Source organism: Schistocerca serialis, chromosome 2 (genome assembly GCF_023864345.2).
Source record: "Schistocerca serialis cubense isolate TAMUIC-IGC-003099 chromosome 2, iqSchSeri2.2, whole genome shotgun sequence".
Taxonomy (NCBI): domain Eukaryota; kingdom Metazoa; phylum Arthropoda; class Insecta; order Orthoptera; family Acrididae; genus Schistocerca; species Schistocerca serialis.
This window is the reverse complement of record NC_064639.1, coordinates 1,052,788,894-1,053,077,251: the sequence shown is the minus strand read 5'-3', so window position 1 is coordinate 1,053,077,251 and position 288,358 is coordinate 1,052,788,894. Positions and strand designations below refer to the sequence as shown.

General features: G+C 40.5%; 2 protein-coding genes across 3 annotated transcripts; one reads left to right on the top strand and one right to left on the bottom strand.

Annotated features, from left to right (window-relative positions):
• Positions 1-77,196: 77,196 nt before the first annotated feature.
• Positions 77,197-122,033, top strand: LOC126458502 (transmembrane protein 18). 2 transcript variants are annotated; one of them, XM_050095597.1, is made up of 5 exons: positions 77,197-77,326; positions 78,629-78,746; positions 89,550-89,604; positions 118,337-118,430; positions 121,267-122,033. In XM_050095597.1, exons 1-5 carry the CDS (start codon positions 77,264-77,266, stop codon positions 121,387-121,389), a joined length of 453 nt encoding a protein of 150 aa, XP_049951554.1. In that variant the 5' UTR covers positions 77,197-77,263; the 3' UTR covers positions 121,390-122,033. The 2 variants fall into 2 exon arrangements, with proteins under 2 accessions (XP_049951554.1, XP_049951553.1); XM_050095596.1 differs by lacking the exon at positions 77,197-77,326 and adding an exon at positions 78,017-78,150.
• Positions 122,034-150,888: 28,855 nt separating this feature from the next.
• Positions 150,889-263,807, bottom strand: LOC126458501 (endoribonuclease LACTB2). The gene is made up of 6 exons (XM_050095595.1): positions 263,625-263,807; positions 232,762-232,925; positions 175,961-176,078; positions 165,735-165,933; positions 154,284-154,412; positions 150,889-151,955 (listed from the first exon to the last, which is right to left on the bottom strand). Exons 1-6 carry the CDS (start codon positions 263,744-263,746, stop codon positions 151,824-151,826), a joined length of 864 nt encoding a protein of 287 aa, XP_049951552.1. The 5' UTR covers positions 263,747-263,807; the 3' UTR covers positions 150,889-151,823.
• Between the last annotated feature and the right edge of the window lie 24,551 nt (positions 263,808-288,358).

Sequence of the window (288,358 nt, the reverse complement as noted above, 5' to 3'; positions counted from 1 at the left end):
GTTTTACGTTACTGGCCACACAATTAAGATCTCGGATGTGCGTCACATAATGTGGTTTCCAAAGAACTGGACTCTGCATACGAAGCAGAGAAGACTAGTAACAGTGTATATAATTTTTGTAAACATGTTTTTTATATGACGTAACGTAACAGGATTGTGAGTGAATCTAACATGAGCTATGAAACGTGTGATTTTGTAACTGAAAGTATGTAATACGTCTTTTTAGCAGGTAAGAGCTCTGTCAGCTTTTATTGCCGTTCCTAATTTGGTCCTTATCAGATCACTTAGTATAACCGAGAGCCTAGGCCACCTCACTAGTTATTCTATAGCCACTCTCTCCAAGAACAATAAACTAGCGACGTGAGCTCCACATCTGTGCTAGGGCAACGTCATCTATAAAGACATCTCTCGAACAGCGCGCAAATATAACGAACACCTAAATCTTTTCGTGCGAGCTCTCATTTCTTTTATTTTATTATGATGATCGTTTCTCCCTATGAATATTTTTGCTTTCGGAGGAGAAAGTTGGTGATTGAAATTTCTTAAGAAGTCCCCACCACAACAGGAACGCTTTTGTTTTAATTATGTCCACCCCGAATCCTGTATCACGCCCGTGACGCTCTCTCCACTATTTCTCGATAATACAAAACGATCTGCTCTTCTTTGAACTTTTTCGTTGTTCTCTGTCAATCCTATCTGGTAAGGATACCACATCGCGCGGCAGTATTCTAAAAGAGGACGGACAAGCGTAGTATAGGCAGTCATATCTCTGTTGCATCTGTTGCATCTTCTATGTATCAGCCAATAACTCGCAGTCTTCGGTTCGCCTTCCCCAAAATATGTCCTATGTGTTATTTCCAATTTAAGTTGTTCGTAATTGTAATTCCTAGGTATTTACAGCCTTTACATTTGATTAATTTGTCATGTAACAGAAGTTTAACGGATTCCTTCTAGCACTCATGGTATGACCTCACATTTTTCGTTATTTACGGTCAAATGCCAATTTTCGCTCGTTATTGATACTTTTTCTAAATCGTTTTGCGATTTGTTTTGATCTTCTGATGACGGCATCATCTACAAACAACCTGAGATGGCTGCTTGGATTGTCTCCTGGGGAACGCCAGTAATTACTTCTGTTTTACTCGATGACCTTCCGTCAGTCACTACGAACTTTGACCTCTCTGAGAGGATACCACGAATCCAGGCACATCGCTGAGACGATATTCCATTAGCAAGCAATTTCATTACAAGCTGCTTATGAGAGTCAGTGTCAAAAGCTTTCGGGAAATCTAGAAATATGGAGTCGATTTGAAATCTCTTGTCAGTAGCACTCAACACTTCGTGTGAGTAAAGAGCTAGTTTCTCAAGAACGATGTTTTCTAAATACGTGTTGACTGTGGGTCAATAGACCGCTCTCTTCGAGGTAAATCATAAAATTCAAAGACAACATATGTTCCAAAATACTTCTGCGTATCGACGTCAATGATATGGGCTTGTAATTTAGTGGCTTACTCCTATTGGATTTCTTGAATGTTCTGCATTTCCAGTACAGATGGATACAGTTACGTTTCATTCGTGGAAAACGGAGGAGGGAGATCGAAGGAAGAATTAGTGTGTGGAATGAGTGTTTATTTGGAATTCGATATTTAGTACAGTGAAAATTTAACTCTCCCCACTACTCATCTCCTTTTTTCTTTCCTACAGCCGTAATTTCACCAACTTACACCATATCTAACTTCAACAAACCCGTGCCTGTCTGTAGATTTTCTACCTACCTATCCGATTAAAGGATCTAACATTCCAGGCTCCACCACATAGAATATCAGTCGCACATATCAAACAGAACAGACACCACATTGTTGTTTGATACAGTGGCCGTAAATATCAAATTTCCAAAATTCCACACTCCGCCACATGCAACATGTGATGTTACAAAATAAAGGTGATGTTGTTATTCAATGGAAAGTTGGAAATTGAGATTTAGCTTACTGTTTTATCAATCACAATTGGCGTAAGAATCATGGATTGACCATTGTCATAAAATATTGCATTATGAGATGTGATTAGTTTTTACTTGCAGTTTCGCGTGGCTTGAGGCAGTCACAACTAGCGTGCTATTGATTAAGAAATCGCATTATCGTCTTTCTAATTACTTCATGATCGTAGATACGATCATACCCGGTTGTGAAGTTATTGTTATGACAAAACAATTTCCTAAGGGACCAGAAAGTTCTTAAGGGCGCAAAAACAACTGTAACATCACACAAAAGGGAAATTCAATATTAAAGCTGATGCAAGAAGACGATAAAACAGTTTTCTTTTTATCAATGTAATACGCACATTGGACTGCTGATCTCTGTGTCTGTAATCTTAGCAAAATGCATAATTGAAATGAAAATAATACTGAGGAGATGATAGGAATGAGCACTGCTAAATGATTCAGTATTCCCAGAACAAATATTTATTATAAACTAAAACATATATCGTACCTTAAGCTTAGTACTACAATGACGGTAGATTTTTATGTCCGTATCATGTCCATTGAGCGCTCTTTTATATAGCCATTGTCTTCTTTGAGTCGCTCGTGCGTCGTCACGGTAAGTTATAACAGTTCTTTACACTTCACTCAAACTTAGACATAACACGTTTTTATACATTTAGTAAAAAAATAGATCAGACTGCCACAAATCTGCGTCCGTCTTACTGAGAAAACCAGTACAAGTCTTTAACGCTGAAGGCTTCATTTGTTCTCCAGCGAACAAAATAGTGAAGGATCGTATATCTATCCGTATTTTTCTGTTTTTATTGCCGCCCAAAGACGACGAATTACATTATTTAGAAAATTCCACCGTCGCCATGCGACGCCTCATTATACATTAATCATTATTTACAAACAAGTATTTGCCTTCTGGCTGAAAGTATTAACTACTCGTATTTGCTGTTTTAATGAAGTAAAAAATAGCGAATATCACATTGCCTCCCATGAGGAGAGAGGGAATGCCGAAGGATTACCTCGATCCTCATGTCCTCATGAGATATTCGTGATTTTTGGTGTGACATTTACATAATGTTACTGGCGTACTATGTACATAAATTGAAATTACATTTATAAACATATATCAGATATTTATCATTTTTCAAAATAAAGTTTTTCATTCTTTGTTCATCAGTCACTTCATTCCATAATACCAAGATTAACATTTATGTGCATATTTAAGTTTGGTTCATATTTGCTTATAACAATAAGTGAACGTTCATTTCGCTCTTCAGGGGATAGAATTCAGAAATTACTTTCTCTTGAGCTTAACAACTAATACATGAGTACAGTGAGTGCTTATTTTCACTAAACTAGAGTGGACAATGTTCGAGCATCTGTTGACTCATTGTGGTTCAATTACAGTTTAATAACGTAGCACTACACTTCGTGATGCTTTCGCTTTCTGTGTTAGCTGTCTACGGCGTTCATCATGCAGTACATCTGTCCTTTCCACTGTGGTGCCAGGAATTCAAGTGGCTTCCCGGGATTTTATTTACGATATGAAACAGAAGAAGTGGAAAATTGTTAGTATAACTTACAACCTATTGGATACATTTGTTAAGGATCGGGACTGGTCTTGAGTTTAGGGTCTTCCTATAGTGCACATTCATTTTCTTTGTCCATCAAGAGACAGGATTATAACTCATTTTAGCAGTGTTCAGGAGTGCCGGTATTAATGGCTTTAAGGTCTGAGTAATCTAACAATCTACTTCTTACTCATCTTAACTTCAACTCAAGAAAATTGCTTAATTTACGTATGAAGATGTAGTCACACAAGTGTACAAATGTCTTTCCTCCAGTATGTACGATGGAAGTCATGGCGGTTAGCAGTTTAAAGTTTGGATTGTTTCGTCACCCACACGTCAGCCACTCACAGCGGCTGCACAGTGTTGCGTGAGCTCCAATACTCAGTATCCGTTCGCGCTCAGGCTGTAACAGAGCTGCTGGTCGTCGATTGCTCCTTTTTTTTGTGAACTTCGTATCACACGAGTGCATCGATACAAACACCTCGCGCGCGTTTTCCATCGGAGGAGCCGGACACTGAAGCTGCCTCCATACTTCTCTGTCAACTGCCTCCCATGAGGCTCACAGGTAAGTGACGACGAATGTTTTAGCTGTCGCTGCACTTAGAACAACACTGAACTTTGCGTTGCACCTGTTGTCGTAACCTTGACTTCTTTTTACACTTGCAGTACAACACTACTACTAGTATACAGTGAACAGTTATTTTTATTATGCACGTCGCACTTTAGTGTGCATCTTCACACAGCATTCGTGCTTAGTTCCTTCGCCGATAGAGTTCATTTACAAAACAACCAATTTTGCAGGTTTCCTCCATTGGTACCGAAAGACTTATATTCTACTATTTACAAAAGATCACTTACGAGCTAATATTTACAATTAATGGTCATTCCTTTTGTTAAGTCCAGTGAACAACTGCTTTATGAATGGACTCTTCATATCTCAAGGTTTACTTTCACTAGTGAACCTAAAAATATTCTTTCAAACTTTCTTTTAAGGGCTCATCTCCTCATTATGAAAACTACAGGTTTCGCAACACTCGTTGCATTTATTCTTTAGTGCACCCAAGATCATTTTCTACTGCCACGTAGCATATCTACTATTTAACGAGTACGCATTTAACGCTGAATCTTTTTTTTTGTGCTTTCCTTTGTGCTTGCCAGTTTTTTTTTCTTTATATATATATATATATATATATATATATATATATATATATATATATATATATATATTTGAGGGCAGACTGGATAACAATAGGTCTCCCTCTTCGCTTCATGTACTCAGCAATTGTTCTCTGTTAAAAAAAAAAATAGGGTAACGCGTGTCTACTATTTTTCGCATGAATGGAATTACCGACAGTTCACTGGGTTTACGCAACCGGTCCATAACAAACATTACCAAAGCTAGCGAAGTTCATCACGCTACGTGTCTCATTTCTCATAAGCACTGCTTTGCCTCGAAGCACACGTGCCTTTTACAAGTCGACCCTTGGTCTGGGTTAATGAACCAGGATCAAAAGGAACGGGCACAAGGAAAATGGATTTCATAAGAGGAGTGTCTTAGGAGACATGTTTGCAATAAAATCTGCACGTAAATAAAATTATCATAATAAACATAGGCACATATATAAATTTCAACCTCTTTCATTACAGCATGCTTTGCTACTTCTACGTCTTACTCTGGTTATAGTCAGTATTAAGTTTAAATATCACTGCATTGCTTGTTCTTTAGATTAGCCTTCAATTAGGGTATTGAATGGTCGCTAGAGTACACTACAAATCTTCTGAAGATCTTTACTTGGACTTATTTATGATACAGGGGGCTTGCTGTGTGGTTATTTAGTACCTTGAATCTACTGAAATCAATTCGTCAGCTAACATTCCTCATATACTCTTTACATTGGGCTCAGATCACAGGGAAATAGTTTACTTTCATAGCAATTAATGGCCTCGTGGAGTACTTACGCTACATTATTGATGCTTCATGGTTTGCCTCTATTTGTACTGTATTTCACCTAACTTAGTTTACTACAGCTTATTGTCTCCTTGCGTGAACACATGTGGGTTACCACTTGTTTTTCCATTTAACAGCACGCTTTAACTGAACTTTAAGCTATTTCTTCTACTCCTGTCCACTGTCTGGACTGTTTGAACATGTACCTTTTTCTTAAGCAGGTAATTTGGGCTTTTACAACAGAACTTCAAGTACTTACATTACTAAAAACAAAACTATAAATCTTCTTGTACCTTGAGAGAAGTGCTTATTTACGCATCCTCCTCCATTTCTCACCTTTACATATTTATATAGATCCTGGCAATCACCTCGCAAGCACATTTTTTTTATACTAACTTAAAGCTAAATTGAAATTCTTTCTGCAACCTTAATTTCCTGCTTCAGCTTGTTGAAGAAATATCAGTTCATGTCCATCACTATAAACAATTTTTCCATACATAGCATTTAATACTTATAGTTTACATGTAGTAGCCGTTACCATGTAGTCAGTGCGCTGTTCAACACAATACTTATCATTAACAGTTCACACAAGGAAATTTCCAGTAAGCAAGAATTCATTTCCACGACAGTATTTAACCACTACCATTATAAAATTTCTTTAAGTCTTGGTGGTGAAATAAGCCTTTTACTCTCCCCGTAGCCGGGTCAGTTAATAAATAACTCCCTATGTGCGGTTTCCTTAAAATAAGGTAAGGACCTTGGTACATATGTTGCCACTTGCGATTTTTCTTACATATTAAGGATGGCTTGAAATGAGTCTTAAGTAATACCTTTTCACCTACATGGTAATTTACAACTTTGTTTACTTTTTTATCATAGCCTTTCTTCCTTAATTGAGCATTGGTGGTAATGGAACTTAAAGCTTCTCGAATTTTGACATCTAGATCTACCTCAGGGCTAGGTATCTTGGGAAGAGGATCAACCCACTCATTCTGTTCCTTCTTTCGAGATATCAACTCGTGTGGAGTAAAACCTGTGGAAGTGTGCGGCAAATTATTAACTATCTCCTCAAAAGGTGTCACAAAATCAACCCAACGAGTTTGCTTGTCTGGAATGTACGTCCGAACAAATCTGTTAAACTCCTTGAAGATCCGCTCAGTCAAATTCGACTGAGGCCTAAAACGTGATATTAAGATCTGCTTGACATTGTGATGGGCCAAAAACTCACGCCATTTGCGGCAAGTAAAGTTGGATGCATTATCTGAAAGTATAGATTCGGGGACTCCGAATCGAGGGAAATAGTCATTTTCAAGACAGCGTATAATAGGCGGAGCACAAGATGTTTTCATAACATACATTCGAACGTATTTTGTGAAGTTGTCCAGAACAGCAACGAGGTATTTGACACCTCCCCTACCCATCGGTAGAGGGCCAGCCAGGTCAATGCTAATGAGCTGATTAGGTCTTTCTGCGATGATCGGATTCAATGGAATTAAAGTAGGAATATTCAGAGCTTTCGCCTTTTGGCAGAGGACACAGAATTTTAGCAACTTGTGTATCCGACGATGTAGGTTGGGCACATAACAGTAAGTAGCAATCTTCTTTTTACACTTCTCTGGACCATAGTGGCCCCAAGAAATGTGGGTGTACCACAAAAGATGTTCGACAAAACTGCTAGGTATACAGACAAGCCAGTTGTCTGATGACACAGAGGTACGATGAAATAATACCTGATTATGAATCTTGAAGAATTTGGACAACTTATGGTTTGGATTTTCTTGAAGAAGTGTGATTACTTTTCCCCACTTAGGATCTGTGCTCTGTAGTGTCTGGATTTGCTTGCACAGTTCCAAGAAATATTTTCTATGAATGGGATCCTGCATAAGAAGAACTTTGTAATTCGACATCGGTTCTACCAACTCACTTGTCTCAGGCAGACCTTCTGGTGAACGAGAAAGTGCGTCTGCAATAATGTTATCCTTGCCCTTTATATACACAATATCAAAGTCGTATTCTTGCAAAAATAACCACCACATGGTCAGGCGCGGATGTTGTAATTTACAGGTCAAAAGATACGAAAGTGCTTGATGGTCCGTAAACACTTTTATCTTTCTGCCAAAAATGTAATAATTAAACCTCTTGAAGGCCCAAATAACTGCAAGTGCCTCCAGCTCAGTAACTGAATAGGACTTTTCACATTCTGTTAAGACCCTACTCGCAAAACTAATCACTCTGATCTGCTCTGTTTCGTCTACTAATTCAATCTGAAACAAACAAGATCCAATTCCAACAAACGAAGCGTCTGAAGTGATACAAAATTCTTTGTCCATTTGTGGATGACAGAGAATGTTATTGTTTAAAAGACCACCTTTAATTGCCTGAAAAGCTTTCTGACACTCTGGTGTCCAAATCCAATGCGTACTTTTCTTCAGAAGATTGTGCAAAGCGGGATTGTTCATTACTTGACCAGACAGAAATCGTCGAAAGAAAGACAAAAGACCGAGAAATCCTCTTAGTTGCCTCTTAGTTACCGGCGTAGGGAAATTCTTAATCGCAGACAACTTTTCCAGGTCGGGTTTAATCCCTTCAGGTGTAATCACATGACCTAAAAACTTTACCTCACGTTTTCCAAATTTTGACTTTTTCAGATTTGCTATAACACCATGTTCTTGAAATCTCTGAAACACCTTTCGTAGAATAGCTAAATGATCTTTCCAGTTCTTAGTGGCTATCAACACGTCATCTACATAAACAGTTACCTCATCCAGAAATTCAGGTCCTAACACAAAATCGAGAGCAGAAATAAATATTCCCGAGCTTACATTTAAACCAAAAGGCATGACCTTAAACTGATATGAGCGGCCGGCAAATATAAAAGCAGTATATTTTCTGGATTCCTTGGCCAATTTCACCTGCCAATAGCTACTTCTTAAATCAAGTGTACTCAAAAATCTAATGCCGTGAAATTTTTGCAAGTGCTCCTCAAGTGCTTCAGGTCGAGTCCTTATCGGTACAATTATTTTGTTTATTGATCTGGCGTCCAGTACTAGTCTGACACTACCGTCCTGTTTAAGTACGGACAACAAGAGACTTGAGTACGGCGAATTCGATAACTCGATAACATCCCAACACAGCATTTTCCTAATCTCATGCTTTACAGCTTCTCGTCGGGCGTAGGGTACTGAATAGCTTGCTTTGCAGAACGTTGAGTGGGGAAGCACTTCCATTTTATACTCGAACCCTTTTATTGCTCCTGGTTTCTTTGAAAAGATTTTCTTGTAACTTACTAATAAATGGAACAACTCATATTTCTGCTCCCCCCTGAGTTCAGTCGATTCCTTGGCTTTAGCACCGATCTCGTCTGTGTCAGGAAGTAAGTCTTCATACTCATTGTCATTTATGTCATCCCATTTACTCAGGTCATTTGTCTGATCAAAGCACGGTTTGCCAGTCCTCTGTCGTCTCCAAACCTGATGCAATGTCAACACTGCCTTCACTTTACTCCTTAACAAGTTAACAACAACTTGTTGTTGATTTACGATAAAGGTACACATTCCAGGTTCAATATCTATCACTGCTTTTGTTTGTCGAAGAAACTCCATCCCCAAGAGACATGGAACTGACAAGTTCTTTAATATTAGAAAGTGGCAAGAAACCAAAACAGATTCTATCTGCAGTTGAAGCTGCGTCTGTAAACTAACTCTCTGTTTCAATGGACCAATCGCTCCCGATATGGAGCAACCCTGAATCGGCAATGATAAAACTTTTGAAACAGCAGACACCTGTCTGAAGAGACATGATGACATCACATTGAGGTTTGCTCCTTTATCAACAATGGCTGTGACAGGAATATTGGCAATAGAAATCTTAATCGAAGCCTGGACCTGTTCATCATAAATGTCATTAATGTCTTGAGCTTCTAGGTCAGGTGCAAGGTCATCTCGTAAGTCGGTCTCATGGTCGTACCGTATCGCATTAACATACTCAGAATCAGAGTATTCGTTAGTACCCCCACTGGAACCGGCTGCGACCTCTAGGAGGCTGAAAGGCGCTGCCTCTAATTTTCCGCAGGATGTTTAACCTGTTTGTCATTCATGGCCTTAAGTGTTTGTTCCGTTTCATATTGGTGCTGGTTATGTGGTACAAATGCCGGTGTAAAGGGGTAAAATCCACTGGGAGCATTCACTTGTGAATAAAATACTTGAAACGGCTGCTGTCGCCCTATCTTTTGGTTGCCGGCAGAACCATTTCCTTGTGAAGGAAAGTTCGCATTTGGTACCGTTTGAAAATTGTTCCGCGGTCCTCTATTCTGTGAAAAGTTGTTCTGATGTGCTGGGTGGCCTCCGCCTTGCCCATGCCACTTGCTATTTTTCGACCTATAACTTTGATTGTACACTGGCCCATTTGAAAAATTACCACTAGTTTGTGGAGAATTTCCATGCTGCTCAGGCGCAGAATTAAAGGGTGGGTTTCCGTACTGATGTTGTACCTGGTGGTTGTAAATTGGGTGGTATCTCTGCTGATTACTGTAATTGGTTTTCTGCTTCCGTTTAAAGTAATTGCCGTTTGTGTTTTCATAACGGCTGGCAGGTTGGCAACAGCGGTCGCAGTAGCTCGCTCTCCTTCGGCGCATTGTTGTCCGCGTGCGATGCATTCTGCTGGCTGCCAGGGAAGAATTTGCCGCTGCCAACCTTGGAGCGAACATCCTCGCTAATTAAATCTAAGGAATCCAGCACAGAAAGGAATGCATCCGTGTCTTCTTCGGACACATTTACTAGTTTCTCTCTAATAGACACAGGGAGTTTGCTTTTGAGAATCATAATTACGTCCTTGGAAGAAATCGGAGAATCCCAGAATTTAATTTTTGCTAGATACTTCTCGAAGTATCGCCGGAGACTTCCATGCTTCTCATTGAAAATTTCCGCACCATACACCTCCTTCCTTAATCTTTGCTGTACCCCATTACTCCAAAATTTTGCCGAGAACATTTTCTCAAACTCTTCATAGTTCCTACACGTGTCTACCATTTCCGTTCCCCATAATGCTGCATCACCAGAAATAAAGCCAGTGACGAACTGAATACGCTGTCTGTCTGTCCAGCTCCTGGGAAATATGCCGGAAAAATTCTTTAGGAACACGATGGGGTGTATTTCTCGCTTCTGCGGATGAAAAACAGGAAAAGTGCGATGCTTAATCACACTTTCCTCTTGCATTAAACTCACGATTGTGGGCGGATCATTTATTTTCCCTACTCGGGACTCAACAGGACTGTTGTTTTGCATGTAATCAGGCGGTGAACGATAAGGAGTTGACTGACATTCGTCACCGTCTAAAGAGTTGTTCCCTATAGTTTGCGTATGCGTGTGCGGATTTTCTACCCAGTTTCTCAGCATTCTGACTTCGTCCACTACTTGCTGCTTCCACTCGGGAAGATCCCGTGTAAGTGTCCTCCGAATCTGTCCCAATTCAGAAACCACTGTGTCTCCCGACTTACCAGGAGCAGCTAAGATTTCATAAGTTACATCCCTGACAGTCTCCCTAAGCTCCTCCCTGACCTTCTTTTCAGCCTCAATTTGTGTTTTTACTGATTCGCTTACAGCATCGAATCGGGCGTTAACAGTCTCATTTTGTGTTTTTATAGTCTCATTTTGTGTTTTTACTGATTCGCTTACAGCATCTAATCGGGCGTTAACAGTCTCATTTTGTGTTTTTATAGTCTCATTTACTGCGTCAAACTGTTGTTTCAGCATTTCCATTAACGCACCGAGGTCATTTGTAGCTGCAGCGGGAAGAGTTTGGACTTTAGGGTCACTTTCCCCTGTTACAGACACGGTTAGTTCAGTTTCCACACGGGAACCTACCGTTCGCGATCGTAAAGGGTATGGAATACTGTTAACGTCTTCACTCCCGTCTCCTGTTGTCACCTGTCTCTGTTTACTATCTGCCATTTTCGTCAGTAAATCACGTGCTACGCAAGGCTTTCGTCGTTTGTCAGTGACGTGGTGAGTCCGCTAAGAGCACCGCTCTCGCGTGAGCAACAAATGAAATTCTATCTGGCGAGAAGACAAGATGGAACCTAAACGTTTCAGACAAATGAATGAAGATGCTCTTCACTGCAAATTGCACACACTTTCCACCATGTTGAAAATGTAATACAGCTATACTAACAATGGGGAGAAATAATTTCTATTATCAGACTACGAAGAATTTTACTTTGAAAAATAAAATAAAGCAGATTTTCTATAGCGGGAAGGAGATAGAAAGGATGTGGATCGACTTGGAAAAGCAACGTTGCTACTGAAGCACTACACTGCGTATGCAAAATTCTGACTTACTTTTTGGTGGCTTGATTACCGCTATGTTGTCTCAGCAAATTCGCGTCTCTTTTCTTTTCCTTTCTCTCGATAATTAAACTGCGTTATTGACCAGCATATTTTTCGTTATTCTCACAGAGATGATGTGTACATGAAACGACAGAACATTTATTAACACAAGCACATAGAAAATTTTCCAAGAATTTGAACTAATTTTTGGTCGAGTCCCTGTTCGGGCGCCAAGTGTGATGTTACAAAATAAAGGTGATGTTGTTATTCAATGGAAAGTTGGAAATTGAGATTTAGCTTACTGTTTTATCAATCACAATTGGCGTAAGAATCATGGATTGACCATTGTCATAAAATATTGCATTATGAGATGTGATTAGTTTTTACTTGCAGTTTCGCGTGGCTTGAGGCAGTCACAACTAGCGTGCTATTGATTAAGAAATCGCATTATCGTCTTTCTAATTACTTCATGATCGTAGATACGATCATACCCGGTTGTGGAGTTATTGTTATGACAAAACAATTTCCTAAGGGACCAGAAAGTTCTTAAGGGCGCAAAAACAACTGTAACATCACACAAAAGGGAAATTCAATATTAAAGCTGATGCAAGAAGACGATAAAACAGTTTTCTTTTTATCAATGTAACACGCACATTGGACTGCTGATCTCTGTGTCTGTAATCTTAGCAAAATGCATAACTGAAATGAAAATAATACTGAGGAGATGATAGGAATGAGCACTGCTAAATGATTCAGTATTCCCAGAACAAATATTTATTATAAACTAAAACATATATCGTACCTTAAGCTTAGTACTACAATGACGGTAGATTTTTATGTCCGTATCATGTCCATTGAGCGCTCTTTTATATAGCCATTGTCTTCTTTGAGTCGCTCGTGCGTCGTCACGGTAAGTTATAACAGTTCTTTACACTTCACTCAAACTTAGACATAACACGTTTTTATACATTTAGTAAAAAATTAGATCAGACTGCCACAAATCTGCGTCCTTCTTACTTGAGAAAAACAGTACAAGTCTTTAGCGCTCAAGGCTTCATTTGTTCTCCAGCGAACAAAATAGTGAAGGATCGTATATCTATCCGTATTTTTCTGCTTTTATTGCCGCCCAAAGACGACGAAATACATTATTTAGAAAATTCCACCGTCGCCATGCGACGCCTCATTATACATTAATCATTATTTACAAACAAGTATTTGCCTTCTGGCTGAAAGTATTAACTACTCGTATTTGCTGTTTTAATGAAGTCAAAAATAGCGAATATCACAATCATTAGTCGCACATGTCAGACAGAACAGACACCACATTGTTGTTTGATACAGTTGCGGTAAATATCAAGTTTCCAAGGAGAGACCGACTCCATCCACAGTCGAGCATCGAAATAATTCGATGGAGATCGTCGAAAATTTGTGCCGCACCGGAACTCGAACCCATATCCCCCGTTTGACTTGAGCGATAGTAAACAGTGGACGCTACTAGCCTGTGACAGATTAAGAATTTAGGTCGGACAGCCGCTCGCGTCAAGGCCGGTATTACGCTGTCATATCTCTTTATCAAAGTTGATATGTCAAATATTTATGTGGTGTCACCGCCAGACACCACACTTGCTAGGTGGTAGCCTTTAAATCGGCCGCGGTCCATTAGTATACGCCGGACCCGCGTGTCGCCACTGTCAGTGATAGCAGACCGAGCGCCACCACACGGCAGGTCTAGAGAGACGTACTAGCACTCGCCTCAGTTGTACAGCCGACTTTGCTAGCGATGCTACACTGGCGAAGACTCTCTCATTTGCCGAGAAGATAGTTAGCATAGCCTTCAGCTAAGTCAATTGCTACGACCAGTATTCAATTGATATTTATTATATGAAGCATGTATCATCAAGAGCGATGTTCTACAATTATGGATTAAAGTTAAGTATTCCAGAAGCTACGTACTTTTCTTTATAGCATTCATTACGTATCCTGTTTCAGACCTCACGCCAGCCTGCGTGAGTTTAAGCGCGTGCCTTTCGGCTTCCTCTCATTGTGTCTAGGCTGTCTTGTCTAGACACAACAATTTATGTCAAAGAAATTTTATGCTGTAGTAGGGAACTTTGTCAAATATCGCCTGTCGTCAAATAAATATGATCACGTCTAGCGCCTCACAGTAGATTTGATCATAAAAGTCGTTCGTTTTCTGATCACTGCAATGTGAAATGTAACCGCTTGGAATGCTGGCGTCGCTACATCCATTTGACGTCTCTGCAGTGCTTTTTTTTTAACATGGCTTCAAAGTTGTTTTGTTCCTTCGACTCTCTTTTTGTTTATAAATTTGCTTCGACTAGGGTGGGGGGGTTGAGCGAGGGGCACAGTGCATGCTATTGAGTGTGTGTTGATCGGCGGGTGGAGTATACTGCAGGCGACTTCATATCCACAATCACAGCTAAAGCCATCCACCTCTACATCTGGAAACATCCAGGCAGCTTTGCAGCAAGCTCGAATAGAAGATGTGGTCACACTCTAAAATAAAATATTCTTTCGTGACTTTCCATTCTACTCTGTCTATTTTTGAACTCTGGATGCCACAAGTTAAAAAGTGCTTCATCTGTTCGTACTTTTTATTAATGTTGTAGTTGTTGGAACACTAATTCCATTCATTAAATTATTCAGAATTAAGAATAGTTCTTATTGCCCATACAGTGAACTAAACATTTATTTACCTTAATATATTCTCCTTTAAGAGATTTATAAATCACTTCACACGTTTCTGGAATTGTTTTGGTTAACGTTGTTGTTGTGGTCTTCAGTCCTGAGACTGGTTTGATGCAGCTCTCCATGCTACTCTATCCTGTGCAAGTTTCTTCACCTCCCAGTACCTACAGCAACCTACATCCTTCTGAATCTGTTTAGTGTATTCATCTCTTGGTCTCCCTCTACGATTTTTACCCTCCACGCTGCCCTCCAATACTAAATTGGTGATCCCTTGATGCCTCAGAACATGTCCTACCAAACGGTCCCAATATGCAATGTGATATTCGAGTGCTGTGCTGTAAACTAGAGTAGCTCTCTCCTGTATTAAGAAATCGAGTGTCACAGTTTGTATGTCTTCTACACAAATAGCATTTCTCACGAGAGTATTCTGTTTCGTAATATGAGAAGCCGCTTTACTGAGCAAATACTGAAAAACACTTTCATCCATTCGTAAGTAATTTGCATATTAAGACCTGACTTCCTCCACTGGCAGCTCTCGTAATAAATTTTGGTGACTCCTTTTACTATCCCGACGTAATACGTATGGCTTCATCAAGGTATGTTACCTTTTTTCCGCCGCTTTTCTTCCAAATACACACACATTGCAATTGTGGTACTAATAACTGGAGCGCACAATAACAAGTTGTTGTCCGCCACCTTAAAATTTGACGAAAAATGTGACGACAGTGTAATACTCCTTTTTAGAGTCACGTCAAAGATCTTTGTCAAAGAAATTTGACGAATAATTGAGCATGTTTCTTTGTCAAAGAAATGTAATAGTGTGATACCCATGGAGGTAAAAATAAAAGGAGTTGTCATGACGTCACAAACTTGAAGCCGACCCAAATGAAGATCCGCCATGTTAGCTACCCCAAAACATTCGCTTCTGGTGGTTTGACTCCGTGTAGTCGTGAAGTGTTTTGATAAAAAAAAATTTAAAAAAATGTCGGCTTGCGTCGCTTACGGCTGTACTAATCGTTCTGATTGTTGTCTAAAGTTAAAACAAATCACATTTCATTCGTAAGTGGACTTATTTAAGAGCTATTTTCTTAAATATACTTGAAATTCTGATGCACTGTAAAGTTTTACAGTATGGTTTTATTTCTGTGATTTGACTTTAGATTTCCTATCAATCCAAAGCGAAGAGCTCTCTGGAGGTGAGCAGTACACTTGGTTTTCATTGTTTGGTTATTCCCAAGTAACTTAAACATTCTGGCAAGAAATATCCTGGAAACGGGGACTAATGTTTTAAAATGCAATAATTTAATATAAAAGTAATGTAACTACATGTAGTTAATTAAATCTTCAGTAAAATGTGTGTAACACCTGTTACAGTGGTTAAATTATAAGTACTTAAAGAGTTACATATTTGTTAAAGCAAAGTTCCCCACCTAAGTCCAGGCTATTTAGATCATTACATTAATCACTGTGTTGTCGTGTTACCCTGTAAATTGCTGTTATCTGCCACCCTGAATGTCACTTGGTAGGTACAGTTTAAAAACAAAGCAGATGTGTAAACTACAATGGGCCTGACAATCGCAAATTCAGTTCTTTTCCTTCGTAATTTAACGAATCTTTCACTTTGTTGACATGACAGCTGGCTTGTTTATATCATCCCTGCACACGTCTGTGGGACACCAAAGGAAATAAGGTAAGTTTCTTGCAAACTTGAACATTTAAAATTTGCATTTGACTTGAAAATGCAACGAATACAAATCGGTGCCTCTAAACTATCAATAATTGTTTTTGGAGTTCTGGCTTTATCATTTATCGACACAAACACAATGAAAGTGAATAGAAATGGATTACGAAAGCGCACTTTTCATAGCACACACTTCTCTTCTCGGTTATTCGAAGTGTATAAACAAAAAGGAATTACAGTACTGAGACCAGAAGCGTCATATTTTCGTGCCAGATTACTGTATCGAATACGCATTTAAGACCAGAAAAACGTTTGAAGTTGCGTTCCTTATGCTGTGTTGTTCACTAAAACAGTGTAACATTTACTATATAAAATAAATGTCGCGTGCATACGACAGAAATAACGAACAAGAAGCAAATGTAAATACTCCTCTGCTTATGTTTTGGGGGATCCAAGATGGCGGCAGGCCCCGCCCACTGGCTTCAAAACAACGCACAGCGTAAGTCTGTAGCACCATCTCCCCTTATTTACCTCCATGGTGACACCAGCCTAAGTAGGAAATCCGTGGTCGAGTTCCGGTCCGGCACAAATTTTCAGTGTTTACCATTGGACTACTGCATTGCCAGATTGCGGCTGTAGTCAGTCTCTCCTTCCAAAAGACATGTTTTTTTCTTTTTTTTTTTCAAAATAATATATGGTTTTTTTATTTTTGTTTCCAACAGCCCCCTGAGTACTCCGCGACGGCAGATTCGACATGAGCATCAGGCCGGGAATGTCATCCTTACCTTCCTATGTTTACCGGCACCAACCTGCTGCTTCGGTGCCCTGTGGGTGCAATGTGACGCAACGCCAGCTGGGCACTGGAGACTTGGCGGCCACGTGACAGCGTTGATATGCAGCGTCACGTGACGCTGACGCGGCAGCGGCGCATGCGACGCTCAGTGCTGGGCAGCTGGTGAGTCGTGCGTGTGAACACCGTCTAAAATCTAAACTTTTGAGCAGCGTTTCGCGTTCCGAGGCACGTGCTGACTACCGGGAGAGCTGACGCGTTAGTCGAGACCCCTCTTCTATGTAGGGTGACCAGATGCAATTGTTTAAAAAGGAGGACAAACAGCTTCAAAAAGGAGTACAAAGGAAGAAAAAAGAGGACACATCAGACGGGTCAACTGCAGATGAGAATACCACCCGTCAGGCTTGGACAAGCCACGTGACTGCCGGGAATTACCGGTAAAACTAGTAGTTAATTGTTACTGATAGGTGGTGATTAACTGAGCAATATAAAAAAAAAATCAAAAACATTGATTGTGGTGACTGTGTGGCGTCAATTGCTATGTCAACAACACGGAATTGTTTACAAAGTGAAAAACGTAAGACCATTCACCTCCCTTCATTCGACGCACCGCTACAAACATCTACAATTCAAGCAGCAGCTGACGACATGTAAACTGCACTTTAACCTTCCGAATGCAAATAGATTGAGTGACTATGAAACAATGAAATAAAACTATGACAGTTAATCTGTCGAGTTATTTCTTACCTTTATTGGCCACTGAGACGTGCGTTCCAGCTCCACATATCTTACATTCCGCTTCAAATTCATTTCTCCCTTTCTTGAAAGCCGAATATTTGCAGGAAAGGACATCAGAAAATGTACACTTTCGTTCAGGCATAGCCAAATATTTTACGTAACTCACTCGGTGAAAAATTACACTCACAAATCACACGTGCACCACAGGAAGCCAAGCCAATACAAATCGAAGATACGAAACGAAAATTTTGAATAATCGATATTTGCATTCGCTTATAGGTCGATCAATGATAACATCGACGATCCTTGTGCCACCTACTAACACCGTCTTCGTACGTGTTTATCACGAAGGCTATGTCAATAGTTAAAGTATTTAACAAAAGAGCAATAGAACGGGACGAATTGTAAGTTTAACTGTATTACGCTCAACTTTGCGAAACAACCGGACACTAAAAATCCGACCGGACCCCGGACAAAGAGCTAAAAAGGAGGACATGTCCGGATTAATCCGGACGTCTGGTCACCCTACTTATATGGGAGATACAGGCGCGGATCCAAAGTTCGGTTGTGCTAGGGAAGGGAGACACATTTTCTTTCTATCTCTCTCCTAACCCCGCTTCTGCCCCCATACATAACTCGCCGTCATCCCAACTTCCAACGTGTCACAGATGTATATGACCTTTTGATTTTCTTTTTTTTTCTAAGTTTTCGACTTCAGTCTGCTGTAGATCACGGGAAACAACTGGTTAGCTCGTTAATCCTTTCTTCCAGGTGATCTTGGTCCTTGTACTTTGGTGTTCTTTTACCGCCTTAAATTCGTGAACTTTCATTCGCAATATCTCTCTGTCCCAGATTTTTGGCTGATCCAAATTTCCTCCATCTCGTTTCCTACTTCCTCAACCCATTCTGTAGTCGCCTCTAGTTGTAACCATACTTCTGGGATTCGAAGCTGGAACCAGTTTTATAGCTGCTCACTGCTCGGAATGCAACAATGCTCTGTAATTGTTATACATTATTAAATATTACAACGAAATGAATAGTAAGCAGAACACGATAATAAAACACACATAATCTAAAATATGGGCACATTCATAGTCACTGTATAATTATCATACACTTAAATCTCAAAAGTTAGAAAGCAGGACACAACACTTGCTTAGAGAACTACACACAGCTTTCAACACTCACTTGTTCATGCCCACAAATTCTGTGACGAATGAATTCGATTCGGCAGATGTTTGTTTCCCTTTCAGTTTAAGAAGTCATAGAATTCCAAAAAATTGTATTTCAAATTAACTTTCACCATCAGTCTCTACTTTCATTCGAATTTTCTTAGTTGGGGGAGTTACTTACGGCCTAAATAATATGAATAAAGATGCAATTAGCTGAGCTGTACTTCCTACAAATACTCATGCCAACGCTATACACATGAAAGCATTAGAGCTATCGCTAAGCAAATCCAGCTCAATTATACCAACTCCAGCCAAGTATTATTGAAGATCTTCGACTTGAATGCATTATCAACGACACCTTGTGAACGATTTCCTAATACGGCGCGGTATTGCACTTTAGATTAGGGATATGATATTGGCATGAAGTGCAGAATCTTTTACAATGGTACAAATATAAAAAGTTTCATGTTGAAATTAACCCCCATGAACCATGGACCTTGCCGTAGGTGGGGTGGCTTGCGTGCCTCAGTGAAATAGCAAATAGCCGTACTGCAGGTGCAACCACAACGGAGAGGTACACTAATGACCAAAAGTATCCGGACACCTGGCTGAAAATGACTTACAAGTTCGTGGCCCCCTCCATCGGTAATATTGGAATTCAATATGGTGTTGGCCCACCCTTAGCCTTGATGACAGCTTCCACTCTCGCAAGCATACGTTCAGTCAGGTGCTGGAAGGTTTCTTGGGGAATGTTCAGCCCATTCTTCACGGAGTGCTGCACTGAGGAGACATATCGATGTCGGTCGGTGAGGCCTGGCACGAAGTCGGCGTTCGAAAACATCCCAGAGGTGTTCTGTAGGATTCAGTTCAGAACTCTGTGCCGGGCAGTCCAGTACAGGTGTGTTATTGTTGTGTAACCACTCCGCCACAGGCCGAGCATTATGAGCAGGTACTCGATCGTGTTGAAAGATGCAATCGCCCTCCCGGAATTGCTCTTCAACTTGGGGAAGCAAGAAGGTGCTTAAAACATCAATGTAGGCCTGTGCTATTATAGTGTCACGCAAGACAACAAGGGGTGCAAGCCCCCTCCATGAAAAACACTGCCACACCATAACTCCACAGCCTCCGAATTTTACCGTTGGCACTAAACACGCTGGCAGATGACGTTCACCGGGAATTCGCAATACTCACACTCTGCTATCGGATCGCCACATTGTGTATCGTAATTCGTCACTCCTCACAACGTTTTTCTACTGTTCAATCGTCCAATGTTTACGCTCCTTACACCAAGCGAGGCGTCGTTTGGCATTTACCGGCGTGATGTGTGGCTTATGAGCAGCCGCTCGACCATGAAATCCAAGTTCTCTAACCTCCCGCCTAACTGTCATAGTATTTTCAGAGGATCTTGATGCAGTTTGGAATTCCTGTGTGATGGTCTGGATAGATGTCTGCCTATTACACATTACGACCCTCTTCAACTGTCGGCTATCTGTGTCAGTCAACCATGTTCGAAGGCCGTGAGTTCCGTGGAGCACCCCATTCTGCTCTCTCGCAATGTCTAATGACTACTGAGGTTGCTGATATGGAGTACGTGGCAGTAGGTGGCAGTACAATGCACCTAATATGAAAAACATGTTTTTGTGCGTGTCCGGGTACTTTTGATCACATAGTGTATATGATGAGAGGCCAGTCAGACGTGTGGTTCCTGAAAAGGGGCAGCAGGTTTTTCAGCAGTTGTAGGGGCAACAGTCTGGATGATTGACTGATCTGCGTATGCAACATCAGCCAAAATGGCATTGCTGTACTGTAACTGGAATGGCTGAAAACAGAAGGAAACTACAGTGGTAATTTTTCTCGAGGGCATGCAGCTCTACAATATGGTTAAATGATGGTACCATCCTCTTGGGTGAAAAACTCCGGAGATAAAATAGTCCCCCTTTCGGTCCTCCATGCGAGGACTACTCAGCAGTAAGTCGTCATCAGGAGAAACAAAACTGGCATTCCACGGATCGGAAAGTGGCATGATAGGTCCCTTAAACGAGCATATAGGTTAGAAGGCTTAAAATGGGAAATGGATAAGTTAAAGTTAGGTATAATGGGAAATAGTGAAGTTCGGTGGCAAGAGGAACAGAACTTCTGATCAGGTGAAAACAGCGTTATAAACACAAAATCAAATAGATGTAATGCTACATTATATTTAATAATTCATAAGAGCCGGCCGCGGTGGCCGAGCGGTTGTAGGCGCTTCAGTCCGGCACCACGCTGCTGCTACAGTCGCAGGTTCGAATCCTGCGTTGGGCATGGATGTGTGTGATGTCCTTAGCTTAGTTAGGTTTAAGTAGTTCTAAGTTATAGGGGACTGATGACCTCATATGTTAAGTCCCATAGTGCTTAGAGCCATTTGAAACACAATTCATAACAAAAAAGGAATATGGGTAAGCTACTATGGACACTGAAGTGAAAGCATTATCGTACCCAAGATAGACACAAAGCTAACAGCCACCACAGTAGTCCAAGTGTATATGCCATATAGGTCCGCATATGAAGAAGAGACTGAAGAAATTTATGATGAGGTAAAAGGAATTATAGTTCCCGATGTGGCTCACGGTACAGCAAACAGTTTTAATCTGCCAGGAACTTTCACGGCAGCGCACACTCCGCTGCTGAGTGCCATCTTCATTCCGGAAACAACCCCTACGCCTTTTGTTAACCCATTTGTCCAAGATAGCCCTTCTTCTAGAACTGCTATTTCAACAAGGTATGCAGGAGAGCTTCTGTTACCGTTGGAAAGTGGAAGTATTGACGAATTCGGAACTGTAACCGCATGTCGAGAGTGCGAATGGATAAGTAAGTCTTCAAGCGCACTGTCCTCCAAAGAAAAAGTTTCGGTTTCGTGTCGCACAGCGACACGCAATTTAAATACATCGCCAAGTTTCATTAACGATGTATTTAATCTCTTCCGACGCTCTCATATATCTTTGTCAACATAAGCGATTTCCATATCTGTATATACATGACTACTCTGCAATTCACTTAACTGCCTGCAGAGGGATCATCGAACCACCTTCGGATCATTTCTCTGCCGTTTCACTCCCGAACAGCGAGCAGCACGTCCCTGGCAAGCGAGAGGTCGGTCCACCGATTTTTCAATCTTCGTTTTAACCCAGTCTTCATCTCTCAACGATGTGAGGAATCTCCAGAATCAACACGTGGTTCGGATTTCACATTAAACTGTAGTTCTCCTTTCCTCATTTGGATAACTGGATTGGGACAGGGGCCGGCCGCGTGGCCGTGCGGTTCTAGGCGCGTCAGTCCGGAACAGCGTGACTGCTACGGTCGCAGGTTCGAATCCTGCCTCGGGCATGGATGTGTGTGATGTGTTTAGGTTAGTTAGGTTTAAGTAGTTCTACGTTCTAGGGGACTTATGACCTCAGATGTTAAGTCCCATAGTGCTCAGAGCCATTTGAACCATTTTGGGACAGGGACACGCAAGTCGTTGAAGTGGCGGCGAATAGAAAGACTTGCACCAAGCCATTGAGCCACACGAAATTATTATTATTATTATTATTATTAGATGGTCATTTCTACCTATGTAGGTGAGAGTCAAAGAAATATTTTCGCGTTCGAAAGATAAAGTTTCTGATCGAAATTTCGTGAAAGATCTCGCCGTAATGAAAAACGCCTTTGTTTTAATTATTGTCGCCCCAAGTGGCGTATCATATCCGTACCATTCTCTCCCCTGTTTCGCGACAATACAAAACGCCCTGCCCTTCTTTGAACTTTTTCGATATCCACTGTCAACCCCATATCACGCAGCAATATTCCAGAAGACGATGGACAAGTATAGTGTAGGTAGTCTTTTTAGGAGATCTGTTGCATCTGTCTAAAAATGCAGTTTTTCATTTGCCTTCCCCACAATATTTTCTGTGTGATCGTTCAAATTTAAGTTGTTCGTAATTGTGATCGCTAGGTATATCATTGAATTTACACACAGTTGATGTATTTGTATCATTTCTTGTGTAGCCAAAATTTAACTGATTCCTTTTAGTACTCATGTGGATGACCTCACACTTTTCGTTATGTAGAACCAATTGCCACTTTTCGCGCCATACAGATATCTTGTCTAAATCATTTAGCACTTGATTTTGACCATCTGATGATTGTATAAAATGCAAATGACAGCATCATCTCCACACAAAATAAGAGAGCTACTTAGATTATCTCCTAAATCGTTTACGTAGATAAGGAACAGCAGCGGGGCTGTGACACTTCCTTGGGGAACGTCAGATATTACTCCTCTTTTACTCGAAGATTATCCGTCAGTTACTACGGACTGTGACCTTTCTGACAGTAAATCACTAATTCAGTCTCACAACTAATACGATACTCCGTAGCTTCGCAATTTGAAGTCGCTTACAAGGAACAGTGTCAAAACCTAGAAATACGGGATCAACTTGAGAGCCCCTGTCGAGAGTGCTCATTACTTCGTGTGAATAAAGAATTAGTTGTGTTTAACAGGAACGCCAACTGTTCTGAATCACGTTGCACTTGAGAGACGAACTGTCGATCTTTGCGTAACCACTTATTATTTATTTATTTAGGAATTTATTTCACTTGGCAAAATTAGGACCTCCAGACCCTGTCTTACATCTAACCAGGTTTTCTCAGTGAGTAAACATTACTATTTGTATGGAATGGAAGTAATGTATAACTGTAATAATTACAATAACGATAATAACTGCATTACTGTACTACAGATGAACTTACAAAATGATCTCAACCTTCAGATAATATTTGAAGAAATATGGGAAACTGAAAAGATTCCAGAAGACTGGAAAGTGGCTCTTATGCATCCTTTGCACAAGAAAGGTGAAAAGCATGATGTAAATAAGTACATAGGTACATCTCTGTTGCCAGTGGATTATAAAATATTTTCTGAAATATTGCTAAACAAGGTAGGAGCAACACTCGACAGCTTCCAGAAGACTGGAAAGTGGCTCTTATGCATCCTTTGCACAAGAAAGGTGAAAAGCATGATGTAAATAACTACATAGGTATATCTCTGTTGCCAGTGGGTTATAAAATATTTTCTGAAATATTGCTAAACAAGGTAGGAGCAATACTCGACAGCCACTTGGGAGAATATCAGATTGGATTTAGAAAGGACAGATCTTGCTCAGAACAGATTTTCAACCTGAAGTCCATAATCCGTCACCAAATTGCAAACACTAAATACATAGTTGTAACATTTATAAATTTTAAAACAGGCATTTGAGTCAGTTGATAGGGAAACATTAGATAAAGTGATCCGACAATTTGGCATTAAATCTAAACTAGCGAAACTTATTCGTGAAGCGCTCACAGACACCATATCAAAAGAAAAGTTTCGGGGTGAAAAATGTAAGGCATTCAGAATAAAAAGAAGTGTAAGGCAAGGTGGCGGCCTCTCTCCACTCCTCTTCAACTAGTAACATACTGGCAATAAAAACTGGAATGACATGCCTTCACCATAAGACTGGGGTCTAAGAACATAGGTATTGGAATTCACTGTCTAGCATTTGCGAATGATTTTGCCATCCTTTGTGAAAACCTGACAAATGTAGAAATACTAATAAATTTCTTAGAAGCAATAGCCAACAAAGCAGGTTTAAGAATATCTATAGAAAAAACAAAATTTTTGACAAACATAAAAAATGATCTGGAAGTCCTAGTAATACGTAGATATTGGACAGATATAGAGGGTTAATAACTCTAAATATTTGGGAGAAATGATTCAAGAAAATGGCTTAGGGAAATTCGCTTTAGAAGAAAGAGCACATAAAAAGGAGAGAGCATATGGTACAGCCAGGAGCATCTATAACAAAAGGTCTCTGTCTAAAAATTCGAAAATACAGCACTACAACACAGTGGTAAAACCAGCATGTCTTTATGCAAGTGAATGTTCAGTATTGAATTACAAATTACGCAAACTTGAGGTCCTAGAGAGAAGAATCATTCGAAAAATACTCGGTCCGCAAAGAAAAACAGAGGTATGGAAATTAAGAAGTAACGAAGAAATATATTGCAACACAGAAAACATAACTGAAACGCTACGAAGAGGCGACTGCTATTTTTTGGACGTTTACACTGAATGAACGGCAACAGGTTAACGAAACAGATTTTTAAATATCTTTGAGACAAGAAGTCGACAATAGCCTGGATTCAAGAAATTAGGAAAGATTTGGAAAGAGGCAACGGAAAGAGAGATATTCAAAAAGAAAGTGTTAAAAACTGAAGGAATCCAAGGCAGGAGGGAGAAGAAGACAGGGTCAAAATGGTATGAGGAGAGAATAAGCATACATAGTGAGAAGATGAAAGAATACGGAGGACGAAGAAAGAAGAACAAAGGAGGAAGCATTGAAATTGGCGCGTGGTCCCTAGTTGACACATACTGAAAAAGAAGAATAACTGCAGAAATTTTCTAAATAGGAGAAGTTGACCTCATAAGAATAATTCATGCTCTCTTAACAGAAATGACGTATGGCTCCGTTTACAGACAATCCATTCTGGACACATTAGAAGAGTTCACAGCGGACAGGAAGACTAGAAGACATGATCTGTCAGACTCTCACAGACACAACGCCTCAAGTGAAGTTCCTTGGCGAAATGCCTGAGCGTTTAGAAGTACTTACACGAGTTCGACAAGCAGGTAGCCTCTTCCAGCTTCTGTTAAACGTAGTGTTGAACAAAGTCGTGAGAGAATCTGGGAAAGAAATCGAAGGTATAATAATCAGGACTTTGGGACTGAGAATCAAAGTGAAGTTCCTAGCTTTTGTTGATGTGAAGAAAGCAGGTATGCCACAGAGAAGTTACATAAGATACTGTCAAAGACAAGACTCCAAATATCATATGAGAAGACTCATTTTATGAAAAATTTACATCAAAACATCAGAAGATCCCCACTAGAAACTAAATATGGAACGATTTCACATGTGTCTCTTTTAAATACTGTATATCAGAGAAATAAACTAGACAGTGAAGTCAATTTGGAAAGAACCGTTAAACTCAAGGAAATGTAAAGAATAATATGGAATCACCACAACGAACGATTGATATACCACAAAGTGAAACTTCTGTCCCGGGTTCGATTCCCGGCGAGGTCAGGGATTTTCTCTGCCTCGTGATGGCTGGGTGTTGTGTGCTGTCCTTAGGTTAGTTAGGTTTAAGTAGTTCTAAGTTCTAGGGGACTGATGACCATAGATGTTAAGTCCCATAGTGCTCAGAGCCATTTGAACCCATTTTTGAAACTTCTGTATTACAAGACAGTTGTTTTGCCTGAAACTAGGTCTCTAGCAGGCCACTCAAAAACTGATTAAATTGGAAAGAAAGAACGAAAAATTGACAGAAAAATTTGTGGTCCTATTAACACAAATGTTACATGAATTAAAAGGAAAACTACAGATCTACACACAGCAACAGAGAAGTTCACTAATGCAGTACGTAGAAGACACTTGAAGTTCTACAGTCACATTTGCAGAATGGACAACGCTAGACTAACTTACAAAAATACTTAATATAATAAATTAAAAACGGTAAAATACTTTGTAAGATGGCAAGAACAATGCCCCTTACATGAAGTCATTAAAGATAACCTAACTCACGTTGAGCGAACAGTAGGGCTGAACAAAAATGACTGACAAGACACAATGCATCTTTTAGAGGGTATAGTATGGACGTTTTGGAATAATTAATGTCGGGTGATGGTTTTAAAGTGATTCACACGACATGAAAACTTTGTGGAAACGTATCGATTTACTGGAGACTAGTTTATCCCAGGGAAGTATTCAAGTTGACCGTGGCCGGCTGGGGAGCGGTGAAGGGAAGTGACAATAGGCAGCTTAGGGCAGCTCAAGCTCTGAGAAAGTGGTAACGGGGTGCGGCCTCCAGCTGCCTTAAGATGAGTGACAGTGAGTGGGTGGTTGACCCCATGCTGGTGTACCGGGAAGGTAACGGAGAACTTGTACGCCTGTTGATGAATGTCCGTCGTCCTGTTTTCAGTGAAACATGCGAGCAAGCCGCGCAAAGCTACGGTGGAGCGGTCAACAGAGGGCAAAATATGAGTATTGCTGCAATTGCGCTGCAATTGACGTAAGTGATTTTGCTGGAGGGGAAACCAAGGCGAAGAGCGGACTGGAAGAAGTCTCCGTAGTTGTCTTCCGTTCCCAGCTTGCCTAGAGTGCGGACGTGGCGTTCTTTACTCAGCTTGCCTGAGAGAGAGTGAGCATCTCTGCAGTTTAGGACTTAGCAAACGGAAAGATTGAGTTTGGAGATAGAAAGTTTTCGTTCAGCTATGTACTGAGCAAGATAGCTAGAAGTGAATAGACGAGTGCAGCCTTGCAGCACCACGAGGTCGGCCAACGTCCGCATAACGACGACGCCCCGCCACGCTGAATTCGGTGATATTGCGCCCGCTCCGGCCACTGATTAATTTGTTGGTTCACGTCGGCAAAATTTCCACGAGGGTTTCATGGGCCGTGTATTGTATTCTTCTCGCACTTCGCATTACGCCTGGGTCAGTCGATAGGAATTAGTTTTTTATCGCGCTTTACTCCACGCAAACGCAATTTATTACCACTGCCTGTTAGGAGAGTCATGTAATGTGATGATTGAAGGTCGTGAGTTAAAATAAATTTGTGCTAATCGACTGCATCTGTTTTCAATCAAGTAGTTGAAATCCCAAGTCACTTTCTTAATTAATTTTATGTTCAACATTTGCATCTGGTGTTCAATAGCTGAATATAACATCAATGTGCACCCCTTTTTAATTAAAAGGGATCAATTTTGAATCAATTAATGTCAGCACTGCCACCGCAGTTCAATCAGGAGTCACAGGGCCTTATTACTTTCTTTGCGTTATCCGACATTGCGGCAGTTTTGCATTCTCTGTTGATCTGTTAGTCAATTACCTGGGGTGAGCACACACCAAAACCAGATAAGTGACGGGTGGTGTGTTACAACTTACTTAGAAGAAATTAAGTATGGATTATGAGGAATGACTGCCACAGAACGTACTACCAGAGATCGCAAAATCCTTGGAATCCTGTTTGCAGATCAAATATTCGCAGAGAAAGCTAAAATGACAGACCTAGTGAGGCAGCGCGATTGTTAGCACACTGGACTCGCATTCAGGAGGACGACACATCGAACCCGCGTCCGGCCATTAAGATGCAGTTTTTCGTGATTTCGCTTTGTCGCTTAAGGCAAATGCAGGAATGGTTCCTTTGAAAAGGCACGGCCGCTTTCCATGTTTCCCTAATCCGAGCTCGTGCTCCATCTCTACTGCTCTCGTCGACGGCACGTTAAACAATAATCTTCCGCTCCTCCCTGCCCCCCTAATGACACAGGAACACGAGAAACAACACAGCGAATTCATGAAGAAATTTTGGGAAGAGAAGAAGAAATGAAATCTGTCAGACCAAACTAACAAGTTCAAACGCTCTCTTTAACTGAGCTTAACGAAGAAAGAAAGAACAACAGTAATAATAATAATAATAACAATGACAATGTATAGAGTTGAATATGTAGAATTTATGAAATGTCAGTCTCATTAACATAAAGCAGTTTCCTCATTACGTTCTTTTCAAATGTGAGTAGTGACATCTAAGAGAAATGTAAGACGACAGTACAGAGAAAATCTATAGATCTAAACAGGGGGGGGGGGGGGGGGGGGCAGAAATTGACTAGTCAGAGAAAGAGCGAGAAATAATAGGGTAAGTAGCAAACGAGAAGGAAGGAAGAAAGAAATAGAAAGAGATGAGAACAGTATAGATAGTTTGCAATCTGAAAGGCATACTGGCCGGCGGCGGTGGCCGAGCGGTTCTAGGCAATTCAGTCCGGAACCGCGCGACTGCTACGGTCACAGGTTCGAATCCTGTCTCGGGCCTGGATGTGTGTCATGTCCTTAGGTTAGTTAGGATTAAGTAATTCTAAGTTCTAGGGGACTGATGACCTCAGATGTTAAGCCCCATAGTGCTCAAAGCCATTTGAACCATTTTTTGAAAGGCATACTGGTTCCTGTTCCACAGAGAGAAAACAACTTATATCTGCCGAGAAGGCAGCTGCACCGACGTTTAAAAAAAAGTAAAGCTTTACTCTCATGTTTAATGTGTAGTGGTTTTGGATAAGGTTCAGGCTACAGGGTATTGTTAAAATGGAGAATGAGATGGAGATAGATTTAATGCAGTGCAAAAGCACTGTGAAGATACTGGACGAATCCAATCTCTCAACGTAGCAACGAAGTGAAGAATTCGTTCCGGCTGCTTTCTCGGCGATTCTTGTACCACGAGACATGAGTGATAATTGCTATGAATACGTATAAAGGTTGATACTTTCTGGACTGGGACTTAACCCCTAAACCTTACTTTTAGGGGAAAATGTCCTTACCGACTAAGCTCCCATTTTTATTATTTCGTTTTATTTTTAAATTTTTTATTGTGATTTTAATAGTACCTCCGTTCTCCCCTTCAGGTCCGTTTTACGCACGCGATACGTCATCTTCTTCGGTGTTAGTTGGAAATACGCTTCTCCGGAAGTCTTTATTTTTCTTTCTTAGTGCGATGAAACTGAGGAAATTGCCTTGACAGGTATTTTTCTGAAAACCAAAACTCTTCTTGGGGAATAGAAATACGTCAGGGGAAACTGTCTTCTTCGATGTTAAGGACGAATCATAGTGCCATCTACTATGGCCATTGAAGAAATGTAGATATGAAATTATTTAGTTGTGATGGGACTAAACGGATAACATATACAACAGAAGTAATAGGACAACAATTCAGTTTTACACAGGGCTAAAATAAACAAATAGGATAAATTATCATCAAGCTTGCCTTTGTTAATTTGGCGAACATCATATTTCGAAAATTCTTCTAGTAATCTCTGGTAGAGCACTTGCCCGCGAAAGGCAAAGGTCCCGAGTTCGACTCTCGGTCTGGCACACAGTTTTGATCTGCCAGGGAGTTTCATTCTTCTAGTGCCTTTCTCCTTCGTTCCTACCTTCCAAAGATGTGGGGTCAGGTCGTGAGCCGTGCCTGGAATCCTCAGTCGTTGAAAGCATAGCCCACGAATTGAATGGTTCCGGGTTCGAATACCGGTCCGCCACACGGTTTAATCGTGCCAGGGGGTTTCAAAACAGCACACACTACGCTGCAGAATAAAAGATTCATTGCTGAATCGTGTAGTGTGTTGGTTAAAACATTACAAATGGTCTGTTGATTGATATACGTCCTTTCTGTATCTGAAAATGGCTCTGAGCACTATGCGACTTAACTTCTGAGGTCATCAGTCGCCTAGGACTTAGAACTAATTAAACCTAACTAACCTAAGGACATCACACACATCCATGCCCGAGGCAGGATTCGAACCTGCGACCGTAGCGGTCGCTCGTCTCCAGACTGTAGCGCCTAGAACCGCACGGCCACTCCGGCCGGCCTTTCTGTATCTCTTGCAGCTATCGTGCAGTCGTGTTGTGAAAACGCAGAGTTAGTTAAGCTGAGCTGTGCACGACGGGAGATGTCGAGCTGCGTTATCGCCAAGTCTTTCAACACGCAGCCAGCCGATGACGCGACTGGAGGACGCTGTGTTGTTCGCGTGATCGAGTGGACCCGGACTAGACTCTCTTTCTTTTAACGCTGTCGTGACTGTGAGGTCATCTCATGCGGAGCGCTTGCCCAGGTTTCACAAGGATACGGTAAGGAAAGAAATCGGCCTTGCGCAAGATGCAGCGTGGAAGATTTAGAGCGCGCTACGACCTTGAGGCACGCAGTGGTCGCTGCTTGTATTGTGGGAAGGCAGCCCCATCAGCCTTTTCTGTCACAGTGGTTGGAAACATGTCTTTCGTGAAACGTGCCGTAGCTTGTATTCATGGAACACGGCCAGGGTAGACAATAGTTTCCTGGTAGAGGAAAATTCTTGCGCAACGATCTCTCCGCAAAAAGTATTCTAGGTATTAACGCTGCGCCAAGATTGAGTGAAAAATAGAATATGCTAGAGCCTATAACATCTGCATCGTCTAAAGCTATCACTGATAGTTGTTCCTGACTATTGGAGGTTAACACCAGTTTTTTGTATAAGTTTGATGCAGCAGGAGTACCGAGAATACGCACATCGGGCAACAAATTAGACATCTTCAGAGGAAATCAACATCGAGAGTTCGCAAACCATTATGGAGTGCATGACGGAGGGTACTTCTCCTATACCAGTTGTTAGGGCTTATTCCTATTCCATTCATATACGGAGCTTGGGGTGTAGTTAATCCAATAGTCTCTTCAAGGTCCCTAGGGGAGCTGTACACTGAAGGCTGTATTATATTCCTAGAGTTATCTTTTAAACCTGGTTCTTGAAATTTTGTAAGTAGACTTTCTCGAGACAGTTTACGTCTATCTTCAGGGGACTGCCGTTTAAGTTTCTTCGTAATATCTGTGACACTCTCCTACGTATAAGGCAAACCTGTGAGCATTCGTGCTGCCGCTCTCAGCATACGTTCTATATCTCCAGTTAGTCATATTTAGAACGGATGGCACACACTTGAGCAATATCCCAAAATGGGTCGCACAAGTGGTTTGTAAGCATCATCCTTTTACACATTACATTTTCCTATCATTCTACCAGTCAACCGAAGTCTGCCATTTGTTTTATCTATGACTGAGCTAATGTGGTCGTTACATTTCGTATCTCAACGAACTGTTGCACCCGGATATTTGTATGACTGACCGAGTCCAACACTGACTCGTTGACATTGTAGTCATAGAATACTAAGTGTTATTCGTATTGTGAAGTACTCAGCTTTACATTTCTGAACATTTAAAGTAAGTTGCCAGTTTATGCAGCACTTTTAAATCTTATCAGGATCTGACTGAATATTTATCCAGCTTTTATCAGAAGTACTTCATTATGTATACTACTGGCCATTAAAACTGCTACACCAAGAAGAAATGCAGATGATAAACGGGTAATCATTGGACAAATATATTATACTAGAACTGACATGTGATTACATTTTCACGCAATTTGGGTGCATAGATCCTGAGAAATCGGTACCCAGAACAACCACCTCTGGACGTAATAACGGCCTTGATACGCCTGGGCATTGATTCAAACAGAGCTTGGATGGCGTGTACAGGTACAGCTGTCCATGCAGCTTCAACACGATACCACAGTTCGAGAATAGTGACTGGCGTATTGTGACGAGCCAGTTGCTCGGCCACCATTGACCAGACGTTTTAAATTGGTGAGAGATCTGGAGAATGTGCTGGCCAGGGCAGCAGTCGAACATTTTCTGTATCCAGAAACGCCCGTACAGGACCTGCAACATGCGGTCGTGCATTATCCTGCTGAAATGTAGGGTTTCGGAGGGATCGAATGAAGGGTAGAGCCACGGGTCGTAACACATCTTAAATGTAACGTCCACTGTTCAAAGTGCCGTCAATGCGAACAAGAGGTGACCGAGACGTGTAACCAATGGCACCCCATACTATCACTCCGGGTGATACGCCAGTATGGCGATGACGAATACACGCTTCCAATGTGCGTTCACCGCGATGTCGTCAAACACGGATGCGACCACCATGATGCTGTAAACAGAACCTCGATTCATCCGAAAAAAAAAAACGTTTTTCCATTCGTGCACCCAGGTTCGTCGTTGAGTACACCATCGCAGGCGCTCCTGTCTGTGATGCGGCGTCAAGGGTAACCGAGCTGATAGTCCATGCTGCTGCAAACGTCGTCGAACTGTTCGTGCAGATGGTTGTTGTCTTGCAAACGTCCCCATCTGTTGACTCAGGGGTCGAGACGTGGCTGCACGATTCGTTACAGCCACGCGGATAAGATGCCTGTCATCTCGATTGCTAGTGGTACGAGGCCGTTGGGATCCAGCACGGCGTTCCGTATTACCTTCCTGAACCCACCGATTCCATATTCTGCTAACAGTCATTGGATCTCGACCAACGCAAGCAGCAATGTCGCGATACGATAAACCTCAATCGCGATAGGCTACAATCCGACCTTTATCAAAGCCGGAAACGTGATGGTACGCATTTCTCCACCTTACACTAGGCATCACAACAACGTTTCACCAGGCAACGCCGGTCAACTGCTGTTTGTGTATGAGAAATCGATTGGAGACTTTCCTCATGTCAGCACGTTGTAGGTGTCGCCACCGGCGCCAACCTTGTATGAATGCTCCGAAAAGCTAATCATTTGCATATCACAGCATCTTCTTCCTGTCGGTTAAATTTCGCGTGTGTAGCACGTCATCTTTGTGGTGTAACAATTTTAATGGCCAGTAGTGTAGATAACTTCATCATTTACGAAAAGCCTGAAGTTATTATCAGGTATTGTTTGCTATGTCGTTAATATGTAAGGGGCAGTCAAATGAAAACGAGACACACAGAAAAAAGTATTATTTCAAGAGTAATCGCCATAACTATTAATACACTTATCTCTCTGTGAGGCAAGGCGGTCAGTGTCTTCATGGAAAGATGTTTGCGGTTGCCTGCGGAACCACGATGGTACCCAGGCGTGCGCCCCTTCGTCAGAAGCAAATAGACAGCCATGAATGAATTTCTTCACGGGTCCAGGAATTTGCTAATCGCATAGGACAAATCTGGACTGTACGGAGGATGTGTAAGGGGTCCCCAGAGAAACATGTGCAGCGTAATCAAAACAAAAGGCATGCCAGCTCCACAAAAGTCGTAATGATCTTTTTCTTTGGCTGCAAGGGCTCGCTGCTCATCGACTTTCTGGAACACGGTGCCACAATTAACGCACAGCGATACGTGCACACTTCGCAAAAATTGGAGCATGACAAATTCCAATCGCCCAAGAACGTTGACGGACGGCATCAGTCTGTTGCACCATAACGCTCACCCACATGTTGCCAAGGTTCTTTCGACTATGCTGCAGAAGTTTCGCTGTGGAGCCCTTACAAATCCTCCATACAATCTTGATGTGTCCTTGCCTTGAAAGAAGACATTTGACTGCTGCTCACAGCCGGCCGAAGTGGCCGAGCGGTTCTAGGCGCTACAGTCTGGAACCGAGCGACCGCTGCGGTCGCAGGTTCGAATCCTGCCTTGGGCATGGATGTGTGTGATGTCCTTAGGTTAGTTAGGTTTAAGTAGTTCTAAGGTCTAGGGGACTGATGACCTCAGATGTTAAGTCCCATAGTGCTCAGAGCCATTTGAACCATTTTTGCTCCTCACACAACATGAACAGCAAGAGACCCAGCACACTTCCGTGGAGCATACTTGAACTTACTTATATACTGTCGGCAGGAGTGGCCGAGCGGTTCTAGGCGCTACAATCTGGAACCGCGTGACTGCTACGGTCGCAGGTTCGAATCCTGCCTCGGGCATGGGTGTGTCTGATGTCCTTAGGTTAGTTAGGTTTAAGTAGTTCTAAGTTCTAGGGGGCTGTTGACCTCAGAAGTTAAGTCCCATAGTGCTCAGAGCCATTTGAACCATTTGAACTTATATACCGAGGTAACAAAACCCATGGGATAGAGATATGCACATACACAGATGGCGGTAGCACCGCATACACGAGCTGTCACTTGCGCTATGGTGGTTCATGTGAAAACGTTTCCGACGTAACTATGACCGCGCGACGGGAATTAACAGACTTTGAACGTAGAATGGTAGTTGGAGCTTGGCCCACGTGACATTCCATTTCAGAAATAGTTAAGGAATTCAATACTCCAAGACCCACAGTGTCAAGAGTGCTCCGAGAATACCAAATTTCAGTCATTACCTCTCACCACGGACAACACAGTGGCCGGCAGCCTTCACTTAACGACCGAGAGCTGTGGCGTTTGCGTAGAGCTGTCAGTGCTAACAGACAAGCAACACTGCGTGAAACAACCGCAGGAATCGATGTGCAACGTACGATGAACGTTAGGACAGTGCGGCAAAACGTGGTGTAAGTCGGCCATGGCAGCAGAAGTCGGCCATGGCAGTAGACGACGGAAGTGAGTGCCTTTGCTAACAGCACGACGTCGCATGCAACGCCTCTCCTGGACTTGTGACAATATCGGTTGGACTCGACGACTGGAAAAACTTGGCCTGGTCAAATGAGTCTATAGTGAAGTACTTCTGATAAAAGCTGGATAAATATTCAGTCAGATCCTGATAAGATTTAAAAGTGGTGCAAAAACTGGCAACTTAGTTGAAATGTTCAGAAATATAAAGCTGAGCACTTCACAATACGAAAAAATTTAGTATTCTGTTGAGAGGCACCCACTTGCCTTTCTCATACTGTGGCATCAAGCAGTCAGGCCTGCAAGATGAGTGGTTTGCCAAGCGAGTGGAATCTTCCTTTATTTATCGAGCAACATGAATTCTCGTATCTTACTATTTAGTTACAAATTATCCTCCTGTATGAATAATACGCAACGGAAACACGCATCTGACTATCAGTGATTTATAGAACTCTGACTGTACACTACGCACTGGCAATACCACATTTACCTTTTGTCTTTGATTTAACGGCTTTTATATAAATTCGGGACATTACAATAACATACAATTTAATGAAAAAAGGCCACCAATCTCTTTCTTTTCACTATTTGATTTATTCCTAAACACACAAATTCTACAACCTACAACAAAATCACATGAGAAATTACGCCCAGTGGGCATGGCTTTACGTTAGTGAATCTCTATACTATGGTCTCGTAATCTATTTACCGCAACGGTGCACTCCCTGGATCGGATGGTGGATCTTTTATTATACCTCACACTTCGCCTCTCACAATTATCCTCACGAAACTTTCCTCCAGATCGAGCGATACAGAAGGAACAGGCATACCCACAAATCTTTCGAAACTACCTTGCTACTCCCATGCAAAACACACATACCCAAATTACAAGACATACACAACACAGCAATATGAAATATTACACAAAGAACGGTTACAACTTCATCACTTTCCGCTTTCCCACTTCAATCAATATTTATCCCAGTTTCACACGACACTGCCCCACTTTGTAATTCTACTTTCCTACTGTGAACTCTGGAGATAAACGCACGTCTTCCTGTGCAATGCAAGCCAAGTGGCGTTGCTGGAAAAACGGCCGACTCACCTTGATTCTCTCTCAGAGTTTAAATTCAGCGTCACACGGAATGATATTTCTTAAATACTTCAACTTATGATACACACGCTATTTCTTAAATATTTCAGCTTATTGTACACACGCTATTAATTCTTAAATATTTCAGCTTATTGTACACACGCTATTAATTCTTAAATATTTCAGCTTAAACTCACGGAAGTATCTCAACTTACAACTACACGTGGGCTCTTTGTGACCATTGGTTTACTACAATCCCCTTAAAATTACCTGCCTCACTTTGTAATTTTCCCCACAAAAGGTCCTGTGAAAGAGAAAGTATTAATTCTAACTACTCTTAAATATTCCACATCCATACCATGCCATGCCTCCACTCTTTCATCACGGAGCACAACAAAAAAAACAGGTCTTTACAGCAGAAGGTTCAGCGGCAGAGTACCTGAAACATGGCCGTATTCCGATTCTCTCGCACCTCTCTCGAAGTGGGAGAAGCACCCTGCTACCTTATTGGTCAGCCACATTTCAGACGCTCAAAGCTCTGGTAACTTCCATCTCTTTGGTCTCACCAAAGGTAGCCAAAGGATCGACTCAAAGATGATCATATATTCCGATTCACTATCTGTGGTTAGCAGACGACCATACATTCATTCCTTTCACAGATCTCACCAAACTGGATGTAGGGATTTATTTTGAGGGAGTGCACATGTGATCAATTAAATAAATAAATTGTCATTCTTTCCCACACTGGTATCCGGCTTCGCTGTATTAATTGAAATTGAGTTACTTTTACACAAAAAATGTGTTGTTCTGACAAGAATTTCGTACCTATTTTCAGTGTTGGGCGGTACTGTACCCTTTCACCACCGGCTACCCATGCAGAAAAAAAATGGCACGGTACTATCCTTGCAATGCGAGGGTAGTTCCGAACATTTTTTTTTTTTTTTAAGAAAATTGTATTAAAACAAACGTAGCAATTCATCAAAATAACCAGGAGGAGACCTTAGCCCCTGGTGACCTCAAATTGACGACCAAATGTTGTTACTTTACCAAATTGGCAGTTGTTGCATTATTGTACTCTCCACAATCCGGAGTAGCGTACACATACAAATTTACAACAATATACATGACAAATAAAACATCACATAGAAATGAAAAAATAATCTTGAGATAAAATTTTGCTTTAGTTACTGGGATCGTTATTTTTATGAGTAATCCAAATTTCAATAATTCTAAAACAAATAAATACTTTCTCTGTTGTCACACATATAGACGACAAGAACTTGCATTTCGACTAGCCTTCGTTACACTTTAATGTGAAATGTCACCACTGTGATAATAAAAATAAGTGGCTTCAGTCAAAACACCAACAAGATTATTACTATGGACGACATCAAAATACATCAGTTAATTCCGATATTTGTTGTGCAATGCAAACTCTTGTCCCCTGTGACAATCTTACTGATCAATGCTACATGAACCGCTACGTTAGTATTACGCCACTGGCTTATAATTAGAGCATCATTGTACGAAATATTCTAATAAACATGCTACGTGAACTTGATAACCCAGAACAGACAAAAAACAAACACTAACTATTCTAAACACAAATGTTGATGAAATACAATTACACTTGCTGTCCCTTCAGGAATGAAACACATAAAAAAAACATTTACACAATTACAAATACATTATTCCCTATCTTGCGAGTCACACGGAAACCTTTCATTCTGTGATTTTCTTGGGGTCAAAAAGTTGCTGATAGTTTTCCTAGAACCACTGTCTCGGTGTCAAAGCTCTCCCATGGTTACCCGGACGAAAGTCTTTGAGTCACTCAAATCGGCATTTTGAACACGCACTGAACAGTAAACTGTATCTCACATTAAAGACAAACGTCATAGTCACTGTCAGAGTACCATCCACACGAATCTGTTAGTCCAAAAAAAAATGGCCCTACAACTACTATTACCCACGGTTCTGTCCTTTCAGTTCATGGTGTAATTAAAAGTCGTAAGTTTCAACAAACAGCACTTATTCCCGCACCAGTTCAAGAAATGTCTCCTACTACAGACGCAAATGTCAATGTCCCACTCTAGTTTCTTGCCTTCATACAATAATTGTTCACCGAACGACAACTGTCCTCTAAGTATACCAAGTGTCCCACGTGCAATTCACAAAGCACACTTAACAAGTCACTGCCAAAAGTTTATGGATCCCACCATTCAGTGGTCAAGACAAAACAAAACGATCGTCCTGTCTGCTAAAGACAAAATCTTTTCCACCACTCACAACGTGGAATCACCAGTCCTTCACTTTCCACATTATGGAAAGTCGCAGTCATCTTGTTTCACGGCTCCACAGTCCAGTACTAGTTATTAGCTGCTGGTAAAAAAAATGCTCGCCGGGCTCTGCCGCGCCTCGTCCATTCTGCAGTAGCGCCGCTGCGCGCGCCGTTGAGCAGAAGAAACCACCCGCTGTTGCCTCCGCGGGATACCTTCCCCAGTCTTAAGGGTGGCGGAACTCATGAATGGCCAGTGGTACGTGCGTGTCGCCCCAGGCCGTTGACCTGCTGTAGCGGGCGCGTGGAGTGTACCCCGTCCGACAGTGGAGTGGGGAGTGCCGCGGCTCTGTCGCCTGTCGCCATGGCATCGACAGCTCGGCCCGCTAGCGGTATGGGCGTTACGACACCCAATCAGTTAGCCTTCCGTGCATCTCGCAACATTACAGACAAAAGGAAATTCTTACATTAAAATTATACACCCTAGTTTTCTACACATACAACATCAACATTTATCTCTTTTCTATAGACAGCCCACACTCGTTCTATTCGTTGTACCTGTCGTCCCTCATACAAAACATGAAAGTGTAAAAAAAAAAACAAAAGGAATAATAAACAATCTATACAGCTCATAATTACAATATCAAATAGTAGGCTACTCTAACATCCTATCACAGTGAAAATATTAGAAACTTTATCCTAAAACTACAATATACAATGAACTTTTGTGCTTGTGACACACTGAAATTAATACCCCTTGAAAGTGTTCTAACAAAAAATAAGAATAATCTACATAGCTCACAATTACCTACCACATGTTATTAAATAGTAAACTACTTTCACATCCTAACACAACAAACATTTTTTTGAAACTGATGACTCTAAATCTACAACATACAATGCACCTTTGTGCTTGTGACAGATTGAAATTAATACCACTTGAAAGTGTTCTAACAAAAAAAATAAGAAATAATCTATACAGCTCACAATTTCCTAACACAGGTTATTAAATATTAAACTACTTTAACATCCTAAGACAATAAACATTTTAGAAACTGGTGACTCTAAATCTACAACATACAATGCACCTTTGTGTTTGTGACAGACTGAAATTAGTATCTCTTTATACATTTTACATTTTATTATATATAACAACATTTCTAGGACATGTATGAACCATCCACATGACGTCTAATCCTGACCTGCCATCGAGGTTCACCCAAATCAAACAATACACAATAATGTTTTAGTTACAGATCGGTAGGATCCCCTTTACAGGAGTGGGCGCATTGATCACACTACACTACGACTCTCACTCACCAGACATCACATTTTCCTTCTCATTCAATCCATTAATACACTAACAGAATAGGTCTAGAAGTCAGTTAACCTTAACACCACCACACTCACGACAACATACCATACCTTTGCTCCCTTATACTCATAACACCACCACACTCACGACAATATACCATACCTTTGCTCCCTTATACTCATAACACATAACACATGAAGCTGTTTCAGAGATAGCATTCCAGTCTCCGAATTCGTCCTTTCACTCTGGCACCTCTCTCCATCGGCTTACCTCCGCATTCGCTTTACCCATTAATCATTCTGCTAAACACCAACTTAGAATTGCGACATTTCATCTAAGAACAAAAAATACACAACTTAATCAACCTGCAAAATAACTGTACACATTCTTGGTACCGTTTTGATTGGTTATACTGGTACCAGGCTTCAACAACAACAAAAAATATTATTTTTTGCCCAATCGCAAATGTTATGCTAAGAATTAGAGCTTACACTTATATTACATCTTACGTCAGTGTTCCACAACGTTCACCATCTGGATCTCATACTCCCTTTATGTCCTTTCACATTGTGCAGTTGTCCTCATCTCTTCATTCGTATTTCGGCTCTCCGTCCGTCCATTACTCCATCATTTCCTGGTCTTCCTTCGCCATTCGCATCAATCTCTATTGCAGCATACACAGGTCTCTCTGTAACATACATCTAAGACATCTCCACATTATTCAGTTCTACTCACCTTTATTTACCACTATTTCATCACGTCGAATCTCTATTTATTAATCACACTGCTTCACGTCGCTTCTTCCCTTACCTATCACCTTTATCCACTACTATTTATCACGTCGCTTCTCTATCTACCATCTTTATTCCCTCATAAATCATCACGTCGTTTCTGCTTGATCCTTATTCATACGACAAAAAATACGTACATACACCACTCTGTCGACTCCTGTTCATGACTCATTTGACCAGTCTATTCCGTCATACTTCCTGACATCCCGCCTGAAAATTCTTATGTTCGATTTGACCCTGCACAACGTTACACACCACAAATAAATACACTGACTATCTACCATAAATTGCCTACTTTAGATCTATCCTTAACTTTTCCATAATTTGATGTTAGAAATGTGATGAAGCCCACGAGACTGTTTTCCCTTGATCGTCTCAATCAGTACAGCATTTTCATGGACAATCCGCCTCACTCTGAATGGTCCACTATACACAGTAAAGAATTTGCTAGTTAGGAATCTGTGCTTCTTTGATAATCGATGAGTTTTAATTAGAACCTTGTCTCCTACTGCCAATTCGATCTTACGGATCTTTCCTTTCTGCTTCTCCTGCCTATCCTTAGCTGCTTTCTTAATACGCTCTATCGCAACCTTGACAATTTCTGTGTGCCTCTGCTTTCCTGATCGCGGAAAATCTACCAGCTCCCTGACTCGATCTGGTGGTGGTTCATTCTTTAGTACCGTAATTGGTGATAATCCAGTTGCTCCATGTGGTAGCTCATTGAGGATGTCCTGAAAATCTTTGAGAAAAATACTCCAACTTCTGTGTTGCCTATGGCAATAGATCTTACACAGTTTTCCCAGTTCTTTTACCACTCTTTCACTGGGGTTACTTGCAGCATGGTATCGGGATATGAACACCGGTTTTATCCTTCTTCTCTTCAGTGTGGTTAGCCATTGTCTGGATCTATATTGCGGTCCATTGTCAGCTATGAACTTTTCTACAGTTCCTACTTCTCGCAAAAAGTTTTTTAACGATCGCTGCTGCCACTGTCCTTCCCGTCGCACGTTTCAAGGCGGTAAAAGTCACATACTTTGACACCAATTCCACTGCTACTAAAACATATCTATATCCCTGCACTGACTTAGGTAGCGGGCCAAACAAATCTGTTGCTCCGAATTCCCTCAATCTACCTGGCACTATCGGAAAAAGCGGTGCTTTGCATGAGATAGTTAACGATTTTGCCTTCTGGCACAATTTGCAACTACCAAGCACGTTCTTGATCCTCCTCTCCATACTAATGAAATAAACTGATTCCCTTAACTTCTTACAGCATTTCCTTGCCCCGTAATGCCCGTAACTTAGGTGAGTGTACCAGATCAGCTTGTTGACTATTTCATTTGGTATACACAACACCCAGTCCTGTGTGTTCGGATTTCTACGGTAGAAAAGGACCCCGTTCTGAATTGTATAAAAACGTGCTATATTGGCATCTAAGTTCGCTGTAACTCTGTCCTTCACCATTCTCCATGACGCGTCTTTATCCTGCTCTTTCGCGATATTTGTGAGTACCGTCCCTATGTATTTCTCGAACGGCACGCCCTGCATATACAATATATCATATCTGTTCTCGTTTACCTCCTCATCAAAGCATTGACTGTGACCTACTGGATTCCTTGACAACGCATCTGCCACTATATTCTGTGGCCCAGGAATATACATGACCGAAAACTGAAACTCCTGTAAATAGAGTGCCCACCTAGCGAGTCGTCTATGGTTAAGTTTGGCCGACATCAGAAACTGTAGTGACTTGTGGTCAGTATAGATTTTAGTATGCCTTCCATACAAATAGTATCTAAACTTACTAAAACCCCATACTATTGCCAAAGCTTCAAGCTCAGTTACCGTGTAATTTCTCTCAGCTTTGCTAAGCACTCGGCTCGCAAATGCAATAGGTTGTTGTATTACTTCTCCTCCTTGCTCTTGCTCTTGGAACAATGTTACCCCAAGTCCACTACGGGAACTGTCCGTGGCCATACAAAACTCTTTCCCTAGGTCTGGATGCCCGAGAAGAGGTGCCGATAGCAGTGCCTTCTTTAACGCCTCATACTCTTCCTGCGCAACAGGGTCCCAATTCCATACCGTTTTCTTTCCAGTCAGCTGACATAGTCTGGGTGTCGCTGCACCCCCAATCTTAATGAACCTCCTGTAAAAATTGATTAATCCTAAATAACCCCGTAGCTGACGTTTTGTTCTTGGCACCGGAAAATCTCTGATTGCTTCGAGTTTGTCTGGATTTGGTCTTATTCCCTCTGGTGTCACAATGTGACCTAGAAACTCGATTTCTTTTCGTCCAAATTCTGACTTTCCCAAATTCACGGTCACCCCATGTCTCTCCAGTGCACCGAGCAATATGCCTAACGTTCTATTGTGGTCTTCCCAGTTTCTTTCGGCTATCAGGACATCATCCACGTACTGTGTTACCTTATCTTTTATTTCATTAGGAATGACAGTATTTAGCGCTCTGATAAATGCCGCGGATGATACATTTAACCCAAATGGTAGTTTCCGGAACTGATACGATTTCCCGTAGCACAAGAAAGCAGTGTATTTTCTACACCCCCTGTCTAACTCCACCTGCCAGAAACTCATTCTCAAATCAACTGAGCTGAGAACTCTGATCCCGTGGAACTTTTGTAGCAATTCGTCAAGTGTCAGCGGCCGATCTGTCTCTGGCTCTATTATCTTATTAATCCTTCTTGCGTCCAAAACTAATCTAATTGACCCATCCTTTTTTTCAACACAAACTAAAGGACTGTTGTACGGACTGGATGCTGGTTCGATAATCCCTTGTTGTAGCATGCCTTCGATCTCAGCTTCCACTCTTTCTTTGTACACAACAGGTATCGGGTACACTTGGGCCCTAAACTGTTTATGTGGCTTGACCTTGAATCTATACACAAAATTTATTATTGTACCCGCAGCATGTTTAAATACCTTTCTATTCTCGTATAAAATTTTCTGCAATTCCCCGTAGACCGTGGTCCCTCGTAAATGCCAGATTTTCTCCCTGATCTCCTCCTCCAAACATTTATGAATTTCCTTCTCTTGTTCGAACCCCGTATTCTGTGCCTGTTTACCGGACTTTACCGCCAGACATAATGCTAAGTGTGCGTTATCTTTACCATGTAGGCAATCGTCGAATCTTAATGTAATTTCCTCCGAATCTCGTTTCAACTCCATCGAACCATTTCTCATGTTAACGACTGCTTTATATTGGTTCAAAAAATTAACCCCTAATATCCCTTCAACAGTTAGAGATGACACAATCATGAACACTGTACTAAACCTCTTCGCCTGGCACACGAAGTCTACCTGCGCTTGTAACTTCACCTCAATTCCCTTTCCTGTAATTGCCCCTCTCACTGTTGTCCTTTGCAATGGCAACGTTGGCCATGGTTTTGTAAGACTACAACACTTGAACACATCTTCCCTCAAAACACTCATTACACTGCCTGTGTCGATGACACAAGGTACGATTATATTATTTATTTCTACGCTAATTATTGGGTGGACTTCACTCCCCACATCTCCTACCTCCTCTAACAGATTCTCCCTTAGTTTTCCGTAATCGATATACCTAATATTTGCATCATTAATAGTCCTGGTTTGTACCCGTCTATCAAGTAGTCACCTTCTTGTCCCTCCGTCATTGTGACAATGATTGTCCTGTCGTGAACCCAATAATTGCCTATCCTCTCTTCGCCCATCATTTTCATTTTCCCTTCTTCTTCCATCTCTGTCCCATCTTCTATCTTCCCGGTTTGCTGGTCGATATCCCCATGAATTCTGCCCCCTATTTCCTCGCCATCTTCCATTTCCGTCATTCCTCTGATTCCATGCTCTCCTGTCATTCTGATAGTTTCTACCGTTCCTATCCTCAACTCTGTCTGACCTAAGAGTCATGTCGCCGTTCACAATGTTGCTCTCGTTACCCAGTTCCTGTAATAAGTGCTGAAATGACGCAGAATCGTTCAAGCCTCTGCCTGCTATCACTATATCTCTGCGCAATCTCACTGGCAACTTCGTTATACAGATCCTAATGAGCTCCCCAGTTTCGTATGGCACATCCAAATACCTGTTTCGTCTCAGCATTTCCTGATAACACGACACTGGATCTCTTATACCACCTTCGTTACAATTTGGCATCATCAATATGCTTTGCTTAACCTGGTCCTGCTTACTTTTCGACCAGAATTCATTTAAAAATTTGTCACAAAACATCTTGTAGCTACTACAGTCTTTAATAACTTCCTGCATTTTCGCTCTAGCCTCGTCCCTCAAATGGTTACACACAAACTTCATTTTTAGGAGCGGTCCCCACGATGAAGGTAATGAATCTTGAAATTGAGACAGCCACAGGCATGGATGTTGGTAATTATCAGGATCCGGAAAACAAGTGTACGTTTGTACCGACACGAAGTGTCTCCTACATTCTTCTTCCGCATTTATGTTTTCCGACCTTGGGCTATACCCAGTTGGGTTTGCCACCTGTTTTATCCGACACAACCGTTCTTCTAACTCTCTGAGTTCGTCATCCTCTTTCTGCCTATTTTCGATTTTTGAATTTATCTCACTCTCCCTCCGCAGTCTACCTGGTGGTGTTTCACCTTCGCTTCTGCACGCTAATTGCAACTGTGCTAGTTCTTCCCTATGTTTCCTATTTGTTTCTAATTGTGCCTCTTTAAACTGTAATAGTGATTGTATCTCCTCCTGGTCGGCATAAACCTCTCGCTGCGTACTGTCAGAGCCTGTTTCGCCTCTTATACTGATCTTTTCTACATCTGCGCTAATCGTATTCATTCTGACCACTACCTCCGCAACTTCATCCCTGTGTTTATTTAGCGCCATTTCCTGCCGTGTGACTTGAGCTTCCACGCTGTCTAATGCCCCTTGTTTATCTGCAAGTAAGTCCTCCACTATCTCTTTGATTCGCTCATCCGGCCACACGCCCCTATGTTCTGTAATATCGCTTTCTATTGCACTTATTCGTACCTCCAAATTATTGGCTTTTTCTTTCACAGCATCACATTCTTGCTGCACCGCATCCAGATTCTTCTCCCCCTCATCTAACCGATTATTAACTGCGGACAGACGCTCATCGATAACTGTGTGTAGCTTCCTCATTGCCTCTTTATTTCCCTTATCAATTGCCTCCAATCTTTCCTTATTTGCTTCCAATCTCTCCTTAGTCTCCCTATCCATTGCTTCCAATCTCTCCTTAGCCTCCCTATCTCTCTCCTTATTCTCCCTATCTCTCTCCTTATTATCTCTATTGATTGCTTCTAATCTTTCGTTAGTTGCTTCAAATCTTTCCTTAGTCTCCCTACTCATCGCTTGTAAAAACTGCAGTATCACATCGTTATTTCCTACTTTCGACGCGCTCACCTCGTTCGCCTGAGAAACCGTAGCTTCGCTAAGGGTAGCTGCACTTTCACCGCACACCTGGCCTAGTCTCGGCTCGCCCGCGTCGTCGGGAAAAGCCCGCGTTTGTGGACAAAGCCCACCGCATAAAGGTTCCCCTTGCAGCGGTCCACTGAACAATACAGCCCGTTCGGAGTGTTTGTCTTTCTCGCTCATTAACCCATGGTCAACAGTTACTTCCTGCTGCACTGCTACGTCCACCCCAGAATCGCTATTCTCCATGGTGGCTACACTTTTCGACTGCGACCTAGTTACTACGGACATTACGCAAAAAAATTATGAAACGATCTTCCAGCCTTGTGCGATATAGCAATTAATTACATAAAATAAAATAAAAGATCCTCACCAATCCAGAAAGAATTTGCAAACAGAAAAAATTTTACTTCTTAGCGCTATCACAATACATTCCATAAAAAAAAATCTTAACAGCAAACCCTAACAACAAAATATCCTAACAAAAACGATCCTGGCAAAGGAATCCTGGCAACAAATTAAATATCCTGGTAACAAAATTATCGTGGCAAAAAACGGAATCCTGGCAGGGTCGAAATTATGAGAGGCACCCACTTGCCTTTCTCATACTGTGGCATCAAGCAGTCAGGCCTGCAAGATGAGTGGTTTGCCAAGCGAGTGGAATCTTCCTTTATTTATCGAGCAACATGAATTCTCGTATCTTACTATTTAGTTACAAATTATCCTCCTGTATGAATAATACGCAACGGAAACACGCATCTGACTATCAGTGATTTATAGAACTCTGACTGTACACTACGCACTGGCAATACCACATTTACCTTTTGTCTTTGATTTAACGGCTTTTATATAAATTCGGGACATTACAATAACATACAATTTAATGAAAAAAGGCCACCAATCTCTTTCTTTTCACTATTTGATTTATTCCTAAACACACAAATTCTACAACCTACAACAAAATCACATGAGAAATTACGCCCAGTGGGCATGGCTTTACGTTAGTGAATCTCTATACTATGGTCTCGTAATCTATTTACCGCAACGGTGCACTCCCTGGATCGGATGGTGGATCTTTTATTATACCTCACACTTCGCCTCTCACAATTATCCTCACGAAACTTTCCTCCAGATCGAGCGATACAGAAGGAACAGGCATACCCACAAATCTTTCGAAACTACCTTGCTACTCCCATGCAAAACACACATACCCAAATTACAAGACATACACAACACAGCAATATGAAATATTACACAAAGAACGGTTACAACTTCATCACTTTCCGCTTTCCCACTTCAATCAATATTTATCCCAGTTTCACACGACACTGCCCCACTTTGTAATTCTACTTTCCTACTGTGAACTCTGGAGATAAACGCACGTCTTCCTGTGCAATGCAAGCCAAGTGGCGTTGCTGGAAAAACGGCCGACTCACCTTGATTCTCTCTCAGAGTTTAAATTCAGCGTCACACGGAATGATATTTCTTAAATACTTCAACTTATGATACACACGCTATTTCTTAAATATTTCAGCTTATTGTACACACGCTATTAATTCTTAAATATTTCAGCTTATTGTACACACGCTATTAATTCTTAAATATTTCAGCTTAAACTCACGGAAGTATCTCAACTTACAACTACACGTGGGCTCTTTGTGACCGTTGGTTTACTACAATCCCCTTAAAATTACCTGCCTCACTTTGTAATTTTCCCCACAAAAGGTCCTGTGAAAGAGAAAGTATTAATTCTAACTACTCTTAAATATTCCACATCCATACCATGCCATGCCTCCACTCTTTCATCACGGAGCACAACAAAAAAAACAGGTCTTTACAGCAGAAGGTTCAGCGGCAGAGTACCTGAAACATGGCCGTATTCCGATTCTCTCGCACCTCTCTCGAAGTGGGAGAAGCACCCTGCTACCTTATTGGTCAGCCACATTTCAGACGCTCAAAGCTCTGGTAACTTCCATCTCTTTGGTCTCACCAAAGGTAGCCAAAGGATCGACTCAAAGATGATCATATATTCCGATTCACTATCTGTGGTTAGCAGACGACCATACATTCATTCCTTTCACAGATCTCACCAAACTGGATGTAGGGATTTATTTTGAGGGAGTGCACATGTGATCAATTAAATAAATAAATTGTCATTCTTTCCCACACTTGTATCCGGCTTCGCTGTATTAATTGAAATTGAGTTACTTTTACACAAAAAATGTGTTGTTCTGACAAGAATTTCGTACCTATTTTCAGTGTTGGGCGGTACTGTACCCTTTCACTGTGACTACAATGTCAACGAGTCAGTATTGGACTCGGTCAGTCATACAAATACCTGGGTGCAACACTTCGTTGGGGTACGAAATGTAACGACCACATTAGCTCAGTCATAGATAAAACAAGTGGCAGATTTCGGTTAACTGGTAGAATACTAGGGAAATGTAATCTGTCTATAAAGGATAATGCTTACAAATCACTTGTGTGACCCATTTTGGGATATTGCTCAAGTGTATGCCACCCGTTCGAAATAAGACTACCAGGAGATATAGAACGTATACTTGAGAGCGGCAGCATGAATGCTCACAGGTTGTTAAGGACTGATGGTAGGGTTAGAGCGTTATACTATTGCGCAGACCCCACGAAGCCATGGACACAAGTTGTCAACAAGCCACTGTGCAAGTTGGTGGTAGCTACATAATGGCTTCGTCTGTGTTTACGTGGAATGGACTGGGTTGTCTGGATGTTCGACTACTTGGAAACCATTTGCAGCCATTCAAAGATGTCATATTCCCAAACAACGATGGCTAGCGGGCCGCATTCGTTCGCGACTGGTTTGAAGGCACTTCGGACAATTCGAGCGAATGTTTTTGGCCGCCCAGACCCCCCCACATGAATCGAGAGGTCTGTTCGTGCACAAAATCCTACACCGGCAACAGTTATGGGCAGCTGCACAGGCAGGATGGTCCAATATGTCTGCAGGGGACTTCCAACGTCCTTTTGAGTCCATGCCTCGTTGAATCGTTGCACTGCACCGGGCAAAAGTAGGTCCGACACTATGTTAGGAGTTCCCCATGCCAACAAACCCTCAAACCAGTCTCAAATTTCTGTTGTTACCGCATACGATCATATTGATAAACATCACGCTGATACCGCCTAATGGTGGCTCTAGCGTTGATAATGCCCTTAGCTCGGCGAACAAGACAGCCCACAAGTTATTTCAAGTATGCCATATTCAGATGAAGCCACTCATTGATGGTTAGAGCCGATAGAGCTACAAAATTGAGGAGATGTTGATTCTATTTTTCAACCGCTGTTTCAGGCACTCCCAAACATTTTCTCCAAGATTAAGTTCGAGTGGTTTAGCTCGGCAGACCGGACACGGTAGAGTGTCTTAGTGTTCGTCAAACCTTGAACGCGCAGCCCTGTGAACACAGCTGTTGTCATCTTGGAAGACGGGAGTGCCCACAGCATGCTGACCTCGAAGGTGTTCCTGGAAGGGCAACAGTTCGTCACCGAAAACGCTGAAATAAATTTCCTTTACTTTACGTCTATGGTCACAAACTTTTTGTCATCAGACTACCGGTTTCGGTCTATAATGACCATTTTTTCGTTTAACATTTGATGATGCCACTATGGCTGCAGTAGATTAGGGCATGTTTTTATAAAACAGATCTGAAGATGGTCATTATAAACCGAAATCGGTAACCTGATGACAAAAATTTTGTGACCATAGACGTCAAGTAAAGGAAATTTATTCTATATTCGGGTCACTGTGTTTATTCGCGACAATGTTATTCATGGAATAATACGTTCTCGAGTTTCCAGCCGCGTCAAATGGTTAAAATGCTACAAGCATCAAGCACTCGTTGGCTATTGTCAAGAGGTATGACTAAGCGGGCTGCTGTTGCGCCCTTATATATATTAGCTGCTGGCTGTGATGTCACTGATGCTCAAGGCATCGCCGTACATTGGCATACTGCGTCCGATGCGACATCACGATCGCTGCATCCCACGTCGCGCTGAACTGCAGGACGCAGTCTCTATTAAGGACATCACATGTGATATTTATTTTGATAGCTTCTTTAATTAAATAGTCCCAAAATCGATTAGTGGGAGACACAATAGAGATTCCGTCAAATTTGATCCGACCTAAAGAAGGCCTCCGACAAAAATCAGGCAGTTACTAATGGTGTCATGTATTCTCCGCCCTGTGAATTTTCCACCCAGAAAAGGTCGAGGAAGGGTCCACTAATCCCCTGGGGACGCGAGCTAGCATGCTCAAGCCGCATGGTACTAGCCATACTATATGTTGCATGTAACAATTTCAGTGTTATTAGTTCTGATATGTATATGTTTTAACATAGAGAGTTCTTACTGATTAAAAGGGAAAAAAAGATTCTATTAATTTATGCAGAAATTTGGTGTAGAACACATAGACAGCGACGTTGCCCAAGTGGAGCACAAAATAAGTAAATAAATAAATAAACAAGTAAATTGCGGTCAGGTTTTTGAAGAGCCATTTGTTGGCTGGTTCAATGCTGAAACTTGTTAAACTTATGTCAGAGAAGCACTCGAGCCAAAGCACATGAAAGAAGGTGCAAAAATATTACAGTTCAAGAATGCATTTGTAGATGATCAAAAAATTGACTAGACTAACAAAAATTAAGAATCTATTAAGGAGGTGGTTCTTGATAAAACTGAAGGACTTGAAGAAAATGTAACTGTCATGCAAAAGAAGACAGTGTATTAGTTGAAGAAAGAGCAAATGAAGAAGAATCCAATGAAAGTAGTAGTAATATTAACAGACAATGAGATAAAAAGAAGTGTTAACTGACAGTTAACGTCTGACTCCATCTATATCGGCCACAGCGTGAGAGTGTTTTTAGAACTTGGATGGCACATTCAACTAAAAATCACAGTTTGTATTGTTCTTGTTGTAGTCTCTTTACCACAGGCAATTTCGTAATAATCCAAATGCAACTGGGTAGATATTAGTCTCATTTTCATTACTTCCAAAATCTGCATGAATTGTATATATCTGTGAAAACTGTTTGCTACAGCACTTGAAGTACCATCCATAAAAAAGTCTCGTTTACTTCTTAGAGCCTTTCTCCCTGCTCTTCCACAAAAAACTATTATCCTGCCTCCTGATTTATCGTCGCTTAACAGGAAACTGCTGCCATCATTCATAATTATTAGCTCTGCTTTAAGTTCAATCTCTTCTCTTGTCTCTGGATCCCTCTCACTTCCCTGCGACTTTGCCCTTTCCTTGTATAACGTTCTCTTCGTTTTCCGCTGCTCTGGCATTTCTGTCTAAAGGTCGTACCCTCTATTATGCAAGGTACCTAGCTCCTCTGAATTGTTGTTGTTGTGGTCTTCAGTCCTGAGACTGGTTTGATGCAGCTCTCCATGCTACTCTATCCTGTGCAAGCTTCTTCATCTCCCAGTACGTACTGCAACGTACATCCTTCTGAATCTGCTTAGTGTATTCGTCTCTTGGTCTCCCTCTACGATTTTTACCCTCCACGCTGCCCTCCAATGCTAAATTTGTGATCCCTTGATGCCTCAAAACATGTCCTACCAACCGAGCCCTTCTTCTAGTCAAGTTGTGCCACAAACTTCTCTTCTCACCAATCTTATTCAATACCTCCTTATTAGTTACGTGATCTACCCACTTTATCTTCAGCATTCTTCTGTAGCACCACATTTCGAAAGCTTCTATTCTCTTCTTGTCCAAACTAGTTATCGTCCACGTTTCACTTCCATACATGGCTACACTCCATACAAATACTTTCAGAAACGACTTCCTGACACTTAAATCTATACTCGATGTTAACAAATTTCTCTTCTTCAGAAACGATTTCCTTGCCATTGCCAGTCTACATTTTATATCCTCTCTACTTCGACCATCATCAGTTATTTTACTCCCTAAATAGCAAAACTCCTTTACTTCTTTAAGTGTCTCATTTCCTAATCTAATTCCCTCAGCATCACCCGATTTAATTTGACTACAGTCCATTATCCTTGTTTTGCTTTTGTTGATGTTCATCTTATATCCTCCTTTCAAGACACTGTTCATTCCGTTCAACTGCTCTTCCAAGTCCTTTGTTGTCTCTGACAGAATTACAATGTCATCGGCGAACCTCAAAGTTTTTACTTCTTCTCCATAAATTTTAATACCTACTCCGAATTTTTCTTTTGTTTCCTTTACTGCTTGCTCAATATACAGATTGAATAACATCGGGGAGAGGCTACAACCCTGTCTCACTCCTTTCCCAACCACTGCTTCCCTTTCATGCCCCTCGACTCTTATAACTGCCCTCTGGTTTCTGTACAGATTGTAAATAGCCTTTCGCTCCCTGTATTTTACCCCTGCCACCTTCAGAATTTGAAAGAGAGTATTCCAGTTAACATTGTCAAAAGCTTTCTCTAAGTCTACAAATGCCAGCAACGTAGGTTTGCCTTTTCTTAATCTTTCTTCTAAGATAAGTCGTAAGGTTAGTATTGCCTCACGTATCCCAACATTTCTACGGAATCCAAACTGATCTTCCCCGAGGTCCGCTTCTACCACTTTTTCCATTCGTCTGTAAAGAATTCGCGTTAGTATTTTGCAGCTGTGACTTATTAAACTGATAGTTCGGTAATTTTCACATCTGTCAACACCTGCTTTCTTTGGGATTGGAATTATTATATTCTTCTTGAAGTCTGAGGGTATTTCGCCTGTCTCATACATCTTGCTCACCAGATGGTAGAGATATGTCATGACTGGCTCTCCCAAGGCCATCAGTAGTTCTAATAGAATGTTGTCTACTCCCGGGGCCTTGTTTCGACTCAGGTCTTTCAGTGCTCTGTCAAACTCTTCACGCAGTATCTTATCTCCCATTTCGTCTTCATCTACATCCTCTTCCATTTCCATAATATTGTCCTCAAGTACATCGCCCTTGTATAAACCCTCTATATACTCCTTCCACCTTTCTGCCTTCCCTTCTTTGCTTAGAACTGGGTTGCGATCTGAGCTCTTGATATTCGTACAAGTGGTTCTCTTCTCTCCAAAGGTCTCTTTAATTTTCCTGTAGGCAGTATCTATCTTACCCCTCGTGAGACAAGCCTCTACATCCTTACATTTGTCCTCTAGCCAGCCCTGCTTAGCCATTTTGCACTTCCTGTCGATCTCATTTTTGAGACGTTTGTATTCCTTTTTGCCTGCTTCATTTACTGCATTTTTATATTTTCTCCTTTCATCAATTAAATTCAATATTTCTTCTGTTACCCAAGGATTTCTATTAGCCCTCGTCTTTTTACCTACTTGATCGTCTGCTGCCTTCACTACTTCATCCCTCAGAGCTACCCATTCTTCTTCTACTGTATTTCTTTCTCCCATTCCTGTCAATTGTTCCCTTATGCTCTCCCTCAAACTCTCTACAACCTCTGGTTCTTTCAGTTTATCCAGGTCCCATCTCCTTAAATTCCCACCTTTTTGCAGTTTCTTCAGTTTCAATCTGCAGTTCATAACCAATAGATTGTGGTCAGAATCCACATCTGCCCCTGGAAATGTCTTACAATTTAAAACCTGGTTCCTAAATCTCTGTCTTACCATTATATAATCTATCTGATACCTTTTAGTATCTCCAGGATTCTTCCAGGTATACAACCTTCTTTTATGATTCTTGAACCAAGTGTTAGCTATGATTAAGTTATGCTCTGTGCAAAATTCTACAAGGCGGCTTCCTCTTTCATTTCTTCCCCCCAATCCATATTCACCTACTATGTTTCCTTCTCTCCCTTTTCCTACTGACGAATTCCAGTCACCCATCACTATTAAATTTTCGTCTCCCTTCACTACCTGAATAATTTCTTTTATCTCGTCATACATTTCATCAATTTCTTCATCATCTGCAGAGCTAGTTGGCATATAAACTTGTACTACTGTAGTAGGCATGGGCTTTGTGTCTATCTTGGCCACAATAATGCGTTCACTATGCTGTTTGTAGTAGCTTACCCGCACTCCTATTTTTTTATTCATTATTAAACCAACTCCTGCATACCCCTATTTGATTTTGTATTTATAACCCTGTAATCACCTGACCAAAAGTCTTGTTCCTCCTGCCACCGAACTTCACTAATTCCCACTATATCTAACTTTAACCTATCCATTTCCCTTTTTAAATTTTCTAATCTACCTGCCCGATTAAGGGATCTGACATTCCACGCTCCGATCCGTAGAACGCCAGTTTTCTTTCTCCTGATAACGACGTCCTCTTGAGTAGTCCCCGCCCGGAGATCCGAATGGGGGACTATTTTACTTCCGGAATATTTTACCCAAGAGGAAGCCATCATCATTTACTCATACAGTAAAGCCGCATGTCCTTGGGAAAAATTACGGCTGAAGTTTCCCCTTGCTTTCAGCCGTTCGCAGTACCAGAACAGCAAGGCCATTTTGGTTAATGTTACAAGGCCAGATCAGTCAATCATCCAGACTGTTGCCCCTGCAACTACTGAAAAGGCTGCTGCCCCTCTTCAGGAACCACACGTTTGTGTGGCCTCTCAACAGATACCCCTCCGTTGTGGTTGCACCTATGGTACGGTCATCTGTATCGCTGAGGCACGCAAGCCTCCCCACCAACGGCAAGGTCCATGGTTCATGGGTTTCATTTTGTAAATAGACGTATTTTCCTCTCGTGCACTCTTCTTTGCCTAGTTCAGAGTCCTCTGTACTTCCAACCTTACGTCATCCGGAGCTCCACATTGATGCTCGTGCGAAAAGAGCACTGTAGAATCCTTGACTTTAAGCTTTCCACGGCAATGCTTCTCTTTCTGTTTTGAACAGCGCCAAATCACAGTCCCGTCTTCCTTCGTTTTCTTCACTGTGTAAGAATAACCTTCATAGTGGCAACGACGCTTACCACGAATTGTCGACGTAACTTCCATATCACAACTACTGAGATGGTAATATGCAAGTTGCACGATGTGAAGTCTACGAAAACTAGAGCGATACCAACAGGCAGACGGGACTGTGCGGGCAGAGTTCTGCCGAGTCCAGGGAACAGGTAGAGCAAGGTCCCGCTGCAGGTAGGACGGGAAACAATGGACGCAGGTACGAGGTGGAGAGTTCGCAGATTTCTAGTGGGGCGGAAAGTTCGCAGGGCGGAGAATTCATACATTCGTTATTAATACCACTTAAAGATGTGGCAGATCTTAGAATACCTGGCGCCTACAAGGTGTCTTGTGAGTGTGGCCTGTCTTACGTCGTGCACTGTGGAACAACGCAGGAGTTGGCGTGAGAGGTTTTACCACCTACGCTACCTGTGAAATCAGCTTTAGCTGATCATGCTCTGAAAAACGGTCACCCGATCGAACACGACGAAACCTCTGTCGTGACTCCCACTAACGGCTTGTGTGTGTGGTTTGAGGTTTTCGGGCGCTAAACCACTAACGGCTTCTGGGACTGTGTAATTAAAGACGCCATTGAAATAAGAATCACCGATAACACCCTTAATGAAGACGACGGCATACTGTTTAGAGAGGCGTTACATCCAAGGATCGTGGGGTTGAAGCAGGCGCATTGGACGCCGAGTTAACGTAACCAATATATGGCGACGCAGTGAGCACCACTGACGTCACATCCGACTTTTTAATTAGCATTATTTGTAATAGCAGATAAGCCCAAGGAGTGCTTGCTGGAAAGTTCATGGCTCTTTCACTTGACGCACATAGCCCGAGATGTTTATTTAATGTTACCACCTCGAGACTCGGCATTCTTACATGCTTATTCATGTTCACGTTAATCCGAACGAGTGGGCTCAAGGCATAGTTGAAAATGACTGCCAATATTTCACAGACTCACTTTCGGTCTGCACTACACCATAGACACACAGTGAGTTAAGCGACTGAATGGGCACCTGGTGCGCTTGACTTCATGCATCGTTTGAGAACTGACAAAATCGCCATCGGATCACACTACACGCATGCTGTGTATCCACTCTCACATATTCGTCAGTGTTAGGGAAACATTTTCGTAATTCTTTCTTTCATAATAATTTTATTTAGCATTATTTGATATATTTAATTAAAATTTTTAATTAAAAGAAAGACTGAGGACATAGAGTTATAACAGAACAAAGCTGTAACACCGTAGTTTGTTTTTGACTATACAGAGTGAATTTTTCCATCGTGTACAAACTCTCCCTGGAATTTGATCGGTGAGAGGCTACCGAACAAAAAAGGTCTAATGAGCTTATGTCCGGAAATGCATGGTTTTCGTGCTAGAGACTATTTATTCAATCATACATTTCAACAGAGCCTCCGGTCTAGTACGCGCTGTGCCGTGCAGCCACAGTTAATAGTACGTGTTGAAAATGGTTTCCACATGCCTCAACGGAAGGCGTGTACGCGCCGTAGCAAGTTCTGTCTCACACGTTCACATGGGCCAAGCTGCATCCGAACAGTGTCAAAGGCAGCATGAATACGCTGCTCGAGTATCTCCACATCTAGAATGGGCACAGCATACACGATACTTTTGAGGTAGCCCCATAACCAGAAATCGCACGGGTTGAGATCCAGTGAACCAGCAGGCCATGCATGTGGACCTCCTCGTCCGATCCATCGACTAGGGAAGACTCGATTGAAATGCGTTCGGACGTTCACGGCGAAGTGGGCTGGAGCACCATCATGTAACACCCACATAACCCTTCTAAACATCAAAGACCCTTCTTCCAGCAGAGGACGCAGAGTCACCCGTAAGAAACGCCGACAGTTCTGGCCCGTTAGACGGCGTGGAAGGAAGATTGGTCCCAAGATACGGTCGCCAATTATCCTGTCCCACACATTCCGATTGCACCAATACTGATGATTCGCTGTCACCATACCGTGGGGGTCTGCATGCTGTCCCACAGGTGACCGTTACGAAAGTTGAAGGTACCACTTCTCGTAAAGGTGGCCTCCTCTGTGAATAGGATGGCGATACAAATACCGGAATCGTGGTTGCTTCGTGAAGAAATCAGTGACAAAATTGCTACCGATGTGGACAGTCTGTCGCTAGTAATCCCTGCACACGCTGTAAGTGATAAGGGTAGTCAACAGTTGTCACGGAGAATGTTCCACACCGGCGTCTGGCTTACCGTGTGCTGGCGGGCTAACTGCCTGCTATTGACACGGAAGTCGCTTTCCAAAGTGTTAATCACGTTTTCCTCCAAGTCTGGTGTCCGAACATTTCGGATACGTCCTTCATAATTTCCTGCTTCCTGAAACGACCGTGTCTCAGACAAACGGCGAAACACTGTTGCAAAGATTGAACGTTGTGGTTGTTGTCGACGGGGATAATGGTTCAAATGGCTCTGAGCACTATGGGACTTAACTTCTAAGGTCATCAGTCCCCTAGAACTTAGAACTACTTAAACCTAACTAGCCTAAGGACATCACACAACACCCAGCCATCACGAGGCAGAGAAAATCCCTACCCCGCCGGGAATCGAACCCGGGAAACCGGGCGTGGGAAGCGAGAACGCTACCGCACGACCACGAGATGCGTGCTCGACGGGGATAGGTCTCCTGATACAACCTTGCTGCCTACCACCCGTTGCCATTTGCCTATCCGTAAGTAAACACCATGTCAGCAAGCTCTCGATTCTAATATGGAACCATTGTGTACGAACTAAAAATAGGAAAGACAATAAATTCTGCAAACTTATAATTAAAAATCAGAATCAATAGTGAAGGCCAGATAATTATGTCGACACAGCCTGTTCTGAAACACGTGCAACAAATAGTTCATTAGTATCGTACATAGTGACTACAACCCATTTAAATAATCGTACGCAGTGACTACAAACCATTTAAATAAAATTTAAACGAGCTGTGTCTTCTTGAAGCGAGGTGTTGGTTCTTAATCTGTGTTCCTATAAGTGAGCAGAATACAATAACTGAATTGAAGCTTCGTCGCCGTATTATTCAAATAAAACAAAATATGAGCTAGCATACTCCGGCAATACTACGTACGATTTCCATCGAGATCCCACAACCCAAGAGAACCACCTATTAAAATATCTACGATAAAGACAAGACACTACAACCCAGCACCAGCTTCAGCAGTCAGGTAGTGTTCAGATTCCTTGTTAGTTCACCATTCGATGATTTGCAGCTGTATGTGCCGCAGTCTTTGGCGGGGTACCCGATTCCAAATCTCCACTGCCAGCAGTTCCCTTCGCAGTGTTCTCTTGGAAACTGGTTGAGATCCTCCTGCATTCACTGACAGTAGCAATTCCTGTCTGATCTGAAACCAAGTGTAAATGACAAGGCATGAGATTGTCTCCAGTCTCTGTCTGGTAGGATATCTTTACGATCATTGTTCTTATGCGGTATTACATGACTGCGAGTGGTACACCAATCCACGTAGACACGTTGGATAGTTTGCGGTGACACACAAAGAAATCTGGCAACTTGATTCACGATGTGGTCTTGGGCACGTCCAAACACGATAGCTCCTTTCTGCGTTCTGTCACGTCTTCAAGTCGACCCATTGTAGAGCGCTCAATACATGCCGTCGACTGGCACTTACACGCCACTTTACTGACTTCACTTACGTCGGCGGCGTAGGGTCACGTGACAGCCTGCTTCCAGTTCTTCATCGTCTACAGCGCTCCAAGGCGACGAGCGACGACTGTGCTCTTTTAATGGGTGTGACTAATATTTAGTGCAAATGATTGAAGCGATTTCATAAATTCACTGTAGCTCCATTCATTGACATATGGTCACGACACACTACAGATACGTAGAAAAACTCATAAAGTTTTGTTCGGCTGAATGTTGAGTGTTTATGGAAAAAGTTCAAGGCAATCGTAAAATGCGTTTTAGACAGGTACGTGCCGAGTAAAACTGTGAGGGACGGGAAAAACCCACCGTGGTACAACAACAAAGTTAGGAAACTACTGCGAAAGCAAAGAGAGCTCCACTCCAAGTTTAAACGCAGCCAAAACCTCTCAGACAAACAGAAGATAAACGATGTCAAAGTTAGCGTAAGGAGGGCTATGCGTGAAGCGTTCATTGAATTCGAAAGTAAAATTCTATGTACCGACTTGACAGAAAATCCTAGGAAGTTCTGGTCTTACGTTAAATCAGTAAGTGGCTCGAAACAGCATATCCAGACACTACGGGATGATGATGGCATTGAAACAGAGGATGACACGCGTAAAGCTGAAATACTAAACACCTTTTTCCAAAGCTGTTTCACAGAGGAAGACCGCACTGCAGTTCCTTCTCTAAATCCTCGCACAAACGAAAAAATTGCTGACATCGAAATAAGTGTCCAAGGAATAGAAAAGCAACTGGAATCACTCAATAGAGGAAAGTTCACTGGACCTGACGGGATACCAATTCGATTCTACACAGAGTACGCGAAAGAACTTGCCCCCCTTCTAACAGCCGTGTACCGCAAGTCTCTAGAGGAACGGAGGGTTCCAAATGATTGGAAAAGAGCACAGATAGTCCCAGTCTTCAAGAAGGGTCGTCGATCAGATGCGCAAAACTATAGACCTATATCTCTTACGTCGATCTCTTGTAGAATTTTAGAACATGTTTTTTGCTCGCGTATCATGTCATTTCTGGAAACCCAGAATCTACTATGTAGGAATCAACATGGATTCCGGAAACAGCGATCGTGTGAGACCCAACTCGCCTTATTTGTTCATGAGACCCAGAAAATATTAGATACAGGCTCCCAGGTAGATGCTATTTTTCTTGACTTCCGGAAGGCGTTCGATACAGTTGCGCACTGTCGCCTGATAAACAAAGTAAGAGCCTACGGAATATCAGACCAGCTGTGTGGCTGGATTGAAGAGTTTTTAGCAAACAGAACACAGCATGTTGTTATCAATGGAGAGACGTCTACAGACGTTAAAGTAACCTCTGGCGTGCCACAGGGGAGTGTTATGGGACCATTGCTTTTCACAATATATATAAATGACTTAGCAGATAGTGTCGGAAGTTCCATGCGGCTTTTCGCGGATGATGCTGTAGTATACAGAGAAGTTGCTGCATTAGAAAATTGTAGCGAAATACAGGAAGATCTGCAGCGGATAGGCACTTGGTGCAGGGAGTGGCAACTGACCCTTAACATAGACAAATGTAATGTATTGCGAATACATAGAAAGAAGGATCCTTTATTGTATGATTATATGATAGCGGAACAAACACTGGTAGCAGTTACTTCTGTAAAATATCTGGGAGTATGCGTAAGGAACGATTTGAAGTGGAATGATCATATAAAACTAATTGTTGGTAAGGCGGGTACCAGGTTGAGATTCATTGGGAGAGTGCTTAGAAAATGTAGTCCACCAACAAAGGAGGTGGCTTACAAAACACTCGTTCGACCTATACTTGAGTATTGCTCATCAGTGTGGGATCCGTACCAGGTCGGGTTGTCGGAGGAGATAGAGAAGATCCAAAGAAGAGCGGCGCGTTTCGTCACTGGGTTATTTGGTAACCGTGATAGCGTTACGGAGATGTTTAATAAACTCAAGTGGCAGACTCTGCAAGAGAGGCGCTCTGCATCGCGGTGTAGCTTGCTCGCCAGGTTTCGAGAGGGTGCGTTTCTGGATGAGGTATCGAATATATTGCTTCCCCCTACTTATACTTCCCGAGGAGATCACGAATGTAAAATTAGAGAGATTAGAGCGCGCACGGAGGCTTTCAGACAGTCGTTCTTCCCGCGAACCATTCGCGACTGGAACAGGAAAGGGAGGTAATGACAGTGGCACGTAAAGTGCCCTCCGCCACACACCGTTGGGTGGCTTGCGGAGTATCAATGTAGATGTAGATGTAGATGTAGAGCGCAGTGAGACAAAATTGCGACAGGAGCCGAGAAAACGTATGTCGTGCTTGAAATGCACTCACATCAGTCAGTCATAACAGTGCAACGACACTTCAGGACGAAGTTCAACAAAGATCCACCAACTGCTAACTCCATTCGGCGATGGTATGCGCAGTTTAAAGCTTCTGGATGCCTCTGTAAGGGGAAATCAACGGGTCGGCCTGCAGTGAGCGAAGAAACGGTTGAACGCGTGCGGGCAAGTTTCACGCGTAGCCCGCGGAAGTCGACGAATAAAGCAAGCAGGGAGCTAAACGTACCATAGCCGACGGTTTGGAAAATCTTACGGAGAAGGCTAAAGCAGAAGCCTTACCGTTTACAATTGCTACAAGCCCTGACACCCGATGACAAAGTCAAACGCTTTGAATTTTCGGCGCGGTTGCAACAGCTCATGGAAGAGGATGCGTTCAGTGCGAAACTTGTTTTCAGTGATGAAGCAACATTTTTTTTTTATGGTGAAGTGAACAGACACAATGTGCGAATCTGAGCGGTAGAGAATCCTCATGCATTCGTGCAGCAAATTCGCAATTCACCAAAAGTTAACGTGTTTTGTGCAATCTCACGGTTTAAAGTTTACGGCTCCTTTTTCTTCTGCGAAAAACACATTACAGGACACGTGTATCTGGACATGCTGGAAAATTGGCTCATGCCACAACTGGAGACCGACAGCGCCGACTTCATCTTTCAACAGGATGGTGCTCCACCGCACTTCCATCATGATGTTCGGCATTTCTTAAACAGGAGATTGGAAAACCGATGGATCGGTCGTGGTGGAGATCATGATCAGCAATTCATGTCATGGCCTCCACGCTCTCCCGACTTAACCCCATGCCATTTCTTTCTGTGGGGTTATGTGAAAGATTCAGTGTTTAAACCTCCTCTACCAAGAAACGTGCCAGAACTGCGAGCTCACATCAACTATGCTTTCGAACTCATTGATGGGGACATGCTGCGCCGAGTGTGGGAGGAACTTGATTATCGGCTTGATGTCTGCCGAATCACTAAAGGGGCACATTTCGAACATTTGTGAATGCCTAAAAAAACTTTTTGAGTTTTTGTATGTGTGTGCAAAGCATTGTGAAAATATCTCAAATAATAAAGTTATTGCAGAGCTGTGAAATCGCTTCAATCATTTGTAATAACCCTGTATACATGAGCGCGGTTTCTACGGCTTCCGCCGCCTCTCGCATCCCAGTCTCCATCGTTCACGGTCATTCCAGTCTCCTTCATTAAGATCTCACGCCGCCATTGCTTCGTTGACGTCGTCTTTCCAGCATCTCGCAGGTCTACCGCGATTTCTTCTTTGGTGTGAAGTCCATTGCCACACACGTTTTGGCTATCTTGTGTCTGGCATGCGCTGTAAGTGCCCATACCAGAGTAGGCGATTTCTTTCTATGTAGTCTAGGATTGTGCTTTCAACATTCATAACCGCTCTGATCCTATCATTTCTAATACGATCAAGCCTGGAATATGCACAGCTCCGTCTCCAGAAATCCATCTTACAGCCAACGACGTAAGGAGCTCCACGTGGTGCACCACGCCAACACCACCAGCCCACTCACACGAGGAAACTGGAAACGACCTCGCTCTTCAGAGTCTTCAAGAACAATTGCCGAATTGCATCAAAAGGCGCAAGATGATCTATTACAGGACGCCATTCGGCACCTTATGCTCCATTCCATACGACACTACATGCCTGCGCTACCGCCAGAGGGGGAAACACCATGCACTGATGTGACTGTTCAGACACCCTTTACTGTGACATGTATGTTTCATTTGATCTCAGTTTGTTATCATATACTTCTACAGTGATGAACTATCTGTCACATCACTTGTCAATAATGTGACCCTATCCTTGAGGGTGTTGTATCTTTTTCCTGCAGTGAACGTGGAATTCTGTGCAAAATTTTATAACAGCACGAAGTCTATCAGCTGTTAAAACTAGCTGTTTGATGAACATCTATAAAAAAGACAGGTTGGCATGAATGAAACATCATTATCTTATCTGTTCTTTCACTATAGACTTGATGTCCGTTAAGGTGAAACGTCAATGTTAAAAATCGATAGAGCAATAAAGAGAGGGCGTGATACATTCACGTAGATAACAGCGTAGCTTAGTGATTACGAGAGTAAATGAAAGTCAATATTTAATACTGAGAGCAGGTTTATTTCGTGAACACAATATAAACCAGAGGAAAAATTTGCGTTTTGACTACGCGTGCTTCAACGTATACCTAACGCGTATTATAATATGGCTCGACAGCAAAATGCAGTGTTCTACCCTCAATCAACCATTTTCATATTTTTGTCTCTTATCAGTTCATTATCCCTTGAAATTAATTTATATGTATAAAAAAAAGCCAACTGGCCCCGTAGTTTGCGAAATAAACGTAAATGTCGTGTGACTAGGGCCTCCCGTCGGATACACCGTTCGCCGTTCGGTGACTTGCGCGTCGATGGGGGATGAAATGACGATGATTTGGCCAACACAACACCCAGAACCCTGTGCGCAGAAAATCTCCGACCCAGCCGGGAATCGACACCGGGCCTTTAGGAGTGACATTCTTTCACGCTGACCACTCAGCTACCGGGGGCGGACGTAGTTTGGGAGACCATTTTAAACTATAGCTCCTGCTACTCATTTCTGGTTTCTGGGTTAGTGAGTTCAACAGCTATTGTGGTGTTAACCAAGTTCGAGTTGAAGAAAGCTGTAGTTTCTTTTTTTGTATTTTTACTGGTCTCCGTTGTAGAAAATAACAGAATGAGCTGTGTGGTGCGGAAGACGAAAGAAATAACGAGCTGAAAGCCGCACGTTCCTTCTGCATTCACTGCAGGGTCATGATTAGGCCTCATTTAGCTTGTTTGTCGAATGAGGCACTAATGTGTGCATAGTATCGGTCACGATGAAATCGAAAATTGTTCAAATGGCTTTGAGCAGTAAGGGACTTAACTTCTGAGGTCATCAGTCCCCTAGAACTTAGAACTACTTAAACCTGAGAACATCACACACATCCATGCCTGAGGCAGGATTCGAACCTGCGACCGTAGCAGTTGCGCGGTTCCGGACTGAGCGCCTAGAACCGCTCGGCCACCACGGCCGGCTCCACCTTTCGCCTTTCCCTTCTTTGCTTAGGACTGATTTTCCATCTGATCTCTTGATACTCATACAGATGCTTTTCTTTTCTTCAAAGGCCTCTTTAATTTTCCTGTAGATGGTATTTATCTTTCCCCTGGTGAAACAAGGTTCTAAATCCTTACATTTGTCCTTTAGCTATTCCTGCTTAGACATTTTGCACTTCCTGTCAATCTCATTTTTTAGATGTTTGCATTCCCTTTCACATGCTTCATTTGCTGCATTTTTATATTTTCTCTTCTCATCTATTAAATTCAGTATCTTATATATTATCCAAGGGTTTCTACTAGGCCTTTTCTTTTTACCTATTTGATCCTCTGCTGCCTTCACTGTTTCATCTCTTGGAGCTACCCTTTCGCCTTCTACTGTATTCCTTTCCCCTGTTCTAGTTAGCTGCTGCTTAATGCCCCCTCTGAAACTCTCAACAACCTCTAGTTCTTTCAACTTATTCAGGCCTCTTTTCCTTAATTTCTTGCCTTTTTGCAATTTCTGCAGCTCTGATCTACAGTTCATAACCAATTAATTGTGATCAGTCCCCACATCTGTATTGCATACCTATGAAACATTGATCCACTATATTCTCTCCAATATTTTGGTATCCATTCCACCCAAGTTCTGGCACTCCCTCCAAATTCTTGAGCACCAAGCACTCCATCTTGCTTACCACATCCACTTACCTTCCCACACGTGGATCCTCTATCATCTCATCAAATTCCCACTCTTCCTCGCCCACACTGAACATCTCCACACATCCTACACTGGCTGCAGCCTAGGTAGAAACAACCTCATTATTCCACGCCCTGATCGCAAATCTTAGTACACTGCCACACCATTACTGACACATACCACTGTCACTACACCTATATTCACACCACATCATATCCCAACACAACTCCAGCTGACTCCCCCTCATAGAGAGTGAAGTCCACCCTGATATTTATCCATTCTATCAAATATAACTCCTCCCCAATTACACCACTCCACTTCATGGCACCTCCTTCCCCTTACCCCTACACCTTTCCCACCGCTTATCCTTTATATACTACAGTACTGCTTACCCAGTAAACTCCTCCTTTTCTGTCTTCCACCTGTCCATCCCAACACTGACCTTCATTTCCATAGTACATCCAGCGGCCCCTATTTATACATCCACACCTTTAGACCCTACATAACAACCAATGCTTATTTTCCCAAAAAACATTTTCCCTAGTGGACTGCTCCTTTTTAACCTTTGATCAGGCACGCCTATGTATAAAGAGCACCAACCACGAATAACACTGTTTTGTACCATCCTATTGCTGTTTTACAATTGTGAACCCTTACCTATTCCCTCATTGCCTCTGCTAACACAGTTATAAACTGTGTTGTCATTCATTCAAATGAGCAGCAGTAATATAAAATAAACAGCGAGCTAGATAAGAAAAAAATTGACGATCTGTGCAACAAAATGTCACAGTATCCCAGTTAAAGGACAATCCCACAATGAGGCAATTGTCTATGAGATGATTTGTAAAAGTATGAAACGTCCTCTTAGAAAATTATGTATTACTGTGCTGGTAAAACTCTTACATTATTTGTTTTTCAAACAGCTGAGCAAAACTGAACATACTCAGACATTTCTCTCTTTACTTATTCTGATCATCACTAAACTGAGACACAATATTTTTAGTGCAACGCAATCTGACTTTCAATAATTCCCACAAAAGAATGGCCCTGACTAACAATAACTTACCTCACAAAAATCTTCATTACTCGAACTACTGCAACACAGCGAGCGCCAATACTGCCAGCTAAATAAAAGATTCTAACTACTGCGGGCACTAACTGCTGATAGGCATAGTTAGCAAATGAAAGATTTTGATAGAGAACAAACAATGTATATACCTTAATAGTGTTCAAAAGTCATCATATATATATCTATCAATTCATGACATCCATCTTTATAAATTTCCTTTTTCTGGCGAATACATGTCCAGATCGTCTGTTCTCAAAACTCTGGCATCTCTCTCTCTCCACATCCACCACTGCTGGCAGCTCACCTCCAAGTGCACAATGCTACACACTGTTCACATCCAACTGCCCAACACTACAATAGCGAATATTCCAATAATGCCAACCAGGCACAGACTGCGCTCAGCACAGTCAGTGATTTTCATACAGAGCGCCATGTGGCATTACCAACATAAAAACCTAAAAAGCCTACTTACAAAATAATAAGTGTTTGGCTAGGATTCGCTGCAACTGCACTGTATAAAGCTCGAAGTGTGTCATTACTGTGAGGTAATACTTGTAGCTGACAACAAAATAATACAATAAAAGTTTGTTTTATTGTTGTTTAATCAAACATTCATTTAGCTCATATAATATAAGTTTATTTTATAGATGTTTAATTAAACTAAGATTAATCTGTGATTTTTCTCATACATACTTAACTTTGTAGCATAAAGACAGCTATTCGTTAGGTGTGTACAATGTACACTGTGCATTGCTCATGTTATGAGAATCGGCGCATCTGCTTGAGGGTTAAGTAATAGCACAATTTTATCTACATGTTTTAAAAACGTATTTTTCTTTTTATCTCTGCCTTTTACCACTTTTGATCTTAGTTAAAAAGTAAGGAAACTCAGTAGTGTAATTTTATGTAAATAGCATCACTATTTATGTAAATAGCATCACTATACAGGGTGTTACAAAAAGGTACGGCCAAACTTTCAGGAAACATTCATCACACACAAAGAAAGAAAATATGTTATGTGGACATGTGTCCGAAATGCTTACTTTCCGTGTTAGAGCTCATTTTATTACTTCTCTTCAAATCACATTAATCATGGTTCAAAATGGTTCAAATGGCTCTGAGCACTATGGGACTTAACATCTATGGGCATCAGTCCCCTAGAACTTAGAACTACTTAAACCTAACTAACCTAAGGACAGCACACTACACCCAGTCATCACGAGGTAGAGAAAATCCCTGACCCCGCCGGGAATCGAACCCTGGAACCCGGGCGCGGGAAGCGAGAACACTACCGCACGACTACAAGCTGCGGACATTAATCATGGAATGGAAACACATAGCAACAGAACGTACCAGTGTGACTTCAAACACTTTGTTACAGGAAATGTTCAAAATGTCCTTTGTTAGCGAGGATACATGCATCCACCCTCCATCGCATGGATTCCCTGATGTGCTGATGCAGCACTGGAGAATGGCGTATTGTATCACAGCCGTCCACAATACGAGCACGAAGAGTCTCTATATTTGGTACCGGGGTTGCGTAGACAAGAGCTTTCAAATGCCCCCATAAATGAAAGTCAAGAGGGTTGAGGTCAGGAGAGCATGGAGGCCACGGAATCGGTCCGCCTCTACCAATCCGTCGGTCACTGAATCTGTTGTTGAGAAGCGTACGAACACTTCAACTGAAATGTGCAGGAGCTCCATCGTGCATGAACCACATGTTGTGTCGTACTTGTAAAGGCACATGTTCTAGCAGCACAGGTAGAGTATCCCGTATTAAATCATGATAATGTGCCCCATTGAGCGTAGGTGGAAGAACATGGGGCCCAATCAAGACATCATCAACAATGCCTGCCCAAACGTTCACAGAAAATTTGTGTTGATGACGTGATCGCACAATTGCGTGCGGATTCTCGTCAGCCCACACATGTTGATTGTGAAAATTTACAATTCGATCACGTTGGAATGAAACCTCACCCGTAAAGAGAACATTTGCACTGAAATGAGGATTGACACATTGTTGGATGAACCATTCGCAGAAGTGTACCCGTGGAGGCCAATCAGCTGCTGATAGTGCCTGCACACGCTGTACATGGTACGGAAACAACTGGTTCTCCCGTAGCACTCTCCATACAGTGACGTGGCCAACGTTACCTTGTACAACAGCAACTTCACTGACGCTGACATTACGGTTATCGTCAACTGCACGAAGAATTGCCTCGTCCATTGCAGGTGTCCCCAGTCGCGAGTCATAGGCTGGAATGTTCCGTGCTCCCTAACATGGAAATTAAGCATTTCCGGACACATGTCCACATAACATCTTTTCTTTATTTGTGTGTGAGGAATGTTTCCTGAAAGTTTGGCCGTACCTTTTTGTAACACCCTGTAGATTTTTAAAGTGACTCTAAATTTTTATCCTTTAATCATATCAGTAAGGTCTTAATGTAGGGGAGAATGTATCTAGGTACAATTTTCAAACTTTTACCTGGTGATAGTGCCTGCACACGCTGTACATGGTACGGAAACAACTGATGTTTAACGTATATTTTTCATTCCATTTTTAAATGATGGCGCTCACTTTTTCTGTGATGTAGTCTTTTTCTGAAAGTGCAAAAACTGCTCCAAAAAGGTAAAGTTTTCCGAAATATGACAGTATCTTACATGATACAACATTGTCATGTATACAGGAACAAATATTCTAATGAAATTTAAAGGCATTTCAGTCAGAAAAAATCTTGTCGGTACTGTATTTAATTGGCTGCCTGTGACATTATTACTCTACTAGACATATTAATCAGCACATAAAGGAAAATAAAGGAGAAGGATTATCAAAAACTAGTTACAAATCAAAACATTTGAAACAGAAGCCATTGGAAACTAATAAAAATTTCCATTTTGGTGGAAGGTAAAACTGCCAAGGTCTGCTGCTCGTGGTCTTCGGGTAGCGTTCTCGCTTCCCGACCATGGGGTCACAGGTTCGATTCCCAGTGGGGTCAGGGATTTTTCCTGCATCATGATGACTGGGTGTCATTGTGTCATCTTCACCATCATCATCGTCATTCATCGGCATTGTGGTCGGAGGAAGGCAATAGCAAACCACCTCCACTAGGACCTTGCCTAGTAAGGCGGTGCGGGTCTCCCACATCGTCCCCCTACACTCTGTAAAGAAGCATGGGACTTCATTTCCATTTTTTCCAAAACTGCCAAGAGATTAAAGAAACTCAGTTCATTTGGAAGTATTACATGTTCCTTGGCAAAAGACCATCATCATTTTCAAGGTACAAGATGGTGCATGAGCGACAAAGTATGGATGAATTGTCCACATTTTATATAAATATTTTCAAAAATATATTTTATTCGCCATAAAATTCTGTAACTGGAGAATTAACAATATATTATTTCAACTACGATATGCAGCATTGAAATCTGTAGATAGCAAAATGTTTACATATGCTGCACAAAACACTACCTCATGTCTAATAACAACAATAAATGTAGAAAATAGTGGGAACTACTTATTGGGGTCTCTAGTGCACACTTCTTCATGTGATTCTAAAATCAGTCACTAGACTAAAGTATTGGCCGAAAAACATCATGTGTTTCTAGGTACATTATCATTGTGATATTGACAACATTTTCGGCAGCCACAGCGGGTATGGCACATGCAGCTCATAGCTACCTGAGAGAGAGCATTTTTAAACCTCCCACCAGACCAGTGCTATGTCAGGTGAGCCCACTCTTCCAGTATTCACTGTTCTCTGAGGTGTGGGGCCACATATAAATGCTATCATAGGATGCTACATTCACATGATCTCTGTATGTGATTCTGATTTTAAAGCAACCACACTCAGAGCTTCGTCTCAGATTCCCTATGTCTATAGACTTATCAATATTACTTCAGAAGATTGCAATGAGCACAATACATCTACATAGCATGATGCTAATAAACATTGCTAATATTTAGAGATTGCCAAAGTATATCAGCATTCAAGACAGATCTGCGATAATCAAAAATTTTACTTTGTTTGATTAGAACTCACCTCCACAGATGTGCCTACAGCTACACAAAGCTATGTATATCTCAACTTTTAAGTGTATGTAGTGTAAATAAACTTATTAATTCATTATCTTTTCCATATGGCTGATTGTCTTTATTTGCCACCTCTTATATTAACACATCAATCCTCTAGGTGCAACACTCTCAACTATACATTAAAGTTTTTAGATGAAAAGAGCGAGATGTTGTGCCACTGGCAGGCCACCACTTATGGGGTGAAGTGGACAAAATATAAATAAAGCAGAAAATTATAAATACAGTGTTAATGGCTGACAGTGTAGAAAAGGGACCATTACATTTGTTTTTGGATGTGATCCATGTTGAGCAAACACACTTTTTTCTTCTCTTATGGATACATGTTTTTCTGAAGTTATGGTATCACCAATGATTCTTTTACTTTTTTTTCCTTCTTGTTACTGCATCCTGGGGTTTTTGCAGTTTTTTATGCTCTGTGTTCAGAGGTTTTTCTTTCACAGTTTTTCTGGTTTCCCCAATATCTTCACTGTGAAAAACAGCACTTTTTAGACTTTCACTGTCTAGTGACATAAACTGGTGACTAGAAGGCAAAGGATACAACTGTCTGCGACTGCCAAGTAGTAGGATCCGTGGGCCACTGCGAAGAAAGAATTGGCAGAGATGTAGATGCTGCTGCTTAAAAAGTAATATGACAGGAACCAGACGAGGAAGGAAGAAATATGCTGTTAAAAAAAGAGTGCAGAGTTCAATATTAGGATTATAAAAAAATTAAGACAAATTTCAGAGTAAAATACAGTAATCAATAAAAATTCTTGATGTTATTTTAATTTAATTACATAAGAGAACTGAAATAGTTGCATGTTGGCCATTATTACATAGGTACTTTTAATAATTCTGCTAGCTGTCCCCTTGTCAATACCAGCGACGTCTCCAGTGATACATCATATCATTGTCAAGGTTTCGTGGGATGAAAACTTCGACAGTGTAATCATCTGCTAACATCACTGAACTCTCTCATGTTACAGTAGTGTGCTTCATGCTTTTGTGTCTTCTTAATATTTAGTTTATTCTTTTGCTTTGTTTATGTGCAAATTGCAAATGTTCCATAACGATCTGGATATTTTTTCCATTGAGTGTTCTTCCATAAGTGAGATCAGGTATCTGAAAGCGGAAATTGATGTAGGGTTTACAATAAATGAACAGAACTGACACCTAAATATTTTAAATGAAAAATTCAGCTCTGATGAAGGAGAAAAATACAGTTGCTTATGGCATTACTATTACATAAGGAGATAAAACTTAATGGATAAGGTAAACAGGCTCTATTTATTCCCTCATAAATATGATTTGGTGTATTTTATGCATATATTCGCGCTAGCAAATAAATGCCGATGTTCTGAAATGTTGTTTCACTTCTCAACACTTTATGAAACAAAACTCATCAGGAACATACGTTAAAAATTTTCTGTGGCTATTAATAAATTTTATTGTTGTTTGGTCTTTAATTCTGGTACTATACTCTGACTTTTCATACCATGGATAGTACCTCATAACCTCACTTTCATCGCTTGGTAGTGGGTTTAAACGAAATGATGTGACAAGATGTGGTGTTCAGTGTGAATACACACTGACATGGCTGTGATATGATTTAATGTGGCATGACATGAGGTGACATATCTGTTGATGTCTAGTTTAAATTGGCCTTTATGCTGCATAACCAAGCAGCCATTCTATTTAAAACAGCTATCAAACTGATAAGTGTGTAATGTGAAACTGAAACTGTACTTTCTCGATTATTGCTACTATATTTCTGTACTTTTAATTAAGTTGCCAATACTACATGAATTGTATCATTATTTCAGAATCATACTACATGAAAAACTGTATTACCATCTCAAACCTGTTCTGAAATGTTGTTTCACTTCTCAACACTTTATGACACAAAACTGATAATTACCATACATTAAAAATTTTCTGTGGCTATTAAAAAATTTTATTGTTGTTTGGTCCTTAATTCTGGTACTATACTCTGACTTTTCATATCATGGATAGGACCTCATAACCTCACTTTCATCGCTTGGTAGTGGGTTTAAACGAAATGATGCGACAAGATGTGGTGTCCAGTGTGAATACACACTGACATGGCTGTGATATGATTTGATGTGGTGTGACATGAGGTGACATATCTGTTGATGTCTAGTGTAAATTGGCATTTATGCTGCATAACCAAGCAGCCATTCTATTTAAAACAGCTACAAAACTGATAAGTATGTAATGTGAAACTGAAACTGTATTTTCTCGATTACTGCTACTTTGTTTCTGTACTTTTAATGAAGTTGCCAATATGCAACATGAATTGTATCATTATTTCAAAATCATACAACATGAAAAGCTGTATTACCATCTCAAACCTGACTTTATACTACATCATGTGCAAACAATAAACAAAATCACTGTTTATGGGACCAATAAGGAAATACAAATATAGCTAACAATGTGAAAATTGTTCCTTGAATTTTTCCAAAACCTCTTTGTACAAAATATGATGTATAAAACAAAAATGTTGTTATTTATAGGGGATATCTTTGTGGTATAAGATTTAGTAATAACCAATAATAGTAATAACCAATAATAATAGTAATAACCAAAACGGCCTTGCTGTGCTGGTACTGCGAACGGCTGAAAGCAAGGGGAAACTACAGCCGTAATTTTTCCCGAGGGCATGCAGCTTTACTGTATGACCAAGAGATGAATACACTAAGCAGATTCAGAAGGATGTAGGTTGCAGTAGGTACTGGGAGATGAAAAAGCTTGCACAGGATAGAGTAGCATGGAGAGCTGCATCAAACCAGTCTCAGGACTGAAGACCACAACAACAACAACATAAGATTTAGTTTCTGCCCTACCATTACAATACCCGGAATGAATTTTTCAGTGAGCCAGCCTCTATATTTTGCTGCTGTAGTAGCCTTCGAAGATAATAAGATGTAATGGTTGTTTGGATATTTTAACTCACTCCAACAACTTTTCTGGCTCCCCACCAGCTGTGTTGACTCTTTTGACATAGTCTTTATCCTCTGATAAAGTAATACTTCTAAACCCAGATACATTTTTCGTTGTGGTAATTTACTCTAACAATTGTAATGGCATGAAACTTCCTGGCAGATTAAAACCATGTGCCAGACAGAGACTCGAACTTGGGACCTTTGCCTTTCATGGGCAAGTGCTACTGATTGAGTTACTCAAACACAACCACGAACCATCCTCAGATCTTTACTTCCATCAGACCTCATTTTCTACCTTCCAAGCTTCGCAGAAGTTCTCCCACGAATTTTATGGACCTAGCACTACTGGGAGAAAGGATATTGCGGAGACGTGGTCCTGAGTTCGATTCTCAGTCGAGCACATAGTTATTTTAATCAGTACACACTTCACTGCAAAGTGAAAAATTAATTTGGAAACATCCTCCAAGCTGTGGCTGAGACATATTTTCGCAATATCCTTTCTTCCAGAAGTGCTAGGCCTGCATATTTTGCGGAAGAACCTCTGTGTAGTTTGGAAGGTAGAAGATAAGATACTGGCAGAAGTAAAACTTAGAGGAAAAGTTATGAGTTGTGCTTGGGTAGCTCAGCTGGTAGAGCACTTGCCTGCAAAAGGCAGATCGTGAGTTTGATTCTTGGTTCAGCACACAGTTTTAATGTGCCAGGAAGTTTCATACAATTACAATTACAATGTCCTCTGAGTCTTTGACAGTGGCACGCTTCAATAAACATTTTCCTAACTTACAATCGGTGTCATTTCGAATAAAACACTAGAGCTTCCAAGAGCTGTCTCTGCCGTCATCACCATGAGTTGATATCACTGACTGCTTGGGCTGGCACAGTGTAATGCTTATATAGATGCAACGGCAATATCTGGAACATTCCAGAGAGAATTGGAATGATGCATGTGTGGAGCGCATGTTGGACAGCTGCTAGTGGCTTTGTTCTGCTGCAGGACTAAGTGACACCATATGGCGTGAGCGTCAGCGCCTTATTCGGAACTGCTGCTCCCACATTCCTACAAGCGTCAGGCTTACATCTTTGGTTTTGCTCATAGTGTCCAGAGCCTGCCCCCATACCCTACTAAGTTCTAAGTTTGTACCCATGGTCTTGTTGCTGTTCATTCTAATTTCTGCCGCTTCTTTGATAACAGAATCACAATATGATGGTGTGTAAGGTTACAGTTAGGTGGTTTCTTATTCTTTGACTGAACACAACTGTGTAAGTTGTCATGACATTGTTTAATATTGTAATTTTGTCATAGAAATAAACGCTTTTATACAGTTTACAATGTAACAATGTTAAGACAGTTGTCGAAATGATGCATCTCGACCTCTGAAAGTGAACTAATCCTAAACACAACAGTATTAAATTTTAACTCTCAGAAAGTAAATAATTCTAAACACAACAATATTAAATTTTAACTAGAAGTTTCCTTACAAAATTATTCTTACGATTATATTATGATGTTGACCAGTACTACGATAAATCATCCAACTCTGGTTCAAAGTTCAGTACTATTTTTAGGATGACAATCAAGTCTATGGAGGATGATTAGTTTTGTGACGAGTTGAGCAAAAAATTACCCAAGGTCACTCGAGTGGATGCAAGCTGGTGAACCAACAAGTTTACGCCTCTGTAAGTGGTATTTATCTTAGCTGCGATGAGTTGTCATCTGCATAACTGCTCTTGCCTACTGAAATTCCTGTAAATCTAAATAAGCCTTTGCTTAATTTTCCAGCATAAACTCTCCCTATGTTTCTCGATACACGAGAAAGCATGAACTCATCCGTAGTCTCAGACTATGGCGATATACACGTGCATGGCTCGAGCAGCGTGCATATTATAATGCCCTCTCGCAAGAACAATTAACTAACTGGCTGGTTCGTTTCTTCACAGTTGGAGCTCAACGATGCTACAGCTAATTTCTAGCTGGAGGTCAGCCGCTGTGAACGCAGTGTTCACACAAATTTCTCCTCAGCATCACACTGAGCCTTATGTGCGCTGTTCTGCACTTGACGGCAGTTCAGAGAAGAATCCTCGAAAATTTCGCTCTCATCTTTCTTGTAGCCAAACTCTCTCCACACCTGGGTTCTTTCGTTCTCCACATCACCGATTTTTTCGATCAATAGGAGCGGCCCTCTTATTTTGTGGAAACTCTCTCTACCAATTGCAATGGTCCTACCATTAAACTGCGTCGAAATCTCGGCACTTTACTCCTTTCCAGTGCGTTTCCACCAATCGGACGTTTTGTCCCTGCTCCAGACGCCTAAAAAGTTACATGTGTCTATCACGTGTGTACCACTTGCAGTTCACGTGATCGAATGCGTCACTGGTTTTGTTCATATCTATTTGGAATGTCGAACCCAATTTTCTTAAGCTTCTTTCTGTTCTACTTCTGGCGGTCTGTTACTCGTCCTGCAGTATGGGTCACCTGTCCAGTCGCTGATCCGGCGCTGCGGGATGCGCCCCCTTAAGAGCTTTCTGTAGTGCCTCTCAGGATGCGGCCTCTGCATCTGCCCATGCTGTCTTCCACACAAAACGTTTCCTCTCCCTGCTTGTTTCACCTTCTGCTCATTGGCATTCACTTTATAGGAGTAGTGTGTTTATACCGTCGATTGAGTGTCATCCTTTTTGCATTACATTCTTATGGGCAAATCTGCTCATTACCACCGAAGTTAGGTGTCATATTCACCCTCCCGTTATGATGTATAAAACTCTTATTCAAAGTGCGAAATCAGCCTTCATTTATTCTGCCACTTTACAGGTGTTTCATCCAAAACTCTCATTTCTTTAGATTGCATTTTTATGCTCGTTTTCTAGGCAATATTCAGTCACAGATGACTTCTCAAATTCTCTTTGTTTGATATGTCGTGAATGCTCTGTGGAATTGTGGAATGCTCGTCAACGGAGTGAATAGTTTGACCTATGCAAATGCCACAACATACACAGGGGACTCCATAAACGCGAGGAACTCATAAACCTATGTTGGCTCTAACGGGGAATTTTTGCTGTAACTTCTCTGCAATACTTGAAAAATGCTCGTTTACATAATTCGGTAAGTGCTGTGGATCATTTATTACGTGTTCCCCCCCCCCTTTTGCTTTTATCCTCTGCATTATATATTATTTTGTCATTAAATGACTTTTTTGCAGCAATAAGCACCGTCCTATAGATCTTTTTGTATCTCTGATAGAAATTTAAGAATTCTGGATCATTGCGACTCTATTTCATGGAACTGAGGTGTTTAAGTGTTTGGGAGGACTTCTTAATAGCTGCTGTTATCCATCTGTTTTTGTGAGATGTTGATACAGACATGCATTCTTTTGGAAATGCCTTTTCAAAGTTCAATTTAAATACTGTGGACAATACAGAGAATTTCATATTCACATACACTTCATCCCAGCTTTGTTTTGCTAGTTCTTTTGAAAATCTTTTATTTTGATTTCTGAAAGACGTCGTTTGTAGGCTTGTGGTTTAGGGAATGATTTGATGCCTTTTTTATTGTTGTTATTTGACAGAGATGGTCTGATAGTCCAAGATCTTTTAAAGCTACATCACATTTTTCCCTTTCAATATTTGTGGCCACATGGTCAATTACAGACACAGTTGCACTATTGGTCAATGGGACATTCCAAAACTTTGAAGAATATTTATGAGGGTGCTGCTGGATTAATTTATGATATTAGTGTTGATGTTAATGTCCCCACACAGAAATATGTTGACCTTTGTACTTGAGACTTCTGTTAATTTATTGAAAAAAGTGGGCACACTACCACATGGTGCCTTATACAGTGCCACTGTAGTTTAATTAAATAGAATTAAGATTCCAGAATATGAATAAGTGCAATAGAAAAAGTAAAAAGAAATTGGTGGCAGTCACGTCTTTCCCCATCACCGATGAAACAAGTAAATAAAGTGGAATCTGAGCTATGATACTTTGGCGAAAAAGCGCATTACCATTGCTTTTCACGTCTTTACGCCAATTTCGGTTCCAGATATCAGACTGGTGAGATGTCTGTAAAAGACGTAGGTATACAAAGTTGCGAGGTATTTGTGAAGATGATGTATCTGTACCAGCAAAGTAATAACACTCAAAATACGCTAAGCGCTATACGGGCTAGAACGCACTATCCCAAAATCACGTGACTTGAACTGCAACAGATTTTGTTGACAGAATTCTCGTTCTGAGCTTCCCAATGCTCAACCATAGATTTTTATGCTCAATCACAGACATGTAATATATGTCTATGGATTCCATGTCAAGATTCCCTTGTTCCCAAAGTCACACACTTTCTTCAGCTCATTCAATGGTTGAATGTTTCATAAACAATGATAAAGTGTATATTTGCGAGTTCACTTTCTAGAATTGGGAATTACAAAAATTGCCGATGACAAACTAAAATAACAGCTGCACTGCAGATTACATGAACAATAGTACGTGCTATTAGTAAAAGAAAGGAATCCATTTATGATGATGAAACTACACCAAAAAAATGTAGAAATGCGTGAAATATGAAGGTTGTTGTGTTTGTTCAATGGCGAATTCTTTTTCAAAATATAATTAGTGATGTTACGTCTTTGGTTTATGAGTTCGTCCGCAGTATTACTGGTATCGCTGGTTGCCAAGAATACAAGTTGTTGTAACATGTAAACATGGGTGATCCGCAGTTTATTGCTGTTAATGACATTGACGGTGTTTTAGCTTTTCTTCTAAGTGTTAGTTACTTCTCAGATTTACCATCCATATTGTTATTTAAACAGCCGTTCTGAGAACAAAATGTTTATGTTAATAACATGTAACCACTCGAAATATGAATATATATTCCTTATTTTCCTCTGCATGGGTTGCGGCACTTAATGCATGGGAAATATTTAAGTCCAGTCTCATTCATTGTACACATTACATTATTGATCTCATTTAAACTGCCTGTTATAACACATATGATTCTCTGGAAACCGCCTTTGACGTTTGCGCTTGGTAAAACATTGTCCCTTGCTCAGCAAACTGCTGTTGCATGTACCGATGTTAACTCATTTGCAGTCTGATTGTTTCGGGATACATTCGTTGTACCTTTTTTTATTACTAGTATGAACTAATCTCAAAACACTATAAAAACCTGCTACTTCAAATAGTCGTAAATTACTAGTCAAGATTAACCAATACATCAAAACAAAATGAAAGTAAATAAATGTTCCAGACAACATTATTACTTTGAGCTGATGACGATATTCTTTATTGCACACATCGGCCCTTGATTTCTAACCGATAGTAGAAATAGTATACCATATGTTAAAATTTGTTTGTTGTGGCTCAGATTTTTCTCGCCGAGTAGAAGTTTGGTTAGCACTGTGATTATTCAAGAAAACGTGTTTTACTAGTTGTAGCTACGTCAGAGCCGTACTTATGCGGCAATTTGAAGGTATGGAATGTAGGCGGGAATTATCACTAACAGTCACGTAGTATAAACACGATGACAGTTGTATGTACTGGACACGCCCATGTGTTCCCATGTCATAGGTCAGAATTGTCAGCAAGTGGAGTAAGTACGCAGGCCGTGGTATAAACACATAATTAAGAAGTATTTGAACAAGTGTAGAAACTTGTTAATAATTTTTCTGACCATTTGTTTGTTTCCCGAGGATTACTTAATGCTTGTTTGATGACATGTTAGTGACAAACTTTGCGACCTTCTTGTACAGTATCTCGTATAGGCCAGTCAGTATAAGACTCGCTGTTCCCAGATTATACCATTTACGGACATTACATATAATTGAAACTTTTATTAATGTTTTATGTGGAGAGACAGTATGTGCAACTTTGATTTGGATGAAAGCCATCACTGCTAGTGTTCTCAGACTTGATGTAATTGTGAAATATAATCAGATATACAGAGGACAAAGCAGTAGTTTAGAGATGTACATGCACCGGTAGCACAATACTGACTTGTCTGTGTGTACACTGCTGTACATTTTGTTGGAAGAGAAGCTAAGAAAAATATTTGTTTTTAATGATTTCAGATTGATTGGTGGGATCCTTGGCTTGTCGGCCTAATTGTCTTCCATGTAGCAATAACAGTGGCAGCTTTAACTACACGAAACCACAGCAACTTTCAAGTATTGCTGTTTCTAATCCTTTGTAAGTGTCATTGTAGTTAATTTTTATGGTAAATTACTAAATCTGTATTTCTTTCTTTTTTTCTTATTAAACTATTTACAGTGCCCCAAGTCTATGCTACAGTTTTTCTTTCTCAATACATACAAATAAACAGAAGACACTTTTTTTTAGAATGTATTCTATGGCTGTACTGACTTTGAGGAAGATACCAGTTACAATAGACAATATTCTGATACAATAGTATTGTCTGTTCGAATTTGGTATTGACATTAGAAAGCATCAAATTCCATTAAATCTTCATGGATGATTATCCAAAATGATTTTTGCTAATGTTCATTGTGCGGCTGGTTTTTCATATTTGGCTGGGCTGTAAAAAGCTGATTAATTTTGAATGCTCTCACTATGCTGTCATTCTCAAAAAAAAAAAAAAAAAAAAAAAAAAAAAAAAAAAAAAAAAAAGTTAATATGAACATGATTTACGCCACACAAGTGACCACAGTAATAATATTAGAGGTAGGCCTATGAGAATGCACATAGAAATCTACAGGCTCCTTATTTTATGTTGGTTAACTATTAATATACCACAATAAGTAAGAATGAAATGCGTATTCATGAAGTGTACTATTTGCTAAACAATTTGAGGCTACTGCTAATCATATCTGATAAATTGGTTTTGTGTGTTGAAAACATCTGTGGACTGATTATACTTCTTTGGGGCACATCCAGTGTTACTTTCATTTCTGTTTGGGATTCATTGTTCACTATAATATAGGCCTGCTGGAATCTACTAATCAAAATTTCTTTAATCCAATCACGTACGTTGCAGAGATGCACTGTATGATTGTATCTGGGATATCAGTCAACAAAGTGGTACAGTGTCAAATGATTTTCACAAACCGAAGAAAAAGAAATTGATATGTTCATTTACATCTACTGTTTGTAAGGCATTCTGAGTGAGTAGCTTAAAGCCTGCTATGTTTTATGCACAGGTTTCCTTCAGTCCATGCAAATTCTTTGAGAGATCTTGGTCTGTAACAAGTATGGCCTAATTTATTTCTCAGAGAAGCAGTGCTGTTTAAGAACAAGAGACTCATGAAAAACATTAGGTAATGAACTAACAGGAGTCCCTTTAGAGTTGGATGTTAAGTATCATTCTAAGTAAAATTAAATTAGTTTCTTTCTATAACAGGAATACAATATGTGATGGGAACAAGTGAGAATTGGTATTGAATGAAGCATTGATTGAGTTATAGGCACACTTCTTCAGAGCTAACTTGCACCTTGACTGAGTTGTATTTGATGGAGTGCATGAAGGGAGAAAGGAGATGTGGAGGGTTATGGCAATTGGAATGATGGGTATCTGATAGTGGGGAGGAAGCGACATCAAGTAAACGTGACACCAGTGAGCTCACTCTGGAATAGGCAATTATAGTTTCCTGTGGTTCACATTCATGTGAAGGAGTGGACTGGGTGGAAAAAATAGAGCAGGAAAAGGAGGCAATCTGTGATGTTGAGGGTATAAGTGTTGAGTGAAGTGGGAGGACATCGTGACAGAGGTGGAAGTTGGTATGGAACAGGGGCTAGCAATGACTGATGCAAAGAGGATTGCAGAATTGATGGTTGGATTGTAAGGACAATTCTCATATATGTTAGCTTCATGTTAATTTATATGATAAATGATAATAATGTAAAAAGAGTGATTTTACATTTATATGTAAATATGGTTACATGCTAATCATTTACATTTTTTTAATTACTGTTATGAGTTATTCCTCCCTATCATCTTTTACATTTTACAAAAGTTGAAATTCTTATATATGTTAGATGTTTTATATCATTGGGTAAGTGATCAAAAATTTTGGTGACAGCATTTTGAACAATTTTTTTTCCAAAGACAACCTTAATGGGGAGTAATGAGTGTCATTTTTTCTTTCGGTATTGCTATTACATGTACATCATTGCCCATTTTGAACTGCAGTGGACTAATTACAGCAAACATCATGAGGGAACAAATATATTGTGAAGCATTAGTCAAAGCACCCAGCTCTTTGAACAGATGTCTACAAGATGATGTTGGGTGAGCACCTCTTTATTCTTAGTGCACATTTTTGATAAATGAACATTTTCGTTTTTCAAATTGAGTTACCCCAGAATATTATTCTATGTGACATTACTGAATGAAAATATGTGAAGTATGTCAGCCTACTGGTTTGTCGGTCCCCAAGATTTGCAATGATTCTAAGTGCAAATGTGGCTGCACTAACTTGTTGCAGGAGTTCCATTTCCCCCACCCCACCCCACCCCCCCCTTCCAGTCTTCACTTATCATGGTGTCATACATCTAGATGTGCAGAACCAAATATGTTGTCATTTTGAAATTGAGAGAAACCATTCACAGAAGACTACTCAATAATAAGAACATCATTTACCATCTCTTTGTTGCTGTATACATGTTTTATTACAGTATCAGTGTCATCCACAAAAGAACTAATTCTGCTTGTTGTCAGTCTAAGTCGCTGCAGTCATGGACTGTGCGGCTGATCCCGGCGGGGGTTCGAGTCCTCCCTCAGGCATGGGTGTGTGTGTTTGTCCTTACGATAATTTAGGTAAAGTAGTGTGTAAGCTTAAGGACTGATGACCTTAGCAGTTAAGTCCCATATGATTTCACACACATTTGTACGTTTTTCTGCTTGTTGTATGTTAGACAGAAGATCATTTAAGTAAATGAAAAACAATAGTGAACCTAAGCTCGAAGCTTGTGGAACCCCCATAAGTGATTTCTTCCCAGTTAGAAGAATCTCTCCTGGTTACGTTGCATGAATTACTGAGTATAACTCTTTCCATTTTTTTAGTTAAATATGACATTATCCATTGGTTTGATATACCGTCAATTCTATAAAACTTCAGATTATCAGGAGAATATTGTGATTCACATTTAAATGCCTTAGCTCACAGAAAATAACAGCTGCTGCTATTTTGTTATTTGTTGTTTGTAAAATATGGCGAGTGAATGTGTAAATAGCTTTCTCAATTGAGCAACTCTTTGAAATCCAAACTGTGATTTACCGAGGATGGTATTGTTGCTCAAGTGGGATACTGTTCTAGAATACTTGACCTTCTCAAAAATATTGGAAAATGTCAGTAGTTACATGGGTCAGTGGTTACCGACATCTCTCGTACTACCTTTCTTATAGAGGAATTAAACAATGGCACATTATAATCTCTCTGAAAAAATTTGCTGAGTTTTTGATGGATTTCTTATTTCAGAAAAGCAGTGCGTATGATATGTGAACATATCTGTAATGCTCTGTTCTGTAGGAAACCCCATCAAATGCAAATGACCTTTTATTTGTGAGGGGATATATAATTTTCAGGTGGAGAATCGGGTGAGACATCCATATAATTGAATTTTATGTAAATTGCGTGTTCAACGTACTCTTTTTCATTTTCCTCTTGAATTGTTTGTCCGTATTTTTTCTACTATGCTTACATAATAATTGCTAAACGTATCTGCTGCCTGTGACTAATCATTTGTAGCCATTTAAATTAATAGTGATGTTATCCTCTTCTGTGGCTTGTTGTCCCATCTCTTGTTTTACTACATCCCATATAGCCTAAGTATGTTTTTGTAATTACTGATTTCGGACATAATGTTCACATTCATTGATTTTTTTTAGTAACTTTTCTTGGTAATTTTAAGTAGTTTTTGTAGTGTGCAACTACTACAGGATCTTCATTTGTTCTTGCCATCGGATACAGTTCCTTTTATTTCCCAAGATACATTGCGTATTCAGTTCTGCACACGCAGGCTAATACATCAGTTACATTTATAACACATAGTGAGGAAATAGTAGAGTGGAATCTTCAAAATTCTTAGGTGTACTTATTGATGAGAATTTAAACTGGAAAAACATATTTTGGAATTTCTATACAACTTAGTTCAGCCACATTTGCACTTGGAATCACAAATCTTGGTGAGAGACAAATCAGTAAGTTGACATACTTCACATATTTGCATTGAATAATGTTGTATAGAATAATGTCTTATGGTAACTCATCTTGAAGAAAGAAAGTAATCATTGCTCAAAACTGTGCTGTAGGAATAATATGTGGTGCTTACTCATGATCATGTTGTAGAGATCTGTTTATGGAGTTGGGCATTCTGACTGTTGCTTCACTGTATGTTTATTCCTTCATGACGTTTGATGTAAATAATTCATTGCAGTTCAAAAGGAACAATGAAGCACATAATTAAAGTACTAGAAGAAAAAGATGGCATTCATTACTCCACATTAAAATTGTCTTTAGCACAAAAAGGGGTACACAATGTCGCAGCTAAAGTTTTGGTCACTGACTCTGTGATATACAATACCTGACAGACAGCAGAGTAAAATTCGAAAACAAACTGAAAAAAGTTTCTTCTTGACAACTCCTACTCTGGAGAAGAATTTCTGAGTGTAATGTGTAGAATATGGTGGGTAAGTGTTACTGACACACATCTTTGTATTTGATGATAATAATAACAAACTTATAAATTTTCAACATGTAGCCATATTTACAAGTTGGTTTGCCGTGTGAATGTAAAATAACTCGTTCCACATGTGGAACATGAAATAACTAACAATCATTAATCCTTATAGCGATTCGTGGTTTTTACATGGCTGTTTAGTGTCCTTTCTGATTAGCTTATGTGAAAAGCTATTTTCCAACAATGATATGAATTTTTCATGGAATAAATTAATTCACTTATTACCTTTACCCAGGTCACACTATCCTTTTCCCCCTTCACTCTGTCTAGTTCATATTACGGATGATCTAATTAAACATGGAGGGCACAAATCTTAGCTTCCTTTTCAACAAATTTCTTGTCTGTTTTGTAGAACCAACAGTTCCATGGGAGAGCCTCATTGGGATCCCCAGTACATTCCTCACTACAATCATCACACTGTAATTCCAGTACACAATCTACACATACTAACCCCTGTCTGACTACCCTACAATAACATCCACTTTTATCATGTGTAGTAACATGGACTAAACACTTAAAAGTAGAACTAAATCACCTAACACACTTTAAACTACATGAAATTTTGTTAGTTATGAGCCACAAAAATATTAGACCTACAGGTTAGCACTTCAGGTGTATGTTATAATATAAAAGGTAGTTATTTCCACTTAAAACAAGAACTCTTCACTCACTTAACTGCAGAATGTGTTAATTAACTTACTCTTGATATTACATAACTTTCAATCACTACTCATCCTTAACATTAGTTGACATTGAACAATGTTCAGCAAAATACGACCTACCAAACATGGTATAAGTTTATGTGATAATTTAAGTACAAAACTTCAGACGTAAATGTAACAAAGTGACAACACTGTCATTGTTTTTGTACATATTTCGTTAAAATATGCTTCACTCACTCACTTTTCCCTACAAAAATTATCTTTTCTTCGCTATTAACACAAACATAGCTACAGGGAGACACCCGTGCTGCCAACCTCCAGTACTACGTAGTTCAGATGCTGGTCAGGGGATCCAAATGGCACAGGTTGTGAAGCACAGATTATGGGTGACTCTGCTCTTGGCCACAGTTTGGTGAGGACAGCTGGTTGATTGTTACACAAAAGTTTCAGCAGAGGTAGTATATAATATGACTAGTTTCACCGGTGGTCCTGCTTCTGATGGGATATTTGCTGGGTGACTGCATAAGACTGGTCTCGTTCGTGGTTCTAGTGCAGGTGCGTGACCCATAACACAAGGGGTTAAGAATAAGTTTGACTTAACAATGGGCTGGATATTTTGTAGATTGTTTAGGTGGTGGAATATTTCTTAGGGAGAGGTGTGAAGGATTTTTCTGTAGGATGTTCCTCATTTCCAGAATTGTTGATAAGTAGTCAAAGGTCTGGCAAGGGAGGCAACTAAATTTTTCCATTCCAAGGTGGTATTGGATAATGAGGGGAGTGCTCCTTCTCAGCATGTACATAGAGGTGATTGGAGGATTAAAGGCATGTCCCATACCAGATCCACAAATGACTCATTTCTACTCAGTGTGCTTGTTGCCTCTCCCTCACAGTTGGCAGCAACTCCGTTGTGCCTTCCCTTTCCTTCCCATTCCTTCAATGCCCCCTTTTTTTCCACTCAACCACTCCAAATTGATCAACTCCTCACGCCAGTTGAGATGTTGTGGCAGTGTAGCATATTCAGTCAAAGATAGCTTGGCCATGCAGGTGTGTGTTGTATTCTGTAATTATCTCTATAAAATGACAATGTTTTGAAACTCAGCCACATCTTTTGTCTGATTTATATGCGTTCTGATCACTAGAGGCTCCTACTATACAGCAAATTGTTACTTTTATTCCTTGCATCTTATTATATTCCACCAAGGACATTCCAGTACCATATTTATTTCGCTATCTCTAATTTTTGAGTGTGCGGTGATGATGGTAGTAGTATTCTCACATATGAATACATTATTAGATTTGGAATTCAGTATTTTGATGTTCTGTCTCATGAATTCCATTTAAGACTGAACTACTCCATGAGAGATTGAATGGAAGGCTTAGATTCATTTGTTGACTTTGCATTGGATCAAGATAGCCAGAATATGACTGTGGAAATTATAGTTAGCATCATACAAAGTCGTACTTAAGTTTGCGTGAGTTCATATTAAATTTTTGATATCAGCTTTTCGCAGAACATTTTTGTGAGAATTGTTTGCACTCCATTTTCCAGAACAGTAAGCTTGTTGCTGTAAACACTCAGACTGCTGTGGAGATGTTCCTTTGCATATGTGTTGCTGAACATTTCTGCGATTTGTACTGTGCAGTTCCAACAAACTCTCCGTTTTCCATGAATGCTTCAGCAGATAATAACTATTATTTGAATATTCTTGGCTGGCATATTTTCTTATGTGCACTATAGAGTTTTAGGTAGCCTAAAAAAATAAAAGTTCTTTTGAATTATATGAAAATGTATAATGTCTTAGAGGCCGCAGATTGGAGCCGGTTTTGACCCTCTGTGTACAGCTTTTCTTCTCACGGTGAACATTGTTTATGAATTTCTATTATGTAATCTAGCTAAGTCATAAACCGAGTATCTTTGGGCCTGGAATGGTACAAAAACATTGTAGAACTGAAGAAAATGCACTGATCATGACCTACAGCCCAGGATTTCAAGATATTCAGTGCAATTAGTGGTTTGGCATTACTGTGGCAACCATACAAAGTTTTTAATCAAATGAGAGGCATTGAAGCCATTCCAAAATTTGTAACCCAGAAAACTGTTGCCTGCTTGTGAAGAACAAGAATGTTAAAAAAATTGAAGGCGACAACTGAAATTGACATACACATTCCCCTAAAGAAGACTTAAAACCATTGCTATCATCTTACTCCTCAAATGATCCTATCAGTACTGCATACGGTGAACGTTCATGGGAAGAACAGAGGTGGGTCATCCATAATGAATCAGTATCGTACTGATGATAATACTGAGAATAATACATCATTAATTACTTCAGCTAATGTAGTTGAAAAATATTAATGAAGGATGTTGTACTTTTATTTGTTTTTGTCTGAGACATAATCATTGGCTTGATACCTGAAAACTGCCTGGAAGAGAAGGACGATGTAAAGACTGGAAGTTGTCTTCAAAAGCTCAAGTTGCCAATACACAGTTGTATTGTCATATTGTGATATACCTCCAAGTATAGTCTGTCAGTAAACTGAAGAGCGAGCGAGCAGAGTCCCCACTCTGCCGACCCAGCTACATCACAAGGCACTTCTACAGGCTGTTTGACAACATAGTACTGGCCCTGCCGCGTGTTTATTTGTAGACAAATACATTAAGACCATAAGGAATACAAAAAATGAAAACTACTTCTGAAAAACAACATTATAGAGTAAATAATATTAACATAAGAATGGAGGTCAGGATTCTACTACAAACATAGAGCCGAATGCCTATTCATGTGGGAATTTAAGGCTTGTTCTTACTTTGTGTTTCTACTAAAAGGTAGAAGTTTTCTTTGAAAGACTGCATTGAAACTTTACAATTCTTGAAACACGAAGAGTGTTTAAAAAGTAAGCAGAAATTTATAATTTTGTGTGTTGTATTAGTCCGATTTGCACCACTTTTTTGTCACTGTCTTCGTAAATGTGTCTCAAAAGTGTGTGTTCAATGTTATCCATATGAGGTATTTACTCTGTTGTCAGCTGTCAAAAAGGTTACATGTGTTTTGTTAGCATCAACGATTATTTGTTTTGTATAAAAATAGATTAGAGAATCTGTATTAAATTTTGTTATAAGAATGGAATATAGTGTATGAAATTTTTAGAAATGTTAAGTATTACTTTTGGTGAGCCTGTTATGAGTGAACCAAGAGCATACAAGCGGTATAAACATTTCAAAGCAGGTGTTGAAGGACAGCAGTTTTACAAGCATGGATGAGATTAAACATGCACAGTTAAGAGACCTATAAACTATCACGAAGAAACAGTTCCTAAAGTGTTTTGGGAATTGGGAAAAGCACTGGCATATGTGTTTATTATGTAATGGGGAATATTTTGAAGAGGATAGCATTGCTGTTGATTAACAATAAACTTCTTACTAAAAAATAAAAATAATATGTGAACACACCTCATATGTCAAGCTTTTTGCTTAGAAGTCTAGAATCGGTGTACATGTTTCGAAGGAAATTTCAGCAGTGCTTAGAATAGCTATTGCATACATGTTTTAAGTGATACATCTTCGAATCAGGTGGATAGTGATTGAGATAGAGATTTAGTGTTCCATAAGCATCAAAGGTTTTACGTGATTTTCAAATTGTCTGTAATGGTGGGTTTCCTCCCAAAATTATTCGTTTTCCTTCATCGCGATTCCAGTAAACCATGCGACTTATTTTCGCATTTCTTCCTTATGAGTCCTATTGGGCGAGGCTGACGTTTGCATAAGTTGCATCCCATTGATTGGGACTGGTAATATTAGCCAACAGTTCTTTTTGGGACACCTCTTTAATACACATAATAACATTAGAGACAATCAAACGCTCGTTATTCCCCAAATACCTCCTCTTCTTCATATTCTGCACATTTTCTTGCAATGCTAGATGATTATCCATCACTTCCGGATATCGAAGTATATCAGTAAGTATACAAAGTTAACTGACTGACACTGGTAACTAGGATCCCACAAACAGAAACGATGTATACCACTGCATGCCGATCTACGCTGCTAGACAGCTAACGGGCAGCAGATTTTGGGCGCCCCTGTAGGCCGGTGGCAGTGTTCTTACAAGAAAGGCCACTTCCCCCCACCAAAAGTGCTACTCACTCTTGGGTTTACAGACAGACTGTAGTAGCACAGGCTTCCTTAAAATGGAAGAAAGTATCTATAGAGTATTAGCATTATCTATTTTTATTGGTTGAAGGGTAACATTATTGACAGCTGAATGGTGCTTTCAGAGCTCACACTCGCAAGTATCTGAACTCAAGCTTGACCAAGCAGTTAGTTGGGAAAATGCTATGATAGCTCCTGAAAATTGCATTATTCTTTCCTGGTTTGAGGGACTTTACGAAACTTGCCTTCCATCCTTGAGTCAGGAAGGGAGGAGAATCTCTTTCCTGTTTCTTCCCACCACCAATAGTTTGATGCCCAGGCAAGGTGGTCTTCTTTGTGCTTACATATAGATCACCTAGAAAAAGATTTCTTGACTTCTATTATAGGGTTCAAAGCGTGAATAAAATACTGATGTAGGAGTGCTCTTCGAAGCTTTATCAACATAAGGAATGTTGTGTTGGATGGTGTTCCTGGGACTTCCATATTTTTATGGACTCCTGCTGATGACATCAGTAGGGCACAAATGCTCCTCACAAACATTAGTGTGCAGATGCCAAGAAAAAGCCTTTAGTTCCAGCGCATAGAAAACAGCACACACTGTTGGAAGACACCTACTTAGTTATGACAGCAGACTGGGCGAGGGAGGGGGTTGGGGGGTGAAGAAACATCAGTTGCCAAGTACTGATGTTTCCCCGTGACAAATGCCACTGCACTTCACAATCAGTCATTATCACCACAGTTACTCCATTGAAAGACTTGCGTATGTGTTGACGCGATAGCTATTTCATTGTTCAGTAGATAGTTTTTAAAAATCTCTTTGACAGAGTTAGTGAGATCTATGAAAACATACTTGTGCAGATATTTCCATGTCTATACTGGAACAATGTTAAAGAGAAAATGATATGATCTCTTCAAGAGCAGAGAAGGTCTGACGAACATTATTTCTTAATGAAGACTTTTCCGTGGGATGAACTAATCTTATTTCAGAAATGCTCAGGAAAGAAGTCATATAGTTGCATTTTGGAAGACAATCTTCAATTGCATAAAATATTGAGGAACATCCTTACTTCATTAAGTCTTTTGAAAGAATAACATTTCAGTCTAACTAGACACATGAAGTATTTATGTTGTGTGACAGTAAATTGTACAAACACACTAATTTCAAAATGACTACCAACTCTGGCTGTCATCAGCCATTGACAATGTGATTTCTGCAGTGGTGGGAATGAACCATCTGTTTTATGATCTGATGTTAGCTGATAACTCTGATAAAGGTAATTTCATTTTGAAATTAGAATGGTTCTGCTGGACAATAAATTATCTTCAGATTCATTAAGATCTTTCTTGTTTACCACTTACATAGAAATATGGTTGCTTTGCTGTTCATTCAGCCTGGCTCTATTGAAGTCTTGTTATTTATTTTATGTATATATTTATATGTATGTGTAGAAACATGCATGGTATATATGTGTTGTATATTTTCAGTGTTGTTGGTGTACTTCTCAGAGAATATAAATGAAATCGCTGCTAGCAAATGGAAGTAAGTAAAATGACATTGAGTATTCTACATTTACTATAAATAAGCAGCAAAACTGACCTCAAGCTGCTAAAGTGGATCAAATTGAAAGGCTTGCACACCTGGTCAAGTTTATAGATGTCTGGAAAAATATGAATTGTCTTGTTGTGAGAGAGATTATGTGAAACAACAGATATTCTCGCAGATAAATGCTGAATCAGATGAAAAAAAACAACAACAAAGAAATGAGAAAGTTACAGGAAGGAAAGAAGTATGAAACCACAGAATACACAATGATGATAGAGAGAGGGGGGCGGGGGGGGGGGGGGGGGGGCAGAGTATAGTGTGGCAGAGGGAACATGAGTGCATTTATTCTTGTAGTATTACATTCTAGAATTGTGTTTCTGACACTGACTAGGTAACAGCTTGACAGTTGATGTTAATATGAACTCCATTATGAACAGGCTTCATCCTGCATAAAAACCGCCCTGATTCAATTTCTCCATTGTTTCTAGAAATCAGACAAAATAAATATCTGGACTGTTCCTCCTTCAAGACTGTGGTAAAGTTAGTTTTCAGAATGATTTAATTTTTAATTTCTAATTGCATATTATAGGACATTAGACCTCTACGTTCCAGCCTGTCTTCCAACCTAACTGAATAGAATAGTTTAGGTGTTGCTCAAGTAAACTCCTTAAATTGGATGATCAAAAAGTTTTTACTAAAATGGAAAAAAAAGAAATTACTTCATTTTTAATCAAATAAAATTTAGATTTCAGTAGAGTTTCCTTTTTCTACAAGAAAAATGATGTAGCATTTTCCAAGACTTTTCAGTTCCTCACAGAAATAATTTTATTTAAATCAGGAAAATATCGCATGAAGAATAGAGTGAATGCTTGGACAATAGTACATTTTGGAACTCCTTAAGGACCAATATGCCAAAGACTTTTTTGTTGCCTTTTACTGCTTTTGGGGGTCAAAAATAAGTACTTTTTGTTTCCTGCTTTCTTCATCCATTTAACTATATTTTCTGTTTTCCAATTTAAATGCTATAAATATTTAAGCCATAAGACTCTGTCATCAAGTACAAAAATTTGAGAATTGAAATATGTCCACTATGGTAAAGATGGTATGACAAGTTAAAAAAGAGAGAGAGGGATATATATACATGTGTATGACAAACCCCTTCCCTCAAAAATACAGGGTGATTCAAAAAGAATACCACAACTTTAGGAATTTAAAACTCTGCAACGACAAAAGGCAGAGCTAGGCACTATCTTTCAGCGAATTAAGGGAGCTATAAAGTTTCATTAAGTTGTACATTTGTTCGCCATTTCAGCCAATAAAGTTTTTGGTCCCTTTTTCTTCGAAGGTGCTACTGTAACTGGACTACAGTATCTGGAGATGTTAGAGAACTGGCTGTTCCCTCAGCTCTGCGTTGCGAAACTCTAGACTTTCCAAAGTGGTGTTGAGTTCAACAACTGTCACTCCATTCTCTCATCTCCAACCTCAGCATACAGGTCCAGTACAAGTCCACGAAACAACACAAAATGCCTTAAATTAGTTTCCTAATAACTTTAAACAAATTGTAAACAGACATGTTTTCACACTATTACAATATAAATGTTTTGTTATGATTTTGGGTGTTTATAAACAAAGACAATGTTTTTGTTTTGGTCACAGATGTAGCTACATACAGCTGGGGCATTGCCCCTCACACTCTTTAAGAGTTCTGTGCTTGCTCGCACAATATGTTACTGCTGACTTGCTTTGCTAATGACTCGCGCCACTAGCCGATGTCGTCTACTGTGCTCTTTAAATCTTACCTACGGAAGCTTACAATTGCGATTCACAGATACTTTGAGAGAACATTTTAGAATCTTGCTTCAAGCAAAATGCACAAGCACTCATTTACCAAATCATTGATTCATTCCACAGTGTGAGGTATCATTCCTCCTGTATATGAATGTCACAATTGCTACAAAAAGTGCTAGGGGATCTCTAGTCGTATAATGACAATGTATTTTGTACTGACTTTCATTTACGAACATTGCGTGAGTTTGTAATGTGTAGCCAGACTTCAATTAATCAGAAATTTTATCCTGCTGTTAAGCTACTATCGCTGCATTGCTATCCATTAAATTCAACAAAATATTTCTTGTGAAGAATTTACATTGTTGGTCACACTTGGTACATTGCTGTTCTTTAAAATGACCAACTGTAATTTACACTGCTATACAACTACTATAGGCACATTGCTGTCCTTTCAATTTGATGAAACGTTTTTTACACTTTTCTTCAGTATTATGTAAGCACCGTGCCATTCTGCACTTATTTATATGAATGTGTCATAAAGACATCCACTTCACAGGGTTACAAATAAAATAAACACAACACCTATACATTTCATAAGTATGTGGAGATGGAAGAACATTACACTCACACCTTTTACCAGAACATAAGTAAGCAGCCCACAACAGCAAACCATATTGATGATTCTGTTGTCTATGATGTGGTCTTGCGTTGTGAAATTCCAGACTTTCCAAAGTGATGTTGAGTTCAACAACTGTCACTCCATTCTCCCATCTCCAACCTCAGCAAACAGCAACAGTACAATTCCATGAAACAATACAAAATGCCTTAAATTAGTTTCCTAATAATTTTAAACAAATTTTTAAATAAGCATGTTTCTATACATTATTACAATGTGAATACATAATACGCAGTGCTTTGTTTTGATTTTTGGAGTTATAAACAATGCCAATATTCACATCGTACTACAACAATGATTCATCAATGTTTTTGTTTTTGACACAGGTGTAGCTACATACAGCTGGGGCATTGCCCTTTGCACTCTTTAAGAGCTCTGTGCTTGCTCACATCATATGTTACTGACCCACTTTGCTAATGACTCATGCCGCTAGCCGGCATCACCTGCTATGCTCTTTAAATCTTAACTACAGAGGCTTACAATTGTGAGTCACAGATACATTGAGAGAACATTTTTAGAATCTTGCTTCAAGCAAAATGCACAAGCACTCATTTACCAAATCGTTTGCTTCATTCCACAGTATGAGGTACCATTCCTTCTACACTTGTGTGTCATTGTTGCTACAAAAAGCGCTAGTGGAACTCTATTCATGTGATGACTATCTGTTTTCTACTGACTTTCATAAACAAGCATTATGTGACTTTGTAATAGTAGGAGCTGATTAACTTATCCTTAGCATGACCTTTACTCCTTATTCCTTTCATATTTAGAACCAGTGTGTGTTTGACTCTCTATCCTTCATATTTCGTGGCCTTCTATTTAAACCTTATTTGTTATGTTTATGTCTTTTATGAGATTTCCATGTCAGAGATGTGTCCTATGTCGACAATATATCTACTTCCTTTTACTTCATAAAATAGTTGGCAGAAACCACTTTGCCCATAAGTACTACTTAATGGCTAACTTACCTGCTGCCTTTTGATTTTCTTCCCTCCCTCTTCATAAATGATCAGCCGACCTTCAAGAGCCATCGTTTTGCTTTCCTGTTGTTAAATTATTTTCAGGCATAAGGTCTCTGTATCACTGTTATAAACATTTAAAAATTGTTCCACTACATACTTTATCCCCCACTGCACACTGTACACCTCGCAGCATTGTTCCCGATCCTGGAGAAACATTGATCTACTGCTTCAGAAATTCTGATTGGAGCTGACTAAAGACCATAGATCTAGATCTTGTCGGTGGTCTTTTGTATGGCAGTGCTGGTGGATCCTTTCGTACTATGATGAACGTTGAAGTAATCCATCCCATTGAAGATTCACTGTTGTTGAGTGGACCTTCAAATTCCTTGATTGAGAAGTCCTCATCACTGATCTGCACCTCAGGACTGTAGTAGGGCTTCATATGGAAGACTTAGATGGTGTCTACATGCTTATGTCTTCTTGAACAGTTATAATCCTCAGGTTTGTATGTGATTTCCAACAAGTGATGGAGAATATGATACAACCAGATTTTATTAACTTTATTAACAGTGCTTTATTAACTTTTCCAAGAATCCAACTTTCCACGCAGGCATAAAAATCCATATCAAAGTCTGCAGGGCTGTATTTCACTGGCCAGTGCTTGTTGTTTTAGTGCTTGTGATCTTTCTCCTGGACATACAGAGTGCATATACTAGCCATCTGTTTTGCTTCTTCAGTCTTGGGGATGAGGTGTTTCACATATTTCTTCAGAGTATTGCCCACTTGGAACAGGAACAGTGTATCCATTGTCACTTCGGCCTCACCAGAAAGGTCTGTATGAAGCCCGTAGCGTCTCGCTTTGCTGTGTTGTATACAAAGGCCATAAGGGACAATATTGTATTCTAGTCTCTCAGTTAGACATCAGCATAAATTGATAACATACTGCTCACCTCTTATTAAAGTATACTATGAAGACGTTCATCTGTTGGAGGTAGGTGGAGCCCTGCAAGCACACATTCTGTACGCGACTACAGTGATTGTGACAGAGCATGAATACACATTGCAAATTTTGGCAGAAATTGTGAAGATGACTGACGCTGGCTCTGATTGAGTGAGCAGTTGTCAACAGCGATGCAGATGTCGCGCTTGTCCACAGCCACGTGGACGTCATGCACTCAACACTCACTTGCTATGAATTTGCAGTGTGCACCGCATGCACAATGTGCTCCATTACACCAGAGTTAGGCAATATTTATGTGACTAACAAATAACACCTACTGATAGAAATTATTGTTCATTATTAGTGAATAACGAGTGAAATATTTATTCAAAATTTATTGTTGTAGGAGAGTTCGTGTAGAATGTAAATACTTTAGGATTAATCGAGACCACTCACCAGAAGTAGAAGCATCAAATTGAAGATAAGCACACAAAAGAAAGAAAACTTGCTAGCGCGCGCACACACACACACACACACACACACACACACACACACACACACACAGAGAGAGAGAGAGAGAGAGAGAGAGAGAGAGAGAGAGAGAGAGAGAGAGAGAGAGAGACTGTGCCGCTACATGGTGCCAATGCTGTTTTATGGCAGGTAGACTAGTTTTCACAATCAGTGACTGCCTGCCATAAAATAGCGTTGGTACTGTTGTTCTAGCTGACTCCGTATAGGTGTGTGTGTGTGTGTGTGTGTGTGTGTGTGTGTGTGTGAGAGAGAGAGAGAGAGAGAGAGAGAGACTGCAATTTGGTACTTCTGTTTTTCGGTGGGTGGTCTCCTTCAATCTAAAAGTACATTCAAAACATTATTTATGTGAACAAAAGCAATTATTCATCACCTATGAATAAAAAAACCTCATGAATAATAGATAAATTTGAAATTCAGTGACATTTATTGCTCCAGTTATTTGTCTTTTACTGAACAAACGTACATTTTGTTGCTACTGAATTAGTTTTCTGAACGACTGTTTTCAAACACCTCATCAGGAGGTTTATTTGGGGTCCAAAGATGTGTCATTGTGACTTATTAAACAAAATGTGTTGTACATTGTCAAAGAGGATATTGGTGTGTTATATCTCCTGAAATCATGTTTATTTAAGGTTAATGATATAAAACTTTGAAATCTCAATTTTCTTTGCCAAAAACCGAGAAATCATCTACTCCCCTGTGTTCTTGTTGTGATTGCAATTTGGCTTCAACTCCAAGTTTGTTCTTGTGGTTTTCTGTTAAGGTTTTTGGCATTGATCTTGCATAAAATTTGTGATTGCCCAGCTGTTGTGCAATGATTTGATGTAATAAACTTCATTGAATTTGTGGAAAACCAAACAAGAGCTCTGTCATTGTGAATCAATAGTTTTCTTGAATTTCTCATAGACCTTCACAGCCAGTTCATCAGTCACAATGCTTGATTGTCCACTTCACTCTTCATTGTGAACATTAGTTCATCCACTTTGAAACCTAATGCACCATCGGTGCACTCCGCTTTCAATGATTGTTATTTCCGTATGCTTCACAAACATGTTGATAAATTCCAATTGGTGAATGCTTTTTTGTCAATGAAAACCTTATTACTGACCTCATTTCACAACTCTTGATATTTTCAATTTTGGGGCACATTTAAAACTTTTATTATGAAATAACAGGAAATGATATGAACCAAGTGTTGGCACGGGTGAATGCTGGCTGAACAGCAAATGCTCGGACAGCAGTATTGCTGCACTAGTCCCGCCCATCGTCACTGCATGCCAAAACGTAACCAGCTTTCTGGATAGTCCTTGTATGAGAACATTCCAAGAAAATTTTTCACAACATGAATGTGCCAAGAAGTCAGAATACACAAGTGATGTTATTTTTGTATATCAGAATGGACGCCATTTTGATTCACTAGGTTTCCCAAGAGTTTTATTTCTTGTGTGCTGGAGGCACTTATTCAGATACAGGCAGAGACATGCAGTCTGATGAACATGCTTCTATACAGTTTTCAAGTGGCTTAGATGTCCTTCAAATGTATTCAAAAAAATAACAAATGTGATCCAGATGAAAGAGGTAACTGGTGCATTGCACGATCCAAATGGCATAATTTTGAACTCATAGATGCCATCAGGAGCTACAAAGAAAGTAGAAAGTCTTTTACCTGTCAATCTCGATTTGCCAATAGTTGCAGGTTCATAGTTGAGAAATACTTTCTTCCTCTCAAGCAGTGTATGGTGTCATCATTCCATCGTTTTGTTCGTTTGTGAGTAGCTGACACAGAAATTCCATGTGCCATCTTTTTTCACAAGAGCCACAGGAGAAGACCAGGGACTCTCTGAATGTGCAGTGTGTCTTCTCCACTTCCTCCCTGATTCTCCATTGTTCAGCAGGTGAACAATGCATAAAATTTGTTATAGGCTAGCTTCTATGCAATGATTTGATGCAATAAACTTACTGGGTAATTGATGAATTGGCGCATGACCACCAGTGTTGTTACGGTGTATTACCATGGGTCACTTGGGCTATCATTTCTGTGTTCTGAATTTGAAAGTACCTGAAAATTGGTACAGAATGGCTGACATTTGCCAACGTTGTTCCTCATTCAGGCCCAATGCTATTGGCAGTTCAATAGCATCTTCCTCCCTTGTGTTTTCTTTAACGGTAGTGCAACACAATTATTTGTTGATGTCATTCAGCAGTTCTTCCTGAACAGCTTCAGCTATCTTATGCTCATGCCACCTTACCCAGATACAATATTTATGATTGTCACTAGCACGTAGATTTCCTTTGTGAGCCTAAGTAGCTTTTGTAATCAAAAGAATCTTCATAGTTAAATTGAGCATCAAGCTTGACTACTGGACTGTGTCTTGTTCATGACAGCAGGCTGAAGGATTTTCATCGGCTTCTCCTCCATAGGTGATCACCTCACTTAGTTTTCCTGAATCCGGCAGCTAGGCAAGCAAAACCAACAAAAGCTTCACAGTTTAATTGAGCATTGCTAAGTGAGCAATTGGTACATCTGTATGACAGCAGAGAACAGCTATGGCACGTTGGAGAGCAACCTCATCCAAGGTACAGCCATAGGTTTTGTCCCATAGGTTGACTATAATCATCTGCAGTTGACTGGTGGGAACAGAACTAGTGTGATGCTATACATCTGGCAGCTTAGTAGTCATTGAAAATGCATCTTCTCTCTCTGTGTTACTGTATAGCACGTCCAGGTCATCAACCATGGAAACATACCAGTGTGTTGTACTCAGTCTTCAAAATTTGTGTGCTTCTGAGGGGTTGTACTTGCATTTGTCAGGCTCTGGGTTGTCATTTGACAGTTGCAGCATATGTCTGACCCAGCCTAGTCCATTCTTTCTGGCATGCTCGAATGGTGGCATAGATTGGTGGCGTAGATTGGTGCTAAAGATAAATACACCTCTTCTTCAACATTCTCTACTACCTCTTGACATAGGGGGTCGACATTCTTGATAGCTAGCTTTTGCTTAATAGGCTCGACAGTTCTGGCTGCCATAATATGGTGTCTCTCTCCTCCTACAACCTGGCATACGAGAGATGCGAGGTGACAGTGGTCATACACAACTTCCTTAGGGATCATATTTGGGAGCTGGTCATACCTCTTTTGTCTGACTCTTTTTCTGTTGCATGTCCTCTATCGTAAGGAACCACTTGATGATTTCCTCAGTTGTAGTGACAGTCTTTACAAGAAGAGCTTGGTACATGCCTTCTGTGACTCCATTCATCAAGTGTAATGTTTTGTCAGCTTCTGTCATATGTGTATTCACAGTGTAGCATAGGGCCAAAGCATTCTGTATGTAGGACTGACATTTCCCCTTTATGTTGGGCACTGTTCTTTATTTGTTTTTCCACTAAGCAGACTTGCTGCTGATTTTCACCAAATGTTTTCTTCAGTTCAGCCTGGAATTCAGCCCAGATATTGAACTTCTCTTCATTGTTCTCAAGCCAGCCCTTGGGTGTGCTGTCCAGGTAGGAGTACACATTTACCAAACACATCATATCATCTAACCTGTCATACCTGGCCACTCGGTCAAAACCATTCAGCCATTTTGTCAGGTACTGTACAGCATCGCCAGAAAACATTGATGGATATGTTGTGTGCAGATGTATTACTGCTGTTTGGAATTCAATTGGCCCTCATGAATATACACACTGCGGGGACAATGTACTGTTTGTATTCTGGTTCCTGTCTGTCTAAGCAACAGCTTGTATGTTGTCTAATTGAAGCCACAGTGATGTAGTTGTTTCGAATACCTGGTGTCTCCACCTAAGAAAGTCACATTGTAACCAGATTAAAATCTAAATCTGAAAACAGTCATCAGTGTAGTACAACACTTAGCACTCTAAGAATATTTATTATGAACATTGACATAAAGGCAGCACTGAACTCCTGTATGGAGAATGCTGCTATTTACATAAACATAGAAGATTCCAGAATATACAAAAATTACAATTGTAAGAAACTTTGAGAACATTCCAGAAACTATAAATACTAAATGACAAGCAATTTTTGGTGGTTGGGTTTGAACTGGCAACCGTCAGCATTTAGCCACTGATGCTATTACACCACACTGCATGTTGCACAGTTCATGGCACTACAGTATATATCAGTGCCCTGGAAATTCATGTCTCAGGGTATTAGGTTTTTGAGGGCAAAGATTGGCAAAAGTCTAAATACTTTCTTAGGACCCAGTTGCTGAGTATATTCACAAAGGAAACTCCCCATCACACCCCCTCTGATTTAGTGGTAAGGTGGCCCTGTGGATAGCACATCAAACAATGAACACGGATCAAACATGAAAACAGGAAGAAGGTGTACTGGACTGTGAAAAAAGAAACAAAATCGAAACAGTGAATGACCCAAGCTAAAGATGTGCAACATCGAACATAACTGAGTAGCCATGTTGTCATTGTTATGTGGTCACGGTGTTGAACTGCAAAAGTGGAGATCTGTGTCCAAATCTCTCATGCCCTGTAACTTTTTTTCCAGGAAATTATGAACTGTCTGTCTTGTCATTGATGTGTCTGTTCACTGTATTCAAATGTGTGTCTGTGTCGTGGTGTAATGTCTGTTTGCAACAGCAAGGTGTGAGGAAGTGATCTCCAGACGCATGACTCTTATTTGTTGTACACAAGTGCCATACATTGACTCTTGCATTCCATTTTGTAAGTTTTGACTCTTGAATTCTTTTTTGTGACATAGTTCACACCCATTTATTTGTTGTTTTCATTCCAGTGAGAAGTCTGTGCAGCCTCTTGCCTACTTTCACTACTCAACACATTTACTTGCAACAGTAAATATATTACACCATATGACATAGTCTATAACCAATTTATAGTATGACAATTGGTAAAACTACAGTAGGAGAACAGACACCTCAATGATCGGATGGAAAGTTCATAATTTTGTGGGAAAAAAATGGGGTACAAGGGAGATTTGACCACAGATCTCTTCCATTTCGCAGTCCAACACCATCACCCCACAACTACACCAGCATGATACTTACAATTCACTCATTGTTGCACATCTTGAGGTTGGAACGTTCGCTGTTTTGATTTTGCCTCTTTTTTTTTCACAGATCAGCACACCTTTTTCCTGTTTTCATGCTTGATGTGCATTCAGTTTTGAAGGGCTTCCCACTGGGCCATTGTACAACTAAATCTAAGTGGGGGGGGGGGGGGGGGGGTGATGGGGAGCTTCCCTTGTCAGCACAGTGGAACTGACTCCCTGATACATCAAACAGGCTGTTTGAATTCTCCCATGGAATTTAGGAGATGGGAATCTGCTGTCAAACATATCCTCACCAACTTCATGCACATGACATCTGTTATACAGTCTTCCCACTTCTTTTTGTTATTTTTATGTAGTATAATTGTTTACTTATTTATTTATTACATTTTATTTAGATTATCCATCCCTCCCCTCCACCCCAACCCCAACCTTGCCTTTCCCCTCCCCCTCTTCCTCCCCCCTCCACCCACATCTGGTCCTCTCCCTGTCTGCACTCCTCTCCTCCCCTCCCCCCTTCCTCTTCTCTCTCTCTCTCTCTCTCTCTCTCTCTCTCTCTCTCTCTCTCTCTCTGTGTGTGTGTGTGTGTGTGTGTGTGTGTGTGTGTGTGTGTGTGTGTTGTAATAGGTACCATATAGTAAACGGCATAAAGTTCATAACCAGAAATAAGTAAATAATTCTTAATCGAATACAAACCGGTGGAAACATCTGCCTAAATACTGCAGGGCAGATGATGCAGACAACAGGAATTTTCAAGCATATAGAAATTATATGCTCAGAGACCAGAATTCTACATCCAGGCAATCTAAAGATCACTGCTCCTTACCAGTGTACTATTTTTGACATCCTACTCTCTGATGCCTCCCTCTCCATCTTTGTTCCATACAGTCCTCACAGCAGATAGAGTCCTTAAGTATGAGTGATACGCCATTCGTGTCTGACCTTCTCAACATATCCCTCTTTACTCCCTGAAGAACTAATAGACACTAAAGTTAGAATTAATGTTTCCACTTTTAAATGCATGTCAGAAGTACTGGAATTTTGCCTCCTGGAGTACTGGCCAGTCCTTCTATCTCTCTAATTTTAAAGTTTTGTCCAGTGAATTTTCGTTTTAAGGTGATTAATTTAATTTGAGCCTGTTAAAGTCATCATCATGTAGGAAGGCAACCCAATTTTTAGCCATTTTGCACATCCCCTCCATTAATCACTGGCAACCTATAAGATTCATTCTTTTTCCAAGTGGCTAACCGCGAGTTACGGCTAGACGGCGAGAGCCTCTCTCCTGTGTGCTGTACTGTTGCCATAGTTTGTGACAACCAAATTATTCATTCAGCTATTGATGTTCTTTTTTCTTGTAGAAATATAGCTGTGTATATGAATCTGTAAAAGTTTTAGTGCGATTGAAAAATGTCAGGTGGCAGCAGTAAGTGTGAAGTGCTTCACAAGCAAATGAGGGGGAGTATCTACCACATGTATAACTTTTTCAAAAGTGAATTTGAAAGTGGGACCCCTACTGTTGACATTTCAAGGCACAATAACAGACTGCAGAAGCATGTGTTGTCAGCAAGAGAACTGTAAAGAGCATTGTAAATGAAAGTATCAGAGCTGTAGGAATCTTGGGACTTCATGTTACATGGAAAGTATCAGAATCACAAGAACCCTGCAACACCAGTAAATGGTTTCGACAGCCATGTCTTAAAGTGCTCCATGTGAATGGTGAATACAGATCATCACAAGAGCTTGTTACAGTTACACATGAGAACATTAGCTTCAGATGTAGTGCTTCATATGTGTAAACAATTTTAAAAGGCATTGGTTTCAAATATGCTATAGAGAGAGTTTAGTTGAAAGAAGTGTTATAGATGCAGCACAAACCACATCTATTATAAAGACATACGATACAAGAGAAAGAAGTAGTTCTACAATGTATTACCTTTATGAAACATGGGTGAATCGGAATCATTCCAGGAAGACCTGCTGAAAAATGAGTGATGATACTGATGGTTTTACAGTTCCGATAGGAATAGGTTCTCAGGTAATTGTTCTGCGTGCTGGCTTTTCTTCTTGTTTTGTTCTTGAGAGCAAACTTAGATTTAGGTGGAAGAAAAACAGCAGTGACTACCATTCAGAAATCCACGCTTTCAGTCTTGTTAAGTGTTTCACTGAACAATTCTTGGCATATCTTCCTTCAAAGACAATCACTGTAATGTACCAGGCCATTTACCATTCAGCTGTTACAGAGAAAACACAAACACCAGTGTAGTGTTTCCTTCTTTGGGGCTCTCCCGTGAAAATAAAAAATAGAAAATCTGACTGGGTTTGAATTTTGATGGAATAAGTTACGGATAAGGTGGACTTCGTATTACTGATTGAGATAGTGCTGTAATTTGACCGGGAATGGCAGACCGTGTCGGCGACACTACAAAAAGTGACTGTAAGGAAATAGCATCAGAAATAAGTTGAAATTAACCTTATAATTCTGTCAGAAACGTAGTATCTAGTATAATATAGTCTTCGTGGCTGCATCTGGAATACTTCTTGATTTTCTTGTAGTATGTCCTGTTTTCATTGTTCGCTGGTCCTCTTGTTCTCCGTCTGATGAAAATTTCTTGAAGTTCTCACTGTCTGGATTAATTTATAAATTTGGTGATAACCATTGTGAATCACTACTGAAATAACTTACGCCGTGTGTTTGTTTCATAATATAGTTTTAATTTCCACTTAAAATCATTCTTTAACATCACTGCCAAAAAATACACGTCTTAAACGTATGAAGACAAGATAGCAAGAGAGTAATGAACTAGTTGTTAAGACAAGCACCTACGCAAAAGAAAAAAAAAAATCAAAATTACTTATGAAAATCTGTCGCTGACGCAGCGCTCTTCCGCAAACGCGATCGTAGGTCACATCTTTGCTCTGGCGGAGGCGCAGTAGTCAAAGTACCGTTACACCAGGAAAGAAGATATTTTGCCCTGACTTAAAAATAAAAATATTTCCCACAGTATCAACCATACTCTTGCAGCTCATTAATTTATGCAAGCAACATGGCAGAATGTGCAAACTTGACTTTCTTGCACGTGAATGTGGTCACACAGTTTTGCATTTACCAACATATCACTATTAGTATAATCCCATGGAATTAATTTGGGCACAGATTAAATGCTATATGGGGTTTAGGTAAACCTTCAAGATAACAGGCACCGAGTTGAGGGGGAGTATTTACCACATGTATAACTTTTTCAAAAGTGAATTTGAAAGTGGGACTCCTACTGTTGACATTTCAAGACACAAGCAGAGACTGCAGGAGCATGTTCAACATATTGTCCAAGAAAAAGTTAAGCTTTTCCCGGTGTTTTGTATGCTCTAATAGCGTACAAAAATGTTGCTTGATAAATTCAGCAAAACTCCAATATTTTCACAGGTAAATCAATGTCTTTTCCAAGCTACAAATTGGAAAATGCTCTAAAATGGCAGGGACAGTTCCTTGTCGATATACTAGTGGTTTCCAGTATTATCGGCCAGTAGTCCTTCAAGTTACTCACAGAAGAGTCACGTCGATCAGTTGTAGAATTTTGGAACACGTATTATGTTAGAGTATAATGACTTTTCTGGAAACTAGAAATCTACTCTATAGGAATCAGCATAGGTTTCGAAAAAGACGATCGTGTGAAACCCAGCTCGCCCTATTCGTCCACAAGACTCAAGAGGCCATAGACACGGGTTCCCAGATAGATGCCGTGTTTCTTGACTTCCGCAAGGCATTCGATACAGTTCCCCACAGTCGTTTAATGAACAAAGTAAGAGCATATGGACTATCAGACCAATTGTGTGATTGGATTGAAGAGTTCCTAGATAACAGGACGCAGCATGTCATTCTCAACGGAGAGAAGTCTTCCGAAGTAAGAGTGATTTCAGGTGTGCCGCAGGGGAGTGGCCTAGGACCGTTGCTATTCACAATATACATAAATGACCTTGTGGATGACATCGGAAGTTCACTGAGGCTTTTTGCGGATGATGCGGTGGTATATCGAGAGGTTGTAACAATGGAAAATTGTACTGAAATGCAGGAGGATCTGCAGCGAATTGACGAATGGTGCAGGGAATGGCAATTGAATCTCAATGTAGACAAGTGTAATGTGCTGCGAATACGTAGAAAGAAAGATCCTTTATCATTTATCTACAATGTAGCAGGTCAGCAACTGGAAGCAGTTAATTCCATAAATTATCTGAGAGTAGGCATTAGGAGTGATTTAAAATGGAATGATCATATAAAGTTGATCGTCGGTAAAGCAGATGCCAGACTGAGATTCATTGGAAGAATCCTAAGGAAATGCAATCCGAAAACAAAGGAAGTAGGTTACAGTACGCTTGTTCGCCCACTGCTTAAATACTGCTTAGCAGTCTGGGATCCATACCAGATAGGATTGGTAGAAGAGATAGAGAAGATCCAACAGAGAGCAGCGCGCTTTGTTACAGTATCATTTAGTAATCACGAAAGCGTTACGGAGATGATAGATAAACTCCAGTGGAAGACTCTGCAGGAGAGATTCTCAGTAGCTCGGTACGGGCTTTTGTTGAAGTTTCGAGAACATACCTTCACCGAGGAGTCAAGCAGTATATTGACCCTCCTACTTCTATCTCGCGAAGAGACCATGAGGATAAAATCAGAGAGATTAGAGCCCACACAGAGGCATACTGACAATCCTTCTTTCCATGAACAATACGAGACTGGAATAGAAGGGAGAACCGATAGAGGTACTCAAGGTACCCTCCGCCACAGACCGTCAGGTGACTTGCGGAGCATGGGTGTAGATGTAGAATTGTTTGCTTGTTTAATGGATTATAAATGTGGTCTCTCACAGTAATGTCAAATGAGTAAATTTAGACTCATAATGCCCATTGACAGTGAAAAATTTGACAACACACTAATAATTTTTATGATAGTCTCCTACATTAGTTCTTTAAATTAGTCTTTTCTACCAGTAATTCTTTTTTATGATTACACTTAACTACAGTCAAACACAACCCTATATATATGCCTTGTACTTTTAAAAATACTATCGAGTAGAAGCAGCTGTCAAGCAAATATAATGATTTCTGTTTGTGTTTGAAGTTGTTGTGGATTACATTTTTATGTCATATAATACAGTTCAAATAACAATAAATGACAGTTATTATAAACAGTTTGAATGACCTTGTCATTAGATAGTTGTCATTTTGAGAAACTTGTTCTTGATGTCTTCACAAAGCTGTGTCAGCTGTTCTCGCCTTCCGATGTCACATGGATTAAAGCGTGGAACAGTGGATGCAGTATCATCAAGACATGAAGTAAGATTTTCCTCGTGACAACTGACTGGTGTGTGTAAAATTTGTTATTCCCTTTGTAGATCTGAATGTATGATATGATGTTCTGTAGGCAAAACAACCTGATTGTTGTCCACAGCAAAACAGTTCATCAATGAGGACTTTGTGTGCTCCCTCTCTGCTGCGTGGCATGTGCAGAGCTCATCCCCTCCACGCTTTTCTACCACTCCGCTTCTATGCGTGGAAGTTCCACCCTATGTGACACGGCCTATAGTGTGTTAAAAATACAAAGAGTAACAATTTCCAACATGACAGCATGTATTGGCAAGATATTGTCAGTGAAGAAGCAGAGATGATGAATAAAAACCTCAGAGAAGAGGTCATGTAAAATAATAACAACAAAGAATTTTAGAACAAATCTGACATAAGTTGAATCAGCATCTCCCGGCGGCGTATCCTCAAAAGTCAGATGTTTGCAGCTAATGGCAATGAAAATTCACCTCAGTTCACATTAAAATAAGGCAAAAATTAATTCTATGAATTGTCAACCAGACTTCCCAAAGAATACTAGCAGAACACAGAGCAGCCAAAAAAAAAAAAAAAAAGTCCACCCCATCAAGGAGGAGGGTTCCAAGCATTTAGTTCCATGAATTCTCTGTTACTCTGACTGTGGATATGTTTCTCTGACCACAATTGCGATAAAATCCTCTGCTAAAACCTCAAACTCAAGTGTGTGCTACATGCCTGTGTTATAGATGCCTGTTGAATTTCTAATAAGTTCATTCAAATTTCAGGGCCACACATTACCTAGCATCTTATGGGAAAGTGATGGTTTATCCTTCTTAAGCTGCAGATGGGGAGTGTGGCTATCAGAGGGTACTAACACACAATCAACAAAGAGAAACGGAGTTGGCAGTCATTCTGAGAAAAATGAATTGTAAGATTTGTGTTAAGAGAGTAATAGACCACAAGTTTGCCATAATTTGTTTATAGTAAAGGAGAGAAAAGGCACTTCGCATAGGTCTCCTTTTTCTATATTCACAAAGATTTGGAAGTAATTGCTTGGTTTGTGAAAACAGTCAGTTGTCTTCATAACAGCACTCTGCTAATTTTTGTAGCTACAACACAACAAATGTCTAAACTTTTAGGCTGCAAGGAAACCGGGCTAAAGTAGCTGAAAATTCATAACATCCTTACTTTGAAAAAGGTTTAGTTAACTAGTATTGTGCAACACACATTGACTTCAAAGAAACAGTGGGGGGAGGATACCGTTTTAATATTCAGTATCCCTGCACTAATAGCGAATTAGTATGTTAAAAGAATTCCGGAACTTTGTCCACAAAATTTTTCTACATTTACTTTTTACATATTATGCATGGTCTCCCTCAAAATACCCCACTCCACAACTGATATACCACTCCCAACGCCATTTCTACTTGTGGAAGCACTCTTGGTACATCTCTTGCTGGATCGTGCGAAGTGCCATCTACATTTTTTTTTTCTTTCTTTTTTTTTAAAAAATCTTGTCTACCATTGCAAATCTTCATCCTTTCGATGGGGTTTTCAACTTTGAAAATAACAAAAAGTCTGCAGGGGCCAGGTCAGAGAGTAGGCAGGATGAAGCAGCACAGTGATTTCGTTTTTTGTGCAACAGTCATGCACCAACAAGGATGAATCTGTAGGTACATTGTCATGATGCAAGAGTCATGAATTGTCTCTCCACATTTCAGGCCATTTCCTTCTCACATAATTTTTTTTTTTTTTTCATCACAGAATGTCCTGATAGTACCATCAATTAACAGTTTGTCCCTGTGACAAGAATTCATGGTGAAGTAATCCTTCAAAGTCAAAGAAAACTATCAGCATGGCTTTGACATTTGACCTGACCTGACAAGCTTGTTTAGGTCTTGGAGAACCTTTCCCAACCCATTGTGAAGACTGAACCTTGGTCTCATCATAATAACTGTGGACCCACGTCTCATCACCAGTTATGATTCTCTTAAGGAACATCTCGTTCTCATTTGTGCGATCCAAAACCTCTTCACAGAGTGCGAGGTGGAGGTGTTTCTGGTCTTGGCTCATGAGCCATGGGATGAACTTGGCGACAACACTATGCATTCCAAGATGCTGTGTCAGGATTTCATAACATGTTCCAACTGAAATGTTACATTCTTTTGCAGTCTCAAAGACTGTCTTTGACGAGAACACACAATTTCATTGACATTCCCAATATGAGCATAATCGGTAGATGTCAGATGGCATCCTGAATGAGGGTCATCTGTAACTTCCATCTGGCCATTTTTAAACAGTGTGAATCATTTGTAACACTGAGTACGGCTTAAGCACTCATCACCATAGGCTTCCTGTATCATTTGATGTGTCTTGGTAAAGGTTTTTTTTGAGGCTCACACAACATTTATTGCAGACACATTGTTTCTCTAGCTCTGCCATCTTGAAATTTGCAAACTGTATGGCACTAAATTCTACTAAATACAACTCTGAACAATAACTGACAGACATACAACAATGAAACTTCTAGCAGTTACACATTAAACATAGGCGTTTGCAGGGATGCCAACAACATTCGCTCCCAACACTCCATTGGCACAAAATTACGAATGCTGTGGAATTTTTTGAACAGACCTCGTATGTAAATTCCCCAATCATACTGTAATCACCGGTGGAGACTTAAATCATTCAACAGTCAATTGGGAAAATTAGAGTTTTGTTAGTGGTGGCCATGATAAAACATCCTTGGAAACATTACTAAATGCCTTCTCAGAGAACTACCTGGGACAGATAGTTTGGAACCCCACTCATAATGGAAATATATTAGATCTATTGTCAACAAATAGACTTGACCTCTTTGATGATACCCACATTGAAACTGTTATCAGTGACCGTGATGCAGTTGTGGCAGTAATGATTATGAAAGTACAAAGGACAACTAAAACGATCAGAAAGATATATATGCTTAGTAAACTAGATAAAAAAAATCAGTAGTGTCATATCTCAGTGAGGAACTTGAAAATTTCAGCACAGAGCAGGAGAATGTTGAGGAACTATGGCTCAAGTTTAAAAGAATAATTGGCCATGCACTGGAAAGATATGTACCCAGTAGAAAAGTTCAAAATGGGAGGGAACATCCATGGTATATAGTCATTATAAAGAAACTTCTAAAGAAATGGAGATTACTACATAATAGGTGTAAGTCAAAGCATAGGGCTATAGATAGAAAGATGCCCCTAGCAAATGAGACAAGAACTAAGTCTCACCTTTGTCCACAATAATGATGGAAGCAGAAGAAACGAATCAAAGTTTGTGCCACAACTGGGACTCAAACCCGGGTCTTCTTGCTTCCAAGGCAGAAATGCTAACCATTACACCACTGCAGCATAGTGGTCAACATTGCTGCATGAATACTTAACTCAAGTGCCCTCCCCAACACAAACTTCAGTTCAAATCTTCAGCTTATTTTCCCCCTTACATTGTCACTATTGCCCTGGCATGCCTCCCTCCTCAACCCAAATTCTCACTGCCACTCCAGTCTACTTCAAAATCCCCCTTACACATGAACATAATTGCCAAGGCCTTAGTCTTCTGGAATAGCACCTCAGATCGAACATAAATGGGGGATCCAGCCTGAAATCCAGTGGTAAGTACTTAAACAGATGAAATGACACAACCTCAGAGACTTTAGTGGTCTCATACAGATATGATATTATGTATAAGTGCCTACACCTGGATTTCAGGCATGATCCTCTATTTATGATCAATGCTGAGATGGTATTCCAGAACGTGGAGAGCCTTGGCAATTCTGTTCATGTCTAAGAGGGAATTTAAAGTAGACTGGGGTGGCAGTGAGAATTTGGGTTGAAGAGGGAGGCGTACCAGGGTAATCCGTGCAGCTGTTGAACCGCTTTGCCAAGGTGGTTTAGTGGCTAATGCACCTGCCTAGTAAGCAGAAGACCCAGGTTCAATTCTCGGCCTGTGTCCAAATTTATACCTGTCACTTCAGTCTGTATGCATAAAATCATACCGATATGAGACCATTAAATTCTCTGAAGTTGTGTCATGTCATTTGTAGATCTTTACAAGATTCCAATGTGGTGCAAAGATTGGCAACTTGCTTTCAATGTTCAAAAATGTAAAATTGTGCACTTACAAACAGGAAAAACATATTATCCGATGACTATAATATCAGTGAGTCACAGCTGTAATCAGTCAATTTGTACAAATATCTGGGTGTAACACTTTGTAGGTAAATGAAATGGAATGATCACATAGGCTTAGTTGGGGGTAGAGCAGGTGCTAGACTTTGGTGTATTGGTAGAATACTGGAATTGTACAATTAGTCTGCAAAGGAAACTGCTTAAAAATCACTCATCCGACTGGTTCTAGAATATTGCTCAAGTGTGTTGAACCCATACCAAATAGGACTAACAGGGTAAATTGGAACATATACAGAGAAGGACAGCATGTATGGTCACAGGTTTGTTTAACCTGTGGCAAAGTGTCACAGAGGTATCGAAGAAACTTAATTGGCAAATTCTTGGAGATGGACGTAAACAGTCCCAAGAAAGTCTACTCACAAAGTTTCAAGAACCAGCTTTAAACGATGACTCTAGAAACATACTACAACACCTGACATATAACACACGTAGGGCTTGTGAGGATAAAATTAGAATAATTACAGCATTCACAGAGGCATTCTAGCAGTCGTTCTTCCCATGCTCCATACGTGAATGGAACGAGAAGAAACCCTAATATTGATACAGTACGATGTAGACTGTGCCATGCGCTTCACAATGAATTGCAGAGTATAGATGTAGATATAGATTTAGATATAGATATAGAATCTGTGTATACCAAATCCTATGAGGTGCTTTAAATGCCAAAATTTTGGACTGTCAAGGAGGTAACGCTGTGTGAAGCATGTATGGATCAAAGTCACATAAAGCAAAGTAATTGTCTACATTTCCATAAATTACTCAAATAATTAGCCTTTGGAGCAGGGCCCCAGTTGTGTCTTACCACAGCTGCATCTTGTACCAGTAACTACCTGAGCGTGTTAAACATTTGCTTTGATGAAATATTGCAAGACTTAATGCAGTATAATCTGGCAGCAAAACTGAGAAATGTATTTGTGGAGACTGGCATATTTATACAGAGAGAGAAATTCAGTAAATGGAGCAGATGAGAATCCCCTATGATGAGGATAAGAAAGCCTTCAAGGCAATGCAACTGCCTGTCAGCATGTGTCACCCCTTTTGCAAGAAGTCAAAAGACTTGTTGCTGAAAGCAGTTCCTCAGCACAAGCTCAAAAATCTAAGTTTGACATGGATACAAATAATTGTAGCTGTACTGGTAAAATGAAAACTGCCCCTGATCCTTCAATTGCTCCAAAGCCACTGCACAGTTCAGCAAATTCTCCCAAGCAAGTACAAGAAGTAAAGAGAAAACTTCAGCAAAAACCTGACCAATGCTTAAAATAAAATCACAATAAAACCATTGAATCACTAAGCAGTTCTACTGTCAGATGATGGAAGCAATGTTGTAGACATTGATATCATAACAGTTAAATAAGAATTCTTACTGCTATTTCTGCTATTATCTTCTGCCCATCACCATGACAGAAATAAAAAGGGGTAATGGGTACCCTGACTATTTTGGTGGCTCTCATAATTAAGTGGAATTTCAAAGATTTCATAACTTCCATGTAGGAGCTCAAACTACCTGCACAGAAATAGCTGCTGTGTCTGCCTCTGCAAGGCACACACTTGAAAATAAATATCTTATGTGCTTGTGCTATAGGAGGTTATGTCCTTCACAGCAAGTTTGACCTTACTGCTAACATAGATAAAGGGGGTGTAGCCTTATTTAGTGACGGTATATAAAACATCTTGCCTGTCCCACTCTCTGCCAACTTGCAAGCAGTTACTGTTACTATCCACATGCTGTATGGAAATTGCCATATGCAGAGTGTACGAGGTACCATAGTTTTGTGCCAGCGGTGTGGAGAGAAATGCGTTTGATGGCACTGCACATGCCTTGTTTAATGTGTAACTGCCAGAGGTTTCACTGCTGTTCATCTGTTAGTTATTGTTCAGTGCTGTATTGAGTAGAACGATACGTCACACAGTTTGTTAATTTCGAGATGGCAGTGTTAGAGGAGCAATGCGTGTGTATTAAATTTTGCATGAAACTCAAGAAAACCTTTACCGAGACACACCAAATGATGCAGGAAGCCTGCGGTGATGAGTGCTTAATACATACTCAGTGTTACAAATGGATTACACTGTTTAAAAAGGGCCGGATGGCAATTAAAAATGGCTCTCGTACAGGACACCCTTCGACATCTACCGATGATGCTTATGTGAGTAACGTCAACGAAATTCTGCTAGCCAGTCGAAGACTACTGTCCCAGAAATTACAGAAGAATGTATTATTTTAGTTGGATCATGTCATGAAATCCTGACACAGCATCTTGGAATGCATTGTGTTGCCGACAAGTTCATCCCATGGCTCATGAACCAAAATCAGAAAGATGTTCACCTCACAGTCTGCGAAGAGCTTTTGGAACTTGCAAATGAGAATGAGATGTTCCTTAAGAGAATCATAACTGGTGATGAGACATAGGTGTGCAATTATTATGATGATACCAAGGTTCAGTCTATACAATGGGTTGGGAAAGGTCCTCCAAGACAAAAAAAAAAGCTCATCTGGTCAGATCAAATGTCAGAGCCATGGTGATAGTTTTCTTTGACTCTGAAGGATTAGTTCATCATGAATTCATGCCGCAGTGATAAATTGTTAATCAATGGTACTATCAGGATGTGTTGTAATGCCTGCAAGAAAATGTGAGAAGGAAATGGCCTGAAACATGGTGAGACAATTATTGGGTCTTGCATCACAACACACACCCATACATTCATTCGTGTTGGTGCGTGACTATAGCATAAAAAACAAAATCTCTGTGCTACCTCATCCTCTGTATTCTCCAGACCTGGTCCCTGCAGACTTTCTTTTAATTTCGAAATTGAAAATCCCATTAAGAGACAAAGATTTGCAATGGTAGATGAGATAAAAGAAAATTCCCATATGGCACTTAGTGCAATCCAGCAAGAGATATACCAAGACTGCTTCCAGAAGTGGAAGTGGCATTGGGAGTGGTGTATCAGTTGTGGAGGGGAGTATTTCGAAGGAGACCATGCACAGTAAGTAAAAGGTAAAGGTAGAAAAATTTTGTGGCCAAAGTTCCGGAATCCTTGGACCAGACCTCGTATTTACCATCTGATGGTAGATTGCTAAAGACATTCTCTTAGGACTAAATAGACATCTCCAAAGACTAAATAGACATCTCCAACAGCAAGTCTTAGTTGTTAAGGATTTTAATGTGCACTTTATGCTTTGGTGTCCCAACAAAATGTACTCCAGTGGTCAAGTTTTTAAGAGTCACTTTGTATCAGAAGTCATCTTTTGTCAGAACAGGAGTGATGGAACGCATTTTATCTCAGTCACAGGCTACAGACGTTTCCTTAAGTTCACATTCTCTTGCAGATATTGAGTGGGAAATGGACACTGAATTCACTCAGGAGACCACTTTTCTATCAAGGTACACTATCTAAGCAGAAGAGACCCCAAAAGAAAGTTACCAAGATGTGTACTCAGCAAAGGAAAATGCATACTGTACGACTAGCTATCTACATTTGAACATAGACACAGCATATAAATATATATGCTGCTATGCCGTTGTCAGTCTCATGAAAATCTGAGGTGTACTGCCATGTCATCTTACAAAGCACTTAAAATACTAAAATTTCTGACTTTTTGGCCATGCTGTAATGGCCTTCCTCAGGGGAAGAATCTGTGCCCTGGAGAAAGCTGCTGCAACACGCCTGAAAAATCAGTTTTTTTTCGTATTTCAGCATTTTCAGTATTTAGTAAAATTATTTGGCTGTACACCCAGAAAGATTTGAATGATGTAGAGACAGCACTTTCCTCTCTCTCTCTCTCTCTTCTAGCTGGTAATGCAGCCTACATTTTCTGAAGAAAATGTTCCAAGAAATATGGTGCATTTTCATGAAGATGAACTACTTCGATGCCATTCTAAATGCACTTTCAGCTGTTTTTATTTTTCTGCATAACTTGCATCAAAAATTATTTGGAGAATATATCATTAATCGCTTGACAAGTAGGATGCTTCATATACTAGAGAATATTATTCTCACCAGATATTAATATGAAGGCCTAATTTTTATCCAGTGTTTGATCGATGAAGTGTTAATAATTATTTTGTCAGTATACCATCCAGCATAATCAGTTTATCATAGTAAATAATACATTAGCTTTGCAACAGGCCATTTACACAATTGAGTGATATGATTTGTAACTGAAGTAAGCTGAACTGTTGTGCACCAATTTTTCAACTTGGGCATGCTTGTCACTCAGTGCACCAACACAGTTCAGAACAGTGTGGAACATGAAAGTTGCATTCATTTGCTGTGTGTAAATCAACACTTTCTTACCTCAAAGTGATTAAAGTTAATTCCTCTGCAGTAAATAGACTCACATTTGTACTACACTGTATTACACCTGGAAAAAATGAACTGTATTAAATCATTGTAGCTATACAATGAAGGCTTTCATGACTGATAATCTTAGTTGCTGGTGAATCTTCTGGGCTGTATGGTTGTGGTCCATGAAACATATTCATTTCTAACCTCTGAATATATCCAGTGCAGCTTTGGATGAAACATTAGGAACAGGAAAGTTTAATGGGCCATGACCATACAAGTCAGACGATCCACCAGCAGCACTGTAGCTAAGTGTAGTCATATTACAGAACGCTGATAATTCATGTTCCAGCTCTTCACTGCTTCAAATTTTCTGCAGCTTACATTTTTCTGGAGAAATGACTGAACCGCAAGTCATATTTGTTTTTTTACACACTTGTAATAGTAATAAATACTATAACTTACTTTAACCTTCACTCATTGTACCAAGTGTAAAAAAAAGATTCTTGAGGGGAATAACAAGTGTTACCTTGTGTTCTTCCATCCCGTCAGAGTCGTGCTGTGTGTGAAACTGTATTGCCATGCAGTCAGTAACCACTCAATGATTTGTCCCTTTTGAGTAGCTGCGTGTCTAGACAGCCTTAGTGAGTGCTTTGAGCATGCTCTTGATGGTGTTTCAGTCTGAACTACTAGTGATTGAGAGCCTCACGGTTATTGTAAACTACACAATGTTGACACAAAATATATTATTCTTACATTAATTCAGTAAATGTGACTGTGAAGTTATATTTATGTACTTAATCCTTGGCTGGCTCATTATTTCTGTTCCTCTCTCTGTCTCATTATTAGAAAACTTCAAGTTCTACTTTGAACACACATCAGATGCACTCAATAACATTTGGCTACTGAGTCATTATCCACACCATGCTGTTTGAGAATTATTTAAATTTATTTTTGTAGAAAGTCTTTTGCATTTGTAACTGTAATATTACTGTTTGACTGAAAGAATTGAATCAAATGCAGATTTGACCTGGATACAATTCCACCATTGTGTTTCTTGACTGGATGCCCAAGTCATGTTGATATTCCTGGCCACATATGATGTTTAAACACATATCCTACTTGTATCTTTTCTTGTGTTGACTCAGAATAAAGAAATATAAATTTTGGCCATCAATTACTTTAGTCCAGCTGGCAGGTACTCCAAAAGGGGGAGGGGGCCTTTTACAAAAGGTACTGATTTTATGAGCTTTTAGTATGTTGTATTTAGGTGATCAAGAACCATGTTCTAACTTGAGATAAACCGAAAAACTGTGACATCAGTTTTTTCTCTGTGAATTTTTTCCTTACTTTCTATGACAAAAATCATTTATACCTTTCTTTTAGAGCATTAGATTTGCTAAAATTTGCACTGATTAAACATCTTGCTATGCTAGATACTTACCAAAATAGAGAGCTTAAAAAAAAAAAAATGGAAAATTTCTGAAATCATTAAAAACATCCTGAAAAACATGCACCTTTCATCATCATAACTTTAATTTTACAATGTTCTTAAAAGTAGGGTGGTACATGCATCATGCAGGCAACATATATCAACCTCTCTTACCACTCAATTTAAGTGGCCAGGTGGTTTGATGATCTTGGAAGATTCTAAGCGGTTGTTACCCTTGATCCTCCTGACACCACCCTCCATCACTGCCTGAGCTATTGTTGACAGTGTTAAATCTTCACATAGTATTTTGGTCCTACTGCTACACTATGGATTCAGTACTTCAGCATGTGTACCCTAATGAAATACATCACTTTTACTGTCCTACTCTTCAAGGTAGAAACACAGTATGATTATTCGCACATGCGGCAACAAGGAGACTGAGAGAATGAAACAGGTGGTACCAGTAGGACTGACAGTAGAGATCATGATTTGAATAATAAATAACACAAGTATAGAGCATAGTCAAGTCATTTGAGCATACGCTACAATCCAGGGGAAAGTCCAATACACAAAACGTTAATCATATAAGGTCGAAAAACTATGCTATTTAGTCGCACATATGTAAGGCTTTAGTGACTGACAAGAGACTGACCGCAATTGCTGGGCTGAGATATACGGGTAAACACTCTTCAGAGGGCAGTGCCACCTCATGTATTTGCCGCAGTGGTTGTATACCACAGCTGTCACCTGGAGCCCAGGTATCTCAGACATGTTCTTTCTATCAGGACTTGGGGTAGGCAGGGAATCCGAATGACCCTGGGATACTAAATCATTAAAGTGTAATGGATGTGAAATTGGAACCTGCATGTCAAGTATTTCACAGAAATTATTCCCTACTCTGAAGCAGAAGATCATCTGAACTATGTTAAAGAGTGCACATGTGCTCTACAAGGACATGATCAGTCTAAAAGGCAAAATCAATATTCAGGATTTTCACAATTTCATGGCTGAACGCTGCTTCACTGTTCACTGTACTGGAAAATTTTGATCGAGAAGGCACGACCATAGAGGAAGTCGTAAGGATGAGGACACAGATTTATGGACGACTGTCCCATTGTACTGTATAATGGATAGTGTATTGTCTCAGTGTACTTTGAGTATGCTATGCCTCTAGCACTTTCATAAACAAACTGAAGTGTGTTAAGCAACATCTGAACATCATCTAGATATGAGACCTTCCTGTATAACCAGCGCACTCTGAACAGTCAGTGTTCCTTGAGACTAAGGAACTAATATTACTTAGTATAGGAACAGTTGCTCATGAAGATGTGAACTGTTCTTTAGCTTGAATTATTGTCATTGTAACTGCATGAAGAAAACGGTTTGAGAAAAATTGAAGGTGTAAATGCAAATAAAAGAGTCAAGTTGTTATCCTAGCATTAGTTTTGTATGTCCTGAAAATTGCAAACAAAAAAGTTACAATTGATTCTTTGGCAACTCCGGCCAGTCTTTCGCACTTCTCTTCCAGTGAGTTTGCATTGGTAAGCAATCTGATGATAACCTGAGAGAATTGTTCAGATTTTAGCTTGCTCCTGTTCCGATGCATTTTCAACCTGAGAGAATTGTTCAGATTTTAGCTTGCTCCTGTTCCAATGCATCTTCACTGAGGATAGTCTCTGCAAGGGCACAAAGTTAACGTTGTCTGCAGCATTCACTCTGATACAAGAAAAAGTGGACCTCTGGATGAGAAATTGTGCTGTAATTGACAGTGGATATTTTCTACATGAAGCTGTGTGGAGTACAAATACGCCAGCGATGTTTGAGTCAGTATGCAAGATCAGTGTAGATTATGTCCAAAAATACTTTGGATGTAATGCCATAGTAGTTTTCGATGGGTGTCCTAAAGACATCCATTACCAAAGTACCAGACTATATTGCACTTATCCACAAAATTAGTCTTCTTCACAAAAACAGCTATTACGATCCACAAGAAATCTTTTTATCAAACACCACCAATAAAAGAAACTATTTCAGTGCTGATGACTGAAATGGCAGAAGCCAGAAGACTGATGTGATGATAATGAACCTCACTATATCAAAGGCTGATGACTGTGATAGTGTTACCATCGCAGGTAAAGGCAAAAATATCCTGGTATTGCTGACAACATCAGCCTCTTCTGAAAATAAAATATATTTCCAGAAGAGTGTTCTGCATTTGTCAACATCAACATCATGCATATTCAATCCACAGGATATTGTTTCCTTTCTTGCAGAAAGCAGAGGTGACACTACTTCAGTCCCCTTTGCACAAGACAAGAAGAAAGTCAGTACCTTCATGAGGAAAACCCTTTCAAACAACCAAATGCAACACCATACCAAACTATTGAAGCAGGAGCTTTCTTGTGACATTGTATGATGGAGACATGTACAGTGGTACACTGAACTATCTTTGCCACTGACAGAGTCATGATCTGTGGCAAAACCCATATTCCACCTTGTGAGACTGCCCCTTGCTCAAGACACTGCCCAGTACAATACCTTTTGTATGTGCCTACAATTATAGACATGGCTGTGTAAAGAAGAGATTCAATAATTTTGGGGCTGGACACTACCAACAATTAAAAATGCAGCTTCAGCGTCTCCCATAAAAAAAATCACGTACTGCAAATTTATAAAAGGGATAGCACAGAGGATTGCAGCTTCAAAAAAGCAGGACTCCAGCAGTTTGTCATTGGCAAACATTGTTGTCGCTATACAGGCTGCGAGAGAAGTCATTATGCCAGGCACGAAAGATAATGATGTTGATGAGTTACGACAGTGGAGAAACTCTTAAGTGATGACACTGTCACTGAGGGGGATGGGGATGATACCCAGTTTGACTTACCATATGGACCAAAGAGGTCAAGGTGTTAACTTTTTTGTGTGATTCTCTGTTCCGTTAAATGTTTCTTCTTTGATTTTTAAAATATACATTTACTAGTAGGAAGTGACCAGTATATATTAGGAGAGGGTGGTGTCTTGCAGTTGTGAAATGTAGACAGAAGTACATACCGTGAAAATATACGCTTTTATGTTATTTTTGTGTAGCTATAGGAAATCAGCATCCCATTGGGGGGAGGGGGGGTGCTGGTTCTGGATGTTAAGCTTTGACCATTAGGGACACTTATTTAAGTGTCATAGGATGCAAGTGGAAAGATCTATAGAGCAAAAACTGCTAAAATTGTGCAGTTTTTTTGGATCTCTGCAAGTTATCACAAGGTTCTTGGGATCAAAAATTCAATTCTACACTACAGACCACCTACATACAATGTATTAAAAGTTCATAAAATTCAGACCTTTTATAAGGTGAAATGTGTCTGCTGACTGGACGTGGTCAAACTAGAAGTTATCTTTGCCACAGTATTTAAAAATTAAATTATCAAAAAAGTAGTTACGAAACTGATTTAGGACTTAAAATTCAGTACTGTTTATGTAAAGCTGTGGGCCATATAAAGTCTTTGATAATGTGGAGAATAAGAAATTTCTCTTTTTATTTTCAGCTTATTTTCAAGACAACAGTATTTTGACAGTCAGGGAATGTTCATCTCACTGGTATTTTCAGTACCAATTCTTCTAAACTGCATGATAATGGTGGTAAGTACAGTTGGCATATGTAACAGTCTGTCATTACTTAAAAACCAGTAAGTGTTCCATAAATTGTGGCATCTATGATTCACTTATGTTTCTTAACTGATATAAATAACTGTTATTGCTTAATTATAATAGTTTAACTTATATTCAGTAGCATTAATGTACAAAAGGTACTCACCTAACAATCACTGAAAGAATATTGGTTGAAGTGGGGTCAATCAGAACTGTAGTATTTGATTAAGCGTGAACTTTTACAGTCAATAACCAGAAACTCAAAAAAACTATTTATCACATATTTCTTCAGTTACAGCTTGTGGCCTGTGAGGTCATTGTCAGTGTATAAAACTATTTCCCTTGAAACAGTAATTTGTCACAAATGAAAAGAAATGTGCTGAGGAACATCAACACAGATATCATCATCATTTTTCTTACCACTGACAAAGGTAATGCCACTGTTGGAGTCAAGAGTAAAAGATTACCGTAAGATGATGGCTCTTTTGGATCCAACTACTTACAGAAAGCTTTGGTAAGATCTAAGATCTACAACCAAAGTTCTGAGCATTTCCAATCAATTAATAATGGCATTTCCTTTTTCTTTGGGCAGTATGAAACAAACCTGGAAGGCAGAAGTGTATCTGCTTAGACTGTATGGCTTACAAAAGTACAGAAACCAGAGATAGCCCCATTGCTACAACCTTATGTTGGTAGAACTGACAGTTATATTGAAAACTCAGTGCATATAATTAAAAAAACTGAAAGGTGTGAATATGAGCCCGAGTTATATTTGTGTCAGCTTTGATATTGTGACCTTATTTATGATGGTTTCTGTGAACAAAGGTATTTCATATGTAACGGATACTTTTCTGACCAATATAGTAGCTTTATTTAGACATTCCTTCAGGGAAGTCATTGTCTTGCATAGGCCATTTTTAGTTTTGAAATAAATACTTGATTTCATGATTTTACACTGTTAGCTAATTTTGCCCCTTCAGCATTGTCAAACTACATAACACAGATGTAAATTTTGTCTGTAAAATAATAAAATGCAACCCTTGTGCAGGTCTTTGTCGTTGTGCCAGTGTCAGCCACACTGAATCTGTTGGTTCACTTGTAAAACTGCACATGATGTGGCCAATGTCTAAGAATGAAATTAACAAGATTACATCATAAAATTGTTGGCCAAGTATGGTTTGATACAATCTTTAAACCTATCAAGGCAAGGAAAGAACACTTAAGAATGGCAAAAGATGTATGGTGCCCAGACACTTCGGGTGTATAAAATTCCATATAGTTCTGAGTGCAAATGTACACTGAAACCAGTAAAAGAAAGAGCAACACCCAATTAGTCAAACACAAAACAAACTGCCACCTAGAACAAACTGGCGTATCAGCCGTAACAAAATAATACTTTATTATGAGAAGGAAAGTTGCTACTCACCATATAGTGGAGGTGCTGAGTCGCAGATAGGCACAACAAAATGACTCTCACAATTAAAGCTTTCGGCCATTAAGGCCTTTGTCGATAATAGACAACACACACACACACACACACACACACACACACACACACACACACACACAAAGCAACTCTCACACACGACTGCAGACTCAGGCAACTGAAACAACACCAGTGCATGATGGGAGTGGTGACTGGGTGGGAGTGAGGAGGAGCCTGGGGTGGGGAGCAGGAGGGATAGTATGGTGGGGGTGGTGGACAGTGAAGCGCTGCAGGTTAGACAGATGGCAGGGGAGAAGGGGGGGGGGGGGGGGGGGGGAACTAGCGGGAAAGGAGAGAAACAAAAAGACTGGGTTTGGTGGTGGAATAACGGCTTTTCTCCTTTTCCGCTACTTCCCCTCCCCACATCTCCCCTGCCATCTGTCTAGCCTGCAACACGTCACTTTCTGCCACCCCCACCATACTATCCCTCTCCAGCTTCCTCCCCCCCCCACCCCCCCACCCCCGCCCCCACCCAGTCACCACTTCCATCATGCACTGGTGATGATGCTGCTTGCAGTGTGGTTTCAGCTGCCTGAGATTGCAGTTGTGTGTGTGAATTGTGTGTGTGTGTGTGTGTGTGTGTGTGTGTGTGTGTGTGTGTGTGTGTGTGTGTGGTTGTTGATGAAGGCCTTAATGGCCGAAAGCTTTAATTGTGAGAGTCCTTTCGTTGTGCCTATCTGTGATTCAGCATCTACGCTGTATGGTGAGTAGAAACTTTCCTTTCGCAGTATGAAATTTAGAGAGCCTAACTTTTAACAGAGACAACACATTATCGTGTGTGTGTGTGTGTGTGTGTGTGTGTGTGTGTAAAGTATAGAGGGGCCATAGAGATTAACAACTGCCATAATAATTTTAATAGAAAAAAAGAGGGAGTTAACTTAAATAAGTATGGACATTGATTTTGCACCAACAGATTGGTGACAGGTTACTTTTAATTTTGAATAGTGATCCTAGCCAATGATAATCACACATTTAGCATCACATGACAAATGGTGGTGCCTTCTATGCATCCCTATAAATTTAGTGCCTCTCAAGCCCTTTGTGCAGTTGCCATTTTACATCTAAAGATTTCACCCACAGTTGGAGACCAAAGTCAGGGTATAAATTTATATATTGACCATGGCCTCTCATCCCAGAAGTCTTAACTGAAGTAAACACTAGCCATGAAATCTATGCTCTATTATTATCCTAATACATTTGTCGTTAATAGTGCCTCAATAGCTATTTAAAAGAATCCTCTTACCCTCTTCATATGTATAATTTATAATGTTTTGCTCTACTGTCTGCTCAGAAGATTCACAGAAAACTGCATCTCTGTTATAAAAATAATTATGCTTACAGGCACACTGGTTGTACCAATCTAGCCAGTTGATGACAAAACTAAAAACTGCGCAGCTGCGGAGAGAGATTCGAGCTTCGAAGGAACAAAGGAATGGGGCACACAAAGCTCTGAAGGAAGACTGAACCCGTCCCTATTACTAAGTACATTTTAAAGCATGAACTAGTCAGAGTCCTATATAAATGTTACATACTGAATGACTGGTTACTGTAACTAATGTGGCATAATTTGTGGTGAACTCTCTTTGGAGGTTGCAGTGTGAATGGTACCATATCATTGTACTTAATATCATTGATTTCTTACTGGTTAATGTAGTCTAATAACCTTGAATTGCTGAGAAATATGATGATGATTCTCTGTAGATTTTAATTTGGCTTGGAATTTCTGAAACATCTCAAGTCAGCAGTTAGCTAGATTCACCATTAAGCTAGCTGTGATACTGCATGGTGCCTGAAAAAAGTATGAGACATAGATCTGGTAAGAGTTATTTATATTACATCACATTTTATATAATGCTTCTCAGCACTTCATGTGACACACACAACCAGTGTACATACTCTGAGGCTTCCGTTAGAAGTACCAAGTCTGATATGTACAGCTGTACAGATTGTTTTGATAGTGTTTGAGCTTAACATAATCTTGTGTTTAGATAAAGATGAGCACTTGAAGCTGCAATAACGGAACTGTGAATGGATGTGTGTTGTAACAGATGTCTGTTTCATAACTCAGAGATGAATGAATGAATTAATTATAACTACCTTCAGAAATAGCGTGCATTTTTTCTTTGATATAACAAGTAAACCATCCAAGCTCCCTCCTATAGTTTTACCTGTCCCAGGTCCTTATTATCCAAGAGATTTGTACAATGAATCGTGCAGTAGTGATGTTTATATTAGTTCTGGTAAAATCTGTGATGTAGATCCTAGATAAGTGATTTGTTGTAAATTCTGAGGAGATAGAATGACCGGCTAGCAGAGATGGAATTCCACATTTTAAGATAGAAAAAAGTAAAGCGAGTCTCCTCTTGCCTTCGTAACAGGTGGGTCCATCTCATCTTAGAGTCTGAGTGAACTTCCCCTCCTTTGCAACACCCTGTTTCCTCTCTGGAAAAGGAACTAACTGTTGTGAAAGTTAGAACAGTTCTTTTTTTCTTCTTTTATATGTGTGTATCAGCAGTACTTGGAATTTTACCTCTTGAAGGTAAGTTCTGGCTAGTCATACTGCCTTTTTGTAATTTTAGTTTTTGCAATTAGGTTTTCCTTTTGATGCAAGTAACTGATATGTTGAACATTAAAATTAAAATATAAATTAGCTACAAGGGGAGGAGAAAGGAGTTACCTAATATCCACATTTGATAAGCGGGTGATTAAAAAAAAAAGAACACATGTCAAATGTTTATTACAGTCAAACTATAAAAAATAGAAACACATTGTGCATGTCATTGGATAGAGGAAGATTCAAAGTTTTGACACAGCAGCACTGTTATTTGTTTGTAGCAACATTGCAACTACACCACAAGAGAAATAATTTTCTGTGTTTGAATTTGCTCGAAATCAAGCCATTGTTTGAGTGCAATGCGCATTCTGCAATTCATTCAGCAAGAAGCTGCCTCTGTACACACAGATTTATGATTGGCATAACATATTCTTAGAAACTGGTTGTGTATGCAAAGAAAAAAGCACTGGTTGGCCATGCACGTGTGATGAAAATGTCGAGCGTATCTGATGAGCATTCACACGGTGTTCTGAGAAGTCCACAAGACATGCAGATCAGGAACTTCAACTTCCTCAAACAACGATGTGGCGTATTCTGAAACGACACCTGCCTATGAAGCCTTACAAGTTGTAGCTACTGCAGCAGTTGTATCCCAATGACCATAACAGAAGGTACGAATTTTGCATTTCAGTTCTCCAGCGTAAGCCAGAGAAACCTTTTTCCAAATGACTCATCTTTTTGGATAATGGACATTTCATCTATCGGGTAAAGTAAACTGCTGTAACGTAAGAATTTGGACGGTCACAAAATTCTGGGTCACTATCAAATATGAAAGAGACCACAGAAACTGAATGTGTTTTGTGCCGTTTCTGTTCATGTCATACCTGGACATGCTGAAAAATTAGTTGTTTCCTCAACTTCATAAAAATTCCAGTGATTTCATTTTTAGGCATGGCAGTGCCCTGCCCCAGTTTCACCTTGAAGTGCAACATTATCTTAACAGTACCATCCTGCAACGTTGGAGTGGAAGAGTTGGATAGCAAGTTCTTGTTCATTGCATTTGGCCTCTCAGATTACAAGACCTCACACCTTGCAGTCTTGTTTTGTGGGGATACATAAAAGATAATCTTTGCCTTGCCTATGGCAGCTAGTTGTTAAAGATCTGTGAATTCGAATTGTTGAATCTGTTGATTCAGTAAACAGTGACCTGTTGACTCGTGTATGGAATGAAGTGGACTACCATTTCAATGTTTCTCGAGCAACATATTATGCTCGTATTGAGTGTATGGTAGAGTGTGTATATGAACATAAAGCTTTGAACCTTCCTCTATCCATGACATGCGCAATAAGTTTCTATCTGTCATAGTTTGTCTGTAATAAACCATTGAAATCTTTTCTTTCTTTTTGAATCACCCTGTATAATGCTTATGGAATTACGGTTTTATTATGTTGTCGTTCTTGAACCTCGTTCTTAATCACAGCAACATCCATGATAACGTTTTGTTTTTCATAAATATAAATAGACTTTAGGCAGAAGGATGTAAGTGACTTGTACCCCACATCCCTCACACCTTCTCGTCAATCAGTTTGCTAATCTACATCTACATTTATATTCCGCAAGCCACCCATCGGTGTGTGGCGGAGGGCACTTGACGTGCCACTGTCATTACCTCCCTTACCTGTTCCAGTCGCGTATGATTCGCGGGAAGAACGACTGTCTGAAAGCCTCCGTGCGCGCTCTAATCTCTCTAATTTTACATTCGTGATCTCCTCGGGAGGTACGAGGGCAGTTCAATAAGTAATGCAACACATTTTTTTTCTGAAACAGGGGTTGTTTTATTCAGCATTGAAATACACCAGGTTATTCCCCAATCTTTTAGCTACACAACACTATTTTTCAACGTAATCTCCATTCAATGCTACGGCCTTACGCCACCTTGAAATGAGGGCCTGTATGCCTGCACGGTACCATTCCACTGGTCGATGTCGGAGCCAACGTCGTACTGCATCAATAACTTCTTCATAATCCGCGTAGTGCCTCCCACGGATTGCGTCCTTCATTGGGCCAAACATATGGAAATCCGACGGTGCGAGATCGTGGCTGTAGGGTGCATGAGGAAGAACAGTCCACTGAAGTTTTGTGAGCTCCTCTCGGGTGCGAAGACTTGTGTGAGGTCTTGCGTTGTCATGAAGAAGGAGAAGTTCGTTCAGATTTTTGTGCCTACGAACACACTGAAGTCGTTTCTTCAATTTCTGAAGAGTAGCACAATACACTTCAGAGTTGATCGTTTGACCATGGGGAAGGACATCGAACAGAATAACCCCTTCAGCGTCCCAGAAGACTGTAAACATGACTTTACCGGCTGAGGGTATGGCTTTAAACTTTTTCTTGGTAGGGGAGTGGGTGTGGCGCCACTCCATTGATTGCCGTTTTGTTTCAGGTTCGAAGTGATGAACCCATGTTTCATCGCCTGTAACAATCTTTGACAAGAAATTGTCACCCTCAGCCACATGACGAGCAAGCAATTCCGCACAGATGGTTCTCCTTTGCTCTTTATGGTGTTTGGTTAGACAACGAGGGACCCAGCGGGAACAAACCTCTGAATATCCCAACTGGTGAACAATTGTGACAGCACTACCAACAGAGATGTCAAGTTGAGCACTGAGATGTTTGATGGTGATCCGTCGATCATCTGGAACGAGTGTGTTCGCACGCTCCGCCATTGCAGGAGTCACAGCTGTGCACGGCCGGCCCGCACGCGGGAGATCAGACAGTCTTGCTTGACCTTGCGGCGATGATGACACACGCTTTGCCCAACGACTCACCGTGCTTTTGTCCACTGCCAGATCACCGTAGACATTCTGCAAGCGCCTATGAATATCTGAGATGCCCTGGTTTTCCGCCAAAAGAAACTCGATCACTGCCCGTTGTTTGCAACGCACATCCGTTACAGACGCCATTTTAACAGCTCCGTACAGCGGTGCCACCTGTCGAAAGTCAATGAAACTATACGAGACGAAGCGGGAATGTTTGAAAATATTCCACAAGAAATTTCCGGTTTTTTCAACCAAAATTGGCCGAGAAAAAAAATGTGTTGCATTACTTATTGAACTGCCCTCGTATAAGTAGGGGAAAGCAATATATTCGATACCTCATCCAGAAACGCACCCTCTCGAAACCTGGCGAGCAAGCTACACCGCGATGCAGAGCGCCTCTCTTGCAGATGCTAATATGGACAGAAACAAGAATACCTACATATAACTGTGTGTGTGAATGTATACAGCATATGTGTGAACTTTATAGCACAATGTGTTTCACATGTTCATGGTGTTATTGTTGTATTTACTGTTTTTGCAACCCAGCAAATCCCAGGCAGCCACTGGGATATGTGATATCATTATTATGCCAGATGGCTATTCAGTGTGGTTCAAGACTTGCTAGATTACTGAGAACATTTGCTGTACTGTGGTTTTACTTAAGTATTCTTCGGTATTTTAAGTGCATTGAAAGTGCTCAGATTTAATGAAGTGACTTGGAAAATGGTCTCCATTTGCAGAAATAGTACTGACATTTCATCTACATCTACATCTACATGGATACTCTGCAAATCACATTTAAGTGCCTGGCAGAGGCTTCATCAAACCACCTTCACAATTCTCTATTATTCCAATCTCGTATAGCACGTGGAAAGAATGAACACCTATATCTTTCCGTACAAGCTCTGATTTTCCTTATTTTATCATGGTGATCGTTCTGCCCTATGTAGGTCAGTGTCAACAAAATATTTTCGCATTTGGAGGAGAAAGTTAGTGATTGGAATTTTGTGAGAAGATTCCGTCACAATGAAAAACGCCTTTCTTTTAATGATTTCCAGCCCAAATCTTGTATCATTTCTGTGACACACTCTCCCATATTTCGCGATAATACAAAACGTGCTGCCTTTCTCTGAACTTTTTCGATGTACTTGTAATCCCTGACACAGTACTCGTTAAAGCCTGTGCTATGGTAAGTGAGCGGGATTCACCTTATGAGAAAGGATTTTTGCATAGATATCGACCGTGTGGACCTGAATGGTGGCAAATCAGACTTACATCACTCTGTAATAACAATGATATGTCAAGTAAGTTCGAAATGCAATCACGTGTCAGGATGGATCAAAAGCAAACCAGAAGATGCTACCAATGTGACAATAATATGGTCGCCAGCCTAATTAGGCATTCACTGAGTTTCTTCCCTGTACAAGTTGGTATATATTCATGCAAAACAAGTTGTAACACTGCATAATATAGTAGAATTTTATAACCAGAAAGTCTATTGAACTGATAGTTTCACGTTCTGTACTGATATGGAAAATCATGAATACATAACACTACACTATAATGTTTACTACAAAACTTTATATGGCCTATTAATCTGATTAAAATCGGGCATAGGTTACCCTAGAAATTGTACTTTTATGCCACACACACAAAACGTCAATTTTGGTAAAGATAAAACACTGATAAATTTTGACTTTTATATTGACTTTAACTTTTGCTGGTCAAACCAATTTAGAACACTTAAGAATTCAAATGAATGAAGGAGGGACCCTGAAACTGTTATGATCGCTGTAATTAAAAAAAAAAATGATTACTGAATTTATTATTTATTCAAGATTTCCAGTATATAAGTTACTACTCTTTTCATCTTATTTACTGCTAATTTAAATGCCTTTAAATCTGTCTCGAAATAATAAACTTCATTACTATATCAGTACTAAAGTTATCTTTTGACTTCGTTATACCTTCGCTATTCATTTACTGGTTCATTAACAAAACATTTCATTAAACACCATTCTAATATAGCTAGTTCTGCAAATAATTAATTTTAACACAATTTTTAATTTTCATTTCGGGACACTCGGATTGCACAATGTTTGGAAAAGACCCTGTCTAGGTTAGTTGTGAGGATAATTGAATGATGGAAAAATTCTGGTAAAATTAAAATTTAGGTTATTATTGCCCCAAACGAACACAGTTCACTCTCTGATCCATACGAATACAGTACTAAAAGTTTCAACCTGCTAGTATCGATGCGGCGGTTGGCGGGCTGCAAGATGGCGAGGCACAGAGCGAACACACACAACCACAGCTATGGCTCTTGACGTATCGGCACTTTAATTCTTCTTAGCGTTGCAATACTTTTCCATTTAGTGCCTATGGAATTTTGCCATGCTATGTGGGTGTTGGAACAACATACCCAAGGCTCAGTGAAGCTATGTCTTCCAGGAGAGCCTCCTTGCTCCAGAAGGTGTTGCTCAAACCAGTGCCAAACTCCAACTACTACTCAGCCCATTGTGCCGTGCATTGCCCGTGCACATTTTCCCGCACTTGCCTGCCATCCACCTTTTACCACTCCGTAACAGACCGGGTATTCACCCGAGTTTTTGCATTCTACATATCCTAACCCATTGACTACGTATGGACCAGACGCACAGTTACAATTTCAAACATCTTACAACAGTTCCAACATTTGTCACATTTCAATTCTATTACAATATTACTTGGCATCTGACATAAACATTAATATTCACATTGAAACTTATTTACAGTTTTCTTAACATATGGCATGAAACAAAACGAAATGAAATCAGAACATCAATTACACAAGTTTATCGTAAAATCACATGAAAATAATTACTTATATGTACAATAGTACAGAGTCGCTGTTGTTACATACTCCGTCAGTCCTATCTGGTAAGGATCTCACACCGCATAGCAGTATTCTAAAAGAGGACGGACAAGTGTAGTGTAGGCAGACTCCTTAGTAGGTCTGCTACATTTTCTAAGTGCCCTGCCAATAAAACGCAGCCTTTGGTTAGCCTTCCCCACAACATTTTCTACGTGTTGTTTCCAATTTAAGTTGTTCGTAATTGTAATTCCTAGGTATTTAGTTGAATTTACGGCTTTTAGATTAGACTGCTTTATCGTGTAACCGAAGTTTAATGAGTTCCTTTTAGCACTCATGTGGATGACCTCACACTTTTCTTTATTTAGGATCAACTGCCACTTTTCGCGCCATTCAATTTTTTCCCCCTAAATTGTTTTGCAGTTTGGTTTGATCTTCTGATGATGACTTTACTAGTCGATAAACAATAGCACCATCTGCAAACAACCGAAGACGGCTGCTCACATTGTCTCCCGAATCGTTTATATAGATAAGGAACAGCAAAGGGCCTATAACACTACCTTGGGTAACACCTGAAATCACTTCTGTTTTACTCGATGACTTTACGTCAATTACTACGAACTGTGACCTCTCTGAGGAAATCGCAAATCCAGTCACATAACTGAGATGATATTCCATAAGCACACAATTTCACTATGAGCCGCTTCTGTGGTACAGTGTCAAAAGCCTTCCGGAAATCCAGGAATATGGAATCGATCTGAAATCCCTTGCCAATAGCACTCAGCACTTCATGTGGGTAAGGAGCTAGCAGTGTTTCACAAGAACGATGTTTTCTAAACCCATGTTGACTGTGTTTCAATAGACCATTTCCTTCGAGGTAATTCATGATGCTCAAACACAATATATGTTCTAAAATCCTGCTGCATATCGACGTTAACAATATGGGCCTGTAATTTAGTGGATTACTCCGACTACATTTCTTGAATATTGGTGTGACCTGTGCAACTTTCCATTCTTTGGGTACGGATCTTTCATCGAGTGAACGGTTGTATATCATTGTTAAGTATGGAGCTAATGCATCAGCATACTCTGTAAGGAACCTAGTTGGTATACAGTCTGTACCAGAAGACTTGCTTTTATTAAGTGATTTGAGTTGCTTCACTACTCCGAGGATATTTACTTCTACGTTACTCGTGTTGGCAGCTGTTCTCAATTCAAATTCTGGAATATTTACTTCGTCTTCCTTTGTTAAGGCATTTCGGAAGGCTGTGTTTAGTAAATCTGCTTTGGCAGCACTGTCTTCAATAGTAACTCCATTGTTATTGTGCAGAGAAGGCATTGATTGTTTCTTGCCGCTGACATACTTCACATATGACCAGAATCTCTTTGGATTTTCTGCCAGGTTTCGAGACAAAGTTCTGTTGTGGAAACTGTTATAGGCATCTTGCATTGAACTCCGCGCTAAATTTCGAGCTTCTGTAAAGGATCACCAATCTTGGAGATTTTGTGTCTGTTTAAATTTGGCATGTTTGTTTCGTTGTTTCTGCAAGTGTCCTAACCCGTTTTGTGCACGGCAAAGTCAGTTCCAAAGGTTGTGTTTTATGGCTAATGTTTCTGTTGCCCATGTGGGGACCAGCATGTCCTTGAATTTATCTTCTGTGAACTAACATTCTGAACCCAGTCCATGTTAATATGAATTGTCTTAATATGCTTGGACATAGATTTATTTCTGTACTATATTCAAGTTCAGTTCCACAATTACCTGAGACCTTATCTTCCATTCTAACAATTCTGATGCAGATCTGACACACAAATAAGTGTGCACTTCTGATACTTGAAGAAACTACTACATATTGAAACAAGGATTTGGACTAAGAGGAACCATTTAAAGAATGCAGTAGATGCTCAGAGTATATCTTTGCCTTCCTACACAATGAAAAAATTAAAAATTAAGCACAATAAGCCAACAAAGGAAAGAAATATTAAGTTTTGAGTAGAGATAAAAATGAACAGTAAAACAGTAAAAATTGAAGGTAATATATAGGATGAATCACCTAAAACTTGGCAGTGCATATATTGTGGAAATGGAAAGTTGTATTAATGCGTGGTTTTCACAGAATGGCTTTGTAATCAGAGGCTTGAATTGTTAGCCAATCAACAGATTGGGATACTTCTGAGAAAGTGAATTTTTTGTGCAAACATGTACTTTTTTAAATGTAACTATGCCTATTGACATTAACAGACTAAAAGTAGGATAAATTAAAATGTCAGTGGTGTTTGCTGCAGGATTCTAGTGAGAGTCATTTACGAGATATCGTATTTTGAAAAGTTCTCACATCAACACTTACACAGTACATACTAAAGAACAACACAAGAACGTACATTAGTTATGTGGATTCTGACCAGTAAAGAGACAATTGACCATCACAGATTGTGTTCAAAATGACCACTGTCAGCAGAAATACTTGCTTCCAGTTGGGCCTGGAGTGATTTCTGCAAAGATGCTAGCATTTCAGTGGAGATTTTCAAGCAGGCTGCAGTAATACATCATTGCATATCATCAGGTGTAGTTTGGTATGTCATTGTAGACAGCATCGTTCAGCTTTCCCCGCAGAAAAAGTCTACAGGCATCAAATCCAGGGAATGGGCCAACCAAGGTACAGGTCCTTTGTGTCCAATACAGGGATCTGGAAACAATCCAAGAAGACAGGCTGTGTAGTACTTTGTGCACTGTAGGCTGAACAGCCATCATGTTAGTACCATAGGTTCCTCCTGGAGGAACATCTTCTAGCATCCATGGAAGATGATCTGTTAGGAAGCTGTGAAACTTTTACACATTCAGTGTTCCATCTATGAAAAACTGGCCTTTGAGCTGATGGTTCACTATCCCACACCACATGTTTGCACTCCATGGACACTGAAGTTCCACCTGATGAAGCCAACGGATATTGTCAGCAGACCCATAGTGCGTGTTTCGGCAGTTTACCTGACCATGATTGGTAAATGTAGCTTCATCACTAAATAAGAAACATGATACATCTGATTGCCATATACAGAAGTTAACGCGATTCTCGTAATCATTTCCATGCCATTCTTGACAGAGGGAGATGTGATATAGATGCAGCCTATGTCGATAGAGAATGTGTAGAAGACTTGCCTGACTTATGCCCCTTCCTTGTGCGATTGTGTCACTTGTTTCTTTCTGTTACATTGTCAAGATGTTACAGTACCATTTTCACATAAGTGTTTAAAGAGGATGATAAATAATTGCCAAGATGCTTAGATGTTACACTACCACTTTCACATAATTGGTTGAAGAGGTTGATAAATAATTGCCAAGATGGTTGACATCTGTTAGGACATCTTGCTACATACACCTTACAAGAACGAACTGCATTCTTTGTACACTCACCATACAACATAAGCATGTCAGCTTTTTGTACATTGGTAAATCCCATAGTCCACTCATGACCTACTGACCAGCAAGTTGCAGTGCACTCAAAGAACACAGAAGCACACTATAAGCAAACATAATGACATCATTCCTAGCAACTACTCAGGTTGGGTGGCACAAACAAGAGTTGGTGTGGGAACTTTTCAAAATACAATATCTTGTAAACAACTTGCACTAAACTCCTGCAACAAACATCACTTACATTCTAACCTACCCTACTTAAATTTTTTAATGTACCATTTAAAAATTCGTGTGTTTGCACAAAAATAAACTTTCTAAGTATTATTAGAATCAGTTTACTGGCTAAAAATATGAGCCCCTGACTACCAACCCATTCTACGAAAACCACACATCAATAGCACTTTCCGTTTCCACAATATTTGCAGTGCAAGTGTTAGGTGATTCACCCTGTATACTTCTGGTAGTGGAAAACAAGGGCAAGAGGAGCAAAGCAAGGAACTGAATTAATGTAGATCTAAGTGTCAAGAACAATTTATGGACTCTGAAAGGGAAGTAATTTTTTGAGAATTTGGGAATGTGCAATTCACAGACTCGGATGAAAAAGGATGGATCATGGAGACACCTTAGGCAAGTGAAGGATAAACGTTTAGGTATTACAGATAGAATGAAAATTGCTACATGGAATGTAAGAGGCATTGTAAACAAAGAAACAAGAGCTAGACCGTAAAATAAGAGGGAATTTATCACATCAGGTGTGATGTGTATCAAATTGATATACAGGGTGACTTCCCCGACAGTCCATGTGCATCAAATTGATACTTATTCCAGGCCATTATGTGTAATTCATATACACAACTACGTTGAATTCAGATGAATGTACCTGATGTCTCACCTATGGGTCGTCAGGTGCGTTTCCTGTTGTGTTTCGGTAGATATTTCCAATTTCCTTTTAGCAACTTGTAGCTGGAGTCAGCCCAAACAAGGCATGCTCACACCTGAAAAAGGCTTTGGCCTTGTACATAACCTTGGATGATTCAGGTCTGGCAACCAACGTGTTAATGTAAGTATACGAAAGCAAATGGTTTGCTAACGAGTGTGAAGGTGATCTGTAAAACTACTCCATGGAGCAAAATTTGGCACTAAAATTTTAATCAGATGTCTTAAACTTTCAGTTTCCTGTTGTAAAAGTTTGGAAATTAAACTTGTACCTTTATGTCTGAAGAAGAAAAAAATTTATTTTCTTTCCTTATTCTGCTATTTTGTGTTTATCATTAGCATATATCTAGTGTTATTGATCTACTCAATTTATCTATATTGTACCTGAACTGTTTTTAATAGTGTTCACAGTGGAATTTGTTCTCAATGGGATGTAACAGTTAATAACAAATTTTGACTGTTTTGTTTTCATATTGTTTCAACTATGGTAGGTTTACATATTTATTATCTTTATATGCATTCTACATCAAACACACCCAGAAACACCTACATCACTCCATTGTGGTTCACACTTAAATGTCTGGCAGAGGTTCATAGAACCGCTTTTACACTATTTCTCGACCATAAATAGCACATGGAAAAAATGAACACCTAAATCAGACTATACAAGCTCTGATTTTTCGTATTACGTTATGATGGTCATTTCTCCCTATAGAGATGGGAGTCAATGAAGTATTTTTGCATTCAGAGGAGACAGTTTGTGGTCAAAAGTTCATGGAGAGATCTCACCAAAGAAAAAAATGCCTTTGTTTTAATGATTGGCACCACAACTCGCTTATTAAATACCAAAAAATGCCTGTGTTTTAATGATTGGCACCAAAACTCGCGTATTATATACCAAAAAAGCCTTTGTTTTAATGATTGGCACCAAAACTCGCGTATTATATACCTACATCTATACTTTGCAAACTACCATGAGATGCATGGCACATGGTGCATCCTATTGTACCTGTTATTAGGGTTTCTTCCCATTTCATTTACTGTATGGAGTGAGGGAAGAATGATTGTTTGAATGTCATTATGCATGCAGTATTTATTCTAATCTTATCCTCATGACTCTATGTGAGTAACAGGGGGCGGGGGTTGTAGTATATTCGTAGAGTCATCATTTAAAGGTGGTTCTTGAAATTTTATTAGTAGACTTTCTCGGGATAGTTTACGTCTATCTTCAAGAGTTTTCCAGTTCAGTTTCTTCAGCATCTCTGTGACACTCCCGCGGATCAAACAACTCTGTGTCCAATCACGCTGCCTTTCTCTATTCAATAATCTGTGTTAATCCTATTTGTACAAGTCCCACAGACATGAACAACATTCTAGAACCGGTCGCATAAGTGATTTGTAAGCAATCTCCTTTGTAGACTGATTGCACTTCCCCAGTATTCAGCCAATAAATTAAGGTCTACCACCTGCTTTATCCACAACTGAGTCTGTATTCCATTTCATATCCCTACAAAGTGTTACACCCAGGTTCTTGTATGAGTTGGCCGATTCCAACAGTGACTCACTGATACTGTAGGCATAGGATACCTTTTTTTCATTTTGTGAAGTGCACCATTTTACATTTATGAATATTTAATGCAATTGACCAATCACTGCACCACTTTGAAATCTTATGAAGATCTGACTGAATATTTATAAAGTTTCTTTCAGACAATACTTCATCACAGATAAAGGCATCATCCTCAAAAAGTATTGTCTGCGAGGTCATTGATTTGACATGAATGGCCAGGTCCCAACACACTTCCCTAGGGTGCTAAGGTTACTTCTACATTTGACAATTGCTCTCCATCCTATATGACATGCTGTGCCTTCCCTACCAAATAGTCCTCAGTCCAGTCACAAATTTCTCTTGATACCCTATACATTAGTACTTTTGACAATAAGTTTTGTTGTGGTACTGAGTCAAATGCTTTTTGGAAAACAAGAACTACTGTACCTACCTAACTGCCTTGATCCAAAGTTTTCAGTTTGCCATGTTAGGAAAGTGCGAGTTGAGTTTTACATGATCAATGCTGGTTGGCATGGAGGAAGTCTTTCTGCTCAAGGTACCTCATTATGTTTGAGCTCAGAATATGTTCTAAGATTCTACAACAAATTGATGTTGAGGATATTGGACAATAGTTTTGTGGATCACTTCTACTACTCTTCTCTACTCTTCTTGTAGACATGGGTGACCTGTGCTCCTTTCCAAGAACTGGGCATGATTTTTTGTGTGAGGAAACTACAATAGATTTTATCTAAAAGAGTGGCTAACTCAGTCGCAAATTCAGTATAGAATCTGATCAGATTTCCATTGTGCCCTGGAGCCTGTGTTCAATTTGAATATTTTCAGCTGTTTCTTGACACCACTGACACTACTACTAATTTCATTCATCTTTTCAGTGGTAAGAGGGTTAACTTGGGGCAATTCTCCTGCATTTTCCTTTGTAAAGAAACATTTGAAAATGGAATTAAGCATTTCAGCTTTTGCTTTGCTACTCTCAGTTTCAGTTCCTGTCTCATTTGCTAGGGACTGGACACTAACTTTGTTGCCACAGACAGCCTTCACATACAGCCAGAATTTATTTGGGTTTTGTGAAATATCATTTGACAATATTCTTCTATGGTAATCACTGAAGGCTTCACACAGTGATCTCTTGACAGTCAAACATATTTCATTCAGCTTCTTTGCTACTCTCAGTTTCAGTTCCTGTCTCATTTGCTAGGGACTGGACACTAACTTTGTTGCCACAGACAGCCTTCACATACAGCCAGAATTTATTTGGGTTTTGTGAAATATCATTTGACAATATTCTTCTATGGTAATCATTGAAGGCTTCACACATTGATCTCTTGACAGTCAAACATATTTCATTCAGCTTCTTTGTGTCTATCATCTATTATGCAGTAATCTCAATTTCTTTACAGTGACTGTACACCATGGAGGTTCCCTCCCATTATGAACTGTTCTACTAGGTATGTACACTATGTGATTAAAAGTATCCAGATACCCTCAAAAACATACGTTTTTCATATTATGTGCATTGTGCTGCCACTTACTGCCAGGTGCTCAGTAGTCTTTAGACATCGTTAGAGAGCAGAGTGGGGCGCTCCACGGAACTCACAAACTTTGAACATGGTCAGGTGATTGATTGTCACTTGTGTCATATGTCTGTATGTGAGATTTGCACATTCCTAAACATCCCTAGGTCTACTGTTTCCGATGTGATAGTGAAGGGATATGTACAGCTCAAAACCGTACCGGCTGACCTCATCAGGTGACTGGCAAAGACTGCTGACAGTTGAAGAGGGTCCTAATGTGTAATAGGCACACATCTATGCATACCATCACACAGGAATTCCAAACTGCATCATGATCCACTGCAAGTACTATGACAGTTAGGTGAGAGGTGAGAAAACTTAATTTCATGGTCAAGCGGCTGCTCATAAGCCACACATTATGCCAGTAAATGCCAAACGACCCCTCGCTTGGTGTAAGGGGCATAAACATTGAACAATGGAAAAATGTTGTACGGAGTGAAAAAATCAAGGTACACAATGTGGCGATCCGATAGCAGGGTGTGGGTATGGTGAATGCCCGGGTAGCGTCATCTGCCAGTGTGGGCAGAGCCAACAGTAAAATTCGGAGGCGCTGGTGTTATGGTGTGGTCATGTTTTTCATGGAGGAGCTTGTACGCCTTGTTGTTTTGCATGGCACTATCACAGCACAGGCCTACTTTGATGTTTTAAGCACCTTCTTGCTTCCCACTGTTGAAGAGCAATTCGGGGATGGCAATAGTATCTTTCAACACGATTGAGCACCTGTTCATAATGCATTGCCTGTGGCGGAGTGGTTACATGACAATAACATCCCTGTAATGGACTGGCCTGCACAGAGTCCTGACCTGAATTCCATAGAACACCTTTGGGATGTTTCGGAACGCCAACTTCGTGCCAGGCCACCAACCAACATCGATACTTCTCCTCAGTGCAGCACTCGGTGAAGCCAGCAACTGATTGAATGTATGCCTGAGAGAGTGGAAGCTGTCATCAAAGCTAAGGGTGGGCAAACATCATATTGAATTCCAGCATTACCAATGGAGGGTGCCACAAACTTGTAAGTCATTTTCAGCCAAATGTCCATCACATAGTGTACCTATCCCATGCATGGTCAACTTTTCTTTGAAACTTGAGCCATAGTTCCTTTACATGCTCGTGCCCTGTGCTGAAGGTTTCAAGTTCCTCATGGAGGTATGACACTACAGATTTTTTATCTAATTTACTGAACATATATATCTTCCTACTTGTAGTTGTTTTTTTGTACTTTGGTAATCACTGTTGCCACAACCGTGTCATAGTCACTGATACCAGTTTCGATGAGGACATTCTCAAAGAGTTCAGATCTGTTTATTGCTATTAGAGTGAATATTTTTTCATCTTGAGTGTGGTTCCTAACTATCTGTTCTAGATAGTTTTTTGAAAAGGAAAGTTGCTACTCACCATATAGCAGAGATGCTGAGTCGCAGATAGGCGCAACAAAACGACTGTCACTAAGCTTTCGGCCATTAAGGCCTTCGTCAACAATAGATGACAGACACACACACACACACAAACGACGCAACTTACGCACACTAATTCCACCTCATCCAGTCACATCTGCTGTCCCCCTTCTTCATACTTACCCACCCTCAGACCTAATACCCACAGTAATATATATTTTATAATGATTTATTCTTTACTTTGATCCTTGTGACTTCTCACCGATTTTAGTGAGTTTTCGATTTTCGCTATCGTCAACTCCCTCAGATTTCATCCATTCCACTTTTGCATCTATTTCATGAATTTTCACACTTATTTTGGTGTATTTTTGCAAAATTTTTCAGACATAAATCTATGTTTTTTTATGTAATTTTTCGCATTTTTTCCACCACCATGGATCCTTGCTCCTTCCATCTGCATCAATACAGGAAAGTTTCCGTATCCCTATCCAGAACACAGCACCACATATTGTTCCAGCATTGTTGCTTGGCTCATGGAATACCCCCAAATGGCCTTACCTTCAAATTACCCATCTCCGGCTGTCACCCCTCCTTCCACAGTGACCTCCACCTGTTCAGATTCTACCAATCCTTAGCCCTCACCAACATAGTCCTGCGAAACCTTATCAACCAAGCCCAAACCTCCCTGCAGTACCTTCTCTCCATCCACAAAATTCTCCTGCTGTGCAATCCCAAATTCCTGGAACTCATAACACACACTGAAGCTCTTGCCCTGCAGGAACTTGAGTAATACGCACAATGCCACCTCAAAAAGCTCTCCATCCTGCTCACTTCCTACTCCCACCTTGGAGTACCACTGTCGACCACCTCTACAACAACTTCCAAACCTCCCCCACGTCCTCTCTTAGCTGACAAACCTTGCCTCGCAGACCACCTGCACTTACCCCACCCTCCAAAACTCACTCCCACCACCACACAGAATCTAAAACCTAAACAGACCCATAACACAGTCATGAGCCTTTCCTCCAGAAACCTTAGCCCCGCCGAAAATCAGTCCTTTCCAAAGGCATTACCTTTCACCCCACTCCCAAATTCAATCATGCAGGACTTGTTAAAGACCTTCTCTCCTTCTCCTGGTCCCTACAGTGGAAACACTTTTTTGCCACCAACCCTACCAACCACACTCAACTAAAGACCAATATTGAATCATGCCTAACTCAGTTCACTCCTCCATCAAACTGTGATCCACCCCCACTGCCCCCAAATCACCCCCTGTTAACTTTGCAGAATTTCTTAACCTCGAACCTTGCATCACCATCATTCCCCAAATCTCTCAACATGCAAACTAACCTCACAACTGCAGAAAGAACTGCAGTCCGTACACCATCTAAAAACTGATCCCATCCTTATAATCCTAACTGTGGGCAAAGAATCCACCACTGTTGTTTTGAACCGCAAGGATTACCTGGCAGAAGGACTCCACCAGCTGTCAGATAATTCCACCTACAAACCTTGCCACAGTGACCCCATTCCAGAAATCCAACAGGATCCCCAGTCACAACTCAAATCCCTAGGCCCATCCCAGAACCTCTCCCCAGAGTCCATCTCTCTACTCACCTACTCCTCCCAGCACTCCTACCTTCTACATGCTTCCTAAAGTCATAAACCTAACCACTCAGGACAGCCCATTGTGGCCAGTTACTTTGCCCCCACTGAGAAAATCTCTGCTGTCATTGACCCACACCTTCAACCTATTACCTGGAACCTACCCTCCAATATAACAGATACCAATCATTTCCTCCACCGACTCTCCACACTTCCTGTCTCTTTACCACAAAGATTCCTAATGCCCAAGGCCTTACCACTATTGAACACTACTTTTCTCAATGCCCAACGGATTCCTAACCAATAACCTCCTTCCTAGTCACCATGACCAACTATATCCTCACCCACAATTACTTCTCCTTTGAAGGCATTACCTACAAATAAATCCGAGGTACAGCTATGAGCACCTACATGGTACCATCCTATGCCAACCAATTCCTGGGCCATCTAGAGGAATCCTTCCTAAAAACTCAGAATCCTAAACCCCTAAACTGGTTCAGATTCATTGATGACATCTTTGCGATCTGGATCGAGGGTGAGGACACCATATCCACATTCCTCCAGAAGCTCAACAACTTCTCCCCCATTTGCTTCACCTGGTCCTACTCAGCCCAAGAAGACACATTCCTAGATGTTGACCTCCATCTCAAAGATGGCTACGTTAGTACGTCCATCCACATCAAACCTACTAACCACCAGCAATACCTCCACGTTGACAGCTGCCACCTGTTCCATACCAAGAAGTCCCTTCCATACAGCCTAGCCACCTGTTGTCATCGCGCATATGCAGTGATGAGCGGTCCCTCTTGAAATATACTGAGGGTCTCACTGAAGCCTTCACAGACCATAATTATCCTCCCAACCTTGTACAAGAACAAATTTCTCGTGCCATATCTTTCCAGTATCCCACCTCCCAAAGACTGCTTGTGTCTGTGTATGTGCGGATTGATGTGTGTGTGTGTGTGTGTGTGTGTGTGTGTGTGTGTGTGTGTGTGTGTGTGTGTGCGTGCGCGCGCGCGCGAGTGTATACCTGTCCTTTTTTTCCCCCTAAGGTAAGTCTTTCCACTCCCGGGATTGGAATGACTCCTTACCCTCTCCCTTAAAACCCACATCCTTTCGTCTTTCCCTCTCCTTCCCTCTTTCCTGATGAAGCAACTGTTTGTTGCGAAAGCTTGAATTTTGTATGTATGTTTGTGTTTGTTTGTGTGTCTATCGACCTGCCAGCACTTTTGTTTGGTAAGTATATATATACAGGGTGAGTCACCTAACATTACCGCTGGATATATTTCGTAAAACACATCAAATACTGACGAATCGAGTCCACAGACTGAACGTGAGGAGAGGGGCTAGTGTAATTGGTTAATACAAACCATACAAAAATGCACGAAAGTATGTTTTTTAACACAAACCTACGTCTTTTAAATGGAACCCCGTTTATTTGTTAGCACATTTGAACATATAAACAAATACGTAATCAGTGCCATTTGTTGCATTGTAAAATGTTAATTACATCCGGAGATATTGTAACCTAAAGTTGATGCTTGAGCACCACTCCTCCGCTGTTCGATCATGTGTATCGGAGAGCACCGAATTACGTAGGGATCCAAAGGGAACGGTGATGGACCTTAGGTACAGAAGAGACTGGAACAGCACATTATGTCCACATGCTAACACCTTTTTATTGGTCTTTTTCACTGACGCACATGTACATTACCATGAGGGGTGAGGTACACGTACACACGTGGTTTCCGTTTTCAATTACGGAGTGGAATAGAGTGTGTCCCGACACGTCAGGCCAATAGATGTTCAATGTGGTGGCCATCATTTGCTGCACACAATTGCAATCTCTGGCGTAATGAATGTCGTACACGCCGCAGTACATCTGGTGTAATGTCGCCGCAGGCTGCCACAATACGTTGTTTCATATCCTCTGGTGTTGTAGGCACATCACGGTACACATTCTCCTTTAACGTACCCCACAGAAAGAAGTCCAGAGGTGTAAGATCAGGAGAACGGGCTGGCCAATTTATGCGTCCTCCACGTCCTATGAAACGCCCGTCGAACATCCTGTCAAGGGTCAGCCTAGTGTTAATTGCGGAATGTGCAGGTGCACCTTCATGCTGATACCACATACATCGACGCGTTTCCAGTGGGACATTTTCGAGCAACGTTGGCAGATCATTCTGTAGAAACGCGATGTATGTTGCAGGTGTTTGGGCCCCTGCAATGAAGTGAGGACCAATGAGGTGGTCGCCAATGATTCCGCACCATACATTTACAGTCCACGGTCGCTGTCGCTCTACCTGTCTGAGCCAGCAAGGATTGTCCACGGACCAGTAATGCATGTTCCGTAGATTCACTGCCCCGTGGTTTGTGAAACCCGCTTCATCGGTAAACACGTAGAACTGCGACGCATTCTCTGTTAATGCCCATTGACAGAATTGCACTCGATGATTAAAGTCATCACCATGTAATTGCTGATGTAGCGACACATGAAACGGGTGAAAGCGGTGATGATGCAGTATGCGCATGACACTACTTTGACTCAGTCCACCGGCTCTCGCAATGTCCCGTGTACTCATGTGTGGGTTCATGGCAACAGCAGCTAACACACCAACTGCACCCGCTTCTCCTGTGACGGGCCTGTTACGGACCCGTTTGCGTGCTACGACCATACCTGTTGCATACATTTGGCGGTAGATGTTTTGCAATGTGCGGCACTTTGGATGCTCTCTGTCCGGGTACCGTTCTGCATACACCCTGCAGGCTTGCCAGCCGGTGTGGCTGAGCAGTTCTAGGCGCTTCAGTCTGGAACCGCGCGACCGCTACGGTCGCAGGTTCGAATCCTGCCTCGGGCATGGATGTGTGTGATGTCCTTAGGTTAGTTAGGTTTAAGTAGTTCTAAGTTCTAGGGGACTGATGACCTCAGCAGTTAAGTCCCATAGTGCTCAGAGCCATTTGAACCTGCAGGCTTCAGCTGCATTTCGTCGACACTCCCCATAGATGAGTATCATCTCTGCCTTTTCAGAGTTCGAATACACCATGGTCACAGTTCCTACAACACTACACCATCACAGACGTCTGGTAACACGGTGTACTACAGTTGGTCTGCATGTGGAGACGAATACAGAGTAACAATAGCAGCAAGCGCTACATGCGGACACTGCGACAGCTAGACCAAACCACAACAGTGCACTACAGCCACACTCGTAAACACGGTCGTCATCGTAAACATGTCCCTGCAGATGCTGCTCGCCGACCGTGGGCCCGTGTTTGTTACAACACGCAACTGAACGTCGGAGGTTTCAAGCGTCAACTTTAGGTTACAATATCTCCGGATGTAATTAACATTTTACAATGCAACAAACGGCACTGATTACGTATTTGTTTATATGTTCAGATGTGCTAACAAAACTAACATGGTTCCATTTAAAAAAACGTAGGTTTGTGTTAAAAAACATACTTCCGTGCATTTTTGTATGGTTTATATTAAACAATTACACTAGCCCCTCTCCTCACGTTCAGTCTGTGGAATCGGTTCGTCAGTATTTGATGTGGTTTACGAAATATATCCAGCGGTAACGTTAGGTGACTCACCCTGTATATATGGATCAGTGCTCACTTTTTCACCATAGAGGTATCTTGTCTAAATCATTTTCAATTTGAAACTTACGGATAGATTAAAACTGAGTCCCATTCCAGCACGCAGTGTTAATCTTCCAGTAAGTTTCAAATCAGTGCATACTCCACCGCAGAGTGAACAATTCATTACGCATTTTCATCTTGTGATGACTTTACTGGTGGGTGGGTAAATGTCAGTATAATCTGCAAACAACCTAAGAGGGCTTTCAGATCTATATTACTAAACATCTGAAACAGTCACCTGGTCCTAGTTGCAGGTGGACTGTGTAACAGCTACCAATGGCAACAAAAATTTGATTTTCAATATTTCTTATTTTTATTGATGGAATTTAAAAATTTTAAATACTGACATAAATACTCATTAATAGGTGTAATCTTATGTTAAAGGCTTAACACAATAAGTCAAGTACTGCAGTTACAAAATGTGTATATAAGAGGAGGCAGTATAACTCATGGTGCTCAAATTAACCATACTATATTCGTACAGTATTTACAATGAGAGCATGTAGTCACTTTCAGCCAACTTTACACCTAATTTTACTCACTGATGCGCCCCCACAAAATAATGAAAAGAAATAAGTTTGTGGGATCCTGCACATTCGTCTAATAAAGGGTGCCTAGGAAGCCGTTTTCTTGGATAGCTAAACAACATTCAAGCAAATCTTATTAATGGAGTTTATTACAGTAAATTAAAGTGACAATACTTAACTTTGCCTTTTTACAAAGAGGGGTCTCAAGCAATTGGCAACATGCAAATTATCAAAGCCCTTCAGTATATACAATTTCCATGCAAGCAAATCACACAAGTTCATAAGTCACTGCTACACCCAGAGTTTATACCACAGCTCGTCTTCTAGTGCGGCTGAGGCTAGCTGGAGTGGCACTTATATTCTCTTCATATAGATGCCGCTCCTGTCGTGGTGTCATCCTAGTCAGCGTTCTATTGGCTGACGTCGTCTTACAGCCTTCTATGATGTTATGTTCCATGCCGATGTGCCAGCGTGATGTTACGCTGAAACATCAGTTACTACAGTTTTGTTGTTCATGCAGTAAAACTTCAGCATCTCTCATGATGTTATAATGTGTTACCTCTTCACTACAAATTCTATTTACAACACATTTTGCAGGTGTTATCCACATACACCACTGAATTTACCTGGAAAATTATATCACTGTACGGCACATTTCAAGAGATATGTCACAAATATTAACATGCTTGAAGAGCAACGAGGAATGTCGTCAAATACTTAACACACTAACTCACTTGTAAAGTAGTCAGATGCTTGAATCTGTTAGAATCTAGGACTTTTTTTCCTTGCGGAACCACACATATCACTTCTGTTGCACCAAATTACTTCCAGGGAATTACTATTACCTTTCTGACAGGAAAACACTGATCCAGTGATACTCCACAGACACACAGTTTGATTAGAAGCTGCTCTTGAGGAGCAGTGTCAAAAGCCTTCTGGAAATCTAGGACTAGGGAATCACCTTGGGAACTCCTTTTTATAGCACATATTACTTCGTGTGGATACAGAGCTAATTGTTTTTCTCAAGAACATCATTAACCTCTGGATTTTCTGACAAATTTCAAGATTGAGTTTCATTATGAAAACTGTTCAAAACATCTCTCTTTGAAGTCTGCACTAAGTTTCGAGCTTCTGTAAACCATATTATAATGTTGGGCATTACAGTTCATATAATACAGGGTAAGCACAAAGTCTTGCCCTGATTATAACAATTTATTACAGAATAACTGTTTGACATACCACCAGGTGTTTCATAACATGTGTTCTGTCACAGTAATCCTAGCCTTCAGTTCGTTGACGTCAGAAACTGGTGTGACGAAGACTCTGTCCTTGATATAGCCCCAGAAAAAAAAGACAAGGGGCTTAATGTCTGGAGAGGGGAGTAATGTCTGGATCAGTGGATTGGAAGGAACAGTGCAACACTCTGGCCTCCCCACTCTCCAGACATTACGCCCTTGACTTTTTTTTTTTTCTGGGGCTATATCGAGGACAGAGTCTTCGTCACACTAGTTGTTGACGTCGATGAACTGAAGGCTAGGATACAAGCTACTGTGGATACTGTGACAGAACACATGTTATGAAACATCTGGCAGGACTGGAATACTGCCTCAACATTCTCCAAGCTACCAAGGGAGCACACGTTGAGGTTTACTAATGTAAGTGGTCTCAAAAAAAAAACTAGTAACATAACCTATGTAACGGCATCAAATGTAACTTATTATGTCAAATGGTTATTCCAAATGGCTATTCTGTTATAAATTTTTATAATCAGGGCAAGACTTTGTGCTCACCCTGTATAGTTTATTTTCTTCTCTTGGTGCTATATGCTTTAGATGCACATTTTGTATACGTGCTTGTCATACCTGTACTGCATGTGTTTTGTTTCTGCATGGCCATTGCATGTTTTGTTCTGTTTGTGAATGAGTGTGTCACTTTTGCAAATTGGCTGTCAGGAAGAAACAACACAACACAAAAGCACAAGCCTGCATCATGAAAGATCCAAACTAATTATGCACATAATTTTCGTGCAGGAACCGATATTCTGGGATCTCTATACAACTTCATCCATAAGAAAAACTGAATCCTTTTGTCGACCTGCAGTTGTACACACTGACTGCCACAAAGCTGCCGCTGGACTCAGGAGAACCTCATTCCCGACACCATCTGCGTGCAAGTGGCCACAAGCTCTACTGCATTTCGTACAGTATATCTTTGGGTGGCATGTTTGTAATACGGTCAGTCACATGTGGATGAACATTGCCTGTAGGTGTGACCTTATATGAATGCATAATGTCTATTCTTTCAGACATGTCCGAAAGAATAGACACCATGCACAATCCATATCTGTGATACATATTATGTAAACTGAAGGTGGAGGGGGAAGAAAGGATAGGAAAGGGAAGGCACTCATGGCGTCAGCTGCATTGGAGCTTTATACAGAGTCAGCAGCGCCCAGTGAAAATGTCTGTCAGACTGCGATGCAAACACAGAATCTCCTACTTACTATGCAGTTGCATTGACCACTGCACCACCCAGACCCAGAGTGTATCACAATTGCGTGGACTATCTCGGTACGCCCCTCGGCCAATCCACATTCTCACCTAGAGCCTACGTATTCTCATTCCCTGCCCATGTTCTCCATGCTTGCTACTTTGAGATTCCTGCAGAATGTTGAAGATAACTGTGCATTTGCGCTGAAGGTGGCAGATTGATAGCGTGCTGACTCTGTGTAAAGTCCCAAAGCAGCTGTCCAAAAGAATAGACACGATGCATTCGTATAATTGTCACCACTGCAGGCTATGAATCCACCAGCTTCAGTCACTTTTGACCTCCTGGAGGAATCTCAAAGTAGCAAACATGGAGGATATGGATGAGGACTGTGGTTAGGTGGTGCTAGGTGGGAATGTGGGTCAGCTGAGGCGCGTACAGAGATAGTCTGCACAGTTATGTTAAACACTGTGTCTGTGGGGCACAGTGGTTAACCCAACTGCTTAGTAAGCAGGAGATTCCGAATTCATATCCCAGTAGGCACACATTTTCCCTCGGTTCCACTGACTCTGCATAAAATACCGATGCAGCTGATATCATTAGTTTCTTCTCTTTCCTTTACTTTCCCTCCCTCCACCTTCAATTCACATAATATGTGATCTTAGGTTTGAGAGATTGTGGCTTAAGGCTCTACTTGCTTTATATTTCTTGCAGTAACATGCATTACTTTTCATTTCTTGATTTACATGAAGTTGGGTTCACTATCCAGTTGAATGTTCTCTAGAAGCCAATAAAGATTACCACACTCTCAAAAGATAAAAAAGGCCACTGCCTGACATTTACACAAGAAAGAGGTAACAGTAATCGCCTACTCAATAAACTGTAACATAAGTGATTTTTCCTTTCTTTTTGTTTAGGTATACCTATTGTTTACAACTAGTTTGCATCTAATTCTTGTTCTGTGGTAGTCACCATCCTCATGGGGCACCAAGTTCCTATGTTCACCTTAGATGTGATTTATCTGCAACCATCCTATATTTTTCCATCTCTTTAGCATTTTCTCGTATAAGGGATGTGTATAAGTAAAGACAAAGTAAAATAACTTTATTTTATACAGTTTTCAAATTTTCTGCTAATATGAATTGGCCCAGCCTGTCTGTGTGGCCGGCGGCAGGCACACTGCGTAACATGTGAAAGTCTGCTGTGTCCACCAGCAGCCTTATAGCAGTCAGTATGTTAATGCACAGTCATTGATCTATAGAATGCAGCCATTATGTCGCATTCTATACAGTAATTGTTAATCTTCTTTCTGCTCTCAAATTAACCAGAGCACTCAGCCACTGACCTATTTCAAGAACCTGATTAAATTCAGTTTTAAATATTCTAACTGTGATGATGATGATGATCACATTTACATAAAGAAATGTAAATGATCACTAATTCTGTTCACAACACAACAAATAAAGTGCATGATTAATTATGATTAACTGATGTTATCCTTGAATAAAGGTAATGCAAAATGTGGTGAGTACCATATCTATATTCCTGATAAAATTCTGTTGCCTCTTGAAATTTGAATTTTATTTATTATTGGCCACTATCATGGTTTGCACTTGAAACTACAAAGGTGTCCATTTCATTCATGCATGTTTTGACAAAAATGTAGGATGCACATAGAAGTGCATAGCTTCAGTTGCTTGGTAGAAATCTTGTATGGTATTTGGTCAAATATTACCAAACATGATAAGCTTAGCATTTTTCTAACTGTGACACCTATTGACAGTACTATAAAAAACTACATTAGAGTTCAACAACAACTACACTTACTGTTTAACTCCTGTTCAGAAATTTATAGAAGCAAACCATCCACTGGCTCACAAAGTAATAAATTTGAAGGCTAGTAGACAGAAAAGGCTTGGGCAGATTGAATTTCTAAATCAGTTATTTGGAATGGAAATGTGACAAGGAATTTATTCGTGTGGAACAAATAGCCTACTAAATGTCAGAATATTTACTATTTGAGAACCATTTCTAAAATAGGGAAAATATTGCTGAAAAGCAATCTCATTGCATGAGAATGGTAATAAAATGTAACTGAACTTCACAATCCCAAGAACTTCCAACCTTTGTTTTGCAGTTCGATCAACACTCAAAGAAATGTTTGTTTTCAGACATAAAATTAATAGCTCAAACTGGAATATGAGTAGTTAATTTTGAGACAATTAAATGTTATTGCCAGCCTGAATCTCTGTAGAAACTGTAATGTACCTACCTTACATAGAGAGATGCAACATCAGTTTTCTGAGCAGAGTATCAAAATCTGATACTGGCGTTTGATTGCAGTGGCGTAGGACAACATGTGGAGAAAAAGCATTGTTTCCACACGTCTGCAGTAATGCACTAGGAGAAAAAGCATTTTGCGTTTCTTTTGTATTATTAGTTGATATTAATTATCATTCCATCCGATAGACAGACAGTGAGTTGTCAGGTGACAGTGGCATGAGCAGTGTTTCTTGCTAGCTTTTCTATCCTCTCTCGAGAATTTCTGCGAAATGACAGCGAAGGTGTCAGGAGTTAACTACTGCAGTTGTTTTGAGAATAAAAGAGGGTAAGCTGAAAAGTTATGCCTCCAAAATTTTTTATGTGAAAATTCTTAAAGCTTTTTAAATAAAACAAATGTTATTAACATTCTACATCTTTAATCTTCATGTCTACATATTTATTTTTCAACATAGACACCCTGACAATGGACACATTTCTCCCAATGAAAGACCTGTTTGTTATTGTCACTATAGAATGTTTGCATTTGTTGACAGAGCCACAACCTCACCTCCGTTTGCACGGCTTCAGCATTTTCAACGTGAAGTGTGCAAAGGTATTCTTTAAGTTTTGCAAACAGGTGAAAACTGGACGGGGCCATCTCGGGACTGTATGGAGGATGATGGATGACAGTGAACTTGAGGCATCGGAGTATTGCAGGTGTTGCAGTGCCTGTGTGTGGTCTGGCATCATCACTATACGCAGCTTTCACTCTTCTTTGGATTTCAATTGGAGTCACATTTTCTGCAGTCAGTAACTTGATAACAGCATGCTGTTTCTCATGTACCAACATAGTTACGTTATGCACCACAATGTTGTACCTTACAATTCAGAGTCCTCTAGTGGCAGAGGGTTGCAACTTGCATCAGCGAAGTGGGAAAGTTGACCGAGTAAATATGCGTGACATGAAAAACCTCAACTGATATTGAGAACAGAATAAAAAATTTGGAGGCATTACTTTTCAGTACACCCTCATATTTGCCATTGTTACATAATGATTTTGTATCATTTAAACTCCCCCATCTCAATATATATACAAATCACTATCAAGGTGGAGAATGTTGGTCATTTATCTTCAGAGCATATATTAATTGGACACAGCCTTTCTTGCAAATTGATATACAAACTTGTTCCCATATACTCGCAGATGCCATCAGCCAACATTTCAACACTGAATATGTTAATACACAGATGCACACATTCTCTGACAAAAGTTTTGATACTGATCAATGCCGCCCATCATTATGTGGGTGCACTGAGCATTAAATTTGACATACATTCAGAGGAATCTGAAATGAAATGAAATGTCGTGTGGCTAGGGCCTCCCATCAGGTAGACCGTTCATCTGGTGCAAGTCTTTTTGAGATGTCGCCACTTCGGCAACTTGCATGTCGATGAGAATGAGATGATGATTATGATTAAGACAACACAACACCCAGTCCCTGAGTGGAGAAATCTCTGACCCAGCCAGGAATCGAACCTGGGCCCCTTGGTATGACAGTCCATCATGCTGACCACTCAGCTATTGGGGGCGGACAATCTGTGAAAAGAGGGGGACATTGTTGGAGATGAGTGACCTTTTGTAGTATACAGATTAATTTGTGAAAAGAGGGGGAGATCATTGGAGATGAGTGGGCTTTTGTAGTATACTGACAACTGTCTATCAGAACATGAGACTTACAGCTAGCACATTGGACTAGCATTTGGAAGGACGACAATTCAGTCTTAGGTTTGTCACTTAAGGCAAATGCTAGGATGGTTCCTTTGAAAAGCCACAATCGAGTTTCTTACCCATCCCTCCCTAATCCAAGCTTATGTTCCATCTCTAATGACCTCATGGTTGATGAGACATTAAACCCTGATATTCCGTCCTTTTTCCTTTTTTAAAGAGACAACAGATTACTTTTTTTTTCCACCTTCCTGTCAAGATCTGGTCTCTGTTCTCCCCAGGAGGATGGAACGTCCTTTAGCAAGCCTCGGGCATTTAATAACACATGGTAAATTGAAAGGGAAGTGTAGGACAACCAATGTGTCCAAATAAATGCTGCAAATAATATTTGAGTTATGTGTAACTTTTATAAGCAATGAACAGCAGTGTTATAAAATTTCTACTCCAGGCAATATCCTTTTTTTCAGCTGTTTTGTTAGAAAATGCTTTTTGTCAATAATAGAAAATGCTTTTTGTGAATAATTTAGTAGATCAAAACAGCAGTTTCCAATGAACTCATGGGAACAACATTGGGCACTCTTCAGTCCAAATGGGAGCCAAATCTATGCAGTCTGTTACCACAACTGAGTCAGAGCCATGTTCCTTTGTCTTTGCCACCACACAACTCAGCTGGTAGGAAATTAATATAAATAAGCCTCTGTGTAAATCTGAAACAAAGTTATGGTTACAATAAAAATAAAGATAATGCAGTAGAGTGATGGATGTTTCGCTGCCAGGCCAGGCCATAGTATCAGGCGTAAGGCTCCACTGTTGGCTGCCTGCAGCCTCGTGGTAATCAACATGTTAACAGCACATTTGGTCATTCTTATTACAGAGTGGCTGTATTTTTAAACAGTTTGTCACTTGCAATTTTACTGTTCATAATAGCGGTTTTTACATGATTACAACTCCAAACTGCATTCAGAATGACACTGTTTCTATGTTAATGACCCATCTTTGGATGAAAGACAACTATGTCAACTATGTTCTCATGTAATCCTGTTGGGTTGGTGTAGGGAACCAACATTCAAGAATGTCTTTGCAAGAGCTTTGCTGCCTCTATCATATGTTGCATAAGAATTATGAGATCAGGATATGAACCAAGGCATATCATTGGTCATTTTTTCTTTGCATCATCTTTAAATAGAACACAAAAAACTGCTATTGTTGGTACAAAATAACCACTGCCATGCACTGTACAATGGTTCTTGGAACGCACATGTAAAATTAATGGTACAAGAAATTTCAGTAAGACAAGAACAGTTTTCAGTGCCGACCTTTTTAACTGAACCACACAAGCACACACCTTAAGTGAATTGAAAAACCATGGAACGTCTGAACCCACATGACTTGGGTTCAGTTGCAGGAGTAAGAAAAATAAAAAAATTTAAGAGTCAGTTATTCATTAAGTTCACAGGGTTGCATGTTATGCACAAATGTTATAACATAAATGGGAAATAATTATTTAAGATTTGTGCAGAGAAATGGAAGACAGTATGCTGTTTGATATTCTATTTTAGTATATAAGCTTATTTTGGCTTTATTGATTTCATCAATACATCATGTTATTTTTGAATTTAAATTTTACTCCACTTCCGATCAATTACAAATAAGAACATGTAATAGTATTTATTGCACTATAAAGCATCCATTTATAGTATGAGCAATAGAAGTATAAGAAGGAATGATTGTTGCAAAGCATTTATACAATCTCATAAACTGCTTTATTGCAATAACTAAATTGTCCATTTAAAAAAAAATCCACAAATTATGCATCAAAATTATATCTGCCATCTCAAATTGTGTAGTTTCATGTACGGTACAGTACGGTAATTCATCTGAATTCAGACTGACAATACTCTTAATCATACAATGGCTTCTACCAATCATGTGAATGTTTGCCAAGGACATCCCTCTCACATGCCGCCATTAAATACTGTATATTAGCACCACAACATATCCTCCACCATATTCAAAGAATCAAATAGCTACAGTAGGTTAATGTCCATTATTACATGCATGTGTCTTGTTAACAGTGCCATTTTGTCACCGATAAGCTAAATATTAACTTATTTCTAGAACATTCTGCTTATTTCAGTTTGTAGCTGGGAATATTTTAATACCTACATCACTACAGGATTTAACTGAAATCTGTAGCACTCTGTCTAAATACTTCTAATTTCAATATTCTTGCTTTTAATGTTAAAATAGCTGCTCATAGAAATGTTAGTTAGTTACTTCATCCCATGTCTTAAGACACTGTTTCGAAATGACTTCCAAACTGGTTCTGCGCACGCACACACACACACACACACACACACACACACACACACACACACACACACACACACACACAAAACTGTGTGTGTGTGTGTGTGTGTGTGTGTGTGTGTGTGTGTGTGTGTGTGTCAGCATTACAAGTTAACAGCAGTTTTCTTCCCTCGTTTCTGTTTATTATTCCATTATTGTACTGAAAGCAAAATTCCAGCATTGCAATTACAGGCATGATTTCACTTCAGCAGACTGCCACAGTGATTCATGTTTTGTAACTTTCCCTTCTTTTAACAACTTCTGAAGGTGGTGACCAACATTTACAGCTGCTGCAGGATGCAGGTGTTCAGGTGTTTCCTGAGGAAATATAAAAATTACACATAACTTTCAAGTGTATTTAATTCTTAACTGATATTGCCACTGACAATAAGAACTTATTTCAGCTCAACTGTGATCTCAAAAAACAAGTTTCAATTACACTTTGGAGCCTTGCCTATGGTTTGGAATGAAGTTATAGTACCCTTGTGCACAGGTGTTAATAAAACTTCCATTGAACATAAAGCAGGAAATTTATAATCCCACCCAATTTAAAGGACAATTAAAAACATACCTCACTAGTTAATCTTCCTACAAATTATCAGAATATCTAGATTCAAGGATTGAAAAGTTTTGTTAGGTATGTGGCAAATAACAGTGTTCATTTTAAGGCTGCCTGAGAACTAATTGTCTGTTGTAAACAGCACTCTGTGTGGATAACTATTTTCTTTGAATAATACCTATGTAAAAACACCAGCACTGATAAATACGAGCACTTTCAAAATTGTCTATACTCTAGACAATAACTGTGACACTACATGGTCTACAACAAAATTCTGTAAGAAGATATAAAGTTCAGGGTTGTTAGAAATTTTTTATTTCCTTTTAACTTTTCTGCCCCTTGCGTCAATCTATTAGACATAGTGATTAGACCAAGTCATCACACAAAAATGACATAAAATGGCTAACAAATGCATGCTGTCAGAAGACATCTAAATAATGTAGGAAATATAAACAAATAACACAGCTTCTGCTTTAATATCTAGCAGGACTGTCAAGTTCAAAGTGTCTGTTGAAGTATGTGGACATATCAGAGATGCTGGAAATAAAAGTTGTTTTATGTATCTAGAAAAGATCTGATGATTAATGAAAAAGAGAAAGCTGTTCCCACTAGATCTAATGTGATCAGAAGCCTCCAAGTGGGTCACTTTCAGAGACAGGTCAGCTACAACAAAACTGCCATTGTAAACTGAGAAACAGGCTCTGTTCAGGCATCCAGGAAGAAACTAAGCACAAGGATGAAACTGCAAATTTGGAACTGTATTGAATTCTGCTTAACAATACACTGTATTGAGACTTGTTAACTATGCATTGCAAAGTCTATAATAATAGGATGCACGAAATGATAGAGGTTACCAAATGCGGGTACATTTGCATTTCACTATTTTAGCCTCAAGTTGGCAAGAGAGTTTGTGCTGGCATGAGACTGTATTAATATGTCTTCAGTGTTAGAGTATTTAGAAATACTGGGAAAATTGTAAGAATTGTGTGCCTTGTTACAAGTCAGAATTTAAGGAAATCACAGTTGTGGCAAATTAATTCTATATAAGACATTACTGGAGTACAAGACATAAAGACTTGTACACAGGGTCTATCAGAATTACCTGTTTTTAAACCTTGGAGGAAGGGGGAAAAAAAGGAACAAGGAAAAATTTCGTATAGGCATATCCCCAAAAATAATTGACTTTTGAGTTAATAATGGAAACACATTCTGCAAAGTTCTTGACTGTGAAACTCATAACAAATGTTCAAAATGTCCTCTGATTGCTTCTATACATGCATGCACTTGTCAGATCACAGACTGTTGCACCATTTCCACCTATCAAACTCCCTTGGGTGGAGTTCAGTGGTTTTGTAAGCTTCCATGATTTGTTGAAGTATGTCTGCAACTGAATTCAAATGTTTTAGGTGGCCCCAGATAAAAATCCCAATGACTGAAGTCACAGACAACGTGCAGGACCCTAACTATCCATCTGTAATGGTAGATACCGTCCACCTTATCGCAAACAATGTACTGGAGGTCCATTGTGTACATAAACCACATGCTTCCCTATACTTGGAGGAGCACTTGCTGCATCAAGCCTGGAAGAGTGGTCTGAATAAAGTCTTTCTAGACGGCAGCTGTAAGACCTGCTGAAACAATATTCCGAGTGTCTCCTACAATTCCTACACACACACACACACACACACACACACACACACACACACACACACAGCATTAATAGTTAACTGCTATTAGTGTCTAACCTGAATTGTGCCTTGAGAATTTTCTAAGGCCTGTAAGTTGTGGTTTGAAAATTTTCTATTCCTTCTCTTCTAAATATTGTCCCCTCTGTAAACAAGACTGAAGATAAAAATGACAAATTGGCTGTTGGTGACTGCTGACAAAATCCCCTGAACATGTTGACAGTTATAACTTATAGGAATACAAGAACTACAAGTGAAGTACCCCAATCAAGAATAACAACCATTGGTGCTGTCAAATGAGTCGAAGTAGATATTAACAACAGTCAGGCATATCACAGAAACGTCATTTACTGTTTGAACAGTGCATTCATAAAAAATGATAAGCTCCTTCATTATACTCACCACATATATAATTTTTACCAAATCCATTTCACTGAACTTTTTTGTGGTATTATTCCTCATGACTTCCAGAATCTCATTTTCTCTCTTAGTTCTGTGATTTATGTAGAATTCAATTTTTGTGAGAGGATCCTGCAATAAAATATACAAATGTATAACTGTATGTTTCTAGTTGTGAATGGAGTAGCATATGGAATTTAAAAAATGTCTCTTACACACATTTGATAATGATGGTTAATTTTTGGCAATATGTAGACATTAAGCGTCATTTATATAAATATGAAAAAAGGACTGTGTCTTCCATAATGGCCATATTCCTTGCTGTTTCCTGTAGTTCTTGGTCATTTACTGTGTTCTGTAAATCCCATCAAGAACGAGAATGTTCAGTGTGTCCAAAGTGTCAAAGTATACATTAACAACAACCCGATATGCCATAAAAACTTAATATGTACACTGTAGCAACAATAAACTTTCACTATGCTGCTTAATGCAATGCCAGCTAAATTTAACCAAATAAATTAGAAAGGAAGCCGCTACTTTGGAAAGAAGTTGCTGCTTCCTCAGTTACATTAAATAGCTGTTGGTTGCTCAACATTTCCGTTATTACACTGGTATTTTTAAAAGAGAATAGTTTCCTACATCTGTAAATAAATAGTGTTGTTTAACATAAATTATTATTTGGCATGCAGCTTTACAATGAACATTGCTACACGCCGTGTACCTAACAGAACTTTCCAACCCTGAATCTAAATAGTTAGATAATGTGTATAATGGTAATTAATGAGGTATGCTTTTAAATTTCTTTTGAAATTAGTTATGATTCCAAATTCCTTGCTTCATGTTAAATGGGAGCTCGTTGAATACATTCACACAGCAGTAAATAACTTCACTCAGCACCCTAGGCAAGGGGGCAAAGTCTACCTGAAAATTCTTTTTTTTTATTGTACTGCGATTGTGAAAGTCATAGTTAAGCAGAAGCTGATTTTCATTGGCAGTGTGGGATTTCTGTTGGGTTGTAGCCGAAGGTAACACACTCACTTCTGTAAGACCAGTATATTTCATACAGACGTCCATATTACAAGAAGTCATACAATGAACTAACAAACAAGATGGTGTGGGCCGTTAGTTAACAGAGTCAAAGAACTTGCAATGGCAGAGATATGTCATTCATACTTGTCAACACCACAGCAGCAACAATAACCATTAACAGGTAAAGGTATTGGAAAGTGAATGTAAAAACTCCAAGCTCCATAAAACAGCCCCTGCTAGATGTGTTGTTACTTCTTAACACAGTATTTTAAATGCTCACTTCTACTGAATAAATGCTTTATTTACTTCAGGTGCACTGACCTCAGAAGATCATTTTATGAGACAGCAGATACTGATAATATGTGCGGAAAATCAGTACTCTTGTCTTTCAATTTAGTAGTTCTCTTTATCAGTCTCCTGTCCCAGTCAATGACTTTGAAAAAATTGTAAACATTATCTTCTATTTTTCATGATCACAGAAGTCTTTTTCCCAATCTATGAAGCATACATGCAGTTCCTTATTTACTCTAATCATTCTTTTCATCAATATCCTCACATACACAATTCTGTACCTTGTTCCTGGATCTCTCCTGGATTCAAACTGATCTTCAGTCAGATAGTTTTAATTTGCCAGCTTGTCTGAAAATAAAGAATGATATGCGTACTGTGATATAAACCTGCAACCTTACCTTTCACAGGCAAAACTCACATAGGCTGAGCTATCCATCGACAACTCACAACCCACTCTTACAGCTTTCGTTCCACAAGTATTTCTCTCTTAGCTTCCAAAATTTACAGAAGTTCTGCACAAATAGTCCCATTAAGTGTGCAGGAGAACTTCTGTGAAGGAAGAGCAGAGGATTTTTTCAAAGTAGCTGCTTTTATATGTAGGTTGGAACTTAAATAGTGGCAACACTGCTGTGGAGACGCTATTCAATGGAATCTACTGTTGTCATTGATAGCACACATTGTTGACATACCTACCTTACCTCCGAGCAAATGGGCTCGCCTGTCCCACATCATCGGTTTGCGCACAATCGAGGGAAACACAATCACTTGTGAGCAAGTGGTCTAACATAACGGTGTCACTATGTTTTTGAAACAGGAACAACGGAGTTGGATCAAGATTGAATGTGCCAGAGGTCATGCAGCATGTCAGTGTCATCAAGGTCTTCAAGAGGCGTGGGAATCAGCATTACCATACAGAACAGTGGCATGTTGGATAAAAGCCTTCAACGAAGGTCAGAAAACTGTGGCAGACATGCACTGGGCAGGTCGTCCTAGTGTCTCTGAAGAAGAAGTGCATGCTGTTGCCGCGTTGGTGGACAGTGATCGACTTCATACAATTTGTGAGCTCACCCACAAAACCAGATTAGTGCATACGACTGTGCTTCGCATCCTGAAGGAATGGCTGGGCATGCAAAAAATTTTATCACAATGGGTTCCGCATGACTTGACGGAAATGCAGAAATGGATGCGTTAAGATTGCTGCTCAGACACACTTGGAGCGCTATGAACATGGAGGAGAGGCTCTCTTACGCCACATCATAACACTGGATGAGACATGGGCCACATTTTATGACCCAAAACTGAAACACCAATCCAACAAATGGCGTCATAATGAGTTACGCAAAAGTCGAAAGTGCGTCAGGGCCCCAGTATGGTGAAAGTTATGGTTATTCTCGTGTACGACTGTGGTGGTGTTATCCCAATGCATTATGCTCCTCCAAGGCACACCGTCAATGCACAGTATTACTGTTTGTTTTTTGGAGCATCACCTGCAACCAGCTTTGCGAAAGAAGCAGCGACACTTTCTGCTCAACCCACCCATCATTTTGCATGACAATGCATGGGCGCATACAACACAAGCTGTGGCTGCTCTGTTCGGTTGATGTGACTGTATCATCCACCATACTCCCTTGACTTAAGTCCTTATGACTTTGATTTGATTCCAAAGATGAAGGAACCACTTTGTGGCATTCACTTCAGAACTGTTCCAGAGATTTGACAGGCAGTAGACCGCTCCATTCGCACCATAAACAGAACAGGCTCTGCTAAAGGTATATTATGCCTTCCACATTGCTGGCAATAGGTTCTACACAATGCTGGTGACTACTTTGAAAGACAGTAACAGGTGCAAACATGTAACTCTTTCGTATCGGTTGTGAATAAATAGTTGCCACTATTTAAGTTCCAACACTTGTACTTACATAAGCCTCCCCACACACCTGCCCCCCCTCCCCTCCCCTCCCCTCCCCTCCTCACCCCTCCACACACACCTTCATCATGAGTTTAGCTACTCTGTAAGTTTTCAATCTAAGACCCAAAAGGGTATTATTCACACTGTCTCAGGCTATGGAAGCCTACACTCTTACATGTCTGCTCAATGCCCCAACTGAGTGGTGAGCAGTTACAGCAGTTACCCTTATTTTTTCCGTTGTTTGTTTTCCTTAATATTTGATTATCATCCCTAAGAATGTCTCTACATCAAACGCAGGTATCACCTGATGTCACCTGTGATTTAAGCTTTTTGGAGGAAGATCTTTCTGAAGAAGATAATGTAATTTTACCTTTAGGAGTGCAGAAAACAATTTGGACTGCAGCTGCATTCAATCAGGAATGAAATCACATATACCAGCACAAAAATAACATCATGCCTTGAGTAATAGCACAAGCCTTGGATGACACATTACGAGGAACACGTAAATTGAGAGCTTGAAGAGTCACTCTAGCAACAGGGGCATTCACACATGAGTCTAATTGATGCAATGCTCACGTCAATATCCATCCTATTACCAGCCTTGGATGACGCATTACGAGGAACACGTAAATTGAGAGCTTGGGGAGTCACTCTAGCAACAGGGGCATTTACACATGAGTCTAATTGATGCAATGCTCACGACAATATCCATCCTATTACATTGAATCCCAATTTTTACACTATACCTAGATCACAGTAACAAAGTGATAGACAGATCAATACAGAAAGCTGTGACACTGTTGGATCACCATTACTGCCACATCAATATGGCCATGGCAACAACAGCTGTTCAGTTGACTGCACTCCTTCGTACATTTCCTGTTAACCTGCAGTACTGAGTTCACTGTGGAGGATTTTTAACAGTCTAGTCACTTTTCTGTTCATTTTTGCAGTCAACTGCAAATATTTTTTATGTATTATATGAAAATCAGCACTAAGAAACAAAGCACATAATGAAATTGAACCATAAAAGTTACATTAGGAGCCGTAATAATCTTTGCACAGCAGTATAACAGCGTAAAATAAAAGAGAGGTGTAGCCAGGCTCATTCTCTGGTTGGTCATTGCTGTGGTAGTTCTTTGATAAACAACTAGCTGTCAAGAACTTTATTATACTGATCTGAGTATATATCTCTTTTTAGAGTCAAATAAGAATACTGGGAAAATATTTAAAAAATCCTATTATTTAGTTACATGTTTCACAGATCATTTGAGTGATCCTTTTATTGATATGATGAGCTCTGTTCTCACCTAAAACAAATGAGTGTAAAATAAAACAGAAGCAGGAACAAGTGATGAATAATAGTTTAAAGCATATTGTGCCAGGAAGACTAGACCTGAATCAAATTCAGGGGATAGGCTGTAATCAGGAGTTGAAGCTCCATTACCATGAATGTGGTAAAATCCTGCAATGTATTTTCAATACTTGTGTACTATCAACAATGATGAAAGCAAGCTCAGTAAAAATTCCAAAATCTTCAAAATGGGATCATAACACTATGACTTCTCAGTACATTTAGTCATTAATGATATTTGTTGCTAAAAATTAAAAAATCACTTCCCCCTCTTTGTGTCTCTCAACAATATCATCGTGTAGGTGTTTAGCTAGCAGTAGGAGGTAAAGAAGCAGCTCGTCAGTAGAACTGAGGAACTAGCAGTCTTCCCTCCATACAAAGCCTTGTGATTTTATTACGTTAAATTTAGCCTGGGTAAGCACATAGTGCATATAGGAATTTAACCATAGTTAATAACTTATGTACCTTCTAACAGCTGTTTCACATTTTAATATATAGATTGGCCCACTCCACAACCCTAAATGTTTCTCTTTGAGGTGAGAATGTATAGAACACAATGAATAATTGAGTAAAATAAGGTGGATCTCTCCGAAAATCACCCCCCCCCCCCCCTCATGTGACTACTACCACTACTACTATGAGGGGGCTTTCTTTGCATCAGCAGTAATAGCACCTCATAAATATGGTAGTCGAAATTCATTTGTGGGATATAAATGATGGTACATATCGAGATAACAAACCACTGAACAGCTGAGTTGCTGAAAGACTGATATGCACCTAAACAAGACGGAATTCTAGCAACATTAGAAGTCTTGTTATGTGCATATTGATGACTCAGCACCTTGGTTAGTCAATGAACTGTTAACTTCACTCTTCCATTACTTATTAGTAATGGCACCTCAGCTACACAAGAGAGCAGTCAGATTTCAAATGATGTGCAAGCACTATTCACAACTGTTCTGGTCAGGAATCTGCATGCAAGTACCATCAATCTTGAAATTTGATTATCATGATTCAAGACCCACATCTACTTCTAGCAAATATCTCTTCCCCACAATACCATTCAAATTCTGATACTCCCTTCACCAAAACCATTTCCTCTTGTGATGATTGTATGTCCCTTAAATTTTAGTGTCCTGCAGCACAACTCTAGTTTGTTTCTTGTTCCACGTATGCATATTTTTAACATAAATGAACTATAGAACAAGCATTCCTTCTTAAGTGCATGTAATAAGATATTTCTGCCCATATTTAAACAAGCTACAGAACCAAATGGCAGTCCATTGCCTATTTTTTTTTCTCCAAACTACATATTTGTTAAGAAAAATGACTTGACCTATATCATGTGTACTTTGTACAATATGTGATCCACAGGATAAATAAATAAATAAATACAAATACAAATACAATACAAGGATGAAGCTGGGAGGTTAGTTGTCTGTAACAGTGAGTACATTTACATTAATGAAGCTCTAAAAGATTGACAATATAAGTGTGGGAGAAAGAATGGAGGTAATATAAGTCTCTGTCTCTCTGTTATTTGCAGACAATAAAATTATCTTAACCATCAAAGATGATGCTATAGAATGCATTATGAGAGAGTTACTGGAATTTATGAAAACCCAGAACTCAAAGCAAATTTCAGCTAAACAAAATATCTGACATCAGAACAAGCATACTTAGGTAAGCAGAGGAAGTATTTAAATATATTAATTTTGTAAACTCCACCTGCATTAAATACTGGGCAGATTTAATATCCCAGTAGATGCTGTTGTCAGTCCAAAGTTGAATAAAGAAGGATAATTGGAACATACAGAAGCCTTAAAAGAAAGGCCAGAACACTTCTAGAGGCAAATCTTGTAGGCTTAATACCTTAGCTCTCACACTGAGCTCGACTCAGATTAATCTCCCCTTTACCTTCAACTTTCTAGCATGCTGGAAATAACAGGGACAAAGCAACTTCCCAAGTCCCTAGTAAAGGCACTTAGTTATCTCTGTAATTGGATTCTGGACAACCAAGAACATCGTGGGAGAGTTTATCAAAGTTTCCCAAATTTCTTAAAATGTAAATTAAATATCAATATACTTCTCAAAACTGCCAAACTGAAGCAACTACAGATGCATTAGACCAACTTAACAACCAAACTGTAGCACTAAAAGAAATGAGGTACGTTGTTGAAAATCATTTTGTTACAGAGAACTATAGATACAAGTAGAAACCAGGTGTCACTGTCCCTAGCAATCCACTGCAATTTGGCACTGGATTTGCAATCTAAAGAAATATCATTTATTCAGTACTGAACTTTACATCGTTATCTGAAATAATTTCTGTGTTATCAACCTGACCCAAAAACAAAGCCTTGTTCACTCATCAGTATCTATGCACCTACTAATATTTGCAACCAAAAATACACACAAAGAGCAGTGAACTTCTGGGATCTAGGAGAAAGTACAGTCAATATCCCCTACCATCATATTAATATTTTATTCAAGGTAGAAACTAACAAGAAAAATAAATTGCTCCAGGTGATCTTTAAAACAACTCTGATATTCCCCATGTAAACTGTTGCAACCATAATCCTTCCAATGCACTAGAACTGATAAATATACACCCTTGAAAACTTCCCAAAGCATTGACATATGTCTGAAGAAACACAATGTAACTGATGGAATGACACATGTGAAAAGGCCATACAACTTACAAACAAAACCTGGAAAAACTGAAATTCCCACAGGACCACATAAAAGTCACAAGAGTTCACCAAAATTCATAAACAGACTCAATATCATCAGATTTGAAAGATACCGATATGACCAGAAGAGCTGGTAGAAAATGAACGAGATTTCAAGGAAAACAATACATGTCTAACTACTATGTAAGATTTTTAAAAAAACTGCCAGAATATCAAGAAACAAGTCAGATTGAGACTTTGGAAACAAATAATGAACAGCACTGTGCCTTTTAACTGTGAATCAACCAAATCTGACTCAATTTTCCAAAATCCTAGGCCAAAGTGAAATTCAGAATATCCCACATTAGAAGAAACTGAGCAAATAACTTGTGAACATGTGAAGTAACAAGGCACCAGTGGAGAGAGGGTGTGGGGGTGGGGTTAGTAGTCTCCAAAATGTGGGAAAAAAAGACAAAAGACTTGCTGAGAAACCTCATGTGTTTCTTGCTTATCTGACTCAGGTGAAAGAAATTCCTGGTGTCTGGCATTGAAGTTTAATCCACCCTTTGTGTAAGAAAAGGAATAAAACATATAAATAACTACAGAGGGATTTCCTTGGCACCAGTCACCTACAAAATTCTGTCAAAAGTCTTGGTCAAGAGCCCTAATAACAAATAACTGGCAGGATTTAGGAACAGCATAACATTTCAGAAATAATTCTCTATCTAAAAAAACCATCTTACTTGTTTGCAAAGGCAAACAGATGATGATCACCTTGTAGAGTTCAAAAAAGCATGTAGTTAGGTAGATAGACATACATAACTTAATACGTTCAAAGCTAATTAAACAAACATTAAACCAAACTACATCAAAACTTAAATTCTCAGGTGAAATGTTTGACGCTTTTGATATTAAAACAGAAGTCTGACAAGAAGATGGACTGTCCACCCTACTGTTCAATCTTGTATTGCACAAAGAATTCAGGACCTGGGAGAAATAAGTTAAAGGAATAATTATTGGCAGACTATATGAAAATAAAACCCACGGCAGTGTATGGTCTATGCTGACAACCCAGCATTTCCCTCCAACAATAAGAAAGAAGAACTAGATTGCACAAATCTCATGAATAAAAACTCATCACATCTTAGGAACTCCTCAGTATCTAGATGAACATCCTGTTGTTGTTGTTCTCTTCAGTCCAAAGGCTGATTTCATGCAACTCTCCATGCTACTCCATCCTGTGCTAGCCTCTTCATCTCCAAGTAATTACGGCAACCTACATCCTCCTGAATCTGCTTACTATATTCATTTCGTGGTCTCCCTCTACAATTTTTGCCGCCCCCCCCCCCCCCCCACACACACACACACCACACACACACACACACTTCCCTTCAGTACTTAACTGGTGATTCCTTGGTGTCTCACAATGTGTCCTACCAACTGATCCCTTCTTCTAATCAGATTGTGCCACAAACTTATTTTCTCCCCAATTTTATTCAGTACCTCCACATTGGTTATGTGATCTACCATTCAGCATTCTTCTGTAGCACCACATTTCAAAAGCCTCTGTTCTCTTTTTGCCTGAAATGTTTATTGTTCATGTTTCAATTACATACATGGCTACACTCCATAAAAATACTTTCAGAAAAGGACTTCCTGAACTTACATCTGTACTCAATGTTAACAAATTTCTCTTCTTCAGAAATGCTTTTCTTGCCATTGCCAGTCTACATTTTATATCCTCTTTACTTCGAGTATCACTAGTTATTTTGCTGCCCAAGTAGCAAAACTCATCTACTACTTCAAGTGTCTCATTTTATCGCCTGATTTAATTCGACTACATTCCATCATTCTCATTTTGCTTTTGTTGATGTTCATCTTATATGCTCCTTTCAAGACACATCCTATGGTAACTCAATTCAGATACCTAGGAGAAATCATACAGCCTCGATTTCTTAGGTTTTCTCAGCATGATAGATTAATGGAGTACAGCCAAGGTTTTTTTTTTCTGTTTTATGCACCAGAGTTGTTGGAGTCCATGCAATGAATAAACATAACAACACAGCTCACAGCACCTGAAGAAGATGACTGAGTCGGTCATCAAAATATTGTGCATGAAATGGAAACAACTTGTCTATATACCCAGAACTACACCACTAATTGTGCAGCCTCCATTATTAAATAATGAAACAAACACGCACACTCTCAATCACAAAAATTGATGAATCATCTGTTGCAGACACAGCAAAAAATGAATCTCCCAGAACATAAAACTAAGACAGCACAACATGGTAATCAAACACAGTCATTATATGCAAAGGAAGCTTTAACAATTGGAGACAGATCAAAATTCAAGATAAAGAAAAGCAACAATGAATAATTTTTGGCCCGGTCTGCTTAGATGGAATTATAATGAAAAGGGAGTCTCAGGAATTATATCAGCCAAAAGAAGAACTCTTTGACACGTGCAGGAAGGGATGATTAATATTATAAGGTCACGTTCTCCAAATGAATAACGACAGGCCAACCAAAAGAATTCTCTGTCTTGTCATCTCAAAGTTAAGAACATTTGGCTGCTTGAAACTGCAATAAATATTCTGGAACTTGACAGCACAGATGCATCATCAATTTGCAGACAAACAAAGAACTGGAACCAACAAAATGTAGACATGATACATCCATATCTGTCCTCTCTTCAATTTTTTTTTTCTTTTTTTTTTTTTTTTTGCCCAAGAATTCTGAAATAGCAGAGGCTACCAAGCTATTTTTAATGTGTTTACATCACATGACTGCCCAAGAATTCTGAAAGCATAGCAGAGGCTACCAAGCTTTTTTAACAGTTGTGTGCTGTGGTGGTCCATCTGGAATGAGTCTGGATTGGCAGGTCACTCCAGTGGGGCCACCACAAGGTAAAAGTTTTGTAATCTGTGCTATACATACAGAATTCTTGGGCAGTCATGATATAAAAACACTAAACACTGTTTATCATGAACTTGTGCACTCAGTAACAGCAGAGGGGGTGATCCATAGAAAAATTTTCATGGGGCAAAAATAAATAATAAAAGTAATAAGAGTGTACCAATCCAATCTGCCACCAAACCCATTTTTCAAGAGCTTAATATATTGCCAGTCCTGTGTATCTGTATTCTAGAAACAGTTTCACCAACCTTGTTCTCTTTACAACAAATGGAGGAGTCCACAGCCTTGACGTAAGAAAAGAAAGCAAGCATTCATCTACTGAGACAAAGATAAAGCAGAAGTCACAAGAGGCTATGAGATGAAAGATACGGGTAACCTACTTTTCAACAAACTACCGTTATCAATTAGAAACAAAATCAGTACTTCTATTGATGAGTACCAGAAGGCAAGCTTGCATTAACGATGTGGCTTTTCCTCTCCCTTTTAGCCACTGTTGTATTTTGCACAATATGTGCTGAATTTTCATGTATATTTTTATCTATTTAGCTGCTTTAGATAAATGTTAGGTTAATGCTGTCATTATTAAATATCTGTTGTTGCAAATATAATCTATAAAAATGTAATTAATATCAGCCCCATGTCTTTGTAATATGTGTGGGCTTCAACTGAACAAATAAAGTTCAAATGGGCTCCTTTGTTGTGCATGATGATATAAAATAAAGTAGAAGAAAAAGAAAGTGGGGTACATGTAAGAGAGAACTCTCAGCAAGGTGACATCTGGCAGAACTAGTGTAAATGAAATTAAAGGTAAAAAAAATACAAAGATGATGTAGAAAAGATTATATAGTACAATTAATAAAAGTTTATTATTCTATGGAGAAGAAACATGGACAATGAGCAGTTGAATATCAAGACTGCAAAGAAGACTAATAAAGAAATAAAAGGATAGTGGATTGTAAAAGATGTGACTGTAAAAATACAGGAGCATAGGCCACAGAAGGAGAATGGGGCAGATAATTGGCCAAGGAGAGTACTGGAATGGCAACTGCAAGAGAAGAGGAGGAGGAGGAGGAGGATTGAGAAAGGACTGGACAAAACAAGTGTTGTTAGCAACAGAAAGAAGAGGAAGTAGCTTTGGCAAGACAGGAATACATGATAATATAGTGTGAGCAATGGCTGATAAGGCTATATAAACTTGGAATACCAGAATTAAGCAACAAACTGTGTCACATGTGAACAGTCATTATGCATTTTAAGTAAAAAAAATGAGCAACACTTACATCCACTACTGGCCCATGTCCAGGATAGATCAGACTGGGCTTCTCTTTTAGTATCAAATGAAGGGAAGCCATGTAATCGTACAGATCTTCGAATACTGCTGTCCCTTCGCCCAGAATACAGTCTCCACTGAATAATGCATTTTCTTCTTTCAGTACCAATGTAATATGATCTGTAGTATGACCTGGAGTGTGCATAATCCTACATAATAAATTTCACACAATAAATAACTTTACATTCCACATCCCTAAATAAAACACGAAAGCATCAAATTAAACATAAATATAAATAAAATTCTCACTTCAAAGCAGATAGCAATTAGAACATACAATCTTTTCCTTGGTATACAGTCAATAATATTCCTTATTTAGTTACAAAAGTGATTCATCATCATACTGACTGGATAATGAATGTGATAAACAGGATGAAATCCAACTGCACTTATTGTCTTTAAATATGAGTTTATTCTATCCAAATTTGAATATCAAAAGTGGCAAAAGTCTCCTTTGTGCACTATTTTTTGCCCTGAATGCTGCAACATTACATTACTGAATGCCCCCATCTGCAAATGGTAGTGGAGTGATAGCAGGCAGTCAATACTTGAATTCTGCACTCAGTGTCCAATTGTCAAGATTTTTGCCCTAAGTAAAATAATGTTTTGATCTATGGTGCTAGTATAATAGTTTAATAACACAGGGTGTAATGATAACTGTTTAAAATGTTCTACAGTGGTGTAGGGGAAGTCAACAGAAACAATTTGGTATAGGACACTAGCGGTCTATCAAGCTGGAAAATAACCTCAAATTGGTCTATAAAAGCCACCTAAACTACAGTGCATGTGTGCCACTTGAGATTTTTAATGTCATCTCATCCTCTGATGCCTCTGGCTTAGTCGTTGTTATGAATTATTTAGGAATAAAGGAGATGCCTCGCCAAAAGGCAGAAGTGCTATAGCGCTGATAGGTACACAAACAAAAGGTGCAGACTTAGCTAGCTTTCAGAACGACATTCCTTTTTTGAGCTGTATGGGAAACATGCACACAAACACACATGCACTCACATGTACATGCCTGTCTCCTGCCCACGGTGAGAGTACTTGCGTGAGGTGGCGGTGCAGGGTGGTGTGGGGTGGATGAGGAATGGAGAGATGGTTGGGAGGAAGCATCTAGTGGCTCGGAAGGAGAGTGGGGAGCTGTCTGTGGGCTAGCTAGGGGTGCAGGTAGAGGGGGCAGTGGCAGACAGCTGGGAATGCGATTTCACAGATTAGGGCATGAGATGACAGCACACAACTAACTGACACATATTTGGACAGGGGATGGTGTGTGTACACACACACACACACACACACACACACACACACACACACACTATTGGGTAGGGGGTGGAGGGACAGCGAGTTATCTTAGGTTTATAGCAGAGAGGTTACAGGAACGAAGGATGTGCGGTAAGGACAGCTCCCATCTGCACGGCTCAGAAAAGCTGGTGGAGGTGGGGAGGATCCAGATGGCACAGGTTGGCGGCACAGCTCAGAAAAGCTGGTGGAGGTGGGGAGGATCCAGATGGCACAGGTTGTGAAGCAGCGATTGAAATCTCACATGTTGTGCTCCGCCACTGGGTGATCCACCTAGTTTTTGGCAACAGTTTGATGGTGACTATTCATTCTGATTGACGGCTGGTTGGATGTCATACCAATGTAAAACACTGTGCAGTGGTTGCAGCAGAGCTGGTGTATAACATGGCTCCTTTCACAGGTGGCCCAGCCTCTGATGGGGTAGGATAAGCCTGTGACAGGACTGGAATAGGTCATGCCGGGTAGGTGGATTGGGCAGGTCTTGCATCAGGGTCTTCCTCAAGGGTATGATTTCTGTGGTAGGAGATTTTGGGGTGGGAGTGGCATATGGATCGTACCCTTCTGGAAGACCCAGATGCAAGAACTGCCCAATCAAACCACCCAGCACCACCTACTCCAATCCTGTCACAGGCTTATCCTACACCAGCAGAGGCTGGGCCACCTGTGAAAGCAGCCATGTTGTATACCAGCTCTACTGCAACAACTGCACAGCATTTTACATTGGTGTGACAACCAACCAGCTGTCAACCAGAAAGAATGGCCACTGCCAAAACGTTGCCAAAAACAAGGTGGACCACCCAATGGCACAACATCCAGCAGAGCACAACATGCGAGATTTCAATGGCTGCTTCACAACTCATGTCATCTGGATCTTCCCCACCACCACCAGCTTTTCTGAGCTGCACAGATGGGAGCTATTCTTACAGCACATCCTTCCTCCCTGCCTAAACGTAAGGTAACTTGCAGTACCCCATCCCCCAACCAAAGGTGTGTATGTCTGTGTGTGTGTGTGTGTGTGTGTGTGTGTGTGTGTGTGTGCATGCGTACACCATCGCCTGTTCCAATTTGTGTGCCAGCTGCCCCCATTACCTGCTTTCCTTGCTAACCCACAACAGCCCCCACTCCCCCCTCCCCCCCCCCCCCCTCTCCCCTGGCCAAGCTGCTAGACACTTCCTCCAAACCCCCTTCCTGCCTCTTGCCTCTCTCCATTCTTCACCCCACCCCATCCCACCATTGGCCAGAAAAGGGCTGCAGTCGACCAAGCACAATGTAGGGAAACAGACATGTACATGTGTGTGTGTGTGTGTGTGTGTGTGTGTGTATTTCACCTACAGCTTTAAAAAGGAATTTCATTCTGTCTGTACCTTTTGTTTGTGTCTCTATCGATGACACAGCACTTCTGCCTTTCTATGAGTCATCTCCTTTATTCTTAAATAATTCGAAATGCCCAACCAGAACTTTCCATAGATTATCATAAAGATTCTTACATAAAACTTTCCCCTGACAGTAATGAAGAAAAAAGACTTTTGTAAACATTATGCAAAAACTTATTATCTTTACAATTCAATCTGAAGTTAACCCCTAAGAGCACAGTAGTTTCATAGTAAGAGCAACAAACAAAATTAATAAATTATTATTATTGCCCAAACTCTTTGTCTTTTAAATATGTCTGCTTGTGTCTGTATGTGTGGATGGATATGTGCGTGAGTGCGAGTGTATACCTGTCCTTTTTTCCCCCTAAGGTAAGTCTTTCCGCTCCCGGGATTGGAATGACTCCTTACCCTCTCCCTTAAAACCCACTTCCTTTCGTCTTCCCCTCTCCTTCCCTCTTTCCTGATGAGGCAACAGTTTGTTGCGAAAGCTTGAATTTTGTGTGTATGTTTGTGTTTGTTTGTGTGTCTATCGACCTGCCAGCGCTTTCGTTCGGTAAGTCACCTCATCTTTGTTTTTATATATAATAAATTATTATTAATTTTATGCTCAGCTTCGATGGCTGATCCATTACCTGTGCCATCTGGATATTCCCCTCCCCCCCATCCCCATCCTCCTCCCCCTGCACTAGCTTCTCTGAACTTTACAACACATCCTTTGATCCCACAGGCCCTCCTAGTCCGAATCTCCTACATTATGTTCCACACCCATTACCACCCCTGTCCCTATGGCTCCCAATCCATTCACTCTATATGCACACCATTCTCTGTGCAGTGCAGTCTTCCTCTCTTCCACCTCCCTCTCCTAGCTCCCTCCTTCATGCCACTGTATATCACATGCAACTCCACCTCACTGTCTCAGAGTGAGGTCACTGGTGCCACATTACTACATGGTGCACTTGCTGCCTGTCTCTCAATCAACAACCTTCCTTCCCTCCAACCCTCCTTCTCTGTCTCCTTTCTCCCCTTGCCCACTTCATCCAGTACATCCTCTCCCCCTAGTCAAGCTGCACTTTTGGTACACTGCTGTTGTGCAGATCTGTGAGTGTGCATGTATATTCTGTAGTTAACTCTAAAGGACGAGATTGTCCAATAGCTCAACAACACCCACAGTCTAGTTTATGTGCCTATAAGCCATTCAATACCTCTAATATTTCATGAGTTGTTAACTCCACCTCTTACATTATTTGCTAATAAATACAACTGGTATACATAGAAACCAGTGTTTCATTGAATTAGTTTATCGCATAATAAAGTAAACAGTGTGCAAAGGCTTTTTTCTTTTCAAATTACTGGAAACAGTGGAACAAGATTTTACTCATGTAATTTAATCACATGGCCTACTAGTTTAACATTACACTTATTAATAAGTTATTCAGCTCCAAGCATTGTGTAAGGAGATAGAGCAACATATTATTTAGACATACATTTATAACCTATAGTGTTATTGATTTGTAAGATACCTGTGGGAAATTTGTGAAGATGTTTTGAAGATATTGAGCATATTCAGTGAAAAGCTTCAATAGCTATCTGACCCAGGCAAATTTTGCAAATATATGCAATTAAGAGGAAAAGATACTGCAAAGCTAATGGTGTAGCATTATGTCACTTACCAGTGCTTGCTAAAACGTGTTCAGTATTTTTATTTACTAAATCATTTATTTGGCTCTGTATTACTATGTTGATATTCTGAGCAACAAAGCACTTTTGAGGTGTAAAATGACTTTAAAAAGTTGCACAGCTTGCACAAGACTCAATCTGTTGTGAAGACTATCATTGAATGTGTTGTTAAAAAATTTGGAAATTCTGAAGTAAGATTTACTCCAAGCACTTAACAAATTTTCGAACACAAATTACAGTATGCTGACAGTAAATCTTAAACTACAAGTCTGTTACCTAATTAAAAGTACCAAAAAAATTATGTACTATTATACAAGCCCATTTGATTCTTAACCATGTCGGCTTGAACTAACCACTCTGTTACAAAAAAATTCTGTATATTTCAAAGCAGGTGCTAGCTTTCCTTGGCTTATACTCAGTCCACTTCCATGTATTGCTAATGGACATTCAGTAATAATTCCATGGTTACCTCTGTTTCTACTGGTGACTATTAAACTAAAATAATAAGGTTGTTGGAGGTCTTCAACTAGGGGAACTGTGGTGATGTGTCCAGTTACACTGCCACCATCACAACCACATAATTCACATTTGGTGCTGCCAGCAAAAGACCAAAATGAGAGCTCTTCCATTGTTCCAGGAAGTGAAGGAAGAATGGGACTAATGGTACTCATACATGTGGTGCTTACAGCAACATTTCACAGTCTTTCTGGTAGTGTACCTCTTTTATCATTTTTCTTGTCTTGGGTCAAGCCTGAACTGTTTCCTTTTCTTCAGAAACTTGTTTCATTGAGAAAAACTTGCAGCGTTGTTGTTTTCACAAATGTGTGAATTACTCGGTGTGTATTTTAGGCCAACCGATGTTGTGGCTTCCCTTATGGATTTTCACCAGAGACAAATGAAACTAAGCCAGTCCCATCAGGCATTGGTAGCTGACCTCTGGGGTTTAAGTCAGAATTTCAGATTTGGTTGGGCTCATTGTTAAAAGTCCTATGCCAAAACTCTGATATTTGAAGTCATTGTCTTTTCTACTCCAGGCGGAGAGGTGCAACAGGAGGTGTTGTGTATAGAAGGTCCCACAGTCAAACACATCCTGGCTATGATTCAGGCTTTCAGAGTGTAACAGGCAATGATTGAACAATCTGAGGACACAGTGGGAGTAGTGGCAGTATGTTCAGTACCACAGGGTCAGTGTCATTCACACATACCCTCATCATTTTGCACTTGTTTGCAACACTCGCATCAGACTGTGGCTTTTCCTGACACAGTTTCCTCTCATGTCCTGATTGCTTCTGACCACATGTCCATAGTCACTGCCTACATTGGCATGCGCAGAGCACAGCTTTTTGTAAACTAGGTAATATGGTGGCCGTCTTTCACAGCTGCCTGTGTGGCCAGTCCACAGATGCAGACATTGAGTCTGTGAGCATTCATAGTGCCACACCAGAACTCAGCCAGGAGCACAGTGTACCCAGAAAGATTTACATACAGTGCAAATTCGGAACTGCCAATCCATTTCCAGGTCAATATCGAGGCCTCTGTTTCTCTTGTGAATCCTAATATGTATCATCACTTGTGTCACCCTTCTCTTTCCTCCACCAACTGTTGTTTGGTTGCTTTTTGGTTGCTTCTGATGATCGGCCAATTCCTGTTCAATGCCAGTTCATGGTCAATTTTGAGTATTGGCATGCCACATAAACAGTCATGTTTTTGCCCATTTAATGTGTGATATCCAAAATCATTTTTGGTCATGATGCATTCATGGTTTTTGGTTTTCAAATTAAGGATGCTGCGCATGTCATTTGCAACTCCATCCAGTTCCAGGCATTAGACGATCTCTGTCACAAGTCTGGTTCACTGTTTTCACTGGGATTGGGTTCTGCAAAAGACTACAATGACACATCACCCTTAAACAGATGGATGTTTCCATATTTTATCATGCAAGGCCTATTCCATCTGTTCTGCGGCTGACAGGTAAGGAAGAACTGGATGGGTTGCACAGCCTGGGTGTCATTTAACCCATTCCTTCCAACCAATGAGCTATGCTTCTATTTGTTTTCTGTAATCCAACAGGGATGCACTGTTTGTAAAGGGTTTTTAAGTTCATTATTTATGCCCAGTCTATAGTGGACAGCTATCCTCTTCCCTACCCTGAAGAAATACTTGTGCAACCGGTGGATGACAAGTGTGTTTCTAAAATTGAATTGACGGTGGCATACCTGCAGCTTCAGCTAGATTCCACTTCTTAATAGGTAATGGTGATCAACACTCCCTTCGGGAGTACTGACCATTGGGCATCGTGAGTGGGCCCGCCATTTTTCAGAGAGTTTTCGAACAGTTAACGCAAGGTATTCCATGCTGTGCAAACTATGTTGATGACGTCATTGTCATGGATTGCTCATGGCAGGAACATCTCAGTAACATTCGGATTCTGTTCACTAAATTGCAAGGGGTGGACCTTAAGTGCAATCTGCAGAAATCAAATATTTAGACCACATTCTTTTGGAGGACAGTGTCAAACCCACGAAGCACCACATAAGCAGCAACTGATAACTTCGCTAAATTGTGAAACTTGAAGAAGCTCCAACCACTTCGGAGCAAATTAAGTTATTATTCAAAATTTCTCACTAACACAGTGGATATAACTCATCCATTAAACAAGCTAAAAAAAAGTGTTCCTTTCATTTGGTCAGCAGACTGTGATAGAATGTTCGCCACATAAAGTTGCTGCTACAGATATCACCTTCCTCGGCATCTTTACACCGGCCAAACAGCTCATCCTGGAAACAACTGCTTCCTTCTTTGGAATGTTGTTAGCTCACAGGAACGCTGACAGTTCTGAATAGACTATCCTGTATGCCTCCATAACACTGACATCTGCACAATGCAATTATTATCAGACAGGAAAAAAGGCGTTAGCCATCGTGTATGCCATCTGGCTTCAATGGCATCAAGTTTCATCTCATCACACACCGTAAGCTGCCTGTGGCACTATCAGGCCCCCATTCATGACTTCCTGACAGGACTGTGCAACAACGTCCATGTTGAGCTTTGTATCTGAATGTGTTCCACTATGAGGTTCATTACAGATTCACAGCACAGCATGTTAAAGCAGACACACTGCAATGCCTGGCCGTGGGACCCAACCCAGCCTTCAACAAAGCCGAAGTTGTCTGTTTTTACATTAATCCTCACTTGCAGCACACAGTGGATAGACTTCCAATATTGGACCACAATATAGTGCAGGCCACCCGGCAAGATCCTGTGTTCCAACAGGTGGTTGATTTTTTGTGTAATGTTGGCCCAAGCCCCTGCTCACGAAGGAGTCTGGTCTGCTCCACGCCTGTTTTATCCTCCATCATTAGCTGGTGGTAGTTGATGGCACTCTCCTTAGCACCAAATTGGACAACCTCAGAGTCATCGTCCCTCCAGTTGTGCGGGCTTGTACCCCTGCTCTCTTACATCGTGGCCACTGGGGTATGACCCACATAAAACCCATCATGCAATGTTTTGTCTACTGGCCGGGCATCAACTCAGTGATTGAGAGGATTGTCCATGAGTACAAATAGTGCACCAAGCAGCAGGCAGTACCACCAACTTTCATGCCATGGTCCATACCATGTCATCCGTGGAATCATGTCCAGACTTCGCAAAGCCCTTCTGTCATTCTATGGTGATGATCGACACAGAGTCCAATTACCCATATGTCCGGGGCATGAGCTCTACCATCACAGAAGCTAGCATGTGGACTCTCATCCAAGTCTTTGTGACTGAAGTGTTGCCCTCAACAACTGTTTCTAAAGATGATTCACATTACATATTGGCATTGTTTCAATTGTTGCACCCACCATGGTACTGTACACCTCACATCTGCACTATTTCACCTGCAACTGATTGGGGAGGCAGAGAGTGTGGTGCACATCTTTAAGATGCAGTGAAAAAGTGCTTGATAGATTTAGTCAGTTGCTTCTGTTCCTCAGCACCTACAGGACCACAGCCCACATGGCAGAAGCCAGGCAGAGATCTCCCATGGCCGACAAACCAAGATTCCATCACATCTGCTCTGCGCTGTGTCACAGCCTGAGGTGTGCTCGCACATATTGTGATACTTTCTTGGCACCCCTTTTTGGGTTCATACTTCTGGTCGGTGGCCTGGAGGGTGCTGGTGACCATATGAGTGATACTCGCTTGGCAAATATTCACCATGGATGCTGGAAATGTGTCACCCTCCCATCATTGGAAGCAGCTGTGCCCTTGGTGAGGCAAAACCAACCATATGCACAGCCTTAGCAGACACTGACAGGGAGTCCACCTTCTAGTACCACTCCACAGGGGCATCTTTGCTTGAGGAGCTGTTGGGTGCCGATGACATCGAGATGCGGCTGCCAGCCACACTGCACCCTTTGCCAGTGTTTGATCGCAGCTGCCTGGATGCTGCCCTCCCAAAGGGCCACCCATCAGCCTTTCCCCAGTCACTGTTGCACTCATTCCTTGCCACTGACAGCATGCTTTCCATGCCTCCAGCACAGATGATGTCATTCCCACACCTGCCTTGCCATCATCCGGGCCACTTCTGGCCATATGCCTCACCAGGCCAGAGACAGCTGGTTGCCAAGTGATGTGATAGTGACAGCTCATCTGATGCTAAGACAGTGGAGGCACACATTGTCAGCAGACAGCTGCCATCACTCCGCTGCTACAGAGTTGCCTGCACAGACCCAATGGCTTCCTCAGCCATAACTCTCCATCTCAGATAGCAGTCCCCAGAAAGCAGTCTCACCTGCTTGGCATTCCACCTTTTTCCTCTAATGCTTATGGCATCAGTTCCACAAATGGAGGAGAGCTATAACAGTGTGTCCAACTATGCCACCATCATCACAACCACAGAGTTCACATTTGGCACTGTCAGCACAAGACTGAAATGAGAATGCTCTCCTCACTTGGTGTCAGTGCCATTTCTGGCTGAGTGGGAACGGCCATAAGTGAGCAGCATGGCCCACTCTTTTTTTCCACTTTTCATGCTCGATGAAGGTTCCACATGCTAATTAGGACTGTTCCTTGATGTGTTTTGATGAACTTGCTTGCCATCTATATTTGGTCTGGACTGTTTTCCCACTATTTCTGTCATTGCATGTCTGTACATCTGGTGTGCAGTGACTGTAATTGTATTTACTATGTACCTTTTTACATGCAACAAAACTGTAGATACTATGAGAACAAGAAGGAAAATGAACATCAGAGAGAAACAAAATTTCAGAAATGTGGCACAGAGAGCAGAACAAAGTACAAATCAGTCATTATATTGGAGTATAAGAGAGGAAAAATGGCAAGAAAATAATTTAATGAAATAAATGGGATACAGCAGATGGAATTATCATATTCATTGACATATTCCACTCCATGTGTATTGACTGGTCAAGTGTTCTGAATAATAGCTTATCTTCAAACAACTTTTCCTTCTTCATCTTTGCTCCTTCCAGCTACTCCCATATTTCTTCCTTCCATCCTCATTATGCTCCCCCTATTACATTTCCCCCTTCTTTTGATCTTCTTTCTCTCCCTCTACCCCTTTGCCACAGCCCCCTTTCTTCCTCCCTCCTATTTCTCACATCTTGCCGCCCCCCCCTCCCCTTTCTCTTATGCAATGAAAATTGGCAAAAATTCATTGTCATCACATCTAGGTAGTCAGATAATTAAAAATTACTCATTCAGGACAAAATGTTCTGGTGGGCAAAATAACAGCTGAACTTAGACTTTCCAAGAGAAAAAAATGTATACCCTATCACACAGTAAACTTACATATTAAATAAGAAACCAAAATGTGGCTCACCTTAGTGTAGCACCTTCGGTTGATATCTCATCTCCATTTTTAAGGAAATTTATTGGTATGTCATTAGGCAACGCATCATCAGGTTCATCCAACCTTTTGTGCTTCCAAATTCTACAGTCTTTAGTTATTTAAACAAAAAAAGGAAAACAGTTACATAAGGTCTTAGGTGGCATAATGTTATATCTATCACAGTTAATTAAAAACAAAAGTGTAATGCTAAAACTACTGAAACAAAAGCGGTGCGACTACTTACCTTTTGCTAAGATAGGAACAGTTGACAGTTGAAGTAAGGCAGGGGAAAGGGGGTGGGGGGGGGGTGATTTCGGCAGAAAATTTTCTTATTTGTCCTGTTTCAGCAACTGTACTAAAATAAAATGTGAAAGAACTATCCCATGTGAGTGAAAAAACCATCTGGTAATAAATCTATGTGGAGGGTCTCTTTCATCTCTGGGGATGTGGGTATCCACGAGTCCCCCCCCCCCCCCCCCCAGAATTCTAGTTCAATTTATTTGATTTATTTGGTAAAACAGTATTTGAAAAAATGACAATAAACCTCTTAGTAATGTCATTAGACAACAAATAAAATGATGCCCTAGTATACAGGGTGTCCCAGCTATCTTGTCCACCCAAAATATCTCTGGAACAATAACAGCTATTGGAAAACGACTTTCACCAGTATCAATGTAGGGCTGGGGCCCATGAATGTACATATTTGGAAACATTCTAAAATGAAAGCATATGTGTTTTTTAACACAAACTTATGTTTTTTTAAATGGACCTCCTATATTTTTTCTTCAGCAATCCATACCATGACAAAGCACATACACAATGGCGTTGATTGCATCGCAATATTCCCATTACATCCCAAGATATTAAGATGCAAAGTTGATGCTTGAAACACACGATATGCGCTGCTAGCGCACGTCCTGAGGCTCAGGCGTGAACCCCATGCTGCCCGTAATCACAATGTGATTGACATGCGTAATCACACTTCCATATTTATCAAGAGGTCCGAAACGAATAATACGGTCTGCTGCCATCCTGCATTAACGTCGTACATTCCAGCAGGTATTTATCCCATAGGCTAGGGGTGATGTGGTTCTGCAACATATCTGTGTACCGCAACATTAGTCACAAAGTTAACTTCGCTTATCGTTAATCCGTTACTAAAAAGTTAATGCCGTTCAACGTTAAAACTTTACTTTACTGTAGATCTAGTGCAAGTGACAGTTAATCATTCACTTGTAATAGTAAAATTCATGTTGATGGTTTTAGTGGAACGAGCAAGTGGACTAAAAGTTTTACCGATGTTTAGGTAAAAATGTTTTGATTTGGGAAGTTCAGGTAGGACATAGAAGATGAATGTAAACATGTTTAACCAATTAGTTTTATTATCACATAATTATCAATGTTATGTTTATCTAATGCGTTAAATGACAAATTGTTGCAAACAAATGTTTCTTAACATCACTGGGTAAAATGGCCCTTTGTAGAAACTTCCACTGTGATACCAGCACTACATACTAAACATAGCATTCACATCTCATGCTCAAAGTGATGCCCATTGGCTTGCAAACATAGGGTCACTCTGCGGATGAAGGATGCCCTACTTCTTGCTACTGTTTCCTCTTTGATGGCTGTACAAGCATCAATAATGCATTGCTTCATGTCCTCTGGTGTTGTTGGTTCATGTTGGTAAACAGCATCCTTCACTGCTCCCCAAAGAAAATAATCCAGCGGTGTAAGGTCCGGAGATCGGGCAGGCCACCTAACTGGGCCACCTCGTCCAATCCACCTACCAGGGAACTTACGGTTCAGAAGTCGTCGTGCTCGTAAGGGGTTATGTGCAGGGCATCCGTCATGCTGATACCACATGACCATTCTCAGGTTCAGAGGTACGGTGTCAAAGAGAACAGGAAGATTGTGTCGTATAAATCTGGAGTATTGTCTGCCATTTTGGATGCCATTTATAAAGAAAGGTCCGATAATGGTATCTCCAATAATCCCACACCAAACATTAACTTTCCACGGACATTGATGCTCTACCTGACGGAGCCATTTTGGATTGTCTGCGGACCAATAATGCATATTCCTCATATTGACAATTCCTTTGTTGGAGAATGATGCCTCGTCGGTAAAGAGAACATCTGCAAAAAAAATTGGATTAGTCAGAAGTTTTTGCTGAGCCCACCGACAAAATGTTACCCTATTGCGGAAGTCATTTCCATGAAGATCCTGGTGTAAATGAACATGGTAAGGATGAAATTTATGACGTTTAAGAATACGCTGTGCACTTGATTTCGACACACCAACTTCACGTTCAATTTGATGTGTGCTGATTTGAGGATTCACAGCTATGGTAGTCAGCACAGCAACTTCAGCACGTTCATCTGTGCGTGTTCTAGGATGATGTCAAGGTCTTGGATTTAAGCTTCCCGTTTCACGTAGACGAGATGTGAGGCGACCAAACATCTGGCGCCAAGGCGATGGCTTGTCAGGGAATTGTCTTCTGTACAGTCGTTCTGCCTGAACAGCATTTCATCCACCTACAACAGGGTACAGTACAGGTATGTAGAGTAGGGTAGAAAACAGACATATTAACTTAATAATCATAATGTTCGCTAACAGTACTATCAACAAACAAGCAATCGCATAACGTATTTCCCGTCAACGTACATTCTCCATAGATCAGCAGCATTTCTACCATATCTTCATGTGTGTACATTATACTGTACAGTATAAGTTCCACAACACAACGTTTATTCACAATGTGTACTACCTCCGTGCCATCACTAGATTACTCTGATGCACGACTACACTGGCAAGCGGTGTACTGCACGCCAAAGCAACAACAAATGGGATGCTCGGAGGGTGGTGGACTACAGGAGTTTGCATGGGTCGCAAATCATAAACAAGGAGAAGTGGTAACTGTGGCAGTAGTGGGAAGTACGTTGGACACTTGACTAGGTAGAGCCAGGCCCTGCGCGACAGGCACAATGGGTCATATAACGCATTAGATAAACCTTATTTTGGGTGTGCAGAATAAATAAGACAACCTGACGGGTGTACACCGATCGGTACTGGTTCATATTGTGTACGTAGATACGTAAAACGTGCAAGAGGGAAACCATTAATTGCTTATGAGAGTTGATGGCAGCAGACTGTATTATTCGTTTCGGACCTCTTGATAAGTATGGAGGTGTGATTACACATGTCAATCACATCGCGATCACGGGCAGCATGGGGTTCACGCCTGAGCTTCAGGACGTGCGCTAGCAGCGCATGTTGGGTGTTTCAAGCGTCAACTTCGCGTCTCAATATCTCGGGATGTAATGGGAATATTGTGATGCAATCAACGCCGTTGTGTATGTGCTTTGTCATGCTATGGATTGCTGAAGAAAAAATATAGGAGGTCCATTTAAAAAAACATAAGTTTGTGTTAAAAAACACATATGCTTTCATTTTAGAATGTTTCCAAATATGTACATTCATGGGCCCCAGCCCTACATTGATACCGGTGAAAGTCGTTTTCCAATAGCTGTTATTGTTCCAGAGGTATTTTGGGTGGACAAGATAGCTGGGACACCCTGTATTATGAAACTAACACACAGATCTTAAGAAAACCACAATAAATTCAAGGAAGATAAACATTCTTATTTTCCACCAAGAATAGGATCAGTTGAAAATGTACAAATTTTCAAACATAATTAGGCCCATTCATGTTACTGACAAAACACTATGCAATAAGATCAAAATGTGTAAGGTACATCAACAAAAAGTCCCAAGGAGGTTACTTATTGTTTATAAACACAAGTACCCTAATCATGCAGTTGGATAAAAAATTAAAGTCAATAGCAGCAACAGTAAAGACATTATTTCACACATTCCAAATCCTAAATATGTCAGGACACCCCTGACCCACCCACACCCCACCACCAAGTGCGCGCACACGTGTGTGTGTGTGTGTGTGTGTGTGTGTGTGTGTGTGTGTGTGTGGGTGGGTGGGTGGGTGTGGCTGTGGGTGCACGCATGCATCTTTAGGTCATTTATACAAAATAATAAACAGCATGGAGCAATCCATTTAAGTGCTACAGTTTCAGTCAGAATTGTAGCATGGTGTGACATATGGACACTTAACTGATTACAGTTTACAAGATACATTATATAAATAGCACAATAATACTTGCATTCTGCTTACATCCAAAGGTTGCAGACTTACAAATAAAGCAAAGGGCTACAGTTTCGATATTTGAAACTACATAAAATCATTATTCAAGAAAAAGATGGGGATAAATATAAGATATACTGTAATTAATTTCAAACAGTAGGTGAACATTAAAGAAATAGCTGAAATAATCTACCGCAATAACAAAAGCAACTACTAATATCAATTACACTCTGCAGTTTTAAAGTTTGGGTAAAGTACTGTCTATACGAGCCAGTAGGTCACAATTTACAAAAGCCTTCACATGAATTGAGCATGCCTTGTCACTAATTCTAAGCTCCAACCTGCCATAAGCTTCCCCATTCATACCTAACTCTATGGAGATTATGCTGTCAGACTGGCACCTTTGGCTTTTCTATAGGTTCAAATTTTTCTATTCTTTGTAGAGGACACAAAATGGCACAAAGATGGCAGGCTGGAGAATGTAACTCATATCAGAGTCAAGTTGGCTTTTAGCCAGTGGTAGCGCACTGCTCACAAAAGACAAGTACCCATCTTTGAGTCCCTGGCTGTTTTAGTTTGTCACTGCAGAATCACTCTAAAAGGGGAAGATGCTTTTAATCTCATAAAGAACTCTGGGGCTATGTAAAAACAAAAACCCTCACCATATTCACTCTGCCAGTATCATGAGAGGCCTCTCAACAGACTGGAGCTCAAAGTCAGTCAGCAGGTCATACAGTGGAGCTAGTAGTGCACTGCACATGAAAGACAGATGTACATATTTGAAGGATGATTAGGGTTACCATCCAGTCAACGACAAGGCCATGAGGTACGGTGCATAAGCTCAGAACGGTCACTGAAGGATGAGGAAGGAAATTGTCCGTATCCTATTCAAAGGAATCATTCTGGCATTTGCCTATATGAGTTTGGGAACCCATGAAAAGACTAAATCTGGATGACCTGTTGAAGATTTGAACAATGTTCATCTTATTTATTTATTTATTTATTTATTTACTTAGCACCCTTGTATCTCATCATTATAAAAATGATATAGGATTTGTCATACATTGCCTTACACAGAAAATAAGAAATGAAAAGATTTACAATTATATGTCAATAAATAAAATGTTTGTTGTTGTGGTCTTCAGTCCTGAGATTGGTTTGATGCAGCTCTCCATGCTACTCTATCCTGTGCAAGCTTCTTCATATCCCAGTACCTACTGCAACCTACATCCTTCTCAATCTGCTTAGTGTATTCATCTCTTGGTCTCCCCCTACGATTTTTACCCTCCACGCTGCCCTCCAATACTAAATTGGTGATCCCTTGATGCCTCAGAACATGTCCTACCAACCAATCCCTTCTTCTGGTCAAGTTGTGCCACAAACTTCTCTTCTCCCCAATCCTATTCAATACTTCCTCATTAGTTATGTGGTCTACCCATCTAATCTTCAGCATTCTTCTGTAGCACCACATTTCGAAAGCTTCTATTCTCTTCTTGTCCAAACTATTTACCATCCATGTTTCACTTCCATACATGGCTACACTCCATACAAATACTTTCAGAAAAGACTTCCTGACACTTAAATCTATACTCGATGTTAACAAATTTCTCTTCTTCAGAAACACTTTCCTTGCCATTGCCAGCCTACATTTTATATCCTCTCTACTTTGACCATCATCAGTTATTTTGCTCCCCAAATAGCAAAACTCCTTTACTACTTTAAGTGTCTCATTTCCTAATCTAATACCCTCAACATCACCCGACTTAATTCGACTACATTCCATGATCCTCGTTTTGCTTTTGTTGATGTTCATCTTATATCCTCCTTTCAAGACACTGACCATTCCGTTCAACTGCTCTTCCAAGTCCTTTGCTGTCTCTGACAGAATTACAATGTCATCGGCGAACCTCAAAGTTTTTATTTCTTCTCCATGGATTTTAATACCTACTCTGAATTTTTCTTTTATTTCCTTTACTGCTTGCTCAATATACAGATTGAATAGCATCGGGGAGAGGCTACAACCCTGTCTTACTCCCTTCCCAACCACTGCTTCCCTTTAATGACCCTCGACTCTTATAACTGCCAATTGGTTTCTGTACAAATTGTAAATAGCCTTTCGCTCCCTGTATTTTACCCCTGCCACCTTTAGAATTTGAAAGAGAGTATTCCAGTCAACACTGTGAAAAGCTTTCTCTAAGTCTACAAATGCTAGAAACGTAGGTTTGCCTTTCCTTAACCTTTCTTCTAAGATAAGTCGTAAGGTCAGTATTGCCTCACGTGTTCCAGTATTTCTACGGAATCCAAACTGATCTTCCCCGAGGTCGGCTTCTACTAGTTTTTCCATTCGTCTGTAAAGAATTCGTGTTAGTATTTTGCAGCTGTGGCTTATTAAACTGATTGTTCGGTAATTTTCACATCTGTCAACACCTGCTTTCTTTGGGATTGGAATTATTATATTCTTCTTGAAGTCTGAGGGTATCTCGCCTGTTTCATACATCTTGCTCACCAGATGGTAGAGTTTTGTCAGTACTGGCTCTCCCAAGGCCGTCAGTAGTTCCAATGGAATGTTGTCTACTCCGGGGGCCTTGTTTCGACTCAGGTCTTTCATTGCTATGTCAAACTCTCCACGCAGTATCGTATCTCCCATTTCATCTTCATCTACATCCTCTTCCATTTCCATAATATTGTCCTCAAGTACATCGCGCTTGTATAGACCCTCTATATACTCCTTCAACCTTTCTGCTTTCCCCTCTTTGCTTAGGACTGGGTTTCCATCTGAGCTCTTGATGTTTATACATGTGGTTCTCTTATCTCCAAAGGTCTCTTTAATTTTCCTGTAGGCAGTATCTATCTTACCCCTAGTGAGATAAGCCTCTACATCCTTACATTTGTCCTCTAGCCATCCCTGCTTAGCCATTTTGCACTTCCTGTCGATCTCATTTTTGAGACGTTTGTATTCCTTTTTGCCTGCTTCATTTACTGCATTTTTATATTTTCTCCTTTCATCAATTAAATTCAATATTTCTTCTGTTACCCAAGGATTTCTACTAGCCCTCGTCTTTTTACCTACTTGATCCTCTGCTGCCTTCACTATTTCATCCCTCAAAGCTACCCATTCTTCTTCTACTGTATTTCTTTCCCCCATTCCTGTTAATTGTTCCCTTATGCTCTCCCTGAAACTCTGTACAACCTCTGGTTCTTTCAGTTTATCCAGGTCCCATCTCATTAAGTTCACCTTTTTGCAGTTTCTTAAGTTTTAATCTACAGGTCATAACTAATAGATTGTGGTCAGAGTCCACATCTGCCCCTGGAAATGTCTTACAATTTAAAACCTGGTTCCTAAATCTCTGTCTTACCATTATATAATCTATCTGATACCTTTTAGTATCTCCAGGGTTCTTCCATGTATACAATCTTCTATCATGATTCTTAAACCAAGTGTTAGCTATGATTAAGTTGTGCTCTGTGCAAAATTCTACCAGGCGGCTTCCTCTTTCATTTCTTAGCACCAATCCATATTCACCTACTACGTTTCCTTCTCTCCCTTTTCCTACACTCGAATTCCAGTCACCCATGACTATTAAATTTTCGCCTCCCTTCACTATCTGAATAATTTCTTTTATTTCATCATACATTTCATCAATTTCTTCGTCATCTGCAGAGCTAGTTGGCATATAAACTTGTACTACTGTAGTAGGTGTGGGCTTCGTATCTATCTTGGCCACAATAATGCGTTCACTATGCTGTTTGTAGTAGCTTACCCGCACTCCTATTTTCCTATTCATTATTAAATCTACTCCTGCATTACCCCTATTTGATTGTGTGTTTATAACCCTGTAGTCACCTGACCAGAAGTCTTGTTCCTCCTGCCACCGAACTTCACTAATTCCCAATATATCTAACTTTAACCTATCCATTTCCCTTTTTAAATTTTCTAACCTACCTGCCCAATTAAGGGATCTGACATTCCACGCTCCGATACGTCGAACGCCAGTTTTCTTTCTCCTGATAACGACATCCTCTTGAGTAGTCCCCGCCCGGAGATCCGAATGGGGGACTATTTTACCTCCGGAATATTTTACCCAAGAGGACACCATCATCATTTAGTCATACAGTAAAGCTGCATGCCCTCGGGAAAAATTACGGCCGTAGTTTCCCCTTGCTTTCAGCCGTTCGCAGTACCAGCACACCAAGGCCGTTTTGGTTATTGTTGCAAGACCAGATCAGTCAATCATCCAGACTGTTGCCCTTGCAACTACTGAAAAGGCTGCTGCCCCTCTTCAGGAACCACACATTTGTCTGGCCTCTCAACAGATACCCTTCCGTTGTGGTTGTACCTACGGTATGGCTATCTGTATCGCTGAGGCACGCAAGCCTCCCCACCAACGGCAAGGTCCATGGTTCATGGGGGGGATAAATAAAATATTATTACATATAACATGAAACCATATGCATAACAACATTCACAATATGCTAAATTAAAATAATAAATGAATACAATTTAATTTTCAATGAGCATTTTGGGTCATTATGATGAAGGAAATAAGCTACTGTATGTTGAATGCTGGTGATTTAAGTATTCCTTGACACTATAAAATCTCTTGCTAATTAACATTTTTTTGAATTCTTTTTTGAATATGTGGAATTTTGATATACTTTTAATTTCCTTTTGTAGTGCACTAAATAAAATTTTTGGCTGATAAAGAACACTTTTTTGATACATCGCTTTTGTGTGACTTTATCTATGAAAGTCGTCTCTATTTCTCGTTTTGTAGTTATGAACTTGACTGTTTAACAAAGAATGTTCCTGGTGTGCCTTCATAAAACATATACTTTCAGATGAGGGGGAGTTGGAAAATAAGTTTCCCCTGTCGACTGTGGGCAGAGTTGTGTGATATGCGTGAAAGACGACGAGGCAGGTGAACGCGCACATGCAAGATACCTATACGCCATTGGTTAGAGGTCGACTGCGATCAAGCAGATGGCACTGTCGCAGTACCTGCACAAAGTGGAGGCTAACTGCTCAGTCTTTTCCCGTAGCTATGGAGAGAAGGTGCATTTTGGAGTCATGGTCACAGGTGGAAGTGAGAGCTGTTATCTGCTATGAATGGGCACATGGAGCATCAGACACAGAAATTCATAACCACCTTGTTGAGGTGTATGGGTCAGGTGGGATATCGAGGCAAAAGGTGTGGGGGTGGTGTCAGCAATTCAGTGATGGACGTCAGCAAGTGCAGGACATACCGAGACCCGGACGGACGCGCACGTCCACTACAGATGCAAATGTCAGGAAGGTGGATGACATGATTAAAGCGAACCTGTGTATCACCATCGATGGAGTAGTGGCAGAACTTGGAATCGGACATAAGCGAGCTCACAAGATCATCCACGACATTCTTTGATACAGGAAGGTGTCAGCACGATGGGTGCCCCGACACACATGGAACAACACATGGCGTTCAGCCTGCAACAGCTCGTGCGTTACCATGAATCTGGCAATGACCTTCTGTTTTGGATTGTGACGGGGGATGAAACACAGGTCCACCATTACATGCCCGGATTGAAGGCCACATCCATGGAGTGGAAACATCCGAAAGAAGTTCAAAAGCATTCCGTCTGCAGGTAAAGTGCTACTCACCATTTTCTGGGGTGCCAAGGAGTTTTGCTGCTGGACTTTCTGAAGGATGCAACCATCAATGCTGCATGGTACTGTGCCACTCTGTTGAAATTGAAAGAGGTGATTCGGAAAAAGTGGCCTGGCCTTCTCAGATCTGGCGTTCTGCTGCTGGATGACAATGCGAGACCACACACGGCGACGGCAACGCAAAATCATATTGCAACTCTTGGTTTGGAGCACCTACACCATCCGCCTTGCAGTCTGGATCTCGCACCAAGTGATTCCATCTGTTTCCTGCTTTGAAGAAGACTCTCGGCGGAACGTGCTTTGGCAGAAATGCTGACGTCAAACAAGCCGTTCAACGCTTCTTCCATGTACAGCGCCCTGATTTTTTCCTGGAAGTCTTTTTGAAGCTTATAAAGCGGTATGACAAATGTTTCAATGTACTTGGAAATTATGTAGAAAAATAAAGATATGTCTTATCTTCAATGTCTTACTCTCTCTCTCTCTCCTTTTTTTCCCACCTCTTTATTTCCCCCCCCCCCCCCCCCCCCCCCCCCAACACACACACACAACTCTGACCACAGTCGACAGGGGAAACTTATTTTCCAACTCCCCCTCCTAAATATAGATACATGGTAGATTCATGATTTGTAGTTCCTTGAAAACTTTTTTACATGATTCTCTTTGTGTCATACCTCTAATTATCCTTATTGCCCTCTTTTGAAGCACAAATGAGTGTTTGGCCAAACTGATACTCCCCCAAAATATGATACCATATCTTAGTGTGCTATGTATGAGTGCAAAGTATTAACATAACACTGCATCAACACAACAGGAATTTTTTAGTATTCTAGGAACATAGCAATACTGACTCAATTGTTTGTTTAATATTTCTGTGTGTTTCTCCCACATTAAATATTCATCTAGCCATAATCCTAAAAATTTAGTATGTGGGGTTTGTTCTGTCTTACACTGCTCAAGTTCTACAGTTAGTTCAGATTTTTACTTTGTTTGTTATATGTGTGAAGTTCATCCAAACTGTTTTTTTTTTGTCATTAACAATTAATGTGTTGTTTTAAACCACATGTTTGCTTCTTCTGTGGCTACTGTGACTCTCTCCAGTAAGTCAGTTTCATTTGTAGCTTTGACAAACAGACTGGTGTCATCGGCAAACAATACTGTATCTGCTGTTGATATATGGCTTGGCATATCATTTATAAATATTAAGAACAGCAATGGCCCAGTACAGAGCCCTGCAGCACACCATACCTGACTTTCTGGTATGCTGATGAGTAGACTTTACCCGCATGCTGTATCTTCTGATACCTATTAGAAAGATGGGATTTGAACCAATCATGTGCTACTCCATGAACCCCGTAGCAATATAGTTTCCTGAGCAGTAAATTAGTCAGTGACATCAAATGCCTCACACAGGTCCAAAAACAGGTCACAGTTTAATTCATTTTTGTCTACAGAATTTATGATCAGTTTTAAAAAGTTATAAATTGCTGTGTCAGTTGACCTATTTTTCCTAAAACCATTTTGCCCATCAACTATAATTTGATTTTTATTAAGAAAATGAGACAGTCTTTCATGCATTACCCTTTCAATTACTTTTGAAAATCCAGATAACAATGATATAGGCTGCCCATCAGACTGGTCACCCGTCTTGTAAATAGGCTTGACAATCGATTTCTTTAGTTTTTTTGGGAAGACTCCTGCACTAAATGACACGTTAATCACATCATCAAGTGGGGAATCGATGTATCTTGCACTGTTCTTTATTTCTTTGTCTGGAATCCCATCACAGCCACATGTCATTTTATTTTTTAACTGATTTAAGGCATTTTGTACTCTAATGCAGTAACAAGGTATGAAACATGGTGTTATCATTCATTGGTAGTTGCACTCTGGAGCTGAAATCACATCTTCCTTGAATTAGTTTTGTTGCGATATTTGTGTAATGTGTGTTGAATATGTTGGCTATCTGCAGTGGGTCCTCAACTGTTTTCCCTTCACTTTTAATTACAAGAATACTGTTTTTACTTTTTTGTTTACCTATGCTCCTATTTATTACCTCCCAGCTTGATTTTATATTCTTAGTTCCTTTCCTGATATATGAGTCATTATTTAGTTTCTTAGCCGCTATAATGTTTTTATATACTTTCCTGTAAATTTTCACATATGGTTTTAATGCAACAGGATTTTTTGCAGATTTGTTTAACTTTTGCAGAGTGTCTGCAGGTTTTTTTATTCCCTGTGTAACCCATGTCTTTGTTTTGGTTTTAATTTTGACTCGTTTACTAGGAAATCATAACAATGCCAATAACTTGCTAGGTATGACTCAAGTTTTTTTATCTACATCACAGGTTGATTCTGTGTCCCAAGTTATATTTTTTAACATGTGATTAAAAACCCTTATGCTGTATTCATTTACAAATCTTTTCTCTCTGTATTTTTCATATACCACCGGATCCTTAATGGATATATTATATAATGTTAACGTGACTGCCTTACGATCTGAGAACCCTGTATCTATTACTTCAGTGATATGCTCACACTTATTCTTATTGACAAATATTTGATCAATTACGGTTTCAGACCCATTTAAACATCTAGTGTCTTCTGTTACTGTTGCTGTCATATTATAAGTTAAGGACAGATTGGTAAGTTGTTGTTGTTTACTGCAGTTAGTTTTAAAATTAACATTAAAATATTCAAGAACAATTGTATTTGTTAATTGCTGTTTGAGCTGATTTAGCAGCATTTCAAGGATGTGTGTGTGTGTGTTTATATATATATATATATAAAAAAAACAAAGATGATGTGACTTACCAAATGAAAGTGCTGGCAGGTCGACAGACACACAAACATACACACAAAATTCAAGCTTTCGCAACAAACTGTTGCCTCATCAGGAAAGGTATGACTTTGTCTTTAAATACGTCTGCTTGTGTCTGTATATGTGTGGATGGATATGTGCGTGTGAGCGAGTGTATACTCATCCTTTTTTCCCCCTAAGGTAAGTCTTTCCGCTCCCGGGATTGGAATGACTCCTTACCCTCTCCCTTAAAACCCACATCCTTTCGTCTTTCCCTCTCCTTCCCTCTTTCCTGATGAGGCAACAGTTTGTTGCGAAAGCTTGAATTTTGGTGTATGTTTGTGTTTGTTTGTGTGTCTGTCGACCTGCCAGCACTTTCATTTGGTAAGTCACATCATCTTTGTTTTTAGATATATTTTTCCTACGTGGAATGTTTCCCTCTATTATAAAGAGGGAAACATTCCATGTGGGAAAAATTGTATATAAAGACAAAGATGAGGTGACTTACCGAACGAAAGCGCTGGCAGGTCGATAGACACACAAACAAACACAAACATACACACAAAATTCTAGCTTTCGCAACAAACTGTTGCCTCATCAGGAAAGAGGGAAGGAGAGGGAAAGACGAAAGGAAGTGGGTTTTAAGGGAGAGGGTAAGGAGTCATTCCAATCCCGGGAGCGAAAAGACTTACCTTAGGGGGAAAAAGGACAGGTATACACTCGCACACACACACATATCCATCCACACATACAGACACAAGCAGACGTATTTAAAGACAAAGAGTCTGGGCAGAGATGTTAGTCGAGGCAGAAGTGTAGAGGCAAAGAAGTTGTTGAAAGACAGGTGAGGTATGAGTGGCGGCAACTTGAAATTAGCGGAGATTGAGGCCTGGCGGATAACGAGAAGAGAGGATATACTGAAGGGCAAGTTCCCATCTCCGGAGTTCGGATAGGTTGGTGTTGGTGGCAAGTATCCAGATAACCCGGACGGTGTAACACTGTGCCAAGATGTGCTGGCTGTGCACCAAGGCATGTTTAGCCACAGGGTGATCCTCATTACCAACAAACACTGTCTGCCTGTGTCCATTTATGCGAATGGACAGTTTGTTGCTGGTCATTCCCACATAGAATGCATCACAGTGTAGGCAGGTCAGTTGGTAAATCACGTGGGTGCTTTCACACGTGGCTCTGCCTTTGATCGTGTACACCTTCCGGGTTACAGGACTGGAGTAGGTGGTGGTGGGAGGGTGCATGGGACAGGTTTTGCATTGGGGGCGGTTACAAGGATAGGAGCCAGAGGGTAGGGAAGGTGGTTTGGGGATTTCATAGGGATGAACCAACAGGTTACGAAGGTTAGGTGGACGGCGGAAAGACACTCTTGGCGGAGTGGGGAGGATTTCATGAAGGATAGATCTCATTTCAGGGCAGGATTTGAGGAAGTCGTATCCCTGCTGGAGAGCCACATTCAGAGTCTGGTCCAGTCCCGGAAAGTATCCTGTCACAAGTGGGGCACTTTTGTGGTTCTTCTGTGGGGGATTCTGGGTTTGAGGGGATGAGGAAGTGGCTCTGGTTATTTGCTTCTGTACCAGGTCGGGAGGGTAGTTGCGGGATGCGAAAGCTGTTGTCAGGTTGTTGGTGTAATGATTCAGGGATTCCGGACTGGAGCAGATTCGTTTGCCACGAAGGCCTAGGCTGTAGGGAAGGGACCGTTTGATGTGGAATGGGTGGCAGCTGTCATAATGGAGGTACTGTTGCTTGTTGGTGGGTTTGATGTGGACGGACGTGTGAAGTTGGCCATTGGACAGGTGGAGGTCAACGTCAAGGAAAGTGGCATGGGATTTGGAGTAGGACCAGGTGAATCTGATGGAACCAAAGGAGTTGAGGTTGGAGAGGAAATTCTGGAGTTCTTCTTCACTGTGAGTCCAGATCATGAAGATGTCATCAATAAATCTGTACCAAACTTTGGGTTGGTAGACTTGGGTAACCAAGAAGGCTTCCTCTAAGCGACCCATGTATAGGTTGGCGTACGAGGGGGCCATCCTGGTGCCCATGGCTGTTCCCTTTAATTGTTGGTATGTCTGGCCTTCAAAAGTGAAGAAGTTGTGGGTCAGGATGAAGCTGGCTAAGGTAATGAGGAAAGAGGTTTTAGGTAGGGTGGCAGGTGATCGGCATGAAAGGAAATGCTCCATCGCAGCGAGGCCCTGGACGTGCGGAATATTTGTGTATAAGGACGTGGCATCAATGGTTACAAGGATGGTTTCCGGGGGTAACAGATTGGGTAAGGATTCCAGGCGTTCAAGCAAGTGGTTGGTGTCTTTGATGAAGGATGGGAGACTGCATGTAATGGGTTGAAGGTGTTGATCTACATAGGCAGAGATACGTTCTGTGGGGGCTTGGTAACCAGCTACAATGGGGCGGCCGGGATGATTGGGTTTGTGGATTTTAGGAAGAAGGTAGAAGGTAGGGGTGCGGGGTGTCGGTGGGGTCAGGAGGTTGATGGAGTCAGGTGAAAGGTTTTGCAGGGGGCCTAAGGTTCTGAGGATTCCTTGAAGCTCCGCCTGGACATCGGGAATGGGGTTACCTTGGCAAACTAGGTCTTCGTGGCAAACGAATCTGCTCCAGTCCGGAATCCCTGAATCATTACACCAACAACCTGACAACAGCTTTCGCATCCCGCAACTACCCTCCCGACCTGGTACAGAAGCAAATAACCAGAGCCACTTCCTCATCCCCTCAAACCCAGAATCCCCCACAGAAGAACCACAAAAGTGCCCCACTTGTGACAGGATACTTTCCGGGACTGGACCAGACTCTGAATGTGGCTCTCCAGCAGGGATACGACTTCCTCAAATCCTGCCCTGAAATGAGATCTATCCTTCATGAAATCCTCCCCACTCCGCCAAGAGTGTCTTTCCGCCGTCCACCTAACCTTCGTAACCTGTTGGTTCATCCCTATGAAATCCCCAAACCACCTTCCCTACCCTCTGGCTCCTATCCTTGTAACCGCCCCCAATGCAAAACCTGTCCCATGCACCCTCCCACCACCACCTACTCCAGTCCTGTAACCCGGAAGGTGTACACGATCAAAGGCAGAGCCACGTGTGAAAGCACCCACGTGATTTACCAACTGACCTGCCTACACTGTGATGCATTCTATGTGGGAATGACCAGCAACAAACTGCCCATTCGCATGAATGGACACAGGCAGACAGTGTTTGTTGGTAATGAGGATCACCCTGTGGCTAAACATGCCTTGGTGCACAGCCAGCACATCTTGGCACAGTGTTACACCGTCCGGGTTATCTGGATACTTGCCACCAACACCAACCTATTCGAACTCCGGAGATGGGTACTTGCCCTTCAGTATATCCTCTCTTCTCGTTATCCGCCAGGCCTCAATCTCCGCTAATTTCAAGTTGCCGCCACTCACACCTCACCTGTCTTTCAACAACTTCTTTGCCTCTACACTTCTGCCTCGACTAACATCTCTGCCCAAACTCTTTCTCTTTAAATACGTCTGCTTGTGTCTGTATGTGTGGATGGATATGTGTGTGTGCGAGTGTACACCTGTCCTTTTTCCCCCTAAGGTAAGTCTTTCCGCTCCCGGGACTGGAATGACTCCTTACCCTCTCCCTTAAAACCCACTTCCTTTCGTCTTTCCCTCTCCTTCCCTCTTTCCTGATGAGGCAACAGTTTGTTGCGAAAGCTTGAATTTTGTGTGTATGTTTGTGTTTGTTTGTGTGTCTATCGACCTGCCAGCGCTTTCGTCCGGTAAGTCACCTCATCTTTGTCTTTATATATAATTTTTGCCACGTGGAATGTTTCCCTCTATTATATTGATATCATTAATTTGAATCCAACAATTACGTTTGTTATTGTCACTGTTGCATTTCGAAATCTTTCCTGTCGTCTTATTTTCCTCTTTCTGTTTTTGCCAGTAGTTTCACTTTGTATTCACCTTCTCCTTTTTACCGTAATCTGCTATACTATTTTATTCCGCCTATATATACTCAATAATACGTAACCCACTTCCAAACCATAACCAAAAAAGTTTTTTTGCCGCTTGCAGCACCACCGCTGCTATAATATCCACCGTTTCTAGTTCACAAACAGTTCCTTTCACCTTTTAAACAACCATTTCGGCCAGTTCTAATAACTTTCGCTTTATTTCCATTTCCGTTTTTCCCACATCACTTATAATTTTTAGCCACTTCCCACAGGTTTTAACGTCATTATTTCTTCGTCAGACAATTGTTAGCCTCATTTTCATAATCTGCCACCACGAAACCACTCCTTTTAATATACTACACGCAGTTTTTTCGAAATTTTCCCGAATTTCTCCGTCCTTTGACGTGTTTTGGCGGCAACACAACCACCTAACCTTTATGCACATCGTTGTCTACCAACCCAAGTCCAACATAGCCCAGCTGTAACCAACACCTTTTCGCCTTTTTTCATTCCAGATCTCCAGTTACTTTCCGGTTCACCTGTATCTCTCCCCATATACACTCCTGGAAATGGAAAAAAGAACACATTGACACCGGTGTGTCAGACCCACCATACTTGCTCCGGACACTGCGAGAGGGCTGTACAAGCAATGATCACACGCACGGCACAGCGGACACACCAGGAACCGCCGTGTTGGCCGTCGAATGGCGCTAGCTGCGCAGCATTTGTGCACCGCCGCCGTCAGTGTCAGCCAGTTTGCCGTGGCATACGGAGCTCAATCACAGTCTTTAACACTGGTAGCATGCCGCGACAGCGTGGACGTGAACCGTATGTGCAGTTGACGGACTTTGAGCGAGGGCGTATATGGGCATGCGGGAGGCCGGGTGGACGTACCGCCGAATTGCTCAACACGTGGGGCGTGAGGTCTCCACAGTACATCGATGTTGTCGCCAGTGGTCGGCGGAAGGTGCACGTGCCCGTCGACCTGGGACCGGACCGCAGCGACGCACGGATGCACGCCAAGACCGTAGGATCCTACGCAGTGCCGTAGGGGACCGCACCGCCACTTCCCAGCAAATTAGGGACACTGTTGCTCCTGGGGTATCGGCGAGGACCATTCGCAACCGTCTCCATGAAGCTGGGCTACGGTCCCGCACACCGTTAGGCCGTCTTCCGCTCACGCCCCAACATCGTGCAGCCCGCCTCCAGTGGTGTCGCGACAGGCGTGAATGGAGGGACGAATGGAGACGTGTCGCCTTCAGCGATGAGAGTCGCTTCTGCCGTGGTGCCAATGATGGTCGTATGCGTGTTTGGCGCCGTGCAGGTGAGCGCCACAATCAGGACTGCATACGACCGAGGCACACAGGGCCAACACCCGGCATCATGGTGTGGGGAGCGATCTCCTACACTGGCCGTACACCTCTGGTGATCGTCGAGGGGACACTGAATAGTGCACGGTACATCCAAACCGTCATCGAACCCATCGTTCTACCATTCCGAGACCGGCAAGGGAACTTGCTGTTCCAACAGGACAATGCACGTCCGCATGTATCCCGTGCCACCCAACGTGCTCTAGAAGGTGTAAGTCAACTACCCTGGCCAGCAAGATCTCCGGATCTGTCCCCCATTGAGCATGTTTGGGACTGGATGAAGCGTCGTCTCACGCGGTCTGCACGAACGCTGGTCCAACTGAGGCGCCAGGTGGAAATGGCATGGCAAGCCGTTCCACAGGACTACATCCAGCATCTCTACGATCGTCTCCATGGGAGAATAGCAGCCTGCATTGCTGCGAAAGGTGGATATACACTGTACTAGTGCCGACATTGTGCATGCTCTGTTGCCTGTGTCTATGTGCCTGTGGTTCTGTCAGTGTGATCATGTGATGTATCTGACCCCAGGAATGTGTCAATAAAGTTTCCGCTTCCTGGGACAATGAATTCACGGTGTTCTTATTTCAATTTCCAGGAGTGTATTTTTATTTTCATTTTCATTTCACCTCATGTTACACTTTCCACCTTCTAATACCATGTCACCCTCACAACACCCCCACAACGACCCCATTAAGTTTTATTTACATTCCCTCCGCAAACATGCCTTCGCCCTAGCCAGATTACGCTCCCATATTCTATTTTCTCAGGCTTGTCTGACATTTGGCATTACCCCCAAAGGCCTCACACTTAAAGTTCCCATCTCTGGCTGCAACCCTTCCTTCCATCAGTCCCTATACCAGTTCCAAACTGAACAATCCATTGCCCTCACCCACCTAATCCTTCACCTACACATCAACTCAGCCAATGAACACACCCGTCAACTCCTATCCTTACTAAAAGTCCTTAATCTTTCCTCTCCCACATCCACACCAGCTGTTCAGAGCATCCTCCTACAGGCCAACCATAAATTAGAACGGCATGCCACCCTCCACCTCAAAAAACTATCCCATCTCCTGGTTTCCCACCTCCGGAAAGGCAACTCACTCACCCTTCACAACCTTTCCAGCAAACCTCAACCTCCTCTCATTGCACACAAACCCAGTCTCTCCCATCTACTCAATCTCCCACTTCCAGCTCCACTCCCTCCAAAACCTCAAAATTCCGATCAACACAATCTGGAACCACAACACCCTAATTCAGTAGTTAACCTTTCCTCCAAACCTCTCTCCCAATCCGAAACCTCTGTCCTATCCAAAGGCCTCACCTTCAGCCCCACTCCCAGATTCAACCAAACAGCCCTCGTCAAAGATTTACTGTCCTACACTCGTACTCTCTGCTGGAAATATCACTTTGCCACAAAGAAAAAGGATCCTAATCCTACTCCTAATGATCCAACTCCCCAAGACACCATCCAAATTAAACCCTGCCTGGAACAGTTCTGTCCTCCGTCACAGCGGGACCCACCTCCTCTTCCTCAAAATCACCCTCTCCAAACCTTCCAGGAATTTCTGACTTTCAGCCTTGCATCTCAATCCTTCTTAAAAAACCTTAATCCTACACCCAACATCACCACTGCTGAAGCCCAGGCTATCCGTGATCTGAAGGCTGACCGATCCATCGTCATTCTTCCGGCGGACAAGGGTTCCACGACCGTGGTACTTGATCGTCGGGAGTATGTGGTGGAGGGACTGCGTCAGCTTTCAGACAACACCACATACAAAGTTTGCCAAGGTAACCCCATTCCCGATGTCCAGGCGGAGCTTCAAGGAATCCTCAGAACCTTAGGCCCCCTGCAAAACCTTTCACCTGACTCCATCAACCTCCTGACCCCACCGACACCCCGCACCCCTACCTTCTACCTTCTTCCTAAAATCCACAAACCCAATCATTCCGGCCGCCCCATTGTAGCTGGTTACCAAGCCCCCACAGAACGTATCTTTGCCTATGTAGATCAACACCTTCAACCCATTACATGCAGTCTCCCATCCTTCATCAAAGACACCAACCACTTCCTTGAACACCTGGAATCCTTACCCAATCTGTTACCCCCGGAAACCATCCTTGTAACCATTGATGCCACGTCCTTATACACAAATATTCCGCACGTCCAGGGCCTCGCTGCAATGGAGCATTTCCTTTCACGCCGATCACCTGCCACCCTACCTAAAACCTCTTTCCTCATTACCTTAGCCAGCTTCATCCTGACCCACAACTTCTTCACTTTTGAAGGCCAGACATACCAACAATTAAAGGGAACAGCCATGGGTACCAGGATGGCCCCCTCGTACGCCAACCTATTCATGGGTCGCTTAGAGGAAGCCTTCTTGGTTACCCAAGTCTACCAACCCAAAGTTTGGTACAGATTTATTGATGACATCTTCATGATCTGGACTCACAGTGAAGAAGAACTCCAGAATTTCCTCTCCAACCTCAACTCCTTTGGTTCCATCAGATTCACCTGGTCCTACTCCAAATCCCATGCCACTTTCCTTGACGTTGACCTCCACCTGTCCAATGGCCAACTTCACACGTCCGTCCACATCAAACCCACCAACAAGCAACAGTACCTCCATTATGACAGCTGCCACCCATTCCACATCAAACGGTCCCTTCCCTACAGCCTAGGCCTTCGTGGCAAATGAATCTGCTCCAGTCCGGAATCCCTGAATCATTACACCAACAACCTGACAACAGCTTTCGCATCCCGCAACTACCCTCCCGACCTGGTACAGAAGCAAATAACCAGAGCCACTTCCTCATCCCCTCAAACCCAGAATCCCCCACAGAAGAACCACAAAAGTGCCCCACTTGTGACAGGATACTTTCCGGGACTGGACCAGACTCTGAATGTGGCTCTCCAGCAGGGATACGACTTCCTCAAATCCTGCCCTGAAATGAGATCTATCCTTCATGAAATCCTCCCCACTCCGCCAAGAGTGTCTTTCCGCCGTCCACCTAACCTTCGTAACCTGTTGGTTCATCCCTATGAAATCCCCAAACCACCTTCCCTACCCTCTGGCTCCTATCCTTGTAACCGCCCCCAATGCAAAACCTGTCCCATGCACCCTCCCACCACCACCTACTCCAGTCCTGTAACCCGGAAGGTGTACACGATCAAAGGCAGAGCCACGTGTGAAAGCACCCACGTGATTTACCAACTGACCTGCCTACACTGTGATGCATTCTATGTGGGAATGACCAGCAACAAACTGTCCATTCGCATGAATGGACACAGGCAGACAGTGTTTGTTGGTAATGAGGATCACCCTGTGGCTAAACATGCCTTGGTGCACAGCCAGCACATCTTGGCACAGTGTTACACCGTCCGGGTTATCTGGATACTTGCCACCAACACCAACCTATCCGAACTCCGGAGATGGGAACTTGCCCTTCAGTATATCCTCTCTTCTCGTTATCCGCCAGGCCTCAATCTCCGCTAATTTCAAGTTGCCGCCACTCATACCTCACCTGTCTTTCAACAACTTCTTTGCCTCTACACTTCTGCCTCGACTAACATCTCTGCCCAGACTCTTTGTCTTTAAATACGTCTGCTTGTGTCTGTATGTGTGGATGGATATGTGTGTGTGTGCGAGTGTATACCTGTCCTTTTTCCCCCTAAGGTAAGTCTTTTCGCTCCCGGGATTGGAATGACTCCTTACCCTCTCCCTTAAAACCCACTTCCTTTCGTCTTTCCCTCTCCTTCCCTCTTTCCTGATGAGGCAACAGTTTGTTGCGAAAGCTTGAATTTTGTGTGTATGTTTGTGTTTGTTTGTGTGTCTATCGACCTGCCAGCGCTTTCATTCGGTAATTCACCTCATCTTTGTCTTTATATATGTATAAGAGGGAAACATTCCACGCGGGAAAAATATATTTAAAAACAAAGATGATGTGACTTACCATACGAAAGCGCTGGCAGGTCGATAGAAACACAGACACATACATACACACAAAATTCAAGCTTTCGCAACAAACTGTTGCCTCATCAGGATAGAGGGAAGGAGAGGGAAAGACGAAAGGATTTGGGTTTTAAGGGAGAGGGTAAGGAGTCATTCCAATCCTGGGAGTGGAAAGACTTACTTTAGGGAGATAAAAGGACGGGTATACACTCGCACACACACACACACATATCCATCCACACATATACAGATACAAGCAGACATATACAGAGGCAAAGAGTTTGGGCAGAGATCAAACTCTTTGCCTCTGTATATGTCTGCTTGTATCTGTATATGTATGGATGGATATGTGTGTGTGTGCGAGTGTATACCCGTCCTTTTTTCCCCCTAAGGTAAGTCTTTCCACTCCCGGGATTGAGGGCCACATGCAGCTATGAGACTCCTCTTCCACTAGAGTCTATTTCCTATTTTGTTCTGCCAATCAACTTCTATGCCATTCTGCAGCAGGTCCTTGTGGATTTTGAAGGCCACTTATATTTTCCCAGCTGAGTGACATGACCTGCCCATAAAATGATATGATCTGCCCATAAAAGCCATTTGGTTCTCATGCAGCCTAAATATTTGGAATGTTGTAGATCTCATTCAGTTCACAGTTATAATGGATCCTGCATTCCCAATGATCTTATTCATTTACCAGACCACAGATCTTCCTTAAGACTTTTCATTCAAAACAACAAGATTATTTAAGTCTTTTTCTTGAATACTTTTTAAGTTTCATAGCCATACAGTCCTATGGATTAGCACAGTCATTTGTTAAGCTGGAGTTTTAAATTCCTTGTGTGATGTAAAAACTGAGAGTGACTGATGTATAATCAGTTTGCACCCTGGATCCTCTCTTTGATCTCTGCTTCGTGTGATGCATTCTCTGTAAAGATCACCCCCAGATACTTAAAATTGTGAATCTTTTTGTAGATTTTTAGTTCTAACTACCAGTGGCTGGAATGGGTCTCTTGAACAGGCACGAGTTCTGCTCAACACCAGACACTCCAACTTCAGTTCATTCACCAGGAGACCAGTCTTGCTTGCTGCCAGTTCCTCACTGTCACTCATACGCATCCATTCTACCTTAGACTGAACAACAGGGTCGTATGACTGGCAAATGAGAGATGTGTGATGTGTGATTTCTTGCCTTTGACCTTGATCCTTCCAAAACTTTTATGGAAATATTTCCTCATTATCATTTCACACACTATCTCCTTGTCCCAGCCTTGTGATTATGTTAAAGCTCTCCTTGACTTGGCTCTTGAGATGCACTTTCCCTTTTGAATCAGTAGACTGATGAATTTCTTAAGTATTCCAAACTTGGTTAGGCAGTTCATGAGATCCATGAGTTTCTCCTGGTGAATGCAGTCATATAACTTCTTAAACATTTGTGAAGAGCACAGCAGGTTCTTTACATACTCCACATCTTCTCAGTGAGGTGCCTTAGGGCATAATCCACACTCAAATGACCCTCAAAGGACAGTCATAAGGCAGGTATGATCTGGATCTCTAAACTTCCTCAATAGCGTTTCATGAAAAGATCATCGTCTTCCCTCCAAGAATTATCATTTACAAACACAAAGTATTTTTGAAATGCTCTCATACTGATCGGAACAACTGGTAACAAATTTATAGTGTCACATAGTGATATCAGTATCTCACCACAGTTGGATACACAAGTGAAGACAGTCTGTTACAAGAGGGGAGAGCACCATTGGCCGTTATAGGGTAGGCCACGACACATACAACAGGCATACCCTGTAGTGTCATGCTGCCATTTCACCTTGAGCTTTTTATTTATTGTTGATCATTCATCTTGCTGCTCGCACAAGTCCTCTGCCAGATTGTTCTACATGTGACAATCCTTGCACTACCTGAACTATGCTGATATTATTTGGATTGACTGTGACCATGCTACTGACATCTTGCTGTGAACTGGAATATGAATTGGCACTTCAGGCTGATAACTGTAGGCACTTCAGCCTGGTGACTGTACTAACACTTTATGTGTTGCAGTGTGTACATATGTGTCTATAACGGCATTTGCGTGCTTCAAACAAATCTTGGCCCAAGGCCAGTACTCCACTGGCATTCACTATCTCAACCCAATATGTGAACATCATGGACAAGGCAAATGTGGAACTGCTGGTACAGTTACAGCAATAAATGACACACCAGAAAAATCAGATGTGTGCACTAGAAGAACAACAGCTCCAACAACAACAGAACAAATAGTTAGGCCAGCAGCAGCAGAAATTGTGGGACTACACCTTACAAAAACAGCATGAACCTTCCTGAGTGTTAGAGTAATCCATTGTTCTGTTTCCAGCTTTCCAATCATTTGAGGAAGCCAAGAGGATTAGAGGTTATAAGTCAAGTGGCAGCATTTTCCTGCTTCTAGGGTGAAGGACACTCTGAAGCAAAAAACTTTCTTTTTGTCATGCTGTGAACATGTGTGTTTCATTTTCTGTGTAAGCTGGCTCCAGCACCAGCCAAGACATCTAATCATATGTGGAAATATTGTTACTTATTGGCAGTACACTGTTCCCAGCAGACACACATTGTGGCAACAAGGTTATCTATCCATCAAACACTTACACAATAAGAATCCAACTTATAAGGCTTGGGTAATAGATTTAGGATGATTAGAATGTAAATGTGCCTTTACCATCATCATGAGCTGGCTGGTTGATATCATACAGCAAGTAAAAATTACCAATGAAGAGCATGTTCAGAATAGAAGCTAGTTACAAGTAAGTGACATGAAACATGCCTATTTTTGTGCTGACACAAACAGAAGTGGGTTCACTGTGCAAGATTCGATTAATTTTTGAAGAATTTAAAGAATTATTTGATCTTGTCTTGGGTGTCCATGCTATTTCAAAGCCCATCTTACCCTGAAATCAGTAGCAATGACTAAATTTTGCAGAGTACAGTCAGTACCATTTTCAACAATTAAATCAGAAACCAAGGAAGAAGTAGATCTATTCCAGGATTTAGATGCTACTGCACTTGTAAATATGAGCAACTGGGTCATACTTAACTGCATAAAAAATTGAGCAGAGCAAATGAGACTTTGTGGAGATTTTAAGGCTACGGTCAATCTTCAGTCCTTTGTAAAATGTTATCCCATTCCTTACATACAGTAACTGCTAGCAAAACTAGATGGTAGGAAGCATTTTTGAAAAACAGATCCAACAGGAACCTATTAGCAATTACCATAAGATGCTGAATCATGAAACGTCTTAGTGGTCAACATATCCTTTAAGTTTCATTGATATCTACAGCTCAGGTTATTTTCCTGCAATATTTGGAGCAGCTCAGAGCAAACATTTCATGTTGCATAAATTATTTAGCTAACATCAGAGTCATAGGAGCATCCAAAGCAGAGCACCTAAACAACTTGCATGCAGTATTCAGCCGACTGTAGCGCATCAAGCTGAAATGCAACTTAAAAAAAGAAAAAAGTATTTTGAACGCATATTGATTACTTCAGGCCACATTCTTAGTGGAATGGGAATCAAACACACAGGTGTAAATGTTTTACCAGATAGGGCACCAATTGTGGGGTTCTGAGAAAGAACAACAGCATGTCATCCTCTCCACAGTTCTCTTCTCAGACCGCAGACTAGAACATTACTATATGGACGCTGCTGATGTAGGAAGAGCATTAATGGCCTCTCAGACAATATAAACACAGCCTAGCCCTTACCAATGACATCAAGACAATAATGCATCACTACCAAAAGTGTGCAGAGCAGCAATAGGCCCCATTGGCCACAATCTCATTTTGGTCAACTCCCACACAGCCATGGGAATCTATGCACCTGGATTCTGCTCAGGACTTGCATGTTACTATAATGTGTTCCACATAGGAAGGCAGCCTAGTTTCCAGCCATTCTACATGTCCCCCTCCACCAATCACTGGCAGTCAATAAGATTCATTCTCTTTTCAAATGTCTAGCTGTGAGTTACGAGGACTCTAACAAGGCAGTTTCATTCACAGAGCAACAGAACTATCCATTCAAATGTCGATGTTATTTTTGTGGCAGCATAGCTGTGAATGTGTGTCCGTATATGTGCTAGTGTGATTTCCAAAAAAAAGTTTCACATAATGGCAGTAAATGTGAAGTACTTGGCAAGCCTGTAATTGAGACTATTTGCCACATTTACAACCTCTTCAAACATTAGACTGAAAGTGGGGCTCCTATTGTCAACTTTTTGAAGGCACAAGAACAGACTCCAGAAACAAGTGGTGTCAGCAAGAGAACTGTACAGTGAATTGTAAACAAAAGTGTGAAAGCTTTGAAAATGATAGGAAAAGTTTGTCATCCGTTGTGTCATCTGGAAGGCATGGATATAGCAAGAAACCTATAACACAAATGGATGTTTTGGAGGTTTTAAGGCACTCTATCTTTGAAGTGCTTGTAAACGGTGACTATCTGACATCACAAAAATGGATTATACATATGCATGATAATATATCTAGGCCAAGCACCTGCAGTGCTGCCACCCACTGAGAAGCTTGTAAAGCAAGCCCCGGACTGTCTAGGGGATAGCTTTGACAGCATTCTAGCCCGTGCAGACTCTCATCAGCAGCCACCAGGCAGCCTCACCTGCACCACAAGAGGTTACGGTGTATGTGGACCTAAATTCTTCCATACATTACGTGACTGGAAATAGTCCACTATGTAGCCTAGAGCAAGCATCCTGTATAACCCTGAGCCTAGGCTCGGAAGGTTCACGCCGAGTGAGCCACCTGGGCCAGGAGCCAAGAGTTTACACTCTTCAACTACCAGGTGCTCATTCCAGTGCCATCATAGTAGTCATTGGACCATCTGCCATCAGCCTACTGGTGAAACATCGACCGAGCCAGGAACTCTCCATGTCATCAGCCATCGATTAAGGTTACGTGATCTCCAACACCACTCATCAAGAAGAACCAGAGTAACTGTTTTGTTGTGTAACTTTTCTAGCTTGGTCTAGAGATACTACTTCGGTGTATAAGAGCAATACTGTTTTTCTTTCTTTCTTTCTTTTTTCAGTTCTTTTGTATGTCAGAAGAGAAATTGTGTTGGCAGTGTAGAGTTAATAAAATCCTTACAAGTGATTTGGAACTTTTTTTGTCTGTAGTCCGCGGAATTCATCAATTTCAAGAATTTTAAAAGACATGAGTTCTGAATATTATATTAAAAGTAATGATGGAAGAAAATTTTTAATGAATAGCAGTGACGTAGCTGCAGCATGAGCCACATTCCTGGGAAATAAACATGAAATAAGAGAAGGTAGTTCAACAGTGTATTACCTTGGTGAAATGTAGGTGAATCAAAATCATTTAAAAAAACTTGCTGGAAAATAAGTGACTGTACCGGTGGTTTTAAAGTTCCGTGGGAAATGATTCTCTAATAATTATTCTGCATGCTGGCTCTTCTTCTGGTTTTGTTCCTGAGAGCAAACTTGTATTTAGGTCTAAGAAGAACATTACTGACTACCATCCGTAAATGAACACTGTCATATACAAATAGTAGTTCACTGCACAATTGTTGCCATACCTTGATTGCTTTGAAGTCAGTCATTGTAATGGACAATGTCAGTTACCATTCAGGTGTTACAGAGAAAACACCAACTGAACACACCAGGAAAGTGGATATTGTGGTCTGGCTTAAAAAGAAAAATATTCTGCACAAAATAAACTTCATAAAGTTGTAAATGCTCTGCGAGGCTGTTGCCATTGTGCCTAACTGTTTAATCAGCTGTCTTCAAGTGTGGATGATTAGATTAGATTAGTACTTGTTCCACAGATCATGAATACGACACTTCGTAATGATGTAGATGTTACATATATACCAGATTAGTTAACTATTTGGACAAACATAACATTCTCATGACCTCACAACATGGTTTCAGAAAGGGTAAATCTACGGAATCAGCAATTGTCAGTCTAACAGAATACATTTTACAGTCCTTAGATGAGAAAAAGGTTGTCTCTGCAATGTTTCTGGATCTTTCAAAGGCATTTGACACCATTGACCATGAAATGCTGATACAAAAATTAAGCAACTATGGCATTCGGGGGCAACCAGATGAATGGATAAAATCATACTTGTGGAACCGCAAGCAGTATGTATCATTAGGAAACTCGTACCAATCAGAAACCAAATCCATCAAATATGGAGTGCCGCAGGGTTCGGTAATGGGGCCATTGTTATTTAATGTATTTGTTAATGATATGGGTGTTGAGGAGGAAGAAAAGAAAATATTGTATGCTGATGACATGACAATACTAAATAGTGACCAAAATATGGAACAGCTTGAGAGAAGAGCATACATACCTGCAAATGTCACAGCTCAATGGCTGTTGGAAAATGAACTGGTTATAAATCTAAAAAAGACTATGTATGCAGTGTTTAAAAACAAGGAAAAGGCTGTAGACATGGATTTAGAGATTGATGGAACAAGGCTGGAAGAAGTAGAATCTGCTAGATTCTTAGGTATTCTTGTGGATAATGAACTGAAATGGAAAAAACATGTTAATAATGTCTGTAAGAAACTGAGCTCTGTCATATTCTTAATGATGCAGCTATCACAGTATTCAGACAAGAACCTTCTGTGTACAGTGTATCATGGACTTTTTGAACCATACTTACAGTATGGAGTGACTGTGTGGGGAAACTCAAACAAACAAGAGACAAAACGAGTGTTCACATTTCAAAAAAAAGCAATTAGGACCATTTTAAGAAGAAAGACCTCTGAAACATGCAGAAACTGTTGTAAGAATTTAGGTATCTTAACTTTTTCATCGTTGTATATACACAAAACGATAATGTACATCACAAAAGGTAGTGAGGACTGGATTACAAATGCTAGTGTACACACCCACAATACAAGAAAGAAGAATGAAGTATGGAGCATACCCCACCGACTGGCAATGCTAGAAAAAGGACCCCAGTACTCTGGTATCAGACTACTAAGAAGTCTGCCCAAAACCCTGCAAGATAGTGTACTTCACAATGACTTTGCAAAGAAACTTAAAGACTATCTCATTGAAAAAGAGTTTTACAGTGTTGCAGAATACTTATGCCATTCAATTTGTATATATTGTTACTCATTATCAGTGATGTAAAAATGTAAGCTAAAGGTGTAGAAAAATAAGTGATAAAGAATTAATACTTTGACATGTCCTATATTACACGTACATTTACTGTACACAATGTAATCTTACAGGATCAAATAAAATTCAATTCAATTCAATTCAAATTCAATTCAATTCAATTCAATTCAACATATTGCCCTTACTACATCCTTCTTTGTAACAGTCACTTTCCTTCTCTGAAAAGATAGACCAAAGAGTATTATGCCACAATCAAATACTGAACTAAAGTAGAAAAAGTAAGTCAGCTTTCTCACATTTTCATATTCAAAGTCTGCTAATATCCATAACAGAAAAGTTGCAGAGCTTGGATGCTTAACGATCTGTAACACGCAAATTCCGATTCAGGTTCTTGCCAGTAGGCTATTGTGTATTACATTTTTACTTATTGTATGGCGCACTCTGTAGTGGCACCCCTCTAGGGGATGGCACATGTGTGGTGATGCCATAGGTGGTGGGGAACCAGTGGAAACGCTGTGCACAATTTAATAAAATAACTTTATTTTATCTCCAGTTCTGTATGAGGCGGCACACCTCTCCTCATCAGCTCTTGATAGGGCAGCTGGCATCAGCTGCTAGGACGGTGCCTGACAATGCTGCATCAGGATCTGGCCCTGTGGCGAAGGCAAGGCCATAGCCAATTGCAACAGCGGCACTTCCCGGCAGAACAACTTACCAGGCAGCAGCCCTGTTGATCTTTGATCCACAGTGGTGCAAGCGGCTGTGCACAGGTCTCACCCCATGCCCCTTGGACAGGCGGTTGGCAGTGTGATGTTGTATCCCTCACTGGGCCTCAGCATTGATCATCGATGGCAGCAGGCATGGACAGCAGGCCAGCGAGGCTGTGACAACAATTCCCGTGAAGAGCCCAGTGCGGCAGCATACAAGCCTGGTCTCAAACTGGAGGCTGCTGCTGGCTCTGCCCAGTCATCTTGCAGTCTGGCAGCATTATGGCATCATGGTGGGTTACTCAGCAATGACAAAGTCGCTGAATCAAATGACGTCCTGTCCTCAAATTCAGCATCATTTAAACCCCATTACTGTCAATTTGTTTTTCTAAAACCTGGTGTCTAGTCACATCACCGATAACAAAGGAATTTGCTCAAATGTGGTGGCAACAACCCACTTACTACATCGTTCTTTGAGTGTGGGGTATTTTACTGCTGTGCTTAGCTATCCTCTCTTCACAACTCTCTTGCACATCTGTTACTGTACCCTACATGTCAACATATCATGGCTGACAGCCAGCACTGTTACCACAATACTCCGTGGTGATCCCCATGCTGCTTTTGGTCACTTACAGTACAGATTTAACACTTTTACCTAAAATACTGGGTAGTGCCACTACATTATAATACAGTCCAAGCCACCCTCAGATGACAAATGTTTCAATGGCTTTGTCTCTGGACAATTGTCTTTTTAAGAAAAATTGTACTCAGCATCTTCACAAAGCTGTGCTACCAGTTCTTGCCTTCTGACATGATGCAGTGTATAGCTATGGAGCAGAGGAGCCCCCAACCATCAACTGCTGCCTTGCAGTCAGCAGAGGGATCTACAAAGGCTTTGAATTCTCCCCTGAAAATGGAGCCAGCTACCCGGTGAGCTGTAAGGGGCAACCCCCTAAATGGTGGGGCAGAAGATTAATAATCTTCCCCTGTAAAAATCAATTGTTGTGAATGCTAACAAAGGAATAAGCTGGACAGATATTTTGATGATGACCCCAACAACATAGGAGCATGGAATGTGTGGAGCCTCTATCAAGTTGGCACCCTACATCAGCTGCTAATGCAAATAACCAACTATGGTATAAAAAAATTGGCTCTCCAGGAAATTTGGTGGAAGGGAAGTGACATAATGGAGTCGTGGAATTTCACTATCTTCTATTGTAGTGGGAGGACGAATACTTTTGGAACAGTTTTGTGGTTGCTAAAGAACTGAAACATGTGGTGACGCATTTTGAACCAATCAATGAATGGATGCCCATGTTAAGATTAAGGCAAAATATTTTCAATATAGCAATGATAAATGTACATGCACCCACAGAGGAGGCAGATGAACAACAGAAGGACAACTTTTATAGCAAGGTAAAGCGACTGTATGATCAGGTTCCCAAACATGATATTAAGATATTAGCAGGATATTAGCAGGAGTCTTGAATGTAAAAATAGGAAAAGAAGAGCCCTATCAGCCAACTATAGGAAGACATAGCCTGAATGAAATATCAAATGACAGTGGACTTATGGTTGTAGATTTTGCTATAAGCAAAAACATGACTGTCAGCAGTACAAGTTTCCCATATATAGATGATGTGACTTACCAAACGAAAGTGCTGGCAGGTCGATAGACACACAAACAAACACAAACATACACACGAAATTCAAGCTTTCGCAACCAACGGTTGCTTCATCAGGAAAGAGGGAAGGAGAGGGAAAGACGAAAGGATGTGGGTTTTAAGGGAGAGGGTAAGGAGTCATTCCAATCCCAGGAGCGCAAAGACTTACCTTAGGGGGAAAAAAGAACAGGTATACACTCGCACACACACACACACACACACATATCCATCCGCATATACACAGACACAAGCAGTCTGCTTGCACACACCCACCCATCCAACCGCACATACACAGACGCAAGCAGTCTGCTTGTGTCTGTGTATATGCGGATGGATATGTGTGTGTGTGTGTGTGTGTGTGCGAGTGTATACCTGTCCTTTTTTCCCCCTAAGGTAAGTCTTTCCGCTCCCGGGATTGGAATGACTCCTTACCCTCTCCCTTAAAACCCACATCCTTTTGTCTTTCCCTCTCCTTCCCTCTTTCCTGATGAAGCAACTGTTTGTTGTGAAAGCTTGAATTTTGTGTGTATGTTTGTGTTTGTTTGTGTGTCTATCGACCTGCCAGTGCTTTTGTTTGGTAAGTCTCATCATCTTTGTTTTTAGACATATTTTTCCCATGTGGAATGTTGAGACACAAATTGGATGTAATGGAGTTGACTGCAGTTCATATAGTGAGAATGAAGTATGTTACTATTGAGTAAACAAAAAGGCCTTCAACAAAAGAGTTTGACTTTAAGAACTTGAAGTTAGAAGAAATACAGAGAGCATATCAGACAAAAATAGAAGAGGGGATTTGGAACAATGATGACACGTCTAATGAACATATAGAAATAATGTGGAAATTATGTGAGACTGCAACCCTAGAGGCAACTGGAGAGGTTTTGGGACACGTGCAAACTCAAAGGAAGGTGGATCAGTTTGACAAAGAAGGTTTGAGAAGAACTGAAGAGCGTAACAATCGCACAAATGAAATTATTTCAAAGAAGAACTAGAGCAAATTTAAATGAATATAATGAGAAGCACCATGTAGTTAAAGAGGGTTTGCAGACAGAAGAAAAGAGCACTAGAAAAAATGGAAGATATTTAACAACTAGGAGAAGAGAAGCAAATACGTAAAATGTATCAAAAGATTAAAGTAGGGAAGGCCAGGTTTCAAACCAGAACAAATACACAATGAGCTTTTCAGTGACAGTTCAACATTCCACGCAACAATGACGTTCCTAACGCAAACACAATTTGGTCCTGGGTTCGGCAGTTGGAGGAAACTGGTAGCACACTAAGAACAGATACACATGGCTGACACGGTTACATCATAACACCAGAAAATGTTAAGTGGGTGAGAACAGCAGTTCAATAATCGCTGCAACATTCTGCTTGATGACATGCCATTGATTGGGGATTTCAGACCACAGTTTGAGAAGGATTCTACAATGCGATTTGAAGTTCCATCCTTTCAAAATAATGATTTCTCAAGAATTATGCCCAGCAGGCTATGCCAACTGTCAAAATCTGTGTGAGCAAATGCTTGCTCAGATCCCTCCGAATGCAGCTTTCTTCAGTAGTGACGAGGCACATTTTCATCTTAGTGGGTGCGTGAATAAGCAAAACTTTCACTAATGGGCTGAAAATAACCCCCAAATTATGCACGAAAGACCGCAACATTCTCCTAAAGTGACAGTGTGGTGTGCCATATCGCAATTGGGTGTGGTAGGCCCTTACTTTTTTTGAGGAGGAAGGAGTGACCGGAATTCCACACGTTATGTTTCAATGTTGCAAAGTTTTCTGCAACCCAGAATGGACGCGACTGTTGAAGAACATGGACTGGGGGACTTGTGGTTCCAACAGGATGGAGCTACTGCTCACACAGCTCGAATTTCATTTGATGTTTCGACGGAAATCTTTCCAGGACACCTTGTCTCTTTGAGGAGTGATGTCAGGTGGCCTGCGCAGTCACCAGATTTGAGCATTTGTGACTACTTTGTTTGGGGATATCTGAAGAAAAAGGTTTTCAAAGGCCGCCCTCACACCCAACCAGAGTTAAAAGAGTGGATTATTGATGAAGTGAATGGCATACCGCGCAATATATGTGCAAGAGCTGCTCGAAACTTCAGGGATCGTCAATGACAATGTATTGATGTTACCGAACGCCATCTTGAGGACATTATTTTCAAAACTAAATGAATGTAAAATGGTATATTGCACTAATTTAGAAAATAAAAACATTTTTTCTCTATACATTCAGATTTTTTTACTGCTCCTTAAAACTGCTTAGTTGGTTCTGCTGCACCCGGTGTATGTAGGAATAAAGAAGGGGACCTGGTAGGCAAAAATAATAAAATACTTGACAGATGGGTAGAATACTTCCAAGAGTTACTGGACCCAGAAGTATAAGGACTAGAATGAGAAGAAGTGGTGGAAAAACCTTATTACAGACTGTAACAACAACAACGCTGTACTATTGTACATATAAATATTATTTTTTTTTTTTTCTCTTCTGATTCTTCGATAAATTAGTGTAAGTGATGTTCTGATTTCATTTCTTTTTTTTTTGTTTCTTGCCATTGTGTTAAGAAAACTGTAAACAAATTTTGATGTGAATATTAATGTTTATGTCAAATTTCAAGCAATATTGCAATAGAATTGAAGTGTAACAACTGTTGAGACTGTTGTAAGATGCTAAAATTGTAACTGTGCATCTGGTCCATGCGTAGGCAATGTATTAGAATATGTAGAATGCAAAACCTCTGGTGAATACCTTGTCTGTAAGGGAGCGGTAAAAGGTGGATGGCAGGCGAGTGCGGGAAAATGCACACGGGCGCTGCACGGCATAACGGGCTCAGCAGTAGTAGTCGGAGTTGGGCATTGGTCTGAACAACACGTTCTGGATCAAGGAGGCTCCCCTGGAAGACGTGGTTTCATTGAGCCTTGGATATGCCGTTCTGACGCCTATACAGCATGGCAAAATTCCATAGGCACTAAATGGAAAAGTACAGGGTGATTCAAAAAGAATACCACAACTTTAAAAATGTGTATTTAATGAAAGAAACATAATATAACCTTCTGTTATACATCATTACAAAGAGTATTTAAAAAGGTTTTTTTTCACTCAAAAACAAGTTCAGAGATGCTCAATATGGCCCCCTCCAGACACACGAGCAATATCAACCCGATACTCCAACTCGTTCCACACTCTCTGTAGCATATCAGGCATAACAGTTTGGATAGCTGCTGTTATTTCTCGTTTCAAATCATCAATGGTGGCTGGGAGAGGTGGCCGAAGCACCATATCCTTAACATACCCCCATAAGAAAAAATTGCAGGGGGTAAGATCAGGGCTTTTTGGAGGCCAGTGATGAAGTGCTCTGTCACGGGCTGCCTGGCGGCCGATCCATCGCCTCGGGTAGTTGACGTTCAGGTAGTAACGGACAGATAAGTGCCAATGTGGTGGCGCTCCATCCTGCTGAAATATGAATTGTTGTGCTTCTTGTTCGAGCTGAGGGAACAGCCAATTCTCTAACATCTCCAGATACTGTAGTCCAGTTACAGTAGCACCTTCGAAGAAAAAGGGACCAAAAACTTTATTGGCTGAAATGGCACAGAAAACGTTCACCTTAGGCGACTCACGTTCATACTGAGTTGTTTCCCGCGGATTCTCAGTGCCCCATATACAGACATTGTGACGGTTGACTTTCCCATCAGTGTGGAAAGTTGCTTCATCACTAAACACAATCTTCGAAATGATTCATCTGTTTCCATTTGAGCAAGGATAAAATCACAGAAATCGATTCTTTTAATCTTATCAGCTGCAGGCAGTGCTTGAACCAATTTCAGACGATAAGGTTTCATAACAAACCTTTTTCGTAGGACTCTCCATACAGTTGATTGTGGAATTTGCAGCTCTCTGCTAGCTCTGTGAGTCGATTTTCCTGGGCTGCGAACAAATGCTTGCTGGATGCGTGCTACATTTTCATCACTCGTTCTCGGCCGTCCAGAACTTTTCCCTTTGCACAAACACCCATTCTCTGTAAACTGTTTATACCAATGTTTAATACACCACCTATCAGGAGGTTTAACACCATACTTCATTCGAAATGCACGCTGAACAACTGTCGTCGATTCACTTCTGCCGTACTCAATAACACAAAAAGCTTTCTGTTGAGTGGTCGCCACCTTAGCATCAACTGACGCTGACACCTAGTCAACAGCGCCTCAAGCGAACAAATGTACAACTAAATGAAACTTTATAGCTCCCTTAATTCGCTGACAGATAGTGCTTAGCTCTGCCTTTTGTCGTTGCAGAGTTTTAAATTCCTAAAGTTGTGGTATTCTTTTTGAATCACCCTGTATTGCGACGCTATGAAGAAGTAAAGTGCCGATACATCAAGAGCCATGGCTGTGGTTGTATGTGTGCTCTGTGCCTCGCCATCTCGCCGCTCGCCAACCGCCACATCGATACAAACAGGTTGAAACTTTTAGTACTGTATTCGTGTGGACCAGTGTTACTTTTGTTCCATACTGTTCAATAACAACTTAAATTTTACCAGAACTGTCCTATCATTTAATTATCCTCACAACTAACCTAGCCAGGGTCCTTTCCAAATGTTATGCAATCCGAGTGTCCTGAGATGAAAAATTAAAGTTTGTGTTAATAATAATTACCTGCAGACCTAGCTATGTTAGAATAATGTGTAAAGAACTGTTTTTGTTAATGAACTAATAGACGAATAACAAAGGTCTGACAAAGTTGGAAGATAAATTTGATATCGATTTAGAAATGAAGTTTAATTATTTTGAAGCAGATATAATGGTATTTAAATGAGCAGGAAATAAGATAAAAAGAGTAGTAACTCATATATTGGAAATCTTGAGTGCATAATGATTTCAGTAATTAATTGTTTTAATACAGTGATCATAACAGTTTCAAGGTCCCCCCCCCCCCTTTTTTATCCATTTGAATTCTGAAGTGTTCTAAACTGATTTGACCAGCAAAGTTAAAGCCAATATAAAGGCCAAAATTTATCAGTGTTTTACCTTTATCAAAATTGACATTGTGTGCGTGTTTTGAAAGTGTTATTTCTAGGGTAACCTATGCCCGACTTTAATCAGATAAATAGACAGTACGAAGTTTTATAGTTGACATTATAGTGTAATGTTATGTATTTATGGTTTATCCATATTAGTACAGAAAGTGAAATTATCAGTTCAGTAGATTTTCTGGTTCTAAAATTTACCATATTATGCAGTGTTATTACGTGTTGTTTTGCAAGCACGTACATCAACTTGTACAGGGAAGAAACTCAGTTAATGCCTAATTAGGCTGGCGACCGTATATTAACAAATTGGTAACATCTTCTGTGTTGTTTCTTGTCCGTCCTGACGTGTAGTTGCATTTCGGACTTGCTTGACGTATCATTGTTATTACAGAGTGGATGTAAGTCTGCTTTGCCTCCATTCAGGTCAATATCTATACAAAAATCCTTTATCACAAGATGAAGCCGGTCAACTTACCATAGTACAGGCTTTAAAGAGTATCGTGTGTGCACAAAGCGCAGCGTTACAAGTGGCTCCTGGTGACAGGACATCCAGTTGTTGTCGGTCACAAATTAACGTGAATACCGAACAGTGGATGTTCAGTGGCACGAATTACAATATTATTCAGTAAAGTAAATAGCAGTGAAAGTCAAGTACGGTAGTGGGGTGTAATTTGCATTCAGTATGGACAGGAACGCAGACACAGTAGATGTGCCGAGCGTAATGGAAAATGCGGCTGGCAATGACAGGAGTGTACGCGGCCAGATAACAGATGGCGTTAGTGGTAGACAATTGGCGTACATACAATACCACGAACATGTTAACGAACAGATTGAAATGTCGAGATTGCCTAGAACACAACAAGGAATAAAACAGGAAGTAGAGGATGACTTTGTAGATGATAGTGGGTATGTGAACGAATCCACTGAGATGTTTGATTCACCACAGATAAAGAAAAAATCGAAAGAAAATTTTGAGGTAGGATCGGAACGCACCGATTCCGTAGAACAAAATAGTGTGAAAATTTTAAGCATGAACGATTTATTTGAACAATTAACCAAACAAATTGCAGGACAGAATGATCAGCTTAAAACACACATTGACGAGCAGCTCAAAACACAGAATGATCAGCTTAAAAAACACGTTGATCAGCAGCTCAAAACACAGAGTAATCAGCTCAAAACACAGAATGATCAGCTTAAAACACACGTTGGTCAGCTTAAAGCACAGGTCAAAGAACAAGGAATTAAAATTAGTAAACAAATAGAACAGGTAGAACAAAAAGTGGGCAATTTAAGCTCTGTAGTAAATACTATGAAGTTTGAAATTGACACACTTAATAAAAATATGGATACTATGCAGGGGTAAATTGACAACATTAACAGTAGGTTTGATATTGAAATTCTCAACATCCAAGAGAAAGTAGAGCCTCTAGTTGAAACAAATGTAGACGAAAAGGTTTTCGGTCTTAAAACTGAGATCGTAAACGAATGCCAACATGGAATCTCACAGTCGAAAAAGGCAGTTTCAGACACTGAAAGAGATTTAGGCGAAAAAGTTACCGGATGTGTACAAAAGTGTGAACAAAATACATCGAAAATTCAAGGCAAAATTTTCGATCTCGAGAGTAAAATCAAAGATAGGCCTGGTGTTGTCTATAATGGCACACCACTTATGAAGCTATTGGAAGGTGAGGAACGCTTCGATCCCGCCAAGAAACATAACAGATGGCATCCGTTAGATTTCATCAAAAATTGCAAGAGGATGTTTCCTGAACACTTGTCTGGTCAGGAAAAGATAAACGTAGTAATTAGCGCCTTAGCAGCTGATGCTAAGCGCTGGGGAATTAACTTGAATACCGAACAAATGACGTTCGAAGAATTTAAACAAAAGTTTACGGAAGAATATTGGTCCGAACAAAAACAGTATCATTTGTGGCGCGAGTTTATCGTGGCCAAACTTCTTGATAACAGGGGCAGGAATTCTTTGAAAGATTTCTGCGAATATTGGTACCAAAAATTGACACATTTAAGAGGGAGAAGATCCGATTCTGAAATCATATGGGAGCTATATAAAAAGCTTCCAGAAGATTCAAAGAGATACGTGGGAAGCAATCATCGTAGCTTCCAAGTGTTTATCAAAAGGGTCGAAGACGAAGACCACTGGCACGAAAGTCGTGCCAATTATCAGAATTTTAGTAACAGGAATAACCGTAATAATGACGAGAGAAATGACGGCGATGGGTTTCGCATCAACATGATACAGAGAGGCAGAGGCAGAGGAAGAGGGAGTTATCTAGGTCGCGATAGAGGGTACGCCGTGCAAAATAATAACGACGTGGGAAACTGATTTCCGCGAACGTTGCGGGCCAAACGGAAGCGGACAGTATATACCGGCCCCGATTTAAGAAATGTTACCGGACTGACAGTAAAGTTATGAGACAGCTTAGAGACAGGCGTGGAACGACGCAACGTGTTGTTGCGAAACAAGCGTCAGGTGTAAGTGCGGATGAATCATCTTCTCCGCGCAGAGCGATACTTGTTAACAAGCGAGTGGAGCATCAGAGGGCAACGGCCCAGCCCAACAGAACAACTGTTCAGAGAGAAGCCGCTAGCAATGCATCAGCATTAGGTACAAACATTGCCGTAAGAGCTGGTGAATACATTATGTGTGGTAATTCCGTGGCGAAGGACATAATAGATGAAACAGTGGATACACAGAGAGGAGCGGTTAGCAATGTTAGCAATGAAGTAAATGGCGAGAATGAATTAGCAGAAGTAACTGATTGGCATGTGCAATTCGATGGTCTGTACAAGGGCCTCAAGCAGTGTGAGTGGGAGGATTTTAAGAAGGAATATGAGGCAAGGAAGTTAATTAGTGAAAAAGGAAATAGTAGGGACGTCGATAAGGTGACGTGGCCCAAATTTGAAGAGGAGAGAGTAAATAGCGCTGCGCAAAGTACGCGTGCTGCCGATAGGATGAAGGTTAAAGACAGGAAGGAATTGGAGGATGAAATCCTAAGCATTGATGAGGAAGTAACTTCTGTTAACGATCCGCCAACAGTACACGCTGCTACCGAAAGGCACCGTGGGGAAGGGGCAGATAATTACCTAAAAGTAATTGAAGTCCATGAGGATTACACTAAATATGAAGTAACAGTGGATGTGAGTAAGGCCGATAATGAGGCCGTTTTGCCAAAAGAGGATACTGAGTTAAAATCAAAGCCTGACGAAAATGCAGAGGAAGAACTTAGTGCCTGTCTCAGAAAAGCTTTTATGTTATAACCTGAAAGCGATCCAGAATGGTCGAATTCGGACAATAGTTCAGATGACGAGTATTTCGGTACTAGTGAAAGTAATGGGAATACAGCTAATTGCAATATTGTACCTAATGATGATGAAGTGTCAAAACAAAACCCAGATGTTGAGACTGAACACAGAAAGAAAGAACCACCTGACGACTCAATGTATATTTTGCAAAGAGTTCAAGCAAGTAAAGACTTTGAACTCCAGAAACCTAGGAAACCACCAGATATAAGTGGTTCACAGGTCAGGAATGTATCTTGGGACGATGTCACAGTCGACCAAGGTGCGTTGCAGAAAAAACAGGAAGGGGCATGATTTAGAGTCTGGGGCAGATTTATATTGGACTTTGAGAATGTCATGAATGCCTTACATCATAAAACTACTGGGTTCCCACCGGTAGAAATTTTGTTAGGCAGCAGAAGTAAAAGTTCAATGGAGGAAAAACTAGAGTTTCCACCTTGTACAAACTTGGGGTTGAGCCAAAAGAAAGATTTAGTTAGAAAAAGGGCAAAGCAAAAAGCTGAATCTAGATCTAAAAGACATGATAAAAATCTGAAAGTTTCAAAATTTAAAATTGGAGATTATGTTCTTTTAAAAACCCACGAAAAATCTAGTGAACTGAACCATGAAATTTCCAAATTTAAATATATTTATAACGGACTGTATATAATACAGAACATTCCACACAATAATGCTTACTACCTGATCTACCCAAAATCCAAAAGACCTTTATGTGTAAGGAACATTGTGGACCTGAAACTGTATGTTCCTAGGAGTGAGTGACCTAAGGACACTCAGAGAGCAATTTGCAGCAAATGTGCTGTATCCTATGCTGAAACTATTTTATTCCAAATGTAACAAATCTTTGTAAATATATGTATACCAATGTCAGTGTGCTAATGTAGTTATGTGAGTTTCAGATTACCAAATGTCCTATAAATGTAAAGATGTATGGAGAAAAGGGTTGAAAAGAAAAAGCAAATGCTGTAAGCCAGATAAAGGATGGGACTGCCGAAAACCAAAGTGGGCAGTATATGAGTCATAATATAAAGGACTGCCAAAAATCAAAGAGGGCAGATAAATAGTCAATGGAGAATTGTAAGTGTGGTACAGGTGATGTGGTAAAATGATGCGAAATGGACTGCCCAAATCTGAATAATAGGCAGCAAATATATGTAGTGAATTTTTTAAATATTATTGTGTGTTTATTAGCAAATAAGGAAATGGACTGCCATTCAATTCAAGCAGCAACAAATTGTTTTATAGTATATATATAGGTACTTGTATCTGCTTTTGTAGATAAGTGTTTGTGTTCCAAACTTTGGTCTTATTTGTCTGAGAAATTTAATAATGATGAGTAATTTGCTACTTAAATAAAGTTGTAATAGGAGGATGGACTGTGCTAAAGGCACTTAAGCAAACGATAGGTAAATGTTCTAGATATATTAAAAAAGTATAGACCTGTATAATGTGAGTGAAAGGAAGGTTCTTTTTTTTTTTTTTTTTTTTTTTTTTTTTTTTTTTTTTTTTTTTTTTTTTTTTTTTTTTTTTTTTTTTTTTGCCATTGTGTTAAGAAAACTGTAAACAAATTTCGATGTGAATATTAATGTTTATGTCAAATTTCAAGCAATATTGCAATAGAATTGAAGTGTAACAATTGTTGAGACTGTTGTAAGGTGCTAAAATTGTAACTGTGCATCTGGTCCATGCGTAGGCAATGTATTAGAATATGTAGAATGCAAAACCTCTGGTGAATACCCTGTCTGTAAGGGAGCGGTAAAAGGTGGATGGCAGGCGAGCGCGGGAAAATGCACACAGGCGCTGCATGGCATAACGGGCTCAGCAGTAGTAGTCGGAGTTGGGCATTGGTCTGAACAACACGTTCTGGATCGAGGAGGCTCTCCTGGAAGACGTGGTTTCATTGAGCCTCGGATATGCCGTTCCGATGCCTATACAGCATGGCAAAATTCCATAGGCACTAAATGGAAAAGTATTGCGACGCTATGAAGAAGTAAAGTGCCGATACATCAAGAGCCATGGCTGTGGTTGTATGTGTGCTCTGTGCCTCGCCATCTTGCCGCTCGCCAACCGCCACATTGATATAAACAGGTTGAAACTCTTAGTACTGTATTCGTGTGGACCAAGGTTACTTTTGTTCCATACTGTTCAATAACAACTTAAATTTTACCAGAACTGTCCTATCATTTAATTATCCTCACAACTAACCTAGCCAGGGTCCTTTCCAAATGTTGTGCAATCCGAGTGTCCCGAGATGAAAAATTAAAGTTTGTGTTAATAATAATTACCTGCAGACCTAGCTATGTTAGAATAATGTTTAAAGAACTGTTTTTGTTAATGAACTAATAGACGAATAACAAAGGTCTGACAAAGTTGGAAGATAAATTTGATATCGATTTAGAAATGAAGTTTAATTATTTTGAGGCAGATATAATGGTATTTAAATGAGCAGGAAATAAGATAAAAAGAGTAGTAACTCATATATTGGAAATCTTGAGTGCATAATGATTTCAGTAATTAATTGTTTTAATACAGTGATCATAACATTTTCAAGGTCCCCCCCCCCCCCCCCCTTTTTATCCATTTGAATTCTGAAGTGTTCTAAACTGATTTGACCAGCAAAGTTAAAGCCAATATAAAGGCCAAAAGTTATCAGTGTTTTACCTTTATCAAAATTGACATTGTGTGCGTGTTTCGAAAGTGTTATTTCTAGGGTAACCTATGCCCAACTTTAATCAGATAAACAGACAGTACGAAGTTTTATAGTAGACATTATAGTGTAATGTTATGTATTTATGGTTTATCCATATTAGTACAGAAAGTGAAATTATCAGTTCAGTAGATTTTCTGGTTCTAAAATTTACCATATTATGCAGTGTTATTACGTGTTGTTTTGCAAGCACGTACATCAACTTGTACAGGGAAGAAACTCAGTTAATGCCTAATTAGGCTGGCTACCATATTATTAACAAATTGGTAACATCTTCTGTGTTGTTTCTTGTCCGTCCTGACGTGTAGTTGCATTTCGGACTTGCTTGACGTATCATTGTTATTACAGAGTGGATGTAAGTCTGATTTGCCTCCATTCAGGTACACGCGGTCAATATCTATACAAAAATCCTTTATCACAAGGTGAAGCCGGTCAATTTACCATAGTACAGGCTTTAAAGAGTATCGTGTGTGCACAAAGCGCAGCGTTACAAGACCAGTGGTTTTAACACCAAAACTCACACTGGAGAAAGTGACACAAGCTATTAAGACCTTAATAAGCAATAAGGCACTGGAGAATATCAGATCCAGGTGGAACTTCTCAAATGTGGTGGAGAAACACTGTGGAAAGTGGTATGAGCAATTGCCAGGAGGAGAGCATGCCAACAGAATGGAAAACAGCTATGATGTGCCACATACATAAAAATACATACACGAAAATTTAATTGTCATGGATGACTGGAATTCAATAGTAGGAAAAGGAAGTGAAGGAAATGTAGTAGGTGAATATGGAGTGGGGGTAAGAAATGAAAGAGGAAGCTGCATGGTAGAATTCTGCACAGAGCATAACTTAATCATAGCTAACACTTGGTTCAAGAATCATGAAAGAAGGTTGTATACATGGAAGAGGCCTGGAGATACAGGAAGATTTCAGATAGATTATGTAATGGTAAAACAGAGATTTAGGAACCAGGTTTTAAACTGTAAGACATTTCCAGGGGCAGATGTGGACTCTGACCACAATCTATTGGTTATGACCTGTAGATTAAAACTGAAGAAACTGCAAAAAGGTGGGAATGGAAGGAGATGGGACCTGGATAAACTGACAGAACCAGAGGTTGTAGAGAGTCTCAGGGAGAGTATAAGCGAACGATTGACAGGAATGGGGGAAAGAAATACAGTAGAAGATGAATGGGTAGCTTTGAGTGATGAAATAGTGAAGGCAGCGGAGGATCAAGTAGCTAAAAAGATGAGGGCTAGTAGAAATCCTTGGGTAACAGAAGAAATACTGAATTTAACTGATAAAAGGAGAAAATATAAAAATGCAGTAAATGAAGCAGGCAAAAAGGAATATAAACATCTCAAAAATGAGATCAACAGGATGTGCAAAATGGCTCAGCAGGGATGGCTAGAGGACAAATGTAAGAATGTAGAGGCATATCTCACTAGAGGTAAGATAGATACTGCCTACAGGGATGTTTGGAGCAAAAAGAACCACTGGTATGAATATCAAGAGCTCAGGTGGAAACCCAGTTCTAAGCAAAGAAGGGAAATCAGAAAGGTGAAAGGAGCATTGAGGACAATATTATGGATATGGAAGGGGATGTAAATGAAGATGAAATGGGAGATATGATACTGCATGAAGAGTTTGACAGAGCACTAAAAAACTTAAGTCGAAATATGGCCCCAGGAGTAGACAACATTCCATTAGAACTACTGACAGCCTTGGGAGAGCCAGCCCTGACAAAACTCTACCATGTGAGCAAGATGTCTGAGACAGGCAAAATACCTTCAGACTTCAAAAAGAATACAATAATTCCAATCCCAAAGAAAGCAGGTGTTGACAGATGTGAAAAATACCAAACTATCAGTTTAATAAGTCATGGCTGCAAAATACTAATGCGAATTATTTACAGACAAATGGAAAAACTGGTAGAAGGCAACCTCAGGGAAGATCAGTTTGGATTCCGTAGAAGTATTGGAACACGTGAGGCAATACTGACCCTACGAGTTATCTTAGAAAATAGATTAAGGAAAGGAAAAACCTACGTTTCTAGCATTTGTAGACTTAGAGAAAGCTTTTGACAATGTTGACTGGAATACTCTCTTTCAAATTCTGAAGGTGGCAGGGCTCAAATACAGGGAGCGAAAGGATATTCACAATTTGTACAGAAACTAGATGGCAGTTATAAGAGTCAAGGGACATGAAAAGGAAGCAGTGGTTGGGAAGGGAGTGAGACAGGGTTGTAGCCTATCCCCAATGTTATTCAATCTGTATATTGTGCAAGCAATAAAGGAAACAAAAGAAAAATTCGGAGTAGGTATTAAAATCCATGGAGAAGAAATAAAAACTTTGAGGTTCGTCGATGACATTGTAATTCTGTCAGAGTCAGCAAAGGACTTGGAAGAGCAATTGAATGGAATGGACAGTGTCTTGAAAGGAGGATATGATATGAACATCAACAAAAGCAAAACGAGGATAATGGGATGTAGTCGAATTAAGTCAGGTGATGCTGAGGTAATTAGATTAGGAAATGAGACACTTAAAGTAGTAAATGAGTTTTGCTATTTGGGGAGCAAAATAACTGATGATGGTCGATGTAGAGAGGATATAAAATGTAGACTGGCTATGGCAAGGAAAGCATTCCTGAAGAAGGGTAATTTGTTAACATCGAGTATAGATTTAAATGTCAGGAAGTCGTGTCTGAAAGTATTTGTATGGAGTGTAGCCATGTATGGAAGTGAAACATGGGCGACAAATAGTTTGGACAAGAAGAGAATAGAAGCCTTCGAAATGTGGTGCTACAGAAGAATGCTGGAGATTAGATGGGTAGATCACATAATTAATGAGGAGGTATTGAATAGAATTGGGAAGAAGAGAAATTTGTGGCACAACTTGACTAGAAGAAAGGATCGGTTGGTAGGACATGTTCTGAGGCATCAAGGAATCATCTGTTTAGTATTGGAGGGCAGGATGGTAAAAATCGTACTGGGAGACCAAGAGATGAATACACTAAGCAGATTCAGATGGATGTAGGTTGCAGTAGGTACTGGGAGATGAAGAAGCTTGCACAGGATAGAGTAGAATGGACAGCTGCACCAAACCAGTCTCTGGACTGAAGACCACAACAACAACAACAACAACATAAAAAAGAAGATTAATTAAACTGCCAGAAATATCAAGCAAGCTTCCTGCTAATTACTACGTTGAAGTGTTCTCCAAGATCCTACCTAGGAGGCTTACTCCCTATGTGGAAGAGAGAACTGGAGACCATCAGACTGGCTTTAGAAGAGATAGGTCAACAACTGACCAGATATTCACATTGTGCATACTACTTGAAAATACACATAAAATACACACACCATCAAATACACATAAACCAGCTTTTTATCAATTTTAAACAAGCCTATGATATCATCTCAAGAGTGGGATTGCAGAATGTAGTGGAAGAGGCTGGAATATGTAAGAAGTGCATTAAACTTACTATGATGAGCCTCAGTGAAACCAGCTATAACGTAAAAATATATGGTGAAATCTCCAGAGAACTGGAAGTGATGAAGGAACTGAGACAGGGTGATAATATTTCCTCACTGCTATTCAACCTCTACCTAGAAAAAGTTATGTCAGAGAGTGTTAAATAGAGGAGGAATAATTTTCAGTCATTCACTGCAGTACCTAGCTTATACAGATGATGTGGCTTTACTTGCACAAAATGCTGCTGTGCTGGCCAATACCTATCAACAATTGGAGAGAGGTGCAAGGGAATTTGGCCTGATAATCCATGTCAAAAAGACCAAATACATGGCAATGACTGACCAATGAAACCTACCAAATCTCAGGATAACCGACAAAGAGTTTGAAACAGTGAGAGACTTCAAGTACCTTGGATTGATTGCCACAGAGACTAATGACATTGGCAGAGGTGAAAGCTACAATAGCAGCAGGCAATAGATGCTACTTTGCCGCACTACCCATGCTTAGGAGCTTGCTTCTAATACAAAAATCTAAAATCCTTATTTATAAAACAATTATAAGACGTTGTTATGTATGGCGCCGAGATGTGGACCATGATTGTAAATGAGGAAATGATCCTTAGCATTTGGGAGAGAAAGGTTCTGTGTAAGATATATGGCCCAATATATGATCAAGAATGCTGGCACATTCATACAAATGCAGAACTAGAACAACTGACATTGTCACTACTATTATAATAGGAAGACTGTGTTGGGCAGGACACACGGTCAGAATGGGGGAAGACAGAACATGTAAGAACATTTTTGATGACAAGTCTGGAGGCACACAATGTAAGGGACATCCCAGAAAGACAAGGGTGGATGGAATTGAAGAAGACATGAAAAAACTGGCTGTCAGAGGATGGAGACGAAAAGCCATGGACAGTATAGAATGGCAGGGTATTGTCATGCAGGCCAAGGCCCTTCAATGGCTATAGAGCCAAGGAGTAAGTAATAGCTGCGGAGCAGCTGGTGCACCATCATCAACATGTGGAGTACGATTTCTCTCACATAGATAAATAATCGAAGTTGGTTATAAAATTTATTATTCTCCTCTTAGATCTGAATGTATAATTTGATGTTCAATAGTCAAATGGACCTGACTGTTGTCTGTAACAAGTCAGTTTGGTAATGCAGACCTGTTTGCCAGCTCTCTGCCACTATGCTTATGCAAACCTTATCCCCTCCATACTTCACTATCACTCTGCCTCTCTGCATAGAAACATCTTCCTACATGATGTGGACTTTAATGGTGGCTGATTCCTTATCCAATTCTCCATAAATAGTGCCCATGTCATCCACCATGCAGAGTTTATTGTCAGGGCACTGTCTTAGAAGGCCTCCCTTACACCATAGTGTGAGACAATGGATCACAATTATCTAAAAGAAATTTAGTGATATCTGTAAAAGAAGGGTATTCAGCACATCACCTTGGCACCAGTCCATTGTCAAAGCAATGGTGAGGCAGAGAGTATGACATCATTTAAGCACCAAATGACGGTATTACATTTAAGCACCAATCAGTGGAGGATAGCGATAGCACTAACATTGTTTCTCAGTACTTACACTAACATTGTTTCTCAGTACTTACAAGATGACATCCCTCAACAGGAAGAGCCCAGCAGAGAACTAGTTTGACTGCCAGCTGGAAATTCTGCTCCATTTGCTGCACCCAGAGGGGAAACTGCCCCGAGTAACATATTCAGTGTCTTCTCGCCTGGCATCCCAGTGTGGTGAAACACTTCTAGGAAAGCACTGGGTCAGAGGCCTGCTGTAGTGGCAGCTTCCTAGAGCCACCTTATATACAACTTAGGTCCACAATAGTGATGCCAGGACCAGTTGTGACCAAAGTGGACACGTGTGCCTCCAACACCCCTTCCATGCCACTGATCCATAATGTGTGTGCTCCACAGCCACTAGGCTATCTGCTGCAGCCAGGATCATCAGCTGAGGCACAACTGAGTACTGGCACACTTTGCCATACCTAAGCATCATATAGACTGAACCCAGATTGTCAGATGCAGGCCAACAAAATTTAGTGCCAAGGAGTGGCTGATCCACTGACACCAGAGCAAGTACTCTGCACTCCCAGCAACCCAGGTGGCACCATTCAGGTTACTTCTGATCTATGCACCAAAACCCAAAGGGAGGGATATGGCATCAAACGCTGACACTGATATCTCACAAGAGGTTGATGTGCAGTTGGGAGCAGTCTGCCACTTGTGGGTGGCTCACCACTGGCCACGGTGGAGCAGACCACACAACGTATGGTGGGTATCCCCTGCAGAATCATGCTGCCATTAAAAGCCATCATAACAGTCTGAGGTTTTCACTTGTTCATCACTCTTCTAGAAGCCCTCTGCTAGGCTATTATATAGATGATGGTTCCAACAAATAGGGGATACTTATAAGAAATTGGGATGAGAAACAGTGTTTGGTAACAGAAATGCCAAGACTGAAACGGTGCTCAAGGAAGAGTATGCTGGAGACCATAATTAGAAAAGAATGTCCCTTCATAATGCACTTGAATATAAATGGTCTAAGTGCTGACTTTTCAAACAAAAGTCATAAGTGGATGAACTACAAATTACTCTATCTGAACATAGGAATTTCAGAATTATTTGCATCAATGAACATCGACTTACATCTGAAAATACTAAAAGTCTTAATAAAATTGAAAATTTTGAATTAGGCAACAGCTTTTGTAGATGAGAGAAATCACACAAAGGCTCTAACATAATTACTCATTCTGATATAAAATATTAAATAAGAAATGATTTTGATCATTTGAATGAACAGTGTATATTTGAAAGCTGCTGTATCGAGTTGTTGTTGTTGTGATATTCAGTCCAAGGACTGGTTTGACGCAGCTCCCCATGCTACTGTACCCTGTGCAAGCTTCTTCATCTCCCAGTACCTACTGCAACCTACATCCTTCTGAATCTGCTTAGTGTATTCATCTCTTGGTCCCCTCTATGATTTTTTTACCTCCATGCTGCCCTCCAATACTAAATTGGTGATCCCTTGACGCCTCAGAACAAGTCCTACCAACTGATCCCTTCTCCTAGTCAAGCTGTGCCACAAATTTCTCTTCTCCCCAATTCTATTCAATACCTCCTCATTAGTTATGCGATCCACCCATGTAATCTTCAGCATTCTTCTGTAGCACCACACTTCAAAAGCTTCTATTCTCTTCCTGTCTAAACTATTTATCGTCCATATTTCACTTCCGTACATGGCTACACTCCACACAAATATTCTCTGAAAAAGACTTCCTGGCACTAATTTCTCTTCTTCAGAAACACTTTCCTTGCCATAGCCCGTCTACACTTTATATCCTTTCTACTTTGACCATCATCAGTTATTTTCCTCCCCAAACAGCAAAACTCATTTACTACTTTAAGTGTCTCATTTCCTAATCTAATTCCCTCAGCAGCACCCAACTTAATTCGACTACATTCCATCAAGTTGAGAGACCTAAATGCCGTAATAGTTTCTATTTCTATAGTACCAGATAAAACTACAAGTGAAGCTTTTCTGGTAAAATTTCATTGCCTGCTCGAAAAACTCAGTAAAGAAAAAAGGAAAAAGATAGTAATAGCTGCTGACTTCAATATTAATATCATAGGTAAAGCAATGGCGTGTCCAAATTCGCTGACTTAATAAAAATCTTTGGCTTCAAAATAAACTTCATGCAACCCACTAGAGTAAATGCACAGTCAGCTACCTGTATTGATAAAATTCTAACAACTTATGCATTTGAAGATGTTTATAAATTTTGCATAGATTTAGGAATCTCTGACCACTCTGCATTATTCATTGCATTAACAAAAATTAAGAAAGAAATTTCTTGTAACAAAAGCCATATTAAAAGGAACTTCTATGAAATAAGTTAAGAGAGGTTGAATGGCCTTAAAACAGCTGTATTTTGAGTAATAGTAACTTTAACAATTTTTAAGTAGCTTTCTTGAAATATTTAATGAAACTTTTCCACTTAGAACCACAAGCAACAAAATGACTAATAAACTTAAATGGATAACCCAGGATATAAAAATTTCTAATGTCAGGAAGAGAAAACTCCGCAATGAACTGAAATGTAATAAAAACAGACATTTTACTGAGTATGTTCATCATTATAAAGCTATATTAAAAAAAGTTGTGAAGGCAGCCAAACAAATGGCAAACAAGAAAATCAATGTACAACATAAAAGTAAAACAAAAGCAGTGTGGTTTGTTGTCCAAGCAGAGTTAGGTGTTAGAGTCAGTAGTAATGAAATATCTAGGGTTAAAGTAGATGATAGCTTTATTGTAAATCTGACTCAAATATTAGAGTGTTTAAATGAATTCTTCATAAATGTAGCAAATTCAGATGTTAATGTAGCAGAGTAAAGTAAATCCTTTTGGAATCCACCAAGAAGGTGAGTATCTTATGGATTTTATAAAAGTCACAGTGAAGGATGTGGAAAATGTTACATTACCATTAAAAAAATAAAAACTCTGCTAGGTGGGATGAGATACCCCTAAAATGATTAAAACAGTGTGTGGCATAATAGCACCTCCCCTAACTAAAATATTCAACCGATATTTTGAACAGGGATGTTTTCCCAATGTTTTGAAGTATGCCAAAGTCAGACCTATGTTCAAGAAAGGGTTGAGGGAAGATATGGGAAGCTATCAGCCTATTTCTATTCTCCCAGTCATGTCAAAAGTATTAGAAGAAGTAGCTTCAAACCAGATCAAAGACTTTATTGTAAAAAACAATATTATTGTAAGTAACACATTTGGATTTCAACCAGGAGAAAACACTTTGGATGCAATGAAGAACTTTACTGAAAAGACAGACAAATCATTGGATCAGAGTAGTAAAGTTGCAAGTATCTTCTGCTGATGTCGCAAAAGCATTTGACTCCATGAACCATGACTTGCTTATCTACAAATTACACAAATATGGGATTAGGACAATGCTCTAAATTAGCTAGCATCATTCTTACACAACGGAAAATGAAGGGTACCTATCACCTCAGATGCTATGAATTATTATTCTAAATGGAGTACAGTATCACAAGGTGTGCCTCAAAGCTCCATTCTGGACCAATCCTGTTCCTATTCTGTATAACTGACTTACCCATAAATATAAATTCCCCATCAGTTCTGTTTGCAGATGATACTTCTGTTTTAATTGAAGATAACAATGCAGAAAAAATCCCGAGCTCCATTGTAAGCACACTGGATACCTTAGAAAACTGGTTCCAGTCGAACAGATTGAAACTAAACATTGCAAAACCCATATGGTATAGTTCAAAACCAAACATGCAAAATGTGTGGAACTTAAAATACAACATAAAAATCAACCTATGAAAGAGCTGACATGGTTAAATTCCTGGGACTAAATGTGGACAAGAACTTAAGCTGGTATACACATATTGACTTCCTATCAAATAAAGTAAGCAGTTTTGTATTTTCAATGCAAATACTAGCAAGTTACACTGACCTGAGTACATGAAAAATTGCTTATCATAGTTACTTTGAATCTGTCATTAGACATGGGTAATTTTATGGGGAAGTTCAAGTAGTGTATCTCGAATACTGAAACTGCAAAAGAAAATTGTCCAATACATGTGTACAACATGACAAACAGAGTCTTGTCACCCATTATTTCAGAAGCTACAAATCCTAACTGTTCCCTCCATATACATTTATGAAATTATAATCTTCTTATGCAGCAGACAAAAATTATTTGAGGAGAATCATTTTAACCATACATATAATGCCAGAGATAAAAATAATTTTATTCAGTTGAAATTATATGCATGGACTCCACAGTATATTGGGATGACAATATATGACAAGTTACTGGCAAAAAACATTTAATATGAAGCCAGAAATTTTAAAAATGAGGCTACAGTAGATTCTGTGGGAGAAATGCTACTATTCAGCAGAAGAATTCGTAGATGATGAAATGATAATTTGAGCAAGGGGTAATTATTAATATGTATGAAAAAAAAAGCATTTTTCATTTTTCATACTGTTTGTTAACATCAGCTCTTCTTTGTTTATTGCAAAATTTTACCACAATTTGATGTGTCTCCTGTACCTGAATCGAATGATTTAGATTATGTACATTATGAGGCAAATAAACCACATTTCACAATTCACATTTAGATAGCTGTGACAATGCTACTGGTGATTTAATGTAAACTGATTCATGGACTGCCACCTGGGCTTGGTAACTGTCCCAAAACTTACTTCTTGTCATTTATATTCATGTCTGTAGTGACTGTAGTGTAAAGCAATGTAACATATAATACATTACCCAGTTCATAATTCTACGATGTGTGTGACACCAACAGTTGTTTGTGTGTGTGTTAAACAATTTGTGGTGATTTTGTCATTCTAGTGTTCACAGTGGGATATATATAAGGGAACACTACAAATACTACACAAATAATAAAAATAATATCATTCTGTTTGTATCAGTTTGTTGAGAATGAGTCAGAAGCAGATAAGTCTCCCAAATGGAGAATGTCCCAGTGATACCAGTTACAAAGAGAAAGATCAGTTGTAAAGTGTGGTATGGAACGTAGAAACCCACAACTTCCTTCCTGGTCACCATCACCAACTGCATCCTCACCCATAATTACCTCTCCTTTGAAGGCATCACGTACAGACAAATCCATGGTATAGCAATAGGCACCACATGGCACCATCCTATGAGACACTGTTCACGGGCCATCTAGAGGAATCCTTCCTTACCACCCAAAACCCCAAACCCCTCACCTGGTTCAGATACACTGATGATATCTTCATGACCTGGACCAAGATTGAAGACACCCTATCCGCATTCCTCCAGCACCTCAACACTTTCTCCTTCATTCACTTCACCTTGTCTTCCTCAACCCAACAAACCACCTTCCTCGTTGTTGACCTACATTTCACAGATGGCTACCTCAGTACTTCCATCCATATCTAATCTACCAACCACCTTCGACAGCTACCACCCTTTCCATACCATGAATTCCCTTCCATACAGCCCCGCCACCCATGGCCATGAGCAGTCTCTCTTCAAATATACCAAGGGTCTCACCTAGACCTTCAGAAACTGAAACTGCCCTCCCAGTCTTGTACAGAACAGATCTCCCATGCCTTAACTCTCCAGTCACCCACTAACTCCAACATCCTCACCATCTGGCCACAAAGGAGCACTCCCCTCATGACACAGTACCATTCGGGACTGTACCAACTGAATCACATTCTCTTCTGGGGTTCTGACTACCTCTCATCATGCCCTGAAAGAAGTAATATCCTACCTACTATCCTAGCAACTCCTCCCTCCCACAGCGATATTCTGCCGCAAATCGAACCTATGCAATATCCTTGTCCATCCCTACTCCACCCCTGCTCCCAACTCCTTGTCTCATGGCTCATAACCCTGTGATAGACATTGATGCATGACATGTCCTGTACACCCTCCCACCACCACTACCACCATTTCCTGCTCCAGTCCGGTCACAAACACCACCTCTCCCATCAAAGGCAGGGCCACCTGTGAAAGCAGTCATGTGATCTACAAACTAAGCTACAACCACAGTATTGCATTCTACATGGGAATGACAGCCAACATGAATAGCTAATGACAAACTGTGGCCAAGAGACAGCTGGACCACCCAGTTGCTGAACATGCTGCCCAATGCAACATGCTTCACTTCAGTGACTGCTTCACAGCCTACACCATCTAGATACTTCCTACCAAAACCAGCATTTCTGATCTGCGTAGTTCAGAACTTTCCTTAAAATATATCTTATGCTCCTGTAAACCCCCTGGCCTCAACTGTCACTAATCCTTGTCCTTCACTCACCTATCCTCCTGTCTGCTCCCACTTGGCATTGGACAACCTTCTATTATACCAACACACCCACTAGTCAGTCTCTTTTTTCACCCTCCTGTACTTGTATCTCCTTTTCCAGCTCTCCTGCCGCCCCCTACAACCTCACAACTGCACCTACCAGCTCTACCCTGTTCCTACCACATCCCTGCATGTTCCAACAAACAGCACTACACCCTCCCCAACCCCTACCCTGCTATCCCTCCCCCACCACCCAAATTGCTTCTTCTATCAGGCGCAGTTGCTCACAGTCCAGCCACAGGGCCAGAGACAGTGGTCATGTGTTTGCAAATTCTGCTTGCATCAATGTGCGAGTGCTTTCTATGTTAGATGAAGGTCTTCTGGCTGAGAGCTCACATGTGTAGCACTCCTTTTGTTGTGCTTGTCTGCAACTCAACATCTCCTCCATATGGCATGTAGCAATCTATCCTTTTCATAGTAGTTCCCTTGGATTTCATATTAGTGCAAAAACTTGCTATAATAAATTTTTATGTGCTCAAGAGTTCTGTGCCACTTGCCGCACACAATATGCAACCAGTCTCTTACATGGAGAAGGTACACTTGTAAATTTCTGTATCGGTGAAACTGAAGTCTCACATGTTCCTCTCAATGATCACTTTGTTCTGCAGAATGCTGCATTCTGGATAATTATTGTGCTAACATGAGCAAAATATAATACTATGTTCTTTGCATATTTTCTGGGTTTGTTGGAGATTGCCTTACTGTCATTACAGCAATTATAGAGAATTCCCTCCCCTCCTCACCCTGAAATCCTTCTGATCATCCCCCGTACCATTACAGTTTTATTTGAAAGTTTTATGGAATTTATGAACTCACACATGATTTCTCCTCTTTTATAATTCAGTGAAGTTTTGTTCTTCCTACTGAAAGGACTGCAATATTCTCTGCACTCTGCATTTGCACCCTTACAGTATCTTGCTTCTGCCCCTGTTTGCAGACTGCGTACATCTACATCTACATCTACATACTCAGCAAGCCACTGTACGGTGCATAGCAGAGGGTACCTTGTACCACTACTAGTCATTTCCTTTCAAAAAATGTTTCTGTATGAACCCTAATTTCTCAAATCTTATTTTTGTGGTCCTTGCATGTAATGTATGTTGGCTGCAGTAGGACTGTTCTGCTGTCAGCTTCAAATGCCAGTTCTCTAAATTTTTTCAATAGTGTTCCTCAAAAAGAATGTTGCCTTCTCTCCAGGGATTGCCATTTGAGTTCCTGAAGCACCTCCATAACACAGGCATGCTGATCGAAATTTCCAGTAACAAACCTAGCAGTTCGCCTCTGAATTGCTTCAATGTTATTTTTCAGTCCGACCTGGTGCGGATCCCAAACACCCAAGCAGTACTCAAGAATAGGTCACACTAGTGTCCTATATGTGGTCTCCTTCACAGATGAACCACACTTTCATAAAATTCTCCCTTAAACCAAAGTCAACCATTCATCTTCTCTCATATGCTCATTCCATTTCATGTCACTTCGCAACATTACATTCAGGTATTTAAATGGCATGATTGTGTTAAGCAGGACACTACTACTGCTGTATCCAAACATTAAGGGGTTGTTTTGCTTACTCATCTGCATTAACTTACACTTTTCTACATCTAAAGCCACATGTTATTCATCACGCAGATTAGAAATTTTGTCTAAGTCATCTTGTATCAAACTACAGTCACTATCTTTGACACCTTCCCATACACCACAGCATTATCAGCAAACAATCACAGATTGCTACTCAGCCTGTCTGCCATATCATTTATGCATATAGAAAATAATAGTGGTCCTATTACACTTCCCTGGAGCACTCCTGACAATATCCTTGTCTCTGATGAACACTCACCATCAAGGACAAAATACTGGGTTTTGTTACTTAAGAACTCTTCAGGCAAGTCACATATCTGTGAACCTATTCCATTTGCTTGTACCTTCTCTAACAGCCTGCAATGGGGCACCATGTCAAACACTTTCTGGAAATCTAGAAACATGGAATTTGCCTGTTGCCCTACATCCATAGTTTATCATATTTCATGTAAGAAAAGGGCAAGCTGAGTTTAACATGAGCAATGCTTTCTAAAATCACCAGATGACAGACAGTCTTTAATGTTGGTATAGAGCAGTAAAATGGATTCTTCAGCAACACTAAGGATCATGTTCACAATATGTTGCATTCAGTTCTGGTTGGTGTTTTGATGTACTATCACAGTCAACTGGCTACACAGTGACCAGTTCACATAAGTAAGTGTACCACCGCCAGAGGTGTTGGCATTTAGCACTATTCAGAAATTAAGTGTAACATATGGAATGTTATGTGTGTAAGAAGTATTCTCATACCAAAATATCCACAGGACATCTGAAGATGGGAATTTGTAATACAGATATCATTAATCAAATGTAATATGAATATTTTAAATAGAAGACAGCTGAGTGGAAATTTACACAGCACATGAATGAAAAAATGCAGATGAAAGCCCATCAGATCAATTTGCAATGATATTCTACAAAATTTGCCACACTATTTTTCAATATATCACAACATATAAACACTTAAAATAAAAGAAAGACAATCACATGATAATCACTCACCCATAGCAGACTGATGTATGAGGCTCTTCTTCTAGAAGAAAGTACACCCATACACACAAAAAGTGCAAATGTGTGTACTTCGTCCTAGAAGAAGAGCCATAGCTCGAAAGAGTGAACACTGTTTCCTGTTATGTGCGTCCATGCGCCACACATCAATCTGCCATAGGTAGCTGGTTGCTTTTCCCTTATTCTACGTGTTTTTCCATCGAGGAATTTCCTTTATTGCTTCACTACATATAACTCTTTTACAAATATAAAGTCATTGAATTAATTTATGTACATACATAATATTTTGAGTAGTAGTGTAATACTGAGAAGAACTCTGGGAACTTACCAGTTTTAACGTTCTTAATTACATCACCAACTCCACCAATGTGGTCATGATGCCAATGTGTAATTATAATGTGTTCAAGATGTGCATTCTCATCGTTTAATACTGACTTCAAATTTTCAATATACTCTGGAATATTAGGATCTCCAGTGTCTAACAAAATGCGCCTGAAATAGAATTGTATATTGAGAAATATCACATTTCAAGAAAATAAAAAAATAAAACAAAAAAATATTGTTTATGAAACAGCTTTTACTAACAGAATCACCTGTAAGAACTACTGGTATCTATTGTAAAATTCAAAAATATTTTCAAGACCAAGATTCTAACCCAGGTCTTTTGCTCATCTCAACAAGTCACCTGAACCAATCAGGCCAACCAAGCTCTCCTCCAGGAGTGACTTAGCTCCCTTCTTTTACTTCTGAACATTACACCCAATTAGTCCTCCAATAGGTATGTGAGAACAGTTGCATTTTTGGAATGGTTCTGGTTGGGGGCCCAGGGATGTTAATATAAATACAAGCAGTGAAATCAATTACACTTAAAATAATTTTGTGATTGATATTTCAGAAACTCAAGTGGTAGGGATCAGCCATAAACTTGTCATTGTTCTTTCTTTTTTGAGCACCACATCCTCACTGTGTTGCTTGTTATGAAGATACAGGATGTCCAGTTAAGAAGTCCTTGATTTCAAAATTGAATATCTCGAAAACTAAGACTGTTAGATGAGTGTAACAAAAGATATGTTTATTGTGAAAGCTGTAGAAATTTTATATAAAAGTTGTACAGAAGTTTCAAAATAGTTCTAAAAGCTGCTAACAGGTGGTACTGCATGCTGTGCATATCGTATGATATCAGCATCCATAATTTAAATTGTCCTCCGCAAGTAGTCTTTGCAACCATATCACAATCTTTCTGAAATGTACACCACTCAAACTAACAGTGAAATTTGCCATTACACCCTGTAGCATCTCAACAGAAACAGGTTCACATGCCAACTGCCGACTCAAGCTTCATTAAACATGGTGGGATGGTTCTGTGAAAAATTTAACTTCAGTCCCCCAGTAAATTTTCAAATTCTTGATGCTCACTTCGTCATGGGAAACTTCAAGAGCCACAGTAGTGTTTGGGGTTGTTATGAAGTAGTAGTTGTTGTTGCTGTTGATGATGATGATGATGATGATGATGATGATGTACATGGAGAGAGGAGGTACTGAGGTGGGCCGACTGCAGACGATAAACTCTCTTACATGAATGCAAGTTACCACCTTCATTTAACAGTGGTTGCTGGGAAAGGGGACATAACCCTGACTTGCTTTTCATCAGTGACACCATTCCTCAACACTATGTGAAGAGCGTATATCACCTACACCTGGCATCCAATGGAAGCCAATTTGCTGTCAAGTGTTTCTAGCTGACAAACCACAGGTGATCCCATTCCATAGGTGGTTCATCTTTAAGAAGGCCAATAGGAGGAGTTTTGTGGAAATTCTGGATGAGGCAACACTAAGCATCAAACCTGTACCAGATTCCTATGATTGTTTTGTAGATGCTGTGAAGAGGTACTCTCATGCTCCAATCCCGAGAAGCTACCGTACAACATACATTCTGGGTGTGAACAAAGAATTAACATCAAAACTGCAAGAATACCTTAGACTGTTTGATGAAGAGAAGTTCAGTACAGATACAGTAAAATCAGGACAGACACTATCCCAGGAAATGGTGAAAGACAAATAAAATTGATGGACTAGAACAGTATAGAATATTGACATGTGTAAGAGTAGCAGAAAAGCTTTGCAACTGCTCAAACGACTCAGTAATGACCTTACTATACTCAAAGTAAGATCCAAAGCCACCCCAAATGAAGATGACCACCAGGTGCTGATGAATGCATAAACTGAAGGAAGAAATAAAAAGTAGGCATAACCCAGCAACATTCAGAAACAAATGTGCTGTCTGCTAAGCTTACTTTGGAAGAACTGAAAGCTGCTATTAAAAAGTGTACATCTGGTAAGGTGCCAGGACTTGATGATTTATTGATAGAGCAGATGAAGCATTTTGGGCCTGTGATTATGGGATGGCTACTGCAAGTCTATAATAACTGTCTAACATGACAGTAGAGTCCTAAAATCTGGAGAAAGACAAGGATCATTGCCATATTGAAACCTGATAAGCCAGCTTGTGATGGCAAGAACTTTTGCCCTATATATCTCTTTTGTGTCACCTTTATAAAAGCCTTGAAAGAATGTTCCTTATTCATCTCAGCCATCACCAAGACACAACTGATACCACAGCATACTGGATGTAGACCAAATAAAAATTGTACAACACAAATCCTCAATTTGACACAGAATAATTAGGGCGGTTTTGAGTGTGATTTGGTTACAGGAGCAGTACTCAGGGATCTCTCCACAGCTTATGGTACTATGCAGCAGAATATCATGTTCACAAAGTATATCAATTAATGATAGATTACAACTTTACCAGCTTCAAAGAGAAACTCCTTCAGAACCATAGATTTTATGTCAAACTAGATGGCAAGAAAGGTAGACGGAGAATACAAAAAAAACGGTCTGCCCCAAAGTAGTGTCCTAGCACCGGCCTTGCTCAGCATCTATCATAACGATCAGCCACAACCTCATAACACAAGAAGCTTCATTTATGCGAATGCTCCAGCACTAATATCTCAAGCCAAAGATTTTGAAACAGTAGAGAGACATCTAACAAAAGAACTTCACACTCTTGTGGTTTATTACCAAAATAACCGTCTGAAACTGAGTCTGGTTAAAACTCAAGTATCCGCTTTACATCTATGAAACAAAGAAGCCAACAGAAAATTTAAAATTGTATGGGATGGCATGGAGCTGGAGCACTGTCATAACCCAAACTATCTGGGTGTCATACTGGACCACGCTCTGAATTCAGTAAGCATTGCCTAAACACAAAACAAAAACTATCTACCTACAATAACACCATCAGAAAGCTCACAAGTAGTGGATGGAGTGTCCAACCAATAGTATGCAGAACATTGGCACTTGCATTATGTTACTCTGCCACTGAATACACCTGCTTTGTTTGGTACAGTTCTTTTCATGCCAGGCATGTGGATGTTGCCCTCAACGAGACATGAAGAATAACATCAGGATGCTAATGGGCTATGCCTACCTATAAACTCTACAGCTTGGTCAGGATAGCCCCAACAGATATAAGACGGGAAGTTGCCACAAACACTGGAGAGATCCAAAGTGGAACTAAAGGCTGCTCACCCACTGTGTGCACACCAGCCTCCCCAAAATAGGCTGAAATATGGGAAGAGCTTTCTAAAAGCTTCTGTCAGTGACAGTGCATCACTGTTAATGGCATGACAAACCTGTGGACAACTAGAAATGTGCAGATATTGCATTACAGATCCCACCTTTGAAGCCCCCCCCCCCCCCCTTCCCCACACTCCAGCAGACAAAAATCTGCAATAGAAAATGTGGAAATACCACAACAGACTAAGAAGTGGTGTGGGTAGAACAACCGATAATATGGCCAAATGGAACTACCTTGGAGACCCGTCAACTTTATGCAGATGTGGAACTGAACAAACCACCAAGCACTTGTACAATTGTCCCCAGTGCCCAGTTCATGCTGGAGGACCCATTGTGGGCCAGGAAGAATGCCACTGAGGTTGCTAATTTTTGGTCTGATTACATTTAGCTTTTGTAATCTGTTCATAAGTAACTATTATATCACTAATTGACTAATTGCCTCACACTGTATCTATATTTTCTTTTTATGTATTAATTTTGTATATTTAGTCTGTTTTTGTCTACTTTGTATACATACTTCTGACACGAATAAATAAATGTACACGTGCAAAAGGAAAGGTAAAGTACTTTGAAATCTTGAGTTAGGATGTACACAGAGTGTAGCAAATGAGTTATAAGTAAGGAAGAACTAACAACTAAGATTAAAATTCCAGATGACACCTAATTGACTGTCAGAAGTTGACACATCAAGAATGATAGCTGAACAAAAAAGGTATCACAGGTTACACATAGAAATAAAATATACAAAAGAATGAATTTAAAAAAAAATAACAGGGGAATAAATGTAGGGTCATGTATAAAAGGACGGAAGTGGGAGAAGGAAAAAAAAAGTCAATGAAAACAAAATATTGATGAGTACTATACACTAACAAACATACAGTGTATATTAATAAAGAATGTGGAGAAACTATCATAATTTATGATGACTTAGTTGACAAAGAGAAGGTCATTGGGGTTTGTTGCCCATCAGCAACAAAGAAGTGGAGAGGAGACTTAATCTCAGATATGGCAAAAATGGGTGATGAAATATGTTCTGTCCTTTCAAAAGAATCATACCAGCATTCATCTTAATCAATTTTGGCACACCACACAAAAACATAAATCAGGATGCCGGTTGGAGACCTGCATCCCATTCCATGACTCAAGTACTTTAGTATTTATCTATTACTTCAGGCTTATTAACTCTGTAGCTAACACTATGAGCTATCTACAACTGGGAAAGTTAAATCCTGTTTAATCTGAACATTAGGGTTACCTGAAATTTACATTCTCAAGTCCAAATATTCTGATAAGTACTAGAAGAAGTGGCTAATAAGGTTCTCCCTTTGTTTTTGAAGAGAGCCCTTAATTACATGTAGATAAACATTAAGAAGACCAAGTTGGGTAGATCCCAATACTTAATTCAGAAATTCACGCCATGCAGCTGTTAGTGCTCATCAGTTAGCAGTCTTCATATCTGACTTCGTGGGCAACAAATATAAATGGACTGCTTAAAAACTTGGAATGCAAATAGAATGGTAAATCAATATCTGAAACCATCTAGACTTGAATGAATTGCACGTAACACACCAACTGACTACTGAAAGTAATGACCTGATGGCTTTGCTGGATTTGTCTGGACCAATGAAAGACATAACACTGATACTAAACAGCTTCTTATTCTAACAGTTCCCCTGTCCACAGCCTTCCCTCTACTTCCATATTCTTAATACCTTAAATCCTTAAAATGCAGTTCAATTGTAATGCTAAATGTTAAATGATTTGCAAATATGTACAAATTGGGAACAAATAGAAAATATGACTAGCAAAATGGCACATGTTAGAGGATTGGAGATAGGTTCAGTTTAAGGCTTGTAACAGGAGAAGGAATTCAGACATCTCTAATAAATAAACAGCTGCCAAAGTCCCATCATTTATAGTTTCCAATTCAGTGATCAACATCATTAGAAACAGTGATGAATATTCATTTTGAACAGTCCATAGTAGTTCCACTGTCATATGTATGTGGAAAGGCCACACAGTGATAGAAACACAGCTGATGATATGGCTATACTTTAAGACTGATACTTTGGCAGGAACATGAGGAGCATGGAGATGAGTTGCCACATGCCATGGTCTGACAAGAGAATAACATGTCTGGCTAAAATTAGAAATTCTGGGAAAGCAGTTAAGATTGCTTTGGAGCAAATAGTGAAGAAATACACATTGAATGGAGCTCGCAGTGGACTACGCATTTCAGCTAAAGAATAAATATTAAAAAATATTCCTTAAGCTCTTCGTGAAACGTTGCTGCTGTTGGTTAAAAGGATTTACTAATATGTCGAAAGTGAACATGCTCTTTATGATAGGCAGAAATAAGGTATCATTACACAACTGGGCTGCACATTTTAAGGGTTGAATTGACTGGATTTGTGGGTAGTTTTGCTATGACAAGTGAAAGAAGCATTTAAGTATCTACAAAGACTAAATGTCATATGTCTTCATTTCCCATAAAGAGAATTAAAGTACTGATTGAAAAAGTAAATTTGATGTGACAGATTTCAGAAAGAGACTTTCTTGTTGTTATCAGATTAAAGAGGTAAAGGTTCAAGGGACAGGGACAAAATGCAAATAATAATAGGAAAATGTCACGAGCCAAGGAAAATCCATAATCAGTCATCCTTAGAAGTTACTCGTTGCATAGAGTCACAGACAGATGCAAAACAAAAAGCATGCTAAACAATTAAGCTTTCAGAAAAAAAAAGTCCTTCCGAGAAAGAAAACACATATATTTACACCAGCACAACTCACACACACACACACACACACACACACACACATATGCACGACCACTTTCTCTGGGTGCTAACACTTGGATACAATGGCTTTTCAGTTGTCATCATTGTTTTGTTGTTCCATCCTAGACTTTCCATGTTTGATTCTTAAAAATTAAAACTATATTCTGATCTGAGGCTGGGCCCAACAGAAGCCTTTTAGGGAAGTGGGAAAAGAGGAGTAGGTGATAGGCGATTAGCAAGGTGAGAGAGTTGTAAGACCCTCAACTTGCATTTTGGAGGGCATTGGTTCAAGTTCATATATGGAAATCCAAATTGAAGTTGTCTGCTTAAGGCTTGCCAGTAGGTTCATTTGGAAAAAAAATATGGTCAAATTCCTTCCCCCTTCTGATCTTGTGCTCAATATGTGAAGATCTCATTGCTAACAAGACATTAAGCCCTTACTTTCTTTTTCATGCAGAATGTGTCAACCAAGCTATGCATATATCTCAAAGCTTCATTGCATCACAATGAATCTCCAAACTCGCAGCAGGTCTCCTGCTAATATTGCAGGTCTAGAGGATTAGATATGAGTTCCGGCCCTAGAGAGAAATTTAATTTATCAGGATCATTTGATCCAGTACACAATCTGCTACATAGTAAGAGAAATCATCAGAATGATCAATAGAAATCATTCTTGAAGCAGACTTTAGTTTGTATGTATCCATTTCAGTTCATTCTCAACATTTCATCAACACTAAAATTGTTAAGAGTTCAGTAAAAAAAAACCAACACTGGTTGTGGTATTTTTGAAGAAATTGCCTTTTAATCAAGGTCATTTATGGCAAACAGAACACTTATCAGGATAACTAAATGCATTCCTCACAAATATGAATTATAACATCTTATCTATATGCCACTTCCCTTGGTAAAGAAAAGTTTTTAGTTCTGTATTTCCTTATAATTTTAGCATCAGATAGTGATTCAGATTTCCCTTCCAGCCTGAGTATCGATATGAAGGAAAGGTCAGAGATACATGGGCTTTGTGCCGTGCCATCAGCTCGCTTCCAAGGAGGGCGCCCCCACAGCCACAAGACATGTCACATGGGCCCACGCATAGACAAAAGAGTGCCTGTAAGTAACACAGCCTGACACTCGTCAGTTAGTTATTGCAATTTTATGATGACTTCAATACATGCCATTAACAGTAGAGTTATTAAGCTTGGCAGACTTTCGTTTCTGATTCAGATTGCTCCATGGACTGTCTATGCACACTTACAACGAGCTTGGCTATGTCTGGACTTTATTTCTGGCTAACTGTTCACTTTGTGAACTCTGCTGTCATCAACCACAGGAACTGCCTGTTTGTTCCACCAGTCTCTGTGTCGCCACCAGTGTGAGTGATCATAAACTACATTCTACCTACTCAGATTAGGACAGAAAAGTGGTGGTGAGATCTTTCTCACTGGGCAGCTACAATGGCTGCAGCAAGAGCAAGAAAAGCAGTGATAGTTGCAGCAGTAACAAGCACAGCAGTGGGAATTTCAAAAGCAACAGCAGAAATTGCTATTACAACAGCGGAAAAAGCAGTAACAGCCTGCAGTTGCAGTATCATTGTCTCCCCATCTGCCATTCACTTACTTCCACGAGGCAAATGAGAGTTGCGAGATCTATTTACACCGTTTTGTTCTTCACATAAGGCAAGTCAAATAACTGACCCAGAATATCAGAATGCACTCTTATTGTCTTCTAGTAATAAATTGTACGAAGTGGTGCAAAAACTATGCTCACTCTCAGATCCCAATAGTTTGAGCTTTCTGATGTTTGTGGTTTACTGATGGACTATTATGGTCATCAAACTCACAGAGTTCCAACTAGGCTCACATTTAATCAATGTGTTAACCAATGTATGCAAACATATGAGTCATGGGCTGCTGACGCAATACTTAGGGTAATTTCTCTTGTAAATTGTGTGATGCATCATATGCGGAGTAAATTGTGTGATGCATCATATGCGGACTCTGTAATCTGTGATGTTGTTATACGTCTTGCTCCTGATCGAGAAGGTAGTGTGAAGGCTTTAGAGTCATCTGATCCAACCCTGAGCAAGGTGCTACAAATTGCCAAAGCTCAAGAACCAACAGCACAAACTATGTTTCACTGTGCTTCCAGTGTTGACTATCTTAGTAGTAGTAGTAGTAGTAGTTGCCATTGTGATCTGTGATCAACTGACAACATTCAATCAATGCATCATTTAATTTACTGAGCACCTATTCTTCAAGTAGTCAGCCAAAGAGAGATTCAGTAGTTAGTGCAGAAGTTAGTAGTTCACCATCATCATCATTGGTAGATGCCCACAAACAGATGTGCTTTGTTCGTTGTTGGCATGTCCCAATGCAAGAGGATGCTCATACAGTAGTTTCCTTCCCATTGTTGCCAAAGAGTCCCAGAAATGTTAGTGTCCAGATTGAGGCCTAAGGCATCAATGTGTCATTGCCTGTGACATCACCTGTTTTGTGTGCTGCAAACAGGGGTATCTAGCAAGCCTCAGCTGCCAGGAGACGATGATAGCAGCATCAGGAAGGACACAAAATTTAATGCTACAGATGGAAATTAATGGACAGCAAGATTCCAATTGGACACAGATGCAGCCAGTCTCCAATTATCTGATTAATGTGGACAAGTGTCAGTGCATCAACTCCCCTTTGCTGTGGCACTCTCAGTGCAGACTGGTGACATACAATGGACAGTCAATGGCATTGCAGGGTCAGATCTTAGTCCAGGCTAAGTATAAGAACATAGCTAAGCAACTAATCCAGCTAGTAGTAAGTTGTTGGGATGATAACTAACACTTTTGGCCTAGAAACTTTTGCACTTTTTGGCTTCCAAATATGGACCAAGCGAAACTCGTTTCAATCATGATATCATTCACAGAAGTTGGTATGTGCACAATATAAGCTACTGTGCACAATATAAGCTACTGTTTGAAACTACATTAGGTTGTGCAACAGGGTTCTGAGACCATATATGCTTAAAACAATCAGCAGTGTCTAAGTTGCGTAGAGCCTTTCACCATTACTGATCAAGTTAAAGCATAACTAAATAGATTGAGAAGTATTGGAGCAATCTCCACAGTATTGTCTATCCAGTGAGCAATACCCATGGTAATAGTTAAGAAGCCAAATGTATCTCTTAGAATTTGTGGCGATTTTTAATTCTACCATTAATGCTCAAGCAAATTTTGATCTGTATACAATCCAAAGACTGCAAGAATTGTTGACAAAATTGTCTGGAGGCTATTATTTTTCAAAGATAGATCTTCTGATGCCAATTTTCAATTGCTTGGGGATGATCACACAAAACAGTTCTAGTGCTTAATACACAGTTCAGGGTGCATCACTACAACAGATAGCCATTTGGCATCATAAGAACTCCTGTAAAATTTTAGAGATATCTCAAGCAACTAATTCCAGATATCCCCAATTGTGTTAATTATTTAAATGACTTGATAATTACAAGGGCCACATGGGAGCATCATGTGCACAATCTACATATGCTGTTTGAGTGGGCCAAAGGCCATGGTCTGCATTTTCACCTCAACAAATGTTGTTTCTTTGAGCCGAGTGTCAATGGTATAGGACATACATTAAGTAAAGAAGGGCTCACACCTGTGCAGGATCATATGGGCACAATCAGTTAACTTACAAGGTCCCAAAAAACTCAAAAGAACTACAGTCGTTCCTGAGCAGGGAAAAAAAAGAAAGAGGAAGAAGGAAGATTAGTGTTTAATGTCCCATCAACAAAGAGGTCATTAGAGATTGAACACATGCTCAGATTACTGAAAGATGAGGAAGGAAATCAGCTGTACTCTTCCCAACATTTGCCTACAGCGATTTCAAAAAATCACAGAAAACCTAAATCTGGTGTTTGGCCAAAGATTTGAACCATCGTCCTCCCAAATGCAGGTTCAGTGTCATAACCAGTGCGTCACCTTGCCCCATTGGCAGAGTTAATTACTATCTGAAGTTCATCCCCAACATTGCCCAGATTTTCCCACTCACTTAACCAACTCCATGAAAAAAGGTGTTACATTTGTGTGGTCAGAGGCATGCCAGAAAGCTTTCTTTCCAACTTAAAAAGTTCCTTAAGTTGGATCCTTGTTTAGCAACATTCAACCCAGGCAAAGACCTTCTACTTTCCACTGGTCCATCAGATTGTGGCATTGGTGCAGTGCTGTCCCACAAATAAGCCAGTGGCACATACCAGCCCATTACATCTGCATCTAATGCATTAAATGGGGCACAGCAAAATTATTTACAAATCGAGAAAGAGGCAGTGACTACGAAATAAGGTGTCAAGAAGTTTCACATATATCTCATGGTACTAAGTTTCACCTGACCACTGATCACAAGCCCCTCATTTCAGTATTCAGTCCCCACTCTAAATCTCCTGATAAGATGGCACAGCAGCTGCGACAGTGGGCATTGTTCAACCATAACCAGGAGATCCATTATCAGCTCACCACACAGCAATCAAATACAGATGCACTTTTCCACTTACTGTCTGCCTCAGGTGCAGAGTTTGATATGCATGAAGCACTACTTTTTGTTGTAGACAACAATCAGTGGCACACATTAGATGAATTCCCAATTACAGTGCACAAAATGGTGACAGACACAGGCCATGATCTGCTACTCTGCAGGGTGTTGTCTGCTGTATAATGGCATTATCCTGAGACTCACACACCAATCAGTGACACACACACTACAAATTCTGAATTACGGTGCACAATGTGGTAGCAGAAACAGCTCATGATCTGCTACTATACAGAGATCTGCTGTATGGCGGTGTTGGCCTGAGCATCTACCTAAGGGCACTGACCCAGCATGGTGCACATATAATTCATTACACTACCAACTGCTTACAGCAACTGATGGTGTCCTACTGCTGGCCACAGATGAATCTGAATGTTGACAGGTAGTTCCACTCATGCCGCCCCCCCCCCCCCTCAACATTTACTGAAGTTTCTCCACATTATAACTGAGCATTGGGAAATGTGCAAAATGAAGGCAACAGCAAGTGTCATGCATACTGGCCTGGTGTTGATGCCTCCATAGAACATATGGTCTGGAACTGCAAGGCCTGGACCAAAATCAGTCACCACCAACCCATGGTTTCAACCCTTGGCCCTGTCCTGACCACCACTGACAAAGAGTATATACTGATTTCAGCAGACCACTCCAAGAAGCAATGTGGTTGCTAGTTGTCAACACCCACTCTAACTTTCCATAGATGGCATTGGTGGTTAACACTACCACCACCACCACCACCACAGCTACCATCCGTGTCCTCTCCACCACTTTTGCAATACAGGAAGCAACTTCCACCTTTGTTTAAAAAAAAGTAATTTAAATTTTGATATTATAATTAGTTTATATTTATAAAAGCTTTTTTGGTGAATTTAATATGTTCAGCCTTGTTGGAAACAGAAAGAAGGGATAGCAGTAACTTCCCCAGTACAGAAGTAATCATACCAAAAAGTTCAGATTGATAGCATTAGCCATTGATTATTTAACTTAAACTGAAACTATGGCAGCTAATAAGAAACGACTGTTGCCTAGCTTGAAAGCGGCAAATTTGTTAAAAGCTCTGCCTCCTGCCCCACTCTAGCAAAGTTTGAACACAGTTGTTCCTTACAAACTCTCCCTCCACTGAGGTACAGTGGGTGCCAACTTAAAATCTTTTTCAACAGCCCCTCCTGTGCCTAGCGGGGTTGATGCAGACTCTGTCACCTTACTCACGAGAAAGTTGGTAACATTTAAATTTGAGAGGTCTCTTTTTTTCCTCAAACTGAGCTGATTAAACTCCAGGCACACCTTGCCTCACCCTCACTTTCTGCTTTTTTCTTGTGCAGTTCAGATTGTGGTAGATACAAGTTGTCCTGTATAGGACAAGGGAGATGAACCATTAGGCTAATAGACATAACGTAGGGTCTCAATTTTCGTCTGTTTTACACAGATATGATTAGCAAATGTTGGCAAGCTGAGGAAATCAAGTATTCCTCAGTACATTAAGACATGGGGTGACAAATATTAAATTTCACCACCCATGCTGCGAGGTTATTTGTAATCCACAGCTGCCAAGATGCTGTGATGGCAGGTGCCATTTCTGTATCTCTATGACTCAAAGCCAAGCCAGGTAAGAACATACATCAGTGTTCAGTTCTCCACAGTCCCCATCCTCCCAAAGCCATCTTGCTCTTTCCAACACTTTCTTTATCCTTTGGCCTTGATAATTAATCTTACAGTGCATTAGCCCTTCAAGTTAGTAGCAGGCTAGAATCAGAAACCATGATTATTGTGCTTATTACATTACCCAAGAGAGGGACAGACCGTATTCTGAAAAGTTAATTAAGGTTTCTGTACCAGATAAGCATGAACCATTACATGGCAATGCCTGTTCTGTGCAGTGGGCAATGCTGTTATTTGTCAGTGATTTACTCTCTATATAATGCTCATCAGTTTTGACCGCCACATCTGTGATTTTTTTCCATATGTGTCTGTCTTCTTACTATGTTTGTTGAACCTGCTATCCTTGTGCTCCCTTATTTTCTACTGAGTAATCAACCCACAGTCATACAGTTGAATGAGAACCCCTGCCGTGCAAGTAGATGTTACCAATTGTCAAATGCCAGAGGTTTTAGTACATAGCCATTACTACCAGCTTACCAAGTACATAGGGAATCAAAGTGTCAGTCATTCAAACCCAACAGCAGTTCAACACCCTTAATTCAAGGCACCATAGTTTCAGGAATTTTGCATATACAGCTGGATTGAGCACCTAACCAATGCCCCTTTACAACCAGCACCCATTTTAGAAGCTGAGTGGATGGTTAGAATCTTCCAAAATCAGAAGTGCAAGATATTGACAGCCAACACTGGAGAATCTCTTAACGGCTTCCTGGTAAGCTGGTGATCTATAAATGTATGTGTTCTGGCTGAAATGTTAAATGGGTGCAGATCCCACACCCTCTTTGACTTTCTGTGCCCTAATCGGCATGCCCGCTACCCACACACAGCAGTATTATCACTTGGGCTCCCATCTATAGCCTCACACTTCCAGACTGAACCTCAGGTGCGTCAGTGTCAGCAACAGGGGGCAGCAAATGTCTGATGTTGCAGCCAGTCTGGAGTATGTACTCAGGTACTGAAATCTGCTCTTGCCACAATCGGACATAGCTCTCTCCCCTTACCCTCAGCAACCAAAAGGGCCTGACTTGCGCAGCTACATTTGGGACAAGCCTGCCCATCAGCATGCCACCCATTACAACAACCTCCACCCTTGTTTAGGGCATTAATGGGGTGTCAACAGGGACCATCAGGGGGAGCTAACAGAGGTGGAACCACATAAATCCATAAGCCATGTCTGGCTCCCACCAAAATCACTGACTGCCCTCACCAAACAGTTGATGGAGGTTGCTCATTCTCGGACTGAGGTGCCCATGAAGACAGAACTGTTGCCCCATTTCAACCACGGCCAACACCCACTCCCCTACAGGCAGGACCACGCAGTGCACCAGAAACCATCAATCAGCTGGCAAATACTGCAGTCAGTGCTGACATACGATCCAGTTTATCACAGTGTTGAATTACCACAGGAGACTTTGGTGGGGATTCCAGCATCTCTCTCTCTCCCCGACACCGTCAGCATAGGCTAGGCCATTTCCATCCCTACATGCCAATTGCAGGGAGGAAGGGTTTGGTATCTGACAGTGATACAGATTTCCTGGCCAGCCCAACTGTCGATATGGAGGAAAGGTAAGGGATACCCTGGCTTCATATCCCAACTGCAGGGGGCCATCGCAGCTGCAAGCATGTCACACAGGCCCAACCACTGACATGAGAGTGCCTGTAAATAATGCACCCTGTCACTTGTCATTTAATTCCAGCTATTCTGTGAAGCCTTTGATACGAGCCAATAATAGCAGAGTTATTGACCTAGGCTTAGTTATGTTTTCTATTCAGACTGCTCCATGGACTGTTTGTGCATGCTTACAACAGCTTTCACTTCATTCTGGACTTTGTTTCTGGCTAGGTGTTCAGTTTGTGAACTCTGCTGCCAGCAGCCACAGGAACCAGTTGTTCCACAACTTCTTCCACAACTGGTGAGTGTTCATGGACTGTGTTCTATCTACACAGAATAGGATACAATAATAATAGTCTCACTATTGAAGATTAAATTTATTTATTTAGCCTTTTGGTGAAAAAATATTCATGTTTACATGAATTTACACATACTTACTGGTTGGTACTACAGTCCTTGTAGAACATTGGCCTCCTTTGTCACCAGCCTCCATTCATATCTGTCCATTACTTTCCTTCTCCAATTCCTGTTTACCATTGCTATAACCCTCCACCCAGTCTTCTGATCCACACTTTACTAAACGTCTTAATATAGTCCAATATATATATATATATATATTGTGTTTGTGTGTTCCTACTAACATTCCTGAACTGAATATACTGTGAAATCCACTTGTCATCCTTTCTTGAATTTCTAGTGCTGTCCTATTACCTTCTGCTGAGATCAAACCTGTATATTTAAACACTTCCACTCTTTGATATTCTTTCCCATTTATTTTTATTGAAGTCTCTTCTCTGTGCCCAACACGATTTCTGAGGGAAGTGGTACAGTGGTTAACACACTGGACTCGCGTTCAGGAGAACAACAAATCTGCATCCGACCATCCAGATTTAGGTTTCCCTTGATTTCCCTAAATCACTCCAGGCAAATGATGGGATGATTCCTTAGAAAGTGCACAGCCAATTTTCTTCCCCATCTTTGAAACAGTCCCAGCTTATGGTTCGCCTCTAATGACCTCGACCTCAATGGGACATTAAACCCTAATCTTCCCTTGTACCAGGATCTCCCACCATCATATTCTTTGTTTTGTCCTTATTCACTTCCAGTCCGAACTTCTACACTTCTCCTTCTAATACTGCATATTCATCCTTAAAAGCTCAAAATTCCTTGCAATGAATTCTACATGGACAGCATATGCCACCACTTGGATCTGCCAGTTAACTATTGCTTCCCCTGGGTTTATTGCATTCGCTGAAATACCTTCTCTACTACTAAATTAAAAAATAGCACAGAGATCATGTCTCCTCACTGCAGCCCCCTCCCTACTTGGAACTCTCCTGACTACCCTTGTCAATTGCATACTGTTGCTTTCACTGTCATTTCTGTCAACCCCACTAATTTTAGTGGGATTCTAAAATCTTTCATACTTTGGAGAACCTTATTCCTGACTAGACTCTTGATTTTTGTTTAAAATCAATGTACTACTGGTGAAGCTGCTTTCACATTCCTAAAATTTCTCCAGCATTTGCCCACTGTGGATCTATTTCTCCTAAATCCAGCCTAATAATCTCCCAGTACCCTTTCCTCCCAGCATTCTAGTTGAGAGACTAAAATCTTACCAAACACCTTATATTTTGTCTCCTAGAGAGTAATTCTGTGATAACTGCTGCATTCTGACTTATTGCATTTCTTATGTGGTGGGCAGAGTATTCCTCACTCCAATCCTTAGGCATTTCTTCCTCTTCCATATTTCCTTTATAAAAGTCATCTCCATCGCCTTTCTATCAAACTTTAATAATTAGTCCTCTGTGCCATCTTATCCTTCTGCTTTATCCTTCTTTATGTTTGTGACTGTATTCTTCGTTTCTCCTTAGTCTGGCTATTCAACTTCCTGCTCCTCCACTTCTAATTCTAATTCCAAATCTGGTTGCTCCTCTTCCTCTCCGTTACCTCCCACATTTCCATCAAGAAACTCAGTAAAATACTCTTTCCATCTTCCCAAAGCTTTGCTTTTGTCTCCAGTTAGGTTCCCATATTTATCTTTATAGAAGACTGCTCTTGGTTGGAATACTTTCTTCACTTCTCTAGATATTTCACAGAACATTCGTATCTCATTATTGTTCCTTATTTCATCCAACTGCTCTATCTTCCTCCTTTCATACTTCCTTTTCTTCACCCTGCTTAACTTATCCACTCTGTTCCTCTTCTCTCTATACTCTTCCAAACTTTTGCAGCATTATTTGCCTTGCTTCATTTCTTTCATGGATTACCAGTGACAACTCCTCATTGGACCATTTAACTGTTTTTTGTATTCTAACCACCCCAGTACTTCCCCTGCAAGCTTCACTAATGGCTGTTTTCAATATCTTCCATTGAGTTTCCACATCCTCTTCCTCCTCAAGTCCTTTCTCATCTCAAAAATCTTTTCTTAATTTCTTATTGTATTCTTCCTGCTTCCCTTTAATTTAGAGACGTTCTATATTGTGTTTTGCTTCTTTCCTGCTCGTCTGTTTCTTGCCAAATCTATCTTCTGTCTATATCTGATCTGCACTAAGTAATGATATGTCTCTCTCTCAACCCCTCTATAGCTCTAAATTCCATAATATCTAATGTATGCCATTTATTCGTAATTATATACTTTATTTGGCTTCTTGCACCTGCATCTGGTGATGCCCAAGTGCGTTTCTTAATATCGTTCCTAGGATGCCATGTATCCTTTATTATCATCAACTCTTTCCTCTGGCAAAGTCTGTTGGTCTTAAAAGTCCATTATCATTACTTACTTAATGCATGCTTTCTCTTCCTATATGTTTCTATACACTTCTTCTTATGTTATTTTTGCATTCAGATCCCAAGGATTGTTTTACATGATGCCTTTGAAGTTTGCTGATTTCCTCAACTTCATCTACATCCAAAATAGGGGCACAGGCACACACCATTATAACCTTAAAAAATTTTGCTCTAAATTTCAAAGAAAACAACCTATCACTGACTGCTGTGAAACTAATTACATTTAACTTCATTGACCTACATATACGAAAGCTCGTACTATGACAGCCTGTATCCCCTCCATTATACATCAATATACTAGTATGTTTCCCCAACGCTATCATTCTCTGTCCTTTCCAATGTATTTCTTGTAATGCCGCTATTTTCAATCAATACTTATCCATTTCTTCTCTAATTCTTGCCATCTGCCACGTTTTAATGTTCCAGGTGGCTATCATAATAATCATTTTCCTTCTTGTTACAATGTTTCCTCACCTGGCTGTCATCCTGTAATTCATATTCTTTCTAGGCTGATGTGTGGTATCTGCAATAATTCCATTTTGGAGGCAGGGTTGTTAGTCCCACACCCAACCTCTAACCTGGAGAACCAAGATTTTCCCTTAGGGTTTACTCCCATAGGAAGATTGGCTTCCCTATGCTTATGGATCCCCCACCCCTTCCCATATGAGACACAATTCATCTGGGTTCCCTGTCGAGGGAAGTGCAGCCCTCAACTTTACTGGAGTACACAAACTCCTCCACTCATCTCTGAAGGCACCTTTGATAAGGCTGTCTCACATGGGAGGGCATCTACTTACACTACAAAATCACAAACTTTTTTCAAAAGTTAAATAGGAACAGTGGTACTGTAGACACTCTCGAAAAGATCTTTCAAGTGCATTGTCATTACCTATATTTTGTGGCAGTTTGTTGCACAATTTTATTCCTATATGTAATGTATGAGTACCTTTCTGACAAAATTTGTATTAGCTGAGAAATGTTCCAAGTTTTCTTTTAATCTTGAATTGTGGCTGTGTATGTAAACATTTTTTTTCTCATACTGTATGCTGTAACTACTAAATTTGTGTGTACACCGCTTCATAGTTTGCAAGTGAGTGGTTCTGTGTGCAGCCTGCCGGCTGCACTCCCTGTTAGGACTAATGACTATATAAACTGGAACATAAGGCTCTGCCAGCCGCTTGTGTGTTATGTGTTGTATGTACTTTGTCTCTCATGTGTTTATGCTTTTTCATGTAATGAAGTTAAAGTGTTCTTTGGTTAGAACACTATCATAATACCGATTACATATTTTTTAAATATACCTTACAGTGTCCACAGTACAGGTGGATCCCAACTAAAGCACTTTTTGTGTTTTAAACAATGATATAGCAGTGCACTCAGTAATAATCCTAATTGCTCTCTTTTAGATTCTGGAGGTCCCCTGAGCTGCTGAAGGGTTTCCCTAGAATATGAAGCCACATTTCTGTTATCTACAAAAATATGCATAGCAAGCATAAATTAGTGATTGCTCATTTGTGCAACTTTTTTAGGAGCCTTAAAATATAACTACTTGAGCTTGTTATTGACATAATCAACATATTGTCCCCATTTTAAATCACTCTGTATCCTAATATCCAGAAACTTTGTTGCCACTTTATTTACAATGAGTGGATTTATAATAGCGACATCTGGATTATGAAGAAATCTATTTTGTTACCTGTGGAAATTAATTGATACTGTTTTGCTGGTGTTTATAATGAGCTGATTTTTTTTATTGACCATTTACTAAGCTGACTGGTAAGAGAGTTTACAACATGTTGAATACTTTTGTTTGTGCCCCTTTTCCTAATAATGTTACATCAGCAGTAAACTTATTTGTTTTATGTGAATCAACATGCAAATTGACATCATCGGTGTAAGAAACAGAAGACCCTATACAGACCCTTGAGAGACGCCCTGGGTGAAAGAGAGTTCTTCTGATAAATATTCTGAAATTATTCATAATTTTACCTCTTTGTGCCTTATTCCTACGTTTTTCTTGCAGGTGCTTGGAAACTAATGAATCTATTTACTTCATAGGCCACTGAGAGTACAACTTTCAAACTTGTTTTGTAAAATATCATGGTTAAACATGCAGAGTGCTTTGGCTGAGTCCAAACACATACATCCTGTTAGCTGTTCTCCATCAATCTTTTCAAAGCATTGTAAGTGCACTCTTAGATATATGTCACAGTTGATTCCTCACTTGTGAAACTATATTGAAAATTAATTGACATTCCATTTTTGTTTATGTTTTTCAGTAACTTGTACAGTACTTTTTCCAATACTTTGGACAAACAGAAGGGCGATGTGATGGAATGATTGCTCATAGTTTCATCTTCCTTAGTAATTTTGTAAATAGGTTTTCATTCCTGATGTTTTTAACACTTCAGGAAAGATGCCTGATTGTTTCGAGCAGTTACATAGATGAGAACTACTTTAGCGCACGTAAAAATTCTTATGGCAAACATTTTACCGCATTCACTAAGTGCACTCTGCAAAGTATCACCTTCAATAAGACCACACCAAGTGTTCAAACCAAGCTTCTGGTTTCTGATAGTTTCACTTTTCTTTATATATTTATAATGCTAATGAATTCCTGTTAATGGCATATCTCCTGAGGTGATAGATTAGCTTAAATAGAGAACAACAGAGAAATGAATCAGCCAGTGTCATTCTTCGCACAAACATTTTGAAAGTTGTTGATTTAATTGTGTGTGATTTTGGGGTGAGATAAAAATGTAAATCAGAGTCAATTTATATATAAAATTGCAAACTGTACCCTGATGCACCTCAATTCATATACAATTTGCATGAAAATGCTATGAAATGAAGTGGCAAATTGTATAACCAGTCCTCAATGACTGTAGCTATGGCTAAAAACACTTACTTTGGTTATGAAAGGGGTCCATTATCCAGGAAGACACATTTTCAATAACTTTCCAGCAGCCATAAAAGTTTTACTAAAAAAAGCTAAATAAGTTAGAACTTTTAACTAGCATCAGCAGTGAACTATCAGATACCAAAATACTGTGTATTACTGAACACTTTATGAGGTCTCTCAAAATAGAATCAGTTGTGTTACCACAATTCAGACTAGTGCATCACTTTTCAAGGCAAAACTTCAGAGGTGAAGGAAGCTGCATGTATGTAAAAGACAGTGTTTGCAGCTACTCCGTTGGGCATATGTAACTCCTACTCTATTGAAAAAGACACAGAACTGTCTGGTATTGAAATCAAAGGTATTGATATTCATGTAATATCAGTTTATAGATCTCCCTCAGGCAGCTTGTGCTCCTTTTATAGAAGTTCCAGACCAGTATTAGAAAAAGTTATGAAAAGACAACCATAAAGGGTCGTAATCTATAGTGACTTTACGATTAAGGGAACATCCCCAACTAGGGTAAGCTCTTGATCAAGTGGTCATTGAAGTAATTCAAGCATACCTGAAAGCCACATACATTAGCAGTGTGTTGTCATCTCCGGGAGTGTGATGCGAAAGAGCAAAACTGTGAACTTCTGATTGAGCCTGCCATGGGTGAGTGCCTATTTAAAATCTGCCAAGCTATGCTTGCCCTCATTTATCATGTTATTACTGTTTACATACATTTGCCTTACTGTGTTCAGTGTATGGTACGGTGATTTGCATACATGCCACATTCTACTTGTACTAACATTCTTGGTTGTGTTGTGTGTCCAAGTTACAACACAAGTGACTATGAGTGTGGGATTGTTATCTGCAAGGTTTTCAGTCTGGTTGGTCCCCTGTTGCATCTACAATGTCTAACAGTGCTACTCATGAGTTTTTATGCCAGCTCGTTGATCAGCAGTGGGGTCTTACTGTGATGTTGCAGCATCTCAGACAACAGCAGGAAGCATTTGCCACAGTGCTATATAATCAAATCCAGAAATTGCAAACGCTTGCCTCTGTTTTGGCCATTTTGAGTCTATCTCAATCTACGTTGCCTGCCACATTGCCCCTTGCACCTCCCGTTTTGCCTGTCACTACCCTGGTCGTTTATCCCCCAACGTTTCTGACTTACAATGAGGCTGTCAAAAAATGGGAAGCCTATGAAAAACAGTTGTGGCAGCATTTCCATGCATTTGGGTTGACTAATGTTACCTCATGCTGTGCTTTCTTTTTGTCTTGGTTATCACCTCATATGTATCAACTTCTTTGCCACATGACCCATTGCAGAATCTGTCTTCACTCTCTTTTGATAACATGTGCGACCTTCTTTCAAAATACTACTGTAATCAGACACATGTCTTTGCCGCTCAAGTTGAGTTCTATCAGAGTCGCAAAAAACCGGAACATTCCTATAAGACTTGGGCAGCTGAGCTTCATGGTTTACGCTACTGATGTACATAAGGAATCGTTGTTGTTGTTGTTGTTGTGGTCTTCAGTCCTGAGACTGATTTGATGCAGCTCTCCATGCTACTCTATCCTGTGCAAGCTTCTTCATCTCCCAGTACCTTTCGTATGCCAACCAAATGGTTCGTGATGCAACCATTTGATTGGGTCCTGGTCATGAGGTTCATGAGCAGGCCCTCCAATGTGAAAACCCATCCCTACCTGACATTCTGACTGTTCCATAATCATTTGAGGTTCCGAGCACAGTGGGTAGTCAAATTGAGTCATGGTGTGAGGTTGCAGAAGTTCAACCTGCTGTGTCATCCAAACAAGCCACAGCGAGGGCAAAAGCACCATAGGTGCAAAGAAACGAACTGGTGCCAGTGCCATAGAGACTCACCACTTGTGCGAGTTCTACTTCGTCTCAGTCAATTGCCAGCCGAGTACAATCCAACCATGACCAGGCGACAACAGACAGAAGCCTACTCACAACATGGTAGAGCAGCTCTCACCCAATTGGTTATAGATCATTGTCCAGGGCTGACTTAAGACAGGGAACGTCATTTATTGAACTCTTAGAAGTGAACACACAGTAGTTGTAAATTGCATTTGCTATGTACTGAGAAATTCACCTATGATTACTTGCACTTAGCCATTGAGGGTCTTTTTTGTGTTACATTGCAAGCAGTGTTGCAGACTTCATTATTCAACAAATCAAAAAGACAGGTAAACCTTTTTAACTCACTTGTGTGACTTTGTTACTAATTTGTTGGAGTGTTGTAGAACCTATGTTCTCCTATCCTGTTACCTGATCCTGAGGCACAGCTGTGTAGTAGAGGCACAGAGAAATTGTCTTAGCGGTGTACTGCACCAGAAACCATTTCACGAACTCACAAACTCGGCCTACTGTAACAACAATGGCAACCAGGCCTCCACAGCAGAAGTGACGAGGCCTTCTGAAAACTGGTGATGACGATTTACGAAACAACTCACTTCCCCCCCCCCCCCCCCCTGCCCGCAATCATTTGTTGAATAGTTCACAGGGGACAACATGGTAGCAGCAGTCCACATGTGAGCAAAATATCATGGTGGCCAGCCCACCTCACTGGAACAGCCACAGTAGCAACAGCAGCAGCACAGCAAGCCCGGTAATGAACAAAAACACAAGCGCTCCATGGTTCCCCATTGTCTGTGTGTTTTGTCACTCGTGATAGGCTGGATTGTCCTAAGAAGTGGGTCTTTTGTGCCAGTGGAACAAAATGGGCAATATTGCTCTGTTTGTGACACAAAATTCCGACAGCCTATTGCAGATGCTGACATGGATGTCAGTTGTGTATCGGCAAGCTTTTTACTGATTTCAAGGTTTACCAGAAGGTTTTGCACATGCAAGTCAACACTGGTGCTGCTGTGTCATTACTCAACTTGCAGATGTACATAGACTTGGTTCTCCTCCTTTAGTACCAGTATCACGTACATTAGTCACCTACAATAAACAAAGCTTTTCAATATTATATAGTTTCTTGGCCCCAATCACATATAAATCTGTGGTCTGTCTACTGACTTTTCTGGTGGTGAACAATGCATGCACCAAAAATTTGTTTGGTTTGGATGCCTTTAACCTGTCCAGGTTTATTATTTCCAATGAAGTTAATCTAATCTCTGATCAAGTGCCTTATGCACAACTCAACTCTTTATGCCCTCAACATTCTGCTCTGTTTTCAAAGCCCACATCACCATGAAACCTTCAACCAGACCCCGTTTCTTTTGGATTCACCCGGTGCCACTTCTTTCAGCCTACTGTTGTTTACCTTTGATTCAAAATCTCTCGTGCTGGTTTCAAACCCCTTCATCAGAATGTCTCTGCCATTGTGGGTCACCCGCATCCTTCATCGGTCAAGGAACTCAAGGTTTTTAGGTAAGATTGCTTATTATCATCAGTTTTTGCCAGGGGGCAGCACAATCTTTACATGACTTTGTGCAAAAGAGACGTCTTGCCACTGGTTGCAGGCATCTGAAATGGCGTTTTCCAAACTAAAGTCTATGTTACAATCTGCATCTTGCCTCATAACCACCAACCACGTCAACAAATTTTTGGTGCATGCATTGTTCACCACCAGAAAAGTCAGCGGACAGACCACAGATTTATATGTGATTGGGGCCAAGAAACTATATAATATTGAAAAGCTTTGTTTATTGTCATGTTAGCAATAGATGTGTCCCAGCATGGGCTGGGGGTGGTATTAGGTCATAAATATTCTGATGGCTCAAAGCGGCCTATTGCATGAGCATTGAAGACACTTAATTTGGCTCAGATTAGACATTCACAAATAGAGAAAGAAGCCCTCACCATTGTTTATGCCTTAAAGAAATTTCATGTTTTCGGTGTGGTGTAAGGTTCCATTTCGTCATGGAACACAAGCTATCAGTTTTGCTGTTTAACCCATCAGTGTTGTTGCCAGACAAAGCAGCACATCTCCTTCAACATGGGGCATTGTTCCTCTCTAAGCAAAACTAGGATATCATTTCCACCCCATGGCTAAACATGTGAATGCTAGTGCGCTCTCCTGTCTTCTCACCAGCCCAGACACAGTTTTTATAGGGAGGAGTTACTCTGTTTCCATGTTGATGAATGCACTCATAAAACTATTAATGGTTTTCCAATTACTAGCATTCAGGTCACACAGTCTAATGCTGCTGATCCGATTTTGCAGAAAGTGATACATTCTGTACAACATAGCTGACCAGAGGCTCCTCCATTGTAGGCATCTGACCCCCTCTATAATTACTGTGTGTTTTGGTATCGCTAACGGTGTTCTGCTCCTTGACAAGGACTATTCAGCTCCTTGCATAGTGGTTCCCAAGCTCTCCGTTCAGACATCCTGCAACTGCTGTGCGCTGATCACTGGACGGTGTAACACACTGAGGTGTTAGGCTGTCATCATGTTTTTTGGCCTCATTTGGATGGCAATATCACTCATTTCATTACACCATGTTGTCACTGTGCATCACAGTGAGCTGCCCCATGGGCAACATTGTCTCTGTGGCTGCAGCCTTTGCAGGCCTGCGATCGTCTCCACTTCAATTTCACCAGCCCTTTCCTTATTTCCTAATAGTAATTGATGCATTCTCTCGGTTCCCATATGTTGTTTGTTGCCCGTCTTCTTTGGCCTCTGCCACCGTGGCAACCCTGTCAAAAATGTTTTCCATCAAAGGACTTCTGGCAACATTGGTCTCTGACAACGGCCCTCAGTTTGTGTCACAGGAGTTTGCTTCATTCTGGTCCAGGGTGGCTGTCTTGTCACACGGGTTTGGTCATCAGCCAAAATGGATTTCTATGGTCATCTCCCAATGCCACGGCCACTGTCTCTCCAATCTCCATACACAGGAGGGCCTCTGTGCACATCATTGCAACCAGCTGTGCCTGTGCATGGACCACTGGACAACCCAAGCCAGGACGCCAACGTCACCATGCCAGCCTGTGTCACTCGATGGAACAGCTGATGTGGCTGGGTCCCTGCCACAACATATTTGGGTCCCCTATCATGGGTCGATGAACCTGGTGGAGCTTCTCCAATACTGCTACCAGCACTGATGCAGCCGCCATCCACACCGGAGCCATCTCCTCCACCTCAGCCACCAACTGCAGGGACACAACCACCAACAGGCCCTGGACCTGATGTGGACATGGAGCTCATGATGACATCACCCATCCTAATGTATGGATTGACACAAGAAGGCAGCTGCAACACTGCCCGCACCCAAGTACTTCTGACCATATGCCCCAGTACTAGCACAACACCTCAGTCAGAGCCTTGTAGAGGAAGGCACCATGGAGATCTCGCAAATCCGAGCTGTTTCCCAAGGGAAGAGGAATGAAGTAAGGCGCACACACTTGAAAGTCGAGCACATAAGCAGTGTGTTGTCATCTGTGAGAGTGTGCTGTGAAAGACCAACACTGTATACTTCCAACAGAGCCCACGACTGGTGAGTGCCTATTTAAACTCTGCTGCACTACACTCACACTCAGTTATAATGTTATTACTGCTTATGTACATTAGCCTTATCTTGTTGTGTTCAGTGTGTGTTATGGTGACTAGCGTACATGCCCCAGTCTGTTAAAGTTGTACTAAGATTCTTTGTTGTATGTCCAAGTTACAACAGTTGGCAACATAGATTATTCTGTTAGATCTTTAAATCTGGGATATTCTGACCTTATTGCACTCATTATACAGACAGTCTTTCTGGAGTAAACGTCAACCCAAAAAAATTACAAATCAAAGTAGAAGTTTTTTGTCAAACCAATTAACTCATTTTTCTGTCGCATATGCAGAGAAAGAACTGGGAGACTGTGTACTACTCTCAAATGGCAAGTGAAAAATTTGAAACTTTTCTAAACATTTTATGTTACTATTTCAACTGTCATTTCCCTTTAAAAACAAAAACCATATGTAACAATATAGCATCCTCCAACTGGATCACAGCAGGTATCATAAATTCAACAAAGAGAAAGAGAGAGCATTCCTCCCTCAGCAAGACTAGCCTCAGCAACAGTGAACAATTTAAGAAACACTTCAATTCATACAAAAGAATATTTAAAAAAGTGGTGAGTGCTGCTAAAAATCTACAAAATGACATCCATCTGAAGGCTTCATATAATAAAAGCAAATGCATATGGCAAATAATCAATGCAAAAAAAGTAGAAATAGAAAAAGTGTAATTAAACTTAAAGTAAATTCAACATTAATTATTGACCAATAGGAAGTAACTCAAGAATTTAACTCATACTTCAGTGAAACCATAGAAAAACTAACAGATTATCTAAAAATAATTGTCTCCCTCAGTCAATCTTCAGTACCTTCATTAGCACAATCTTTTATCACCTACATTGGGAGCAGAAATTGGAGATATCATTATTAGTAAAATAAAGAAAAAATCGTCAGCACAAGAAGAAATGAGAAATGATGCCATGCTTCCTTCTACACAGATGCAGTAAAGTTATTAGTAGACTGCTGTCTCATGTAATAAATTCTGATGCAATATTTCCACAAAAACTTAAAATGGCAAAAATCATACCCATGCATGAAAAGGAATCAAAAGAAGATCCTGGCAACTACAGTCCAGTTGCAGTCCTCTCAGTATTCAGTAAAATATTTGAGTATGCAATGGCTGCCAAACTAAACTCATTTCTTACAAAAAATAACATTCTTTTTCCTGCTTTCCAAGAAAATAAAAAAAAATTACTAAATGTAACACAAACAGTTTTCAAAGAAACCTTGGATTACTACAGGTATTAAAGTGTCTTCAGAAATAAAAAGAAAACTGTATGACATAGCAAGAATTACTAAAGACCCAGAAGAATTTTACGCTATAAAAACTATTGTAACATACTGAGAAGAGTTGTCAGAAAGAAAAGAAATATGTATATTAGAAACAAAATTAACAACTTGGGTAATAGAATCAAATCAGTGTGGAATGTTGTTAGAAGGGAGACAGGAAAAGTAACCACTTGGGTAGGTAGTATTACTATTAAAGAGAATGAGGCCATCTTTACCAACAGTACACAAGTAGCTACTATATTTAACAACCATTTCTCAAGTGTAGATGAAAAAATTGGTGAGAATAGTTCAAATGAAAAAGCCAAGCAGTACATGGAAGAGTCAGTTTTGAAAAATCCTAGTCAGATTAATTTTCACCTAACAACCTCTTTGGGAAATAAGGAAAAATCATTAAATCTTTGAAAAATAAATGCTCTGTTGGAGTAGGTGATAACTCTAACATGATATTGAAACAATGTGGAGCAGTTACAGCTGATGTTCTGAGTCACACATGTAATGTAGAGTTTGATCATCAGTCCCCCTTCTGTTCTTGATACGAGAATGACCTCCCTTCTTATCTGAAACAAGAAGCTAAACTGACACTTTTTGCTGATAATAAAAGCATCATTATTAATAGAGTAAAAGTAACACCAATAGGAAATGATACAATTCATGTCTTTGGAAAAGTTATTGGTTGGTTTTCTTCAAATGGCGTTGCTCTGAATTTTGAAAAAAACACAGTAAATCCAAATTTCTACTGCAAGGAGTACAGTTCCTTCCGGAAATATAACACGTCAACAGAACTCAGTTGCCAGGGTATGGCATACTAAGTTTTTGGGTGTACATGTAGATGAGAATCTTAATTGGAAACTTAATATTTTGGATCTCCTAAAGTAACCAGGTTCAGCAACTTTTGAGGATATAAAAAATTGTAAGCTAACACACTTTGCGTGCTTTCACTCTCTTTGTCATACAGAATAATATTTTGATGTAACTCAATACTTACGCAAAAAGTATTCACTGCTCAGAAGAAAGTGGTTAGAATAATGTATGGGGCTCATAGTCGCACATATTCTAGACATCTGTTTAAAAGGTTAGGAATTCTTACAACAGCCACACAGCACATTTATTCAGTAATGAAATTTGTTCTCAACAACATGGACCAGTTTGAAAACAACAGTGACATTCATGATTATAATACCAGAAAAATGAAGGACTTACACTATCTTCTACTTAACCTATATCTGGCACAGAAAGAGGTAAAATATGCTGCTATAAAACTTTTCAATAAATTACCAGATGAAATAAAATGTCTGACAGGAGGCAGTAAAAGTTTCAAAAATAAATTGAAATCTTATCTCCTTGACAACTCCTTCTATACCAAAGGTGAATTATTTATTTCATTTATTTATTTAGTTTTGGTCCTGTGACATAAGATCAATACAATGTTGTGGACTACAAATATCTACATTAATAGGATGTTACATGTACAACTAGTACACTTTAATAAACAAATAATTGCCATAAATTGTTTATTAATTTAACATTGTAAAATTCTGTTTCATTCTGAGAGGTATTCATTTACAGAGTAGAAACTGTGGCCCATCAGAAATGACTTCAGCCTTTTTTTCACCAAGCTGTCTTGCTTTACCAACTTACCAACTCCTCCGATAGGGTGATGTTATGGCATATGAGACATGAATGTTATTGCCATTTCTTGTTGTGTAATTGTGCACAGAGCTGTTCAGCTGATAGGTATTGGAGGTTCCTAAATATTCTCTTACAAAGACTATTGTTTCAAATATATACAGGCATAGAAGGTTCAGTATCTTTAGAGTAGGAAAAAGAGAGCGACGTGAACCATGCCTCTTTATGTTGCAGCTGATTCTGATAGCTCGTTTCTGGGTTTTGAAAACAGATTGACTACAGGGTGCGTTCCCCCAAAATATTATTCCATATCGGATTGCTGTCTGTAAATGTGCGTGATATGCCTGTATTACTATTTCTCTATTACAACTTGTGCTTAGTATCCGTAGCATGTAACAGAATGATGATAGCTTGGTTGTAAGAGGTTTAATGTGTGTATTCCACTTGAGATCACTCTGCAGGTATATTCCTCGGAAATTAACATCATCAACTAATTTTAGAATTTTGTTGTTTATTTTCAATGCATGTTCATTTTGTTGTTTATAGTGGGATATATGAAAGTTCGTGGCCACCGTTTTCCCAGTGTTAATTATAAGTTTCTTTTTTTTTTTTTTTTTTTTTTTTTTTCCACAAACCAGTGTGTTAGCTCCAGCAATGATGCATCTGTAGTTAATTGAAGCTGTTTTTGGTCTGATCCTGTAATCAAAATACTGGTATCATCCGCAAATAAAGTTTTCTGTTTGGCATGGACAGTGTCATTCAGGTCATCAATATACAAAAGAAAGAGGATGGGGCCTAATGTTGATCCTTGTGGCACACCATATTTGATGGTAGTTTTTTTGATGTGTATGTTGTTCTTCTTGAAATGTTTTCAGTTATTGTGTCCTGTTCAAGAACAACTTTTTGTTGCCAGCTAGTAAGATATAATCTAATCCATTCATTTGGAATACCTCTAATTCCCTTTCTTTCCAACTTATATCTGTAGGTATAATATATGCACTTTGTGCCATTTAAGGGAATGGGGCAGAAAATAAAAAAAGCCCTTGATTCATGTGTGCATTTCTTATGCACTTGACATGTTCCATATCATAACCGTCACCATGAGACTGATCAGTGGAACATATAACTAACTAACTACTGATGCAAATTACAAATTGCTTTACTCTATCCTACACCTGGTTGACAAAAAATTCCCAGCTACTGAGATCTTTCTTGACTTCACAAAGGCTGTTGACATGGTGAACCACAACACACTTTTGCAAAAGGTGGATTGGTATGAGATAAGGGGAGCTGCCAGTGGCTGGAGATCAGTAGTTATATTTAAGAGTGGGCACATTATGTTCACATAAATAAAGTAAATCAGTCAGGTATTCTAAAAGTGCTACACTCATTTACACAAGAAATAAAACATGGTGTGCCACACAGCTCAGTTTTAGGTCTTTTTTTTCATTTCTTCTTTATATAAATGACCTCCCCCACACCCTACCTACTAGCAAGGCATTTTTGTTTGTCAACGACACTAATGTCATTAATCTCAAATACAGATGAATCTCTCCAGATAGCAACCAACAGAAATACTGCCCCAACAGACAGTATCAGATTGCTCCTCACAACAGAAAAGACAGTATGCCTAACCTTTCACACCATCCAGAACAGAACTCCAAGTTCCAACAGCAACAATAAGTGAGAGCAATGCTGAATTTGCCAATGACACACAATCATTAGGGATCCACATCATCGACACACTCACATGGAATAACCAAATTGACATGATTAGTTCTAGGCTAAGCAAAGTCTGCTTCATGCTCCACTCAGTGAGGGATGGGCTAAACACCAGTACATTGACTTGTATAGTATCATGCTAATTTCCATTCAGCATCCATCATTTTTTGGGGTCATGAATCAGTGAAATTATTCAAATTGCAAAAAAAGGCAATTAGAACAATCCTGTACACGCAGCAAAGACAAACCTGTAAACCACTCTTTAAATAAATAAACATATTGCCTCTCCATAGACAATACATTTCTGAACTGCCTTGCTTTATTAAACAAAACATCAGTAGACTGGGCTGGTACCTGGATACTCTCCACTATGACATGAGGTAGAAGAGATTGTCATGGTTAGTTCCCTATTCAACTAAACTGTACAGTAACAGTGTCAAGTGTATAAGAATTAAATTTTATAACCATCTTCCAGAAGAAATAGAAATTATTCAGGAACCAAATAAATTTAAAAAAAATTAAGATAATTGTTAACAATGTAGTGCTTCTCAGTAGGTACTTTCTTCAGTGTGATCTATAAACCAATGCAATGTATACCAAGTGCAGTATTTGTGCTTATATGTTCTTTATTATATTGCACACTTCTGCAAATTGAATGATTGAGTAAGAATACATATCTTCTGTGTGATGTACTCTATGTGTAACAATGTTGTTGGACATGGGTTTATCAACATCTACTTGTCTGGTCCCATATATCATGTTGTACACTTCTGTACACTGATTGATTTAGTGGATCAATAAAGATATAACACAATGATATGTACACATTGAATTCAGTTTTCTTTATTTCTTTTCTCTCTGGAAGAAATTTCGTACTGACAAAATCGGATTTTGAATGACGTCTGTTTCAATCTGGATGCGACAAACTAATATCAGTATCACAAAATGTAAAGACCACGAAAGCAGGCATTCGCTATCACGTTTATTAAATGAATCCTCTAAATTAAAAGCGAATGCGCTGCTGCCTCATAACGACGTAATAACAGTAAATACGTGCATAATAAACCAACGGAGAAAGTTTCAACATAACCTTTTGCCGGTTCCGATTAAATACGTATTTGTCCCTTGCAGTGTCATAGGTCCGGGGTTACATCCTAGTATTCGAAGAATTCTTGATGACAGTCGCGATATTTTCGGAATTGCAGTAGCCATCGTCGAGAACTGTAATAGTAGACCTTTAACCGCATGATAACAACAGCGTTGCGCATTTGTCGAATGTTTGGGTTGAAATAGCAGGTGCCAGATGCTGGCGCCGCGAGTTTCTGGGCAGTTTGAAATTATTTACTGGTTGCCTGACAGTTGACACTGTGCTGAATACGCTAAACAGCTGGTTTAAGGTTCATTTATATTCGTACAAAATTTGTCTTTCGGGAAATTTTCTCGAACTAAGTTTTAAAAGATTTTACATACGAAAGGCTTTTCCTAATACGATGTTGGATCGTAGAAAGCTGGTAGTGGGCCCTTCAGAAGCTGAAGAAATTTAAGGTACTAATAGATTTCAATGATATTTTTATTCATTTGTACGTAAGTTCAAACTTTGTGGTTCCTGCTGTTCATGGTGCCTAAGCAGGGAAGCACATACCACGAAATAAAATGATATGCACGTTGAATATGCTGGGCCCTTGGTGTAGTTTACATGTTTCAGTCTTTATCGTATTTAAATTTGGTTTTATGGTTCTTTGAAGGTACACAAGTAACAAATAGAGAATTGCAGCACAATAAGATGCTGACGCATCGGAGGAGCAAGTTATTGTATTCATTACCGCAAAATTACTTAAATAAAATTAGAACTTGAAAATCTCATTTTATCTTGTCTATTCTAAAAGTCAAGATTTTTTTTAAAAAAAGGAACATTTCACCTTCTTTTTACCAGCTGTTCTGAAACTTCGGTACAGTTATAGAACTTTGTTTCAGGGTCAACAAAATAGAGATAGAGAATGATGTTTTTCTAAACATACATACTGATTTTGCACAAATGGGCAAACTTTGAACTCTGAGAAACACACAGCTCATCCAGTTTTGTACTGTTTAAAGAATATCACCCCCTATTGACTTAGTATACCAACAAGACATAATAAAGATGTAGATAGTTTGAGGTTCTTTTATGCGTGCATATTGATGAAAACTTTAATTGGAAAAATCAGACAATTGATCAGCTAAAAAAGTTTATGTTCAGCTACTTTTGCCATAAGAATAATTGCCAAGTTTGAGAATATAGAAGTCAGTAAGTTAACTTATTTTGTATATTTTCATTCACTGATATCTCGCAGGAAAATATTCTAGGGTAACTCCTTACTTAAGTATTCATTGCGTAAAAGAAGGTAATTGGAATTATGTGTGAGGCTCATATATGCATCTTGCAGCCATCTGTTTAAGTGATGGGGAATATTAATCACAGCCAGATGATACATTTATTCACTCATGAAATTTGCTATTGACAATTAACATGAGTGTGAAAGTAACAGAGGTACTCACAAGCACAACACTAGAAGGAAAAGTGATGTGCACTATGGTTCAGTTAATATGACTTTCATCCTCAAAGGGATGCTGCTATAAAGCTCTTTGACAGTCTAGTCATGGAAATTTTCTCTCTCTCTCTCTCTCTCTCTCTCTCTCTCTCTCTCTCTCTCTCTCTCTGTGTGTGTGTGTGTGTGTGTGTGTGTGTGTGTGTGTGTGTTTTTTGACATTTAAGTGAGATGTCCCATGTAGCAGGCCTATATACTAAATCTACCTTAAGGCAATCACTTATAAGCTATGTAACTTACAACCATTTTTTCATAATATGGCACTTAAACTGCCTGCCAGGTATCTGGAAGTTAGGTTTCAGTACCTTTAGGGAAAGAGATATGCTACACTTTAGATTACATTAGTTTTTCGTTCCATAGATCCATGCTGAGGAGATCCTCGTAGATGTGGAACATGTCAATACTTTTTTTTTTTTATTTTTTATTTTTTTTATTTTAATGCTGAAATAACAATACTAATAGTATGAATATATACAATACATCATTTGTTTCTATTAAGAAAGTCGTCGGTGGAGTAGAACAAGTTGGCCACTAGTTAGTCTTTCAGGCTCATTTTAAACTGATCTTTATTTGTAACTAAATTTTTTATGTTTGCTGGCAAATTATTGAAGATTAGTGTTCCTGAGTAGTGTACCCCTTTTTGAACTAAAGTGCTTCTAAGTCCTTGTGCAGATCATTTTTGTTCCTGGTATTGTATGTATGAACTGAGCTGTTTGTTGGAAAAAGAGATAAATTATTTAGGACAAATTTCATTAAGGAGTAAATATACTGAGAGCCAGTTCTTTGAAGAGGTTTCTACAGGACGTCCATGAATTAACTCCACAAATAATACATATTACTCTCTTTTGGACTCTGAAAACTTCTGTTTGACTTAAAGAGTTACCCCAAAATATTACACTATATGACATTATGGACATATGGCACAGTATGCAAGCGTTTTCATTTTTATGTCACCTATGTCAGCTAACACTCGAATTGCAAATATAGATTTGTTAAGGCGTTTCTGCAGTTCTGTGGTGTGCTCCTTCCAACTGAATTTATTATCAAGTTGTAATCCCAGGAATTTAAGACTGTCAACCTCTTCTATCTACTCTTCTTCACACTTTATGCATATGCTGGGTGGAAACCTCTTACAGATTCTGAATTGCATATAGTGAGTCTTTTCAAAGTTTAATGTCAGTGAGTTGGCTTTAAACCATTTATTAATATCCATGAAAATATCATTAGCAGATCTTTCTAGAACTACACTCGACATACTATTTATTGCAGTACTTGTGTTATCTGCAAACAAAACGAATTCTGCTTCTGGCAGTGTAACTGATGAGAGATCATTAATGTACACAAGAAAAAGCAATGGCCCTAAGATGGATCCTTGTGGGCACCACATGTAATTTCTTCCCATTCTGATGATGACTGATGACTTAATTCACTAGTCCCTTGCACTGACACCCTTTTTCTCCTGTTAGCGAAGTATGACTTGAACCATTTTGCAACACTGCCCATTAGACCATAGAATTCTAATTTATTTAAAAGGATGTTGTGGTTCACACAATCAAATGCCTTTGACAAATCACAGAAATACCTGCTGCTTGTTATTTAATGAATTAAGTACATTTTCACTGTAGGTGTCAATAGCCTTCTCGATATCAGAACCCTTCAGAAATCCAAACTGCGTTCTTGATAATATGTTATTTGTGGTCAGATGGTTGAGAAGCTGCCGGTACATTACTTTTTCTAAAATTTTTGAGAATGCTGGCAAAAGTGAAATCGGTCTGTAGTTTGATGGTGTCTCTTTAACCCCTTTCTTGAATAGCGGCTTAACATCTGTATATTTAGCCAGTCAGGAAATGTCCCAGTTATAATTGACTGGTTACACAAGTAACTTAGAATTGTACTAAACTCACAAGAACATGTCTTAATTAACTTTGTTGATATTTCGTCGTAACCACTAGAATGCTTTGTTTTTAAAGATTTTATTATGGAAGTTATTTCTTTTGGTGAAGTGAGTGACACATTCATGTACCTGAAGCTATTTGTAAAGGCTAGTTTCAGATATTCACGGGCATTATTTACTGATCCTGACAATCCCATTCTATCAGTAACGGATATAAAGTACTTGTTAAATAGATTTGCCACACTATGCCCATCGGTTACTAATGTGTCATCCACCCTTAATGCTATTTGCTCCTGTTCCTTTCTGGTTCTACCAGCCTCCTCTTTCACTATATCCCACATTGTTTTTATTTTGCTCCCTGACACTGCTATCTTCTTCTCGTAGTACATTTGTTTAGATGTCTGAATTACTTTTTTAAAATATTTTACAGTATACCTTGTATTTAGCTAAATCATCCGTATTAGAGCTATTCTTGGTCGACAGATACATTTTCCTTTTTGTCTTACAGGAAATCTTTATTCCTTGTGTAATCCATGGTTTTATTATAGACTTCTGTTTAATTTGAGTAACTTTTAGAGAAAACCTTTTTCAAACATGGTGCTGACATTGTTCATGAATGTGTTATATTTTTCATTCATGTCGTGAGCACTATAAACATCTTTCCAGTTCATATCTTTGAGCAGTTTTCCAAAACACTCAATTTTTGGTAGATTGACTACTCTCCTGTACTTAGACTTAGCAGTCTTGATAATCTGCTTGGAATTTACGTCTAAAACAAGGAGCTACATGTCATGATCTGATAGTCCATCCATTACAGGTTTTATGATATGGTTTTGTTCCTTTGATTTGTCTATAAAAATGTTATCAATGGCTGTCCTTGAGGATTTAGTGATCCTAGTTGGAAAGTTTACAGTGTGAGTTAGATTGAAAGACAACATTACTAACTGCAGTAAATGTTTACTGGAAGACTGCATTAGAAAATCTGTATTAAAGTCACCAGCAATCAAAATTTCTTTGTTTCTTCCTGTTAAATAACCCAAAAAAGCTTCTAGATGATTTATGAATAGATTATAATTTCCCGCAGGTGCTCGGTAAATAGTTACTATTATATAGGATCTGTTATGGAACTCTACTTCTGTTGCACATGCTTCTAGATGCTGCTCTAAACAGAATTTATTAATGTCAGTGGGTTGAATTTATGGCAGTTTTTAATAAATGTGGCAACTCCTCCATCCATATCTACTCTGCAGAAGTAGGAAGCTAGCTTGAATCCTGAAATGTCTAACATATCTATACCGGTGATCACTTGATGTTCAGAGAGGCAGATTATGTCAATTTGGTTAGATGAATCCATTTCATCAATACAAATGAGTAGTTCATCAACTTTATTTCTGAGTCCCGGAATCTTCTGGTGTAATAAAGATAACTGACACTGCATACTAGTGGGATTATAACTGCTTTGGCGAAGATGAACTGGCAGTTTCTGATTACTATCTGTTAAACATTGTTTAAATGGAGGCTGTACGCTAAAATCTGACTCCTGTTCATCTGTTTTCTCAAACTGTGTGTGTCTGCCAATCTCTCTTAAAACTCGTTTTCTTTCCCCCTTCCCTATCCTAAAAAAAGGCACCCCTCTGACACCTGTGACCACTGGTATTTTACCACTTGTGACAGTGTCCCCCCTGAAATTTTCTGCAATCAACCCAGACAGTGAATGATTAGTGCATCAACCACCTGACAAGTTATAGTAGTAGTGCTGTATTCCTGCCCCTGTATTTCAAGAAATGAAACAATGTTAAGAATATTATGTTTGCATGAAATGAGATAATTTATGTCATGCTTTAAACTTTTAAATAAACTAAACATCAGCTACACCACAAAAGAAAATCTCAATTTCAACAACTTTGTGTAATGTAGGTCTATACCATTAATTAAAATGAAGAACAATACAGATAATGAAAGAAAGCTGCAGTAATACATACAGGCAACAAAGGGAAGGAAATCCGAAGGCATAGCTTTGCAGCGATATATACTGATAAAATTTTCTCGGGCTTCCAGCAGCGTCCAGTGGTATAAAACCTAACAGCTTTAGGCCGAGTTCTCCTCGGCCATTGTCAAGTGGTGACTGTTGAATGATTGCTGCTGCCGTCCTTATATGGCTGCGCAGTCTTCGGTGACGTCACCGGTGATCGCTCCAGTGCCATATACGGTAATGTTTTCATTGTACACTTGCTGTGCCTGCTTCAACTTTCCAATGGCTGGGTTCCAAACTGTGCTTAGCTGCAGGCTGCTGTCTTTATTGAGGGTGTTGTCAGAAATTTTTAACTCGATCACTTCTTCTATAACACTGTTCCAAAAACTAGTAGTTCATGTAATAACAGATGTTTCAGCAAATTCAACAGAGTGTCCATTTTCTAAAGCATGCTCTGCCACCGCTGATTCCTCAGGATACTGTAGATGTTCCATACGGTGCTGTTCAATAGTACGTACAGTCTGCCTGATATAGAACTGTCCACACTCTCACAGTTTCTTATATACTCCTGATGTTCTGAGTTCAACATTGTCTTTCGCAGGCCTCACTGGTTGTAGAATTTTAGCCAGTGCACGAAAAACTATATCGATTTTTATGCTTCTTTAGAAGCCGGCTAATCATTTCTGTTACAGAGACACAGAATGGCAAGAATGCAAGCTTTTTCATTCCCTCCTTGGAGATCTTCTACTTACATTTCATTGGCAAGATGGCGTGTGAAATCTGGTGGTTATTGTAACCGTTTTCTTTAAATGGTTTCTGTAAGTGGCTCATTTCCTTCGGAAGGCTTTCAGTGTCTGAAATGGCTTCCGCTTGATGCACCAATGTCCTCAGAACAGAACTTTCCTGCGAAGGTTGGTGATAGCTGGTAGCATGCAGATATCGGTTTGTGTGGGTGGGTTTTCAATAAACATTGTGGCTAGACACCCATTTCCCTTCCGGCGGACAAGGATGTCTAGAAAAGGCAAGGCACCATCTATCTTTACTCCCATTACTCCCATTGTGAATCTGGTGTTATCATGAATGCTGTTGATGTAGTTGGAAAAATTCTCCCAGCTTTTCGCCCATGAGGCCAGACAAAGAATGTGTCATGTAACAGTAAAGGCAACTAGGCTTTGCAGGAGCTGTGTCCAAGGTGATGTTCTCAGAGTACTTCCTGAACTGATTGGCTACAACTGGAGCTAATGGGCTTCCCGTTGCAATGCCATCTGCCTGGTTAAAATAATCTCCATCATACAAAAAATACAATGATGTCAGAGGGTGCTTAAATAAATCCCCAACAGTATCGTCAAACAGCTGGGAGAGCAAATCTAAAGAGTCTTTGATGGGAACCGGCCCGACCAGTGACACCACACCAAAGCTAACCATCATATCTCCTTTTCCAAGATGCAAGCATTTCATTCGACTGTTGAATTCAGTCGTATTTTTTATCTGGTGCTCACAATGACCAATGTGTGGAGTAAGGAGAATGGCCAGATGTTTAGCTAGTCTGTACATAGGTGATCCAGTGGTACTTGCAATGGATCTTAGAGGAGTGTGCTCCTTATGAAACTCGGTAAGGCCATACAAAGTATGTGGACAAGGTGCCTGAGGGATGAGCTTTCTAATGACATTCTCTTCCAGTAAAGATCGCTTTAGGAGCCCAGCCACAGTGTTTATCGGAAACCCACCCACACAGACTGATATCTGCATGCTACCAGCTATCACCACCCTTTGCAGAAAAGTTCTGTTTTGAGAACATTGGTGAATTGAGTGGAAGCTGTTTCATGCACTGAAAGCCTTCTGAAGGAACTGAGCCACTTATGGAAAGTCTTCAAAGAAAATGACTACAACAAACGCCATATTTTGAAAGATGGGGTCATGAAGAAGCCTGCGGTCTTGCCATTCTGTGGCTCAATAACAGGAAAGATTAGCCGACTTCTAAATAAGCATAAAATCGATACAGTTTTTAGGTCACCAGTTAAAACTCGACAGCTTGTGAGGCCTGTGAAAGACAATGTTGAACTCAGAACTCGTGGAGTACACAAAATACCGTGTTGGTGTGGAAGTTCTATATCTAACAGACTGTACATACTATTGAACAGAGCCATGTGGAACACGAGAGATGTTTTCGCTTACAGTATCCTGAGAAATCAGTAGTTGAAGAATGTGCTTTAGAAAATGGACACCATATTGCATTCAGAGGCTTCCTTTACCAGGATACAGGTTGGCTGGCAGCTTTTTGAGGAGCTCTTTGCGGTGTGGGGGAGTAGCCATGTATGTGAAAAACAGCATCCCGTTTGAGTCAATTGATGTTTCAAAGTACTGCACTGAAAAGGTGTTTGAATGTTGTGCAGGTGTGGTTAAATTTAACGGAGCTAAACTTCTAACTGTTGTTTTTTATATATCCCCAGACTCCGATTTCACAACATTTTTGCTAAAGCTAGAGGAGGTTCTTGGTTCACTTTATAGGAAATACAAAAAGCTAGTTATATGTGGTGACTTCAGTATTAATTGTATAAGTGATTGTGCAAGCCGGCCGCGGTGGCCGTGCGGTTCTGGCGCTGCAGTCCGGAACCGCGGGACTGCTACGGTCGCAGGTTCGAATCCTGCCTCGGGCATGGGTGTGTGTGATGTCCTTAGGTTAGTTAGGTTTAAGATGTTGAGTCCCATAGTACTCAGAGCCATTTGAACCATTTGATTGTGCAAGGAAGAGGATGCTGGTAGACCTCTTTAATTCATATAATCTTATGCAAACCGTATTCTTTCCAACGAGAGTGCCAGGGAAGAGTAGAACAACCATAGACAGCATTTTTGTTTATTCCTCATTACTAGAAGGGCATTCTGCTAGCGAAAAGGTGAATGGCCTTTCAGATCATGATGCACAAATTTTAACTTTAAAAGATTTTTGTGCTGCAACACGTGTTAAATATAGTCATCAGCTGTTCAGGAAAGCTGATACAATTGCTGTAGAGACCTTTGTAAACCTTATAAAGAGTGGCAAGATGTTTATAGTGCTGATACAGTAGACGATAAATATAATGTTTTTCTCAAGACTTTTCTCATGCTCTTTGAAAGTTGCTTTCCATTAGAACGTTTAAAACAGGGTACTAGCACGAACAGGCAGCCTGGGTGGCTGACTAGAGGGAAAAGAATATCTTGTAGAACAAAGTGGCAATTATATCAAAACGTTAGAAACAGTCAAAATCTAAATGCAGCAGCCCATTAGAAACAGTATTGTAAGGTGCTTAAAAATGTTATTAGGAAGGCAAAAAGTATGTGGTATGCAGATAGAATAGCTAAGTCTCAGGATAGAATTAAAACCATATGGTCAGTCGTAAAGGAAGTTGCTGGTCTGCAGAGACAGGTCAAGGATATAGAATCAGTGCATAGTGGGAATGTCCGTGTTACAGTATTTAATAATCACTTTCTGAATATAGCAGGTGAACTAAACAGAAACCTAGTCCCAACAGGGAATCATATAGCGCTCTTAGAAAAAAGTGTTCAGAGACTGTTACCTGAAATGCTCCTCCATGATACTGACAAGAGGGAGATTGAGTTAATAATTAAATCACTAAAGACCAAGAACTCTCATGGATATGACGGGGTATCTACCAGAATACTGAAGTATTGTTCTATGTATGTTAGCCCAGTTCTCAGCCATATCTGTAACTTTTCCTTTAGGAGTGGTCGGTTTCCTGACCGATTAAAGTACTCGGTAGTGAAGCCACTTTATAAAAAGGGAGACATTGATAATGTTGACAATTTTAGACCTATTTCTATGCCATCGGTGTTTGCTAAAGTTGTCGAGAAGGTTGTATATACAAGGTTATTGGGAGCATTTAAATTCACATAATTTGCTGTCAAATGTTCAGTTTGGTTTTAGAAATGGTTTAACAACTGAAAATGCTATATTCTCTTTTCTCTGTGAGGTTTTGGACGGATTAAATAAAAGGTTGCAAACGCTAGGTGTTTTCTTTGATTTAACGAAGGCTTTTGACTGTGTTGACCACAAAATATTACTGCAGAAGTTGGACCATTATGGAGTAAGGGGAGTAGCTTACAATTGGTTCGCCTCTTACTTTAAGAACAGAAAGCAGAGGGTAATTCTCCGCAATATTGAGAGTGGTAGTGATGTTCAGTCCCAGTGGGGCACTGTTAAGTGGGGCGTTCCCCAGGGGTCGGTGCTGGGGCCACTGCTGTTTCTTATTTATACACTCCTGGAAATGGAAAAAAGAACACATTGACACCGGTGTGTCAGACCCACCATACTTGCTCCGGACACTGCGAGAGGGCTGTACAAGCAATGATCACACGCACGGCACAGCAGACACACCAGGAACCGCGGTGTTGGCCGTCGAATGGCGCTAGCTGCGCAGCATTTGTGCACCGCCGCCGTCAGTGTCAGCCAGTTTGCCGTGGCATACGGAGCTCCGTCGCAGTCTTTAACACTGGTAGCATGCCGCGACAGCGTGGACGTGAACCGTATGTGCAGTTGACGGACTTTGAGCGAGGGCGTATAGTGGGCATGCGGGAGGCCGCGTGGACGTACCGCCGAATTGCTCAACAAGTGGGGCGTGAGGTCTCCACAGTACATCGATGTTGTCGCCAGTGGTCGGCGGAAGGTGCACGTGCCCGTCGACCTTGGACCGGACCGCAGCGACGCACGGATGCACGCCAAGACCGTAGGATCCTACGCAGTGCCGTAGGGGACCGCACCGCCACTTCCCAGCAAATTAGGGACACTGTTGCTCCTGGGGTATCGGCGAGGACCATTCGCAACCGTCTCCATGAAGCTGGGCTACGGTCCCGCACACCGTTAGGCCGTCTTCCGCTCACGCCCCAACATCGTGCAGCCCGCCTCCAGTGGTGTCACGACAGGCGTGAATGGAGGGACGAATGGAGACGTGTCGTCTTCAGCGATGAGAGTCGCTTCTGCCTTGGTACCAATGATGGTCGTATGCGTGTTTGGCGCCGTGCAGGTGAGCGCCACAATCAGGACTGCATACGACCGAGGCACACAGGGCCAACAACCGGCATCATGGTGTGGGGAGCGATCTCCTACACTGGCCGTACACCACTGGTGATCGTCGAGGGGACACTGAATAGTGCACGGTACATCCAAACCGTCATCGAACCCATCGTTCTACCATTCCTAGACCGGCAAGGGAACTTGCTGTTCCAACAGGACAATGCACGTCCGCATGTATCCCGTGCCACCCAACGTGCTCTAGAAGGTGTAAGTCAACTACCCTGGCCAGCAAGATCTCCGGATCTGTCCCCCATTGAGCATGTTTGGGACTGGATGAAGCGTCGTCTCACGCGGTCTGCACGTCCAGCACGAACGCTGGTCCAACTGAGGCGCCAGGTGGAAATGGCATGGCAAGCCGTTCCACAGGACTACATCCAGCATCTCTACGATCGTCTCCATGGGAGAATAGCAGCCTGCATTGCTGCGAAAGGTGGATATACACTGTACTAGTGCAGACATTGTGCATGCTCTGTTGCCTGTGTCTATGTGCCTGTGGTTCTGTCAGTGTGATGTATCTGACCCCAGGAATGTGTCAATAAAGTTTCCCCTTCCTGGGACAATGAATTCACGGTGTTCTTATTTCAATTTCCAGGAGTGTATAAATGATATGCCTTCTAGTATTACAGGTGATTCAAAAATATTTCTGTTTGCTGATGACACCAGCTTGGTAGTGAAGGATCTTGTGTGTAATATTGAAACAGCAACAAATAATGTAGTTCATGAAATAAGTTCATGGCTTGTGGAAAATAATTTGATGCTAAATCACAGTAAGACTCAGTTTTTACAGTTTCTAACTCACAATTCAACAAGAACCGATATTTTGATCAGACAGAATAGGTATATTATAAGCGAGACGGAACAGTTCAAGTTCCTAGGCGTTCGGATAGATAGTAAGCTGTTGTGGAAAGCCCATGTCCAGGATCTTGTTCAGAAGCTAAATGCTGCTTTATTTACCATCAGAACAGTATCTGAAATAAGTGACACTTCAACACGAAAAGTAGTCTACTTCGCATATTTTCATACGCTTATGTCGTATGGTATTATTTTTTGGGGTAATTCTTCTGATTCAAAAAGGGTATTTTTGGCTCAAAAACAGGCTGTTTGAGCTATATGTGGTGTGAGTTCGAGAACCTCTTGTCGACCCCTATTCAAAAATCTGGGAATTCTGACATTGCCCTCACAGTATATATTTTCTTTAATGTCGTTTGTTGTTAGCAATATTAGCCTATTCCCAAGAGTTAATACTAGGCAGAAATCAAATCTGCATGTAGAATGCACTTCCTTGACTCTTGTGCAGAAAGGAGTGCAGTATTCTGCTGCATCCATTTTCAATAAGCTACCACAAGAACTCAAAAATCTTAGCAGTAGCCCAAACTCTTTTAAGTCGAAACTGAAGAGTTTCCTCATGGCTCACTCCTTCTATTCTGTCGAGGAGCTCCTGGAAGAGCTAAAAAATTAAGCAAATTCCAGTGTTACATTCTTGATTTTCTTCATTTAAACTTACAACTTGTCACCTGAATATGTTTTTTTATATTTCATTTTATCTGTTTCTAATATCGTGTTATAATTTCATTTATTGACTCGTTCCATGACCATGGAGACTTCTCCTTAATTTGGTCCCACGGAACAATAAATAAATAAATAAAAAATAAATAAATTCACTGAGACATCTGTTATTATGCGAACTACTATTTTTTGGGACACTGTTATAAAAGAAGCAACCAAGTTAAAAATTTCTGACAACTCCCTCAATAAAGATGACAGCCTGCAGCTAAGCACAGCTTGGAACCCAGCGATCGGAAAGTTGAAGCGGATGTGAGAAGTGCGCCATGAAAACATTACCTTATATGGCTCTGGAGCGAGCATCAGTGATGTCATTGAAGATAGTGCGGCTGTATAAGGATGGCAGCAGCAATCATTCAACAGTCATCACTTGACAGTGGCAGAGGAGAACTCAGCCAAAAGCTTGTGGCTTTTAAACCACTGGATGCATCTGGAAGCCCAAGAAAATTTTATCGGAAGGAAATCCCACTGTGCCAGGGGAGACAGCAAGTCCAGGAAAAGATGTGGAAGTAACAACGGACTAGGGTGGAGGATCTTTACTGATAGAAAGATTTCTTTGAATTGATGCACAAGTAATTTGTATTACCTACTTTTGGAATCTAAAAGCTTAAACTGACTAGATGAGTTTCCTTAAAGAGTGATCCCGTATGTCATTACTGAAAGAAAGTTTGCATTGTATGTGTCAGTTTTTCATTTTTACATCACTAATGTCTGACAACATCCACAATGCAAATAAAGACTTGTGTAGGTGTTTTAACAGTTCTGTGTTATGGTACTCCAAATCACATTTATTTTCAATTAGCTGGCAACCTCCCCCTGCGGGCTCGAGGGTTAGAATAGGCCCGAGGTATTCCTGCCTGACGTAGGAGGTGACTAAAAGGAGTATCTCACCTTTTGGCCTTTATGTGATGGTCCCCTGTAGGGTTTGGCCTCCATTTTTCAAAATTCTCCCGAAGAGCAAGCCAATTGGGGAAGGGCGCCTTACTTGGTACATCGTGTCCATCATGCATTGAGATCTTAAGCCCACTTTCTCGTTGTGGCATTGCAGTCCTGCTCATCCTCCATCTCTTGAATGAGGACACCTTCCTGGGTTCATTTTCTTCCACCCACTATGCAGTGTCGTTTTTTGCACCTACGAGGGCCATGGAATTCTTTGCGCCTCATATCCAGCATGGTAGCCCGTCCGTTGTGGTGGGGCTGCCATGTACCCTGTTGGTTGTAGCCCCCTGACAACACAGGGATCTCTCTGCTGATGCCTGCACTGTTAACTCCCCATGTATGCCAGACTAAGGATGGCAATGAAGCTTATTCGCCATGCTACCTTGTATGTACTAGGGTTGATAGGGAATCTTTCACGTCCATCAAGCCTCATTTTTTTTGTGGAGCATTTGGAGGACAAGTTTGGGGAGGTGGAGGGCTTGTCCAAAATGCGCTCTGGGTCAGTCTTGATAAAAACAGCATCCTCTGCCCAGTCATGGGCATTACTCGCTTGTGACAAGTTGGGGATGTTCCTGTTACCATCACGCCCCATAAGAGCTTAAATATGGTCCAGGGTATTATATTCCACAGAGACCTTCTTTTGCAGTCTGACGATGAGCTGCACGGCAATTTAGAGCGGTGAGGTGTCCATTTCATCCGGTGCGTCCATCGGGGTCCGAGGGATAATCAGGTTGCCACTGGTGCCTTCATCTTGGCCTTCAAGAGTGACACACTGCCCGAGAAGGTCAAGGTGATGGTCTACCACTGTGACCCTCCCCCGATGCTGTGCTTTAAATGCTGGAAATTCAGCCATATGTCTTCCCCCTGTACTTCCAGTGTCACATGTCGAGATTGTGGACGTCCATCACATCCCAATACTCTATGTGCCCCTCCCATCTGTGCCAACTGCGGAGAGCATCATTCACCTTGCTCGCCAGACTGCAGCATTTTACAGAAAGAGAGGAAAATCATGGAATATAAGACACTGAACCAACTGACCTACACTGAAGCTAAGAGGAAATTTGAGCGCCTACATCCTGTGGCCGCCGCCGCTACGAGAACAGTTGTCGCCCCATCAGTTCCTCACTTTCCTGTCGCCTCTCAGAACCAGAAGACTACACCTACCTCCTTGATGGTGGGGGGCACTTCCCTCCCTGTTGCTTCCGCACCACCTACTTCGGGAGCAACACCTCCCAACCATCAGGGATATCAGTCCCCACTTTTGAGCCAGAGAAGTGTAAGTCTTCTTTGGCTCCTCTCGCTAGGATGATGTGATGGTTGAGCAGATAACAACAACAATTGTTTCTGTGGCAGAAAACACAATCTCTCAGCTGTTTAGGGTGCCCCCGGTGAAAGCCAGGCCCTTGGTGATCGCCGGAAGTCGCTGAAGCAATTAAGGAGCGTCGGCGATCTCTACAGTGGCATAAGTGGCACCCTTCCCTGGAGCACCTCATAGCCTTTAAACGGCTCCGTGCCCGCGTTCGCCAATTTGTCAAAGGTTGGAAGCAGGAGTGTTGGGAGAGATATGTCTTGACCATTGGGTGCCATACGTCACCTTCCCAAGTCTGGGAAAGATCAAACGTGTTATCGGGTACCAGACCCCAACAGGTGTTTACCAGACCCCAACAGGTGTTCCCGGTGTTAACATAAATAGCGTGATATCTACCAACCAAACACGATTACCGAGCGCTTTGCTGAGCATTATGCTTGAGCCTCTGTGTCGGAGAATTACCCTCCAGCCTTTCGCACTCTCAAACGGCAGCTGGAAGGTAAATTCATCTCTTTTACTAGATGCCACAGTGAATTCTATAACGCCCCATTTACAGAGTGGAAGCTCCTCAGTGCCCTTGCACATTGCTCTGATACAGGGCCACATCGGATCCACAGTCAGGTGATTAAACATCTCTCATCTGACTACAAGCGACATCTCCTCATCATCTTCAACCAGATCTGGAGCGATGGCATCTTTCCATTGCAATGGCGGGAGAGCACAATTATTCTGGTGCTCTAACCCAGTAAAAACTTGCTTGATTTGGATAGCTATTGGCCCATCAGCCTCACCAATGTTCTTTGTAAGCTGCTGGAACGTATGGTGTGTTGGCTGTTGGGTTGGGTCCTGGAGTCACATGGCCTACTGGCTCCATGTCAGAGCAGCTTCTCCCAGGGTCGCTCTACCACTGATAATCTTTTGTCCCTCAAGTCTGCCATCCAAACAGCCTTTTCCAGACACCAACACCTAGTTGCCGTCTTTACTGATTTACAAAAAGCGTATGACGACACCACCTGGCAACATCATATCCTTGCCACTTTATACGAGTGGGGTCTCTGAGGCCTGTTCCCGATTTTTATCTAAAATTTCCTTACCCTTCGTACTTTCTGTGTCCAAGTCGTGCCTCCCATAGTTCTCCCCATACCCAGGAGAATGGTGTCCCTCATACCCAGGAGAATGGTGTCCCACAGGGCTCTGTATTGAGTGTCTCTCTATTTTTAGTGGCCATTAATGGTCTAGCAGCAGCTGTAGGGCCGTCTGTCTCACCTTCTTTGTTTGCAGATGACATCTGCATTTCGCACTGCTCCACCAGTACTGGTGTTGCTGAGGGGCGCCTACAGGGAGCCATCCACAAGGAGCAGTCATGGGCTGTAGCCCACGGGTTCCAGTTTTTGGCTGTAAAGTCTTGTGTTATGCACTTCTGTCAGCATTGTACTGTTCATCCAGAACCAGAACTTTACCTTAATGACGATCCACTCACTGTAGCAGAGGCATATCGATTCTTAGGACTGGTTTTCAACACCCGATTGACTTGGTTTCCTCACCTTCGTCAGCTTAAGTGGAAGTGCTGGCAGCACCTCAATGCCCTCCACTGCCTGAGCAACACCAACTAGGGTGCAGATTGCTCTATGCTGCTGCAGCTCTACAGAGCCCTTGTTCAATCCCACCTTGACAATGGGAGTCTGGTTTATGGTTTGGTGGCATCCTCAGCATTGCATTCACTTGACCCAGTGCAGCACTGTGGCGTTCATCTAGCGACGGGAACTTTTAGGAAGAGTCCCTCCATTGCAGGTTGGGCGTGCACAACTGCTGGCCAGTTACGTTGCACATATTCATAGTTCTCCTGCACATCCAAATCACCGTCTACTTTTCCACCCATGGTGGTTCATCTCCCACATCGGCAGCCCATGTCAGGGCCTCCAGTTGCAGCTTGTGTCCGATCTGTTCTTTCCGAACTGGAGTCCTTGCCTTTACCACCTATACTTGAGGTCCATTCACGTACATCTTCATAGTGTACACCTAGGTCGCAGCTTCACCTGGACCTTTCACATGGCCCCAAGGACTCAGTTAACCCCACGGCTCTCCGCTGCCACTTCCTTTTGATTCTTGACATGTACCGAGGCCACGAAGTGGTTTACACCGATGGCTTGATGGCTGATGCTCACGTCATCTTCGCGTATGTCCATGGAGGACATATTGAACAGCATTCCTTGCCCGATGGCTGCAGTGTTTCCACGACCGAGCTGGTGGCTATATCTCGTGCTCTTGAGCACATCCGTTCATGCCCTGTGTACTGACTCCTTGAGCAGCCTACAAGCTATTGACCAGTGCTATCCTTGTCATCCTTTGGTAGCAATCATCCAGGAATGGTCCAGTCATTCAGCGGTGTTTGTCTAGATCCCGGATCATGTCGAAATCCCAGGCAACAAACTTGCCGACAGACTGGCCAAACAAGCTACGCGGAAACTGCTTATGGAGATGGGCTTCCGTGATGACCCATCACAGTGTCGGTGCGGCACCTGGCTGACAGTGGCCCATATCTCGGTGAGCTGTCCTCCTCTGGCTGCCCTGCGATGGACTCTTCAGTTACTGATCTCGTTGCCATTAATTTTAGCTGGCGACGACTCACTGGCTAATTTAGTTTTACGTTTTATACGTGACGGTGGGTTTTATCATTCTATGTAAGTTCTAGTGCATATCCTTTGTCCCTTTGTGTTCTGCACTCTAATGATTTTAGGGTGGATGTTTTAATGTGCTGGCTTTTCCTTTTTATTCTTGTGGTTGACCAGCCACGGTTATCTGCTCTCTTGTTTTTACCCCTTCTACCTGTTTCTTGCTTCTCTCTGTGGTTTTCTTTTCCTGTTTTGTCCATAGTAGTGTTGGTTGTCCTGTCATTCTCCTGGTTCTTCCTTTCTCATGTTATTGTGCTGTATACCTCCTTTCTTCTCTTCTTTCCAATGTGTAATTATTTTACTGGGAACAAGGGACCGATGACCTTGCAGTTTGGTCCCCCCCCCCCCCCCCTTTAACCAACCAACCAGGCATCTGGCAACCCTGACTTTGCCTGGTAGTTCATTTTGCCAATCGTCTATTAAAAACAAAACAATGAAAACTCTCGCAGCAGGCACGATGTCAGATGATCCTGGACAGTTTCTGTATGCTGGGCACAGCTGCTTCATATGTCTACAATGTGATTTTGTAAACATCGTTGTGGCAATGCCCCTTCATAGCTTTATAGATGGCTGTTATTTTTGCCTACAGCTATTTGCACTTCACAGTTGAAAGCTGTCAAAAGTGCTGCCAGGTGTTGGGTATTTCCTTCAGTTGACTCAACTGTGGGCATGTCTTTGTAGTAAAAGATAAATGTATTAAAACTTCGTGAATGATGCAGCGTCCCCCCCCCCCCCCCCCCGCCCCACACACACACACACACACACACACACACACACACACACACACACACATCACAGTGTTTACATTATATCTCCTGATTTATATATCATATGGATGCTGTTTGCAAACTGTGTTGCAAATAGAGTTAGTAATTACCTGTTGGCTTCTCTCTCAGGTTCATCGGATGATGTTTGATTAATAATTTTTCTGGTGTTTTGTCAGCGTGAGTAGCTGGTATTTTCAAAGATTCACCCTCCATTGCTGGCAGTGGATCAGAGTCAAGCGTGCGTCTGCAGGTTACATGTACCTGGCACACCAGCGTCCAAGGCCTTTTCCATAGTCATTACCACTATGGTTCTTCCCTTGCTATTTGCAATGGTCATTCGCTACAGTATAGGAATGCAGCATCCATTCACCTTGAAGCTTTCTTCTTTCTTGTTGAACATATTGTCATGTTATTGTATTCTTATAACTTCCCCGAACAAGTGAGTGTGATAGCTCCTCTGTATACCAAGAACTTCCACATCAACAAATCATAGTGTGGTCGGTCTCACATAGCACATGCTCTGCCATGGCAAATTTCTCCACCTGCCCCAACCTGCAGTGCTTCTTATGTCTAGCGATCCTGGTGTTGATTATTCAACAGTCATTCTAATATAGAATTTTCCACATGTACATGGTATATTCCCGTCATTGCAGATGGGTCCCTTTTGTCCTTTGCCGATGTAAGACACTCTTTGATGTTCTTCGTCACTTTTTAAATAGTCTTTACAGCATGTTTGCCCAATATACAACCGAATTTGTCTATCACTCTGAAAATGTATGGCAGAAAGGCTGTACCTGTTATTTCTTTTTCTGATGTGATGCTTCACTGAGATTTCGATTCTGTGACACTTCTTATGTAACTAGTGGAGTATCAATTTGTCTCCAGAACGCCCTCTATATGGTGCATCTCACACCTGAGGTGCTGCAGCTGACATATTCGTCTTGCTCGTGTTATGAGCATATTAATCGTGCCTCTTTTCTGGCTTGGGTGGTAATTTGATAGCATAGGTTGAAAATACCACTTCAGTTGTAAATTACTTTATTTTCACACGACCAGTTTCGGGCTGTTATAACCCCGTCCTCACGTGTCGTAGCTGTGCTGTGATCCCCAAGCGCCGCATGTACCAGGTGCGGTGTGCTGCCTGAGTGCATATCAGTGCACACTCCGCTGCAGAGTGAAAATCTCATTCTGGAAACATCCCCCAGGTTGTGGCTAAGCCATGCCTCTGCAGTATCCTTTCTTTCAGGAGTGCTAGTTCTGCGAGGTTTGCAGGAGAGCTTCTGCAAAGTTTGGAAGGTAGCAGACGAGATACTGGCAGAAGTAAAGCTGTGAGTATGGGGCGTGAGTCGTGCTTAGGTAGCTCAGATGGTAGAGCACTTGCCCGCGAAAGGCTAATGTCCTGAATTCGACTCTCGGTCCGGCACACAGTTTTAATCTGCCAGGAAGTTTCATAACAGCGCACACTCCACTGCAGAGTGAAAATCTCATTCTGGATTTCATGTGATGCCTTTATACTGTAATCTACATAAGAATTCTAAAATGAGTTCTGTACTAATTATGAACTGTTAGTAGTCGATAGGTCAAACATGACAGTTTAATCTCAAGGAAGTCACACAGTATACAAGGGAATAAAATATTTACAACAGAATGAAAAAATTGTGATAAGTGAAATAAAATAATGTAATGAAATGTCTAAAATTTTCATATAGCTGACAAAAGAAGAAAATTATAAAAAGCAGTAAGGGAGTGCTGATATCATTTCAGGGCCTAACTTAAAGAAGTCATTGGATTAGAATCTATTAATCACCTTTGGTGTAATGAATATGTAGTGATGACTGAAAATTTGCAGCAGACTGGGATTGATTTCCTGCTCATCACAAGCATTCACTTAACCATTACGCTGTCTGAGTGTGCTACCACATCTGACTCAAACTTTCACTGACACTAATATCTGCACCTACAATTTCTAAAAATACTACCTTAGGTTCACTGGGGGAACCAAGTTTATTATTATTATTATTATTATTATTATTGTGCAGCTTGCTACAAGTTTTTCTCTTGTGCCAAGCTCTTCATATCAGAGCAGCACTTACACTCTATGCCCTCAATTATTTGTTGAATGTATTCTAGTGTCTGTCTTCCCATTAAGTTTTTACCCTCTACGGCTCCCTTGAGTACCCTGGAAGTTATTCCCTTAACGCATATCTTATCATCCTGTCTTATCATCTTGTCTTTGTTCCTTTCTTTGTCAATTTTGTGGAGAACCTCCTCTTTTCTTGTCTTATAACACTACCTAACTTTTCATATCCTATAGCACATCTCAGATGCCTCAGACTGTGTGTGTGTGTGGGGGGGGCTGGTTATGGTGCTGCGAAGGACATTTTATGTCAGCTGGTCGAACCGCAAGAATCATCTGCCACAGCGTTGCACAGGTGCTGGACTATCAAACTGTGGTGCTTTAGTCAATATTTTGTCTAGTCGGCATTGTTCTCCATCTGTGTCACCTGCTGTTTTGTCCTCTGTGGCCATCATGGTTTATCTGCATTCCTTTTCTGCATATGTGGAATGGGATGCATAAGAGAAATGTCTGCAAAAACACTTTGAAGATTTTGGAATTACTGATGCTACGAGGGCGGTTCAGAAAGTAACCTCCGATTGGTCACAGTGCGGGTTGTGGGGGGAGTAGCGACGCCATCTGTACGTTCACGCACTCAACAGGTCAGTCGGCATCAAGCCGTGGTCGAGTGAACGTCGTACCTGCGCTAGTTTAGTTTTTGTGGCAGTTTGAAATGTGTGCTGCAATAGAAAACCCCGCCAAATGTGAAGTGCGTGCTGTCATAAGGTTTTTTACAGCCAAAGGATATTCTGCAGCAGCTATTCATCGTGAGCTTTGTGCCGTGTACGGACCAAGAGTTATGAGTGAAGGAGTTGTCCGTGAATGGGTACGTTTATTTAAAAGTGGACGAGAAAACGTTCATGATGAAGAGAGGAGTGGTAGACCATCATTGGTGACTGACGAACTCGTTCAGACAGTTGATGCAAAAGTTCGTGAAAATCGACGTTTCTCAATGTCTGAGTTGTCTACTGGTTTTCCACAGATTTCTAAGACTCTCTTGTACGAGATAGTGACAGCAAGATTGGGTTACCGTAAGTTCTGTGCACGATGGGTGCTCGCAGAACAACGGCCCTTCTTGAGTCCTTCAAGTGGGACGTTATCAACCATCCACCTTACAGCCCAGACCTGGCGCCAAGTGATTATCACCTCTTCATGCATTTGAAGAAATGGCTCGGGTCACAGCGGTTTGATGACGACGAAGAGCTCAAAGATGCGGTCACAGGCTGGCTCCAGGCACAAGCGGGTGATTTTTATGCAGAAGGAATTTCAAAGCTTGTGAAGAGATATGATAAGTGCCTCAATCGCTATGGAGACTATGTAGAAAAATAGTGCAAAGATGTAGTTGTAAGATGTATATATTAAAATATTTTTATTTAACTTGGTGTATTTTTTTAAATCAACCGGAGGTTACTTTCTGAACGGCCCTCGTATTTTATGTCGAAGCTTATTCCTTTCCCAGATATCACCAAGAATATATCAAGTAAAAAGGGAAATGAATAGGTTAAAGTTAGATATAGTAGGAATTAGTGAAGGTCAGTGGCAGGAGGAACAAGACTTTTGGTCGGGTGACTACAGGGTTATAAACACAAAATCAAATAGGGGTAATGCAGGAGTAGGTTTAATAATGAATAGGAAAATAGGAATGCGGTAAGCTACTACAAACAACATAGTGAGCGCATTATTGTGGCCACGATAGATACGAAGCCCACACCTACTACAGTAGTACAAGTTTATATGCCAACTAGCTCTGCAGATGATGAAGAAATTGAAGAAATGTATGATGAGATATAAAACACAAAATCAAATAGGGGTAATGCAGGAGTAGGTTTAATAATGAATAGGAAAATAGGAATGCGGTAAGCTACTACAAACAGCATAGTGAGCGCATTATTGTGGCCACGATAGATACGAAGCCCACACCTACTACAGTAGTACAAGTTTATATGCCAACTAGCTCTGCTGATGATGAAGAAATTGAAGAAATGTATGATGAGATAAAAGAAATCAGATAGTGAAGGGTGGCGAAAATTTAATAGTCATGGGTGACTGGAATTCGAGAGTAGGAAAAGGGAGAGAAGGAAACGTAGTGGGTGAATATGGATTGGGGGAGAGAAATGAAAGAGGAAGCCGTCTGGTAGAATTTTGCACAGAGCATAACTTAATCATAGCTAACACTTGGTTTAAGAATCATGAAAGAAGGTTGTATACATGGAAGAACCCTGGAGATACTAAAAGGTATCAGATAGATTATATAATGGTAAGACAGAGATTTAGGAACCAGGTTTTACATTGTAAGACATTTCCAGGGACAGATGTGGACTCTGACCACAATCTATTGGTTATGACGTGTAGATTAAAACTGAAGAAACTGCAAAAAGGTGGGAACTTAAGGAGATGGGACCTGGATAAACTGAAAGGACGAGAGGTTGTACAGAGTTTCAGGGAGAGCATAAGGGAACAATTGACAGGAATGGGGGAAAGAAATACAGTAGAAGAAGAATGGGTAGCTCTGAGGGATGAAGTAGTGAAGGCAGCAGAGGATCAAGTAGGTAAAAAGACGAGGGCTAGTAGAAATCCTTGGGTAACAGAAGAAATATTGAATTTAATTGATGAAAGGAGAAAATATAAAAATGCAGTAAATGAAGCAGGCAAAAAGGAATACAAACGTCTCAAAAATGAGATCAACAGGAAGTGCAAAATGGCTAAGCAGGGATGGCTAGAGGACAAATGTAAGAATGTAGAGGCATATCTCACTAGGAGTAAGATAGATACTGCCTACAGGAAAATTAAAGAGACCTTTGGAGAAAAGAGAACCACTTATATGAACATCAAGAGCTCAGATGGAAACCCGGTTCTAAGCAAAGAAGGGAAAGCAGAAAGGTGGAAGGGGAGTATATATAGGGTCTATACAAGGGTGATGTACTTGTGGACAATATTATGGAAATGGAAGAGGATGCAGATGAAGATGAAATGGGAGATACAATACTGCGTGAAGAGTTTGACAGAGCACTGAAAGACCTGAGTCGAAACAAGGCCCCCGGAGTAGACAACATTCCATTGGAACTACTGACAGCCTTGGGAGAGCCAGTCCTGACAAAACTCTACCATCTGGTGATCAAGATGTATGAGACAGGCGAAATACCCTCAGACTTCAAGAAGAATATAATAATTCCAATCCCAAAGAAAGCAGGTGTTGACAGATGTGAAAATTACCGAACAGTCAGTTTAATAAGCCACAGCTGCAAAATACTAACACGAATTCTTTACAGATGAATGGAAAAACTAGTAGAAGCTGACCTCGGGGAAGATCAGTTTGGATTCCGTAGAAATACTGGAACACATGAGGCAATACTGACCTTACGACTTATCTTAGAAGGAAGAATAAGGAAAGGCAAACCTACGTTTCTAGCATTTGTAGACTTAGAGAAACCTACGTTTCTAGCATTTGTAGACTTAGAGAAAGCTTTTGACAATGTTGACTGGAACACTCTCTTTCAGATTCTGAAGGTGGCAGGGGTAAAATACAGGGAGCGAAAGGCTATTTACAATTTGTACAGAAACCAGATGGCAGTTATAAGAGTCGAGGGACATGAAAGGGAAGCAGTTGTTGGGAAGGGAGTAAGACAGGGTTGTAGCCTCTCCCCGATGTTATTCAATCTGTATATTGAGCAAGCAGTAAAGGAAACAAAAGAAAAATTCGAAGTAGGTATTAAAATCCATGGAGAAGAAATAAAAACTTTGAGGTTCACCGGTGACATTGTAATTCTGTCAGACACAGCAAAGGACTTGGAAGAGCAGTTGAACGGAATGGATAGCGTCTTGAAAGGAGGATATAAGATGAACATCAACAAAAGCAAAATGAGGATAATGGAATGTAGTCAAATTAAGTCAGGTGATGCTGAGGGAATTAGATTAGGAAATGAGACACTTAAAGTAGTAAAGGAGTTTTGCTATTTGGGGAGCAAAATAACTGATGATGGTCGAAGTAGAGAGGATATAAAATGTAGACTGGCAATGGCAAGGAAAGCGTTTCTGAAGAAGAGAAATTTGTTAACATCGAGTATAGATTTAAGTGTCAGGAAGTCTTTTCTGAAAGTATTTGTATGGAGTGTAGCCATGTATAGAAGTGAAACATGGACGATAAATAGTTTAGACAAGAAGAGAATAGAAGCTTTCGAAATGTGGTGCTACAGAAGAATGCTGAAGATAAGGTGGGTAGATCACATAACTAATGAGGAAGTATTGAATAGGATTGGGGAGAAGAGAAGTTTGCGGCACAACTTGACCAGAAGAAGGGATCGTTTGGTAGGACATGTTCTGAGGCATCAAGGGATCACCAATTTAGTATAAGCAGATTCAGAAGGATGTAGTTTGCAGTAGGTACTGGGAGATGAAGAAGCTTGCACAGGATAGAGTAGCATGGAGAGCTGCATCAAACCAGTCTCAGGACTGAAGACCACAACAACATCATATCAAGTCCTGAATTAACTCGCCTCATTGCAGGATCCATCCTCCTTAATGTTGGACCAAATCTGTAAGTGCGTCCCAGGCTGAGGTTTACTGATGTAGGGAGCATCCACATCAGTCCTATCGAGCATGGGCAGCTGAACTCCATGGGTTATTTCGTCATCATCATTTTGTGTCCAATCTGTATAAAGAGCCATATGCAAAGTCAACTGTTTTTATTGCTATCTGGAAAAATTCGTATATTTTTCATGATAGTGAGGGTCATGTACAAGGTTTAGTGTGTCATAAGATATTCAACCACACCGAGAAACCCAGTTTACAGCAGCCTCACATAAGTAATCATACCACAGAGTGTGACAAATGTACCGTTATTCCTTCCTACAAAACACAGTTTATAGTTACATTAATATTATCTCAATTTTTACTGGCTGTTTTTTGTTTTGCTATAATCTATTTGTAATTAAGTTATTTG

What these genes read in the sequence shown, in the direction of transcription:
- LOC126458502 (XM_050095596.1), top strand. Translation starts at nt 78,082, where the DNA reads ATGACAGTTGTATGTACTGGACACGCCCATGTGTTCCCATGTCATAGG. An exon ending in ATCGCTGCTAGCAAATGGAA is followed by an intron (nt 89,605 to 118,336) that starts GTAAGTAAAATG and finishes TTTTATTTTCAG; the next exon opens with CTTATTTTCAAGACAACAGT. An exon ending in TAAACTGCATGATAATGGTG is followed by an intron (nt 118,431 to 121,266) that starts GTAAGTACAGTT and finishes TTATGCTTACAG; the next exon opens with GCACACTGGTTGTACCAATC.
- LOC126458501 (XM_050095595.1), bottom strand. Translation starts at nt 263,746, where the DNA reads ATGGCTACTGCAATTCCGAAAATATCGCGACTGTCATCAAGAATTCTT. An exon ending in AATTAAGAACGTTAAAACTG is followed by an intron (nt 176,079 to 232,761) that starts GTAAGTTCCCAG and finishes AAATAACTAAAG; the next exon opens with ACTGTAGAATTTGGAAGCAC. An exon ending in ACCGAAGGTGCTACACTAAG is followed by an intron (nt 165,934 to 175,960) that starts GTGAGCCACATT and finishes TTTATTATGTAG; the next exon opens with GATTATGCACACTCCAGGTC.